Raw genomic sequence first — 288,358 nt, forward strand, 5'->3', positions numbered from 1 at the left:
ATGGGGTGCTACCCATGTTTAGGCTGTGCAAGTTGTAACAGTATGGTAAAGGGTAAATTTTTCTATCATCCACGCACAGGCAAGAAATACAACATCAGGGGTCTATTTACATGCAACACTACTTTTGCCATTTACATGATCAAAGGCCCATGTGGGCGGAGTTATATCGGATAGACCACTAGGATGGTCCGTGAGAGAATATGTGAACATAGGTCTGATATCAGAAATGGTAAAATAAAAAATCCAGTAGCAGAACACTTTATTCAGGCAGGCCACAGGGTATGTCAACTTAGGTTTCAAATAATTGACCACATTAGTTTACCTAGAAGGGGAGGCAATAGAGAACTTTTTTTTAAAACAGAAGGAGGTATTTTGGATTAACAAATTGGAAACTATGGCTCCTATTGGAATGAACAAAGAATATGACCTATCTGTTTTTCTTTAAATTTTAATGATTTAAGATTTGTCTCTGTATCTGATATTTTGTAATGTTGCTAATTTTTGCAACAATGTGTAGTAGACATTTTTAACATGTATTATTGTATGCTTGACACTAGATGGCACATCCCCTCTCAGGTCAGGTTACATTGCAGGAATATCTGTGCATTCACAGTTAAATTGTTAATTAGTAGGTGTGGTTTCTTAACCCCCATCCCTATATCAAGGTGTGTTACCTGCATTTATGTATTGACATGACTAAGGACTAGAGGTCCGAAACGTTGTCTTTTCTTCATTGAATATCCTAATAAAGATGGAACTTTTTGTATAAAGTGGTGAGTGAAGCTGTCTCCTTTGGACTGTAGTACAGTAGAACAAGACCAGGCAGTTCAAGAGTTAAAGCTAAGGCTTACTCAAGCCCCTTGTTTAGCCTATCCAATAAAGGGAGAACCATTTTTCTTGGAGACATGATATACAGATCTTACCTTAAGTGCGGTTCTTTATCAGCAATATGATAAACGAAAACATAAATTATGCTTACCTGATAATTTCATTTCCATCGTGGTGAGGAGGGTCCACGGCTTCACTCATTACTTATGGGAATTAAGAACCTGGCCACCAGGAGGAGGCAAAGACTTAAATACTTCCCCCACTCCCCTCATCCCCCAGTCATTCTGCCGAGGGAACAAGGAACAGTAGGAGAAATATCAGGGTATAAATGGTGCCGGAAGAAAATATTAAATTTAGGGCCGCCCACCAAAGATACGGGTGGGAGCCGTGGACTCTCCTTCCCATGATGGAAATGAAATTATCCGGTAAGCATAATTTATGTTTTCCATCTAAAGGGGAGGAGAGTCCATGGCTTCATTCATTACTTATGGGAAAAAATATACCCAAGCTCTAGAGGACACTAAATGAAACCTGGAGGGTAAAGGTGGATCCTTAAACTGAGGGCACCACAGCCTGTAGAACCTTTCCCCCAAAAACAGCTTCCGCGGAAGCAAAGATGTCAAATTTGTAAAACCCTGTGAAAGTATGCAAGGAGGACCAGGTAGGTGCCTTACAAATCTGCTCCATAGAAGCCTCTTTTTTGAAGGCCCAAGATTAAGCCACTCAGCCAAAAAGACAAAGAAGTAGCAAAGGCTCGCTGATCCCTGCGCTTCCCTGAATAGACTACAAAAAGAGAGTTAGATTGTCTGAAATCCTTAGTCACCTGAAGATAAAACTTCAAAGCACGAACCACATCCAGATTATGAAGTAGCCTCTCCTTAGAAGAAGAGGGGCTAGGACACAAAGAAGGAACAACTATTTCCTGATTGATGTTACGGTCAGACACCACTTTGAGAAGAAATCCCAAGCCAGTGCGCAGAACAGCCTTATCAGCGTGAAACACCAGATAAGGGGGCTCATGTTGCAAGGCCGCCAGTTCAAAAACTCTGCGGGCTGATGCAATGGCTAACAGAAACAGGACCTTCCAAGACAGTATCTTTATGTCAAGAGAATGCATAGGCTCAAACGGAGCCCTCGGTAAAACTTTAAGAACCAAATTCAAGCTCCACGGGGGAGCAGACTGCCTAAACACAGGCCTGATTAAGGGAGCTCAGCAAGCTTCCTATGCAACAATACTGATAGAGCCAAGATCTGTCCCTTCAAGGAACTAGCGGCAAGACCCTTCTCCAAACCCTCTTGGAGAAAGGACAACATCCTGGATACCTTCACCTTGTGCCAAGGATATCCATGTCTCATACCAGGACAAGTAAACTCTCCACACCTTATGGTAGATGCGTCGTGTGACTGGCTTCCTTGCCTGAACTACAGTATCAATCACGGTTTCAGAAAAACCTCTCTTGGCTAGGACTAAGCGTTCAATCTCCATGCAGTCAGCCTCAGAGAATCTAGATTCTGATGTTGAAAAGGACCCTGTTCCAGCAGGTCCCTGCGACAGAGTAACCTCCACGGCACAGAGGATGACATCTCCACCAGACCACGTCCTCCAAGTCAATGAAGTAGCAATAAGATCGGACGACACTCTCTTCAGCTTTATGCGTGCCGCTATACGAGGTAGAAGTGGTAACGGAGGAAAAATGTACACTAGACTGAACTCCCAAGGTACCGCCAACGCATCTATCAGCTCCGCTTGGGGGGTCCCTCGACCGTATCGGGGAAGGTTGCAATTTAATCGGGACGCCATGAGATCGATCTCTGTCTTCCCCCATCTGAGACAAAATCTCTGCAAACACCTCGGGGTGAAGAGACCATTCTCCCGGATGAAATGTTTGCCTGCTGAGAAAGTCTGCTTCCCAGTTGTCCACTACAGGGATGTGGATCGCTGAAAGCGAACAGTCGTGGGTCTCCGCCCTCTCCAGAATCCGAGACACCTCCCTCATTGCAAGGGAGCTCCTCATACCCCCCTCATGATTGATGTATGTCACTGAGTTAATGTTGTCTGTCTGGAACCTGATGAAGTTGCATTCCCCCAGACAGGGCCATGAATGCAGAGCGTTGTAGATCGCTCGCAGTTCCAGGATATTTAATCGGAAGAAGAAATTCCAGTCGAGACCATTTTCCCTGTGCCATCCTGGCACCCCAAACAGATCCCCATCCCGTCAAACTCGCGTCCGTGGTCACAATTTCCCAGGACGGTCTCAAGAAGCATGTCCCCATGGACAACTGGACCGGACGGATCCACCAAGAGAGGGAAGACCGAGTCCGCGCATCCATGGATATCAGCTGTGACAGATCGATATGATCGCTGTTTCACTGCCTCAACATGCACAGTTGAAGAGGTCTGAGATGAAATCTTGCGAATAAAATGACGTCTATGCTGGAGACCATGAGCCCAATCACCTCCATACACTGAGCTACTGAGGGGCTCCTTGAGGACTGAAGGGCAAGACCGGTGGACGCAATCTTCCTGCGTCGCTGATCTGTGAGAAATATCTTCATGGACACGGAGTCTAGTATCGTGCCCAGAAACTCCACCCTGGTGCTGTTGAGTTGATCTTCCAACCATGAGATTGAAGTAACAGAAGCAAAGCCCTTGAGTTGACCTCTGCCAGATCAAAAGACGATGCCTGAACCAGAAAGTCGTCCAGGTAGGGCTCCACCGCAATACCCCTGGATCTGGCCACTGCAAGCAGTGCCCCCAGAACATTTGTGAAGACTCTCGGAGCCATCGCCAGACCGAAGGGAAGGGCCACAAATTGAAAATGTTGGTCCAGAAACGCAAATCTGAGAAACTTGGAGTGGTCCCTGTGAAATGGAACATGCAGGTAGGCATCCTTCAAGTCTATTGTGGTCATGAACTACCCCTCTTGAACTAGAGGCAAAATGGACCTGATCGTTTCCATTTTGAACAATGGAACGGACAGGAAACTGTTTAAACACTTTAAATCCAGAATCGGGCGGAATGTGCCCTCCTTCTTTGGAACCACGAACAGATTTGAACAGTACCCTAGACCCCTTTCTGCATGGGGTACTGGTACGATAACGCCTAGAGATGATAGATCCCTCACACACTCTAGGAAGGCCTCTCTCTTTTCCGGCCTTGAAGACAGGTTTGAAACAAGGAATTTGTGCCTGGGCGGAAGGGACCTGAACCCTATCCTGTAACCCTGGGCGAAAACCTCCAGAACCCAAGGGTCCTGAACATCCTGCAACCAGGCGTTGAAGAAAAGAGACAATCTTCCCCCTACTCTGTTCGTAAACCTGTTGGGGGCCGCCCCCTTCATGCCAATTTTGTTTTGGCGGGCTTGTTGTTCTGCTTAGACTTGTTTGAAGCCTGAGCAGGCTTCCAGGCTCCCTTCGGTGGGTCCGCCTTCGCGGCGGGCTGCTGGCATTGGGCCTTGTCCACGCGAAAGGGATGAAAATTAAAACCCTTAGGCTTAGCCTTCTTATCCTGGGGCAGGAAGGCACCCTTGCCTCCTGTAACCGTTGATATAATCGAGTACAGGCCTGGACCGAACAAAATCTTACCTTGAAAAGGCAGGGACAGACACCTCAGCTTAGAAGTCATGTCCGCCGACCACGATTTTAGCCACAGCGCCTTGTGTGCTGAAATGAAAAAAACCTTACACCTTAGCGTTCAGGTGAATAATCTGCATATTGGCGTCGCAAATGAAAGAATTGGCAACTTTCAGTGCCTTAATCCTCTCCTGAACCTCTTCGAAAGAGGGCTCGCCCTCAATAATCTCGCACACAGAATCACACCAATATGGTGCAGCTCTGGCAACCGCGGTGATGGCCGCTGCCAGTTGAAAAACAAACACTGTGTGTTAAATCATTTTCCTTAACATGTTTTCCAACTTTTTATCCATGGGCTCCTTGAACGACGAGTTATCCTCTAGAGGAATAGTCGTACGCTTAGCGAGAGTGGAGATAGCCCCATCCACCTTGGGAATAGTTCCCCACAGCTCAAGCTGGGCCCCCGAAACGGGGAAAAGCTTTTTAAAATTAGAAGAAGTGAAAAAGGATTAACCAAATCACTCCCATTTATTCTTTATAATATTTGCCATCTTTACAGGAACCGGGAAGGTCTGGGGCACCACCCTGTCCTCATACACCCTGCTTAGGAATAGAGGGTTCTTCTGGAAGCTTTGGCTCTGGAACCTCCAGAGTAGCAAGCATTTGCTTCAGCAAAAGCGCAAATTCTCAATTTTAAGCCTATAGCCAGGCTCCTCCGCCGCCGGAGGTTTAGATGACACGGACTTCAAACCAGAAGGAACCCCCTCTGAAGCATCGGAGTGGGCCTTATCGTCGTACCACTCTGCAGGAGTTTCCGACATAGATGAATCCTGAGTCGGGCCGCTCTGGAAAGCTCTACGCTTGCGCTTAGCAGAACACATTGATCACTTTAGAGACTGCCGTTTGAAGTTGGTCCGCAAAATCGGGCAGCCAGTAAATCTCCCCTAAAGGGGTAACAGTCGGACCCTGAGGCGCTGCATGTGGAATAGGGGACACAATTAGGGAATGCACCTCACGGGACGGAGAGCCCTCAAAGGTGGACGGCTCAGTAGTACTAGACATTCTCTTATTTTTAGATGTCGTAGCTCTTTCAAGGCATGGGGAAAATAGTTGTGCAGGCTGGTCATCGGAACCTCACAATAAACATAGGTAAATGACTTAGATAAAGGGGGAGTACCCTCCAATGCATCAGAATCCTCCATAGCTTTTATCTTAATTAGCAAATTAAGAACAGGCACCATTATAACCTCCAATGGCCGGGGCACTCACCACCTCCTCGGACCCAGACTAGAGAAACCGCTTTGTCTCCTCCATCACAGATCAGACTGGAAGTGAAGCCCTAACAGGACCGCCCCTGCCTAAAGGAGAAAATGCGCCAAAAAGAGGGCGCGCAAAAACTCCCAGAAATGAACCTGTCAGTTCCACCACATTGCCAGAGCCTCATCCCGCACATAACGCAGCAATGACTGTAACGCTCTTGGGATACTCCTCTGTCAGACCAAACTTGGCCAGTAGTCTTGTTATTCTGGCATCGGGACGGAATGATAGGGAATATCCCAGAGCAGAGAACGTTAGTGAGATGAGGAAGGCGGCACTCACCACAGGCAGGACAGTCCCCAGCGGCAACAACAGAGCAGTCCAAGGATGAACCACTAGAATGGTCAGGCAGGCAGGGTCTGGCAACAGCAAAGCAGTCCAAGGGCACACCACTAGAATAGTCAGGCAGGCAGGGTTTGGCAACAGTAAAGCAGTCCAAGGGCACACCACTAGAATGGTCAGGCAGGCAGGGTTTTAGCAACAGAGATCAATCCAGCAGTGTAAGGGTTAAGGCAGGTAGAATAGTCAGAAGGCAGGTTCAGCATCAGCAAGTAATCCAGCAGTTTAAGGGTTAAGGCAGTTAGAGTAGTCAGACAGGCAGGTTCAGCAACAGCAATTAGGCACAAAAAAAGAACGATCCGTCACACCCAGGAGCACACAAAGTAACACCTATACTTGGGCAGTGACAGATCGTTCTACAAACATTTAAATAGGCGCAGATTCGCTCCACTGAGCTCTGAACGGCATCCGGAGCGTGCGGCGATGACATCAGCACTGCACGCATCCGGAGCCGACACTGCCATTGACAATGAGCAGGGAAGGAGATGCCGCGCCCCTAGCAATGGCTAGAGTGGTACGGCATGACATAGCCCCCCTCTCAAGGGTTCCCTCCGGGAACCAGAGTCGGCCTCTAAGGATGAGCAGCATGGAATCTGGAGACCAGAGATGGAGAATGCACATCACGGGCAGGAACCCAGGAACGATCTGCTACGGAGTAACCCTTCCAATGTATCAGATACTGCAGTTGTCTGCGCCTGTATCTGGAGTCCAGAATCTTAGCTACTTCATATTCGGGGTCACCACGAACCAAGAGCGGAAGAGGAGGAGCTCAGAGCAGAGAATATCTATTCTTGATGTAAGGTTTAAGTAGTGAGATGTGGAAGACTGGATGTATGCGTAGGGTTTTTGGCAAAGCCACTTTGTAGGCAACAGGACCTTGTAAGGGCCGATAAACCTAGTCCCCAATTTGTGACAGGGTTGACGTAGACACGTGGTATCCCAGTTCACTCACTGGGATGGCACGTGCAGAAGCCCTATGACGATAAGCAAACATCTTATATCTAGAGACAGCTGAACACAGCTGATAGCGAATACGTTGCCAATGAGTGGTGAGTTCAGTGACTTGTCGGTCTGTGTCAGGGAACCAGTGGACTGAGCTCAAAGAGGGAAGATACAAGGTTGATACCCTGCTATGGCTTGACATGGAGAACATTGAAGAGAAGAGTGCCAATGAGTGTTTCTTGCCAGCTCAGCTAGGGGTAGCAATTTAGACCAGTTGGTATGTCGAGCGTTGCCAAAGGCTCTAAGGTAGGCTTCAAGATCCTGGTTTGCTCTGTCAGCCCATTGATCTGAGGATTGTAGCCAGACGACAAGGAAACAGTGGTTCCAATTAACTTACAAAAGGCTCTCCAGAAGGCAGAGATGAACTGTGGACCTCTGTCGGAAACAATATTCACAGGAATGCCGTGAAGTCGCACCACATGCAAGAGAAAAAGGGATGACAATTACTGAGCAGAAGGCAGTTTGGTTAAGGGTACGAAGTGAGCCAGTCTGGAAAATCGGTCCACCACAACCTAGATAACTGTATGGTGGTCGGAATAAGGAAGGTCCACAATGAAGTCCATTGTTATGTGTGTCCATGGTCGTTTGGGAATGGATAATGGTTGGAGCAAGCCAGGAGGCAAGGAACGGGGAATCTTGTTGGCCGCACATATTGTGCAGGCTTTCACATAATCCTGAGCGTCAGACTTCATAGTAGGCCACCAAACATGTTGGGAAAGACGCTTGAAAGTCTTAGTAGAACCAGGATGTCCTGAGGGTTTGCTATCATGAGCCCAGGCTAGCACAGGAATGCATAGGTTCAGAGGTACAAAGAGGATATCGGAGCCCATGGGGCACCAGGTGGTTTACTAGACTGAGCACATTGCAGTAGGGGTGTATTATGTGTTCCATAGGAGCTTCTGAGGAATCACTTGAGTGAGGGAACTGACGGGAAAGGGAGTCCGCCTTCTTGTTCTTGGTCCCAGGAGGATAAGAGACCACAAAGTTAAAACGGAAAAAGAACAAGGCCCACTTGGCCTGCCGAGGATTGAGTCGATGAGCAGTCTCTAGGTAAGTCAGATTCTTTTGGTCTGTGAGAATCTGAATAGGATTGGTGGTGTCCTCTAACCAGTGACGCAGTTCAGTCAAGGCCATCTTAATGGCTAAGAGTTCACAATTACACACATCATAGTTCCTATCAGCAGGAGTAAAGCGTTTAGAGAAAAAGGCTACAGGGTGTGACTTGGAAGTCAAAGGGTCCCTCTGAGTAAGAACTGCTCCAGCCCCTATCTCCGAGGCATCAACCTCTAAAGTGAACTGTAGGTCAGGATCAGGATGGCGGAGCACAGGAGCTGAACAAAAAGTCTTTTTCAGACAAGAGAAGGCGTTTATGGCTTCAGGAGGCCAATGTTTACAGTCTTTGTTCTGTTTTGTCAATTCAGTGAGAAAAGTTCTTTATAAACTTGCGGTAATAATTGGAGAAATCCTAGAACCTCTGCAATTCCTTTAAAGAGGTAGGTTGAGGCCATTCTAGTACTGCGGTGAGTTTAGCAGGATCCATGGCAAAACCTTCCTTTGAGATGACATATCCAAGGAATTGGATCTGAACTTGATCAAACTCACACTTTTGTAGCTTGGCTACCAAAGAATTCTCTCTGAGACGAAGAAGCACCTGTCTCACGTGCCTATGATGCTCCTCTAAAGTGGAAGAGAAAACAAGGATATCGTCCAGATAAACGATGACAGTGCGGTTGAGGAGGTCATGGAAGACATCGTTGACAAATGCCTGAAAGACTGCAGGGGCATTACATAGCCCAAAGCGCATTACAAGGTATTCGTAATGCCCAGATATTGTGTTAAAGGCGGTCTTCCATTCGTGGCCTGGAAAGATGCTAATCGGATTGTATGCCCCACGTAAATCCAATTTGGTGAAAAAGCGAGCATCCTGGAGTGAGTCATACAGTTCGGTGATCAATGGTATGGGATAGCGATTCTTGATGGTTATGTTGTTCAAGGCCCTGTAGGCAATGCAGGGTCTGAGCCCACCATCCTTCTTACTGACATAAAAGAAGCCAGCCCCAGCAGGAAAGGAGGAAGGGCGAATGAACTCTTTAGCTAGGTTCTCTTGGATGTACTCCTCCATGGATTTGGTTTTAGCCTTGGAGAGTGGATAAGTCCTACCTTTAGGAAGTGGGGCTCTGGGTAAGAGGTCGATCTTGCAGTCATAAGGATGGTGGGGTGGCAGCACCTCGGCTGCTTTTTTCTCGAACACATCTGCAAAGTCCGTGTATACTGAAGGAAGGTTTGAAGGAGTCTGTATACTAGATATGAGAATACGGGAAAGAGGAATGACTTTAGCAGGGCAGGAGTGGAAACAGGAGGCACCCCAGGAGGCCAGTTGTCCCTCAGCCCAATCGAACTGTGGATTGTGACCCGAAGTCAAGGAAGACCAAGGATAACAGGCTGTGCTGGGGAATGAATGACCTCGAACTGCAGCTGTTCAGTGTGGAGGACTTCCACAGTCAGGGGTGCTAACTCTAAATGGATCACGCCCGAACCAAGGGGGGTGCCATCCAGGGTAGTTATTTTGAGACAATGTCTTTTCTGCAGAAGAGGCAAACCAGCTTGAATCATAAAATGGTGATCCAGGAAGTTTCCAGCAGCCCCTGAATCAATGAAGGCTTGAGTGTGGACAGTATTCTGAAGGAAGGCAAGGGTAACAGGTAACAGGATCCGAGAGGAGTGAAGGGATTTAGTAGAGATCTTGCTTAGAGGTACCCCAGTGTTATCCCCAAAGCATTGACTTTTCCCGGTCGAATGTCACAGTCCTTTAGTTGGTGGATATTAGAACCACAATAAAAACATAGTCATAGTCTCCTTCTTCTCTGTCTTTCAGACTCTGAAGATTTGAAGGAGGAGAGATCCATGGGTTCCCCTACTGAGGTAACTAGAGTAGCTGAAGGGGTAGCGGATGCTGCCGAAACTGGGCGAATAGGAGGACGGGAGAAAAGGACCCTCCTAGTTCTGTCTCTCTCGGCTTGCCTTTCCTGAAAGCGAGAGTCCAGACTGATACAAAGCGCTATAAAGTCATCCAAAGAAGAAGGAAGGTCACGATAAGTGAGTTCATCTTTGATGCGTTCATGGAGACCCCTCCTAAAGGCTGCCTTGAGAGCACTGCCATCCCAAGTGGTGCGGAACTCGGCATATTGTGCCACAGTTTTATTGCCTTGCCGGAGATCCAGGAGAAAATATTCTGCAGCAGAGGTACGGCCAGAAGTCCCAAAGACAGAAGATAAAGCAGAAATGAACTCATCAGCATCATGCAGGAGTGTAGCGTTCTGTTCCAAAAGGGGACACACCCAGGCTAGAGCCTTGTCCTTTAGCAAGGAAATGATTACGGTGACCCTTGACTGATGAGACTGGAAGGTTTGAGGATCATTGCTGAAGTACAGCCTGCATTGGTTTAGAAAGCCCCTGCAATCAGTAGTACCTTCATACTTGTCAGGCAAGGGTATCTGGGGTATACTTCCAGAAGCAGAGGAAGAAGTCACAGCACTAGGAGTAGGGGCTGGTGTAGCAAAAGGAGCGGCATCCCTCACTGCAACTAGTAAGGAGAGTTGATCGGTAATAGCCTCTAGCTTGGAATCCATATTCTTTAACTGTGTGGTATGGGTTCCCAACATCTGTCCCTGAAGATAAACAGCTTGTGCCACCTCATCTGGTTGCATGCCCAAGTATAATGTAACGCTCGTGGGATACTCCTCTATCAGACCAAACTCGGCAAGTAGTCGTTATCCCGGCGTCGAGCCGGAATGATAGGGAATACCCCAGAGCAGAGAAAGTTAGTGAGATGAGGAAGGCGGCACTCACCACAGGCATGACAGTCCCCAGTGGCAACAGCAGAGCAGTACAAGGATGAACCACTAGAATGGTCAGGCAGGCAGGGTCTGGCAACAGCAAAGCAGTCCAAGGATAAACCACTAGAATAGTCAGGCAGGCAGGGTTTGGCAACAGTAAAGCAGTCCAAGGATAAACCACTAGAATAGTCAGGCAGACAGGGTTTGGCAACAGTAAAGCAGTCCAAGGGCACACCACTACAATGGTCAGGCAGGCAGGGTTTGGCAACAGTAAAGCAGTCCAAGGGCACACCACTACAATGGTCAGGCAGGCAGGGTTTTAGCAACAGAGATCAATCCAGCAGTGTAAGGGTTAAGGCAGTTAGAGTAGTCAGACAGGCAGGTTCAGCAACAGCAATTAGGCACAAAAAAGAACGATCTGTCACACCCAGGAGCACACAAAGTAACACCTATCCTTGGGCAGTGACAGATCGTTCTACAATCATTTAAATAGGCGCAGATTCATGCCACTGAGCTCCGACCGGCATGCGGAGCGTGCGGCGATGACGTCAGCGCTGCACGCATCCGGAGCCGACACGGCCCCTGACAACGAGCAGGGAAGGAGACGCCGCGCCCCTAGCAACGGTTAGAGCGGTGCGGCGTGAGAATGACACAATAAAGAATATCATGTATAAACCCCCCCTGTTCAATAATCCCCTTACCAGGAATATTAACCCTTGATTCTATAAAGATAAAAGGCGCCACACTGTGGCCCTGCCTTCTGTGTTATCAATATAATAAAAAATTCAACGATCTTACCAGAATCCACGCCGTGGAACAGGAACACGGCCCTTCAAGCGTGACAGGTCGTAGCATCACTCCTGACATGGACTTGAGAGAAGAAAGCAGTCTGCGAAACTCGTCAGCGCCGATTGCTGTAGGAGCTGTTAATATGAATTGGGATGGTGTCGCAGAGGAGAGCTCTCCCTGCATCTCCGAACTCTAACTTTCACCCAGGCCCTCAACTGAAAGGCTTGTTAGGGCTACTTAAACTCCCGTCCCATAGTGAAGAGTAGTACTCTCCATAAGAGACCTCCGAAACTTTGGCACCTCTCTGCCAGCCTCCTGAGACGAAAGGCAAAGAATGACTGGGGGATGAAGGGAGTGGGGGAGGTATTTAAGCCTTTGGCTGGGGTGTCTTTGTCTCCTCCTGGTGGCCAGGTTTCTATTTCCCATAAGTAATGAATGAAGCCGTGGACTCTCCTCCCCTTTGGATAGAAATAATATCATTGCATATGCAAGTAAGGCCTTATCTCCAGTGGATATCAAATTTAATGATTGTGAAAAAAGAATTGTTTGCAACAGTTTGGGCCTTACAATATTTTCGAAGTTACATCCAAGGAGAAAAAAATTATTGTGGAAACTATTTATCAATCTTTACAGTATTTACAGAGTGATAAAATAAAGACAGGAAATCTATCTAACAGTCGCATTACATGCTGGACCTTGTCTTTGCAGGGTTGGCCTTTGGAGGTTCATTATGCACAGAATAAGAAAAAATCTATTGCACAAGGACTAGCTGAACTTAATGATTGCTCTGAACAGGATATAAAGGAGGAAACTTGGGAGGCTGATTATATGGATGATTACATATTCTCACAACATAAGGTTTATGAGGAAATGTATTGTTAACCACTACCTAAGATATATGTTGATGGTTGTGCTTTTCATACCACTGAAAATGGTGAAAAGAAACTTGTAGCTGGAGCAGGTATTGTGTGGGGTAGTGATTATCACATACAACCTGTTGGTTATTGTTTGGGCCCTAAAAGTAGCCAAATGGCTGAATTAAGCACTGTGTATAAGGCCATTCAGATGGCAGTAAATCAGGGATTTAAAGAATTTGTCATCATTACAGATTCAGATTATGTCCGTAACAGTTTTGTTGAATACCTTCCTGTGTGGAGGTGTAATCGGATGATGAGAGCCCGTAACAAGCCAGTTAAACATGGAAAGATGATACTTGCAATTGATATTGTTATCTCTAATGACCTGATTGTCTTTTGGAATAAGACAAAGGGTCATTTAAAGATGCATGGTATTGATAAAGAAGGAAATGATTTAGCTGATACAATGGCTAAACAAGGTGCCCTAGAGGGGGAAGTTGTTGACATTGAACACCTTCTTGGTGTATGTTAAATTGCAGTGGTAACCCGTCAGCAAATAAAGAAGGATCAAGAACTATCTGCAGTGCAATGGAGTCCTGATGCACCCAACGAAGATTTAATTACCAGTCAAAAGGAGGATCCTGTTGTGGGTAAATTTTACATTTTTAAAGAGGATCCTACAGTGTATCCAATCCAGGAGAAAGACTGAACTGAAAATGAGGACCTTAGGATCTTATTTAAGTATAAGTCTAAATTTAGTCTTAAAGAAGGTATGTTAGTTTGGACAACTAATAATGGATTTATACAGTGGGTTGTTCCTACTTCTTTTAGAGGTCTTATGCACCAGCATGCCCACTACGCATCAACATCAGGTGATCGTGGGGAAAGAATTACTTATGAAGTATTGCGTGACTATGCATATTGGTCACATATGATGAAAGCTGTTCAGACTTATTGTCAGGGGTGTTTGGTTTGTTCACAGTTTCAACCAAATTCTCCAACCCACAGGGCACCTTTACAAAAAAGAGGTATGTCTCTCCCATGGTCTGATTTACAAATTTACTTTGTAGGGCCACTTACAAAGACATCACGTGGTAATCAATACATGTTAACTGTTACATGTATGTTTACCAAATGGGTGGAGTGTCTTCCATCCTCTAATTGTAGGTCTGAAACAGCAGTTGCTTTATTAATCAATCATGTTTTCGCTAGGTTTGGACTGCCTCAGAGAATTGAGTCTGATAGAGGTACTCATTTCACAAGTGAAGTGATGAAAAAAATGTGGTCTATCCTGGGGGGGAAATTACATATTTCCTACCGTGCTGCCTTGAGTGGTGGAGTTGAACGGTATAATAAGTCAGTTATAAATATTCTGAAAAAGTTTGTGAAGGAATCGGGGAAAGATTGGGATATTAAGTTGCCTTCCACAGCATTTGTTGTATCATATTCAGGATCAGAGTCTGATCAATGCAACAGCAACCTATCAATATGTTGAGAATTTAAGAAAACATTTGCAACAAGCATTTGCCTTTGCTCAGAAAAATCTTAAGAAAGCCACAATATGTGCAAAAACATTATGACATAAAAACCACAAAGAAAGAAAATGAGGTGAATGATCAAGTTTATCTTTACAATTTTCTTATAAATCAAGTTAGAGAGAAGAAGTTTCTCTCATCATGGAAAGGGCCGTATGTCATTATTTATAAGCTTTCACCTGTGGCATATAAGATTTTGATTCCTACAAGTGGGAAGTCAGAAGAAAAGTGGGTAGTGAGTACACATTAACCAATTGTGTGCTTGTCACCCTAGGTCAAAGTTTAAACTAGAAGGGGAGAATAATCCATATACAGAAGAATAATTTACTATGATTATTAAAATATTTACTTTAGAATAAGAATTTGTATCTTGTACTTATTATTTTTTTTCCCCATTACAGATAAATATCACCTTCCTGGGTTTGGATTGATGAGATCCAGGATGTTGGCAGTTATCTGGATCATCTTGTTCCTCTTCCAGGGTGTCTCGTTGAGAGTCATGTACAGCCTGTGATAGAACCCGGTCCATCTTCTGGGATCATGCTTGAGGAATCACCTGGTTTCCTGATTACCAACCGGAAAGTTTTCTCCCAAAAGATATTCATCAGTCTGGATCCTAAGGTTACTATTGAAAAATATTTGATGTTTCCAAAGTTGAATCATCAGAAATAAAATCTTGGTATCAAGAACATGTTAAAATAATCCAGTCTACTACTAAGGAAATGTTGGGGTAGTTGCAGAAGTCTTTTCCTGGTGGATCTTACAATGTACAATCACGTACCAAACGTTCACCTGGAGTTATTGCTGGACTAGTTGCAACATCCGTTATCAGTTTTCCAGCTGTTACTGCCGTGGCTGTGTCTAATTCCATTTCCATCAGTAATTTGAATCATGAAATGACAATTTTTTGTGAACAGATGGAAACCATGATGGAGGTTTTAAAAAAACAAAACAACAACATGGAGTCTGTTGTGTCATGAAAAATTCATGAGAAATTGATGCCTCATTATTGGCTCACCAAATGTGTTCAGCTAAGTCCCATTAGTGCATTGCTGCTCCTTCAACAAAGGATACAAAGAAAAACATAATTTATGTAAGAACTTACCTGATAAATTCATTTCTTTCATATTAGCAAGAGTCCATGAGCTAGTGACGTATGGGATATACATTCCTACCAGGAGGGGCAAAGTTTCCCAAACCTCAAAATGCCTATAAATACACCCCTCACCACACCCACAATTCAGTTTAACGAATAGCCAAGAAGTGGGGTGATAAAAAAGTGCGAAAGCATATAAAATAAGGAATTGGAATAATTGTGCTTTATACAAAATCATAACCACCACAAAAAAAGGGCGGGCCTCATGGACTCTTGCTAATATGAAAGAAATGAATTTATCAGGTAAGTTCTTACATAAATTATGTTTTCTTTCATGTAATTAGCAAGAGTCCATGAGCTAGTGACGTATGGGATAATGACTACCCAAGATGTGGATCTTTCCACACAAGAGTCACTAGAGAGGGAGGGATAAAATAAAGACAGCCAATTCCTGCTGAAAATAATCCACACCCAAAATAAAGTTTAACGAAAAACATAAGCAGAAGATTCAAACTGAAACCGCTGCCTGAAGTACTTTTCTACCAAAAACTGCTTCAGAAGAAGAAAATACATCAAAATGGTAGAATTTAGTAAAAGTATGCAAAGAGGACCAAGTTGCTGCTTTGCAGATCTGGTCAACCGAAGCTTCAGTCCTAAACGCCCAGGAAGTAGAAACTGACCTAGTAGAATGAGCTGTAATCCTATGAGGCGGAGTTTTACCCGACTCAACATAGGCAAGATGAATTAAAGATTTCAACCAAGATGCCAAAGAAATGGCAGAAGCTTTCTGGCCTTTTCTAGAACCGGAAAAGATAACAAATAGACTAGAAGTCTTACGGAAAGATTTCGTAGCTTCAACATAATATTTCAAAGCTCTAACAACATCCAAAGAATGCAACAATTTCTCCTTAGAATTCTTAGGATTAGGACATAATGAAGGAACCACAATTTCCCTACTAATGTTGTTGGAATTCACAACTTTAGGTAAAAATTCAAAAGAAGTTCGCAACACCGCCTTATCCTGATGAAAAATCAGAAAAGGAGACTCACAAGAAAGAGCAGATAATTCAGAAACTCTTCTGGAAGAAGAGATGGCCAAAAGGAACAAAACTTTCCAAGAAAGTAATTTAATGTCCAATGAATGCATAGGTTCAAACGGAGAAGCTTGAAGAGCTCCCAGAACCAAATTCAAACTCCAAGGAGGAGAAATTGACTTAATGACAGGTTTTATACGTACCAAAGCTTGTACAAAACAATGAATATCAGGAAGAATAGCAATCTTTCTATGAAAAAGAACTGAAAGAGCAGAGATTTGTCCTTTCAAAGAACTTGCGGACAAACCCTTATCTAAACCATCCTGAAGAAACTGTAAAATTCTCGGTATTCTAAAAGAATGCCAAGAAAAATGATGAGAAAGACACCAAGAAATATAAGTCTTCCAGACTCTATAATATATCTCTCGAGATACAGATTTACGAGCCTGTAACATAGTATTAATGACAGAGTCAGAGAAACCTCTTTGACCAAGAATCAAGCGTTCAATCTCCATACCTTTAAATTTAAGGATTTCAGATCCTGATGGAAAAAGGGACCTTGTGACAGAAGGTCTGGTCTTAACGGAAGAGTCCACGGTTGGCAAGAGGCCATCCGGACAAGATCCGCATACCAAAACCTGTGAGGCCATGCCGGAGCTACCAGCAGAACAAACGAGCATTCCTTCAGAATCTTGGAGATTACTCTTGGAAGAAGAACTAGAGGCGGAAAGATATAGGCAGGATGATACTTCCAAGGAAGTGATAATGCATCCACTGCCTCCGCCTGAGGATCCCGGGATCTGGACAGATACCTGGGAAGTTTCTTGTTTAGATGGGACGCCATCAGATCTATTTCTGGAAGTTCCCACATTTGAACAATCTGAAGAAATACCTCTGGGTGAAGAGACCATTCGCCCGGATGCAACGTTTGGCGACTGAGATAATCCGCTTCCCAATTGTCTATACCTGGGATATGAACCGCAGAGATTAGACAGGAGCTGGATTCCGCCCAAACCAAAATTCGAGATACTTCTTTCATAGCCAGAGGACTGTGAGTCCCTCCTTGATGATTGATGTATGCCACAGTTGTGACATTGTCTGTCTGAAAACAAATGAACGATTCTCTCTTCAGAAGAGGCCAAAACTGAAGAGCTCTGAAAATTGCACGGAGTTCCAAAATATTGATCGGAAATCTCACCTCCTGAGATTCCCAAACTCCTTGTGCTGTCAGAGATCCCCACACAGCTCCCCAACCCGAGAGACTTGCATCTGTTGAAATTACAGTCCAGGTCGGAAGCACAAAAGAAGCCCCCTGAATTAAACGATGGTGATCTGTCCACCATGTTAGAGAGTGTCGAACAATCGGTTTTAAAGATATTGTTTGAGATATCTTCGTGTAATCCTTGCACCATTGCTTCAGCATACAGAGCTGAAGAGGTCGCATGTGAAAACGAGCAAAGGGGATCGCGTCCGATGCAGCAGTCATAAGACCTAGAATTTCCATGCATAAGGCTACCGAAGGGAATGATTGTGACTGAAGGTTTCGACAAGCTGCAATCAATTTTAGACGTCTCTTGTCTGTTAAAGACAGAGTCATGGACACTGAATCCATCTGGAAACCCAGAAAGGTTACCCTTGTCTGAGGAATCAAAGAACTTTTTGGTAAATTGATCCTCCAACCATGATCTTGAAGAAACAACACAAGTCGATTCGTATGAGATTCTGCTAAATGTAAAGACTGAGCAAGTACCAAGATATCGTCCAAATAAGGAAATACCACAATATCCTGTTCTCTGATTACAGACAGAAGGACACCGAGAACCTTTGAAAAAATTCTTGGAGCTGTAGCTAGGCCAAACGGCAGAGCCACAAACTGGTAATGCTTGTCCAAAAAAGAGAATCTCAGGAACTGATAATGATCTGGATGAATCGGAATATGCAGATATGCATCCTGTAAATCTATTGTGGACATATAATTCCCTTGCTGAACAAAAGGCAAGATAGTCCTTACAGTTACCATTTTGAACGTTGGTATTCGTACATAACGATTCAATATTTTTAGATCCAGAACTGGTCTGAAGGAGTTCTCCTTCTTTGGTACAATGAAGAGATTTGAATAAAACCCCATCCCCTGTTCCAGAACTGGAACTGGCATAATTACTCCAGTCAACTCTAGATCTGAAACACATTTCAGAAATGCTTGAGCTTTTACTGGATTTACTGGGACACGGGAAAGAAAAAATCTCTTTGCAGGAGGTCTCATCTTGAAACCAATCCTGTACCCTTCCCGAAACAATGTTCTGAATCCAAAGATTGTGAACAGAATTGATCCAAATTTCTTTGAAAAAACGTAACCTGCCCCCTACCAGCTGAGCTGGAATGAGGGCCGCACCTTCATGTGGACTTAGAAGCAGGCTTTGCCTTTCTAGCTGGCTTGGATTTATTCCAGACTGGAGATGGTTTCCAAACTGAAACTGCTCCTGAGGATGAAGGATCAGGCTTTTGTTCTTTGTTGAAACGAAAGGAACGAAAACGATTATTAGCCCTACTTTTACCTTTAGATTTTTTATCCTGTGGTAAAAAAGTTCCTTTCCCACCAGTAACAGTTGAAATGATGGAATCCAACTGAGAACCAAATAATTTGTTACCCTGGAAAGAAATAGAAAGTAAAGTTGATTTAGAAGCCATATCAGCATTCCAAGTTTTAAGCCATAAAGCTCTTCTAGCTAAAATAGCTAGAGACATAAACCTGACATCAACTCTGATAATATCAAAAATGGCATCACAGATAAAATTATTAGCATGCTGTAGAAGAATAATAATATCATGAGAATCACGATGTGTTACTTGTTGCGCTAAAGTTTCCAACCAAAAAGTTGAAGCTGCAGCAACATCAGCCAAAGATATAGCAGGTCTAAGAAGATTACCTGAACACAGATAAGCTTTTCTTAGAAAGGACTCAATTTTCCTATCTAGAGGATCCTTAAACGAAGTACCATCTGACGTAGGAATAGTAGTACGTTTAGCAAGGGTAGAAATAGCCCCATCAACTTTAGGGATTTTGTCCCAAAATTCCAATCTGTCAGACGGCACAGGATATAAATGCTTAAAACGTTTAGAAGGAGTAAATGAATTACCCAATTTATCCCATTCTTTGGAAATTACTGCAGAAATAGCATTAGGAACAGGAAAAACTTCTGGAATAACCACAGGAGCTTTAAATACCTTATCCAAACGTTTAGAATTAGTATCAGGAGGACCAGAATCCTCTATTTCTAAAGCAATTAGTACTTCTTTAAGTAAAGAACGAATAAATTCCATTTTAAATAAATATGAAGATTTATCAGCATCAACCTCAGAGACAGAATCCTCTGAACCAGAGGAGTCATCAGAATCAGAATGATGATGTTCATTTAAAAATTCATCTGTAGGGAGAGAAGTTTTAAAAGATTTTTTACGTTTACTAGAAGGAGAAATAACAGACATAGCCTTCTTTATGGATTCAGAAACAAAATCTCTTATATTATCAGGAACATTCTGCACCTTAGATGTTGAAGGAACTGCAACAGGCAATGGTACTTTACTAAAGGAAATATTATCTGCTTTAACAAGTTTGTCATGACAATCAATACAAACAACAGCTGGAGAAATGGCTACCAAAAGTTTACAGCAGATGCACTTAGCTTTGGTAGATTCAGTACTTGACAGCGATTTTCCTGTAGTATCTTCTGACTCAGATGCAACGTGAGACATCTTGCAATATGTAAGAGAAAAAACAACATATATATAAAGCAAAATTGATCAAATTCCTTAAATGACAGTTTCAGGAATGGGAAAAAATGCCAAGAACAAGCCTCTAGCAACCAGAAGCAATAAAAAATGAGACTTAAATAATTGAGGAGACTAAAGCGACGCCCATATTATTTGGCGCCTAAATGCTTTTGGCGCCAAAATGACGCCATATCCGGAACGCCGACATTTTTGGCGCGAAATAACGTCAAAAAATGACGTAACTTCCGGCGACACGTATGACGCCGGAAACGGAAATAGAATTTTGCGCCAAAAAAGTCCGCGCCAAAAATGACGTAATAAAAAGAGGCATTTTCAGCCCCCGCGAGCCTAATAGCCCACCGGGAAGAGTCAAATTTTTGAAGGTAAGAAAAAATGAATAAATCAAAAAAATGCATTATCCCAAATATGAAACTGACTGTCTGAAAATAAGGAAAGTTGAACATTCTGAGTCAAGGCAAATAAATGTTTGAATACATATATTTAGAACTTTATAAACAAAGTGCCCAACCATAGCTTGGAGTGTCACAGAAAATAAGACTTACTTACCCCAGGACACTCATCTACATATAGCAGATAGCCAAACCAGTACTGAAACGAGAATCAGCAGAGGTAATGGTATATATAAGAGTATATCGTCGATCTGAAAAGGGAGGTAAGAGATGAATCTCTACGACCGATAACAGAGAACCTATGAAATAGACCCCGTAGAAGGAGATCACTGCATTCAAATAGGCAATACTCTTCTCACATCCCTCTGACATTCACTGCACGCTGAGAGGAAAACCGGGCTCCAACTTGCTGCGGAGCGCATATCAACGTAGAATCTAGCACAAACTTACTTCACCACCTCCATCGGAGGCAAAGTTTGTAAAACTGAATGAATTGTGGGTGTGGTGAGGGGTGTATTTATAGGCATTTTGAGGTTTGGGAAACTTTGCCCCTCCTGGTAGGAATGTATATCCCATACGTCACTAGCTCATGGACTCTTGCTAATTACATGAAAGAAATAAAGCATATTTGATAATAGGGATGGGCAAATGTGTTTATATTAGAATCTGAATGTTAGAACGAATGTTATTGTCGAAATTCGATTTACATAATCAAATGTTGTTAAGAACGAATATTCTTAAAAATTCTATAATCGAATGTTATTTAGTTTTCGAATGTCACTTCGAATTTGAAAGTTAATAATTAGATTGAATGTCCACATTCGAAATTTCGAATGTAACATTCGATTTAATAAATACTATTTAGAAGTTCAATAGTTCATGTGGTAGGGAATTTAGTAAATTGATACACAATAGATACAAATATATCAATTTCGAATATTGCATAATTTGAATATTACATTTAAAAAAAGCATTAGAAATACTATTACAAATGTATAAATTAGAATTTATCAAATTCGAATATTGCATAATTCAAATCGAATTATAAGAAAAATTTTAATAGAATATTACATTTAAAGAAATCATAAGAAAATTCGAAAAGAATGAACGAATGTGTAAAAATTTGCTTATTTTTTCGAATGTTTCGAAACATTCGCCCATCCCTATTTGATAATAGAAATAAATTCAAAAGTTGTTTAAAATTGTATGTTCTCTCTGAATTATGAAAGAAAAAGTTGGGGTTCATATCTTTTGCACGCACGTCACCTGTAACAATGTCCCTGAATCTTGGAATTAACAGCATGAGCATATTTGTTAATGTGATCACTGGAAAAATACACTGACAATAGCAGCTGATGTTCAGAAATCATTGTCTCCTAGAAACAAGAGCAAAAGAGTTATTAACCTTATAATATTCCAAATGTTTTATCTGAACAAAAAATAAACGTTTGACAGTTTATTTTTTGTAAATTTAATGATTGTTCTTATGTTGATGTAACCATTTTTTTTCAGCTGAGGTCTTTAAGTGAATGTAAACTTTCATGAAATAGTGCCACATTTTTAAAAATACTATTAAAAACAGGGGCAAAACTTTAGATTGCAACGTATTTTTACAAATACCTTAATATTCAGCAAAGCCGGATCGACGATCCCCCGCCCACTTCTCATGCTCTACTTAGCACAGCAATGACGAAACCGACTTCCTCCAATCACGGTGTGGCCTCACGAGATTGACACTCTGGGGTGCACGCCATGATTGGAGGAAGCCGGTTTTGTTATTGCTGACGTAAGAACAGAGGAGCTGCGGGCGGGGGATTGCCGATCCGGCTTTGCTGAAGAAAAAGGTATTTTTAAAAATACGCTGCAATGTAAAGTTTCATGAAAGAAAGTGCCCCTGATTTTAATACTATTTTTAGAAACTGGTCACTAATTCATGAAACTTTACATTCACTTTAATCAAACACTGTGCATTTGTTTAAATGTACAGCTTGTTTTCATGCAAACATTAATTTTATCATGTTATGCTTTCATATACAGTACATGATGTTACAGGCACATAATTTATTTACATATTTTATTCTAATCAGCAACGTTAGTTACATAGCTAAGTCATGTGACTTGCACTGCTTTTGGTCACTGACAGTTTAAACTCTAGGCTAGCTGTACTTTGCTATTCCCAAGTGGCACTTTACCTATGTGTTTAAATGCATAGATTTGCAGGGCTAATAGTGATAAAATTAATGCTCTAACAAATGAAAGCATGTGATATTTTTATTATAATTTTCCTTTAATTAAAGGGACATAAAACCCAAACATTTTCTTCCATGATTCAGATGGATCATGCACTTTTTTTTTTTATGGTCTTTATTTACAACCAACAATATGTACATACAAAGAAAAAAGAAAGAAAAGGTTTTTAACCTTGTACATGGAGCCACCAAACGAGAGTAAAAGAAGTACATAGCATATATAAATAATCCACATACATATTTAGTTAATCAGAAGCACATGTGTTTCCCATTTTAACTACTCCTTGTTGGGTTTTTATATTTTATAAGAGAAAAGGAAAGAGAAGAGAAAAAAAAAAAAAAATAAAAAAAAAATATGAAAAAGGGGGGGGGAGGGAGGGAAGCAAGGGGAAAGAAAAAGGAAGGGAGGGGGAATACTGGATCGCCCTCTGCCTTTCCTCACATCTACCAAATGCCAAGCAGGACTATCTCGGAATTCTTGAACGGGAAGATCAAATAATCAATTTCCCTCTCTGGGAGTGTTTTAATAAGAGCTGCCCATTTATTAAAAAAATTCCTTATATCGGAGTCGTTATCTATGTTTGTATCTCTCTGTTCCAAAACACATTGTTTCTTTAGATGATTCCTAATTTCAGAGATGGTTGGCAGGGTTCGAAGTTTCCATTTCTTGCAGATCAAGTATCTGGTGGCTAATATAGATAAGATCACTAGTTTTTCATTAGGGTGATGGCCACCTTCAGGGTTTAGACATAATATAATTTGGAATAAAGAGAAGGCTAAAGATTCAATTTTCAATTTATTTTTAAGCCAGAATTCTAGCTTATTCCAGAAGTTTCTTATCCTAGGGCAGAGCCAAAACATGTGGATCAAATCCGCTGCGGGATAAGAACACTTAGGACATTTATTAAATTCTTGATTCCGAACTCTGAGACCTCTTTCCGGGGTAAAGTATGCCCTATGCAAAAGTTTTAAATGTGCATCACGCCAAGTAGTTGACAGTGTGGTCCTTGCAACTTTACTCATCGATAGCTGAAGGGTTTTTAACTCAATGTTATTATGTGGAATAAGGGCGTTCCAAACTGAGGCCGTCTTCTCCAAGTTGGGGATACCCTTATTGGTGCCAAGAATATGATAGCATGGGGCAATGGACATAGAGTTGTTCTTGGTTATTGCTAACCAACTTTCCAATTTACCAAGTGTCCAGCTCCAGCCAGCTGTTTTGGTTAGGTTGGAGATAAAATGCCTTATCTGCAGATATGCAAAGAAGTCTTTATTTGGAAGGTTAAATTCGTTTTTCAACTCCTCAAAAGACTTTACACATTTCCTGTCTTGGTCAGTTAATAGTATTACCCTGTCTAGGCCAATGTTGTGCCATCTACTAAAGATCACTGAGTTTAGGCCTGCTTGGAAGTTGGGGTTTCCTACCAGGGGAAGGTATTTTGAAGCTGAGCTATTTATAGAGAGAGATTTAGATAATTTCCACCATGCTTTAAGAGGGTTCGATATGGTTTTAAGTTTTTTAATACCTATTGGGATATCTTTAAGTGCAGAGTGGATCAGGGCTACTGGGAGAAATGGTTCACATATATTCAATTCCAGTTCATTATTTACAACATAGTTTTTAGAGAAGATCCAATCTGCCACTATACGGGCTAAGAAACAGAGATTATAGGATCTCAAATTTGGCAATGCTAATCCTCCAAACTCTCTTGGCACCGCCAATTTAAAAAAAGAGATCTTAGATCTCTTCCCCTGCCAGATAAATTGTCTAATTGATGTGTTAGTAGAGCGGACATCCTTTTCTAGTAAGATTATTGGAATGTTCTGGAGGACATAGAGCAGCTTTGGGAGCAAGACCATCTTGAATAAAGCTGACCGTCCAGATATTGATAAAGGTAAATTGTGCCAGGTTCTAAGTTTTTCTTTAATATAGTTAAGCATTGGAGTTATATTTAATTTGTATAGATCACCCAAATCGATCGAAATGTGGATCCCAAGATATTTAAAAGTTCCCGTGACCTCTTTAAAGGGGAAATTTGAGGTATGGTTGGTGCTTTTCCTGAGCCACAGCAACTCGGATTTTGATGAATTTACTTTGTAGCCCGAGAAAGAGCTAAAATTATTAGTTATTTGTATCAATTTTGGTATATTTACCTCAGTGTTGGACATGTAAATAAGTAAATCGTCTGCATATAGTCCAACTTTCATTTCATGTTTTCGGATCTTTATGCCTTCTAGATATTTTCTCAAAATAATTGCCAGTGGTTCGATAGCTACATCAAAAAGGAGCGGGGAGAGAGGACACCCCTGGCGCGTGCCCCTGTTCAATACGATCGCGGGGGTAACAATATTGTTTATTATCAAACTTGTGTAAGATTGGTTATATATATTTTCTATAAATTTAGGAAAATTACCCTTAATCCCAAAGTTCATTAGGGAAGTTATTATGTGTTTATGGGTTACTGAGTCAAATGCTTTTTCTGCATCGATTGACAGGACGGCTAGGTCCGGGAGGTCCTCTCTCCCCGCCAGTGCCCCTGTCTGTCTCTGAATAAAGTCCATTGTGACCAGTAATTCCCTAATTTTTGCCGCCGAGTTGCGCCCATTAAGAAAACCGGCTTGGTCCGGATGAATTATTTTTGCTAGAATAATCTGGAGCCTAGTTGCCAGGATTGAGGACATTATTTTGTAGTCCGAATTTAATAGGGCAATTGGTCTATATGACTCTTTACAAGTGGGATCTTTCCCCTCTTTCAAGATCAAGGTAGTAAGTGAAGCGGAGAAAGAAGGCGTGGGCACTTTATCATTAATAAAGATATCATTATAGAGATTGCTCAAATACGGAGATACTTCTGTTGCTAAGATTTTATATAGCTCGTTGGGTAGACCATCTGGGCCAGCCGCTTTGTTGAGAGACAGTTTAAAAATAGTTTTCTCGATCTCTATCTTTGTGATGGGGGAGTTAAGACTAACAATGTCTTCAGGAGTCAATGTTGGGTAGGTAATTTTACTCCAAAATTCAGTAGCTTTCTCTATGTCATATCCTTTACATGTGTAAAGATCCTGAAAATAGTGAAAAAACAAATCCGAAATTTCTTCGGGTTTTACTAATTGATTCCCATTATACTGAATTTTTTCTATGGTAGGTTTTTTGTTCTCATTTTTGATCAGTTTAGCTAACATTTTCCCTGATTTGTTGCCAAATCTATACAGTTTTGCTTGAAATCTAAGCTCCTTATGTGTTTCAAGGGTTATAAAAAAAGTATCTCTGGCACTTTTGGCGCGGACATATCGTGCCCAATTTTGAGGGTTTTTTTCAAGTAAGAAAAGGTTATAAGAGTTGATCAGTGAATTGAGTGTTTCCTTCTCTCTAGCCCTTATCTTCTTATTTTGCATAGCGTTGTATGCCATGATTTCCCCTCTAAGAACTGCTTTAGCAGTTTCCCAAAAGATATCTGGGCGTTGGATATAATCACGATTAAAATGGGCAAAATCGTTAAACTTGTTCCTAAGCCAGGTTTTAAATTTTGCATCGGGCGTAAGATGGTAGGGAAAAAAGAAACGTAGCAGTTTGGGTTTTGATTGGCCCAGACAAAGCTCCAGAAAAATAGGGCCGTGATCGGATAAGAATATTGGCGTTATTCCTGACTTCACCTTTGTAATACAGAGGCGTTCATCAGTCAAGAATAAATCGATCCTGGAGAGCGTTTTATGAGCTTTAGAGAGACACGTAAATTCTTGAATATCGGGGTTCTGGAGTCTCCAGATATCCCGTATTGCGAGATTCTGTTTGATTTTATTAAAGAGTTTAGTATCAAGACTATCTTTCTTCTGCTTTAAGGACTTAGTATTGTTTCTGAGTCTGTCTAAGGGGCATTGTGGGGCCATGTTAAAGTCCCCTCCTAAGATCAGGTAGCCTTCGCTAATTAGCAAGAGTTTGGATTGTAGTAGGTCCCAAAACACAGGATCAATTGCATTGGGGCCGTATACATTACAGAATGTATAGGTCACTTGGTCTACTTTCATTTTTACCAGGACAAATCTCCCCCCGGAGTCGATCTCAGAGTGCAAAATCTCTACTCGGGCTCTTTTCCCTATTAATATAGCCACTCCCCTTTTTTTCCCAATGCTTGGGGCTACAAAGATTTCTCTTACCCATGATGTCTTTAATTTTAAAGATTCCTCTAAATTTAAATGGGTTTCCTGTATGAACCCGATATCTGCATGGAGTTTCCGTAGGTGTGTAAGGATTGCCTTCCGCTTAATGGGGGTTGAGATTCCCCCTACGTTCCAAGATACTATCTTCAGACTATCCAACATTTATATGATTAATATATAGGGGGTAGAGCGGGGAGGGCAGAGAGCAGGGAGGGGGAGAGGGGGAAGAAAGAGAAAAAAAAAAAAAGAGAGAAGGAAAAAAAAGCCAAAAAAGGGGACATTCCAATCCGCTATCCCAGGGGCTATTTTAGCCATGGAGTCCACCATCTGACTAATTAATAAACTAATTGGTCATGCAGTTATATGTCTAATGTCTTGAGGAATTTTTCCGCCGTTGGACTCTCTTCAAATATATGTGTTATCTCCCTCACAACCACTCTCAGTTTAGAGGGGTAGATTATGGTGGCTCTATACCCCTGCTGGATGAACTTGGAACAGATCGGAGCCAGTTCTCTTCTCTTGGAAGCTGTATTGGCCGAGAAATCTTGAAACATTAAAATCTTATTATTTTCTATGAAAATTGGCTGATTTTTGCGGTAGTGTTGCATTAACATAAGCTTATCCTGATAATTCAATAACTTGGCAATAACAGGTCTGGGCCTGCTTCCGCTCCTATTGTCTAGTCGGGGGGGGGCCTATTCTATGGGCTCTTTCCACTAGGATTGGGTGATAAGTAGGTGGGATCTTTAGAGCTTTAGGGAGAGTGTCTGATATGAAAAGACCAAGATTTTCCGATTGTTTATCCTCTGGGAGGCCTATTATTCTTATGTTGTTTCGTCTGGCACGGTTTTCCAAATCCTCCAGCCTGTCAGTTAATTTTTGCCAATTTTTAGTTGATGTCTCTAGCTTAGCATTTTGTAGTGTTGCTAAGTCTTCCAGATCAGACACCCTCTGCTCCACTTCCTGTAATCTATTTGAAAATTGTCTAACCTCTTGGGTTAGGGAGGTAATATCTTGCTTAATTTCTGATTTAAGTGCATCGAATTTAGGTGTGAGTGCGTCTGAGATACTAGTTACCAAGGATTGTAAATTAATATTTTCGGAGGTTAATAGGTTGCCAGCAGAGGTTAATTGGGGTTCAGAAGCTGGGTCCTGAGTATTTTTAGGTTTCCTGTCCCTGTGCCTGGCTGCCATATTTGGTGAAGGTGTCTTGGAAGGGTTAGAGAGAAATTTGTCCATGTGCTTCGTGCTTAATTATGATAGTGAGAAGGGAGACGTTAAAAAGGAACGTTTCCAGCAAGGGGAAAAGAAAAAAAAAGAAGAAAAAAAAAAGAAAAAAAAAAAGAAAAAAAAAAAGGGCGGGGGAGGGGGGTGGTGTGAGATTGAGTGCTAGTGGGGAGGAGTGAAAAAAAACAAAAAAAAAACAACCAAGTGCGATTTTAAAGTGACAAATTATTGTTGATTACAAGTGAGGGGGTGCTGGTGTGGGAGGTGAAGAGCATATGTGATAAGGCATAAGCAGTAGAGAAGAGAAAAAAAAAAAAAGAAAAAAAATTAGAGAAATTCTAACTTTGAAGAAGTGATAAGTTGCAGACAGGCACAAGCACCTAATACACAGCTAGACCTATAAGGTTTTGTTTCCTTTTTCTTCCCCTCTTATCTAGCTTCTCTTCTCACTGGGGAAGAGCTAAAAGGGGGTCGCTAGTATGTGTTCTGATCTTACTACCCACACTCACTGTTTAGTGTGGGTTAAGAAAGGGACAAAAACAAGGAAATGGGGGGAGAGGGAAGACAGGAGTTATTAAGTTTGTAGTGCAAAGTCTGGGATATGCAATATACAGTTAGCAATTCTTACAGGCTATTAAATGCTAGCAATTTAACTTTCATAAATGACAAGTTATCTGCCTCTATATCCAGAGGGAGGTATCGAAACATTAAATTTAACAAAGCTTCCTAAACACAGAGGGTTGCAGAATATAACATTTCTAATATCATAAAGTGATGTTAAGAAAATTTCCTAAGTAACAGCTAATAACTTGGCTATTTCACACTTAAGATAAAGGAATCTATGGCCTGTTATCCTCTCTTCCTTCAGTAAATTCTCTGCTACCTCGTCCAAATTATGAAGCGTAATTACTATTAAGGGAGGGTAAATAGACAAGGATTACTGCTCTCTCAGGAACAGATCCTTAACCCTTTATCCCTCCTTTCCCCTTCTCTGTTATAAAGTTAAACCACAAGGTAGCAATTCACACTTGGATATACATTAAAGGTTCAGTTAGGTTAAATCAATTGTTCCCTACCCTAGCACCTAAGCATGGGGAGTAAGATCTACAAATTGACAAGTATTGCTAGGGGAGAAGGCAAAATTTCACGTCAGGAGTCAAAATGCAGTACATATCAGTAAAGAGGAACACTGAGTTTAATTAACTCTTAGTAATTATCAAGTGAGCCCAATTAGACCCCCTAACTCTGGATTAATTAGCAAAAAAAAATTAAATATGTGCACATAGAGTCAGGTTATGCTAATCTACATCCCAGTTTAACCAGCATAGATACATTAGAACAGTTAAATGTCTTCTGGGGAGATACCGGTATGAAAAAAGGCAAGCTCATCAAAGTTATAAACCGCCGGACAGCATAGTGTCTTTGAGCAAAGTTCCAAGATATAGACTGCCCCGTGTTTCCTGTGTGGGCCTGGGTGCCAAGTGAGCCTATGTCCCCTTAGGTTCCCCTTTCTCTTCTCCCAAGCTAGCTCCTTCCCCTTACCTCTAGCAGCAGAAATTTGTCCGTGGGGAGGAGGAGAGAGGGACACAGAGGCTGACTTTCAAACAGCGTTGCCCACCAACGAGATCCAGGTGCAGGCAGCAGTGTGACGAATTCCTCTCTTGGTGCAGCCCCCCTCACGCAGCACCGGTGGGAGGGGGTATGACCGCCCGCAGCCTCGAGCAGCAGGAGACAACCTGCAGCCAGATCAGCAGAGGAAGTCACGAAGGGCAGGGGGGGGGGCAGCCCCAATCCAGCAAAAGAAATGGCCCAGGAAAAGATAGCAGCCCGCAGCCCTCTCGCAGCACCGGTGGGAGGGAACAGCGGGCCAAAACCAGAAACGGATCCAGTCGGGTCTCTACCAGGAGAGAGGGAGGTCAAAATGAGTCAGCCATAATGCGGATCATCCAGGGACCGCAAAACTGAGCCGGAGCAGCGCGACCCAGAGCAGGAGCAGATGCAGGTAGGTAAAAGGCTCCAGTATTCAGTGCTTATGAGATCAGGCAAGTCATTTTTTCCAGGCTCGAAAAAACAAGCTAAGATAGGTCTTAGTAAAGGCCCTGGACCAGGAGACCACCCATACAAAAATAGAAAATGTCCTTGTTTCCTATTCGGGTGTGCAGGGAGCCATTCATATATATCACAGCGTGAGTTCTCTTCTCTCTCAGTGGGAGAGATTAAAGTACCTCTAAGGCAGATGAAGGTTCCTGTGGCCACTATAGCTTGCAGTTCAGTGCGATATTATGGCACTACATAGGTTCCAGCAGCGTTGGAGTAGCTTAGCAAGCCACCCAGGTCTGAGGGTTTAGGCGCGAGAGATCGCCAATAGCCTGCAGTGGAGGTGCTTCTGAACAGGTGTCTCACCTGACCACACACCTGAGCTCCTCCTCCGGAACCTCTCCAGATTATGGATCATGCACTTTTAAACAACTTTCTATTTTGCTCCTCGTATCCAGTTTTCTTTATTCTCTTAATATCTTTTGTTGAAAAAAAAGCAAGTATGTAAGCTTAGGAGCACTATAAGGCAGCAGTTTTACAAGAATGTTATCCATATGCAAGAGCACTAGATGTCAGCAGTGTTTCCTGCCATGTATTAGTCCAGACACCTACATAGGCATCTTTTAACCCCTTAAGGACAATACCATTTTTCAATAGTCTTACCCTTAAGGACCAGGGCTATTTTTAAATTTCTGCTGTGTTTGTGTTTAGCTGTAATTTCCCTCTTACTCATTTACTGTACCCACACATATTATATACAGTTTTTCTCGACATTAAATTGACTTTCTAAAGATACCATTATTTTTATCATATCTTATAATTTACTATGCATGTTTTTTATAAAAACAGAATTTATGCTTACCTGATAAATTACTTTCTCTTACAGGTGTATTCAGTCCACGGATTCATCCTTACTTGTGGGATATTCTCATTCCCTACAGGAAATGGCAAAGAGAGCACACAGCAAAGCTGTCCACATAGCTCCCCTCAGGCTCCGCCCCCCCAGTCATTCGACCGACGGTTAGGAGAAAAGGAGAACCAAAGGGTGCAGTGGTGACTGTAGTTATTGTAAATAAAATTTGAACCTGACTTAAATATCAGGGCGGGCCGTGGACTGAATACACCTGTAAGAGAAAGTAATTTATCAGGTAAGCATAAATTCTGTTTTCTCTTACTTGGTGTATTCAGTCCACGGATTCATCCTTACTTGTGGGATACCAATACCAAAGCAATAGGACACGGATGAAGGGAGGGAACAAGTCAGGTAACCTAAACGGAAGGCACCACTGCTTGCAAAACCTTTCTCCCAAAAATAGCCTCCGAAGAAGCAAAAGTATCGAATTTGTAAAATTTGGCAAATGTATGCAGAGAAGACCAAGTCGCTGCCTTACAAATCTGTTCAACAGAAGCCTCATTCTTGAAAGCCCACGTGGAAGCCACAGCTCTGGTGGAATGAGCTGTAATTCGTTCAGGAGGCTGCTTACCAGCAGTCTCATAAGCCAATCGGATGATGCTTTTCAGCCAGAATGAAAGAGAGGTAGCAGTCGCTTTCTGACCTCTCCTCTTACCATAATACACAACAAACAGGGATGATGTTTGTCTGAAATCTTTAGTTGCTTTTAAATAGAACTTTAAAGCACGAACCACATCAAGATTGTGCAACAGTCGTTCCGTCTTAGAAACTGGATTAGGACACAGAGAAGGAACAATGATTTCCTGGTTAATATTCTTATTAGAAACCACCTTTGGAAGGAAACCAGGTTTAGTACGCAAAACAACCTTATCTGCATGGAACACTTGATAGAGCGAATCGCACTGTAAAGCAGATAGTTCTGAAACTCTTCGAGCAGAAGAAATGGCTACTAAAAACAAAACTTTCCAAGATAATAACTTGATATCTATGGAATGCAAAGGTTCAAACGGAACCCCTTGAAGAACTGAAAGAACTAAATTTAGACTCCATGGAGGAGACACAGGTCTATAGACAGGCTTGATTCTAACTAAGGCCTGAACAAACGCCTGAACGTCTGGTACAGCTGCTAGACGCTTGTGTAACAGAATAGACAAAGCAGATATCTGTCCCTTTAAAGAACTAGCTGACAAACCTTTCTCCAACCCTTCTTGGAGAAAAGACAATATCCTTGGAATCCTAACTTTACTCCACGAGTAACCCTTGGATTCACACCAACAAAGATATTTCCGCCATATCTTATGGTAAATTTTCTTAGTGACAGGCTTTCTGGCCTGTATCAAAGTATCTATAACTGAATCAGAGAAACCCCGCTTAGCTAGGATTAAGCGTTCAATCTCCAAGCAGTCAGCTGCAGAGAAACTAGATTTGGATGCTTGAAAGGACCTTGGAGTAAAAGATCCTGCCTCGAAAGCAGTTTCCATGGTGGGACCGATGACATGTCCACTAGGTCTGCATACCAAGTCCTGCGTGGCCACGCAGGCGCTATCAGAATTACCGAAGCCCTCTCCTGTTTGATTCTGGCTATCAGCCGAGGTAGAAGAGGAAACGGCGGAAAGACATAAGCTAGACTGAATGACCAAGGCGCTATCAATGCATCTATCAATGCCGCCTTGGGATCCCTGGATCTGGATCCGTAAAGGGGAAGTTTGGTGTTCTGACGGGAAGCCATTAGGTCCAACTCTGGAATGCCCCAAAGCTGAGTTAGTTGAGCAAAAACCTCCGGGTGGAGTTCCCACTCCCCCGGATGAAAAGTCTGACAACTTAGAAAATCCACCTCCCAGTTGTCTACTCCTGGGATGTGAATTGCAGATAGATGGCAGGAGTGATCCTCCGCCCATTTGATAATCTTGGATACTTCCTTCATCGCCAGGGAACTCTTTGTTCCCCCCTGATGATTGATATACGCTATAGTCGTGATGTTGTCCGACTGAAATCTGATGACTTTGGCCTCTGCTAGTTGAGGCCACACCTGGAGCGTATTGAATATCGCTCTCAGCTCCAAAATGTTTATCGGGAGAAGAGATTCTTCCCGAGACCAAAGTCCCTGAGTCTTTAGGGAGTTCCAGACCGCCCCCCAGCCTATCAGACTGGCATCGGTCGTGACAATGATCCATTCCGGTCTGCGGAAACTCAGCCCCTGAGACAAGTGATTCTGAGACAACCACCAGAGAAGAGAGTCTCTGGACTTTTGGTCCATTTGAATCTGAGGAGATAAATCTGTGTAATCTTCATTCCACTGTTTGAGCATGCACAGTTGCAGTGGTCTGAGATGGATTCGGGCGAAAGGGACCACGTCCATCGCCGCTACCATTAACCCAATTACTTCCATGCACTGAGCCACGGAAGGCCGAGGAATGGAATGAAGAACTCTGCAAGTATTCAACAGTTTTGACTTCCTGACCTCTGTCAGAAAGATTTTCATTTCTACCGAGTCTATTAATGTTCCCAGAAAGGGAACCCTTGTGAGCGGGGACAGAGAACTCTTTTCTACGTTCACCTTCCACCCGTGAGACCTTAGAAAGGCCAGAACGATGTCCGTATGAGCCTTGGCTCTGTGAAAGGACGGCGCCTGTATTAGGATGTCGTCTAGATAAGGTGCTACTGCAATGCCCCGTGGTCTTAGTACCGCCAGAAGGGACCCTAGAACCTTTGTGAAAATTATGGGAGCGGTGGCCAGCCCGAAAGGCAGAGCCACGAACTGGTAATGATTGTCCAGAAAGGCGAACCTTAGGAACTGATGGTGATCTTTGTGGATAGGAATATGTAGGTACGCGTCCTTTAGATCCACGGTAGTCATATATTGACCTTCCTGGATCATTGGCAAGATTGTCCGAATGGTTTCCATCTTGAAAGAGGGAACTCTGAGGAATTTGTTTAGAACCTTTAGATCCAGAATTGGCCTGAAAGTTCCTTCCTTTTTGGGAACTACGAATAGATTTGAGTAAAAGTCCAGTCCTTGCTCTGCAATTGGAACTGGGTGTATCACTCCCATTTTTAGAAGATCTTCTACACAGCGTAAGAACGCCTGTTTCTTTGTTTGGTCTGAAGACAAACAAAAAATGTGGAACCTTCCCCTTGGGGGAGAATCCTTGAATTATAGAAGGTACCCCTGAGCAACTATTTCTAATGCCCAGGGGTCTGGAACATCTCTTGCCCAAGCCTGAGCGAAGAGAGAAAGTCTGCTCCCCACTAGATCCGATCCCGGATCGGGGGCCACCCCTTCATGCTGTCTTGGTAGCAGGAGCAGGCTTCTTGGCCTGTTTACCCTTATTCCAGCCCTGCAAGGGTTTCCAGGTTGCTTTGGGCTGGGAAGCGTTATCTTGCTTTGCGGCAGCAGAGGTTGTAGCAGGTCCGCTCCTGAAGTTGCGAAAGGAGCGAAAATTTGCCTTGTTTTTGGCCTTGAATGGCCTATCTTGTGGAAGGGCATGGCCCTTGCCTCCAGTGATATCTGAAATAATTTCTTTCAGCTCTGGGCCGAAAAGGGTTTTCCCCTTGAAGGGAATGTTTAACAGTTTTGTCTTGGACGACACATCCGCCGACCACGATTTGAGCCAAAGTGCTCGTCGCGCCATGACGGCAAAACCCGAGGTTTTCGCAGCTAATTTAGCTGATTGGAGCGCGGCATCAGTGATAAAAGAATTAGCCAGCTTTAAAGCGTGAATTCTATCCATGACCTCATCGTATGAAGTCTCTCTCTGGAGCGACTCCTCCAGAGCCTCGAACCAAAAGGCCGCTGCAGTAGTTACAGGGATAATGCAGGCAATTGGTTGAAGCAGAAAACCTTGCTGAACAAAAATTTTCTTTAGCAAGCCCTCCAATTTTTTATCCATAGGATCTTTGAACGCACAACTGTCCTCTATTGGTATAGTTGTACGCTTAGCCAAAGTTGAAACAGCCCCCTCTACCTTAGAGACCGTCTGCCACGCGTCCCTCCTGGGGTCATTTATGGGGAACATTTTCTTAAAGATAGGTGGGGGAACAAAGGGTACACCTGGTCTCTCCCACTCCCTAGTCACAATATCCGCCACCCTTTTTGGAATCGGAAATGCCTCAGTGTATACAGGGACCTCTAAATATCTGTCCATTTTACACAATTTTTCAGGGACCACCATGGGGTCACAATCGTCCAGCGTAGCCAAAACCTCCTTAAGCAGTACGCGGAGGTGTTCCAGCTTAAATTTAAACGCTAAGGAATCTGACTCTGCCTGCTGAGAAACTTTCCCTGTGTCAGAAATTTCTCCCTCAGACAGCCCTTCCCTCACTGCTACCTCTGAGTTTTGTGAGGGTGCTACAGATACATTATCCAAAGCTTCAGATTGCTCATCCTCTATGTTTAAAACTGAGCTATTGCGCTTTCTTGGAAAAACTGGCAGTTTGGATAAAAAGGCTGCAAGGGAATTATCCATTACTGCTGCTAATTGCTGTAAGGTAACAGGGGGCAATGCGCTAGAGGTATTAGGCATCGCTTGCGCGGGCGTAACTGGTGTAGACACTTGGGGGGAGGAAGGAGGACTATCCTCATTACCCTCCGTTAAAGAATCATCTTGGGCAGCATTTTGTATTGTCACTGGATGATCTTTAAAATGTTTAGATGTTTGTGCACACTTTAAACATAAGTGCAATGGGGGTATTGCCATGGCTTTTGAACATAAAGAACAAGGTCTATCTGGAGACTCAGACATGTTTGACAGACTCAGAAAACACCAAAATGTTGAAAAAAATACTTTTTGAAAAAACGTTACTGTCTCTTTAAATAATAAAAAGGCACACACTTTTTACCAAATCATCAAAAAACATCCGATCTTAAAGAAATTTGCACCACATGATCCTCATGCCTTGAAATGATTGCACACAAGTTTTCAAACCGTTTAACACCTTAATGCCCAAACTGGAGCAAAATGAGTAAATAACCGGTTTAACCCACTACAGTACTCTGCCACAGTCTTTGCCGTGGCTTTACCTTCCTTTAGGGTTATTTGCAGGTGTAAATGAAGCCTCCCTGAAGTCCTCCTGTACTCTAAAGGCTCTGCACATGAAGCTGCGTGGAGCTGTGTTCCAAATTAACTGCGCAATTGAGGCGCGAAAATGAGGCCTCCTCCTCACTCTAGAGATATGGGGCCTTTCTGAGTCAAAATAGCTGTCTATTAGAATGCCAGGCGTAAAAAATACCCCAAAAAGTGTTTGCAAACGCTTAAAAACGTTTAATAACATCAGATTACCCTAATAAAGGAATCGATTAGCCCATCAAAGTGTCTGTCAGTAATAAGCCCTTAAGTGAAGCCCTCTTTCTGTACTGTGTCTTAGAAAATGGCTTACCTCCCTCATGGGATATCTGTCAGTTTTCTAGCACTACCAGGTCTTGTTAGAAAATATGACTGCAACATACCTCAAGCAGAATAAGCCTGCAACTGTTCCCCCCAACTGAAGTTCTCCTGTAGTCAACAGTCCTGCGTGGGAACAGCAATGGATTTTAGTTACAACATGCTAAAATCTTTTTCCTCTCAGCAGAATCTTCATCACTTTCTGCTGCAGAGTAAATAGTACAAACCGGCACTATTTCAAAATAACAAACTCTTGATTGAAGAAGTAAAACTACAAATCTAACACCACGTACTCTTTACCATCCCCGTGGAGATGCTACTAGTTAGAGCGGCAAAGAGAATGACTGGGGGGGCGGAGCCTGAGGGGAGCTATGTAGACAGCTTTGCTGTGTGCTCTCTTTGCCATTTCCTGTAGGGAATGAGAATATCCCACAAGTAAGGATGAATCCGTGGACTGAATACACCAAGCAAGAGAAATATGATGAAAAAATTGAAAAAAAAACACACTTTTTCTAACTTTGACCCCCAAAATCTGTTACACATCTACAACGACCAAAAAACTCCCATGCTAAATAGTTTCTAAATGTTGTCCTGAGTTTAGAAATACCCAATGTTTACATGTTCTTTGCTTTTTTTTTTTTGCAAGTTATAGGGCAATAAATACAAGTAGCACTTTGCTATTTCAAAACCATTTTAGCGAGTTACATTGGAACACTGATATCTGTCAGGAATCCCTGAATAACCCTTCACATGTAGACAACCCAAAGTGTTGATCTAGGCCCATTTTGGTATATTTCATGCCACCATTTCCCCACCAAATGCGATTAAATAAAGAAAATCGTTCACTTTTTCACACACTTTTTCACAAACTTTAGGTTTCTCACTGAAATTATTTACAAACAGCGAGTGCAATTATGGCACACATAGTTGTAAATGCTTCTCTGGGATCCCCTTTTTCAGAAATAGCAGACATATATGGCTTTGGCATTACTTTTTGGTAATTAGAAAGCCGCTAAATGCCGCTGCGCACCACACGTGTATTATACCCAGCAGTGAAGGGGTTCATTAGGGAGCTTGTAGGGTTAATTTTAGCTGTAGTGTAGTGTAGTAGACAACCCAAAGTATTGATCTAGGCCCATATTGGTATATTTCATGCCACCATTTCACCGCCAAATGCGATCAAATAAACAAAATGCTTATATTTTCACAAACTTTAGGTTTCACACTGAAATTATTTACAAACAGCTTGTGCAATTATGGCACAAATGTTTGCAAATGCTTCTCTGGGATCCCCTTTGTTCACCAATAGCAGACATATATGGCTTTGGCATTGCTTTTTGGTAATTAGAAGGCTGCTAAATGCTGCTGCGCACCACACTTGTATTATGCCCAGCAGTGAAGGGGTTTATTAGGTAGCTTGTAGGGTTAATTTTAGCTTTAGTGTAGAGATCAGCCTCCCACCTGACACATCCCACCCCCTGATCCCTCCCTGACCCCTCTCTTCCCTCCCCCACCCCACAATTGTCCCCGCCATGTTAAGTACTGGCAGAAAGTCTGCCAGTACTAAAATAAAAGGCTTTTTTTTTTTTCTATTAAAAAAAATAAATATATATATATATATATATATATATATATATATATCTGTTCAGCTGTGATGGACCCCCCCTTAGCCCCCAACCTCCCTGATCCCCCTCAAACAGCTCTCTAACCCTCCCCCTCAACCTTATTGTCTGCCATCTTCGGTACTGGCAGCTGTCTGCCAGTACCTAGTTTGCATACAAATGTAAAAAAAAAAAAAAACAACTTTATTTTTTGATTATTTATTTTTCTGTAGTGTAGCTTCCCCCCTCAATAACTGCCACCCACCCCCTCCCAGATCCCTTAGATAGAAAATGCCCCCTCCTCTCTCCCTTCTTCCCTTTCCTGTTCCATAGTGTAGGACTCCCACCTGCTACCCGCAACGTGCGCGCTCCCACCTCCGCCACTGTGCACGTGCCCCTCGCATAATCCCGCCCCACTCTGTCATCATTACCCCCAGCTATGGCCGCCCACCTGCCTCCCTGCAGCAGCTCCCACCCACCAATGATCACACCATCGCTGGCCGATGCAGAGAGGGCCACAGAGTGGCTCTCTCTGCACTGGTGTTTGAAAAAAGGTATGGCAGTGATGCCTAAATATTGAGGCATCACGGCAATACCTTGAAAGCGTCTGGAAGCGATCGGGATCGCTTCCAGCCACTTTAAACCCCTAATGTCGTACAGGGTACGTTGCTGGTCTTTAAAAAACAGTTTGTGTCTGACGTACCCTGTACGACGTGTGTCGTTAAGGGGTTAAACAAAGAATACTATGGGAACAAAGCAAATTTGATACTAAAAGTAAATTGGAAACTGTTTTGTACTGCATGTGCTGTCTGAATCACAACATAAACATTTTGGATTTAATATCCTTTTAAACATTTTACCAAGAGTTAGTTCTAAATTATTACAATCCTTTAGGCAGTAAAACCTCATTATCATCTGAATCAGCAAACATAATTATGTATACATTTCATACTTTATATATTTCTCTCAGTCAGTGTGATGATTGAGGAGCAATATAAAAAAAAATAAGGTAATTGTGCATCCAGCTTGAAGACCAAACCATTTTATGATGTACTTGAGACCATCACCATGAGGAGTTATCATTCATATTATGTGTAAAGTCCTTAAATAACCCATTTTTATGATAGAGGACCTGGTGTAACTGGGGTCCATAAGATCCCTGACGACATAGGGCTCCATTTACAAATGCTGAGCGGACATGAGTCGCTGTAGCGAATCATGTCTGCTGGACATCGCTGCAGACGGACTATAAATGCTTGTGCAATGCCGCCCTCTTCTTACTGGCAGCCAATCAGCTCCTAGCAGGGGCTGTCAATCATCCCAAACTTATCTGATTAGGACGATTTCAATAGGTGGTGGGCAGGATGACCGCTACGTCTTAACTTTTGTTTCAAGCGAGCCTGAAATTATGGGCCTCCAAAGCTGCAACTGCTGCTTGATATATGGAGCCCAAAGTAAGGCTCTTTATATCTCTTGCTAGTATACCCAGAGTTGTGCATCCTTTTTTAAAGAATGTATTATTTATTGCATAATTTATAATGCTCATGCATTGTATGGGCGATTTTCAAGGCATCTGCTTGGATCTGAACTTCTCTCAATACAGGAACATTGCTAACGCTTGGCTTGTAATCATTTAGAACTTGTAAAACATGGATCAGGAGCCAAAAAAATAAAAATTGCTGGTTAACAGGATTGGAATCAACCACATTGTTTGGTTTGTTACTTTTATTTAATTATGTGTGAAGCTTCCATCACCTCTCTTGTAGCTCTCTTTAGAAATCTATATAAGCTCAGAATACTTGAGCAACCTAAACGCCTATTAGCTAGATGCGTAGATGCGCCACTTCTGTTTGGACTGCATTATATGTGGCAAACCAGATATTGTAAAATTACAAATCACACAGATTGCAAAGAATACTACATTACAACAACAGAACAACCAGGTAGCCCAAAAGATTGTATTGGATAATGATGCAGCTCAGTTGCAAACATCGTATCATAAGGGAAATCAAATTGAAAGGCATTAAAACATGTTTTACGTAATGAATTTCTATAGATACAGACAACAAATACATACACAATGGTAGTATTTACAGACCTGAATAGGTATGTGACTACACATAAGCAGAGGCGGCTCTAGACTTAGGGCCCAATGATCTAAAAGTTTCTGGGCTGGCGACAGGGGTGAAACGACAGTGGGTGCAGAGGGCGCAGGTGCGACTGGGCCCCTGAGGGTGGGGGCCTAGCTTTAAAATATATATATATTTTTTTTTTAATAAAAAACGTTAACCTTCCACTGCCTGCACTAATATCATGTGAGTGTGACATGACTACAGGGGTTAGTGTTTCTGTTTTACCCATTGGTGTATGTGACAGTGTGTGTATTCTTGCATGTATGTGTGTTTGTGTATGTTTGTGGAACCAGCAAATTACAGACCTTGTTACTACAACATGGGGGGGGGGGGCAGGGGGTAAACAATGTCACTATACAGTACCACTATATACAGTATGGGGGGGGGTGGACCATGTCACTGAATACTGTGGTCACTTTATAAAGTACTGGGCGGGTAGGGTCAGGCCAGCCATCTCACCGGCAGATTACAGACAGTGTCACTAACCCACTATATACAGTACAGGTGGGTTAAACAGTGTCACTATATACAGTAATAGGGGGTCAGACCATCTCACAGACTGTGGGCACAGGGTACCTCCTTTTGCAGACATGTAATCTGATTCACATTTTGTTCTGTGTTAAATGTAAAAAAAAAAATGTATTAAATTCACCTTTTTTTGGAGGGGGAGGGGTGGTGGGGGGGCCCTTCTTAGATTCTTGCACCTGGGCCCTGTGGTTTCTAGTTACGCCTCTGGCTGGTGAGATTATTAAACAATGCTCGCCAGTACTTTTATTTCCCTGGTGGGATGATCTAAAGGGTCTGATTTATCAAGCAGTCAAGCTAAGTCAGTTAAGAAGCAGCGGTCATAAGACCTTAACTCGTCCGTCACCTGCGGACAGCAATCATCCCAATCCGATCGGGATGATTGACACCCTCTGCTAGCGGCAAATCTGCAGTGGGCGGCATTGCACAAGCATGCTTGTCCAATGATAAATGCTGACAGCGTATGCTGTCAGCATTTATCAATGTGGGGCGGACATGATCCGCTACAGAGGATCATGTCCGCCTGTACATTGATAAATCGGCCCCAAAGGCACTTTCCCCTAAGGGGCGTATATTGCATTTTTTAATTAAAAGTCTGTAATACAATTCATATTTTAAGCATCATACAAAACAAATAATTGAATCATTCACACAAATATGAGCAGGGAAAAATTGTATTGCTAAGGTGCATTAAAAATCTTAAATAAATTGTTTACCAAAAATAATATTTTATCAAAAACGTTTATTTTGCAGGTAAATTACACAGGAATAAATCCTATTAACTACGCATAGCGTAAATCGTAATTTAAGTATACTGGATGTGCAAAAAAGCGCAAGAATTAAAAGTACAAAATAAGGCGTAATTGTTGTTTTTTCGTAAAATGGGCTGAACATGGGCGTAATTCTGTAAAGATTTTCGCACTACAGATCTCACAGTTTTTTGTTGCGAACTAAAAAGTGACAAACTTTTTTCAAAACACTGAAAATACTTATAACCCAAATAGAAAAACACATGCATACAAAAATATAGGTGATTGTAAGATGCTATATACAGAAAGCAGCGCAATGTGATTTATATTGGCTGCAGGTATTTAATTTTTAAAGTCTGCCCCCTGTTCACTGCTAACTTTGCTCCATGGTGCAAAGTGTCCCTTTCCAGCAACTCCATTCATTTCAACAGGAGACATCTTGCAACTCGCAGGGACTCGCAGGATCGGCGAGAAAAACAAACCTCTGAAATTGCGAGGTTGAGATCATTGGGCCCATAGTGAGGCCTTAGGCAAAACTAAAATATGAGGCTCCCCGTTACACACAAAAGAAAAAAAATGCCAAAATTAGCCTTATATATTTATTTGTATAAACAATATTTTTCATGCAAGGATTGCCAAATGCAAGGAGCCTAGAAACGTACTTGTGGCTCATAACGTTTTGCATTATTCTACATATAATTATACACAAACACTATTGTCTGGGTCCTAAGAAGTATGTGGCTGGCTCAATATTATTACTGGATCCTAAATGTTAAATAAATGTACATAATAATACAGGCGAAGTCATAAAGCAAGGTTGCTTAAAAAAGCATTTTAATGCAAACTATAGCTATAAAATCCTGCAATCTGATATATACATTGCTTGTATTTGCTCCCTTTATGCATCTGCAATTGCAAACTACAGTGCAGCAGAACAGATACGTAGCCTACTGCATCCCATTATGCCAAATCAATGACCAGGTGCATTACCATACTGTATCTATTATGCCAGGTATATGCCACTTTAGACCAAAACCAGATGGCCAATGGCCCATGCACCCTTTTATGCTGCAAGTATCCCACAACAGACCCCAGGACCAAATGCAAAAACCCTCTTACACCTTTATTTATACTAGATATATACTAAATCAGACCAGTTGCACCAAGCCAGATACATAGCCCCCTGAACTCCTCACAGGTCAGGTACTTGCCCCATTAAAACCCAGCTCCAGACAAGGTACATAACTACCTGAAGCACTTTAGACAGGGTATGTGTCACATCAGTACTACAGACCAGCTGTTCAGTCCCTGCCACAGCCTCATTATGCTAGGTAAAATCTATATTGCTTAGAGCTCACGACCAGATGGGTGTATAGACGCATACACACCTATAAATGTCTATACTCACACACACACACTATACTTGGTCCAATTTATTTTACAGTTGCTAAATCTTTTCATTACATGGTCACTTGACCTCTACAAAAGGCTAAGCGTCAGTTTAATCCCTCGGTGAAATGTCCTCAGATTTCCTTACGGCAAAGAGAATTGTATTGGTCACAGTTATACCATACAATCTAGGCAAGGTAATGCTTCTATTTGTCAACTTTATTTTTGTATCTAGTAATTACTGAATATTTGGCTGGCTTCCTGGCGTGTTGCTTTTTTACGTTTATTGGTGATGTTGCACTTGAGCCAAGATAATACCTTCATAATGGACTCCATTTTGCTGAAGCAGTCATTCCAACAACAAAAGACATCCCAAGAGATTACAACTGGTTACAAAACCAGGAACTAAATCATAGGTATAAACATCACACAATAAGAATTGAAACAGCCATTGGGTATGTTTATGAAAGTTATTATAGATGAACAAATCCCTGCTGACCAAGCTAGACTACTGCAGCAAGGAGAGCTCTACAAATCTCTGTGACTTTTTTCTTTAGTTGGTGTTATTCAGAGACTTCCTGCATCAGTCAATCCTACAGAATTTTCCCTGCATGATTACCAGTGGGAGTTATGAACAGCTTTGTAAAATAAAGGGAAAATAAAATGACATATTTCCTGCAAACGGTTCTAACTTAGACACTACAGAGGCAAACAACCAAGCTCAAATCTAGTGCAAGTGATTATTTTTTATCTATCTGTATTTCTCTGGGTACCGCTGTATGGACAGTGCTAAGGACAAAAGAAAATGTGTTTTATTGCTTTAAAATACTAACAGATTGTATTTTACCTACAGCTAATACTAAGGAAGGATTAAGTTTGCTATGCTGAAGCTTAAATATCCTTTTTCAGTTCCACATAAAATACCAGATACAAAATGCTTCACATTTCAAAAGTCTAAAGGAGTGACCTCAGTGGTCTATGAACAAATACACATCATAGAATTAGTTCAGGCTTATGCTTTTGTGAATGTGACGGAAAAGGTATTAACTTGGGCTATTATAGTCTGAAGTTGCTGTATTGTGATGTAAAAGAAAATGAGAGGAAACCGCTATCTTTTAAGGTGCTGAACATCCAAGAAAAAAAACAATATTAGCTACTTATAAGAGAAAAAAATAAAGTATTTGGTTTCATTCCTAACATTAATTTGTAAAAGAAAACGAAATGGTATTCAGTTCAGAGCATTCAACTTATTTCATTCGATTTTAATGAACAAAATTCGAAAAGGGTAGAGTTTGAAGTAATTAAAACCTAATTTAAATTTTCTCTAAATTCTTCATTATTTTTTATTTTTTCAATATGTTTTGAATTGGTTTTCCTGTTATTTCGTTTGGAGAATAATGTAGTTTGTTTATTTGTTGCTACAGAAAGGTGTAAGTAAATTCAGAGCCCTTACCTTATAACATTTTACACAAAGATCAGAACAGGACCTCATTTATACCTGTTTCTAATGGTTTATAGCAAAAGAGATATGATAAACAATACTCCAAATACTCTTTATGGGGAATACTTTTCAAGTGGTATGCCCCTGGACTGCACATTGTACCAACAAAATTACAGTTTAAATTCTCTTAAAACATGTATTTTGTATGCAAATAATTTGTAAATGTACTTATAGGGACAGTAAAGTCTTATACGATTCAGACAGGACATGCCATTTTAAACAACTTTCCCATTTGCTTTTCTCATCAAATTTGCTTTGTTCTCTTCTTATGCTTTGTTGAACGCTAAACCTAGGTAGGCTCATATTCTGATTTCTAAGCCCGACAACCCGACTAGACAGTTCTAGTTCATTAGTCAGAACTAACTGGCTGAAATGTAAGTTTGTAAAAAGCACTGAGATAAGGGGGCAGTCTGCAGAGGAATAGATACAAGGTTATCACAGAGGTCAAAGAGTGTATTAATATAACAGTGTTGGTTGTGCAAAACTGGGGAATGGGTAATAAAGGGATTATCTATCTTTTAAAAGAATAGCAATTCTTAAGTAGACCGTTTCTTTAAGGGTTAAACCTACCCATTAGAGTCAGGCCAAACCATTAATTTACCATACACTAAAAAACAGACAGACCACAAAGCAGGGATAAAGGCCAAATTATTATGTTTATTAAACCCCCACCATGAATAAACTCTTGTGAAGACATATCAGGGGAAGACACAAGAGTTCCTAACTCAATAACCCAAACATAATCAAAAACATAAACCATGGAGCTCCTGCTGAGCTGTGCCCTTCAAAAATTCATTAAACCAGACACCCTCTGAATCCTCAGGTCAGCAGGAGAGGGTCACCCCCCTCTCTGACCAAAAGTTATACTTCTCTTCCCACTAGCTCGGCCCTCGCTGAGAAGAAGAAGCACCGCCATACCCTATAGCAGACATCCTCAAACGTGGCCCTCCTGAGGTTCTGGAACTATATTTCCCATGATGCATATCAGCTGGCTGAGCATCATGGGAAATGTAGTTCCAATACCTCTGGAGGGCCAAGTTTGAGGATGTCTGCCCTATAGGGATCCAGGCAGCATTGGCTATGCAACCACCTGGTGGAGAAAAATTAAAGCTGTGTACTAGAATGATTTAAAGGGACATTAAACCCCAAAAACTTATTTCATGATTCAGATAGAGAATACATAGTTGCCAACAGTCCCTGATTTCCAGGGACAGTCCCTGGATTTTGTTGTATGTCCCTGGATTTTTTTTGTCCCTGGAAATGTCCCTGAAAATCTCTTTTGCACAACATTTATTGTTTGTGTGTATATATATATATATATATATATATATATATATATACACACACATACATATATACAGATAGATAGATGATAAATAGCTATAGTGTATTATTTAAATATAATTCATTCCTAATGTAATATTGTTATTATTATTGAATGGGTTCACATATTATTTGTCTTTCTAATTTTGATGCTGTGTTGTAAAAATAACCATATGCCCAGAATGTGTTCCAGAGACTGGGTAGGTGTAAGAGCTTGGTGCTGTAATCTGTATAATAAACTATGGATACGTCTAAATTATACTATTACTTTTAAATGGGTGTGTTTTGATTGCAGAACTGAGTGGGCGGAGCAGTTGAACAGTAGGTCGTCAATACTCCAGTAACCCGCTTGCTTGCTCTGCTGCAAAGTGTCCTTGGATTTTTTTTTTAAATGTTGGCAACTATGAGAATACAATTTCAAACAACATTTCAATTTACTTCTATTATCTAATTTGCTTCATTCTTTAGATATACTTTGTTAATAAAATAGCAATGCACATGGGTGAGCCAATCCCATGAGGCATCTATGTGCAGCCACCAATCAGCAGCTACTGGGCCTATCTAGATATGCTTTTCAGGAAAAAATATAGAGAGAATGAAGCAAATTAGATAATAGAAGTAAATGATTAAGTTGTTTTAAATGGTATTCTCTATCTGAATCATGAAATAAAAAAATTAAGGTTTAATGTCCCTTTAACATCCCCAGCCATAGGGGACTACAGCAACCCTAAGGAAGTTGGTTAACTCAGGGCCGCCAAACACCGCACCTGCAAATAAAAGAATAAAAAAGGAAAGCAGGTACAGGAGGTAGAGCAGAATTCAATATAAAAGGTAAAGAACCTTACCCCGCCCCTAAAACTGCAACAATATTGCCCTTTTAGGTGAGGCCTTGCCTCACAGGGTGTCTTTACTCTTAAAGGGACAGTAAACACATTGTAAATTACAAGACATTTATGTTGTGTTGCTATAGAATAACATATCAGCCAAGTCTTAACATTTTTAAAACAAATTAAAAAAAAATCTGCATTTTTTTTTCCCAATAGCCAAACTCCCCCTGCCATTTGCCTTATTTGCAGGAGCCAATTCGAGCTTTAGTCCCCAGGCTACAAGGCTAGCTATAGTCATAAAATTAGTATAAAATGCATTTATTTGCAGTTGTAATCAGTTAAAGCCAGTTAGGGACATATATGTAGCAGAATTAGCCTTCGGAAGTCAGCAGGGTGCTTTTCAAGTTCTGCGTATTAAAAACTGCTATTTCCCCCCCAGAAAGAAATTACATGAAAAGGGGGCGAAATAAGTAATGAGAATATATTGCAAAGTAGTTTCATTACACGTAACTAAACATTTTATATACAAATTTCAAGGTTTTCCAAGAAAAGGCCTTACATTTACAGTTAAATTGATTTTATCTCATGCATTGTATTTAATGCAATATAAAGCTAGAGAGAAAGGGAAAGGCAGAGAAAAGGTATGAGGTAGATATGTGCAATTCGTTTCGGATCGATTCGGAAATTCAGAAAATTCGGATCGAACCGAATTTCCGACTTAAAATACTGCCGAATTAACCGAATAAATCCGAATTAGTTCGGATTTATTCGGTAGATTCGGATGGCCATGGATTACACTAGTATTGTACAGTATATTAGGTTATATCACTCTGCTATGGGTTACACCTAATATACAGTACATAATACTAGTCTAATACACAGCACACATACCGAAATTCAGAATTTCCGAACCGAACCGAATCCGAATGAATCCGAAACGAATCCGAAACAAATTCATTCAAAGTTTTCCGAATTCGAATCGATCCGAAACGAAATTGGAAAAACTCTGAATCGATCCGAAACAAATTTTCCGATCATGCACATATCTAGTATGAGGAGAAGAAAGGCAAAGAGAAATATGTAAAAGTATCCCCCTCATCAGTGGACACAAAACTTGTTCCACCACCACAACAATGTAATAAAGTGACAGCCATTTTGGGAACAAAAAAGGTTCTCATACACAAGAGGATTCTCTTATACCAGCTCTGATACATGATACATTTGCATACAATCTATTATTGCAGCCATGACATATGATAACAGCAGCCTATGAAGGGCACAAGCAATTGCAGAGAGTAAAGAAAATATTTGTATACGTCAAACACTACTAGATTTGTGATTCCTGGAGTTAGAACATCTAAGAAAAATACTACTAACTTTTGTAGGAATCCAGTGATAAAAATGTATCATAAGAGAAACCTTTTATAATATCAACTGTTAAAAAAAAAAACACCTATCATGAATAGTTTCTTTGACCTAGTAAAATGTATTACTTTTTCTGTGGCATATGCACATATCCTGTGAGGGCCGTGCATTAGTATTTAAACACTATGCTTGCACAGAGAGCTGGCGGTGGTGTGCATTGCTTCTGAAGACTTAAAGGGACACTAAACCCAAAATTTTATTTTATGATTCAGGTAGAGAATACAGTTTTAAACAACTTTCCAATTTACTTCTATTATCTATTTTGCTTCATTTTTTAGATATCCTCATTGATGAAATAGCAATGAACATGGGTGAGCCAATCACAGAAGGCATCTGTGTGCAGCCACCAATCAGCAGCTACTGAGCCTATCTAGATATGCTTTTCAGCAAAGGATATAAAGAGAATGAAGCAAATTAGATAATAGAAGTAAATTATAAAGTTGTTTAAAAGTGCATGTTCTTTCTAAATCATGAAAGAAAAAATTTGGGTTTAGTGTCTCTTTAATTTGTGTCATACCAGCTATTGCTGACCCTCTGAGAAGGTGTGGTGTTTGAATACTGGTGCACAATTCCATTGCAGGATATTTGCGTATGTTGCAGAAGAACAGTAATAACTTTTACTAGAAGCATTTTGGCTTTAAAGGGACATTCCGGTCAAAATATAAATACACACAGATTTATTACATCTCTGAATAAAAACATATTTGCAGTAAACATGTATTGGCAAAAATGCTTTTAGTTAAAGTTATTACTGTTTAAGTGTTAGCATTTTTCTCTGCACGTGCACGTGAAGCATAGCTAGATATTCTCAGCGCACCATTATTTTAAATACTGCAGCTGCTCAGAGCACTAGTGGGGCTTGTATCATGTCAGCAATTAACAAATTGAGTCATTACCAGATGGTACAAGCACTTTAGGCTCTCTGAGCATGTGTTCTGTTTAAAATGCTGGTGCACGGTGCACACTTAAATACACTTATAAAACAGCTATAGCTTTTATTAGAAGAATTTTTGACAATGCATGTATATTACAAACAATCGGCTAGATTTAGAGTTTGGCGGTAGCCGTCAAAACCAGCGTTAGAGGCTCCTAACGCTGGTTTTGACCGCCCGCTGGTATTTAGAGTCATTCAGGAAAGTGTCTAACGCTCACTTTGCAGCCGCGACTTTTCCATACCGCAGATCCCCTTACGTCAATTGCGTATCCTATCTTTTCAATGGGATCTTTCTAACGCCGGCATTTAGAGTCGTGGCTGAAGTGAGCGTTAGAAATCTAACGACAAAACTCCAGCCGCAGAAAAAAAACAGGAGTTAAGAGCTTTCTGGGCTAACGCCGGTTCATAAAGCTCTTAACTACTGTGCTCTAAAGTACACTAACACCCATAAACTACCTATGCACCCCTAAACCGAGCCCCCCCCCCACATCGCCGCCACTCTAATAAAAAATGTTAACCCCTAATCTGCCGACCGCACACCGCCGCAACCTACGTTATCCCTATGTACCCCTAATCTGCTGTCCCTAACACCGCTGACCCCTATATTATATTTATTAACCCCTAATCTGCCGCCCCCAACGTCGCCTCCACCTACCTACAATTATTAACCCCTAATCTGCCGACCGTACCTCACCGCCACTATAGTAAATGTATTAACCCCTAATCCGCCTCACTCCCGCCTCAATAACCCTATAATAAATAGTATTAACCCCTAAAGCTAAGTCTAACCCTAACACCCCCCTAAGTTAAATCTAACTAAATAAATTAACTCTTATTAAATATATTATTCCTATTTAAAGCTAAATACTTACCTGTAAAATAAACCCTAATATAGCTACAATATAAATTATAATTATTTATTTTAACCAGGTACAATAGCTATTAAATAGTTAATAACTATTTTAATAGCTACCTAGTTAAAATAATTACAAAATTACCTGTAAAATAAACCCTAACCTAAGTTACAATTAAACCTAACACTACACTATCAATAAATTAATTAAATAAAATACCTACAATTAAATCTAACACTACACTATCAATAAATAAATTAAATACCTACAAATAAATACAATTAAATAAACTAACTAAAGTACAAAAAATAAAAAAAGCTAAGTTACAAAAAATAAAAAAATTAATTACAAACATAATAAAAATATTACAACAATTTTAAGCTAATTACACCTACTCTAAGCCCCCTAATAAAATAACAAAGCCTCCCAAAATAAAAAAATGCCTTACCCTATTCTAAAATTAAAATAGAAAAGCTCTTTTACCTTACCAGCCCTTAAAAGGGCCTTTTGCGGGGCATACCCCAAAGAATTCAGCTAATTTGCCTGTAAAAAAAAAACATACAATACCCCCCCCAACATTACAACCCACCACCCACATACCCCTAATCTAACCCAAACCCCCCTTAAATAAACCTAACACTAAGCCCCTGAAGATCTTCCTACCTTGTCTTCACCATGCCAGGTATCACCGATCGCTCCAGGATCCGAAATCTTCATCCAAGCCCAAGCGGGGGCTGGAGATCCATCATCCGGCTGAAGTCTTCTATCAAACAACGGCTGAAGAGGTCCAGAAGAGGCTCCAAAGTCTTCATGCTATCCGGGCAGAAGAGTAGAACTGGACCGGCAACCATCTTCTTCAAAATGGTGACAAGCGGCTCCATGTTGAAGACCTCCGGTGCGGATCCATCCTCTTCTTGCGACGTCCTAAGTCCGAATGAAGGTTCCTTTAAATGACGTCATCCAAGATGGCGTCCCTCGAATTCCGAAAGGGCCCTTTTAAGGGTTGGTAAGGTAAAAGAGCTTTTCTATTTTAATTTTAGAATAGGGTAAGGCATTTTTTTATTTTGGGGGACTTTGTTATTTTATTAAGGGGCTTAGAGTAGGTGTAATTAGCTAAAAATTGTTGTAATATTTTTATTATGTTTGTAATTAATTTTTTTATTTTTTGTAACTTAGCTTTTTTTATTTTTTGTACTTTAGTTAGTTTATTTAATTGTATTTATTTGTAGGTATTTTATTTAATTTATTTATTGATAGTGTAGTGTTAGGTTTAATTGTAGATAATTGTAGGTAGTTTATTTAATTAATTTATTGATAGTGTAGTGTTAGGTTTAATTGTAACTTAGGTTAGGATTTATTTTACAGGTAATTTTGTAATTATTTTAACTAGGTAGCTATTAAATAGTTCTTAACTATTTAATAGCTATTGTACTTGGTTAAAATAAATACAAAGTTGCCTGTAAAATAAATATAAATCCTAAAATAGCTACAATATAATTATTATTTATATTGTAGCTACATTAGGATTTATTTTACAGGTAGGTATTTAACTTTAAATAGGAATAATTTATTTAATAAGAGTTAATTTATTTTGTTAAATTTAAAGTATATTTAACTTAGGGGGTGTTAGGGTTAGACTTATCTTTAGGGGTTAAAAATGTATTAGAGTAGCGGTGAGGTACGGTCGGCAGATTAGGGGTTAATAATTGTAGGTAGGTGGAGGCGACGTTGTGGGGGGCAGATTAGGGGTTAATAATATAATATAGGGGTCGGCGGTGTTATGGGCAGCAGATTAGGGGTACATAGGGATAATGTAGGTTGCGGCGGTCTACGGAGCGGCAGATTAGGGGTTAATAATAATATGCAGGGGGCGGCAGATTAGGGGTTCATAGGTATAACATAAGTTGCGGCGGTGTACAGAGTGGCAGATTAGGGGTTAATAGTATAATGCAGGGGTCAGCGATAGCGGGGGCGGCAGATTAGGGGTTAATAAGTGTAAGGTTAGGGGTGTTTAGACTCGGGGTACATGTTAGGGTGTTAGGTGCAGACATAGGAAGTGTTTCCCCATAGGAAACAATGGGGCTGCGTTAGGAGCTGAACGCTGCTTTTTTTTTCAGCTCAAACTGCCCCATTGTTTCCTATGGGGGAATCGTGCACGAGCACATTTTTTAAGCTGGCCGCGTCCGTAAGCACCGCTGGTATCGAGAGTTGCAGTGGCGGTGAATTATGCTCTATGCTCCCTTTTTGGAGCCTAACGCACTGAAAACCCAGCCATTCTGTGAACTCTAAATACCAGCGGTATTTAACCCCTTAATGACCGTGGACGTGCAGGGTACGTCCTCAAAAAAAAGGCAGTTAACGCCTGAGGACGTACCCTGCACGTCCTCGGTGTGGAAAGCAGCTGGAAGCGATGCTGCTCACTTCCAGCTGCTTTCCGGTTATTGCAGTGATGCCTCAATATGGAGGCATCCTGCAATAACAATGTATGGCCATCCGATGCAGAGAGAGCCACTCTGTGGCCCTCTCTGCACAGGAGATCGGTGGCTTCCTTCGTTGGTGGGTGGGAGCAGGACCGGGAGGCGGGTGGCGGCCATCGATGGCCCTGGAGATGTGCAGGGGGGCGGGATTGTGGGCGGGGATGTCCGGGGGCGCGCACGGGCGCACGATAGGGAGGGTGCGGGCGCGTGCATGGGAGGGAGCGGGTGGGAACGCTGCACTACAGAAAATAGGATTGGTAATAGAATAGGTAATCAGGTTTATACCGCTAATAAAATTAAAAAAAAAAAGCTAAATCAGGGGGTGTTGGGTTGGTATGTGGGAGGGAAGCTACACTACAGAAAAAAAACTGTGAAAAAAAAAACAGAAAACATTTTTTCTGCAAACTGGGTACTGGCATGTAGCTGCCAGTACCCAAGATGGCCCCCAAAAAGTCAGAGGGGGACGGTTAGAGAGGTGTTTGGGGGGAATCAAGGAGGTTGGGGGATAAGGGGGATACTACACAGCAGCATATGTAAATATGCTATACAATTTAAAAAAAAAAAAAACAACAAAGATTCCCTTTATTTTTGTACTGGCAGACTTTCTACCAGTACTTAAGATGGCGTGGACAATTGTGGGGTGGGGGAGGGAAGGGAGCTGTTTGGGAGGGATCAGGGGGTGTGATGTGTCAGATGGGAGGCTGATCTCTACACTAAAGCTAAAATTAACCCTGCAAGCTCCCTACAAGCTACCTAATTAGCCCCTTCACTGCTAGACATAATACACGTGTGATGCGCAGCTGCATTTAGCGGCCTTCTAATTACCAAAAAGCAATGCCAAAGTCATATATGTCTGCTATTTCTGAACAAAGGGGATCCCAGAGAAGCATTTACAGCCATTTGTGCCATAATTGCACAAGCTGCTTGTAAATGATTTCAGTGAGAAACCTAAAATTGTGAAAAATATTACTTTTTTTTAATTTGATCGCATCTGGCGGTGAAATGGTGGCATGAAATATACCAAAATGGGCCTAGATCAATACTTTGGGTTGTCTACTACACTACATTAAAGCTAAAATTAACCCTAGAAGCTCCCTACATGCTCCCCAATTAACCCCTTCACTGCTGGGCATAATACACGTGTGGTGCGCAGTGGCATTTAGCGCCCTTCTAATTACCAAAAAGCAACAACAAAAGCCATACATGTCTGCTATTTCTGAACAAAGGGGATCCCAGAGAAGAATTTACAACCATTTATGCCATAATTGCACAAGTTGTTTGTAAATAATTTCAGTGAGAAACCTAAAGTTTGTGAACAAAATTGTGAAAAAGTGAACAATTTTTTTTATTTGATTGCATTTGGCGGTGAAATGGTGGCATGAAATATACCAAAATGGGCCTAGATCAATACTTTGGGGTGTCTTCTAAAAAAAAATATATACATGTCAAGGGATATTCAGGGATTCCTGAAAGATATCAGTGTTCCAATGTAACTAGCGCTAATTTTGAAAAAAAGGGGTTTGGAAATAGCAAACTGCTACTTGTATTTATGGCCCTATAACTTGCAAAAAAAGCAAAGATCATGTAAACATTGGGTATTTCTTAACTCAGGACAAAATTTAGAAACTATTTAGCATGGGTGTTTTTTGGTGGTTGTAGATGTGTAACAGATTTTGGGGGTCAAAGTTAGAAAAAACATAATTTATGCTTACCTGATAAATTCCTTTCTTCTGTTGTGTGATCAGTCCACGGGTCATCATTACTTCTTGGATATAACTCCTCCCCAACAGGAAATGCAAGAGGATTCACCCAGCAGAGCTGCATATAGCTCCTCCCCTCCACGTCACTCCCAGTCATTCGACCAAGAATCAACGAGAAAGGAGAAACCAAGGGTGAAGTGGTGACTGGAGTATAATTTAAAAAATATTTACCTGCCTTAAAAAACAGGGCGGGCCGTGGACTGATCACACAACAGAAGAAAGGAATTTATCAGGTAAGCATAAATTATGTTTTCTTCTGTTATGTGTGATCAGTCCACGGGTCATCATTACTTCTGGGATACCAATACCAAAGCAAAAGTACACGGATGACGGGAGGGCTAGGCAGGCTCATTATACAGAAGGAACCACTGCCTGAAGAACCTTTCTCCCAAAAATAGCCTCCGAAGAAGCAAAAGTGTCAAATTTGTAAAATTTTGAAAAAGTATGGAGCGAAGACCAAGTTGCAGCCTTGCAAATCTGTTCAACAGAGGCCTCATTCTTAAAGGCCCAAGTGGAAGCCACAGCTCTAGTAGAATGAGCTGTAATTCTTTCAGGAGGCTGCTGTCCAGCAGTCTCATAGGCTAAACGAATTATGCTACGAAGCCAGAAGGAGAGAGAGGTAGCCGAAGCCTTATGACCTCTCCTCTGACCAGAGTACACGACAAACAGGGAAGACGTTTGTCGAAAATCCTTAGTTGCCTGCAAGTAGAACTTGAGGGCACGAACTACATCCAGATTGTGTAGAAGACGTTCCTTCTTTGAAGAAGGATTCGGGCACAGGGAAGGAACCACGATCTCTTGATTGATGTTCCTGTTAGTGACTACCTTAGGTAAGAACCCAGGTTTAGTACGCAGAACTACCTTATCTGAATGAAAAATCAAATAAGGAGAGTCACAATGTAAAGCTGATAACTCAGAGACTCTCCGAGCCGAAGAAATAGCCATTAAAAATAACACTTTCCAAGATAACAACTTTATATCAATGGAATGAAGGGGTTCAAACGGAACTCCTTGTAGAACGTTAAGAACAAGGTTTAAACTCCATGGCGGAGCAACAGTTTTAAACACAGGCTTGATTCTAGCTAAAGCCTGACAAAAGGCCTGGACGTCTGGATTTTCTGACAGACGCCTGTGCAACAAGATGGACAGAGCTGAGATCTGTCCCTTTAATGAACTAGCCGATAAACCCTTTTCTAAACCTTCTTGTAGAAAGGACAATATCCTAGGAATCCTAACCTTACTCCAGGAGTAACCTTTGGTTTCGCACCAGTATAGGTATTTACGCCATATCTTATGGTAAATCCTTCTGGTAACAGGCTTCCTAGCCTGTATCAGGGTATCAATAACCGACTCAGAAAAACCACGTTTTGATAAAATCAAGCGTTCAATTTCCAAGCAGTCAGCTTCAGAGAAGTTAGATTTTGATGTTTGAATGGACCCTGTATCAGAAGGTCCTGTCTTAGAGGTAGAGACCAAGGCGGACAGGATGACATGTCCACTAGATCTGCATACCAAGTCCTGCGTGGCCATGCAGGCGCTATTAGAATCACTGATGCTCTCTCCTGTTTGATTTTGGCAATCAATCGAGGAAGCAGCGGGAAGGGTGGAAACACATAAGCCATCCCGAAGTTCCAAGGTGCTGTCAAAGCATCTATCAGAACCGCTCCCGGATCCCTGGATCTGGACCCGTAGCGAGGAAGTTTGGCGTTCTGGCGAGACGCCATGAGATCTATCTCTGGTTTGCCCCAACGTCGAAGTATTTGGGCAAAGACCTCCGGATGAAGTTCCCACTCCCCCGGATGAAAAGTCTAGCGACTCAAGAAATCCGCCTCCCAGTTCTCCACTCTCGGGATGTGGATTGCTGACAGGTGGCAAGAGTGAGACTCTGCCCAGCGAATTATCTTTGATACTTCCATCATTGCTAGGGAGCTTCTTGTCCCTCCTTGATGGTTGATGTAAGCTACAGTCGTGATGTTGTCCGACTGAAACCTGATGAACCCCCGAGTTTTTAACTGGGGCCAAGCCAGAAGGGCATTGAGAACTGCTCTCAATTCCAGAATGTTTATTGGTAGGAGACTTTCCTCCTGATTCCATTGTCCCTGAGCCTTCAGAGAATTCCAGACAGCGCCCCAACCTAGTAGGCTGGCGTCTGTTGTTACAATTGTCCAGTCCGGCCTGCTGAATGGCATCCCCCTGGACAGATGTGGCCGAGAAAGCCACCATAGAAGAGAGTTTCTGGTCTCTTGATCCAGATTCAGAGTAGGGGACAAGTCTGAGTAATCCCCATTCCACTGACTCAGCATGCACAATTGCAGCGGTCTGAGATGTAGACGTGCAAAGGGTACTATGTCCATTGCTGCTACCATTAAGCCGATCACCTCCATGCATTGAGCTACTGACGGGAGTTGAATGGAATGAAGGACACGGCATGCATTTAGAAGCTTTGTTAATCTGTCTTCTGTCAGATAAATCTTCATTTCTACAGAATCTATAAGAGTCCCCAAGAATGGAACTCTTGTGAGAGGAAAGAGAGAACTCTTCTTTTCGTTCACTTTCCATCCATGCGACCTTAGAAATGCCAGAACTAACTCTGTATGAGACTTGGCAGTTTGCAAGCTTGAAGCTTGTATCAGAATGTCGTCTAGGTACGGAGCTACCGAAATTCCTCGCGGTCTTAGTACCGCCAGAAGAGCACCCAGAACCTTTGTGAAGATTCTTGGAGCCGTAGCCAATCCGAATGGAAGAGCTACAAACTGGTAATGCCTGTCTAAGAAGGCAAACCTTAGATACCGGTAATGATCTTTGTGAATCGGTATGTGAAGGTAAGCATCCTTTAAATCCACTGTGGTCATGTACTGACCCTTTTGGATCATGGGTAAGATTGTCCGAATAGTTTCCATTTTGAACGATGGAACTCTTAGGAATTTGTTTAGGATCTTTAAATCCAAGATTGGCCTGAAAGTTCCCTCTTTTTTGGGAACCACAAACAGGTTTGAGTAAAACCCTTGTCCTTGTTCCGACCGCGGAACCGGATGGATCACTCCCATTAATAACAGATCTTGTACACAGCGTAGAAACGCTTCTTTCTTTATCTGGTTTGTTGACAACCTTGACAGATGAAATCTCCCTCTTGGGGGAGAGAATTTGAAGTCTAGAAGGTATCCCTGAGATATGATCTCTAGCGCCCAGGGATCCTGAACATCTCTTGCCCAAGCCTGGGCGAAGAGAGAGAGTCTGCCCCCCACTAGATCCGGTCCCGGATCGGGGGCCCTCGATTCATGCTGTCTTAGGGGCAGCAGCAGGTTTCCTGGCCTGCTTGCCCTTGTTCCAGGACTGGTTAGGTTTCCAGCCTTGTCTGTAACGAGCAACGGCTCCTTCCTGTTTTGGTGCAGTGGAAGTTGGTGCTGCTCCTGCTTTGAAATTCCGAAAGGGACGAAAATTAGACTGTCTAGCCTTAGCTTTGGCTTTGTCTTGAGGCAGGGCGTGGCCCTTACCTCCTGTAATGTCAGCGATAATTTCTTTCAAACCGGGCCCAAATAAAGTTTGCCCTTTGAAAGGTATATTAAGTAATTTGGACTTAGAAGTTACATCAGCTGACCAGGATTTTAGCCACAGCGCCCTACGTGCCTGAATGGCGAATCCTGAGTTCTTAGCCGTAAGTTTGGTTAAATGTACTACGGCCTCCGAAATGAATGAATTAGCTAGTTTAAGGACTCTAAGCCTGTCCGTAATGTCGTCCAGCGTAGCTGAACTAAGGTTCTCTTCCAGAGACTCCATCCAAAATGCTGCCGCAGTCGTAATCGGCGCGATGCATGCAAGGGGTTGCAATATAAAACCTTGTTGAACAAACATTTTCTTAAGGTAACCCTCTAATTTTTTATCCATTGGATCTGAAAAAGCACAGCTATCCTCCACCGGGATAGTGGTACGCTTAGCTAAAGTAGAAACTGCTCCCTCCACCTTAGGGACCGTTTGCCATAAGTCCCGTGTGGTGGCGTCTATTGGAAACATTTTTCTAAATATTGGAGGGGGTGAGAACGGCACACCGGGTCTATCCCACTCATTAGTAACAATTTCAGTTAGTCTCTTAGGTATAGGAAAAACGTCAGTACTCGCCGGTACCGCAAAGTATTTATCCAACCTACACAATTTCTCTGGTATTGCAACAGTGTTACAATCATTAAGAGCCGCTAAAACCTCCCCTAGTAATACACGGAGGTTCTCCAATTTAAATTTAAAATTTGAAATATCTGAATCCAATCTGTTTGGATCAGAACCGTCACCCACAGAATGAAGCTCTCCGTCCTCATGCTCTGCAAGCTGTGACGCAGTATCAGACATGGCTCTAGTATTATCAGCGCACTCTGTTCTCACCCCAGAGTGATCACGCTTGCCCCTTAGTTCTGGTAATTTAGCCAAAACTTCAGTCATAACAGTAGCCATATCTTGTAATGTTATCTGTAATGGCCGCCCAGATGTACTAGGCGTCACAATATCACGCACCTCCCGGGCGGGAGATGCAGGTACTGACACGTGAGGCGAGTTAGTCGGCATAACTCTCCCCTCGCTGTTTGGTGAAATTTGTTCAATTTGTACAGATTGGCTTTTATTTAAAGTAGCATCAATACAGTTAGTACATAAATTTCTATTGGGCTCCACCTTGGCATTGGAACAAATGACACAGGTATCTTCCTCTGAATCAGACATGTTTAACACACTAGCAAATAAACTTGCAACTTGGTTACAATCTTATTTAACAAAAACGTACTGTGCCTCAAAGAAGCACTAAACGATTAAATGACAGTTGAAATAATGAACTGAAAAACTGTTATAGCATCAATCCTTGAAAACAACACAACCTTTAGCAGAGGTTTGTTCCCATTAGTAAAGTAAAAATAATTAAATTTGAAACGTAAAAATAACAGAGCAACGTTTTTAATCACAGTCAATATATAAGTCTCACAGCTCTGCTGAGAGAATCTACCTCCCTTCAAAGAAGTTTGAAGACCCCTGAGTTCTGTTAGAGATGAACCGGATCATGCAGGAAATACAAGAGTAACTGACTGGAAATTTTTGATGCGTAGCAAAGAGCGCCAAAAACGGCCCCTCCCCCTCACACACAGCAGTGAGAGAGAAACGAAACTGTCACAATTAAAACAAACAACTGCCAAGTGGAAAAATAATGCCCAAACATTTATTCACTCAGTACCTCAGAAAATGCAAACGATTCTACATTCCAGCAAAAACGTTTAACATAATAAATACCTATTAAAAGGTCTAATGTATTTTTTACAGAGTAATTCCAGTGAAGTACCATCCCCAGAATACTGAAGTGTAGAGTATACATACATGTCATTATAACGGTATGGCAGGATTTTCTCATCAATTCCATTCAGAAAATAAAAACTGCTACATACCTCAATGCAGATTCATCTGCCCGCTGTCCCCTGATCTGAAGCTTTTACCTCCCTCAGATGGCCGAGAAACAGCAATATGATCTTAACTACTCCGGTTAAAATCATAGTAAAAACTCTGGTAGATTCTTCTTCAAACTCTGCCAGAGAGGCAATAACACGCTCCGGTGCTATTGTAAAATAACAAACTTTTGATTGAAGTTATAAAAACTAAGTATAATCACCATAGTCCTCTCACACATCCTATCTAGTCGTTGGGTGCAAGAGAATGACTGGGAGTGACGTGGAGGGGAGGAGCTATATGCAGCTCTGCTGGGTGAATCCTCTTGCATTTCCTGTTGGGGAGGAGTTATATCCAAGAAGTAATGATGACCCGTGGACTGATCACACATAACAGAAGAAAGTGTGTTTTTTTTCCATTTTTTTCTCATATTATATAATTTTTTTTATAGTTAATTATAAGATATGATGAAAATAATGGTATCTTTAGAAAGTCCACTTAATGGCGAGAAAAGCGGTATATAATATGTGTGGGTACAGTAAATGAGTAAGAGGAGAAGTACAGCTAAACACAAACACAGCAGAAATGTAAAAATAGCCTTGGTCCCAAACGAACAGAAAATGGAAAAGTGCTGCGGTCATTAAGGGGTTAAAAGGTGCGGGGGAAAAAAAGCATGCGTTAGCTACGCGGGTCGTTACCGACAAAAAACTAAATCTAGCCGAATGCTTCTATACAAAACTGAAATGTATCCATGTGGATTCCAATTTTGGCTGGAATGTCCCTTTAAGTGCAGATAACAACCAAGGGCTAGATTTATCAATGCTGAGGCGTACAGGGGCACGTATACGCGCCCCTGTACGCCTCAGCTCGCCTGTGGCGGGGTGAAATTACCCGCAGGTAATTAACATTGCACACAAGCGCAATTTTGCACTCGCATGCAATCCCGCCCCCTGCCCGCGCACAGCCAATCACGCACGGGCAGGAGCTGTCAATCTCCTCGGTTGGACTCGACCGAGGAGATTGAATTTCACCACAATAGAGGTGGCGTAGATGTTAGGGAAGCAGCGGTCTGGTGACCGCTGCTTGATAAATCCCCGCGAGCAAGTTCTTGAGAGAACTTGCTGCCGTAGGGGCTTAATAAATCTAGCCCCATGTGTCTCCATCGTGTGTGGGGGAAGGGCACTTTCAGAGGTTGTGGTGGATGCCCACTGTACTTATCCCCAAATCCCTGGTGGTCCAGTGGAGCAGCATGCAGGGCAAATCAAGTGATGCTGGTGACATTACCACACCCATGTGTGCAGGGTCACAATGCCCCAGAAACTAGGAAGTGAAGCAGCAGCTCCATAGGACTTAAAGGGACAGTCTGGTATAAATTAAACTTTCATTATTCAGATAGGACTTTTGGATCTTTTCCAGATAAGCCCCACCACTAATGTAAAAAGTGCACGCGCGAAAAGTTAAGCCCCGCCACTTTTGCCAGCTACAATTTAATGCACGCACTACGTTAGGACGTAAGGATCTTTTACCTGTAACTAAACATTTTATTTTAACATTTCAAGTTTACTGTCCCTTTTTATATTTAAAAAAAAAAAAAAAAGGCTTTTCCATGACACGGATACACCCGCGGTGGGGGGCACGGATACCCTGATCCGCCATCAGCTGGGGGCACGGACACCGGGAGACACGTATTGCGGGAATTATGTGCGAGAATCACTTTGAGATGCTGCCTGTTCTGGTCGCGATCCTGGTATTGGCGCCGGCGAGAGCTCTGTAATTTATATATCGGTAACGGAAAGCTGTGTACCCGGGCAAGTCTCCTGTTACACAAATGTAAGGCAGGATGTGCGGGGCTCCTGGTCAGACATGTACCCAGGGCTGAGCTCGCTGCAGATGGTGTACTCCGTCAGTTACGGAAAGCTAAATAATGCTGTGTGTACCCGGGCAAGTCTCCTGTTACACACATGTAAGGCAGGATGTGCGGGGCTCCTGATCAGACATGTACCCAGGGCTGAGCTCGCTGCAGATGGTGTACTCCGTGCTCATACTAATGAGGTATCCCATCATCCTGTTATGGATAAGTTGTACGGTCTGCACAGTCTTACTAACAGATATACTTCACGGTCAGAAGACAGCGATAAATGATAATTTGGTGGTGATTTATATGTCATTTTGGGTGGCGGGGGTTAACTTTTTGGCGGGGCTTATCTGGAAAAGATCCGGACTTTTAATTTTAATTAACTTTCCAATTTACTTTTATCATCAAATTTGCTTTTTTTCTCTTGGTATTCTTAGTTTAAACTAAACATATGTAGGCTCATATGCTAATTTCTAAGCCTTTGAGGGCTGCTTCTTATCACATGCTTTTTAAATCTCTTTTTAACACAAAGACAGAAAGTACACATGGGCTATATAGATAACACTGTGTTCAGGCACAGGGGGTTATTTAAGAGCTAGCACAATACAATGCTAAATTTAAGACAATAGATAATAAACAGTCAGTCATGTGATCAGGGGGCTGGAAGAAGGTTCCTAGATACAAGGTAATCACAGAGGTAAAAAGTACATTAATATAACAGTGTTGGTTGTGCAAAACTGGGGAATGGGTAATAAAGGGATTATCTATCTTTTAAACAATAACAATTCTATGGTAGACTGTCCATTTAACCCTATTGTGACAGGGTTAAAGTGCCTACATCGGAACAACTGTTCCGATGTAGACAAATTGAAACTACGCGATCGTGCATACGATCGCGAGATTTCAATTATTGAATTGCATCTGGGGGGCGCCCCTACAATCCTAGGAACGCCCTCCAGACCGCGATTAAATCCTTGAAGCACAGAAGGCTTCAGGACAGCCGTTAGTTATGACGTTCTATTCCGTCATAACGGCTTTAAAGCCCAGTCTAATTATGACGGAATAGAGCGTCATAACGGCTTTAAAAGGTTAAGGGAGCTGGCTAAGGGGACAGTATTTAAACCCTTCAATCTCATTTCCTTAAAGGGACAGTCAACACCAGAATTTTTGTTGTTTAAAAAGAAAGATAATCCCTTTATTACCAATTCCCCAGTTTTGCATATCCAACACAGTTATAATAATACACATTTTACCTCTGTGATTACCTTGTATCTAAGCCTCTGCTGACTGCCCCCTTATTTCAGTTCTTTTGACAGACATGCAGTTTAGCCAATAAGTGCTCACTCCTAGGTCACTTTAGGTGCATGAGCGCAATGTTATCTATATGAAACATGTGAACTAATGCCCTCTAGTGGTCAAAATGTATTCAGATTAGAGGCAGTCTTCAAGGTCTAAGAAATTAGCATATGAACCTCCTAGGTTTAGCTTTCAACTAAGATTACCAAGAGAACAAAGCAAAATTGGTGATAAAAGTAAATTGGGAAGTTGTTTAAAATTGTATGCCCTATTTAAATCATGAAAGGTTTTTTTGGACTTGACTGTCCCTTTAAGTAAAAAAGCCCAAGACCCACCATTTGAAGGGAAATTGTCTGCTCTTGTGTATAGGGGGTTAAATGTCAAAGCACAAACAGAAAAAAAAAAAAATCAAATAAAAAATTCTTATATTTCCCCACACTGTTTGCAGGCTGGGGGTCTCTAGGTAGGGTGATCAGACATCCCCGATTTCCGGGGACTGTCACTGGATTGAGAAGCCTGTCCCCGGAAATGTCCCCGGCCCCTGTTGCACTGCAGCCAAGTGCTGGGGCACTAACCATAGCCACACTATTATCTACAGGGAGTACAGAATTATTAGGCAAGTTGTATTTTTGAGGATTAATTTTATTATTGAACAACAACCATGTCCTCAATGAACCCAAAAAACTCATTAATATCAAAGCTGAATAGTTTTGGAAGTAGTTTTTAGTTTGTTTTTAGTTTTAGCTATTTTAGGGGGATATCTGTGTGTGCAGGTGACTATTACTGTGCATAATTATTAGGCAACGTAACAAAAAACAAATATATACCCATTTCAATTATTTATTTTTACCAGTGAAACCAATATAACATCTCAACATTCACAAATATACATTTCTGACATTCAAAAACAAAACAAAAACAAATCAGTGACCAATATAGCCACCTTTCTTTGCAAGGACACTCAAAAGCCTGCCATCCATGGATTTTGTCAGTGTTTTGATCTGTTCACCATCAACATTGCGTGCAGCAGCAACCACAGCCTCCCAGACACTGTTCAGAGAGGTGTACTGTTTTCCCTCCTTGTAAATCTCACATTTGATGATGGACCACAGGTTCTCAATGGGGTTCAGATCAGGTGAACAAGGAGGCCATGTCATTAGATTTTCTTCTTTTATACCCTTTCTTGCCAGCCACGCTGTGGAGTACTTGGACGCGTGTGATGGAGCATTGTCCTGCATGAAAATCATGTTTTTCTTGAAGAATGCAGACTTCTTCCTGTACCACTGCTTGAAGAAGGTGTCTTCCAGAAACTGGCAGTAGGACTGGGAGTTGAGCTTGACTCCATCCTCAACCCGAAAAGGCCCCACAAGCTCATCTTTGATGATACCAGCCCAAACCAGTACTCCACCTCAACCTTGCTGGCGTCTGAGTCGGACTGGAGCTCTCTGCCCTTTACCAATCCAGCCACGGGCCCATCCATCTGGCCCATCAAGACTCACTCTCATTTCATCAGTCCATAAAACCTTAGAAAAATCAGTCTTGAGATATTTCTTGGCCCAGTCTTGACGTTTCAGCTTGTGTGTCTTGTTCAGTGGTGGTCGTCTTTCAGCCTTTCTTACCTTGGCCATGTCCCTGAGTATTGCACACCTTGTGCTTTTGGGCACTCCAGTGATGTTGCAGCTCTGAAATATGGCCAAACTGGTGGCAAGTGGCATCTTGGCAGCTGCACGCTTGACTTTTCTCAGTTCATGGGCAGTTATTTTGCGCCTTGGTTTTTCCACACGCTTCTTGCGACCCTGTTGACTATTTTGAATGAAACGCTTGATTGTTCGATGATCACGCTTCAGAAGCTTTGCAATTTTAAGAGTGCTGCATCCCTCTGCAAGATATCTCACTATTTTTTACTTTTCTGAGCCTGTCAAGTCCTTCTTTTGACCCATTTTGCCAAAGGAAAGGAAGTTGCCTAATAATTATGCACACCTGATATAGGGTGTTGATGTCATTAGACCACACCCCTTCTCATTACAGAGATGCACATCACCTAATATGCTTAATTGGTAGTAGGCTTTCGAGCCTATACAGCTTGGAGTAAGACAACATGCATAAAGAGGATGATGTGGTCAAAATACTCATTTGCCTAATAATTCTGCACTCCCTGTACAGCTGCGCTGCCAGGTAACGCTGCATTTTTATAGCACAATGTTTTTTTGTCCCACAGCCAAGACAATATTAGCTGTGCCGCGTAGAATTAGCCTGTTTGTGACGGCAGTAACTTGTGTAAAGCTTCAGGTTTTTCAAAGATGTATTACTCTGGTAAGGAAGGCACTGTCAAGAAGCCATGTTGCATTTATTCAAAAGCTTAACAGGAACTGGAAATTTAAAAAACAAATTCCAGTTTATTTCTATTATCAAATTTAGCTAATTATCTTGGTAGGGTAGGCTCAGGAGTGTGCATGTGTCTGGATTACTATATGGCAGCAGGTTTTAAAGGGATAATCTAGTCAAAATTAAACTTTCATGATTCAGATAGAGCATGTAACTTTCTAGTTTAGTCCTAGTATAATTTTTTCTTCATTCTCTTGGTATCTTTATTTGAAAAAGCAATAATGTAAGCTTTGGAGCCAGCACCATTTTTGGTTCAGCCCCTGGGTAGCACTTGGTTATTGTTGTCTAAATGTAGCTAACAATCAGCAAGCGCTAACCACGTGCTGAACCAAAAATGGTGCCGGCTCCAAAGCTTACATTCTTGCTTTTTCAAATAAAGATACCAAGAGAATGAAGAAAAATGTATAATATGACTAAATTAGAAAGTTGCTTAAAATTGCACGCTCTATCTGAGTTCAGGAGTGTGCATGTGTCTGAAAGCACTATATGGCAGTGTCACACCTGTGCCCAGGATTAATCCTGGGTCTCTATTTCTCTGCTGTCTTGTGGCTTTACCCTCTGAGCCACTGGAGGGCTTTGGCTCAGTTTGATAGATTCTGAGTCCTACTGCATGCATTGGCTGGCTCTCTGGCTCCCCTTAGTAAAAACAAACACAGTGTTGTGCACTCGGCTAAGAGAAACAACTCAATACTTGTGACCAAAATAACTGACTGCAGCCCTTCATGTATCTCAATATACAGCACAGCTCTAATACAGATATTCAATATTTATAGCGGACTTACTAGAGGTAGCTCTTCTTCCAAGATAGAAATCTCCTCTGCTTCACCGCCGCTGTTTTGCTGCCATTCAGGTAATCCTTTCCGGGTTATGGGCTCACGGTCAATTGTTCCCACTGCAAGCTTGTTAGGAGAGCCCTGTGGAAGTGGTCCAATCACAGCAACATAGAAGAAAAAGATCCCAGACCGGCTCCTCATAAAACTTTTACTCGTTCATAAAAATTAATAACAGCACAAATATAGAAATAGTCACAAACGCACCTACAGGTAAGTAAGTGAAAAAATGTATGTAACAAGGTACCCCCTCACATCTGACGCGTTTTGGTGGTGCCCGTAATCATAGATAAATGTGGTTATACTTTCTCTCATTTGTATTATATCTGAACACCTGATTGGATGACTCAAGACATACCCCTTCCTCTGTGATTTGTACTACAGTCTTCTGACATAATATGACATGCATTGTTTACACTTGCTAAGGAAACTCCGCTTGTAGCTTTTACATTGCACATAGATACTTTATATCATTAGTGACCGATAGCTATTTTTCTCTATCGGAAGGTTACTTATCCAGTATGAACTATAACCTGAAACTTATCATAAGACAATCTAATTGTAGTTATAATACCACAAAAGGAGATACTAGTATCGATTATACACTACAGCATTTTACCTGCCAGAAGATTATATGACTGGTGTGGAACTATATCAAAAGACTTTACATAAAGCTATTCATAGATTGCCGAACACATTTATTAGACTTTCTAATTGTAGTTATAATGCTGCAACCAGATACTTAATATCATTAGTATCCTATAGCTACTGCAATATCAGCATATTTTGTATTCAATATTTGGTATAGACTATGCCGTAAAATTTTGCACAAGACTATTAATACATTACTGAACAAGTACTGTAGCCCTCTATTTTAAACAGTCTACAGTATCGAACTGTTTCTGTCATCGGATCAGAATAGAAATAGATGAGAGGATACTCTAAAAAGGCTAATGGGGCAATGTGTACAACAAATATCTTAAACAGAATTAGATAGTTTAAGTGCAAAATTCTGTTTTGAAGTTTAAATAAACATCCGGTCAGAATGGATTCAAATATGTATAATGTATAATTCATCTTGATTTCCATCGGTCTTTTATGCTGATAGTATGCCTTTGTCTATCTGTCTAAGACAGGTAGAACTATATGTATGTTATATTTATATTGCATGATACTAGTGAATGATACATATATTCCATATAACATATTAATGTTTAATATTAGTTATTTGTGTCATATGGGACTGGTCAAAGACTACTTATGGCTCCCCTGCCTGCCAGCGGCAGGCAGTTACCTAATCGGCATTACTATTCCTCCCTGCCCTGACATTGTGGTTTCACCCTTTGTGCCTCTGAACTGTATTCTGCATCCTACTGCATTGTTGATTCTCTGGATACTGAATATGGCAACTCGTCTGACCATTCTTCTGGCTAATCCTTGTGTTTGTTGAAAATGTGGTCTGCTTCTTGTTTTTCTTACCCAACTGGGCTTGAATCTGGACTTTGCTTTCATTTTGTGCTTATTAACTTCAGCCAGTGTACTCTTGACCTTGTCCTCTCCTAGGCCCTAGTGCAGGCATTTCTCCTGTCCTAGGCCCCATTGCGGGCATTCCTCCAGTCCTAGGCCCAGGGTGGGCATTCCTCCAGTCCTAGGACCCAGTGCGGGCTTTACTACAGTCCTCGGCCCCAGTGTAGGGGCAGAGTGTGGCTCCTGCCAAGTCCTGTGGTACCTGACAAGGTACAGACCCTGTTCCAGCGTACGCTCACTTGCCAAAGCACAGACCTTGTTCCAGTGTATGCTCACCTGCCAAGGTACAGCCCTTTTACAACGTATGCTTAAATGCCAAGACTCAGACCCTGTTTCTGCATACTCTCACTTGTCAAGGCATAGACGCTGTTACAGCATAGGTTCTCCAGACCAAGGCCCTGGTGTGGGCACTCCTGGTACACAGTGCCCAAGTCCTGTGTCTCCTGCTGCACAGCATCCAAGTTATGTGTCTTTTTGCTGCACAGTGCCCAAGTCCTGTTTTCTTTATGACTAGAGAAACACATTAAACTGGCACCTTTTAAGTCACCAGGGCAACTTAAGTCAGACACCTCTACCTCAGACCTCCACCCCCCTAACCCCTCTTCTCCGGGCGTGACAGGCAGCAGTTTTGAAACAAAGCTATACATTAGCAAGAGCATAAGATGACAGCACTATATCCTGTCATGTAGAGCTCCAGACATGTTCATGCGACCTATCTAGAACAGAGCACATTTAATGATAGAAGTAAATTGAAAACATTTTTAAAATTGTATCCTCTATCTGAATTGTAAAAGAAAATAAATTGGGTTTCATGTCCCTTTAAAGTCAAGTTCTTTCAGATGCTTCAACTAGCCAGGAACATTCCCAGCTACCGTCCACTCCTATGACTCCTTAGAAAACTGGCACCAGGCAGGATACAATGAGTATTGGCACATATCCACTTGCAAATATTAGACAAAAACATTTTATAATGTTGCAAGTGCCTGCATTATATAATCATCTATGCATTTATAATAAAATTGGTATCTTGGTCACACCAATATGGCCATGCTCTCCCTAGCTGGTCACTATAAGATGCCCCATTATTGACTGGTCAGAACACTACAACAATCTGCCTTGTGGACTTAATCATTTCTGCTACTCTGTTTAAAATAGCAAAAGACTCCCTAGCCTTATACACAACTAATAGTACACTTTTGGAAACCTCAGCTTGGATGGGCTGCTTAAACCAAAGGAATATGGTCTGACTTTGTTTAAATACAAATCTACAGTGTTTAGTCCACATACCTAAGAAAGAAAAGACAGTTTAAATACATGCTTGGGAATGGTGCCAATGAGGCCAAATTGTTAGACATAACATGGGGTATTGGTGCATCCACATACAGTGTCATACCACTGTCCCTTTAATTAGGGGCATGGACTTACTCCAGCTTTTGCTATAAAGCACACCTTCTAGATTACCTAATTGCTTGTTAATGTTAGTGTTACAACCCATAGTGTAGCACTTGATCCTAAGCTCTTGTTATATTACAGTTCTTGAGCATTAGATATATTTCAAGTTCTATTTATCTACAAGTTTCCTGGATTACTCATCTTTGCTGCCATACTAAATTATCAGCTGTGTTCATCACAGTCTCAGCTGGTTGCAGAGTGTATACTACAACGGCTATCTACCTCTCAACATAACCGGCGTGTAGCAGTCACTCACTCCTCCTTCCTGTTAGTCTGCCTTCAGCCATCTACGTCTAACTTTCGGCCTCATTGTACTAGCGTTTCCGCAAATACAACCGGATCATCACTGCTTACCTGATCCTTCTGCTCCGTTGTTTACTCTGTCACCAACGATCCTCTCTGAACAGCATAACGCAAAGGAGACGTAAGTCCGGTTTAACCACCTTGTTGATATTCTACCTATCACTCTCCATATGTAAACTGCATGTTTTATCAAAATCATAATGCTTGTTCTCAACAGTACTCTCGTATTCAGTATTATTCTCTAAACAGTGTTATCAAACCAACTAGTGAGTATTCTCATAGGACTTTTCATATATTTAACAATTGCTATCTTTTATTAACACATAGTGGCGTTTGGGGTTATTGTGTTAAATCACCACATAAATTCTTCTATTATTGTGTTAATAGATTAAAGCTATATACAGATACACTATATATATATATATATATATATATATATATATATATATATTTTTTTTTTATGGTCCGTATATAGGATAATTGTTTTTTCTGTGCCCTCCAAAAGATGTCGCCAGTGTTCCAACTATGTTTTGATAGCTAAAAGTTCCTTTTCCCCGATAGGATAATGCAGAAGTCATGGATTTAGAGAAATATGTAATCGGATGCATGGGAAGATCAAGGGATTTTCTTTGTGACAAGACAGCATCAACTGCATAATCACTGGCATCCACCTCCAAAATAAACTGCAAGTTGTGGTCTGGGAAGTGTGGAATAAGTGCTGTAGTAAATTGTACACTTTTCTCAAGACAACTCCGCTGGAGCCTCTACTTCACCAGATTCCACTATGGTATTGTACACTGACCCGGCTCACGAAATGGAAAGGTGGATGCCTTATCTAGATTACCCATACCACCAAAAAATCATACTACTCCCACTACTGTCATTCCTAGACAACATATTGTGGCCATGAATACTTCTTTTTTATGCCAGCTATGGACTGCCCAATGTAAGGATATTGATATATCCCTACAACAATTGAAGAAACATGTTAATAATTTATATTATCATAACCAAGTGCTGTATGTACCGCCTCAACACCACAAAGAGGTCCTCCATATGACGCATGATTCCATTCTCAGTGGTCACCCCGGAATTAAGAAAACCCTAGAACTCCTGCAACGCAACATTTGGTGGCCAAAGATGTCAGAAACAGTAACCAAATATGTAGAAATCCTGTTTTCTACTTGTGTACAAACAAAACCACAACATAAAAAACCTTATGGTTTCTTACTTTCTTTACCAATACCATCCAGACCATGGTCTGATATAGCAATGCATTATATAGTTGAACTACCAACCTCTTCTGGCTATACAACCATATATATTGCATAAGGAGCGCAGCTTTCCTCCCTTTTGATATGTATTTTATCTGAGTCCTGGTCAGTTTGTGCTGTGCTTCAGTTAAACTGTACTGTGCTCGTTGGTGTTTTTAATGTGCATTACAATAAAGGAACTTTCTACTTTTAACCGGCATTGGAACTACTATTTTGTGCATTGGATCCTCTACTTGTCTAGCGTATAGGACGGATACGCTCTTGTTCCCTACTGGTTCATGTGACTGTGATGTCATCCCCACTCTCCTGTGTGCCGAATACCGGAAGTGCTGTCCTTATGCGGTGAGGACATGATAGAGCGCACTGCTTGTGTGTTTGTTTATATACAACCATATTAGTAGTTATAGATCTATTTACGAAAATGGCTCATTTTATTCCTACACATAAGCTTCCTTCTGCATCTTTGACAGCACACATGTTCCTCACTAACATTGTGAGACTCCATGGGTTACCCAATTCCACTACAACAGATAGAGGTAGCCAATTTACCTCAAGGTTTTCAAGAGAGCTCTGTCTGTCCATTTGACTGCGGGTGAAACGCAGTACTGAGAGAGCCAATCAATGGCTTGAACAATATTTAAGATCACATTGTACATATCAACAAAACAAATGGGCTGAATATCTTCCATACGCAGAATTAGCATATAACAATTCGGTTAACTCGTCAACTAAACATTCACCGTTCTATGCTAATTATGGATACAACCCCACTTTCCATCTTTTCCCAGATTCCAGAAGCAGATCCCCCAATGTTGAAGAACTCACCAATAATCTCTCCCAAATACATAACATTTTGAAAACTAATATCCAGGAAGCCCAGATCACCCAGAAGTTCTACTATGATTTAAGAAGGAGGAAGCCTCCAGATTATAACATAGGGGATAAGGTTTGGCTGTCAACGAAGAATATGTGGATTCATGCCCCTTCTAAGAAGTTTACTTCCTTGTATATCGGTCCATATAGTATAAGCAACATTATAAATCAGAATGCAGTCACACTAACTCTGCCACCATCCATGCATATCCACCCATCTATTTATCTACAAGTTTCCTGGATTACTCATCTTTGCTGCCATACTAAATTATCAGCTGTGTTCATCACAGTTTCAGTTGGTTGCAGAGTGTATACTACAACGGCTATTTACCTCTCGACATAACCGGCGTGTAGCAGCCACTCCTCCTTCCTGTTAGTCTGCCTTCAGCCATCTGCGTCTAACTTTCGGCCTTATTGTACTAGCGTTTCCACAAATACAACCGGATCCTCACTGCTTACCTGATCCTTCTGCTTCGTTGTTTACTCTGTCACCAATGATCCTTTCTGAACAGCATAACGCAAAGGAAACGTAAGTCCGGTTTAACCACCTTGTTGATATTCTACCTATCACTCTCCATATGTAAACCGCATGTTTTTCAAAATCATAATGCTTGTTCTGAACAGGACTCCCGTATTCAGTATTATTCTCTGAACAGTGTCAACAAATCAACTAGTGAGTATTCTCATATGACTTATATATTTAACAATTGCTATCTTTTATTAACACATAGTGGCGTTTGGGGTTATCGTGTTAAATCACCACATAAATTCTTCTATTATTGTGTTAATAGATTAAAGCTATATACAGGTACTATATATATATATATATATATATATATATATATATATATATATATATATATATATATATATATATATATACAGTGATATACTAGTATCTGAAAGTAGCTACAAAAAATTATTACAAAATGTATTATCATACAAGGTTTCTAAAACCAATTATTCTTTAACTCTGTAAAAACAGATCCAAACCATATCAGCAGCATTACATACAGATATAGAAAATAAACATTTTGAAATGCTACAAAAATTGGCTTCAAAAATCATCTATGCTTTAATAATAAAATGGGGATCTTAGTCAGATAATATGAGAAAGGTAATTACTGTTTGTGGGTTGCTGGCAATCAATATTATTATTATTATTAACCTTATTAACATTATTTACTCTCTTGATTGCTTGTGAGCATTTAAGACAATCAGAAAGATACATTACTGCTTTTAATGTGATATTAGCAATTAAGTAGTTAAATAATCATTTCAAACCCATGGAAGCCCAAAAAAGAATAAAGGGGTAAAATCACTGTTTTCACATGTTTGTAATATATTTGTGTATGTTTAATACTGTAAAGGGAATCAAAAATATTATGCTATTCCTGAGAAAAGCCTACACTTCAGATAAATAACAATAAACAAAGGAAAAGAACACAATAAATAAAGTTTTTTTTTAATGAGGTGATGTTTGCATTTCTTTGCCAATAGCCGACCTAGCATACTATATTGGCTAAGAGGTGGAAACGTCACCTCATTGAAATAAAAGACTTTTGCCATGGGTGGCAGGAGTCGCTTAGGTTAGCAGTGAAGCCACAGTGAAATAAAGGTGCATTCTATATAGTTTTTAAAACTCATTTATGAAGTTCACCTTTAGTGCTGTTAAATTGTAGCATTTTTGAAACGCTACGATTTACCATCACTTTAATACACAAGCAATGACATGCTAAAAACAGAAGACTTAAGAAGACTAGTACAATTAGGGCCCAATTTGTCTTTCAGGACTCCTTAAAAGTACAGCACGCCTTACTACAGCAGGAACAGAAGAATCACTTATGACAGTTTATGGGTATACCATTTGTATACTACTTACCTCAGAGTATAAATGTATTGAAAACTTAGCTATTATTAGCTCCGACCTAGGCATGTGCATTCAATAGTTTAGTTCTCTGCCAGATGTGGAAAGTGGTGACCGCTCACTGCATTTGGCTCTTTTCAGAGCCGTATTTCTTCTTGTGAAAGTGCAAAACACTAAGGCCTAGATTTAGAGTTCGGCGGTAGCCGTCAAAACCAGCGTTAGAGGCTCCTAACGCTGGTTTTAGGCTACCGCCGGTATTTGGAGTCAGTGATTAAAGGGTCTAACGCTCACTTTGCAGCCGCGACTTTTCCATACCGCAGATCCCCCTACGCCATTTGCGTAGCCTATCTTTTCAATGGGATCTTTCTAACGCCGGTATTTAGAGTCGTTTCTGCAGTGAGCGTTAGAGCTCTAACGACAAGATTCCAGCCGCCTGAAAAACAGAATTTATGTTTACCTGATAAATTACTTTCTCCAACGGTGTGTCCGGTCCACGGCGTCATCCTTACTTGTGGGATATTCTCTTCCCCAACAGGAAATGGCAAAGAGCCCAGCAAAGCTGGTCACATGATCCCTCCTAGGCTCCGCCTACCCCAGTCATTCGACCGACGTTAAGGAGGAATATTTGCATAGGAGAAACCATATGATACCGTGGTGACTGTAGTTAAAGAAAATAAATTATCAGACCTGATTAAAAAACCAGGGAGGGCCGTGGACCGGACACACCGTTGGAGAAAGTAATTTATCAGGTAAACATAAATTCTGTTTTCTCCAACATAGGTGTGTCCGGTCCACGGCGTCATCCTTACTTGTGGGAACCAATACCAAAGCTTTAGGACACGGATGAAGGGAGGGAGCAAATCAGGTCACCTAAATGGAAGGCACCACGGCTTGCAAAAACTTTCTCCCAAAAACAGCCTCAGAAGAAGCAAAAGTATCAAACTTGTAAAATTTGGTAAAAGTGTGCAGTGAAGACCAAGTCGCTGCCCTACATATCTGATCAACAGAAGCCTCGTTCTTGAAGGCCCATGTGGAAGCCACAGCCCTAGTGGAATGAGCTGTGATTCTTTCAGGAGGCTGCCGTCCGGCAGTCTCGTAAGCCAATCTGATGATGCTTTTAATCCAAAAAGAGAGAGAGGTAGAAGTTGCTTTTTGACCTCTCCTTTTACCAGAATAAACAACAAACAAGGAAGATGTTTGTCTAAAATCCTTTGTAGCATCTAAATAGAATTTTAGAGCGCGAACAACATCCAAATTGTGCAACAAACGTTCCTTCTTCGAAACTGGTTTCGGACACAAAGAAGGCACGACTATCTCCTGGTTAATGTTTTTGTTAGAAACAACTTTTGGAAGAAAACCAGGTTTAGTACGTAAAACCACCTTATCTGCATGGAACACCAGATAAGGAGAACACTGCAGAGCAGATAATTCTGAAACTCTTCTGGCAGAAGAAATTGCAACCAAAAACAAAACTTTCCAAGATAATAACTTAATATCAACGGAATGTAAGGGTTCAAACGGAACCCCCTGAAGAACTGAAAGAACTAAGTTGAGACTCCAAGGGGGAGTCAAAGGTTTGTAAACAGGCTTAATTCTAACCAGAGCCTGAACAAAGGCTTGAACATCTGGCACAGCTGCCAGCTTTTTGTGGAGTAACACAGACAAGGCAGAAATCTGTCCCTTCAAGGAACTTGCAGATAATCCGTTCTCCAATCCTTCTTGAAGAAAGGATAGAATCTTAGGAATCTTTACCTTGTCCCAGGGGAATCCTTTAGATTCACACCAACAGATATATCTTTTCCATATTTTGTGGTAAATTTTTCTAGTTACAGGCTTTCTGGCCTGAACAAGAGTATCAATAACAGAATCTGAGAACCCTCGTTTCGATAAAATCAAGCGTTCAATCTCCAAGCAGTCAGCTGGAGTGAGACCAGATTCGGATGTTCGAACGGACCTTGAACAAGAAGGTCTCGTCTCAAAGGTAGCTTCCATGGTGGAGCCGATGACATATTCACCAGATCTGCATACCAAGTCCTGCGTGGCCACGCAGGAGCTAGCAAGATCACCGACGCCCTCTCCTGATGGATCCTGGCTACCAGCCTGGGGATGAGAGGAAACGGCGGGAATACATAAGCTAGTTTGAAGGTCCAAGGTGCTACTAGTGCATCTACTAGAGTCGCCTTGGGATCCCTGGATCTGGACCCGTAGCAAGGAACCTTGAAGTTCTGACGAGAGGCCATCAGATCCATGTCTGGAATGCCCCACAGTTGAGTGATTTGGGCAAAGATTTCCGGATGGAGTTCCCACTCCCCCGGATGCAATGTCTGACGACTCAGAAAATCCGCTTCCCAATTTTCCACTCCTGGGATGTGGATTGCAGACAGGTGGCAGGAGCGAGTCTCCGCCCATTGGATGATTTTGGTCACTTCTTCCATCGCCAGGGAACTCCTTGTTCCCCCCTGATGGTTGATGTACGCAACAGTCGTCATGTTGTCTGATTGAAACCGTATGAACTTGGCCTTCGCTAGCTGAGGCCAAGCCTTGAGAGCATTGAATATCGCTCTCAGTTCCAGAATATTTATCGGTAGAAGAGATTCTTCCCGAGACCAAAGACCCTGAGAGACAAGTCTGTATAGTCCCCATTCCACTGACTGAGCATGCACAGTTGTAATGGTCTTAGATGAATGCGCGCAAAAGGAACTATGTCCATTGCCGCTACCATCAAACCTATTACTTCCATGCACTGCGCTATGGAAGGAAGAGGAACGGAATGAAGTGTCCGACAAGAGTTTAGAAGTTTTGTTTTTCTGGCCTCTGTCAGAAAAATCCTCATTTCTAAGGAGTCTATTATTGTTCCCAAGAAGGGAACCCTTGTCGACGGAGATAGAGAACTCTTTTCCACGTTCACTTTCCATCCGTGAGATCTGAGAAAGGCCAGGACTATGTCCGTGTGAGCCTTTGCTTGAGGAAGGGACGACGCTTGAATCAGAATGTCGTCCAAGTAAGGTACTACTGCAATGCCCCTTGGTCTTAGCACAGCTAGAAGGGACCCTAGTACCTTTGTGAAAATCCTTGGAGCAGTGGCTAATCCGAAAGGAAGCGCCACGAACTGGTAATGCTTGTCCAGGAATGCGAACCTTAGGAACCGATGATGTTCCTTGTGGATAGGAATATGTAGATACGCATCCTTTAAATCCACCGTGGTCATGAATTGACCTTCCTGGATGGAAGGAAGAATTGTTCGAATGGTTTCCATCTTGAACGATGGAACCTTGAGAAACTTGTTTAAGATCTTGAGATCTAAGATTGGTCTGAACGTTCCCTCTTTTTTGGGAACTATGAACAGATTGGAGTAGAACCCCATCCCTTGTTCTCCTAATGGAACAGGATGAATCACTCCCATTTTTAGCAGGTCTTCTACACAATGTAAGAATGCCTGTCTTTTTATGTGGTCTGAAGACAATTGAGACCTGTGGAACCTCCCCCTTGGGGGAAGCCCCTTGAATTCCAGAAGATAACCTTGGGAGACTATTTCTAGTGCCCAAGGATCCAGAACATCTCTTGCCCAAGCCTGAGCGAAGAGAGAGAGTCTGCCCCCCACCAGATCCGGTCCCGGATCGGGGGCCAACATTTCATGCTGTCTTGGTAGCAGTGGCAGGTTTCTTGGCCTGCTTTCCCTTGTTCCAGCCTTGCATTGGTCTCCAGGCTGGCTTTGCTTGAGAAGTATTACCCTCTTGCTTAGAGGACGTAGCACTTGGGGCTGGTCCGTTTCTACGAAAGGGACGAAAATTAGGTTTATTTTTGGCCTTGAAAGACCTATCCTGAGGGAGGGCGTGGCCCTTACCCCCAGTGATATCAGAGATAATCTCTTTCAAGTCAGGGCCAAACAGCGTTTTCCCCTTGAAAGGAATGTTAAGTAGTTTGTTCTTGGAAGACGCATCCGCTGACCAAGATTTCAACCCAAGCGCTCTGCGCGCCACAATAGCAAACCCAGAATTTTTCGCCGCTAACCTAGCCAATTGCAAAGTGGCGTCTAGGGTGAAAGAATTAGCCAATTTGAGAGCACGGATTCTGTCCATAATCTCCTCATAAGGAGGAGAATCACTATCGATCGCCTTTACTAGTTCATCGAACCAGAAACACGCGGCTGTAGTGACAGGGACAATGCATGAAATTGGTTGTAGAAGGTAACCTTGCTGAACAAACATCTTTTTAAGCAAACCTTCTAATTTTTTATCCATAGGATCTTTGAAAGCACAACTATCCTCTATGGGTATAGTGGTGCGTTTGTTTAAAGTAGAAACTGCTCCCTCGACCTTGGGGACTGTCTGCCATAAGTCCTTTCTGGGGTCGACCATAGGAAACAATTTTTTAAATATGGGGGGAGGGACGAAAGGTATACCGGGCCTTTCCCATTCTTTATTTACAATGCCCGCCACCCGCTTGGGTATAGGAAAAGCTTCTGGGAGCCCCGGGACCTCTAGGAACTTGATTGAATAATAAAAAACTACAGTTAAACACTAAAAAACTCTAAGCCATCTCCGTGGAGATGTTGCCTGTACAACGGCAAAGAGAATGACTGGGGTAGGCGGAGCCTAGGAGGGATCATGTGACCAGCTTTGCTGGGCTCTTTGCCATTTCCTGTTGGGGAAGAGAATATCCCACAAGTAAGGATGACGCCGTGGACCGGACACACCTATGTTGGAGAAATAGCAGGAGTTAAGAGCTTTCTGGCTAACGCCGGTTTATAAAGCTCTTAACTACTGTACCCTAAAGTACACTAACACCCATAAACTACCTATGTACCCCTAAACCGAGCTCCCCCCACATCGCCGCCACTCGATTAAAAATTTTAACCCCTAATCTGCCGACCGCCACCTACGTTATACTTATGTACCCCTAATCTGCTGCCCCTAACACCGCCGACCCCTGTATTACATTTATTAACCCCTAATCTGCCGCCCCCGCTATCGCTGACCCCTGCATTACACTTTTAACCCCTAATCTTCCGCTCCGTAAACCGCCGCAACCTACGTTATCCCTATGTACCCCTAATCTGCTGCCCTAACATCGCCGACCCCTATGTTATATTTATTAACCCCTAATCTGCCCCCCACAACGTCGCCGACACCTACCTACACTTATTAACCCCTAATCTGCCGAGCGGACCTGAGCGCTACTATAATAAAGTTATTAACCCCTAATCCGCCTCACTAACCCTATCATAAATGGTATTAACCCCTAATCTGCCCTCCCTAACATCGCCGACACCTACCTTCAATTATTAACCCCTAATCTTCCGATCGGAGCTCACCGCTATTCTAATAAATGTATTAACCCCTAAAGCTAAGTCTAACCCTAACACTAACACCCCCCTAACTTAAATATAATTTACATATAACGAAATAAATTAACTCTTATTAAATAAATTAATCCTATTTAAAGCTAAATACTTACCTGTAAAATAAATCCTAATATAGCTACAATATAAATTATAATTATATTATAGCTATTTTAGGATTAATATTTATTTTACAGGCAACTTGGTATTTATTTTAACTAGGTACAATAGCTATTAAATAGTTAAGAACTATTTAATAGTTACCTAGTTAAAATAATTACAAATTTACCTGTAAAATAAATCCTAACCTAAGATATAATTAAACCTAACACTACCCTATCAATAAAATAATTAAATAAACTACCTACAATTACCTACAATTAACCTAACACTACACTATCAATAAATTCAATAAACACAATTGCTACAAATAAATACAATTAAATAAACTAGCTAAAGTACAAAAAATAAAAAAGAACTAAGTTACAGAAAATAAAAAAATATTTACAAACATAAGAAAAATATTATAACAATTTTAAACTAATTACACCTACTCTAAGCCCCCTAATAAAATAACAAAGCCCCCCAAAATAAAAAATTCCCTACCCTATTCTAAATTAAAAAAGTTACAAGCTCTTTTACCTTACCAGCCCTGAACAGGGCCCTTTGCGGGGCATGCCCCAAGAAGTTCAGCTCTTTTGCCTGTAAAAAAAAACATACAATACCCCCCCCCCAACATTACAACCCACCACCCACATACCCCTAATCTAACCAAAACCCCCCTTAAATAAACCTAACACTAAGCCCCTGAAGATCTTCCTACCTTGTCTTCACCATCCAGGTATCACCGATCCGTCCTGGCTCCAAGATCTTCATCCAACCCAAGCGGGGGCTAGACATCCACTGAAGAAGTCCAGAAGAGGGTCCAAAGTCTTCCTCCTCTCCGGCAAGAAGAGGACATCCGGACCGGCAAACATCTTCTCCAAGCGGCATCTTCGATCTTCTTCCATCCGGTGCGGAGCGGGTCCATCTTGAAGCAGGCGACGCGGATCCATCCTCTTCTTCCGATGTCTCCCGACGAATGACGGTTCCTTTAAGGGACGTCATCCAAGATGGCGTCCCTCGAATTCCGATTGGCTGATAGGATTCTATCAGCCAATCGGAATTAAGGTAGGAATTTTCTGATTGGCTGATGGAATCAGCCAATCAGAATCTAGTTCAATCCGATTGGCCGATCCAATCAGCCAATCAGATTGAGCTCGCATTCTATTGGCTGTTCCGATCAGCCAATAGAATGCAAGCTCAATCTGATTGGCTGATTGGATCGGCCAATCGGATTGAACTAGATTCTGATTGGCTGATTCCATCAGCCAATCAGAAAATTCCTACCTTAATTCCGATTGGCTGATAGAATCCTATCAGCCAATCGGAATTCGAGGGACGCCATCTTGGATGACGTCCCTTAAAGGAACCGTCATTCGTCGGGAGACATCGGAAGAAGAGGATGGATCCGCGTCGCCTGCTTCAAGATGGACCCGCTCCGCACCGGATGGAAGAAGATCGAAGATGCCGCTTGGAGAAGATGTTTGCCGGTCCGGATGTCCTCTTCTTGCCGGAGAGGAGGAAGACTTTGGACCCTCTTCTGGACTTCTTCAGTGGATGTCTAGCCCCCGCTTGGGTTGGATGAAGATCTTGGAGCCAGGACGGATCGGTGATACCTGGATGGTGAAGACAAGGTAGGAAGATCTTCAGGGGCTTAGTGTTAGGTTTATTTAAGGGGGTTTGGGTTAGATTAGGGGTATGTGGGTGGTGGGTTGTAATGTTGGGGGGGGGGGTATTGTATGTTTTTTTTTACAGGCAAAAGAGCTGAACTTCTTGGGGCATGCCCCGCAAAGGGCCCTGTTCAGGGCTGGTAAGGTAAAAGAGCTTGTAACTTTTTTAATTTAGAATAGGGTAGGGAATTTTTTATTTTGGGGGGCTTTGTTATTTTATTAGGGGGCTTAGAGTAGGTGTAATTAGTTTAAAATTGTTGTAATATTTTTCTTATGTTTGTAAATATTTTTTTATTTTCTGTAACTTAGTTCTTTTTTATTTTTTGTACTTTAGCTAGTTTATTTAATTGTATTTATTTGTAGCAATTGTGTTTATTGAATTTATTGATAGTGTAGTGTTAGGTTAATTGTAGGTAATTGTAGGTAGTTTATTTAATTATTTTATTGATAGGGTAGTGTTAGGTTTAATTATATCTTAGGTTAGGATTTATTTTACAGGTAAATTTGTAATTATTTTAACTAGGTAACTATTAAATAGTTCTTAACTATTTAATAGCTATTGTACCTAGTTAAAATAAATACCAAGTTGCCTGTAAAATAAATATTAATCCTAAAATAGCTATAATATAATTATAATTTATATTGTAGCTATATTAGGATTTATTTTACAGGTAAGTATTTAGCTTTAAATAGGATTAATTTATTTAATAAGAGTTAATTTATTTCGTTATATGTAAATTATATTTAAGTTAGGGGGGTGTTAGTGTTAGGGTTAGACTTAGCTTTAGGGGTTAATACATTTATTAGAATAGCGGTGAGCTCCGATCGGAAGATTAGGGGTTAATAATTGAAGGTAGGTGTCGGCGATGTTAGGGAGGGCAGATTAGGGGTTAATACTATTTATGATAGGGTTAGTGAGGCGGATTAGGGGTTAATAACTTTATTATAGTAGCGCTCAGGTCCGCTCGGCAGATTAGGGGTTAATAAGTGTAGGTAGGTGTCGGCGACGTTGTGGGGGGCAGATTAGGGGTTAATAAATATAACATAGGGGTCGGCGATGTTAGGGCAGCAGATTAGGGGTACATAGGGATAACGTAGGTTGCGGCGGTTTACGGAGCGGCAGATTAGGGGTTAAAAGTGTAATGCAGGGGTCAGCGATAGCGGGGGCGGCAGATTAGGGGTTAATAAGTGTAAGGTTAGGGGTGTTTAGACTCGGGGTACATGTTAGGGTGTTAGGTGCAGACGTAGGAAGTGTTTTCCCATAGGAAACAATGGGGCTGCGTTAGGAGCTGAACGCTGCTTTTTTGCAGGTGTTAGGTTTTTTTTCAGCTCAAACAGTCCCATTGTTTCCTATGGGGGAATCGTGCACGAGCACGTTTTTGAGGCCGGCCGCGTCCGTAAGCAACTCTGGTATTGAGAGTTGCATTTGCGGTAAAAATGCCCTACGCTCCTTTTTTGGAGCCTAACGCAGCATTTGTTTTAACTCTCGATACCAGAGTTAAATTTATGGTGCGGCCAGAAAAAAGCCCGCGGAGCGTTAACAGCCCTTTTACCGCCGAACTCCAAATCTAGGCCTAAGATTTGAATTTGCACAGGTATTATAGTGTTGTGCTTTCACAAGAAGAAATACGGCTCCGAAAAGAGCTGAATGCCATGAGCGGCCTTCTTCTTCTTCATCCAGCAGTGAACTAAACTGCTGAATGCACATGTCTACCCCAAAACATGTAGTTAAATAAAACAGAAAAACGTATAAAAATAAAATTATCTCACAGCGCTTAACCATCTTATAGCTCCTTGAGAAAAGGGTCCCTAGCAATCCCTTTGAGAAGGGTCCCTTAACACACACGTTAAATAAAACAGACTACCAAATCATGAGAGAAAGCGCCTTCAGCTTTAACCCCTTAATGACAGAGGACTTACCAGGTACGTCATAGGAAAAACTTCCCTTAATGACAGTTGACGTACCTGGTACGTCCTCTGTTGTCTGAACTACTGGAAGCGATCCTGATCGCTTCCAGCTGCTTACAAGGGATTGTAGTGATGCCTCAATATTGAGGCATCACTGCAACCCCCCATTTAACATACCGATGCAGAAAGGGCCACTCTGTGGCCCCATCTGCATCGGCTATGGATGTAAACAAAGTCGTTGGTGGGTGGGAGCAGCTTTTGGCACTATGTTAGGTACATCCTTAGTTGTGTTTTTCCCCAATCGCACTTACATTGTCGGCAGTTTGTGCTGGGATCGCATTTGCGGCCGGGGGGGGCGGCTGCGCGCGAGTGCGCGCGCATGCAAAATATGCTCACAACTTAAAAAAAAAAAAACATCAATGTAGATGCAGGGGATCTCCTTTCTTTAGTAAGGGATCTGGGAGGGGGAGGGATGTATATTATTTAGAGGGGCCAGCTACACTACAGAAAATAAATACTTTGTATAAAAAAAGTAAAAAAAATATATTTTGGGGGGCAAATTGGGTACTGGCAGACAGATGCCAGTACCCAAGATGGCGGCAAATAGATAGAGGGGGAGGGTTAGAGAGATGTATGGGGGGGGGATCAGGGAGGTTGTGGGGTAAGGGGGGATCCATCACTGCAGACTGTATGAAAAAATAAAATAAAAAAATTAAAAATATTTTTATTTCAGTACTGGCAGACTTTCTGCAAGTACTTAAGATGGCGGTGACAATTGTGAGGTGGGGGAGGGAAGAGAGCTGTTTGAGGGGGGTCGGGGGGGGGTCAGGAGGTGGGATGTGTCAGGTGGGAGGCTGATCTCTACACTAAAGCTAAAAATTAACCCTACAAGCTACCTAATTAACCCCTTAACTGCTGGGCATATTACAAGTGTGGTGCGCAGCAGTATTTAATGGCCTTATTATTAACAAAAAGCAACACCAAAGCCATATATGTCTGCTATTTCTGAACAAAGGGGATCCCAGAGAAGCATTTACAACCATTTGTGCCATAATTGCACAAGCTGTTTGCAAATAATTTCAGTGAGAAACCTAAAATTGTGAAAAATTTTAGTTTTTTTTTTTATTTGATCGTATTTGGCGGTGAAATGGTGGCATGAAATATACCAAAATGGGCCTAGATCAATGATTTGGGATGTCTTCTAAATATAAATATATGCATGTCAAGGTATATTTTGGGATTCCTGAAAGATATCAGTGTTCCAATGTAACTAGCGCTAATTTTGAAAAAAAGTGGTTTGGAAATAGCAAAGTGCTACTTGTATTTATGGCCCTATAACTTGCAAAAAAAGCAAAGAACATGTAAACATTGGGTATTTCTAAACTCGGGACAAAATTTAGAAACTATTTAGAATGGGTGTATTTTGGTGGTTGTAGATGTGTAACAGATTTTGGGGGTCAAAGTTCGAAAAAGTGTGTTTTTTTCAATTTTTTCCTCATATTTTATATTTTTCTTTATAGTAAATTATAAGATATGATAAAAATAATGGTATCTTTAGAAAGTCCATTTCATGGCGAGAAAAACGGTATATAATATGTGTGGGTACAGTAAATGAGTAAGAGGAAAATTACAGCTAAACACAAACACTGCAGAAATGTAAAAATAGCCATTGTCATTAAGGGTAAGAAAATTGAAAAATGGTTCGGTCATTAAGGGGTTAATGCAGTTGATCTAGCGCAGTGTCGGGTTAGTGTGTAAGTGATAACTGAAAAGGCTTTCTTCAGCGTGCCTCATATATGTATATTGGGTGAAGGAGTTAGGGTGTTTGCGATATCTTAGAGGGGCAGTCTAGTTACAGTTAAACTTTCTTGGATCAGATAGGGCATTCTATTTTAAACAACTTTCCAATTTACTTTCAACATCAAATTTGCTTGGTTCTCTTAGTATTCTTAGAGAAAGCTAAACCTAAGTAGGCTCATATGCTAATTTCTAAGACCATGAAGGCTGGCCCTTATCTCACAGTGCATTTAGACAGTTTTTCACAGCTAGACAGTGCTAGTTCATGTGTGCCACATAGATAACATTGTACTCACTCCCGTGGATTTATTTATGAGTCAGCAGTGATTGGCTGAAATGCTAGTCAGTCAAAATAACGGGAATAAGGGGGCAGTCTGGAGAGGCTTAGATATAAGGTAAAAATAATAAAATATTAATATAACATTGTTGGTTGCCAAACTGGAGAATTGGCCATAAAGCTATTATCTTTTTTTTTTTTTTAAATAAACATCTTCAAGTAGTCTTTCCCTTTTAAGTCCTGAAGTTAGAGCGACCGAGTCTTTCACTCTCGTGCTAACGTTTTCCTTTCAACTTCTAAAACCTGCGCTAATCTTTTCTTTACTGTGATCTAGAGATTTCCTTTAATTGAAGTTAGTGAGCGTATTACAGGTTGAAAGTAAATGCTCCAACGCAATTTAATTTAAAGCGCGTCGGGGATAAGGGCTCAAATATTTAAGGTCTCAGGTGTTAGAAGAAAAAGGGGCTTTAACATAGAGATCCATACATATACATGTCTAAATATATATGTTTATATGTGTGTACATATGTATTTAGATGTGTATATATGTATTTATAGACACATTTACACATATAAGCACATAAATACATACTATATGTATATATATATATATATATATATATATATATAGTATAGATATATATTTTACCAAAAAAACCTTCATATATATATATATATATATATATATATATATATATATATATATAGACAAAAAAACTTTAGGCAAGGTGCGGTTACTTGATTAATTAGCTTTGGGGTTTAAACGCTGTCGTCCATACAGCGTGGAGCAGGTTATGCATCCGGGGATCCGACACACAACGTGAGGATTTCCACTCTAGGCAGTCCGATCTAAACAAATAAATCAAAAACGAAAAAACTCCCACAGGTGTAAGTATCGATGGTCTTGAATGACGAAATGTTGCAAACAATGTTGGCTTAGATAACGCACTATGCACAAGCACCTTTATAAAACAATTGTAGAAAATGTATTGAATATACATTAAAAAGTCCACACAGAATCTGTGTACATACACACTCACGGATATCTGAAAGACAAGGGAAGGAGTGACGTCACCTGACGCGTTTCACACCGGTTTTCTAAATTTAATTTAATGAAATCACATAGTGGTTGTGTTTTATTCTTTTTTTTCTGAAGAGAAAAAGTTGAGCTAGCAACCTATAGAAAAGACATTACTAGCTGAAAGCAACTGGTGAAAGTTCATGCTTTGTGTATCAAAGATGAATAAAATGCATAATCTGAAGCAAATATTAGAAACTAATTTGCTCAGTGTGTTGATAGTTGAATAAAGCAAGCATCTGTTGTAGTCTGGGGTTTGATTCCTGCAGCCTAAGTGCCAGTAAAAATATTAATGAAAAAGCAGTTTTCACTAAAATGAACATAATGTGCTATAGCCAGTAAAACTGCACATGGAATTTAAGTGGATATAAACATCTCTTTCTAAAATCCTTATCTATATCTACCACAAACAACTTCATAAAAAAAATAAGTGTATGTTGTAACTGGTGTACAAACATCAATCAGTTGAAGCAAATTGCAATCCTTAACCCTAAGATTTGATTGCAAATTACTGATAAAATGGTTTTTTTAGCAATATTTTTTTTTTCTTCAAAATTATGACCGCTTCAATCACATGGTCTACTGAATGAAGATCGATTGATTCGTTCTTCAAACATCATTTATTCATGATATGTGCTTTTGAGCAGATCAAAAAGCTTCTTTAAGGATTTAAAGTTAATTTCTCTAAATGATCTATGATTTATGCAGCCTCAGGGCCAAATATTGCAGTCTTGGCAGCAAAGTAGTTTTTAATGTAATTTTTATGAAGATGGTATCACACACACTGCAAAATGTAATGCAAAGTTTGACTAGAAAATGGAGCCTATTTATTCAGCGCTCTTAAAAAAAAAGTGCTGAAAGTGTAAGTTATGAATGGTGGAATGCTGAGAACATTGTACACAATAGAACAAGCACTGAAAATATTAATACCTGACTATAGAATTTGCAATACTTATGCAAGTCATTTTATCTCACAAAAAGATTAAAGGATTTGCTCTAGTAAAATAATGACACGGAGACAAGTTCCGAAATGCTATGTAGAAATCTCATCTAAAATGAATTCAAGCATGATACTAATCCTATGATTTATTGTATAACTTCTTCACAAAATCCCAAATACCAAGGAATTATTGATATTTTGCTGTTGACTACATATTTCGTTTATACCTGTAGCTTGTCTAATCCATCCCAAGAACCTTATATTTTGGTGCTTTTAAAACAAAATATATATAACAAGGGTTTAGGAGAGAATATATTAATTCAATATTTTAATTAAACAATAACATATACATTTTATGGAGTAATTGTTTTATATATAAAATAAAATAAATGAAATATGTAAAATATTAAAGGGACATTTAATATTAATGGTAATATAAAATGATAAATTGTATATAATAAAACAGCTCTGCAATATACTTTCATTATTTATTTTGTCCTCTTTGCCTGTAATTCCATTCCAAAATTGTGAACTTTTCAGTTCCGGTTAGAAATGGAAGCGCAGAACACTGTTAAATCCAGCACAACCATTGGCTGCACACTCTAGTAACCTATTTATAACTGACCCTAATTGGCCACAACAGAGAAGGTAACACAAGTTACAACATGGCAGCTCCCAGTGTTTTATAGACACTAACGCCTAGATTTAGAGTTTTGTCGGTAACGACCCGCGTAGCTAACGCATGCTTTTTTTTCCCCGCTGGTATTTAGAGTTCACATAATGGCAGGGTTTTCAGTGCGTTAGGCTCCAAAAAGGGAGCGTAGAGCATAATTTAACGCCACTGCAACTCTAGATACCAGCGGTGCTTACGGACGTGGCCAGCTTCAAAAACGTGCTCGTGCACGATTCCCCCATAGGAAACAATGGTGCTGTTTGAGCTGAAAAAAAAACCTAACACCTGCAAAAAAGCCGGGTTCAGCTCTTAACGCAGCCCCATTATTTCCTATGGGGAAACACTTCCTACGTCTGCACCTAACATGTACCCCGAGTCTAAACACCCCTAACCTTACACTTATTAACCCCTAATCTGCCGCCCCCGCTATCGCTGACACCTGCATATTTTTTTAACCCCTAATCTGCCGCTCCGTAAACCGCCGCTACCCACATTATCCCTGTGTACCCCTAATCTGCTGCCCCTAACACCGCTGACCCACAAAATTAAGTTGATCCAATCAGCCAATAGGATTGAGCTTGCATTCTATTGGCTGTTCCAATCAGCCAATAGAATGCACGCTCAATCCTATTGGCTGATTGCATCAACTTAATTTTGTAATAAATTTGTAATTTAGTATAGTGTAGGGTTTTTTTTTGGGGGGGGGCTTTTTTATTTTATTAGGGGGATTAGATTAGGTGTAATTAGTTTAAAATTCTTGTAATTATTTTATTATTTTCTGTAATTTAGTGGGGGTTTTTTGTACTTTAGTTAATTTTATTTAATTGTAGGAATAATTTATTTAGATTTATTTAAATTATATTTAAGTTAGGGGGGTGTTAGGGTTAGAATTAGGTTTAGGAGTTAATAAATTTAATATAGTGGCGGCGGTGTAGGGGGGGCAGATTAGGGGTTAATAAATATAATGTAGGTGGCGGCGGGGTCCGTGAGCAGCGGTTTAGGGGTTAAACAATTTATTTAGTTGCGGTGGGGCCCGTGAGCGGCGGTTTATGGGTTAACAAATTTATTTAATTGCGGTGGGGTCCATGAGCAGCAGTTTAGGGGTTAAACAATTGATTTAGTTGCGGCGGGGTCCGTGAGCAGCGGTTTAGGGGTTAAACAATTTTTTACGTTGCAGTGGGCTCCGGGAGCGGCGGTTTAGGGGTTAAACAATTTATTTAATAATGATAAACATGAGGGGAGTCAGGCTTTGTCATTTAGTAATCTAAGTAAATAAATTTAGACTTAGAAAAACCTATGCATAGGATAGAAAATGCAGACCCTTAAAATATTATGAAGAAACTAGAAAAGAGAGAAATATTGTAGAGACATTATAAGTAACTACACATCAGACAGGGATTTCAGCATTTTCTTTTTATTAGGTTACAATAACCTTGCCAAATTTCAATATTTGGAAATAAACACAGTGCAACATTGTTCTTGCAAGCTTATAACAGATATAGAATCACTGATACTAGGCTATGCATAAGAACCACATCCAGATAGTACACAGATAGCGAAGGCCTTTCTGTCTTAGAACAAGAGTATAAAGCATACACACATAGGCCTTGTACTTATAATACCTCTCAAACAAATAACACCTCTAACAGAGGATGGCTATGCAAACATGCACAAATCGGCCATCTTGATACACCATGAGGATCTATATTTGTTTGTGTTTAAGGCTACCTTTAAGAAGGCAAGTGAATATTGTGAGTCCAATGTTAATTACTAATACACACAAAGAATAATAAACTTTATGTTAAACATCCAATAAGTACCATAGTTTAAGCATGCTTAAAACGGTAAAGTTGGACCAGGGGGTACCGGACAACACCTATTTCAGAGGGTAACCCTAACACAACTGAAGGATCCGGTGTCATGAAAATATAAAATTAGGATCTATGTTCGGTCCCCCAAGCTCAGGTCACAAGAATACCGCATAATAGGTTTGTAAAGAAGGATATAAATATTGCAAACAAATAGAGACAAAGTAACATAAGCTTTAAAGGAGGTCTCCTGTATGTAGAAGCCGTTGTCACTCACGTCCTTATAGTATCGGGCTATGTGAGGTTAGTAGCTGATCCTTGACAACTTTAGGATTTTTTCTCCAAGCTAGATTATACCTTTAGTGAATACCGTCAAGGTTAAATGTTACTGTGTGCCAAATAAAAAACGCCATATAGTTATGTGCTCAGTGGAGTAGTGATCCTTCCCACTAATGCGGCAACTCACGGTTCCTGTTTAAGCAATCCACAAAGGCAAAAGCGACAAGCATGTGTGCATCCAAACAACTTGCTGTAAGCTGTAAATGCCAACTTTGTTTCCAACTGTTGCAACTTAATTACAAACTTGCTTGATCCAAGGCAGAGCAGCCTGCTCTGTGTACGTCACTGCCGACGCGTGTTTCACCCCCCCCACGTGACCACAGCATCATGGGATTTCCTCAGGGCAAACGGATAGTGAGTGTAAACAGTCCCAGCTATTTACCGGTCTTGGCTCTAAATAATTAGATGGACATTTAAGAGACAACAGCCAATAGAATAATCCGTTGAATTGCATACCTTTGGTTACGAGGATAAGTGAAAAAACTGACATTGACTATTAAGACACTTGATTCATTACTAACTATAAAAAAAATAATACATTAGCGATTTATAATAAAGTATGTCACAATGTTAGTTATAAACTTATATTTAGAGCAACTTTAACATAAAAACAAAAACTGAAGATCTGTGTGTACACCAAGAAAGTGGTTCAAATGGTAAGCCATAAATTAGCAAATAGAACAAAATTAATATATACGTAGGGTAAGGAAAAAATCCTCAAATTTCTTTTTTTGTAAATTTGTATATATACATAAAGAGCAATATAGTAATGTTCAATATTGTAAAGCTAGACTGTATTGCCCCATTTTCACTACATAAATAGTAGTGACCTACATAAAATTAAATGGTGTTTGCATTCTGTGCCTCTTAGAGGCCTATCCACAAATCAGTGACAGGGAATACTTCTCAATCTTTCACAGGAAAGCAGCAAACTCAAACTTCTCATTTAGTCCCTTATCCAGGCTGTTTCCTTTTTAAGAAGTATATTATCAATGTCCCCTCCTCTGCCAAAGAGGGAACATGTCTCTATTCCTATAATTTTGAGGTCTGTTAAGGTGGAATTATGGTGTGTTAGAAAATGCAGAGCTACCTTACTTTTTATGTCACCGTCCTTAGTTTCTTTTATATCATCTCTATGTTCGGTCACTCTGTCTTTCAACATACGTCTAGTTTTACCTACATAGAAAATCGGGCACTTACAGGAAAGTAGGTAGATAACATTCTCTGTTTTACAATTTATAAACTGTTTGATGGGAAAACTTGCCATGCCTGTTGAGAAGGATTTGGAGCGAACAATGTATCTACATAGGACACAATGTCCACATTGGAAGCAACCTTTTACCTTTATATGTTCACTTAACCAGTACTTAGGACTTGGACTTTTAACATAGAAGCTTTTTACAAGTTTATCTTTTAAGTTGGGAGCTCGTCTAGCAACCAATGAGGGTTGCTCCGCCACAAGCTTGGAAACTGCTTCATCAGCTTGTAGGAATTGCCATTTTTTTCTTCAGGATACTACGTATCTTTTCCCAGTAACAAAGCGAATTATTTGATCTTGTGACTTTTCTTTATTTTGATAGAGTAAAGCATCTCTATTTTCTTTCCTTGCTCTATTCATAGCGAAATTTAAATTACGTTTAGAGTAGCCTCTTTTCTCAAACCTGCTGTACATCTCCTTAGCATGTTGATTATATTTACTCAAACTCGAGCAATTTCTCCTTAAACGGAGGAACTGTCCGACAAGAATACCTCTTATTAATGACTTTGGATGGTGACTAGAGGCTTCCAAAATGTTGTTGGTAGTCATTTCTTTACGGTATATTTCCGTTGCCAACAAAGTCCCTTCCTTTTTGATCTTAACATCCAGGAAGGTGAGTTCTCTTTCACTGTAATCAAAAGTCAAAAGAATGTTAAATTCATTAATATTCAATATTTTAACGAATTCTTTTAAAGACTCCTCCATGCCCCTCCAAAGGAGGAACACGTCGTCCACACACCGAAGCCAAATTACAACGTGATTTTCCAACCATTCCTGTAAGTCACCAAAAACCACTTGGTTTTCCCATAGACCTAGATGGAGACAAGCGTATGACGGGGCACAAGTGGCCCCCATCGCCGTTCCCCTAATTTGCTTATAGAATTTTTGATCAAAAAGAAAGACATTGTTTGTCAAAACAAATTCCAACAGATTTAAGACAAAGTCTGTATGTTTATTGTACTTTCTAGAAAGTGTCTGGCGGCTTTTAAGTCTACCACATGGGGTATAGATGAATAGAGTCCTTCAACATCTAATGACACCAGTAAGGTGTTCTGTTCTACTGCAAGACCATCAATTTTTCTAAGTAGATCACTAGTGTCTTTTACATAGGATATTAGGGTAGTAAGAAAAGGTTTTAGGAATCTGTCAACATAATTCCCCAAGTTCTCTGTAATGCTCCCAATCCCAGATATTATGGGATGACCAGGAGGGTCCCTCAATTTTTTATGAAGTTTTGGGATACAGTAAAATACTGGAACTCTGGGAAATTTAGTATACAGATAATTACATTCCTTTTTATTAATAATGCCTTCCTATCTTGCATCATTAAGCAGGTGTAACAGTTCTGCCTGTATAGACTTGATGGGGCTACCTGGCAACAAGAGGTACTGATCTTTGTTTCTCAGTTGTCGTTTCACCTCATTGGTGTAGTTCACCTCATCCATTATTACCAAATTGCCCCCCTTGTCCGCCTGCTTAAAGATTATTCCTGTTTGTTTGGTTAGCTCAAACAATGCCTTTCTTTCATCATACTGTAAATTATCCTTGAAGATTTTATCAAAAGATATTTTGTTTATCTCTTTTTTCCACCTCCCTAACAAATAGTTGTACCGCTGGTACCAAGGCCAAAGCAGGCATGTACTCCGACTTTCTTTTTAACCCTGAATTAACCACTATATCCGAGATATTAGTATCCCCCTGTGTGATTAGAGGGTTATCATTAGGAGATTCATCTAGGGGGGGTTCATTAGAGTTGAGTAGACACACCAAATCCTCTACAGTTTCACAGTCCTCCCTATCTAAGGTTACAGTGCCTACACCCACTTGATTAGCAGTGTTGGTTTTGTCCTTCATTACATGTAAAAGAACCACTTTTCGAGTGAAAAGGTGCAGATCCTTTATAACAGTAAACCTGTCCAGACTTTTTGTAGGACAATAAGAGAGGCCTTTTTTCAAGAGTTTGACGTGCACATTATTTAGTGGAAATGAAGAGAGATTTACAATTTGTAGCTCATCACTTTTATTAGAGGGTAGATCACCTAAAAGTCCCCTCTGTAATCCCTCCTTGTCCTCATTTTCTCCATACCTCTCCTCATCCCCCTTTCTCTCCTCTGGAATCTGCCCCTTTCTCTGGGCATTTGTCTTTCCATAAAATTTGTTTTTGTTTCTACTCCTTTTCCTTCCTCCACGTTTCCTTTCTTTTTTACATGTGTACCTGCTGCCTCATTTTTTGATTTATTATCACTTTCAATATCCGAACAATCGGTACCAGAATCATAAGAATTTCTGTTTAAGAAATAGGTATAAACCTGATTCTTCTTGTAGTTACTTATAATGTTTCTACAATATTTCTCTCTTTTCTAGTTCGTTCAAACAATTTATATAGTTGCGGTGGGCTCCGGGAGCGGCAGTTTAGGGGTTAATAAGTATAATGTAGGTGGTGGCGGTGTAGGGGGGGGGGGAGATTAGGGGTTAATAAATATAATGTAGGTGGCGGTGGGCTCCGGGAGCAGTGGTTTAGGGGTTAATAAGTATAATGTAGGTGGCGGTGGTGTAGAGGGGGCAGATTAGGGGTGTTTAGACTTGGGGTACATGTTAGAGTGTTAGGTGTAGACATTACCATAGGAATCAATGGGATATCGGGCAGCAGCGAACATGAGCTTACGGTGCTGTCAGACTCCCATTGATTCTTATGGCATCCGCCGCCTCCAGAGCGGCGGATTGAAAACCCGGTAAGCTTGGCCGGAATAGTGCCGAGCATACCTGCTAATTATTTGATAACTAGCAAAAGTAGTCAGATTCTGCCGAACTTGCATTCGGAACATCTGGAGTAACGTAAGCATCGATCTGTGTCGGACTGAGTCCGGTGGATTGTATGTTACGTCACTGAATTCTACTTTTGCCGGTCTGTAGGGTTTGATAACTAAGGCGAATCAGGCTCACCACAAATACGCTGCAGAATTCCAGCGTATTTGCGGTTGACAGCTTGATAAATAGAGGCCTATCTATCTTTTTAAACAATAAAAATTCTGGAGTAGACTGTCCCTTTAAGTTATTGCACAGCAATACAAGAAATAGAATAGCAGTACATAATATCATTACCATAGTATGCACTTACAAATAAAATAGGGCAAACAATAAAACCCAATATGGAAGTAAATCTACATACAGCAATAAAAATAATAGATGAGCAGAACTAGTAATATCATTATTGCAGAATGCACTCTTACTAATAGAAAAGAATAGTGCAAACAATAATACTCATATATAAAGTGCAGCATATCCACACACTCAAGAAAGCTATTCCCTAGCAAGAATTAAAAATAGCAATACAAGAATATCATATGGAAACATGCACCTTCACAGAATGGACTTATTTCAGATCTACTTACATTAAAGGGACATAATACTCATATGCTAAATCACTTGAAACTGATGCAGTATAACTGTAAAAAGCTGACAGGAAAATATCACCTGAGCATCTCTGTAAAAAAGGAAGATATTTTACCTCATAATCTCCTCAGCTCAGCAGAATAAGTTCTGTGTAAAACGTTATACTTCACCTGCTCCCAGCTGCTGATAAAAATAAAAAAAAAATGAAGAAATGAACAGCAGCCAATCAGCATCAGCAGTGCTGAGGTCATGAACTCTTATGGTGATCTCATGAGATTTGACTTAACTCTCATGAGATTTCATAGAAAGCTTCCTTTACCTGATTGGTGAAATAATATGAGAGTTCACAAGGCTCATCCCCTAAGCTGTCCAGGACAGACACACTAAAATGCTGCTTAGAAATCCTTTACAATGGGATGTGGCTACTGAGGAACTTTTGAGGTAAAATATCTTTCTTTTTTACATAGAGATGTCCAGGAGATATTTTCTAGTCAGCTTTTTACAGCTATGCTGCATCACTTTGGGTATTATGGCCCTTTAAGTACAATATTGCATTGTAATAAATAGAAAGGCATAGCACAACTGATACTGGAGTATGCACATACACAATATGTGAAATCTTGTGGAGTATACTTATTAAAAACCATTATTGCACTGCAATAAATAGCAATAACATAGTAGTACCATATACAACTACAAATGCACATATCATTCAGATAGTGGAAGGCAACTAAACACAATCGCCTAGATTTAGAGTTCTGCGTTAACCGTCAAAACCAGCGTTAGGGGCTCCTAACGCTGGTTTTGGGCTACCGCTGGTATTTACAGTCAGTCAGGAAAGGTCTAACGCTCACTTTGCAGCCGCGACTTTTCCATACCGCTGATCCCCCTATGCTATTTGCGTATCCTATCTTTTCAATGGGATCTTTCTAACGCCAGTATTTAGAGTCTTGGCTAAAGTGAGCGTTAGAAATCTAACGACAAAACTCCAGCCGCAGCAAAAAGCCAGGAGTTAAGAGCTTTCTGGGCTAACGCCGGTTCATAAAGCTCTTAACTACTGTGCTCTAAAGTACACTAACACCCATAAACTATCTATGTACCCCTAAACCGAGGCCCCCCCACATTGCCGCCACTATAATACATTTTTTAACCCCTAATCTGCCGACCGCACACCGCCGCAACCTACATTATCCCTATGTACCCCTAATCTGCTGCCCCTAACACCGCCGACCCCATTATTATATTTATTAACCCCTAATTTGCCGCCCCCAACGTCGCCGCCACCTACCTACAATTATTAACCCCTAATCTGCCGACCGGACCTCACCGCTACTCTAATAAATTTATTAACCGCTAAAGCTAAGTCTAACCCTAACCCTAACAACCCCCTAAGTTAAATATAATTTTTATCTAACGAAATAAATTATTTCTTATTAAATAAATTAATCCTATTTAAAGCTAAATACTTACCTATAAAATAAACCCTAATATAGCTACAATATAAATTATAATTATATTGTAGCTATTTTAGGATTTATATTTATTTTACAGGCAACTTTGTATTTATTTTAACCAGGTACAATAGCTATTAAATAGTTAATAACTATTTAATAGCTACCTAGTTAAAATAATTACAAAATTACCTGTAAAATAAATCCTTACCTAAGTTACAAATACACCTAACACTACACTATCAATAAATTAATTAAATAAAATACCTACAATTATCTACAATTAAACCTAACACTACACTATCAATAAATTAATTACATTCAAATACCTACAAATGAATACAATTAAATAAACTAACTAAAGTACAAAAAATAAAAAAGAACTAAGTTACAAAAAATAAAAAAATAATTTACAAACATTATAAAAATATTACAACAATTTTAAGCTAATTACACCTACTCTAAACCCCCTAATAAAATAACAAAGCCCCCCAAAATAAAAAAATGCCCTACCCTATTCTAAAATAAAAATTGAAAAGCTCTTTTACCTTACCAGCCCTTAAAAGGGCCTTTTTGCGGGGGCATGCCCCAAAGAATTCTGCTCTTTTGCCTGTAAAAAAAAACATACAATACCCCCCCCCAACATTACAACCCACCACCCACATACCACTAATCTAACCCAAACCCCCCTTAAATAAACCTAACACTAAGCCCCTGAAGATCTCCCTACCTTATCTTCACCACGCCGGGTATCACCGATCCGTCCAGTAGAGGCTCCGAAGTCTTCATCCAAGCCCAAGCGGGGGCTGAAGAGGTCCATCATAGGGCTGAAGAGGTCCATCATCCGGCTGAAGTCTTGATACAAGCGGGGGCTGAAGAGGTCCATTATCGGGCTGAAGTCTTCTATCAAGCGGCATCTTCAATCTTCTTTCTTCCGGATCCATCTTCATCCCGCCGACGCGGAACATCCATCCTGGCCAACGACTTCCCGACGAATGACGGTTCCTTTAAGGAACGTCATCCAATATGGCGTCCTTCGAATTCCGATTGGCTGATAGGATTCTATCAGCCAATCGAAATTAAGGTAGGAAAATTCTGATTGGCTGATGGAATCAGCCAATCAGATTCAAGTTCAATCCGATTGGCTGATCCAATCAGCCAATCAGATTGAGCTCACATTCTATTGGCTGTTCCGATCAGCCAATAGAATGCGAGCTCAATCTGATTGGCTGATTGGATCAGCCAATCGGATTGAACTTGAATCTGATTGGCTGATTCCATCAGCCAATCAGAATTTTCCTACCTTAATTCCGATTGGCTGATAGAATCTTGGATGACGTCCCTTAAAGGAACTGTCATTCGTCGGGAAGTCGTTGGCCAGGATGGATGTTTCGCGTGGATGGATCCGGAAGAAAGAAGATTGAAGATGCCGCTTGATAGAAGACTTCAGCCGGATGATGGACCTCTTCAGCCCCCGCTTGGATCAAGACTTCAGCCGGATGATGGACCTCTTCAGCCCGATGATGGACCTCTTCAGCCCCTGCTTGGGCTTGGATGAAGACTTCGGAGCCTCTTGTGGACGGATCGGTGAAACCCGGCGTGGTGAAGATAAGGTAGGGAGATCTTCAGGGGCTTAGTGTTAGGTTTATTTAAGGGGGGTTTGGGTTAGATTAGGGGTATGTGGGTGGTGGGTTGTAATGTTGGGGGGGTATTGTATGGTTTTTTTTACAGGCAAAAGAGCAGAATTCTTTGGGACATGCCCCGCAAAAGGCCCTTTTAAGGGCTGATAAGGTAAAATTTTTATTTTAGAATAGGGTAGGACATTTTTTTATTTTGGGGGGCTTTGTTATTTTATTAGGGGGCTTAGAGTAGGTGTAATTAGCTTAAAATTGTTGTAATATTTTTATAATGTTTGTAAATTATTTTTTTATTTTTTGTAACAGTTCTTTTTTTATTTTTTGTACTTTAGTTAGTTTATTTAATTGTATTTATTTGTAGGTATTTGTATGTAATTAATTTATTGATAGTGTAGTGTTAAGTTTAATTGTAGATAATTGTAGGTATTTTATTTAATTAATTTATTGATAGTGTAGTGTTAGGTGTATTTGTAACTTAGGTTAGGATTTATTTTACAGGTAATTTTGTAATTATTTTAACTAGGTAGCTATTAAATGGTTATTAACTATTTAATAGCTATTGTACCTAGTTAAAATAAATACAAAGTTGCCTGTAAAATAAATATAAATCCTAAAATAGCTACAATACAGGGAGTGCAGAATTATTAGGCAAATTAGTATTTTGACCACATCATCCTCTTTATGCATGTTGTCTTACTCCAAGCTGTATAGGCTCGAAAGCCTACTACCAATTAAGCATATTAGGTGATGTGCATCTCTGTAATGAGAAGAGGTGTGGTCTAATGACATCAACACCCTATATCAGGTGTGCATAATTATTAGGCAACTTCCTTTCCTTTGGCAAAATGGGTCAAAAGAAGGACTTGACAGGCTCAGAAAAGTAAAAAATAGTGAGATATCTTGCAGAGGGATGCAGCACTCTTAAAATTGCAAAGCTTCTGAAGCGTGATCATCGAACAATCAAGCGTTTCATTCAAAATAGTCAACAGGGTCGCAAGAAGCGTGTGGAAAAACCAAGGCGCAAAATAACTGCCCATGAACTGAGAAAAGTCAAGCGTGCAGCTGCCAAGATGCCACTTGCCACCAGTTTGGCCATATTTCAGAGCTGCAACATCACTGGAGTGCCCAAAAGCACAAGGTGTGCAATACTCAGAGACATGGCCAAGGTAAGAAAGGCTGAAAGACGACCACCACTGAACAAGACACACAAGCTGAAACGTCAAGACTGGGCCAAGAAATATCTCAAGACTGATTTTTCTAAGGTTTTATGGACTGATGAAATGAGAGTGAGTCTTGATGGGCCAGATGGATGGGCCCGTGGCTGGATTGGTAAAGGGCAGAGAGCTCCAGTCCGACTCAGACGCCAGCAAGGTGGAGGTGGAGTACTGGTTTGGGCTGGTATCATCAAAGATGAGCTTGTGGGGCCTTTTCGGGTTGAAGATGGAGTCAAGCTCAACTCCCAGTCCTACTGCCAGTTTCTGGAAGACACCTTCTTCAAGCAGTGGTACAGGAAGAAGTCTGCATCCTTCAAGAAAAACATGATTTTCATGCAGGACAATGCTCCATCACACGCGTCCAAGTACTCCACAGCGTGGCTGGCAAGAAAGGGTATAAAAGAAGAAAATCTAATGACATGGCCTCCTTGTTCACCTGATCTGAACCCCATTGAGAACCTGTGGTCCATCATCAAATGTGAGATTTATAAGGAGGGAAAACAGTACACCTCTCTGAACAGTGTCTGGGAGGCTGTGGTTGCTGCTGCACGCAATGTTGATGGTGAACAGATCAAAACACTGACAGAATCCATGGATGGCAGGCTTTTGAGTGTCCTTGCAAAGAAAGGTGGCTATATTGGTCACTGATTTGTTTTTGTTTTGTTTTTGAATGTTAGAAATGTATATTTGTGAATGTTGAGATGTTATATTGGTTTCACTGGTAAAAATAAATAATTGAAATGGGTATATATTTGTTTTTTGTTAAGTTGCCTAATAATTATGCACAGTAATAGTCACCTGCACACACAGATATCCCCCTAAAATAGCTATAACTAAAAACAAACTAAAAACTACTTCCAAAACTATTCAGCTTTGATATTAATGAGTTTTTTGGGTTCATTGAGAACATGGTTGTTGTTCAATAATAAAATTAATCCTCAAAAATACAACTTGCCTAATAATTCTGCACTCCCTGTATAATTATAATTTATATTGTAGCTATATTAGGGTTTATTTTACAGGTAAGTATTTAGCTTTAAATAGGATTAATTTATTTAATAAGATTTATTTAATTTTGTTAGATTTAAATTATATTTAACTTAAGGGGGTGTTAGTGTTAGGGTTAGACTTAGCTTTAGGGGTTAATACATTTATTATAGTAGCGGTGAGGTCCGGTCGGCAGATTAGGGGTTAATAATTGTAGGTAGGTGGCGGCGACGTGGGGGGGGGGCAGATTAGGGGTTAATAAATATAATATAGGGGTCAGCGGTGTTAGGGGCAGCAGATTAGGGGTACATAGGGATAATGTAGGTTGCGGCGGTGTACGGAGCGGCAGATTAGGGGTTAATAATAAAATGCAGGGGTCAGCGATAGCGGGGGCGGCAGATTAGGGGTTAATAAGTGTAAGGCTAGGGGTGTTTAGAATCGGGGTACATGTTAGGGTGTTAGGTGCAGACTTAGGAAGTGTTTCCCCATAGGAAACAATGGGGCTGCGTTAGGAGCTGAACGCTGCTTTTTTGCAGGTGTTAGGTTTTTTTTTTCAGCTCAAACGGCCCCATTGTTTCCTATGGGGGAATCGTACACGAGCACGTTTTTTAAGCTGGCCGCGTTCGTAAGCACTGCTGGTATTTAGAGTTGCAGTGGCGGTAAATTAAGCTCTATGCTCCCTTTTTGGAGCCTAACGCAGCCCTTCTGTGAACTCTAAATACCAGCGGTATTTAAAAGGTGCAGGGGGAAAAAAGCATGCGTAGCTAACGCACCCCTTTGGCCGCAGAACTCTAAATCTAGCGGAATATTATTATTATTATCATTTATTTGTATAGCGCCACATAATTCCGTAGCGCTGGGTACAGTGATAGGGGTATACAATGACAAGGATGTGTGATAAAATACAAAACATAACAAAACTAAACAAATCTAGTACAGGATGAAGAAGGCCCTGCTCCAGGAGCTCATCGTCTAAAGGTTAAGGGTGCAGAGACATAAGGTTTGGGGTAGCTTGTCACATGGATTGCAGTTGCAGCAGTGAGTCAGGCAGTTCATGTATTAGTTTGGTTAGGATGAGAGATGGAGGAGAGATGGTAAAGCCTCTCTGAAAAGGAGCGTCTGAAGCTTTACAATGTTGGAGACAGTCTTATAGAGCAAGGTAGTCTAGATAACAGGGGTGGAGAGGCTGTTAAGTGCTTTGTAAATTAGGGTTAATACTTTAAATTGTATTCTAGAGTGTATGGGGAGCCAGTGTAGAGACTGGCAGAGCGGAGCAGCTGATGTAGATCGGAGACTTAGGTAGATGATTCTAGCTGAAGCATTCATGATTAGGAGGAGGAGAGGCGGTGTTTTGGAAATTGGAAGGCCATTTAGAAGTAAATTGTAATAGTCAATGTGTGATAAAATGAGGGAATTAATTAGTATTTTAGTGGGTTTTTTTGAGTAAAGAAAGGACAAATTCTGCATATGTTGCATAGTTGTGCCCCTCAGGATTTGGTAAGTGCTGGTATATGTGGGTTGAATGTGAGTTCTGAGTCAAGTGTGACCCCAAGACAGTGGACCTTGGGTGAGGTGTTGAGAATAGAGTCTCCGACTGTCAGAGAAATGTCAGGTTTCAGATGTCTCGAAGAGGGGGGAATAAGAAGCAGCTTAGTTGTGGACAGATTGAGTTGGAGGCAGGGCCGCCATCAGGGGGTGACAGGGGTGACTCCTGTCAGGGGCCCAATGAGCCAGGGGGGCCCCATGAGGGAAGAACTAAAAAAAAAAAAAAATTTTTTTTTTTTTTAAATTTTGGCAGCCACCAGTGGGTACTACAGTAGAGTGCTAATTGAGCATGGGAAATGTTATTACAAAGAGTAAAGTATTAGCATTTGAGAGGATTTCTTAGTGTGCACTAAACCACTATGCTCAGTGTGAGACAGACTTGGCACTTTGTACAGTGTGTGCCTGAGTCAGACGGCAGATCACTTTAATTTGAAGAGGAGGTAGGACTTACTTAGCAAATGTTTTTTATTTCTTTGTGCAATTTTGGATTGCAACTTCAGTGTGGTAGTAGTTGTATGGTGGGGCTAGGGGTCCATAAAAACACATTTTTTTAGCAGCAGTGTATTTATGATTATTTCACAATGCTGTAGAAATGCTATATTTAAAACCATGCAGAAATGTTTCCTACTCAATACACAAATGGTAGATGCCCTTTTGGCAGATATGCATTATATATATATATATATATATATATATATATATATATATATATATATATATATATATATATATATTACATTCCAGTTTATTGCCCCTTTATGCAAGGACTTTCCAGATGCAAGGAGGCATCTTATCTAAGATTTTTACATCTGCATAAAATTTTATACTCTCAGACTAAGATTGCTCAGTGTTTGAAATGAGACAGGTTAACTTAAAACTGTTCAGTTTACACTACAGCTGATTTAGTTTTGAAATACATACCAACAAGCCTAAATCCTGCATTTAACCAGATCTAATGGTATGAGTACCACAGCTTATAGTCCCACCAAGACCATATAGAGTACAGCATTTTCAAAATCCATAAGTACAGCTGACAGATGGTAACATTTGTACACTATATTTGAAGTGGTGCTCTTGGTTGGGGAAAATAGGGAAAAAACAAACAAACATATGTCAACCTTTTAAAAGTACTTTTCTTCATCTAGCCATCTACCCAGCTCATTAATGTACAATTTTGAATTCACAGAATTATTTTTGTTTGCACATTTACAAATATGATTCTTTAAAAAGTGATCTCTTAATTTCTGCATTTTTTTTTATCATGCATGTCACACACTGTTGATTTAGGGGATGCAAGGTGCATAAATGTTTCCTCCTGTGAGTGTTTCTGTGGGTGTATGTGTTTATGTCTTTGTGCTTTGGTTTGTGTCTCTATGAGTGTGGATGTATTTTTTATCTGTGGGTCTCTCTGTGAGGGTGGGTGTGTATGTCTTTGTGCATTTTCTGTGGATGTCTGTGAGTGTGTGTGCATATGTCTTCAAGCTTTTTCTATGGGTGTCTCTGTGAGAGTGTGTGTGTGTGTGTGTGTATGTATGTCTGTGTTTTCTGTGGGTGTCTCTGTGAGGGTGTGTGTATATCTTTGTGTGTTTTCTGTGGATGTCTCATTGAGGGTGTGTGTATGTATGTCTTTCTGTGTTTTTCAGGTGGTTGTCTGTGTGTGTGTGTGTGTGTGTATGTCTTTGTGTGTTTTCTGAGGCTGTCTCTGTCGGTGTTTCCTTGGATGTATGTGCAAGTTTGAGTTTGTGTGTGGGCGTCCATTGTCTGTTCCTTTTTAGGACATTTTTACCTTACTACTAATTATTCACATCTTTCTACAGACTTTGAGACTAACAAGACCTTTCCGGAAGTAACCAATCCACCATTTAACCTTTAAATTATTGTTTAGTCAGTTCAGGGCCCTTCCTTTCAGCCACTGCATGCTGTTGTCATAATTTAGCTGTCCTCTTCCTTTACAAAAAGATAATCAGAACTCCATATTTTGTTTTCTAAATCTCCATTTTTTTTTACAAAACTGTAGTTTACCTCATTACTTGTCAGGTCAATGTAAACAAGTGCTAAGTGTCTGTTTGGGTTTCTGTGTCTGAGTGTGTTTCTTTGCGTGTCTGCTAGATTGTCTATATGTGAATCCTTATGTGCGAGTGTGTTTGTGTGTTTCAGTGTATGAGTGTGTCTGTGTGTGTATGTTACTACTTTTACTACATTTCCAAGTTTAAATATACGTTTTAGTCACTTGGTCAAAATTTGCACATGTCAAAGGAGCGGGGAGGGGGCCCTGATCAATGGTTGAGTCAGGGGCCCCAAAATTTCTAGTGGCGGCCCTGCATATAAGGAAATGCAAGTATTAAAAGAACTGAAAAGTCTGGACAGCAAAGCTAATTTCGAGATCAAATGCACTATTGAACCCCTTTAAATTGTAAATGCATTAATGTAAATGGCAAGGCAAACCTGTCTGAAGTACACAGATATAAAAGACACTCTAGCGTCCCAGATCCCAGACCAGAAGGGAGCCCTACTCTAGTGTCCCAGATCCCAGACCAGTAGGGAGCCCTACTCTAGCGTCCTAGACCAGAAGGGAGCCCTACTCTAGCATCCCAGATCCCAGACCAGAAGGGAGCCCTACTCTAGCGTCCCAGATCCCAGAACAGCAGGGAGTCCTACTCTAGCGTCCCAGATCCCAGAACAGAAGGGAGCCCTACTCTAGCGTCCCAGATCCCAGACCAGAAGGGAGCCCTACTCTAGCGTCCCAGATCCCAGACCAGAAGGAAGCCCTACTCTAGCGTCACAGATCCTAGAGCGTAAGGGAGCCCTACTCTAGCGTCACAGATCTCAGACCAGAAGGGAGCCCTACTCTAGCGTCCCAGATCCCAGACCAGAAGGGAGCCCTACTCTAGCGTCCCAGATCCCAGACCAGAAGGGAGCCCTACTCTAGCGTCCTAGATCCCAGACCAGAAGGGAGCCCTACTCTAGCGTCACAGATCCCAGAGCAGAAGGGAGCCCTACTCTAGCATCACAGATCTCAGACCAGATGGGAGCCCTACTCTAGCGTCACAGATCCCAGACCAGAAGGTAGCCCTACTCTAGCGTCACAGATCCCAGACCAGAATGGAGCCCTACTCTAGAGTCCCAGATCCCAGACCAGAAGGGAGCCATATTCTAGCGTCCCAGATCCCAGACCAGAAGGGAGCCCTACTCTAGGGTCACAGATCCCAGACCAGAAGGGAGCCCTACTCTAGCATCCCAGATCCCAGACCAGAAGGGAGCCCTACACTAGTGTCCCAGATCCCAGACCAGAAGGGAGCCCTACTCTAGCATCACAGATCCCAGACCAGAAGGAAGCCCTACTCTAGCATCACAGATCCCAGACCAGAAGGGAGCCCTACTCTAGCGTCCCAGATCCCAGACCAGAAGGAAGCCCTACTCTAGCGTCACAGATTGGAAGGGAGCCCCACTTACCATAAATAAAATGTGAAGAGAAGTCCTTAGCCACTGAATACTGCTGGTCACTACAGACTGACATATCAAACAGAGAATCCACATGAGCAGCGCGGCTTGCACGACTCAACCTGCAGAGAGCGCAACAACATTTTAGAAGCACATACTATAGCACATTGTTTCTGAACCGTGGCCCTCAAGTATCCCCAACAGGCCAGGATTGTGCACTGGTTCAGCTATAATGAAAATGTTGGCCTGTACTTGAGGACCGCAGTTGAGAAACACTGATCTATAGCATACTAAAATATGGTGAACAATAGAGGCATTCAGCATTTAAAAAGCTAGAATTTACCATCACTGTAACTATTTTTCTTACATATAAATCAGCGTTTATTGTTGTGGCCAAGTTACGTGTCTCTTTTATTTTTTGTTTTTTAATTTCTTCTCCTGAAAAGAGTCTAATGGTAGTTTTATAACTGGCAAGCTCTCCTGTTAGCTAGATGAATTGCTTTCACTGTTTTTCATTTGTGCTAATTAACAAGGATCTGTATTGAGAGCCAGCCATATTAAGGTATTATATGTTGAATATTTTAACAGGGTAAAAAAAAAAATGGGCAGTACTGTTGCAGACAAGAAATTTTATTTGGCTGATGTGATTTTTAGTGACCAGTATTAAAATGTATTAGACAAACAAAGTTGCAGAATAACAAACCTACACTATAGAATTTGTTTTGTGTGCAATTATACTATAGGTACCTCAATAGGAACCTGTATTGGTTTCAAATAATCTTGCAGTATTTGTGCAGTCAGTCGGTAGCTAGATCTATGCCTGCACAAATCTTGCTCTGTCTTTCATTTGAAAATGTTCACTGTTTAAATGAGCTAATCAAATCTGTGCATGCTAATTAAATTAACCCTATGTGTACCCAGCTGGTTTCTTAACCTAGGGCTAAAAGAACAGATTTATATAATCACTACTCATGAAAAAGGATCTATCTCTTCATTTTAGAGGATACTGCCTGAGGTTATTACCATCATTTTGTTAATTGATACAATTTTTTAGTTTTAGCTATGAGTGTGAAGCTAATGAAAAAGGCGAATTGCTTGGCATGGTGAAAAATAACTGTGTGATGTCTGATTACTGTATTATCTTCACAGGCAGCTAAAGAGAAACCGTTTCATAGACAGGCTAAAATGTTCTTTATAAAGGGTGCAAAAAGAATGGGCTCTGCATTTTCTCACCTTTTATCTACAGTGACATGACTGTAATTCCCACTAGAAATGGGAAGTATATGGCAAACATGTTTAAAGAAAATATTAAGAATTCTGTATTTTTTTTCTCTCTGTCATTACAGTTGTAGCACAGAGATAGATGCATGGAATTTTCAGTGACAAAATCTTTACATTGGAGCAAGTCTATTAATTCTCATTTAACTTTAGAACAAATAGACATTATATATACATATATATTTATTATATATATATATATATATATATATATATATATATATATATATATATATATATATATATATATAATGTTTTTTGGTAAATATATATATCTATACCTATATTTGTATATGATTATATATAGGTATAGATATATAGGAATATCTATTTATTAATAATAAGAACATACAAATAATTAAAAAATATACTGTTTTATCAGATCCTATCCTTTTCAGATATATCTTTACTGATGTGAATTTCCTTTGTTTTATGATGTTTAATTGTCTTCAGTAGTATGTATGGTTCTTTATATTTTATATGCTCTCTGAGGATTCAATGTTTATGTTGGATGGTTCTGTATTTTTTGAAAAACCTAAAAATATAGAAAATGTGAGGTTTACTATTCGTGTTTTGCATAAATGTGTCGTAATGGTTATGTCTATATGTTAAGGCACATTGACTGCCATGATTCTTTTTTTTTCTGTAATGCAAATGTGTTTATTGTATCACATGTTTAACCTCAATAAAAAAATTATTTAAACAAAAAAAAATAATAAAAAAAAATAAAATAATAAGAACATATTCCCTTATGTGAAAAACACTGGAATGTGAAATATTTACAGTAAATACATAGTTAAACACTAAAAAATATTGCATAAATATGATTTTTCATTTTTTCAGCTACTTGACTGCAAAGGGCTACAATGCACTCCTACATTTGTCTAAACAGGTAGCCCTCAGTTTACGCCGGGGTTAGGTTCCAGAAGGAATGGTTGTAAATCGAAACCGTTGTAAATTGAAACCCAGTATATAATGTAAGTCAATGGGAAGTGAAGGAGTTAGGTTCCAGGCCCTCTTAAAACTGTCATAAGTAAAAACATAATTTATGCTTACCTGATAAATTCCTTTCTTCTGTAGTGTGATCAGTCCACGGGTCATCATTACTTCTGGGATATTACTCCTCCCCCAACAGGAAGTGCAAGAGGATTCACCCAGCAGAGCTGCATATAGCTCCTCCCCTCTACGTCACTCCCAGTCATTCGACCAAGGACCAACGAGAAAGGAAAAGCCAAGGGTGAAGTGGTGACTGGAGTATAAATTAAAAAATATTTACCTGCCTTAAAAACAGGGCGGGCCGTGGACTGATCACACTACAGAAGAAAGGAATTTATCAGGTAAGCATAAATTATGTTTTCTTCTGTTAAGTGTGATCAGTCCACGGGTCATCATTACTTCTGGGATACCAATACCAAAGCAAAAGTACACGGATGACGGGAGGGACAGGCAGGCTCTTTATACAGAAGGAACCACTGCCTGAAGAACCTTTCTCCCAAAAATAGCCTCCGATGAAGCAAAAGTGTCAAATTTGTAAAATTTGGAAAAAGTATGAAGCGAAGACCAAGTTGCAGCCTTGCAAATCTGTTCAACAGAGGCCTCATTCTTGAAGGCCCAAGTGGAAGCCACAGCTCTAGTAGAATGAGCTGTAATTCTTTCAGGAGGCTGCTGTCCAGCAGTCTCATAAGCTAAACGAATTATGCTACGAAGCCAAAAGAAAGAGAGGTAGCGGAAGCTTTTTGACCTCTCCTCTGCCCAGAGTAAATGACAAACAGAGAAGACGTTTGTCGAAATTCCTTAGTTGCCTGTAAGTAAAATTTTAGAGCACGGACTACATCCAGGTTGTGCAGTAGACGTTCCTTCTTTGAAGAAGGATTTGGGCATAAAGAAGGAACAACAATCTCTTGATTGATATTCCTGTTAGTAACTACCTTAGGTAAGAACCCAGGTTTAGTACGCAGGACTACCTTATCCGAATGAAAAATCAAATAAGGAGAATCACAATGTAAGGCTGATAATTCAGAGACTCTTCGAGCCGAGGAAATAGCCATTAAAAATAGAACTTTCCAAGATAACAACTTTATATCAATGGAATGAAGGGGTTCAAACGGAACGCCCTGTAAAACATTAAGAACAAGGTTTAAACTCCATGGTGGAGAAACAGTTTTAAACACAGGCTTAATCCTGGCCAAAGCCTGACAAAAAGCCTGGACGTCAGGAACTTCTGACAGACGTTTGTGTAACAGAATGGACAGAGCTGAGATCTGTCCCTTTAATGAACTAGCAGATAAACCCTTTTCTAAACCTTCTTGTAGAAAAGACAATATCCTAGGAATCCTAACCTTACTCCAAGAGTAACCTTTGGATTCACACCAATATAGGTATTTACGCCATATCTTATGGTAAATCTTTCTGGTAACAGGTTTCCTAGCCTGTATTAAGGTATCAATAACTGACTCAGAAAACCCACGTCTTGATAAAATCAAGCGTTCAATTTCCAAGCAGTCAGCTTCAGAGAAGTTAGATTTTGATGTTTGAAGGGACCCTGTATCAGAAGGTCCTGTTTCAGAGGTAGAGACCAAGGTGGACAGGATGACAAGTCCACCAGGTCTGCATACCAAGTCCTGCGTGGCCACGCAGGTGCTATTAGAATCACTGATGCTCTCTCTTGTTTGATTCTGGCAATCAATCGAGGAAGCAACGGGAAGGGTGGAAACACGTAAGCCATCCTGAAGTCCCAAGGTGCTGTCAGAGCATCTATCAGGACTGCTCCTGGATCCCTGGATCTGGACCCGTAACGAGGAAGCTTGGCGTTCTGTCGAGACGCCATGAGATCTATCTCTGGTTTGCCCCAACGTCGAAGTATTTGGGCAAAGACCTCCGGATGAAGTTCCCACTCCCCCGGATGAAAAGTCTGACGACTTAAGAAATCCGCCTCCCAGTTCTCCACTCCCGGGATGTGGATTGCTGACAGGTGGCAAGAGTGAGACTCTGCCCAGCGAATTATCTTTGATACTTCCATCATAGCTAGGGAGCTTCTTGTCCCTCCCTGATGGTTGATGTAAGCTACAGTCGTGATGTTGTCCGACTGAAACCTGATGAACCCCCGAGTTGTCAACTGGGCCAAGCCAGGAGGGCATTGAGAACTGCTCTCAATTCCAGAATGTTTATTGGCAGGAGACTCTCCTCCTGACTCCATTGTCCCTGAGCCTTCAGAGAATTCCAGACGGCACCCCAACCTAGAAGGCTGGCGTCTGTTGTTACAATTGTCCAGTCTGGTCTGCTGAATGGCATCCCCCTGGACAGATGTGGCCGAGAAAGCCACCATAGAAGAGAATTTCTGGTCTCTTGATCCAGATTCAGAGAAGGGGATAAGTCTGAGTAATCCCCATTCCACTGACTTAGCATGCACAGTTGCAGTGGTCTGAGGTGTAAGCGTGCAAAGGGTACTATGTCCATTGCCGCTACCATTAAGCCGATTACCTCCATGCATTGAGCCACTGACGGGTGTTGAATGGAATGAAGGGTGCGGCAAGCACTTTGAAGTCTTGTTAGCCTGTCCTCTGTCAGGTAAATCTTCATTTCTACAGAATCTATAAGAGTCCCCAGGAAGGGAACTCTTGTGAGTGGAACGAGTGAACTTTTCTTTTCGTTCACCTTCCATCCATGTGACCTTAGAAATGCCAGCACTAACTCTGTATGAGACTTGGCAGTTTGAAAGCTTGAAGCTTGTATCAGAATGTCGTCTAGGTATGGAGCTACCGAGATTCCCCGCGGTCTTAGTACCGCCAGAAGAGCACCCAGAACCTTTGTGAAGATTCTTGGAGCTGTAGCCAATCCGAATGGAAGAGCCACAAACTGGTAATGCCTGTCTAGGAAGGCAAACCTTAGGTACCGATAATGATCTTTGTGAATCGGTATGTGAAGGTAAGCATCTTTTAAATCTACAGTGGTCATGTACTGACCCTCTTGGATCATAGGTAAAATTGTCCGAATAGTCTCCATCTTGAACGATGGAACTCTTAGGAATTTGTTTAGGATCTTTAAGTCCAGGATTGGTCTGAAAGTTCCCTCTTTTTTGGGAACCACAAACAGATTTGAGTAAAACCCCTGTCCCTGTTCCGATCGTGGAACTGGATGGATTACTCCCATTAACAAGAGCTCTTGTACGCAGCGTAGAAACGCCTCTTTCTTTGTCTGGATTGTTGACAATCTTGACAGATGAAATCTCTCTCTTGGAGGAGAGTATTTGAAGTCCAGAAGGTATCCCTGAGATATTATCTCTGGCGCCCAGGGATCCTGAACATCTCTTGCCCAAGCCTGGGCGAAGAGAGAAAGTCTGCCCCCCACTAGATCCGATCCCGGATCGGGGGCCCTCAATTCATGCTGTTTTAGGGGCAGCAGCAGGTTTCCTAGTCTGCTTGCCCTTGTTCCAGGACTGGTTAGGTTTCCAGCCTTGTCTGTAGCGAGCAACAGCTCCTTCCTGTTTGGTGCAGAGGAAGTTGATGCTGCTCCTGCTTTGAAATTACGAAAGGAACGAAAATTAGACTGTCTAGTCTTGGCTTTGGCTTTGTCCTGAGGCAGGGCATGGCCTTTACCTCCTGTAATGTCAGCGATAATCTCTTTCAACCCGGGCCCGAATAAGGTCTGCCCTTTGAAAGGTATATTAAGCAATTTAGACTTAGAAGTAACATCAGCTGACCAGGATTTTAGCCACAGCGCCTGCGTGCCTGAATGGCGAATTCTGAATTCTTCGCCGTAAGTTTAGTAAGATGTACTACGGCCTCCGAAATGAATGAATTAGCTAGTTTAAGGACTCTAAGCCTGTCCGTAATGTCGTCCAGAGTAGCTGAACCAATGTTCTCTTCCAGAGACTCAATCCAGAATGCCGCTGCAGCCGTGATCGGCGCAATGCATGCAAGGGGTTGCAATATAAAACCTTGTTGAACAAACATTTTCTTAAGGTAACCCTCTAATTTTTTATCCATTGGATCTGAAAAAGCACAGCTATCCTCCACCGGTATAGTGGTACGCTTAGCTAAGGTAGAAACTGCTCCCCTCCACCTTAGGGACCGTTTGCCATAAGTCCCTTGTGGTGGCGTCTATTGGAAACATTTTTCTAAATATCGGAGGGGGTGAGAACGGCACACCGGGTCTATCCCACTCCTTAGTAACAATTTCAGTAAGTCTCTTAGGTATAGGAAAAACCTCAGTACTCGTCGGGTACCGCAAAATATTTATCCAACCTACACATTTTCTCTGGTATTGCAACTGTGTTACAATCATTCAGAGCCGCTAACACCTCCCCTAGTAATACACGGAGGTTTTCCAGTTTAAATTTAAAATTTGAAATATCTGAATCCAGTCTGTTTGGATCAGAACCGTCACCCACAGAATGAAGCTCTCCGTCCTCATGTTCTGCCACCTGTGACGCAGTGTCTGACATGGCCCTAATATTATCAGCGCACTCTGTTCTCACCCCAGAGTGATCACGCTTACCTCTTAGCTCTGGTAATTTAGCCAAAACCTCAGTCATAACAGTAGCCATATCCTGTAATGTGATTTGTAATGGCGCCCCAGATGTACTCGGCGCTACAATATCACGCACCTCCCTGTGAGCGGGAGATGTAGGTACTGACACGTGAGGCGAGTTAGTCGGCATAACTCTCCCCTCGTTGTTTGGTGAAATTTGTTCAATTTGTACAGATTGACTTTTATTTAAAGTAGCATCAATACAGTTAGTACATAAATTTCTATTGGGCTCCACTTTGGCATTGCAACAAATGACACAGGTATCATCCTCTGAATCAGACATGTTTAACACACTAGCAAATAAACTTGTAACTTGGAAATACAATTCAATTAGAATAATATTAAAACGTACTGTGCCTTTAAGAAGCACAGAAGATCTATGACAGTTGAAAATTAATAAATTGAAACAGTTATAGCCTCAATCCTTGTAAATAACACAACTTTAGCAAAGGTTTAATCCCATTAGCAAAGATAACAAATTCTGAAAGCAGGAAACAAATTACAGAATAAACGTTTTTTTATCTCAGTCAAACTATAATTCTCACAGCTCTGCTGAGAGAAATTACCTCCCTCAAAATAAGTTTTGAAGACCTCTGAGCTCTGTAGAGATGAACCGGATCATGCAGGGAATACAATGAGTTGCTGACTGAAATATTTGATGTGTAGTAAAAGCGCCAAAAAACGGCCCCTCCCCCTCACACACAGCAGTGAGGGAGAACAGAAACTGTCAGAAAACAGATTAAGCAACTGCCAAGTGGAAAAATAGTGCCCAAACATTTATTCACTCAGTACCTCAGTAAATGAAAACGATTTTACATTCCAGCAAAAACGTTAAACATAATCTCTAGTTATTAAACAGCTTTATGTATTTCTTACAGTGTAATTCTAGTGAAGTACCATTCCCCAGAATACTGAAGTGTAAAGTATACATACATGACATTATATCGGTATGGCAGGATTTTCTCATCAATTCCATTGTCAGAAAATAAAAACTGCTACATACCTCTATGCAGATTCATCTGCCCGCTGTCCCCTGATCTGAAGTTTACCTCTCCTCAGATGGCCGAGAAACAGCAATATGATCTTAACTACTCCGGCTAAAATCATAACAAAAACTCTGGTAGATTCTTCTTCAAACTCTGCCAGAGAGATAATAACACACTCCGGTGCTATTTTAAAATAACAAACTTTTGATTGAAGATATAAAACTAAGTATAATCACCATAGTCCTCTCACACATCCTATCTAGTCGTTGGGTGCAAGAGAATGACTGGGAGTGACGTAGAGGGGAGGAGCTATATGCAGCTCTGCTGGGTGAATCCTCTTGCACTTCCTGTTGGGGAGGAGTAATATCCCAGAAGTAATGATGACCCGTGGACTGATCACACTTAACAGAAGAAACCTTATACATTATTTTTAAAGCTTTGAAATTAAGACTTTAAATGCTAAACAGCATTATAAACCTAATAAAATAATCACAAAACACAGAATATATAATTAAACTAAGTTAAATGAACAAAAACATTTGCAAAACAGCATTATAAACCTAATAAAATAATCACACAACACAGACTTCACTTGCATTTCTCTGCAAACAGTTATTTCTATGCATTCCAATCTGGACTGATTTATATAAAGGAAGATTTTGTTCCTTTGAAATCTGCTCAATAGCTCAGGTCTGGTTAAACTGAATAATTTCAGCTTGCTTGGCTTTGCTGCAACACAAGCGGACAGCTCCACCTACTAGCTATTTTAATCAATACACTGCTTCTCAATGCTTTTCAATAGCAGTCACATGGCTGGAAAAAAAGGTTGTTATTCTGAAACAGCGCAAATTGAACCGTTGTAAACTGAGGGCCACCTGTATATATATATATATATATATATATATATATATATATATATATACACATATATATATATATATATATATATGTCTGTAAATACATATTATACACATATAAATACTCAAATACATAGGTACACACATATACAGTACAAATATATATATACAATTGTGCTCATAAGTTTACATACCCTGGCAGAATTTATGATTTATTGGCCATTTTTCAGAGAATATGAATGATAACACAAAAACTGTTCTTTTACTCATGGTTAGTGTTTGTCTGAAGCCATTTATTATCAATCAACTGTGTTTACTCTTTTTAAATCATAATGACAACAGAAACTACCCAAATGACCCTGATCAAAAGTTTACATACCCTGGTGATTTTGGTCTGATAACATGCACACAAGTTGACACAAAGTGGTTTGAATGGCTATTAAAGGTAGCCATCCTCACCTGTGATCTGTCTGCTTGTAATTAGTGTGTGTGTATAAATGGTCAATGAGTTTCTGGACTCCTGACAGACCCTTGCATCTTTCATTTCTGAGTCATGGGGAAAGCAAAAGAATTGTCAAAGGATCTGCGGGAAAAGGTAGTTGAACTGTATAAAATATTAAAGGGATATAAAAAGATATCCAAGGAATTGAGAATGCAAATCAGCAATGTTCAAACTCTAATCAAGAACCGTAAATTGAATATTGCATGAGGCATCCCCTGTCTGCCAAGCAGCCTTATGCAGTTGTCCTTCTCAGCCAGTGAACAGAGATGGGTGATTTTCTGTATTTTCATATTCAAGAGGTAAGACAAATATTTCCTTTGACATTTATACTGCTATTATACTGCTATTTGTTTTTTTATTTCTTGTAGGTAAAATAAATACATACCTTTATCAACAGATTTTCAATATAAATTGGATGCCTTTAAGCTACCACTTTATAAGGTTTGTATTTCTATTACTGGGTAGGAAAACACTTTGCCCTCCATGGTATGAATTCAACAGGGCATGGAGATTCTGTCCCATGATTAGATGATAGCATCACACAAATGCTACAGAATTATTGTCTGTGAATCACCCATTCCACCACATCCAAAAGGTGCACTAGTGGTTTAAGATTTAGTAACTGTGGAAGCCATAGAAATACATTGAAATGATTGCCACGTTCATGGAACCAGATTGAGATGATATGCACTGTTTGACAACTTGTTATCCTGCTGAAAGAAGCCATAAGGTAATGTTACTATAAAGGGATGTGAAAAATAGTGGTGAGAGACAGCACCTTTTCAATCCGGGGCACAGGAAAGGGTTAGCCAAACCCCAATATCAATCTCAAAAAGGTAATTTTCCAGCCTCCAATAGAATTTAAAAGACCTTTATTAATCTCTTACAGGGTCCATTATAACAACGACGTTTCAAAACCTATACCAGGTTCTTAATCATGTTTATAGAATAGTGTACAGGTGTGCCTTTTATACCTGTCCATTCCTATAAGATTACACAACAGTGCCATCATGTGGTAAAAATTTAAAATTACAAGTGATAAATAAAAATCTTCAGTTATTCAAATTCTTATGTATCTCATATTGAATTTTTAGAATATTTACTTTCTTCTTCTTGATTTCTATGTATGTTTATCACATGCAATATTAAAACCAAAATAATAGTACATTTACAAATAAAACCTATACACATAAAAAATTCGGAATCAAATTTGCTACTACAGATAAATGCTACAATTATCAATTAGAAAAATAATGACCATTCAAATTCTTTATTCAGACCTTCAGGTATCATGGTGTTTAATTTATTGATCCAAAACATCTCCCTTCTTTTGAGCAATTGGTCCCTGTCACCTCCCCTCCTGGGTCTGTCAACTTGTTCCAATGACTTGAAATCTCAGTTGACGCAAGCATCGGAAGAGGCGCATATTATTCAACGTCACAACCGGAGCGCCCAGAGAGCCCGACGGACGAAAGGACACCAGCGGGGGCAATACCGCTACTGAGCAGCGAAGTAGACCACCAGATACATCAGATGAAGTAGGCGATGTCGGTAGACAGACAGAATCTCCCCAACAAAAAGAAAATATCGATGAAATGGTACTTGAGAACCAAAGACACATGCTCCTTGCTGTAAACAATGAACGAATAAGGCATAGTAAGAAAACGACACACGAAGAAACAACCAATATGGGTAAAGTAAATGTACCTAAACATACGGTGTATAGACATTTTAAAGAAACAATTCACCGAAGAAAATGATGGACAATCCAATGAAATGTATAATATGACTAAAGACTCTCAGTATCGCACAAATATTCACAATGGTAACTTAAGCACTAGCACAAACCAAAAGTTTTTGAATGCTAAAAATGTTAACAATGAAGAAAGCACTTCCAATCCAGTTAATGAAAAACACTTTAGAAAGTAATGTTGCTAAAGACACAACACTTTAGAATTAGAGAACACATTGGTTGATGATACCGATAATAATATTAGCACTTTAAATTTGAACAGCACTTTTAATTTAGAAAGCACTTTAGTAAGGGACACCACTGAAGATATTAGCACTTTAAAGTTTAACAAAACATCTACTAAGTCTAATGCCAACACTATAGTCAAAAGCAATACTAAGTTGCATCACAATATAGAAACTACACAGGATGATTTGGTTCATAACATTTCTAATTACACCTTATCAGAAATAGAACACAAAATTTTAAATAAAGGCTTATCGTATTGTTTATCTAATATGCATGATGAATTTATTATAGAACAAGATTTAGAGAGATTTTTTAGAAAACTGAAACTCAAGGTACATTTTTCTACACTCACAAGTATGACAGAAACACCTGTAATAATGAAAAAGGATAGTATCAACAAGGATACAAAATTTAACAATCTTAAGACATTTGGGATTAAAGGCAAGAGTAAATTTAACCCGCCAACACAATATAGTGTAGCCACATTTGCAAAACTAGTTCAAAAAGAAGTAAAAAACTTACTAAAAAGAAATAAAAAGAGAGAACTAGTGCAAATTGATAAGAAACAACAAGATGCCATTAACAAATTAAAAAACAATAAAGAAATCATAATAAAGGAGGCAGATAAGGGCGGGCAGTAGTGCTACTAAACAAAATTGATTATGTAAATGACATACAAAGACAATTTAAACGGACACCACAGTATATGAAGCCCTAACTAGAGATCCTACAACACAAATAAGCAAAGAAATAGAACACATCACCAACGTAGCAGTTAAGAATGGCATCATTACTACTGAATTCAAAGAGTGCCTAATAGAAAAAAACCCAGTAAGACCTGTAATCTATGCTTCACCCAAAATACATAAAGACAAATTTCAACCTCCAGGCCGCCCAATAGTGGCAGGAGTAAATTCCATTTTTTCAAAAATTGCAACCTTTCTAGATAAAGTATTGCAGCCCTTCTTGTTAGAGACATCTTCTTACTTAAAAGAAACTAATGATTTTTCTTGCAAAATTAAAAGATATTGGACAAATTGGAGACAAATGCATTCTATATACACTAGATGTTACTAGCTTATATACCTCCATAAAGCACACTAGCGGCATTGAGGCTGTGACAAATACATTAAAAGTGAATAATAAATATACTGAGAAAGAAATACAATTTCTAACAGATTTATTATCTGTTATCCTATATCAAAATTATTTTTTATTCCAAGACACTTTTTATTTGCAAAAACAGGGTACTGCGATGGGCTCCAGTGTCGCCCCAACATATGCCAACATCTTTATGTCCCACATAGAAGAGAAATTTGTATACTCAAATCCATTATTTTTACAATATGGTGCAGCATGGTGGAGATTTGTGGATGACATATTTGGCATATGGTGGGGTGACACTGGTAGCCTATTGCAATTTGTTGAACATCTTAACTCATCTGTCACTGGTTTAAAATTCACACTTAACACTGAGGAAACAGGAGTAGCATTTTTAGACACCTTTGTATATAAAGAACAAGGCTTCCTAAAAACTGATCTATATGTGAAACCCACAGATAAAAACAAAGTACTACAATATGATAGCTTCCACTCAAAAAAAACAATAGAAGCCATACCCCAAGGTCAATTCAAAGAGTGAAAAGAATAGTGACTGATAAAAAGAAATGTGATATAAGATTAAAGGAAATGGCAGAAAAATTCAAAAGAAGAGGATATCCAGAAGAACTAATTACAAAACAATTAGAGTACTTTAAAAATAAGGAAGATAACAACACAATAAATAAGACAAAAGAAAACAGAATGATTTTTGTAACCCAATATAACACTCTAGGATCTAAAATATCACACATCATTAATAAACACTGGCACATACTCAGAGAATGCAATCCCCAAGTTGAAGATTTTAAAAACATACCTATAGTGGCTTACAAAAAAACTAAGAACCTGAGAGATCTACTGGTAAGAGCAGATATAGGTAGCAAAAAGAAAAGTATTCAAACATCAATAGGACCTGATAATAGAGGTTGTTATCCTTGCCTACATTGTAGTCACTGTAGTTCCATAATAAAGGGGAAGGAATTTTTCCATCCTACTAAGGGGACTAAATATCCAATTAAGAAATATCTAACATGTATAAGCACATACACCATATACCTCATTAAATGTCCGTGTGCCAGGATTTACATAGGTGAAACTAGTAGGGAGGTAAGAACAAGAATCACCGAACACAAATCCAATATCAGAAATAAAAATACAGAAGCTCCTGTTTCCTGTCACTTCATCTCCATGGGTCATAACATCAGTCAACTGAGATTTCAAGTCATTGAACAAGTTGACAGACCCAGGAGGGGAGGTGACAGGGACCAATTGCTCAAAAGAAGGGAGATGTTTTGGATCAATAAATTAAACACCATGATACCTGAAGGTCTGAATAAGAATTTGAATGGTCATTATTTTTCTAATTGATAATTGTAGCATTTATCTGTAGTAGCAAATTTGATTCCGAATTTTTTATGTGTATAGGTTTTATTTGTAAATGTACTAGTATTTTGGTTTTAATATTGCATGTGATAAACATACATAGAAATCAAGAAGAAGAAAGTAAATATTCTAAAAATTCAATATGAGATACATAAGAATTTGAATAACTGAAGATTTTTATTTATCACTTGTAATTTTAAATTTTTACCACATGATGGCACTGTTGTGTAATCTTATAGGAAATGGACAGGTATAAAAGGCACACCTGTACACTATTCTATAAACATGATTAAGAAACCTGGTATAGGTTTGAAACGTCGTTGTTATAATGGACCCTGTAAGAGATTAATAAAGGTCTTTTAAATTCTATTGGAGGCTGGAAAATTACCTTTTTGAGACTATAAAGGGATGCACATAGTCAGCAACAATACTTAGTTAGGATGTGGCATTTAAACAATGAACAATTTGTATTAGGTGCCTAATGTTTGACAAGAAAATATTCCCTACCTCATAACACCACTACAAGGGGCATATTTATCAAGCTCTGTATGGAGTTTGATGCCTCTTGTTTCCGGTGAGCCTTCTAAAGACCGCTGCTCCATAAACTTGTCCTCCTGCTCTGAGGTGGAGGACAGAAATCAACCCGATCGAATACGGTCAAGCTGATTGACACCCCCTGCTAGCGGCCCGATTGGCTGCAAATCTGCAGGGGCTGCACCCCAACCTCCTCTCTTTTTTTTGATGCTCATAACAGAGAAATTAACAATAAAAGAACTAAGGCAAAACAGTAATAATATTAAAAGTCCAAAGAAGCATGCAATGCATTTGACACAAAGAGAAATTCTTCCAAGCCAAGGAGAAGAGTCTGATGAATCTTGTTCAATATTCAGATGAAGGGCATGAAACTGATGGAACAAAGCCTGTTTGCAGTAAATCATCCAAACAACATATTCCTGTCTAGACAAAGATGTATGAAGTCTTTGGTAATATTGGAAAGATTCCCAGCTTTGTGCCTCCTAATTGATTTAAATATTGGACCGCAGAAACATTGTCCATCCGGAGGATAATAGCCACTGGAGTTGAGGTTGGTGAGGGAAAATCAGAGAGCTTGCTCTCGGTGATTGACAGCCCCTTCAGTCGCGCGAATGAAGGGACGGGCATTACTCACTACAATAAGTGTGTAATGATACATACGGGCCAGCAGACGAACAGATCCGCTGCCCGTATGTAGCGAAGGCGGGCGGACAGCTTTGCAAGTTGGGAAACTGTCCGCTCACCTGTTAGTACTTTAAGTGGCCTTTAGAGTAGAATTCTCATATATATTAGAAAGCTTAGAATAGTTAAGGATTTCACAGTTGTAAGAACAGATTTTTCTCTGTTAATTAAAAAAACCTTGGGAAACTTGAGAATTCTGGGTTCATCAAAAAATGTTGTCAATTATCTTATTAGACAAATTCTTCAAAGTCCTAACTAAGCTACTACTGATTTTAGGATCTTTTTGAAAATCCATGGGGTCGAAGAAAGTCCAAAATTTAAATAATGGTTTTCCTATAAAAATGTAAGGCATTTGCAATGCATTGAGCTATAGGGACTGTTAAGTAAGCATCGGCTAAGTCTAATTGGACTATCCAATTGTTGTCTACAAGGCAAGCTAGGAAGCTTAGTGCCCTTCATTTTGAAATGGTTGTAGACTACAAAGGAATTTAGAGATATCAGATTTATAGCTGGTCTGAATCGACTACTTTTCATTTTTACTAAGAAAATATTGCTTAGAAAAACATTGAGGACTTGAAATAGGAAAAAAAGTTTGTTTTTATGTAAGAGTGTAATCTCTTGGCTAACCAGAATCCTGTCTGCTCTGAAAATTGGATTGGGTGAGGGATTTAAATTTGAATTGGAGGGGATAGGAAATCTATTAGTAGCCCTTGTCTTTGTCAAGACCTTTTTTAATCTTATATCCTGGGGTGCCTTATATTTTATAACCTTGAGATCTGGGGGTGATAGAGCTAAAGTGAAGTAGAAGGTGCCTGGGGCATTCTGTCTTCATCACGTTGCAGGATTTTTTCTTAAAGGATTTCCTTATTTGGAAATCAATTAATGTTGCCACATCTAAGGATGGGCCCCATTCAGAGTAGCAGGGATAGTTTAAAATATCCGGGTTGAATCTAGGGTTCCCCTAGAGGATCAAAAGTAAGTTCTCCCTCTTCCAAGTATTTAGATTTTTTTTGAATATTTTTTTTTTATTTTTAGTAATCTAATTGGTTCATTAAAATCACAGAAGAGGGAAAATCACAATCTGAAATATATCTGAATCCTCGGTAGAGAAATCAGAATCTGATGAAGAGGAGTATTTTTTTTTTAAATTTTTGAATCTAATTTAGATTTTTTATTATCTCCTGCTTCAATATCCTTGGGAATTATGGTCCTTTTTGCAGATGCTTCAACTTCTTTTCTTGCAGAAGCATTTGTCTCCGATAATAGATAATGGAATTTAGACACCAATATTTTGCTGTTTTTTTACAGCGATAGATGGTGCTTTGCGCTTAAAGGGAAATGAAACCCAAAATCTTTCTTTCATGATTCAGATAGAACATACAATTTTAAACAACTTTCCAATTCACTTATATTATATTGCTTCATTCTTTTGGTATACTTTGTTGTAGGAACAGAAATACACTACTGGGAACTTAATGAAAACTAATGACAAGAGGCATATATGTGCAGCCACCAATCAGCAGCTCTGAGCCTACCTAGGTATTTTTCAACAAAGGATACAAAGAGAATGAAAAAAGATTAAAATTGCATGGTCTTTCTGAATCATGAAATAAAATGGGTTTCATGTCCCTTTAATAGCTTTCTTTGAATTGCCAGATTTATTGGCAGATAATTTAGATATATAAGACACGTTTCCGAAGGGAATTGTCTATCATCGATTCAACAGTTAACTTGTTGGGATTCTCTGTATTTTGAGACAAAATTATAAGTATCTCAAAATTAACTAAAAAGTTGTATTATCAATGAAAAATAGAAGTATAAATTTTATACCAAAAGTATAAATACATATCACTTTAAACTGTTAATAAGTTCTATCAATCAGCAATAAAAATAATTTCTCTGACAGGAAAAAATTTAATTAAATTAATTAAATTAAACTATGAGTAGGGTTAAAGTAACCACCAGAGAGCAGTCAAAGCTAAATAATATATTATATAAATATATTTGCAAGGCTTGTAAGAAATTAGTTAATATGGTGCAGACATCACATGACCACAGTGAGACCTGGAGGATGAGAGCAGACTGCGCAATGCTGCAGAAGAAACAAGGGAGCGAAGAAACAGGATTAAAGAAAAGAGAGGTGGGAAATAATTAAAGGGAAAGGGATAAAAGTTTGAAAACAGAAAAAAAAAACATTTAAAGGTTGAAATAGATGAAGAAAAAATGAGCGCTAACTCTGGAGTAAAAATATTAATAATAAGCATTGTGGGCGAACTTGAATGGGTGCTAAAGATCAAAAACAAAAGTGAATAGCAACTCGTGGAACCTGGTTAATTATTTGTTGTTGTGTTAAATGTTTTATTTCTCATACTGTTTGACTTCTGCTTGGATGATTTTAAACTGTATACTTTACCCTTTGTATTGCAATGCAGAAATTACAATAAAAAAACATTGTTTTTTAAAAAAAAAAAAAAAAAAAAAAAATTTGCATAGGCAATTGGCACATCTAATGATATGTGCTGATTTCCTATGTAAAGAGAGAGAGACAAGAGGAAGGGAGAGAGACAGAGAGAAAGACTATAATATTACAAGTGACTACAGGAATTATTCCCCCATATGACTTCAGCAGAGCTCCAATAAAGGTTTATCGCTTTAAAAAAAATAAAAAATAAAAATATTAATAATAAAAAAACTATAGTAATACAAGTGAATGGATAAATAATATAAAAACAAAGGAATTTCAATGAGGGAAGAGCAATTCTGACAGCACTTTTATCTGTACGCTGAGGAGCAAAAGAAAGATGAGGTCGGGGGTGCTCAATGGTCAGTATATGGTCAATGTATTCAGTTTTAATGTAGCTTTTTTAATTGGCTAAATATGTCTGGTTATTGTTTTCTCTTATGCTGTAATGTTCTCACTAGGTTTTTTATGTCTTTAAATAACTTCATTGAGTAGTAAAAGAAAGATGAAGCAAAATAATAAAAGAGATTTGTCAGACCCAGGCAACATCTACTCCTGTTCAGTTTCGGTGAGCCTATGCACAACTGTAGCCTCAGTTTCCTGTCTTGGGGCCCCATGTACAAAAGGTCGAGCGGCAGGGCCAGACTGGGAAATCAGACCGGCCCTGGAAATTTGTATGGCCCGGCGGCCCCGGCCCATCCCCGCCCCCTCCGACTCAGTCCCGCCCCCCTCTTGCTCAGCCCCGCCCTCTCCGACTCAGCCCCGCTCCCCTCTGGCTCATGGCACGAACCAGCCCTGAAGCTGGCATTATGGGTTAACACCCCCCCCAAAAAGAAAGATTAATTTGATACTTTTTTGTATGTGTGTGTGCCAATTTTGAAGAAAAAAAAGCATGTTAACTTTTTCAGCCTAAAACACTTAGCAACCTTTATAAAATTACTTTTATTATAATAAAGAACTTAATAAATTATGCCTATGCCCTATGAGTGAGTCACATTACATATTAGAGTAGAGAAGAGAGGCTGAAGCTGCTGTCTGTTTGTGTCAGTGTAATTATAAACTATCTATAATAATACAAACAATAATACCATACATTACCTACCTGTCTCTGTCTAAGATTAACTGTGTCCACTCCAGACCAGAGTCTAACTAACGCTTATTCCTGAGTCTCTCAGCTCTCTCTGTCACTGACACACACTGTGACTGTGTTGTTGGAAACTTGGAATGTGCACTTAGTCTGTCAGTCTCAGTCTTCTCCTCCGGCTCCTAGACTAGACTTGATGTGAGACTATGGGGGCGGGGCTATATGACGTCACATCACAGACATCATCATAATCCTCCAGCTTCCCTACTCAAGCCGCCCAGCCAGAGCCCTCATTACCATACTAACTGTTAGTGAAAGTGAACTGATCTAAGTTGCGTCCGCCTTGAGTGCGCCTGGGCTGGGATGTCACAGTTGTCACTTCGCGTCTGCTGGAAGCCGGGAACCTGGTTCAAGTAATTTACCTTACCAGTTACCGGCTTACCGCAGTTGTTTTACTCTGACAGTGTGAAGGTGCCCGGGACAAACTTGCAATATGGGACACATGGTCACCCTAGCTGCACCCTGGCGCCCGTCTGTATCCTGCGCACTACTCTGCTGCTGCCTGCCACCCTGCAGCTTCTTCAGCTTGGCTGCGCTGTCTGTTTGCCTGGAACCGAACCTGGAGCAGTAGAGCACAGGGTTAGGTGGAGCACCGGCTGCACTCTGAGACAGAGACAAAAACAGACGCAGTACGTAGCGTAGGTGTCAGGTGACATGTGTGCGGTATGGTAAAGGTGAGCGGGGCTATTACAGAACACCGGCAGCCCAGTCTGTTTGCTGCTTGCTGGCAGCTCTTCTGCTGCGCCTGCACTCTCCTCATACTGCAGCTGCCCCTGCCAGGCAGTGCCAGTCCATCGGCTGCCAGCCCACCAGGATTTTTCCTGGTCTCCCGGCGGCCCAATCTGGCCCTGTCTGAGCGGACAAGCTTTTGAACTTGTAAAGTTGTCTGCTAGCCTTCGCAACATAGGGTAACGGAACTAACAAGATCTGCTTTCCGTATGTATAATTACACGCTCAAGTGAGCATGTAATGCCCGCCTCTTCTCTCGTGCGACCATTTGCATGAGAGAATGGATTGTCAATCACTGAGAATCGAACAAGCTCTCAGTGATTTCCCCTCGCCACTTTAGAGGTGGCGTAGAGTATAAGAAGCACTGGTCTAATGACTGCAGCTTCTTTCATTTCGGGAAGCAGACTCACATATTTACTGTTGTCCCCTTTAAGGCTCAATTGTGCTATGCTGTTAGAAATGCTCTTCTGCATAGCACACACTAGTTAATTAAAGGGACACTAACCCCAAATTTTTCTTTCATGATTCAAGTAGAGAATACAATTTAAAACAACATTCCAATTTACTTCTATTATCTAATATGCTTCATTCTTTAGATATCCATTGTTGAAGAAATAGCAATGCACATGGGTGGGCCAATCACACGAGGCATCTATGTGCAGCAACCAATCAGCAGCTACGGAGGCCTATCTAGATATGCTTTTCAGCAAAGTATATGAAGAGAATGAAGCAAATTAGATAATAGAAGTAAATTAGAAAGTTGTTTAAAATGGCATGATCTTTCTAAATCATGAAAGAAAAAAATTGAGTTTCATGTCCCTTTAAGTTACTTTTATCCTCCTGTCGGCTTCAACCAATATATCTCTTACTGCATGTTTTTTGCACCATTCTCACGTAAACTCTAGAGACTAGGAAAATAGGAAAATTCCAGGATTTCAGAAGTCTCTGAGAAACTCAAACTATTCTGTCTGATAGCAGCAATTATTCTGCTTTTAATGCATTGAGCTGCTGAAACAAGATTGACTGATTAGATATTTGCCTTTAGAATTAGATGTGCAGGTTTTCAATGACATATACCTCACTTTTTACAACAGTGACATATTTATAATTCTCTCTGAAATAGGAAGTCAATATTTTTTTAAATTGAATGATACAAATGTTCTAATTTCTGTATTCAATATCAGCTTGTAACACAGAAATAGCTTTGAGAAAGATTCAATCAAATTGATAGATTACAGTCAAGTTCTCATCTAAATTTAGAACTTAAACATTACTACCCACCATATTTTGCACCATGCAAGTATCATATAAGGAAAATTAAAAATGTTTGGCCTTCCTTACGATACATTTGAAAGTAGTGGTTGCCCAGGGTGATTGACAGGTGTGACCAATCAGGCAAGAGCAGGGGGTGGAGCTGCACAAGGGGTTGCTTGTGCAATTATAAATGCATGCAGTTGACACAGCTCCTCTGCTGCAGCATGGGTGGAAAAGTTCCCTAGTTGGGAACCTTGTTTGCATGACTACTGATACTTTGAGATTGTTATGTAAAATGCTTAACTAAAGTATAGTAATAAAATTTGCAATTTACTTTCATTATTCATTTTGTCCCCTCATTCTGTTTATTAATTTAAATGAAAATTGAAAACTGGAAATGCAGACTCTACACAGTCACTGCTTGATCCCTCAAGCAACTCATATACAGCTGTCTCTAATTGGCCTCTGCAGAGGCGGTAAGAGTTTTCAATAAATTAAAAGTCTAGGTTGCAACATGGTGGTGCCCATTATTTTATAGATATTAAAGGGACAGTCTACAACAGAATTGTTATTGTTTAAAAAGATAGATAATCCCTTAAAGGGACATAATACTCATATGCTAAATCACTTGAAACTGATGCAGTATAACTGTAAAAAGCTGACAGGAAAATATCACCTAACCATCTCTATGTAAAAAAGGAAGATATTTTACATCACAATCTCCTCAGCTCAGCAGAGTAAGTTCGGTGTAAAAAGTTATACTTCACCTGCTCCCAGCTGCAGGTAAAAATAAAAAAATAAATAAGAAATGAACAGCAGCCAATCAGCATCAAGCAGTGTTGAGGTCATGAACTCTTAATGTGATCTCATGAGATTTGACTTAACTCTCATGAGATTTCATAGTAAGCTCCTTTACCTGATTGGTGAAATAATATGAGAGTGCACGATGCTCATCCATTCAGATGTCCCGGGACATACACACTAAAATGCTGCTTAGAAATCCTTTACAATGGGAGGTGGCTACTGAGGAACATTTGAGGTAAAATATCTTTCTTTTTTACATAGAGTTGTTCAGGAGATATTTTCTAGTCAGCTTTTTACAGCTATGCTGCATCACTTTCAAGTGTTTAAACATTTGGGTTCCCTAAACTTTTGTATATTATCCAGAATATTCCATTATTAGTACACAGGGCCGATATTAAGAGGTTTAATTCGGTATGCGCAAAATTTCTTTGGCAAAAATCTAGACCATGTATTGCGATCCAACGTCTTATGAATTTGAAATCAGCAGCCGGTCTAGTGTTTCCTAATCTACAAGTTTATAATATAGTGATACTTGCAAGATTTGCGATAGATTGGATCACCAAGCAAGAACAAATTTCATCATATAATTGGGAATCTGTCTTGATTTCCCCATTTAATCTTATAGCGCTTATACATTGTCCTTTAACTTCTCTGCCGTCCAATATTTTTTCGCTAAGCACCTTTAGGAATATTATTGTTGCGTGGCAGAAATTATGTAACGATTTAGATCTTCTGGCGTACGTTTCCCAATATGTTCCTATTATAGGGCATCCAAACTTTACCTCAGGATTGTCGAATAAGGTCTTTCAGAATTGGGCGACTAAAGATTTAAAGTGTTTGGGTCAAATAGTAGATACAGAGGGATCTCCTATTCTCTTTGCAAATATAGCTGCAGAATTCAATCTACCTGCATGTGAATTCTTTGCTTATCTACAGGTGAGACATTTTATCAATGAATTGATTCAAAAATATGGATCGAATTGGTCCCTTGGGGAACTTAATAACAGAATTAATAGCTATCGTGCAGGGTTATATAAAATTTCCCCCCTTTACATAGATGTAATTTACCATATTCTGACTTATTTCATTGTTTTTGGGGATGCCCGAAAGTTACCCAATTTTGGTATAAAGTTATATTTTGGATGAATACGAAGCTCCTTCTCAAACATTCAATTAAACCTATTGAGGTTTCTTTCTGACGAAATATCAGGGAGTGCAGAAGAATATTAAACTTATCAATACAATAATATTAATAGGCGTACTTTGATCATTAAAACCTGGAAGGATAAAACCGCCCCTAATTTTTCCCCATCTTAAAAACAGATTGCTCACACAATGTATGACAGAGCAAATAATGTTAGACCCATCTAGGGACGCACATGTAGTAGCTTTCTTTAAAAAATGGGAAGTTTTTATACTTTCTTTACAAATCTCTGTTCAGAAAAATATTAGTTAAGCCACTACTGAAATTGGCATATGTACAAATTAATATCTATACTGGCCACTTCCCTAGACACTGGCTGGATGAGAGTACTGAGAGACAACGGGGGGAGAGATGGGGCGTTAGAAGTCAGTTTAATTTTTTTATTTTTTTTTCTCTTCTTTTGTTTTCAACCACGGGTTTATAGTATGAATGTTGGACGCAAGGGTAATAGCACGAGGTAGGAATGTTATGTTGTTAGAGAAAAATTTCAACAGGGTACATTTGTTTAAGTTTATTGAGATAATATAAAATGTACTTATGAGACAGGTAATTATTGTTGCATTTATTGTATGACTCGATGTCCTGCGTGTCTTATATTTTCGTCTAATTTGCGCATATGTTGTAATATGTTCCCCTGCTGATATACATATAAAAAATAAATATTTAAAAAAAAAAAAACATTTGGGTATTATGGCCCTTTAATTACCTATTCACCAGTTTTGCATAACCAACAAGTTTATATTAATATACTTTTTACTGCTGTTATTACCTTATACCTAAGCCTCTGCAGACTGCCCCTTTTTTTTTTTTTTTACACATTTGCATTTTAGCCAATCAGTGATGACTCCTAGTTAACTCCACAGGCATGAGCACAATGTTATCTATATGGCACACATGAACTAAAGCCCTCTAGTTGTGAAAAACTGTAAAAATGTGTTCAGATAAGAGGCGGCCTTCAAGGGCTAAGAAATTAGCACATAAGCCTACCTACGTTTTGCTTTCAACTAAGAATACCAAGAGAACAAAGCAAAAACAGAATTTATGCTTACCTGATAAATTACTTTCTCCAACGGTGTGTCCGGTCCACGGCGTCATCCTTACTTGTGGGATATCTCTTCCCCAACAGGAAATGGCAAAGAGTCCCAGCAAAGCTGGCCATATAGTCCCTCCTAGGCTCCGCCCACCCCAGTCATTCGACCGCCGGACAGGAGGAAATATATAGGAGAAACCATATGGTACCGTGGTGACTGTAGTTAGAGAAAATAATTCATCAGACCTGATTAAAAAACCAGGGCGGGCCATGGCCCGGACACACCGTTGGAGAAAGTAATTTATCAGGTAAGCATAAATTCTGTTTTCTCCAACATTGGTGTGTCCGGTCCACGGCGTCATCCTTACTTGTGGGAACCAATACCAAAGCTTTAGGACACGGATGAAGGGAGGGAGCAAATCAGGTTACCTAAACGGAAGGCACCACGGCTTGCAAAACCTTTCTCCCAAAAATAGCCTCCGAAGAAGCAAAAGTATCAAATTTGTAAAATTTGGCAAAGTGTGCAGTGAAGACCAAGTCGCTGCCTTACATATCTGGTCAACAGAAGCCTCGTTCTTGAAGGCCCATGTGGAAGCCACAGCCCTAGTGGAGTGAGCTGTGATTTTTTCAGGAGGCTGCCCGTCCGGCAGTCTCATAAGCCAATCGGATGATGCTTTTAAGCCAAAAGGAAAGAGAGGTAGAAGTCGCTTTTTGACCTCTCCTTTTACCAGAATAAACAACAAACAAGGAAGATGTTTGTCTGAAATCTTTTGTAGCCTCTAAATAGAATTTTAGAGCACGGACTACGTCCAAATTGTGTAACAAACGTTCCTTCTTTGAAACTGGATTCGGACATAAAGAAGGTACAACTATCTCCTGGTTAATATTTTTGTTAGAAACAACCTTAGGAAGAAAACCAGGCTTAGTACGCAAAACCACCTTATCTGCATGGAACACCAGATAGGGCGGAGAACACTGCAGAGCAGATAACTCTGAAACTCTTCTAGCAGAAGAAATTGCAACAAAAAACAAAACTTTCCAAGATAGTAACTTAATATCTATGGAATGTAAAGGTTCAAACGGAACCCCTTGAAGAACTGAAAGAACTAGATTTAGACTCCAGGGAGGAGTCAAAGGTCTGTAAACAGGCTTGATCCTAACCAGAGCCTGAACAAATGCTTTCAACATCTGGCACAGCTGCCAGTCTTTTGTGTAGTAAGACAGATAAAGCAGAGATCTGTCCCTTTAGAGAACTTGCAGATAATCCTTTCTCCAAACCTTCTTGTAGAAAGGAGAGAATCTTAGGAATTTTAATCTTATTCCATGGGAATCCTTTGGATTCACACCAACAGATATATCTTTTCCATATTTTATGGTAAATCTTTCTAGTTACCGATTTTCTGGCCTGAACCAGAGTATCTATCACAGAATCTGAAAACCCACGCTTCGATAGAATCAAGCGTTCAATCTCCAAGCCGTCAGCTGGAGGGAGACCAGATTTGGATGTTCGAATGGACCCTGAACAAGAAGGTCCTGTCTCAAAGGTAGCTTCCATGGTGGAACCGATGACATATTCACCAGGTCTGCATACCAAGTCCTGCGTGGCCACGCAGGAGCTATCAAGATCACCGAGGCCCTCTCCTGATTGATCCTGGCTACCAGCCTGGGAATGAGAGGAACGGTGGAAATACATAAGCTAGGTTGAAGGTCCAAGGTGCTACTAGTGCATCTACTAGAGTCGCCTTGGGATCCCTGGATCTGGACCCGTAGCAAGGAACCTTGAAGTTCTGACGAGACGCCATCAGATCCATGTCTGGAATGCCCCATAATTGAGTTATTTGGGCAAAGATCTCCGGATGGAGTTCCCACTCCCCCGGATGGAATGTCTGACGACTCAGAAAATCCGCCTCCCAGTTTTCCACACCTGGGATGTGGATCGCAGACAGGTGGCAGGAGTGATCCTCCGCCCATTGAATTATTTTGGTCACTTCTTTCATCGCCAGGGAACTCCTTGTTCCCCCCTGATGATTGATATACGCAACGGTCGTCATGTTGTCTGATTGGAACCTTATGAATCTGGCCTTTGCTAGTTGAGGCCAAGCCCTGAGAGCATTGAATATCGCTCTCAGTTCCAGAATGTTTATCGGGAGAAGAGTCTCTTCTCCCGAGACCATAGACCCTGAGCTTTCAGGGATTCCCAGACCGCGCCCCAGCCCACTAGACTGGCGTCGGTCGTGACAATGACCCACTCTGGTCTGCGGAAGCTCATTCCCTGGGACAGATGGTCCAGGGTCAGCCACCAACGGAGTGAATCTCTGGTCTTCTGATCTACTTGAATCATTGGAGACAAGTCTGTATAGTCCCCATTCCACTGTTTGAGCATGCACAGTTGTAATGGTCTTAGGATGAATTCGTGCAAAAGGAACTATGTCCATTGCTGCAACCATCAACCCTACTACTTCCATGCACTGCGCTATGGAAGGACGAGGAACAGAATGAAGAACTTGACAAGTGCTTAGAAGTTTTGACTTTCTGACCTCTGTCAGAAAAATCCTCATTTCTAAGGAATCTATTATTGTTCCCAAGAAGGGAACTCTTGTCGACGGAGACAGAGAACTTTTTTCTATGTTCACCTTCCATCCGTGTGATCTGAGAAAGGCCAGAACGATGTCTGTATGAGCCTTTGCTTTTGACAGAGACGACGCTTGTATTAGAATGTCGTCCAAGTAAGGTACTACTGCAATGCCCCTCGGTCTTAGAACCGCTAGAAGGGACCCTAGTACCTTTGTGAAAATCCTTGGAGCAGTGGCTAACCCGAATGGGAGGGCCACAAACTGGTAATGCTTGTCCAGAAAAGCGAACCTTAGGAACTGATGATGTTCTTTGTGGATAGGAATATGTAGGTACGCATCCTTTAGATCCACGGTAGTCATAAATTGACTTTCCTGGATAGTGGGTAGAATCGTTCGAATGGTTTCCATCTTGAACGATGGTACCCTGAGAAATTTGTTTAGGATCTTCAAATCCAAAATTGGTCTGAAAGTTCCCTCTTTTTTGGGAACTACGAACAGATTGGAATAAAATCCCATTCCTTGTTCCTTTATTGGAACTGGGTGTATCACTCCCATCTTTAACAGGTCTTCTACACAATGTAAGAACGCCTGTCTCTTTATTTGGTTTGAGGATAAGTGAGACATGTGGAACCTTCCCCTTGGGGGGTAGTTCCCTGAATTCCAGGAGATAACCCTGAGAAACTATTTCTAGCGCCCAGGGATCCTGAACATCTCCTGCCCAAGCCTGAGCAAAGAGAGAGAGTCTGCCCCCCACTAGATCCGGTCCCGGATCGGGGGCTACTCCTTCATGCTGTTTTGTTAGCAGCGGCAGGCTTCTTGGCCTGCTTACCCTTGTTCCAGCCTTGCATCGGTTTCCAGGCTGGTTTGGGTTGTGAGGCATTACCCTCTTGCTTAGAGGATGCAGAATTAGAGGCCGGTCCGTTCCTGAAATTGTGAAAGGAATGAAAATTAGACTTATTTTTGGCCTTGAAAGGCCTATCTTGTGGAAGGGCGTGGCCCTTTCCCCAGTGATGTCTGAAATAATCTCTTTCAATTCTGGTCCAAATAGAGTTTTACCTTTGAAAGGGATGTTAAGCAATTTTGTCTTGGATGACACATACGCTGACCAAGACTTTAGCCAAAGCGCTCTGCGCGCCACGATAGCAAACCCTGAATTTTTCGCCGCTAATCTAGCTAATTGCAAAGCGGCATCTAAAATAAAAGAATTAGCCAACTTAAGTGCAGTGAACTCTGTCCATAACCTCCTCATATGGAGTCTCTCTACTAAGCGAGTTTTCTAGTTCCTCGAACCAGAACATGTTGCTGTAGTGACAGGAACAATGCACGAAATGGGTTGTAGAAGGTAACCTTACTGTACAAAAATCTTTTTAAGCAAACCCTCCAATTTTTTATCCATAGGATCTTTGAAAGCACAACTATCTTCGATAGGAATAGTAGTGCGTTTGTTTAGAGTAGAAACTGCCCCCCTCGACCTTAGGGACTGTCTGCCATAAGTCCTTTCTGGGGTCGACCATAGGAAATAATTTCTTAAATATAGGGGGGGGAACAAAAGGTATGCCGGGCTTTTCCCACTCCTTATTTACTATGTCCGCCACCCGCTTGGGTATAGGAAAAGCGTCAGGGTGCACCGGAACCTCTAGGAACTTGTCCATCTTGCATAATTTCTCTGGAATGACCAAGTTGTCACAATCATCCAGAGTAGATAACACCTCCTTAAGCAGTGCCCGGAGATGTTCTAATTTAAATTTAAATGTCAAACATCAGGTTCAGCTTGTTGAGAAATTTTTCCTGAATCTGAAATTTCCCCATCTGACAAAACCTCCCTCATGGCCCCTTCAGATTGGTGTGAGGGTATGACAGAACAATTATCATCAGCGCCCTCCTGCTCTTCAGTGTTTAAAACAGAGCAATCGCGCTTTCTCTGATAAGTAGGCATTTTGGATAAAATATTTGCTATGGAGTTATCCATACAGCCGTTAATTGTTGAATGGTAATAAGCATTGGCGCGCTAGATGTACTAGGGGCCTCCTGTGTGGGCAAAACTGGTGTAGACACAGTAGGAGATGATGTAGTATCATGTTTACTCCCCCTCATCTGAGGAATCATCTTGGGCAATTTCATTATCTGTGGCAGTACTGTCCTTACTTTGTTTGGACGCTATGGCACAATTATCACATAAATTTAAATGGGGAGACACATTGGCTTTCATACATATAGAACATAGCTTATCCGAAGGCACAGACATGTTAAACAGGCTTAAACTTGTCAATAAAGCACAAAAAACGTTTTAAAACAAAACCGTTACTGTATCTTTAAATTTTAAACAGAAACACTTTATTACTGAATATGTGAAAAAGTATGAAGGAATTGTTCAAAAATTACCAAAATTTCACCACAGTGTCTTAAAGCATTAAGAGTATTGCACACCAAATTTCAGAGCTTTAACCCCTTAAAATAACGGAACCGGAGCCGTTTACAAATTTAACCCCTATACAGTCCCAGCTATAGCCTTTGCTGAGACCTAACCAAGCCCAGAGGGGAATACGATACCAATTGACGCCTTCTAGAAGCTTTTTCAGCAAATTTCAGATCCTCACACATGTATCTGCATGCCCTGCTCTCAAAAAACAACTGCGCAGTAATGGCGCGAAATGAGGCTCAGTCTACAACTAGGAAGGCCCCCTGACTGGAAAAGGTGTCTAACATAGTGCCTGCCGTTTAATAAACGTTCCCCAAGTTTATAAATGCGAATTGTCAGCATAAATATGAATAAAATGCCCAAATAAAGCAATCGATTTAGCCCATAAAAATGTCTACCAGTTTTTTAGCCCATATTAAGCCCTTTATTCTGTTTGTTTGACTAAGAAAATGGCTTACCGGTCCCCATGAGGGGAAATGACAGCCTTCCAGCATTACATGGTCTTGTTAGAAATATAGCTAGTCATACATTAAGCAGAAAAGTCTGCTGTTTCCCCCAACTGAAGTTACTTCATCTCAACAGTCCTATGTGGAAACAGCAAACGATTTTAGTTACTGTCTGCTAAAATCATCTTACTCTCACAAACAGAAATCTTCATCCTTTTCTGTTTCAGAGTAAATAGTACATACCAGCACTATTTTAAAATAACAAACACTTGATAGAAGAATAAAAAACTACATTTAATCACCAAAAAACTCTTAACCATCTCCGTGGAGATGTTGCCTGTGCAACGGCAAAGAGAATGACTGGGGTGGGCGGAGCCTAGGAGGGACTATATGGCCAGCTTTGCTGGGACTCTTTGCCATTTCCTGTTGGGGAAGAGATATCCCACAAGTAAGGATGACGCCGTGGACCGGACACACCAATGTTGGAGAAAACTGATGATAAAAGTAAATTGCAAAGTTGTTTAAAATGACATGCCCCATCTGAATCATGAAAGTTTATTTTTGACTAGACTGTCCCTTTAACTCTTTAATATTTAGGCAACTAATATGATTTAAAAAAAAAAAATACATATGCACATTATTCTCAGGCTAATCTTTGATTTGAATGAATTATTATGTCTAGCATTTGTTTTATTTTATCACAATACTAACAACATTCTATATCACCAATGACATCTCACATAACTTAATAAATAACATTTACATAGTTTGTACTTACATATAATTACCTTCTGGCAATGTATGTAGGACAGGGGTTGAGTGCTGTTACCAAATAAAGAGTTTGTTGGCAAGGGCACAGCTAACTTTAACAACTAATGTTTTATTTATAAACACAGTGTAATTATGTACACTGGGTCTAGCATCGGCAGGATATTTCATTTTTAAATTATTCAAGAAGTAATAGGCCTGTCTGGTCTAAATATTACCCTCACACAAAATGCTTATGAATAGTTTAATTTTCATGATTGCTTTATGTAAAGCAAAAGCACAAGTGACATAACATGCCATATTTCTTGCTACCTCCATGAACGATCTTATTGTAATAATAAAAAAAAAAAATCGTTCAAGTATATTTAGTACAATCAACTTTACTGAGGACAGCTACACAGCCAGTACTTGTGTATTTTCCAACCATGTATATTACACACCAAGATCAGTGAGAGAGATAGATAGATAGATAGATAGATAGATAGATAGATAGATAGATAGATTTAATTGAGGGACACTGGACCCAATTTTTTTCTTTCATGATTCAGATAGAGCATGTAATTTTAAGCAACTCTCTAATTTACTCCTATTATGAATTGTTCTTTGTTCTCTTGCTATCTTTATTTGAAAAAGAAGACATCTAAGCTAAGGAGCCAGACAATTTTTGGTTCAGTACCCTGGACAGCACTTATTTATTGGTGGATTAATTTATCCACCAATCAGCAAGAACAACCCAGGTTGTTCACCAAAAATGGGCCGGCATCTAAACTTACATTCTTGCTTTTCAAATAAAGATAAAAATTGCATGCTCTATTTGAATCACAAAAGAAAAAAAATTTGGGTTCACTGTCCCTTTAACCCCTTAATGTTCCACAGCACTTTTCCATTTTCTGTCCGTTTGGGACCAAGGCTATTTTTACATTTCTGCGGTGTTTGTGTTTAGCTGTAATTTTCCTCTTACTCATTTACTGTACCCACACATATTATATACTGTTTTTCTCGCCATTAAATGGACTTTCAAAATATACCATTATTTTAATCATATCTTATAATTTACTATAAAAAAAAATATAAAATATGAGGAAAAAATGGAAAAAAAACACACTTTTTCTAACTTTGACCCCCGAAATCTGTTATACATCTACAACCACCAAAAAAAAAGCCATATGCTAAATAGTTTCTAAATTTTGTCCTGAGTTTAGAAATACCCAATGTTTACATGTTCTTTGCTTTTTTTGCAAGTTATAGGGCCATAAATACAAGTAGCACTTTGCTATTTCCAAACCACTTTTTTTTCAAAATTAGCGATAGTTACATTGGGACACTGATATCTTTCAGGAATCCCTGAATATCCATTGACATGTATATATTTTTTTTTAGAAGACATCCCAAAGTATTGATCTAGGCCCATTTTGGTATATTTCATGCCACCATTTCACCGCCAAATGCGATCAAATAAAAAAAATTGTTCACTTTTTCACAATTTTTTTTCACAAACTTTAGGTTTCTCACTGAAATTATTTACAAAAAACTTATGCAATTATAGCATACATGGTTGTAAATGCTTCTCTGGGATCCCCTTTGTTCATAAATAGCAGACATATATGGCTTTGGTTTTGCTTTTTACTAATTAGAAGGCTGCTAAATGCGACTGCGCACCACACGTGTATTATGCCCAGCAGTGAAGGGGTTAATTAGGGAGCATGTAGGGAGCTTCTAGGGTTAAGTTTAGCTTCAGTGTAGTGTAGTAGACAACCCCAAGTATTGATCTAGGCCCATTTTGGTATATTTTCATGCCACCATTTCACCGCCAAATGCAATCAAATTAAAAAAAACGCAAATTTTTCACAATTTTAGGTTTCTCACTGAAATTATTTACAAACAGCATGTGCAATTATGGCACAAATGGTTGTAAATGCTTCTCTGGGATCCCCTTTGTTCAGAAATAGCAGACATATATGACTTTGGCATTGCTTTTTTGGTAATTAAAAGGCCGCTAAGTGCTGCTGCGCATCACACGTGTATTATGGCTAGCAGTGAAAGGGTTAATTAGGTAGTTTGTAGGGAGCTTGCAGGGTTAATTTTAGCTTTAGTGTAGAGATCATCCTCCCACCTGACACATCAGACCCCCTGATCCCTCCCAAACAGCTCCCTTCCCTTCCCCACCCCACAACTGTCCCCGCCATCTTAAGTACTGGCAGAAAGTCTGCCAGTACTAAAATAAAAGTTTAAAAAAAAAAAAAAATACATCTTTAGCATATTTACATATTCTACTTTGTAGGATTCCCCCCTTAGCCCCCAACCTCCCTGATCCCCCCCCCCAAAACAGCTCTCTAACCTCCCCCTCTGCCTTATTGGGGGCCATCTTGGGTACTGGCAGCTGTCTGCCAGTACCCAGTTTGCAAAAAAAAAATGTTTTTTTTTTATTTTTTTGCGTGTTTTTCTGTAGTGTAGTCCCCCCCCCCCACAGACCAATCCCCCACCCCCTGACTAATGTATTTTTTCAGAAATCAAACTATTTTTTTCCAACTTTTCAAACATAATTTTTCTGTAGTGTAGCGGTTCCCACCCGCTCCCTCCCCGTGCGCGCGCCCGCCCCCGCCCTCCCGTGCACGTGCGCGCCTCTGATCTCTCCCGCCCACGATCCCGCCCCCCCTACAGATCATCAGGGCCATCGATGGCCGCCACCCGCCTCCCGAACCGGCTCCCACCCACCAACGGATTTAGCCGGTGATGTCCGGTGCAGAGAGGGCCACAGAGTGGCTCTCTCTGCACCGGATTGCTAAAAAAGGTTATTGCAGGATGCCTCAATATCGAGGCATCACTGCAATAACCGGAAAGCAACTGGAAGCGAGCAGGATCGCTTCCAGCTGCTTTCCAGACCAAGGACGTACGCCACACGTCCTCGGTCATTAAGTGTATTTTTTTTTAGGACGTGTGGCGTACGTCCTTGGTCGTTAAGGGGTTAAAGGGAAAGTCAAGCCAAAATTAAACTTTCATTATTCAGATAGGGCATGCAATTTTAAACAACTATCCTATTTACTTTTATCTTACTTTGTCCTCTTGGTATTCTTTGTTGAAAGCTAAACCGAGGTCGGCTCAAACTGATTTCATAAAATATGTAAAAAGTGCTCTTAAATCTGTATATAAAACACATCCTTGTAAACACATTATAAAATAAACAATTTAATCACTATTCAATTCAAATATGTTGTAAGGAGAACCAGGTTTCTATTTGTTGTCAAATGTTTTTAACTAATATTAAACGGATATTCTAGCCAAAAATGGAATCCACATGGATGCATTTCACTTTTGAATAAAAGCATTTTTGTAATATACATGTGTTAGCCAAAAAGTGTATTTAAATATGCACCGTGCACCAGTATTTTAAACACAACACTTGCTCAAAGAGCCTAAGGTGCTTGAACCATCTGGTAATGACTCCATTTGTTAATTGCTGACATGATACAAGCCCCACTGGCACTCTGAGCAGCTGTAGTATTTAAAATGCTGGTGCACTGGCAATATCTAACTAGGCCTCACATGCACGTGCAGAGAAAATTTTTAACACTAAAACAGTGATAACTTTTACTAGAAGCATTTTTGCAAATACATGAATATTGTAAATATGTTTCTATACAAATATTCAATTTATCTATGTGCTTTTCCATTTTGACTGGAATATCCCTTTAATAATAAGTTTTTACATCAACTTTAAAATATAATTTCCCAACAACAATACAAATAACGTAAGAATAATATGCCAGTGTTTTCTTCACTTCTCTAGCTCTTGCGTTTGTAAACAAACAATGGTGTTTTAAACGGACATGAAACCCAACATTTTTCTTTCATGATTCGGATAAAGAATACATTTTAAACCCCTTGAGTGCTAATGACGGCTCTGAGCCGTCACAGAGTTTCCCACCCTTGTGCTAATAGGTTTCCCACTCTGGTGCCGTCACTAGCACTCTCCCACCTTGAGGGAGATCTGGGGGGCTCCCACCCGCTCCTACCCCGGCGATCGGGCCTGCATAGTGACAGGCATCGCCGGGGCTCTGTGCTATGTGCGGTGACATCATGCGCAATAACGTGATGACGTCACTGTGCAACTTTATTTATACTTAACAATGTTAAGTATAGGAGCAGGGGGGCATGCTGCTTAGAAGCCTGTATCTCAGGCATATAAGCAGCTACAGACCCCCAAGGCCCACCATTGCAAAGGTAATCGACTAACCTTTCCAACAGTGTAAGTCTTGGGGATCTGAAAAAAAAAAAAAAAAAACTTAAAACATCTTAGCACCCATGTGGGAAAGTACTTAGCACTCAAAGGGTTAAACAACTTTCCAATTTACTTCTATTATCTAATTTGCTTCAAAATTTAGATATCCTTTGTTGAAGAAATAGCAATGCACATGGGTCAGCCAATTACTTTAGGAATCTATGTGCAGCAACCAATCAGAAGCTACTGAGCCTATCTAGATATGCCTTTCAACAAAGGATATCAAGAGAATGAAGCAAATAAGATAATAGACGTAAATTGGAAAGTTGTTTAAAATTGAATGTTCTGGGGTGGTTCCGGTGGAGGAGGAGCAAAGTATGTGCTGCTGCTGCTTGGCTCGAGACTCCAGTCCCATAGCTTTCTGGCGGTGAATGCTCGCGCCTTACCCCACTTTGGAGGTTGCTATCCTGGACAGATTGAAACATCATCTCGGGAACCTGCAACAGTGAAATTACATCTCACTGTTTTGACAAACAAACCATCTGGAAGGACCTGGAACTTAATCCAACTATTATATTAGCTGGCTTAAGGAAGACAAAGGGTTCTTTTTATTCACTGGTTATCTTCGCTTTTCTTGGAGGATGTAAGAACAGGAATAAAAGCGCATAATCTCAAAAGGCATCCCCCCCAGTTATACCCTAGTGAGGACACATACAAACTATCTACCTGTTCCCTTTTTTTCCTCTCCTTTCCCTCTCTCGGTTGCTGCCGCACCTGTTAACACCTCAGCTGTAAGCGCTGAATCATATACACCTGAGCCGCTTGTGTTCACCTTTCAGTGCCTGCATTCCCTCCTCCCCCACCGATGCTGCGCGGGAGGAGGTGAAATTATACACAACCTGTCTCTTAGCCTACCTGTTTGCCTCTTCTGGCCACTGCTGCGCCCATTGAGCCGGCTCTTATGTAAACGCTGAGCTATTATTTGCCTGGGCTACCCCCGGTTACAGTGGCTTATCCAGGATCCGCCTGCTTACCAGTACCAGTCCTCCCTCCTCCCCCACCGGTGCTGCGTGGGAGGAGGTGAACTCACATCTGTCGTGCACAATTTGTTCTCAGGTGCACTTGCTTGACTCGCTTGGTTACCGCGAACATACACTGACCTGACCTCTACGTGAATGCTGTAGTGCATCCATCTGATCCTTTAGCGGCACTTTTAGCTTGCTCTGGATCCGTCTGCTTCTCTGGTGAACGCTATACCTCCTCCCCCACCGGTGATGCGCGGGAGAAGGTGGATCTCTGAATTGGATGTCGGAGAGAGTTGGAAGGTCGATCCTGGAATCGTACCTGCTCCTCCTGAAGATAATTGTTTAAAATTTTCTCTCCTCCAGTTTTTTCGCTACTGTATGTGAAGAAGCAAGCGTGTTCAAGGCCGGATACAGGGGCAAGCAGTGGGAAACTTGTTTTGCTCGCTCCTGGATAAGCTTGTGGCGAAACAAGCATCCCTCCAGCGGACTTCTACTCATCACAAGCCGGCGGCACGAGAAGAGGTAAGCTCTATAGCCATTACTATTGCTATTTGGGCTAAGGGTAAAACCTAAGACTTTACAAAGAATTGGGCTGTGAAGGACACATTAAGCTGGGATAAGACATGTCTTAATTGGACAAAAGATTATACCTAAAGTGACACAGAAAGGGAACAGAAAAAGCAACACAATCCAAAATTTCTTTGGTGTGACACACAGAAATCTATACTGTCGAGTCAGAGTTAAATTCTCCAAGTAAAATAAAAGAAAACACAGAGGAGAGGATTGGAGAAGGAGGGAGGAAAGAAAAGGAAACATTGTTTCAAATTGCATTATTGTCAAGGGACTACAATCCTACCTTGTTAATTAATTCACAGTTTTTTCATTTTTTCTTCTTCTCTTTTTTTTCTTATTATTTTTGCATTGTCTGTTTTTTTTTTTTAAGTATAGCACATAGTTTAATCTATTTTAAGATTATAGGAATGTTGAGACTTGATTTTTTGCACTTTTTGCTCTAAACTGAATCTTTGTAATTGTTATTTACCTCTTTATCAAAATGCTCAAAAAATCCTGCTGAAATCAGATGTCCCACCGTGGGTAGCTTTTCATATTAGAATGGAAAGTGTTTTGTTTTTTTTTGTTTTTTTTGAAACAGCTTTATTGTAAATAAATCAGTTAAATACATTAGCTGGGAGACGCAGCTCCCACCGTACAGATTACAACAACAGCTGTTAAATTTATGGATAACAATGTGAATGTATCGAGCATTATGTTTTCATTAAACTTTCAATTAGTTAACTTTAGATGGTGTATATGCTTAAGAGGTTAACAAAGAGATTATACTTCCCAGTCCGCCGGCGCCCCGATCGTCATCATCCTGTTTGTTTATAAAAATGGGGGGCTCAGTTCCCATAACCAGCCATGGTTGATGTTTGTGTTGTGGGTGAATCTATTTGTTTATTTATGTTGGGTGTAGTTGGACCAAAGTTGCGAGAATTCTACGAAGTAATCTATTTTATCTTGTTTGAGGTAGTAGTACTCTTTTAGTTCAATGGTGTCTGTTACTTTTTGTCTCCACATACCTATAGATGGTACTTCTTTACCTCTCCAGTTCTTAGCTATTAAGATTTTTGCACTGTTAGTCAAAATATTGAGCAGGTGCAGGTACGGTTTGTATTTTATAGATGGGGGGGGTTTGTGTAAAAGCCAAATCAGTGGATCGAGTGGAAGTGTTAAATCCAGGATGGATTCCACTTCTGATATCACTTCTCTCCAAAAATTTTGGACACTATTGCACCACCACCACATGTGTGCTGTGTCGCTGTTTACGTGGCCGCAGCGCCAACATTTGTTGCTTTGCGTGTGGAATAAGCGGTGTAGTTTTTTCGGGGTGTGATACCATCTGTGAAGTAGTTTAAGATTAACCTCTAAGATAGATGATGAGATTGAGGATTTTATTATGGTTTGAAACATTATTTTATTTATGTGAGGTAGAATTATAACCCCTAGGTCTCTTTCCCAGCTCTCTAGGTATGGGGGTATATAACCTGGTGGAGTGTGTGTGAGGATTTTATAGATTGTGGATAAAGTGTGTCTTAGTGGGGGAGTTTGGACGCATAGGGATTCGAAGTTGGTCACAGGTCTAACCATGTTGCCATACCCTGGGTGAAGGGTGATAAAGTGGGTCGTTTGTCTATAGGTGAACCAGTTAGTAAAGCATTCGTGTCCTTGCGAGATTAGGTCTACTTGAGATAGCAGGGTTTCGTCCTTAGTTAGCATGTTTATCGTAAAATCCCTATTAGGTGTGTCCACTGTCATATGTGTGTGGAAGGGTCTTACTGTGAAGTCTCCATTTTCAATTAGGGATGTCAGGGGCGAGGGGATTGAGGAGATATTATGTGTTGTATTGATAATGAATTCCCAGTTCCGGTAAGTTTCTTGAATCATGGGGTTATCAGTCCTGGAGGATTTAAGTAAGCCCGAGTTACCCCAGCATACCCTCCCAAGGTGTGGTTTTCCCATTATAGAGTGTTCCAATACAACCCATCTTTTATGGTTGTAATGGATGTTCCAATCTATTAGCTTCTGTAAAAAGATGGCCTGGCGATAGGCTAAGAGATTCGGTACCCCCAACCCCCCCTGTGCTTTGGATAGTTGCATTATGTGTCTATTTATTCTGGGTGGTCTCCTGCGCCAGATGAAGTCGCTAAATGCCTTTTGCATAGAGGGAATGAATGTTTTAGGGAGGGGGATTGGTAAGGTTTGTAGGAGATATAGTATGCGTGGGAAGATGTTCATTTTAATGGTGTCTATACGTCCCAGCCATGAAAATTTTTTGGATCCCCATGACGAAAGATCGCGTACAATTGTGTTTTTGATGGGTATATAGTTTGTTCGGTATATGTCGTTGAGTGAAGGGGTGAGGTGCACTCCTAAGTATTTCAGTGAAAAGGGGCACCAAGTAAATGGGGTTACCTGACGTGTGGCAAGCAGTGATGGGCCAGTCAGATTTATATTTAATATTTCGGATTTGGACATGTTGATGACAAAATTGGAGAGAGCTTGGTAATTATTGAATTCTTCTAGTAAGTGAGGGATTGAGATCTCTGGTTTGGTTAATGTGAAGAGAATGTCATCAGCAAATAGTGATAGGACGTATCTCTGATTACCAATTGTGAGGCCGGTTATTTGGGGGTTCTGCCTAATTTTCCTTGCTATTGTTTCGATGACACATGCAAAGAGGAGTGGGGACAATGGGCATCCCTGACGGGATCCATTAGATATAACAAAAGGGGGGAGAGAGCGCCATTTACCAGTATTCTCGCTGTGGGGTGAGAGTATAGTGAAAAAATCCTGGTAAGGATTTTTGTCCCTAGGCCCATGTGAACTAGTGTGGCCCGCATATAGTCCCAGGCAACACGGTCAAAGGCCTTTTCAGCGTCCGTGGACAGGAGGACTAATAGTATGTTTTCAAGTTTGGCATAGTGTATTAGGTTTAAGGCCCTGACCGTGTTGCCTGGGACAAGTTTGAACTACGGATGTTATATAATTTTTGAAAGAAGGATCTAAAGGTGTGTGCTATATCTTTAGTGGAGGACTGAGTTTGGCCTCTACAGTTCCTAATACTCATGATGTATTTTTGGTGTGCTTTCTGTTTGAGGTATCTAGCTAGAAGTCTGCCTGACTTGTTTCTGCCCTCATAATGTTTTTGTTGTAGGTGCAAGGCCTGTCTTTTATGTGTTTTGTCCAGATGCGAAGCTAAGGTTTGTTTTAGCAATGTAATTTCGTTGAGTAGGTTTTTGTCTGATGGTGAAATTTTATGTTGGGTTTCTAGTCTCTGTATGTTTGAGATTAGTGAGGTAGTCAGTGCTCTTTTGGCTTTGTTTTGTTGTGCTTTGATGGCAATCAGTTCTCCTCTCACAACACTTTTGTGGGCTTCCCACAGTATGTTTGTTTCAGTGTCAGGCTGTACGTTGTGTTCAAAGTATTCTGTTAGTACTGTCAGTATTCTAGGGGCCGTTTCTGGATTTGTCAAGAGTTGTTCGTCTAGCCTCCAAATGTAATCCTTTATAGGTTTCGAGGGCCATGTCAGTGAACAAAGTATGGAGGCGTGGTCAGACCACGTAATGGGGTTGATCTTTGCAGAGGTAAACAAAGAAAGGCCTCCAATGTCAGCAAACACATAATCTATGGGTGTGTATATCTCGTGGGGGTAGGAATAAAAAACATAATTTATGCTTACCTGAAAAATTTATTTCTCTTGTAGTGTGTTCAGTCCACGGGTCATCCATTACTTATGGGATATATTCTCCTTCCCAACAGGAAGTTGCAAGAGGATCACCCAAGCAGAGCTGCTATATAGCTCCACCCCTCACATGTCATATCCAGTCATTCGACCGAAACAAGACGAGAAAGGAGAAACTATAGGGTGCAGTGGTGACTGGAGTTTTAATTAAAATTTAGAACTGCCTCAAAAAAAGACAGGGCGGGCCGTGGACTGAACACACTACAAGAGAAATAAATTTATCAGGTAAGCATAAATTATGTTTTCTCTTGTTAAGTGTGTTCAGTCCACGGGTCATCCATTACTTATAGGATACCAATACCAAAGCTAAAGTACACGGATGATGGGAGGGACAAGGCAGGAACATTAAACAGAAGGAACCACTGCCTGTAGAACCTTTCTCCCAAAAACAGCCTCCGAAGAAGCAAAAGTGTCAAATTTGTAAAATTTTGAAAAGGTATGAAGTGAAGACCAAGTTGCAGCCTTGCAAATCTGTTCAACAGAGGCCTCATTCTTAAAGGCCCAGGTGGAAGCCACAGCTCTAGTGGAATGAGCTGTAATTCTTTCAGGGGGCTGCTGTCCAGCAGTCTCATAGGCTAAACGTATTATGCTACGAAGCCAAAAAAAGAGAGAGGTGGCCGAAGCCTTTTGACCTCTCCTCTGTCCAGAATAAACGACAAACAGAGAAGAAGTTTGCCGAAAATCCTTAGTTGCCTGTAAGTAGAACTTCAGGGCACGGACTACGTCCAGATTATGCAAAAGACGTTCCTTCTTTGAAGAAGGGTTAGGACATAATGATGGAACAACAATCTCCTGATTGATATTCCTATTAGAAACAACCTTAGGTAAAAACCCAGGTTTAGTACGCAAAACTACCTTGTCTGAATGAAAAATCAGATAAGGAGAGTCACAATGTAAGGCAGATAACTCAGAGACTCTCCGAGCCGAGGAAATAGCCATCAAAAACAGAACTTTCCAAGATAAAAGCTTAATATCAATGGAATGAAGGGGTTCAAACGGAACACCCTGAAGAACTTTAAGAACCAAGTTTAAGCTCCACGGGGGAGCAACAGTTTTAAACACAGGCTTAATCCTAGTCAAAGCCTGACAAAAAGCCTGGACGTCTGGGTTCTCTGCCAGACGTTTGTGAAAAAGAATAGACAGAGCAGAAATCTGTCCCTTTAACGAAATAAACCCTTTTCTAAACCCTCTTGTAGAAAAGACAATATCCTAGGAATCCTAACCTTACTCCATGAGTAACTCTTGGATTCACACCAATGTAAATATTTACGCCATATCTTATGGTAATTTTTTCTGGTAACCGGTTTCCGAGCCTGTATCAATGTATCAATAACCGACTCCGAGAAACAACGCTTTGATAGAATCAAGCGTTCAATCTCCATGCAGTCAGCCTCAGAGAAATTAGGCTTGGATGGTTGAAAGGACCCTGAAGTAGAAGGTCCTGCCTCAGAGGCAGAGACCATGGTGGACAGGACGACATGTCCACTAGGTCTGCATACCAGCTCCTGCGTGGCCACGCAGGCGCTATCAGAATCACCGATGCTCTCTCCTGTTTGATCCTGGCAATCAGACGAGGCAGCAACGGAAACAGTGGGAACACATAAGCCATGTTGAAAACCCAAGGGGCTGCTAGTGCATCTACCAGCACCGCTCCCGGGTCCCTGGACCTGGATCCGTAACAAGGAAGCTTGGCGTTCTGGCGAGAAGCCATGAGATCCAGTTCCGGTTCGCCCCAACGAAGAATCAGTTGAGCAAATACCTCCGGGTGAAGTTCCCACTCCCCCGGGTGAAGGGTCTGGCGGCTTAGAAAGTCCGCCTCCCAGTTCTCCACGCCTGAGATGTAGATCGCTGACAGATGGCAAGAGTGAGACTCTGCCCAGCGAATTATCTTTGAGGCTTCTAACATCGCTAGGGAACTCCTGGTTCCCCCTTGATGATTGATGTAAGCCACAGTCGTGATGTTGTCCGACTGAAATCTGATGAACCTCAGTGTTGCTAACTGAGGCCAAGCTAGAAGAGCATTGAATATAGCTCTTAATTCCAGAATGTTTATTGGAAGGAGTTTCTCCTCCTGAGTCCATGATCCCTGAGCCTTCAGGGAATTCCAGACTGCGCCCCAGCCTAGAAGGCTGGCATCTGTTGTTACAATCGTCCAATCTGGTCTGCGAAAAGTCATTCCCTTGGACAGATGAATCCGAGACAACCACCAGAGAAGAGAATCTCTGGCCTCCTGGTCCAGATTTAGTAAAGGGGACAGATCTGAGTAATCCCCATTCCACTGACTCAGCATGCATAATTGCAGCGGTCTGAGATGCAGGCGCGCAAATGGCACTATGTCCATTGCCGCGACCATTAAGCCGATTACTTCCATGCACTGAGCTACTGATGGGCTTGGAATGGAATTAAGGACACGGCAAGCATTTAGGATTTTTGATAACCTGGACTCCGTCAGGTAAATCTTCATCTCTACAGAATCTATAAGAGTCCCTAGAAAGGGAACCCTTGTGAGTGGTAACAGAGAACTCTTTTCCATGTTCACTTTCCACTCATGCGACCTCAGAAATGCTAGAACTATCTCTGTATGAGACTTTGCATTTTGAAAACTTGACGCTTGTATCAGAATGTCGTCTAAGTACGGAGCCACCGCTATGCCTCGCGGTCTTAGTACCGCCAGAAGCGAGCCCAGAACCTTTGTTAAAATTCTCGGGGCCGTAGCTAACCCGAAGGGAAGAGCTACAAACTGGTAATGCCTGTCTAGAAAGGCAAACCTTAGGTAACGATAATGATCTTTGTGAATCGGTATGTGAAGGTAGGCATCCTTTAAGCCCACTGTGGTCATATACTGACCCTCTTGGATCATGGGTAGGATGGTTTAAGATTTTTAGGTCCAAAATTGGTCTGAAGGTTCCCTCTTTCTTGGGAACCACAAACAGATTTGAGTAAAATCCTTGCCCTTGTTCCGTCCGCGGAACTGGGTGGATCACCCCCATTACTAGGAGGTCTTGTACACAGTGAAGAAAAGCCTCTTTCTTTATTTGGTTTGCTGACAACCTTGAAAGATGAAATCTCCCTTGTGGAGGAGAAGCTTTGAAGTCCAGAAGGTATCCCTGAGATATAATCTCCAACGCCCAGGGATCCTGGACATCTCTTGCCCAAGCCTGGGCGAAGAGAGAAAGTCTGCCCCCCACTAGATCCGTTTCCGGATAGGGGGCCCTCTCTTCATGCTGTCTTAGGGGCAGAAGTAGGCTTTCTGGCCTGCTTGCCCTTGTTCCAGGACTGGTTGCTTTTCCAACCCTGTCTGTAACGAGCAGCAGTTCCTTCCTGTTTTGGAGCGGAGGAAGTTGATGCTGCTCCTGCCTTGAAATTATGAAAGGCACGAAAACTAGACTGTTTGGCCTTTGATTTGGCCCTGTCCTGAGGAAGGGTGTGACCCTTACCTCCAGTAATGTCAGCAATAATGTCCTTCAAGCCGGGCCCGAATAAGGTTTGCCCTTTGAAAGGAATATTAAGCAATTTAGATTTAGAAGTTACATCTGCTGACCAGGATTTAAGCCATAGTGCTCTGCACGCCTGAATGGCGAATCTGGAGTTCTTAGTCGTTAGTTTGGTTAAATGCACAACGGCATCCGAAACAAATGCATTAGCTAGCTTAAGGGCTTTAAGATTGTTCAAAGTCTCATCCAATGGTGCTGTGCGAATAGCCTCTTCCAGAGACTCAAACCAGAAAGCCGCTGCAGCAGTGACGGGCGCAATGCATGCAAGGGGCTGTAATATAAAACCTTGTTGAACAAACATTTTCTTAAGGTAACCTTCTAATTTTTTATCCATTGGATCTGAGAAAGCACAACTATCCTCCACCGGAATAGTGGTACGCTTGGCTAAAGTAGAAACTGCTCCCTCCACCTTAGGGACCGTCTGCCATAAGTCTCGTGTGGTGGCGTCTATTGGGAACATTTTTCTAAATATCGGAGGAGGGGAAAAAGGCACACCGGGTTTATCCCACTCCTTGTTAATAATCTCTGTAAGCCTTTTAGGTATAGGAAAAACGTCAGTACACACCTGTACCGCATAGTATTTATCCAGCCTACATAATTTCTCTGGGATTGCAACCGTGTCGCAATCATTCAGAGCCGCTAATACCTCCCCTAGTAATACACGGAGGTTCTCAAGCTTAAATTTAAAATTTGATATTTCTGAATCCGGTCTCCCTGGATCAGATCCGTCACCCACAGAATGAAGCTCTCCGTCCTCATGTTCTACAAATTGTGACGCAGTATCGGACATGGCTCTCGTGTCATCGGCGCGCTCTGTCCTAAACCCAGAGCTATCGCGCTTGCCTCTTAACTCAGGCAAATTAGATAATACTTCTTTCATAACATTAGCCATATCATGCAAAGAGATTTGTAAGGGCCTTGATGTACTTGGCGCCACAATCTCACGCACCTCCTGAGCGGGAGGCGAAGGTACTGACACGTGAGGAGAGTTAGGCGGCATAACTTCCCCCTCGTTGTCTGGTGATAATTTCTTTACCGGTAAAGACAGACTTTTATTTAAAGTAACATCAATACAATTGGTACACATATTTCTATTGGGCTCCACATTGGCCTTTAAACATAATGAGCAAGCAGATTCATCTGTGTCAGACATGTTTAAACAGACTAGCAATGAAGCTATCAAGCTTGGAAATTTCTTTCAATAAGTTTACAAGCAATATAAAAAACGCTGCAGCGCTTTTAAAAACACAAAAAAAACTGTCACAGTTGAAATAACAATGAACTAATAGGGTTATAGCAACCAATTTTAAACAGTAAATGTATGAAATTAGCAGAGGATTGCACCCATTAGCAAAAGGATGATTAACCCCTCAATACCCAAAACGGATAATCAATTTAAGATTTAACGCTTTTCTCACAGACAAACACACTGTCACAGGTCTGCTGTGACTGATTACCTCCCTCAAAAATGAATTTTGAAGACCCCTGAGCTCACTGGAGACGTCCTGGATCAAAGAGGAAGAAGCAGGAAGACTGTGCTAGAATTTTAACTGCGCAACAAGGCGCTAAAAAAAGGTCCCTCCCACTCATATCACAACAGTGGGAGACCTGATATAACGGTGTCTATGCAGAAATATACGTTAGCCATGTGGAAAAAAATCATGCCCAAAAAGATTTATCACCAAAGTACCTCACAAAACGAATAACATGCCAGTAAACGTTTTAAAAAACAACTTTCCAGTGTTATGCAAAGTTATCACTAAGCCTGCTACCAGTCGCTTCTACTGCAGTTAAGGCTCATACATTTATTTCAGTACTAACAGTATTTAAAGTTAAATTCTAGTCCCTAGAAAATAACTCAACTGTGCATACATTTATCAGCCTGATACCAGTCACTACTACTGCATTAAAGGCTGTACTTACGTCATACGGGTAACAGCAGTGTTTTCATAGTCAATTCCATTCCTAGAAAATATTTTACTGCACATACCTCATTTGCGGGGGACCCCGCATGCTATTCCCTTCTCTGAAGTTACCCCACTCCTCAGAATGTGCGAGAACAGCCAGTGGATCTTAGTTACATCTGCTAAGATCATAGAAAAAACGCAGGCAGATTCTTCTTCTAAATACTGCCTGAGAGAACAAACAGCACACTCCGTAGCTATTTTAAAATAATAAACTTTTGATTGAAGAATGTTACTCCTATCTCCTCTCACAACCTCCTTTGTTGAGACTTGCAAGAGAATGACTGGATATGACATGTGAGGGGTGGAGCTATATAGCAGCTCTGCTTGGGTGATCCTCTTGCAACTTCCTGTTGGGAAGGAGAATATATCCCATAAGTAATGGATGACCCGTGGACTGAACACACTTAACAAGAGAAAGTATAGTCTCTCGTCTGGGGGTGCAGGGTTCTCCATACGTCCTTCACCACGATATTTTTAAGAGAAGATTTGATTTTTGTGAGTCGTGATATCGGGGTGGAGGAGTACCGAGAAGAGCAGTCTAGTTCTGGCTCTAGTGCTGTATTGAGGTCTCCACACATAATAAGTACACCTTTTTGGTGTTCAAGGATTAGGTTAGATAATTTCTTCACAAAGGAGTGTTGTGCTGTGTTCGGGGCATATAGCGACACCAGGGTTACTGGTTTCCCATAGAGGAGTCCTATTAAGATTAGGTATCTCCCCTCTCTGTCTCTGATAGTTTGTAGGGCATCTTAGTATCACATTGTATGTTTGTAACAATATTGAACATGTAAAACATTATAACAGATTTAACAATAACAATGGGTGAAAGGTTGCAGGCATTTAATATCTGCTTACAACAACAAAGGGGGGGGGGAAAGCATATCTCTTTTACCACTCATACTCCTGTATTGGTAGTATAGGGGCATAAAAGTCGTTATTGAATTCTGGACCTATTCCACTTAGGTTTGTAGGGATAGGGCCCTACCCGTCAGTGTAATGTCAGGGGTTAGTTGTTTGCTGGTTTCAAGCTAGTCCATTATGGGTCCGTTAGTTGGGCATAAGGTAGCCTGATGGCTTCTAGAGATTTATTTAGCTCCTGTCGATCTTGTCGTGCGCAAGGGGAGGTCATGGTGTGGAGGGGGGGGGGGAATGTTGAGATGATATGACTTCTATAGCCTGTCATGTGAGGTTGGGGTTTTGTTAGAAGTAGAGGGGGGGGGGGGGAAGGGCGATAGGCATCCTGGGCAAATGTAGCCTAGCAACACTCATACAACAACACAACAAGTTTATCTTCTTCCACCCCCTCGGCACCGCTCGCCTCAGAGCTATCCTAAACGGTAGCTCATTTCTCACACAACAATGTTATGAAGTGTGCGAGCGTGCCGAGGGGCGGAAACAGGTCACTGGGTCTGCTGCAGTCACATAGTAATGAAGTGGTTAAAACTAAACAATGAAATAATGACTATATTATGGTGGTCCATGTCCCAATAAGCCAAGCATTAATGTGTTTTGCTAATAATTTGACTAATGTTTCATATAACAGTTATCTAAACATTTATTTATACTTTAGAGCGAGAGTTCTTTTTTTTCATGTCCAGCACAGATGCGATTCAGCAAGGGTGCCGGGTCACCAATTCTGTTCATAGGTGGTATGTCGCCAGCATATGAGCTAACGAACCAAGCACATTGTGTCGGATAAGTTTTAAGGACACAGGTTCTTTTTTTTCCCCTTTTCTTGTATCGTCCTATAGATTTATTATGTTAGTTCATCTTGTGATTGGGTACTTAAATGTCAGGTCAGGGTAATGGAGTGCCCAATTTTTTCCTTTTGTTGACAAGTGTCCACTCTGATCTTTGGGGTTTGGGCGCGTTGTCTTCTCTAGAGGTGTTCCTCTCCATTGGTCCTGGCATTGGTTGTGGAAAAGAAATGTTGAGTCCTCTTGAGAACAATTCTAGGTCATCTGGTTCCTTATAGATATGGGTCTTCCCATCATGTTGCACTATGAGGCTGAAGGGGAAGCCCCAGCGGTATCTCACTTTTCTTTCTTGTAAGACTTGTGTGATAAAACTTATTTCTCTGCGTTTTTCAATTGTGGTGGGTGAGAGGTCAGGATAGATTTGAATGCTATAGGTCTGAAAACTAATCTCTCGTTGTAGTCTGACTTGCTTCCATATTGCTTCCTTGTCGAGATAGTTTGTAAATTTAATAATAATGTCTCTGGGTGGCTTGGGAGGGGTTGGGATAGGCCTCAGTGCTCTGTGGGCTCGCTCCATTGAGGCCTCCGTGAGTTTTAGAGATGGGATGATATATTCAAATAGTTGGAGTAGATAAGATATCATTGAGTCTTGGGTTGCTTCTTCAGGGACTCCCCTTATTCTTAAGTTACTCCTTCGGCTCCTATTATCCAGGTCTTCAATTTTAAGTTGGAGCGATTGTATTATGGTTTCTTGTCGTATCATCTGATGGTTAGAGTCTGATACCATGGTGTTCAGAGTGTCTTGTCCTTCCTCTAGGCATTCTATCCTTGATCCCAGTTCATTAATATTTTTCTTTAGAGAGGACATTTCTGTCTTGATAAAAGATTTCAAGTCCGCCAGGTCTGACTTGGATGGCAATTGGGACATAGTTGTCTGGATCTGTTTAAATTGCTGTGTATATAGGAGATCAGGGTGTTCCTGCATGTGCAGCCCTTCTGGCAATGGTTCGTTTGCAGTGTCAGCTATTTCACTATCCTGCTTTTGAAAAAAAGAGTTCATGGTGGCATTTGTGCTAACTGCTGCTTTTTTGTCCGGTCTGGGTTTCTGCCTAGTTGCCATTGGGTATATGTTGTGCAGGTTCTCGCACGTTCAGAAAGGTTAAAGTCTCTTTATGGTTGCCAGGGTGCGGCCTTTATGCTTTTTGTATTGTAAAGCAATGGGTCTGGTAAAAGCTTGTAAGATTATAGAGGCACTAGAGTTTATAAGTGCGTGGTTTGTTGATGGACTATGACTCTTTGTGTTATATAGTTAAGTTTTGAGCAGGTCTGCTGATGTGCAGCTCAAGGTAATCAGATCAGGCCCTGCGTGGGTTGTTTAAAGGTTTCCAGACCAATTCTTTACAGGTTCTGTTGTGTGTTATATACTCTAAGTAGGACTTATTTCCCCCCCCCCCCTCTTATGTGACAGGATTCTCCCCTGAGGTCAGTCAATCATTGACACAAATGCTGCGCCTCTGTTCAGTTTGATTTAATGCTGCGTATGCCACATGGGAGGCCACAATGGCGGCACAAGGAGCCTCTATCCAGCAGCCCAGTAGTTTCCGGGAACCCCTCCCGACTCACCACTGCGTCCCACCTCTGGGGTCCGGTCGCCTGGTTTCTCCGGTCTTGCAGTGTACAACGGTGGCGCCGCGATCGTGCAGCAAGTTCCAGCTGAGTCTTTCTGTTGCGCTTACACAGTGTGGCAGGCCGCTCCGAGAGTGCGGCGTCTCTGGGTCTAGTGGCGTGAGCTGTCAGCTTTTTCTGAGAGTGGCGGGTGGTCAGCCGGTCATCTTAGGAGTCAAGGGTGTGTTTGCCCGCAATTTACATCGTAGTGGAGATGAGGGTAAGAGATATGCCACGGAGCAATTCTAAAGTGCAGCCATGTTCCTGCACGGCTACGCTCCTCCCGGAAAGTGTTTTTTAAAGAGGAAAACAAGAAAGAGAGGAGGAAGGGGGGAGAGAGGGGAAGGGGAAAAGAAAAGAGAAAATAAACACTATTTAACCTGTAATCTCCTCTCCCCAGGACTTACTGTCACAAAATATATATAACTCAGGAGAAGGAGGTCTATTAGATTAAATTATAACGCTATATCCCCTTTTAGAAAACCTCTCTAAACTACTTTAAGTTTCCATCATAAAAGGGGGGGAAAAAAAGAGAAAAAAAAATTCCTGTAAACAACAGAATTAATCTTAAATAGAAGCGGGATATTAACTATTATCAAGTGAGATAAAAACCCACTACAAAGACACCCCTAGCTTTCAGAGGGCTCATAACTTAAGAAGACTCACAAAATACAATAAATACATTTAAGAGTATATTATAGATTTTTTAAACTAGACAATTGTAATCTAATAGATAAACGCATATTTGGTGGTTTAATCCATAGAAATTAATAATTATAAGGCATAAATTTAAATTCTGAAATCTATCAGAGCATTCTGCTGTGGAATATATTAACATAACTTTGCTTAGACTCTGCCATACGCTGGTCTTATCCTTTTACTACAGCACAAAAGTAACCCTATCACTAAACACCTCATAAACACACTCCCCCTTCTACCCCCCCTTTTTTTTCTCCCCCTCACGCAGATATCCTTCACTGTCACTCACTTCCCTGTTATTTTCCTTTTTTTTTTAAATCTTTGTGCACTATCACTGTTTTTCATTGTTTATGGATAAATTTATCACATCACCCTCCCTTACACCTAAACACAATCCAGGCATGGCAGCTAAACAGAGGGAACGAAAAAATAAAACTCTTATAGATAGCCCAGCAGAAGCCCAGATAGAAAATACTACAAAAATTCAAAATACTACACCTACGCTAGATACACAAGCCTTAGTTTCTAGCATAATGGAAGCCATAAACCCCAAATTCGAATTACTGAAAACTGAGATCAAACAAGATATCCTAACCCTAACAACAGAAATAAAACATTTTTCTAATAGGCTGCAAGAGATTGAACAACGTATCTCATACATTGAAGATGTTACAAATCTATACATTCCCAAAACAGAAGCCAATCAATGTGAAATAATGAAAATCCAGACTAAACTAGAAGACCTGGAAAACAGGTCTAGAAGAAATAACCTTAGGGTTATAGGTTTTCCAGAAACCAGACATAATGAAGATCTATTAGAAATTATAACCCAAACGTTACCGCAATTGTTAAATATACCCTCACCTCAACAACCCTATATCATTGAGAGAGTTCACAGATTGGGGAAACCACGAGATGTCTTGAGTGATCTAGCTAAACCAAGACCGATAATAGCGAGGTTCCTGAATTATCAGGATAAAGTATCCTTTTTACAGTCCTATCGCAAAAAACAACCACTATACTACAACAATTCTAAAATTTTACTGTTTCAAGATTTCTCATTCGAAACTTCCACAAAAAGGAGAGAGTTGTCCCCAATTTGCGGCAAGATGATAGATGCTGGGTGGCAAGCCACAGTAATATATCCAGCTAGACTTAAACTCACTTTAGAAGGACAAACCTTTTTTTTTGACTCAGCAAAAGAAGCTGAGAAAAAATTTGCTGAATACAGATCTAAAAACCACTAAGTATAAAGCAATAATATATGGTTCAAATCTCTCTTTTGTTCTTTTTCCTTTCTGTGTTTTTTTTCCTAGTTAAAATGGTTCAAGTGAAAATGTACTTAATACTTTTTCTCTATTTTTGCTCTCCTAATGTAATTAAGGCAATTGGAGATGTGGCTTCTCTTCTTTTTTTTTTTTTTTTTTTCTTCTCCTCTCTCTTTCCCTCTCCTCCCTTTCTCCCTTGCAATCTCTGGCTCCTCTTATTTTACAAAATAAGGAAGTATGGACCTAAATATTAGAATTACCTCTTGGAATATTGGGGGTATCTCCTCACCAATAAAGCGGAAAACTATTTTAAATCATCTTCGTAAACTAAATACAACTATAGCATTATTACAAGAAACACATCTAAACGCAGAAGAATCGATTAAACTGAAATGTCCCTGGGTAGCAGAAGCCATTTTCGCTCCAACTTCTAATAGGAAAAAAGGTGTGGCAATTTTAATAGGGAGAAAATTAAACTATACTAAACTACTAACAATACTTGACCCTGAGAGTAGATTTATAATTTTAAAGATAAAAATAACTGACTCAATCTACACTATATGTAATTTATACGCGCCGAACATAATTGATCTAGAATTTTGGAACTCTCTCCAGGCTCAAATTTTGAAGGTGGCAGAAGGGCATACAATTCTAGCAGGAGATTTTAACATGGCTCCACGATTCCCTATTGATAGACTAAGACAAAGTCACTCTCATAAAAAAACAAAAAAAGACAATCTCGAAGCAAAATTATTTAATTCTATCTTCCACAATTTAGCAGTCCGAGATATATGGAGAATGCAAAATCCGGATAAAAAGAATTATACATGCTATTCTAAATCGTTTAAATCACTTTCCCGGATTGATCTCATACTCACTAGTGAAAGTTTATATAAAACGGGAGCAAAAGCCCTAATTTCTGAAATATGTATTTCGGACCATGCTCCTATAATGCTAGATATTCCAAATAAAAATATTTATAAAAAACCAGCTCGTTTTTTCTATCCAAATTATCTAAATTCCAATCCCAAATTTAATAACTGGCTCAAAACTAAAGTGGAGGAATACTTCCAATTTAACATTGGCTCAGTATCGAATTTTGAGACGATCTGGGAAACTGCAAAGGCAGTGATAAGGGGCGATATAATCGCATATGTGGCTAAATTCAAAAAGGACATGAAACAGAGAGAAAACAAAGTGACGGCAGCGTTACCAACGCCTACAATAGATATTTAAATGTTTCCTCAAATGACAATTGGAGGAGATATTTAAAGGCAAAGAACGAACTCGACACACTTTTAATTTCTATGACATCCCACACCGATTTAAAATATCAGGCAAACTTATTCAAATATGGCAATAAATCAGGCAGGTTACTCTCTAAACTAGTGAAAAATTGTAGACAGACGTCAATAATTGACGCTATACAAGAAAATGGTAAGCTGATTACCTCTCAGGAAGAAATCTCCAACTCTTTCTATCATTATTTCAAAACAATTTACTCGCTGCCATCCTCGGATGGTAACCCACACGAGAAATTCTGGGAGGATATTTTATTACCATATAACAGCAATGAATTTAATCTTAAATTAAATTCAGAAATATTAGAAAGTGAAGTTAACCAAGCAATTCAATCTCTCAAAACCACAAAAGCTCCAGGCCCTGATGCACTGCCTAATGAATTTTATAAAAAATTAGCCCCCACTCTTGCTCCTTACCTGACAAAGCTTTTTAATTCATACTACATAGATAATCTGGCAATTTCTGGTAACTTTGCGGCATCCCAAACTACTCTCATACTTAAACCTGGGAAGGATCCAAATAAAAAAGAATCGTACAGGCCTATAGCCCTTCTAAACTCAGATTATAAAATATTGATGTCTATCCTGGCTAAAAGATTACAGGAGGGACTATCAGAAAGTATCCATAAAGATCAAGCGGGGTTCCTTTATAATCGTAACTCTGCAGCCAAAATAAGACAATTACTACTTACTATTGATTATTTTAAAAACGGTGACACACAAGAGAGGGATGACCAATCTGATGCAGTAATTATAGCTATAGACGCTGAAAAAGCGTTTGATTGAGTGAACCATGACCACATCCTGAATACGCTTTATCGGTTTGGATTCAATAATAATTTCCCAAATTTTATCAAAAAATTATGTGCTCAATCCTATACTGGTTTAATAATTAACGGAACAGTGCTGAAAACGATTAAAATAGAGAGAGGGACGTGGCAAGGTTGTCCTCTTTCGCCGCTACTTTTTGATTTAGCAATTGAGCCTTTTGCTATTAAAGTTAGAAAGCATATTGAGGGTATAAAGATTAACAAAACAGAGGTAAAACTGGCACTTTATGCCAATGACATATTAATATATATGGCTAACACTCATTTAAATATACCTAAGCTAATGAATATAATCAATCTATTCGGCCAATTCTCTGGCTATAAAGTTAATTATTCAAAATCTGAGCTGATGTGGTTGAAAAAAACAAAAAGCTCTCTGGCAAAAGTCCCATTCAAGGTAGTTACAGAGGCATTTAGATACCTTGGGATCATGATCTCAGCCGATCCACAAAACTGGTATTCCTTGAATGTTCCCCCCATCTTGACACAAATCACAAATCATATGAAAAATTGGCAAAATCTTCCTCTATCTCTATCTGGAAGAATAGCACTGTTTAAAATGGTGCTGCTGCCCAAAATTTTATATATCTTGCAAAATCTTCCTATTTTTCTGAGATCTTATGATCTAAGGAAATTAAACACAACAATTCGCCAATTTATATGGCAAAAAAGAAACCAAGAATAGCACTACATAAATTATCCTTCTCTAAACAAGCTCTTGGATTAGCTCTTCCTGATCTGCGCTCATATAATCTAGCTTTTCTTGGACGTATTGTAATTGACTGGATAACAGAATCAAACTATTTTACGGATAACACATTAGAGGCTAATATAATATACCCCTTCTCTCTTACAAGCTTAATACACATAGATCTCAAAGTAATTCCGACCCAAATAAAAGCTCTCAAGTCAATATACATAATAATACAGGCCTGGAACAAGATCGGGGCACAAACAGGTGTAAATATAAATATTCCAAAATTCCAGACGTTTATAGGGAATCCAGAATATCAAGAGGGAACACAATCAACGATACTAAAAAACTGGCAAAGGAAGGGTCTCTATTATGTAGCTCAATTTATTAATCCAACAACAGGATTCATCCGACCCTTTGAGGATTTGAAACATGAATTTGATCTTACCAATAAGGACTTTTTTGCATTCTTACAAGCTAGACACTATGTGCAACAGCTACTAAATACATTCCCAGGGAAATGGTCATGGGGTAAGATTGAAAATTGGCCGATTTTGGCCAAAGCAGGGCATCATTCTATCTCCACTTGTTATCTATACTTGATATCACAGTTTGAAAATCATAATTTAGAAACTATAGCCCTTAAATGGTCAGATCTTATATCAGATGACATTGATTCAAAGCAGCATGTAACAAGATCAATACAATTGCTTTTTCAAGCCACAACCTCAGAGACCTGGAGAGAGTCCCATATAAAATTAATTTATCAAACTTACTATACACCCGAGAAAGGAGCTAAGTGGAAAAATAAAAATTTTAATAAATGTCCAAAATGCAGTCTTCCGGCTGCAAATTTGTTTCATATGCTATGGACATGCCCCAAGGTAAAACAATTCTGGAATAGAATAGAATTTTGGATACTCAATGTTCTTAAAATATCTGCATATAAATTTACTCCAAAAGATATAATATTCCTGATAGGCCAAAAAATCCCTTCAAATGAAATTAAGATAATAAATCTAATTATCTTAGCCGTTAGATATCAAATATTTAAGAACTGGAAGAATAAAATCTCCCCATCAATAACAGAAGTTAAGAACTATTTAAAAAAACAACTAATAATGGAGCAAATGACCACAGACCTAAACACAGAGAAGGAAATCTGTAATTTTTTTTAAAAATGGTCTAAATTTATTAGAATTTTCTCAACCAGAGAAATTGATTACTTAATCTTTCCATTCAGAAATACGGAAATGGTTCTGCTCAATTTCTGGTAGAGAGTGGAGGGGCTTGGGAGGTGCGGGGGAGGCGAGGGAGAGGGTTGAGGAAAAAGGCTTGTCTGTCTATATATAAATTCCCCCCCCCCTTTTTTTTTGGGGGGGGGGGGCCTGAAATGATAATTACTGTGTAAGATAATTGTGTTAATGTAATACTAAGGGAAGGAGAGGGAGGGAGAGGGTAATGGGTGGAGAATCCTCCTAATACAATATAAGTAATTTTGGTTGATAAATTTAAGGAATGATTGTAATTTCTTGTAAAATGTTTATGATAATATATTTATCTAATCATACCTTTTTTTCTTTTCTTATTTTTTTTTATGATTGTAAAATTTGTGGAAAAATTAATAAAAAAAAGATTTAAAAAAAAAAAAAAATTGAATGTTCTGGTTCTGGTGGAGGAGGAGCAAAGTATGTGCTGCACCTGCTGCTCGGCTCGATACTCCAGTCCCATAGCTTTTTGGCAGTGAATGCTCGCGCCTTACCCCATGTTTGGGGCTGCTTTTCTGGACCGATTGAGACATCATCTCGGGAACCTACAACAGTGACACTACACCTCACTGTCGTGGCAAATAGGTCACCTGGAGAGACCTGGAGCTTAGCCTAACTATTATAACAGATGGCATAAGGGGTCTAAATGGCTTTCCTTTTCTTACCATCGATTAACGCCGTTTTCTCCTGAAGGGGACAGGAGCAACGTTACACCTGCTTCTCTTTGAAAGTTATTTTCCCCAACTACTTCTCAGCGAAGTCATACATAACAAATCTACCTGTTTTCTTCTTTCCCTTTTTTTGTGTGCGAGGAGGTGAAGCTACATCTACGAGGACATACATAGTCCATTATCCAGCTTACCTGCCTGTCTCCCCTAACTACCGTTGTATTCACTGAGCCGGCTATAGTGCGGGCGCTAAGTCTTACTAGTCCTGAGATACCTGAGGCTCCCCTGGCTTGATCGGGACCCACCTGTCTCTCACTACCTAGTCTCCCTCCTCCCCCACCGGTGCTGTGTGGGAGGAGGCGAAGCTACACCTGTAAGGCAAGCCACAATCCGCTATCCTGCTTACCTGCTCGCTCCCTCTGACCATCATCGTGCCCACTGAGTCGGCCCTGGTGCAGACGCTGAGCCCTGTCTCTCTGAGCTGCCTGTCGCTCCCTTGGCTGGACCGCGATTTGCCCGCATTTCAATACCTGCTCCCCCTCCTCCCCCACCAGTGCTGCGCGGGAGGAGGTGAATCTGCATCGCTGGCACACGTGCTGTCTTCTGGTGCGCTTGGTTGCCTCTCCTGGCAAGTTTTAAATTGGCACCTCCACGGCCGCTGGCCGGGTTCGTCTGGGCTCCCTGTGCCTTCTGTGGCTGGTCCCGGGTCCGGCTCCTCTTCGGCAGCTGCCTCACCTCCCCACCCCACCGGTGCTGCGTGGGAGGAGGAGAACTTCTGGATCGAGTCTGAGAGAGGGCTGGAGGGCCGACTTCGAAATTGCACCTTTCCTTCTTGGGACATATCTGCTTGAGTCTACCCTCCTCCACCTACACCATCTGCCTGAGAGGAGGTGAGTGCACCCTGGGTTAGACGCAGGGGCATGTAGCTGGAGGTCTGCTCTGCTTCTTCTTGGATTAGCCTGCAGTGCAGTAAGTACTCTCTGACCAGACATTCAATCACTGCAGGGGGGCGGCATGCGAAAAGTTAAGCTCTATAGCTACTATTTCTGTTATTTGAGCTAAGGGCTGCCAAGGACATACCAGGTTGGGGTAAAGACATTTCTTAACTGGATTAAGGATTACAATTAAATTGGCACAAAAATACTTTTTTTCTAAGGCCCAATATATGGAAATCTGTGCTACCGAATCAAGACCTGAGTTCTCCATTTAAGTAGGAGGAAACACAGAAGAGAAGGAAAAGGAGAGGAATAATAGAGGGGAAAGAAGAAGAGAAAAATAAAGGGAAGGAAAAAAAAGAGAAAAGTCATATAAACATTGGTTCAACCTATACCAACGTTTGGGGACTATAAAGCTATTCTGTTAAAATAATCTATTAACCTACAAATCTTGTATATTTAATATATAGTTCAACACACTCTGAGAACACAGGACTGTATAGATTTGACTTCTGTTGAGCACAAGAAACTGTAAACAGTTAATATCTTATTTTGTATAGCTTTGTCTATTAGAAGGGAAATTGTTTTAAAATCTGCTACTTAATTTCTATCTTCCTCTCCCTTGAGTATACTGCTACCAAATATATATAACCAAGGAGAAGAAGGAGGTCTGTCAGTTTAAATATCCAGTCTATAGATCTTCTCAGAAACCTTCGTTAAACCATCTTAAACCTTTATTTTTTTTTAAAAAAAAAGGAAATCCCTAAGAGCAATAGAACTAACCCCAACAAATAGAATGGGATTACCAATTATCAATAGCTGGGACAAAAGCTCACCATAAAACCACTTTAGCTTTTAAAAGGCTCATAGTTTAATGAGCTTTACAAATCATATTACATGTCCTTAAAAGTGTACCATTGAAGCAGTTTTACCAATTCTATCTTCTATAAATCCCTTTGCTTCTGTTCTGGCTACTGATACCCCAGATTAAAAGATAACCAGGGTAAGGCGGCTGGCTAGGATTGACAAGAAGATTTCTATTTAATACCCGCACTAATATACCTTTACACTTAACTTTTAAAATACTTTGAGGCCGGCTCACACTGTAGAAACCCAAATAGAAATGTATATCACATAGTGAGTAGCCTTTTATCCATTGATTTCACTTTAAAGGGAAATAAGGGAAAATAGGGCATTGTAAATTCCTTAAAAAAAGGGGAAAGGGAAGGGAAGAAAAAAAAAAGAGAAAAAAAAAGCCTCTCTAACTAATACCTGCAAAAGTTGCTTTTTGCATAGGATTCTTTCTTCTTTTGATGATTTAACTGTAATCCTAATTGTTACAAACTGCTGTTTGTAACTGGCCCTTTAAATGGAAAATTGCCCTGTTTCCCTGGATTTTGGAGAAGCCTATTTGCCAGCCTCCTTCCACATGACTATGGGCCCTGGAAGATTGTGCCCCTGAAAACATATTAACTTTTATTGGGTGTGTATGGCCCTTTAAGAACTGTCTGGGGACATATTGTGACTTTGGTGAACAATGCCCCTTTAAGACTATGTCCCCAGACCTGTGAAATGACTTGTCCCTGGCTTTCTCCCACTTGGTTCAGTTTCATTGTGTGCCATTAAGTGCTATGTGACAGACCCTTCGGTCAGAACTACAGAGATAACTTTGTTCAGCTTCAAGAAGCATTCTAAATACAAGATTGCTGGGATCAGCTCTAATTAAGTTTAGTGATAAAACATTCCCATTGTCTAATCAGACTTCTAGTAGTGATAAGGTGGACTGCATTGTTTTATTGTGTGTAAAATGTTATCTGCTGAAGTAATGTTGTGGCCTGTCAAAGGGAGTGTCTCTCTATCTAATATCAAATGTGTGATGGGGGATTTTATGCCTCCCCCTGAGAGTGTCCTGTTTGCATGTAACCTCAATAAAAAGCAGGCTGTGTGCTCCAGCACATCAGACCTATTTCTGACCCTCTAACTTGCAGTTTTGACTCATGTTTGTAGGGGACAGCTTCAGCTATAATCACTACAGGGATTGCTATGCTTTTCATACTCCCTTAGCTACGGGGATTGCTACAGAAGGAAGAGGTTCACCTACTGGAGCCTGGTCGTAGGTCCAGGGCGCAGAGCAGACGGCGAGATACCAGCCCAGCAGCGGTGGTTCATAGAGTCTGCGTTACTTATGGTGGCTACGCAGCAGTTATAGTGACTATGGTGCTGATGATTCTTTGGTGAGCGCTAGGAGCATCCTTTTCTACGGTCCAACTTCCAGCCAGCCTGGAGGCAACCGTAACACTAATCTTTAGGTTGTATTATTATTTTATCTAGTATAACTTAGAAGAACTGTCTGCTTTGACTTAGAAGGTACCTTAAAGTTTCTTTTTTCTCTCTCACAGTACCAAAAAGATAACTGGACTTTATTCCACGACTACCAGAGATTAATTTTCCCAAAATATCTTTAGCCCTAGAAGCTTATACTTCCCCACATACGGCTATACTATTACATCTTTCTAGACGCTAAATTATTTTGGATTTTGGCCCATATTTGGTAATATATTTAAAATTGACACAGGTTCAATTGAACTCCTTACATCTTTTTGGGGGGTCAAACTTCTTTAATCTCAAATTCTTACAGATTTTAAGGGCAATTGTAAAAAGGCAACATTATATACTTCTACAGGTTTGAAGAAAATACTCCCTTGTCTCCCTGACACGGCTGCCTGATACATTATAAATTCACCTTTTTTTTTTTTTTTTCTTCACACTTGCATCTCACCTTCACCTCTCCCCCGCACCCCCTGTCCTCCCTTTTTTTTTCTCGACTGGGCTCCTTCCCCTTAATATAATAAATAATTTTCACTTCACTTTATTTACTCACAGTATATGGATAAATATTTTCACTCTCACGGTAAAACTTCACCAGCGGCTATGTCGGTCAGACAAAGGGATAAGAAGCATAAATCTGCTCCCGAGGTTCAAGCAGAGACACAGGTACCCTCCTGTGACCCTTTAAATTTGCAAGAACCTATTGATGTACAATCCCTAGTCCCTAAAATTTCTGATGCCCTCACGCCTAAATTTGACTCTTTAAAAAAAGAGCTCAAACAAGACACTGTCTGTTTAACTTCAGAAGTTAAACAATTCGCAGAAAGATTTTCTGAGGTTGAGCAAAGAGTCTCGGATCTTGAAGACTTGGTCTCAACTCAGAATGATAAATTAGAAACTATATCTCTGGCTCTCACTAAAGCACAAAATAGAGTTGAAGACCTTGAGAATCGCTCAAGGCGAAATAACAAGATTAATCGGTCTTCCCGAGGGAAAACAGCCAGAAGATTTTAACAAACTATTTACACACACTCTTCCATGTTTACTACAGATATCCAAGAACTATCCTAAAATAATAATAGAACGTGCACATAGGATAGGATCAATTTCTTCTGCCAATACTTACTTTGTTCTTACAATATCGCAAACATCAACCTTTAATGGTTGAAGGTGCCAAAGTCTTTATCTTTCAGGATTATGCAGCAAAAATGGCCCAGAAAAGAAGAGAACTAGCCCCAATGTGCAAGAAATTCATACAACAAGGGCTTTGTGCTACCATTATGCATCCCGCTAGACTTAGATTGGTGATTGACAATACCATACACTTCTTTGATACAGCTTTTGAAGCAGAAAAGTTGTATTCTATGAATTCCCCCCCTTAAAAGAAATTAATGTCCGGGCCTCTTCAGGTTAGGGTAATAGGTGCCATGGGTGGTACAGCTACTCTTTACTGTACATGGATGTTTTTTGCCTTTTTTTTTCCCTCCTCTCTTTTCCCTTCCCCTTTCTCATATCTCTTTTACCTCTCTTTCTTTCATATAAAAAAAAATGGCTGTGGGGCACAATCTTAAAATGACCTCATGGAATATTGGAGGTCTCACCTCTCCGATTAAACGGAAGGCAATACTTCTTCAATTAAAAAAGATTAATACCGACATAGCCTTCCAACAGGAAACACACTTAAAATCTGAAGAAGTCTTAAAACGCAAATCTTCCTGGGTTAAAGAAGTTTTTTTCTCTTCCACGGTAAAAAGAAAGAGTGGGGTCGCAATCCTTTTGGGGAAGAAACTCCTCTATGAGGTTATCCAGGTAGATACGGATCAGGAAGGTAGATATTTAATGGTAAAAATTAAAATTTCAAAAGTACTATATACACTATATATACACATTCTGGGAAACACTGCAAAACAAGCTTCTCTCATTCGCAGAAGGCTATTTACTACTGGCTGGCGACTTTAATATGGCCCCCCAGCATCCTCTCGACAGGCTCAGGCAGAACCCTGCCCCAGTTAAAACCAAGAGAGACAACCTAGAGTCTAAATTATTTCTTAAACTTTTTCGCAATCTAAAGCTTTGCGATATCTGGAGGATTCAATTCAATCCAGATCTCAGAGACTTCACGTGCCATTCGAAAGCACACAAAACGCTTTCAAGAATTGACCTTTTTTTGATTGATGAAAGATTGTGTAAATCAAAAGTAGCCGCGTACCTATTACTATCTCAGACCACGCCCCGATCACTCTTGAATTTGACTTAAACCCTTTGGGGAACAGGAATTTTGGTTTCTCTTTCCCTCGTTATCTAGCAAATGACTTAATATTTAAAAAATGGTTTATCTCCAGATTTCGGGATTATGCAGTCATTAACCAACAACACATTTCTAAACCTGCTTTGTTCTGGGAGACCGCGAAGAAATAATAGCTTATACTATTTCTAGGTCTAAAAAAAATGAAAAAAAGGGAGACCGAGGCACTAAAGGCCGTTACTAATGCATATATCCGCTATATTTTATGTAAAACGCCTGAAAATTGGTCTAGATACAATGCGGCACTGGTGGAGAGAGATTCCCTCCTGCTCTACAAAAGTACCCAAAGAGATCTTAGGTTGCAGGCTAAATTATATCACTATGGTAATAAAACAGGGAAGCTCTTGGCAAATTTAGTGAAGATTGAAAGAGGCTCTTCTATAATAAAAACTATAACATGTGGTAATAAAATTTCTAACTCCCCTGAAGAAATATGCAGAGTATTTGCAGAATACTATGAGTCTTTGTATTCCCCTAAAAGTTCTAACATCATACAGAGGGAAAACTTCTGGAATCAAATAGCCTTTCCAACCTTGACTCCTGACTTACTCATAACTTTACAATCTCCCTTTACCGAGGCAGAAATCGCCACAACGATTCAAAATCTCTCCTCTAATAAAGCTCCAGGACCTGACACACTTCCAAATGAATTTTACAAAATACTAGCACCTGAGATAATAAAGCATCTAACTTCACTTTTTAACGATATATACATCTCAGGTAATACTCCAACTAAGGAATTTACTGCGTCCTATACAACCCTCATTTTGAAACAGGGGAAAGATCCAGAAAAAAAGGAGTCATACAGACCCATCGCGCTCCTGAACACAGACTATAAACTTTTTACATCTATCTTATCAAATAGACTCCAACCTTTGCTTTCTACTATCATACACAGCGACCAAGCAGGCTTCCTCTTAAAGCGAAATTCATCTGCTAAGATAAGAGAGGTACTCATGACAATAGAATATCTGAACTTGTTGGATCCAGGGGGGATGGGGGGGGGGGACACTTCTGATATAGAGATTATATCCATTGACGCTGAAAAAGTGTTTGATTTGGTTCATCATGACCATCTGTGTTTCACGTTACAACAATTTGGCCTTGGAGGTAATTTTCTTCATTCTTTTAACAATTTATATAGTAACGCATATACGAGAATCCTAGTTAACGGGGATATGACCCCCGATATAAGACTGGGGAGAGGGACCAGGCAGGGGTGTCCTCTCTCCCCTCTTCTGTTCAACTTGGCTATCGAACCACTTTCTATTCAGATTCGCCATCAACTCGAAGGGATTAAAATTAAGGGGAAAGAACTGCAAATTGCACTATATGCAGACGATGTACTGCTCTATATTTCTAATACGGCTAGAAATATCCCAAAACTTCTTGTTATTATAGATCAATTTGGCTCTTTTTCTGGATACAAAGTAAATGTTTTAAAATCAGAGCTCTGCTGGCTTAAACATACCAAAGATTCCTGTGCAAACATCCCATTCACTATAGCCCAAGAAGCATTTAGGTATCTGGGTATATGGATCTCCTCTAATCCTAGTGCCTGGTACGATCTAAACGTCCCTCCGGTACTTAAAAAAGTCAGAGAAGCTTTTAAAAATTGGCAAAAACTCCCCTTATCTTTGTCAGGTCGCATTGCACTCTATAAAATGACTCTCCTTCCCAAAATTCTGTATGTACTTCAGAATACATCATTTATCCTAAAAACAAAAGTTATTCTATCTTTTAATTCAGCACTTCGTTCCTTCTTGTGGCAGAATAAGAAACCTTGGATCTCCTTATCTAAATTAATGCTTCCTGTGGAGCAGGGGGGACTCTCTCTGCCAGACATCCGTTTGTATAATATAGTCTTTCAGGCCAGGGTAGCAGTAGATTGGTTAACCAATGCTAACTATGTAACAAGTCTTGATCTTGAAAAAAATATAGTCTATCCATATTCTTTGGTAGCCCTATTACATTGTGATAAAAATATAATCCAGCCCATACTAAAGAAAACTAAGTCTATCTACAATCCAATTCAGATGTGGAAAAAGATATGTTCGATGTTACATATTCAACCCAGAATCTCGCGATATCTACCGCCCCTAAATAATCCACAATTCCAAGCTGGTATACAATCTGCTCTTTTCTCTAAATGGGAATCCCTGGGCCTTCGGAATATCTCCCAACTACTTGACTTCCAAAACAAATGCATCAAAACCTTTGATTCTCTTAAAAAGGACTTTCATCTTCCTAATAAAAAATGTTTCGCTTATCTGCAAGCATGACATTTTGCCCTTAAATTAGTAAACGATTTTGGCTGGGAGTGGTCCCTAGGTATACTTGAGAACTGGATTCTACTAGCCAAGAATGGCTTACTATCGATCTCCTATATATATCAGAGACTGATCTCTCAAGGCCCAGAAATATTAGAAAATCTGCAGGCTAAGTGGACAACTATACTATCAGAAGACTTAGGATAGATTCCTGTAATAACCTTATCAATTCAAGCAATCGCACGTGCTACTCTCTCCGCTACGTGGAGAGAGACACATGTTAAACTATTATTTATGACATATTTTTCTCCAGAGAAGGGAACTAAATGCCGAAGTGTTACCTTTAATAAATGCCCAAAATGTTCGTACCCTTCGGCTAACCTTATCCACATGTTCTGGTATTGCCCAAAAATAAGGAATTGTTGGTTAAAAATACAATACTGGCTTATTAACTCAGTAGGAATATCTTCACTATCATCCTCCCCTTTAAATATAGTTTTCCCACTGGAGGACCTTGGCCTCCCTCGAGATAAACTCAAAATAGTTACTCTGGTAATTCTCGCTGTCCAATATCTAATATTGAAGAAATGGAAATCGCGAGCAACTCCAAGTATATTAGAGGTAAAGAATTGCTTGAAGAAACAGTGCATAATAGAACAACTAGATACTAACCTACAGAATGATCAGGAGGTGAGGAGTTTCTTCTCTAAGTGGTTGGACTTTATTAAAGCTCTGCCCACAAGTGAAATTGAACATTTAATTTACCCTTTTAGAAACACGGAGTTGGTTCTCCTGGGAATCTGGTAGATCTTTGCAGTCAACAAATAAACCATTAAGGTTTTGATCCTCTCTTTCTATCTAGCCTGGTTTCTTTCTCTCTTTCCTCCCTTTTTTCCCCTCCCCCCTTTCTTTCTTCCCTTTTTTTTTTTTTTTTTTTTGATTGTTGTTTTATTTGTTGTTAGTTTTTATGGTTTAGGATGTATAATATATATAAAATGGAAAAAAGGGGCATCAGGTAGACAGGTTTAAAGTGTCATGTTGTGTAATTGATGAGAGTTAAAATCAGGAATGTATTCTATAGTTTATACCAGGTTCTGTCATTATAAGAACTGATCTTGATGGGGTTTTTTTTTTTTTTTTTCTCTTCTCTACATGAACTCATGTTGTAATAAAACTCCTGATGCTTGTCAATAAAAATAAATTTAAGAAAAAATTGAATGTTCTATCAGAACAAAAAAATTGGGGTTTCATATCCCTTTAAAAGTAATTGCTTGGAGAATGGGTTCAGCTTAAAAGGCACTAAAGTCAAAAATAAACCTTTGTGATTCAGATAGATCATGCAATTTTAAACAACTTTCCAATTGATTTCTATTATCAAATTTGCTTTATTCTCTTGGTATCCTTGAAAAAGAAAATCTACATACCAGCTCAGGAGCATGCACGTATATGGCAGCAGTGTTTGCAACATTGTCTAACACAACTACAAATATTGTTACAAACACTGCTGCCATACAAAAGACACATACACACCTGATTTGCTCTTCAAAAAAGGATACCAAAAGACCAAAGCAAATTTGATAATAAAAGTAAATTGGAAAGTTGCTTACAATTGCATGCTCTGTATCCTGAAAGTTTCATCTTGAGTTTTACTGTCCCTTTTAAGGGAAAACTCAATAACGTTATATGACAACTGGAAGTTAAATAGCTGAAAATCTAAGAAGCTTGAATATTTTTTACATGGATTATTTTTAAAAGCACAGAAAAAGCATTCATATTATAGCCACTCATTTTACTACAAATTTGGGTTCAGTTTTACCTTTAATGAAATCACGTGGGAGCTCATATAGCCACTCATTTCACTACATAACTGAATTTTAATGTTCTGTTCAATTAAAAACAAACAAAAAACAACAACATTAAAGAGATATAATTAAAGGGCTATAATACCCAAATGTTTAAACACTTGAAAGTGATGCAGTATAGCTGTAAAAAGCTGACTAGAAAATATCACCTGAACATCTCTACGTAAAAAAGAAAGATATTTTACCTCAAAAGTTTCTCAGTAGCCACATCCCATTGTAAAGGACTTCTAAGCAGCAAATCAGTATGTCTGTCCCGGGACAGCCGAAGGAGCGAGCTTTCATGCAAACTCATCTTATTTCCCTATTCAGTGTAAGGACGCTTACAATGAAATCTCATGAGAGTTAAGTGAAATCTCATGAGATCAAAGTAAAAGAGTTCATGACCTGAGCACTGCTGATGCTGATTGGCTGCTGTTCATTTTTGTTTTTTACCTGCACCTGGGCTGCAGCTGAGTATAACTTTTTACACAGAACTTACTCTGCTGAGCTGAGGAGATTGTGAGGTAAAAATATCTTCTTTTTTTACATATAGATGCCCAGGTGATATTTTCCTGTCAGCTTTTTACAGTTATACTGCATCAGTTTCAAGTGATTTAGCATATGAGTATTATTACCCTTTAATGAAATCACGTGGGAGCTGATACACTCCATGCATACACTTGAAATACTATACTGAAATTTAACGTGATGGTAATCTCTCACCTTTTTAAAATCAGATCCAGAATGTTAGTGATATATTAGATGGATTCTTGACAAACGCGATCGGGACGAAACGCGTTGAAGTATACTGCTTTTTTTGGTCCCTTGGAGGATCCATAACTCTTCTAACCATCCACGGACTGGTCTATTGTCCGACGTACGTAAGACGTCATCTTCCCGCGACTGCAGAGCGGGTGTTGCTGGCTTGTAAGTAACAAGCTTTCTTACATCAAGGGGAACTTTGGAACTCTAAATTTACGGGATACAGGCTCTGAGTGACATTGGAAATTGGGACATCAATAGCAGACGGCTATGATATGTACATATGCTACAAGCATCTTGTGAGTTTTTAATTTTACATGTGTCTCTTAATACTATTAAAACTTTTAATGCTACACTTGAGTCCGCGCTTCTCTTGCTCTTGTTTTTTGTAGTAATCTCAGCTGGGAACTTTGGAGTTAACCCTCTTAGGAGGAGCAGCAGGACTATCCTTTGTTTAACGAAAACCTCATTACTTAATTGATATATGGACTTTGATATTCGTAAGTACAGCATTTTGGATTGGATATCACATATATCTTCATATGGACTTTTATATGTGCAAATAATCTCATATCAAATGGTTTTATGAATTATTGATATTGCTTATGATTGTTTTATAGAGACACTTGTTATTAGGGGGTAAGTCTTATGGTACAGTGTACATTTTTTATATTCTTAATCTTATATTAATTTATAATAGCGCCTTGTTGTGTGTACTATTACACACATTCCTTTTGTATATATTAGATGGAGTTTCATTCATCAGATGTACTGAGGATTCGCTATAACTTTCTTTTTTTTAAGAGAAAATTAAGTCTCCTGCTCGCTTGAAAACCTTGCATTGATATAACTTACTTTTTAATATAGATATGAAATACAAAATTATTTTTTTCTATGAGCTAAAGGTTTGAATTGTTGTCCAATCAATGATCTCCTTTAGCTCACAGAAAATTTCACTTTTGAAGTGGACAGGGTATTTGAATTTTATATCTTTATTAAAAAGTAAGTTATAGCTCATCTTTATTACAACTGATGAATTAAACTCTATCTTAAAATATCACTAACATTCTGGATCTTATTTTAAAAAGGGAAGAGTTTACTATCACTTTAACATCATTATATTTCATTATACTATTAAGTTCTGTCCCTGACATTAAACTCCTGGTTTCAGTAACATGGTTATTATGCATCATGCTATTGTTATTCATCAGGTGCCTGCAGCTCTCTTTATAGCTGTTCTCTTATTTTAAAGGGACATGAAACCAAAAATGCTTCTTTCATGGTTCAGATATAGCATACAATTTTAAACAACTTTCCAATTTAATTCTATTCTATAATTTGCTTAATTCTCTTGGTATACTTTGTTGAAAAGCATATCTAGATAGGCTAAGGAGCTTGGAGCTATCTGCTGATTGGTGGCTGAACTTGTATGCCAATTTTCATTGGCTTACAAACAGAGGCATAACTAGAAAACACAGGGCCCAGGTGAAAGAATCTAAGAAGCCCCCCCCCCCCACCCCCCAAAAAAGTGATTTTGATACATATATCTTTTTTACATTTAACACAGAAAAAAAATGTAAATCAGATGACATGTCTGCAAAAGGAGGTACCCTGTGCCCACAGTCTGTAAGATGGTCTGACCCCCTATTACTGTATGTAGTGACACTGTTTAACCCACCAGTACTGTATATAGGGAGTCAGTGACACAGTCTGTAATCTGCCGGTGAGATGGCTGGCCTGACCCTACCCGCCCCAGTACTTTATAAAGTGACCACAGTAGTCTGTGACATGGTCCAGCCCCCCGTACTGTATATAGTGGTGCTGTATAGTGACACTGTTTACCCCCACCCACCCATGCTGTAGTAACAAGGTCTGTAATTTGCTGGTTCCACAAACATACACACACACATACATGCATAAATACACACACAGTCACATACATACACACACACACATAAACACCAATGGGTAAAAGAAAAACACTAACCCCTGCAGTCAGAGACACTAGTGAAGCATCATGTCACACTCACATGATATCAGTGCAGGCAGTGGCATGTCAACGTTTTTTATTGGAATTTTTTTTTTTAAAGCTGGGCCCCCACCCTTGGTGGCCCAGTCGCAATTGCGACCTCTGCACCCCCTGTAGTTTTGCCCCTGCTTACAAATGTGTTCAGCAAGCTCCCAGGAGTGCATTGCTGCTATGTCAATAAAAGATACCAATAGAATGAAGCAAAATTGACAACATAAATAAATTTGAAAGTTGTTTAAAAATGTATGATCTATCTGAATCACGAAAGAAAATTTTTAAGTTTCTTGTCCCTTTAACTCATTACAGAAGCCTGTTGATAAAGGCTGCATCTTTAGACTGGGCGCCGCCATCTTGCAGCATCCTGTGATAGAAGCAGTGAACTTTCATAGAATAGTGATGCTACCGCTTTTACATATTTGCAGTTTTTTGTATACAGTTTAAAAGTTACATAAATATAAAAAGGCCTCACGACCATTAAAAATCAATGTACCTACTGCAAAAATCTCTGTATTTTGCACTTTAAAATGAAAGCAATTATTAATGTTTGTAAAGAAAACAACATCACTGATCTGTGAATGCCCACCAGGTCTGTCATAGTGTGTTAGAATACCTAAATTCCAAGATGGCGGCACCCAATGTAAAGAAGCAAAGCTCTACTAACCAGCACTTGTAAAGGGTTAAAATAAGAGAATAGCTTTAAACAGAGCTGTAGCCGTGAGAGGAAAAACTATAGCATGGTGAGCAGTAACTGTGCTACTGTAGTTGTACCTAGCAGTTTAATGTCCCTTTAAAGATATCCTGCCCATTTAGTTTTGTTTTTTTAAAGGGACAGTATACACCAATTTTCATATAACTGCATGTAATAGACACTACAATAAACAAGAATATGCACAGATAATGATCTAATAATACAGTATAAAACTTTTTTAAAAGTTACTTAGAAGCTCCCAGTTTAACACTGTTGATGAGGTTAGGCTGGGACAACCATTGAAAGAGGTTGAGAAAGCAGAAATAGCAGACACTCTCCCCTCCCCTGTCTTAGAGAAGACCCATTACACAAACAGTAGCAAACAGGAACCTGTAGACTTGAGTCTACATCTGATACTTTGGGGCTTGGTTAGGAGTCTGAAAATCAATACAATGTTATTAAAAAAATAAGCAAAACTATACATTGTTACAAAAACACTCACAGATGAGCTATATAAATGCATTATCTACAAAACACTTATGCAAAGAAAATCTAGTGCACAATGTCCCTATAATATTCTTGTTTCTAAATATAACACTGTGTTCTAAGTAATCTATTTTCTTAAACATGATACAAAACATTAAATATGACAAGCATACATGTTATTGCATACAAAATACCTAGTTGAATAGATTTATGAGGATATTTCTTTATACTTCTATACAGGTATATGTAGTTATACAGTTTACAATATGGTTAGTGTGTACGTCTGACATAAAAGATATGAATCACATCGAAAACAAAATGGAAGCGATTTTTTTCTATCCAGTCATAAATGACTTCAAAAGAGTTATTAGGAGAGATATTTTGCAATAGTTTATGGACTCTTGTATATTGTTCAAATGCTGGTTTTTTTTCTTACTACAGCAAATTGAAACACTTCATACACTGTAGACCTAAAGTTACTAATTGGTGCTATGTCACATTCAAGTGAATGTGTTACACATAATTGCAGATGCTGTCAACATGTCAGAAGTGGTAAATATCCCATTGTCACCATACTGTTAATTGGTGTCAACAAAATTCTACTGCGCTGAGCTATATAATCTCTCGCAACAGAATTAAGGCTTCCCGCTGTTCCTTTAATGTTGTCCTGACTTCTTGAACTTCTACCTAAAACATATGATGTTATATTGGAGGGTCAACTTATTTACATAGTTTACATTTTTGTTGTTGATTATTGCATTGTTGTCTTCAGTAAAAGAAAAGAACAAAATCAAATGGATTTAATGTTTTTTGAATATTACTAGAGCTTTTTTATTTTTAAAATATAATAAAAACAATAAAAGCAATAATAATACTATAGCACATTATAGAATCTGTTCAGCAATTTATGATTCAAAGCGGACACATTTTAAATGTTTAATTTTAATTTTTTATGGCCTTCTGTTTTGTTTTCTTACTTAAATGGCCACTGTAAGTAAATATTTTCTATGCCTGTTACTAACTAACTACCCCAAATACGCTTTTTATCAATAGCATTTCATTAACATATCTCTACCGTATATCAGAAATCTTGTCTGCAAATGTAATTGTTTTCCAAACCCACTCCGTGGGTATCCTTTGCTCTGTACCAATCCGTTTACAATACCTAGGTTTCAAAATGGCGCTTTAAACACAAAGTTATTGGTTTAAGTATTTTGAACATGCAGTGCTGAAAATAGTGGGCAGGATAACGTGACATCATCGGCGAATAAAAGATATAACTTTTAGAACGTTATGAAACTTCGTTTTGGAGAAAATATAGGTCAGTAGGTTTTAATTAATGTTTATTAACTTTAATATGTTAGTTGTTTAGCTTAAAAATTATAACAGAAAGTAATCCTTTAAAGGGATGCTAAACCCAATTTTGTTTCTGCACCTGGGTAGAGCTTGCTGATTGGGGGCTAAATGTAGCCACCAGTATGCATGCACTATCCAGGGTGCTGAACATAAAATGGGCTGACTCCTAAGATTTATATTCCTTCTTTTCAAATAAAGATAGCAAGAGAATGAAGAAAAAATGATAATATGAGTAAATTAGAAAGTTGCTTAAAATTGCAAGTCCTATCTGAATCGTGAAACAAAAAATTTGGGTTTAGTATCCCTTTTATTCTCAAAACACGTAAAAACACACAAAATAAAAAATAAATATATTTCTACACATCTTGTTAAAGTGTAATCCAGATTTACTTGAAATGTTATTGTCATACTTATTCCTTGTAGGTGAAACAATTCATACTACCTCATGGTACTAATTAATTTCTCGTTGCACCCATCAAGAACCTCTTTTTCCATGGAATATTTAATGTTCCCTTAAGAGGAGTCATTATGCTCTAGACTCTTAAAGGAATAGTCTAGTCAAAATTAAAATGTACTCCTATTATCAATGTTTCTTAGTTCTCTTGATATCTGTATTTAAAAAAGCAAGAATGTAAGCTTAGGAGCCAGCCCATTTTTGGTTCAGCACCTGGGTAGTGCTTGCTGATTGGTGGCTACATATTGGTGTCAATTTATTATATGTCGAGCGGACATGATTCGCTTCAGGGAATCATGTCCGCCCGACATCGCTAAATGACGACATTTAACATTGCACAGGCATTTCTTGTGAAATGCTTGTGCAATGCCGCCACCTGCACATTCACGGCCGCTAGCAGGGGGTGTCAATCATCCAGATCGGATCATGATGATGATGATGATTGCAGTCCGCCACCTAAAAGGTGGCGGACAAGTAAGGAACAGCGATATTACAACCACTGCTTTTTAACTTTTGTTTCCAGCGAGTCGGAAACTTCGGGGGTAGAGAGCAACATTTGCTGGTTTCTAAATCTACCCCTTAGTTACCAATCAGCAAGCGCTACCAAGGGACTGAACCTAAAATGGCCTGGCTCGTAAGCTTTAGAGTCTTTTTTTTTTTTTCAAATAAAAAACAAAGACCAATTGATAACAACAGTAAATTAGAAAGTTGATTAAAATGGCACGCTCTATCTGAATCATGACAGTTTAATTTTCACTAGACTATCCCTTTAAATAACCTTTATCTGTAGGTTATGTCAGAATGCAGCAAAACTAGCTCAAGGTCAGACTGAAATCCCACAGAAGCTTTAGCTCAGCAAACAGAGCTACACAATAGGTATGTTTAACGTGTATCTGTTCAGACAAAAGCAACTTCAACTGAGGGCTGGAGGGGACAACAGTGCAAGGAATATATGGGACTTATATTTTCAGAAAGGTCAACGGTACAATATGAGTGTTTTAAAATTGAAGAGATAAATTATAACACTTCCTTTTCTGTTTCTCAGACTCCCTGTCTAACATCTGGCATCCTTTAGAAGTAAGTGAAATATGTTGACAGGTGCGTATGTGTCTCTAATGACAAGAGAGAGAGAGAAAAAAAAGCAGAATGAGAAAATGTGACAAGGAGAGGAGAATTGCAGAAAAGCAAATACACTGAGAAACATTATTGAACAAAATTGCATTGCTTTACAGACTGAGTTGTTTTTGTATTCCCATGCAGTGAAAAATGTGATGTTGAATGAACAAGTACTGCATACTAATCAGTAATGAATATATACAGTGTGTGTATATATATATATATATACACGGTATATACACACACAAATATATCTATATCTATATACACACACATATATATATATTTTTTTATATATATATATATATATATACTGTATAAAAAGTATATATATATATATATATATATATATATATATATACACACACATACACATATATATATATATATATATATATATATATATATATATATATATATATATATACAAATATATATACACACACACACACACATTAGAGCTTTGTCGTCACCCATTTCTGATTTTATGTAAGTTATTTACACCAAATGTGATATATTAGCATAATTTTACTTACCTTTAAAGAGATTATTTTAACAACTGGTACTAGGCAGTCTAAAAATAAAAAATTAAATAAAGATCAGCATAATAATTAAATGTAAATCAAAATTTTCTATTGCAGTTGTACAAATAGAATATGAGCTTCATTAAATAGTGATTTGCATATATGTAAATAAATGTCTGTTTAGACAGCAAAACTGATTTGATGTTGCATAAAGGTACATTTATAAAGAGAAGTCTAGCAGTAAACATTTTGACTTACATATAGTTTAATATATAATTTTTGTAATTTGGGTGACATTTAAAAGTGGATGACTTAAGAGTATACAAATGGACTGCATAGAATTTGTAACCATTTAAAAATTTCCATTATGAGACAGCTAAAACCAGGATGTTTTCATGTTTGAGGGAGAATTTAAACATTGCCATAACATTTTTGACATTTATTTAAATACTTAAAAAAAAAAATATATATGTTACATAAAATATCCTTAACTCATTGCAGTCAAGGCACCAAAGCCCATAACTTTCTGCATATAAGCAAATAATGTATTAATATGTGAATGGACAAAGTTCTCAGGCAGGGGACCTGTCCGCCCAAGGTTGTGAATACAAGGCTGTCTGCATTTATCATTGCACAAGAAAATGCTTATGCAACCAGTTGCGTGAGCAGGGGCATTGTCAGTCACTCCTGGCACATCAGACCATGGTGATTTATCTCTGCCACATCCACAGCTTTATAAACCGAGCCCATAGCGTTTCTTACCTTTTCAATTTCAACACTGGAATGAAGTATTCTATCACCTAAGCTTGACAATTATTAGGTTCTTTAGTAATTATGTATGACATTTATTCAGAATTATACTGTTCACAAGATAAATGTTTTTACTAACAAACTTTGCATTTAAACAATTTTAATTGTATTTTCTTACAACATACACAAAATAAGCTGTGGATCATTTTAGTCTGAGCTCTCTTCATGCTACTAAAATGATCAAAATTCAGACTGGCCTGAACGGGTGTTCCTTGCACTGTGATATTATTCTTGTAGTTTTCCATTTTTATAATGACATCATAGATAGAGGCAGATTATTGGCCCACCATAGACACAGGTGACATGTATTAACAAGCAAGCTATCTTTGCACATACTTGTGCTTAAACCACGTAGAAAAAAAAGGAAAAAATAATTATATAGAATTTAAAATGTGTTAAGCTCCGTCAAGAATAAATAAACCTTTTAGCATTTAAAAATCTTTTCCGCTCTGCCAAGTATAAATAAATCTGCTTTAAGAATATACAGTGTGTATATATATATATATATATATATATATATATATATATATATATATATATATATATATATATATATATATATATATATATATATATATATATTCCTACCAACTAGTAATGTAATGTGATTGTTTTGTCTTTTTGGTCAGCCCAGTACACAAACAATACATCTGAGCAAAAAGAATACTAGAAATGATCATAAATTCCGAAATCTATATGGACTCCAGAATAACATACACCTAGATTACGAGTTTTGAAAATAACGCCAACAAATTTGCGTTATTGCACTCTCCATAGCGCTGCCATTACAAGTTACTGAAAAACCTCCTTGTGCTTTGCTTTATGGTGCGTTAAGCTCCATACTGCACAAAAGCCAAGGGCTGATTTTACAAGCTTGTGCACGCTTTCCCCCATAGACATCAATGGGGACAAAGCGTTAGAAAAAAAACTAACACCTGCGATCGTGGAAGGGAGATCGCCATAATGCAACTCCATTGATATCTATGGGGAAAAAAAATTATGTAAAAACCTAACACCCTAACATAAACCACAAGTCTAAATACCCCTATTCTGCTGCTCCCCGACATCGCTGACACTAATAAAAGTTATTTAACACTAATCTGCCACCCTCAACATCGCTGACACCTAAATAAACCTATTAACCCCCTAAACCGCCTGCCCCCCACATTGCCAACAATATAATAAAGTATTAACCCCAAAAACCCCAGCCTCCCACATCATAACTACTAATTTAAACCTATTAACCTCTAAACCGCCGTCCCCCCACATCGCAAAACACTAAATTAAACTATTAACCCATAAACCTAACACCCCCCTATCTTTAAATTAAAATTGCAATATAACTAACTTAAAATAAATAAAAACTTACCTGTGAAATAAAAAAAATACTAAGTTTAAACTATAAATTAACCTAAAATAACTATTCTAATAAAATTAAAAAAACTACCAATTAAAAATCTAAAAAAAACTAACACTACGGAAAAAAATAACAAAATCTAACATTACAAAAAATAATAAACACTAAATTACGAAAAATAAAAAACTCTAAGATTACAAAAAATAATAAATGAAATGATCAAAAATAAAAACAATTACACCTAATCTAATAGCCCTATAAAAATACACCTGCTAACCTACAATAAACTTCTAATAGCCCTTAAAAGGGCCTTTTGTACTATAGGAGACCGAGACCATACAGTATTTCTGTTGCAAAATTTCTTTATCTCTTTATTGTTAAATCAAAACTTGATAAATAAGAGTTCATTAAAAAAGGGCCTTTTGTAGGGCATTGCCCTAAGTTAAACAGCTCTTTTACCTTAAAAAATTACTAAGTTCCCCCTTAAAAGTAAACCCCCCCACCCAACCAACCCCCAAAATAAAAAACCTAGCTCTAAAAAATCCTAAACTTCCCATTGTCCCTAAAGGGACATTTGTATGGGCATTGCTCTTAAATGGGCATTCAGCTCTTTTACTGGCCCAAAGCCCTAATATTACCCCCCCCCCCCCAAAAAAAAAACAAAAAAAAAAAAAACTTAACACTAACCCCATAAAATCTACTCCTGAAGTCTGGACATCCATCTTCATCCAGGTGGCGAGAAGTCTTCATACAGGCGGCGACACCTTCATCCATCTAGGGGGCGTCTTCTATCTTCATCCCTGTGGCATGGAGCTGAGCTATCCTGGAGGGCGATGATATCCTGCGCGGAGCGTCTTCTTCATACAATCACCCCCGTACACTAAAGTTAAATGCAAGGTACCCATTTCAAAATGGCGTACCTTGCATACCTATTGGCTGATTTGATTCTTCAAATTCAAATCAGCCAATAGGATGAGAGCTTATGAAATCCTATTGGCTGTTTAAAACAGCCAATAAGATTAGAGCTACTGAAATCCTATTGGCTGATTTGAACAGTCAATAGGATTTCAGAAGCTCTCATCCTATTACAAGTTGTGCGGAGAAGACCGCACAACCTGTAATACGGCGCTATGGAAAATCAAACATACATTTTTTGAGTGCGAAATAGGCGTTGCATTACAGGCTAAAATGCTTGCAGTATAGCTATACTGCCGCGACTCGTAATCTGCATTCCCGGCCATTCCACCCACAATGGCCAATTTTTCAGCGGTATAGGTGTACCGCAAAACTCGTAATCTAGACGATAATAAGCAAATACAATTGCATCTGATAAATGAATATGGCAAATGTACCAGCTAACCAAATTCAGTTTTGGAAAGTAATGCAAACAAATACATTTAAATAAATAAACAAAACATGGCCACAGCTAGGGAACTAGGGTGATCCTGGTGTAATCCAGTACTAGATATTGTGTATCAATAAGGCTGGCTGGATATGTGGGACCTCAAATTATGGGTAGAACCAATGCTTAGTGTCTCTGGTTATTTCTCAGTGTTGGTCCTTTGAGGATCCTGAGCAATTACATCTTCTTTATGTGAGATATTTTGAGCCTTTAATTACAAGGCTTTGGAAACATTTGGAGTGAGTGAACCAGAGTGTGAGTAATCCCCTCTCCTCCTTTTGCTTGTACTGCTTATTCCTTCCATAAAGCTGTTTAAAATAAAACAAAACAAAAAAATGAAAAAAAGCATATTCATCTTTGCATTCTACGGAGCCGAATTATTAAGCTGCGAATGCAGCCGTTTCCGCGCAAGCCTTCAGGCTCGCGGGAAACAAAACTTAAAGGGACAGTCTATTTTCCGAAATAAACTTTCATGATTCAGATAGGGCATGTAATTTTAAAAAAACTTTCTAATTTACTTTTCTCATCAATTTTGCTTTGTTCTCTTGGTAATTCTTAGTTGAAAGCTAAAACTAGTTGGGCTCTTATGTTAATTTCTTAGCCCTTGAAGGCCGCCTCCTGCATTAATGCAGTTTGATATTTTTTCGCCACTAGGGGCATTAGTTAATGTATGCCATATAGATAACATTGTGCTGGTGCACAATATATATATATATATATATATATATATATATATATATATATATATATATATATATATCTCAATATAGGTTGTTAAAACTTGCTGCTAAGTTTTAACTTCTATGAGACACAATTTTTTCTTTTAGATAAGTTATTTTACCAATATTATGAAACAAATCTCCTCAGGGTGTTGACACTGTGAGATATAACTAACACACACGTTGCATTGAACAGTATACAGCAGATAACACTTTGAGCTTGAATGGACTAAGCATATGGTTTGTCAATAGTGGCATATCTCGAGAAAGAGGGTGGCAGGAATTAAAAGGAAATTAAATACCTTCTGCCTTTTTTCAAAATTGTACTTTTTCCCATGCTCCATAGGGAAACCAGCAATCAAATTCCATAACCTGCAAATACTACTGCAAATCTAATATGTGCTTTAGGCAATTTTCAGCATTTTGGAAACCCAGGTTATAGATTTTGATCTTTGGCTTCTTTAGGGAGCGTGGTACAAAGAATATTTTTAACACAAAAGCAAGAGGTGTGTTTAATGTCATTCTTGAGTTTTTGTTAACTCAAAGTAACCTTTCAGATGTAGAAACGTATCACTCTACTCGCTTTTTTAATTTTATTCCTTTTGTCACAAATATATTTTGTTCATATTTATTACATGCAATAAGCACGCCCCCTTAATATTTTCAGCAATAATCTATATAGGGTCAGTTCAATTCATGAAAAAAAAGTGATTACTACTGTGTTGTAAGGAATTTATTTTTCCTTACATGTGACATTAATAGGAACTTATGGTGACCAAAGACCTTATTGTGACTTTGCTAGGCCCCAAATCTCTTAAGCAATTTCATCCTGTATTAACCATAATCACATATAAACTAACTGCACTCCCATGCTTGAAAAACTCAGCGGCATGTTGTTCCTTGCACCCAATGCCTGTTTAGAATCAAATTTTTGTTGTACTTTATTTCAATAACAAAATATTGTGAGGTACAAAATATGGAAATATTGTGCAATTTAGCTAAACACTATTAAGATTCAGAATCAAAGAAAGATGCTATGAAAGACCTTAGGTTTTTTAACCTGAGCTTTAAAGGGACAGTAAACCCGCAAATTTGTCTTTCATAATTTGGACAGAACAATTTTAAACAACTTTCCAATTTAGCTCAGCATGCTAAGGCACTGTGGCTGAGCTCTGTAGCAACCCAAGGGTTGCAGGTTCGATCCCCGGTGAAGTCTACTCAGCCTTTCATCCTTCTGAGGTAGATAAAATTAGCAGCGCCTTGAGACCCTTGCGGGTGATTAGCTGCGCTTTACAAGTACCCAATACAATATATTATCAAATTTAATTTATTATCTTGTTATCCTTTACTGAAGGAACAGCATTGCACTACTGGCAGCTAGCTGAACACATCTAGTTAGCCAATCAGAAGAGAGGAATATGTGCAGGCACCAATCAGCAGTTAGCTCCCACTAGTGTTGGATATGTGCATATTCTTTTACAAGGGATACTGAGAGGACAAAGCAAATGTGAAAATAGAAGTGAATGTAAAAGTGTCTTAAAATTACGTGCTCTATCAGAATCATGCAGGTTTAATTTTGACTTTCCAATCCCTTTAATTGTTTTAGATGTGAGGGCTATAACAATCTATGCTTTCCTAGCACTTTGATTAAGAATCACAACTATAAATATCCCAGTACACTATTGTGGGTCATGCCAGAAGCACTATATGTTCTATGCATAATCTTTTTTTAACAGTTTCCATTTTTGATAACAAGCATATATCATTAGCTAGGGACATCATTTTACAAATATTATGTATACAATATATTAGACCATTAAAACGCTAAAAAACTTACAATGTTTTGCAAATCAAGAGCATTTCAAGAATAAACTAATTTCAAAGCCTAGTGGAATTCATATCCGTGTCTCCTTTGCTGTGACTAACTGGGTACAGAAGTATATGAGATTGGTCTCTGAACTAAATAGTCACTGTGTAGAATGCTGCAGGCTCTCCGACCTCTGCAACAGGTGGAGGGAAAATTGGGGGGAGGGAATATGTATATTACAATTTTTTTCCTTCATCAAATTGTTTATGGGGGGATTAAATGTTGTGTTTAATGTGCCATGAACAATAAAATATACTATATTACACTAAATTTTAACATCAAATATGACACGAAAACCGGCACTGCACAAACACACGCCTAGAGTTTTGTCGGTAATGCTGTGCGGTGCTAACGAGCAGTTTTCCCTCACCGCTCACCTACAGACAATGCTGGTATTACGGGTTTTTACAAACCTGGCATTAGCCACAAAAAAGTGAGCGTGGAGCAAAATTTAGCTCCACATCTCACCTCAATACCAGCGCTGCTTACGGTAGCGGTGAGCTGGCAAAACGTGCTCGTGCACGATTTCCCCATAGGAAACAATGGGGGAGAGCCGGCTGAAAAAAACCTAACACCTGCAAAAAAGCAGCGTAAAGCTCCTAACGCAGCCCCATTGATTCCTATGGGGAAATAAAAGTTATGTCTACACCTAACACCCTAACATGAACCCCGAGTCTAAACACCCTTAATCTTACACTTGTTAACCCCTAATCCGCCGCCCCAACATCGCCGACACCTGCATTATATTAACCCCTAATCTGCCGCCCCCAACATCGCCGACACCTACAATATATTTATTAACCCCTAATCTGCCACCCCCAATGTCGCTGCAACCTAACTACATTTATTAACCCCTAATCTGCCGCCCCCAACGTCGCCGCAATTATATTAAATGCATTAACCCCTAAATCTAATCCTAACCCTAACACCCCCCTAACTTAAATATAATTTAAATAAATCTAAATAAAATAACTATAATTAACTAAATTATTCCTATTTAAAACTAAATACTTACCTATAAAATAAACCCTAAGCTAGCTACAATATAACTCATTATTACATTGTACCTAGCTTAGAGTTTATTTTTATTTTACAGGCAACTTTGTATTTATTTTAACTAGGTAGAATAGTTATTAACTATTTAATTGCTACCTAGTTAAAATAAATTCAACTTTATCTGTAAAATAAATCCTAACCTAAGTTACAATTACACCTAACACTACACTATAATTAAATTAATTACTTAAACTTAATACAATTAAATACAATTTAAAAAAATTATCTAAAGTACGAAAAAAAAACCACTAAATTACAGAAAATAATAAAATAATTACAAGTTTTTTAAACTAATTACACCTAATCTAATCCCCCTAATAAAATAAAAAAGCCCCCCAAAATAATAAAAAGGCCTACCCTACACTAAATTACAAATAGCCCTTAAAAGGGCCTTTTGCGGGGCTTTGCTCCAAAGTAATCAGCTCTATTACCTGTAAAAAAAAGTACAATACCCCCCAACATTAAAACCCACCACCCACACACCCAACCCTACTCTAAAACCCACCCAATACCCCCTTAAAAAAACCTAACACTAACCCCTTGAAGATCACCCTACCTAGAGAAGTCTTCACCCAGCCGGGCCAAAGTCCTCAACGAAGCCGGACGAAGTGGTCCTCCAGGCGGGCAGAAGTCTTCATCCAAGCCGGCCAGAAGTCTTCATCCAAGCCGGCCAGAAGAGGTCCTCCAGACGGGCATAAGTCTTCATCCAGGCGGCATCTTCTATCTTCATCCATCCGGCGCGGAGCAGCTCCATCTTCAAGACATCCGACGCGGAGCATCCTCTTCCAACGAAGTCCAACTGAAGAATGAAGGTTCCTTTAAATGTCATCATCCAAGATGGCGTCCCTTGAATTCCGATTGGCTGATAGAATTCTATCAGCCAATCGGAATTAAGGTAGAAAAAATCCTATTGGCTGATGCAATCAGCCAATAGGATTGGAGTTCAATCCTATTGGCTGATCCAATCAGCCAATAGGATTGAGCTGGCATTCTATTGGCTGATTGGATCAGCCAATAGAATGAAAGCTCAATCCTATTGGCTGATGCAATCAGCCAATATGATTTTTCTACCTTAATTCCGATTGGCTGATAGAACTCTTCTGGCCGGCTTGGATGAAGACTTCTACCCGTCTGGAGGACCACTTCGCCCGGCTTCGTTGAGGACTTCGGCCCAGCTGGGTGAAGACTTCTCAAGGTAGGGTGATCTTCAAGGGGTTAGTGTTAGGTTTTATTAAGGGGGTATTGGGTGGATTTTAGAGAAAGGTTGGGTGTGTGGGTGGTGGGTTTTAATATTGGGGGGTATTGTACTTTTTTTTACAGGTAATAGAGCTGATTACTTTGGGGCAATGCCCCGCAAAAGGCCTTTTTAAGGGCTATTTGTAATGTAGTGTAGGGTAGGGCTTTTTATTATTTTGGGGGGCTTTTTTATTTTATTAGGGGGATTAGATTAGGTGTAATTCGTTTAAAAAACTTGTAATTATTTTATTATTTTCTGTAATTTAGTGGGGGGGTTTCGTACTTTAGATAATTTTTTTAAATTGTATTTAATTGTATTTAGTTTAGGTAATTAATTTAATTATAGTGTAGTGTTAGGTGTAATTGCAACTTAGGTTAGGATTTATTTTACAGGTAAATTTGAATTTACTTTAACTAGGTAGCTATTAAATAGTTAATAACTATTTAATAACTATTCTACCTAGTTAAAATAAATACAAAGTTGCCTGTAAAGTAAAAATAAACCCTAAGCTACCTACAATGTAACTATGTAACTATTGTAGCTAGCTTAGGGTTTATTTTATAGGTAAGTATTTAGTTTTAAATAGGAATAATTTAGTTAATGATAGTTATTTTATTTAGATTTATTTAAATTATATTTAAGTTAGGGGGGTGTTAGGGTTAGACTTAGACTTAGATTTAGGGGTTAATACATTTAATATAGTTGTGGCGACGTTGGGGGCGGCAGATTAGGGGTTAATAAATGTAGGTAGGTGTCGGCGATGTTAGGGACGGCAGATTAGGGGTTAATAAAATTTAACTAGTGTTTGCGATGCGGGAGTGCGGCGATATAGGGGTTAATATATTTTTTTATAGTGGCGGAGATGTCCGGTTTGGCAGATTAGGGGTTAAAAATATTTTTTTAGTGTTTGCGATGTGGGGGGGCTCGGTTTAGGGGTTGATAGGTAGTTTATGGGTGTTAGTGTACTTTTTAGCACTTTAGTTAAGAGTTTTATACTATGGCGTTAGCCCATAAAACTCTTAACTACTGACTTTTAAATGCGGTATCAGTCTTGACAGGAGAGGCTGTACCGCTCACTTTTTGGAAGACTCGTAATACCAGCGTTAGGCAAATCCCATTGAAAAAAAGAGGATACGCAATTGACGTAAGTGGATTTGCGGTATTTTCGAGTCTGACCAAAAAAGTGAGCAGTACACCTGTACCTTCAAGACTCGTAATACCAGCGGTAGGAAAAAAGCAGCGTTGGGACCTCTCAACGCTGCTTTTTAAGGCTAACGCAAGACTCGTAATCTAGGTGACAGTATTTCTCTCTGAGAATTATTTTGGATAAATATATATTATTTTGACCTTTGGACCATTTTTTTTTTCCTCACACAAAAGTCACAAATGAGACATTTTTCCTTAATTTCTCAAATGACAAAAAGTTAAGTATAATTCTAGATAAAGCATGTTATTCCCAATCAGTAATGTTATTTTTTTGATTGCAGCTATAGAATTTATAAAGAATGCTATGTGCAAGGACTAGAGGTCAGCTGCAACCCTCAGTTATTTGACTAGGGGGAGGACCATTCATGAATCAGCATTGCATATCTGAGAAACTAAAATCTTCTCTGGCATTTCGTCAATGGTTTCATTAGCAGTATTCTCCTTGTGGTATTCTTTAGACTTTTAATGAGATGATGATTGATCATTGATCATTATTGCTGCATTCCATGCTCTGAATAAGCTCTGATCACATAACAGTATATGTTCAGCTTCTGTAATGCTGGAAAATACATACAAAGCAGATAGATTCTGAATAAAGTAATCACTGGAAAACTTATATTGTGATGCACAGTAAGAGCGGTAATGAAAATAATGTATTTAAGAAACTACATATGAATTCTAAGAGGGCGTATGAGGAATATTAACTCTAAGTACAGACAGGAAGAAACTTAATTAATAAAGTTTTTTTTTTTCCTCAGGTATTTTATGTAATGCTGGGTTAATAAGTATGGACAGTAGTAATCACATAAATATATAACTTTTCATATAAGGAATCTAAGATTTATTTTTCTCTCCTAATAAAAAATAAATAGATAAATATAGAAATTATGTTAAATTAAGCAAAGCTACATAAAGTTTTATATGAGCAACCATCAAATGAGCATTATTTGTAAAAGTTGCATAGTATTGCTTCCAATGCATAGAACCACAAGTTTTACATTTGACCCTTCTATTGAGTATTTGAATAATCTTGCAGTGATGAAAAACACCAGATGGTATTTGCAAGGAGTCATATGGGCACTGTTGGGAAGATGTAAAACTGAGCAACACTCTGTAGCACTTAAACATATTGGGGTAGAATGCAGTCCCACTGAAAGCTCCTACATATTTCTCCATTATATCAGACACAATGGGGCCGAATTATCAAGATCCGATGCGTCTGTTTCGGCGCGAGCCTCCAAGCTCGCCGGAAACAGCAGTTATGAAGCAGCGGTCTAAAGACCGCTGCTCCATAACTTGTCCGCCTGCTCTGAGGCTGCACACATCAATCTGCCTGATCTCATACGATCGGGCTGATTGACAACCCATGCTAACGGCCGCAAATCTGCAGGGGGCGGCATTGCACAAGCAGTTCACAAGAACTGCTTGTGCAATAATAAATGCCGACAGCGTATGCATTTATCGATGTGCAGCGGACATGTAATGCTACATCGTTTCGTGTCTGCTCGCACTTTCATAAATCGGCCCCAATGTTTTTCAACTCAAAGAAACACAAAACCCATTTTTTTTTCTCTTTTATGATTCACATAGAGCATACCTCTATTACTACATTCTGTTTGTTATCTTGTGTTAAAAAACATGCACGTAAGCTCAGGAGCGTGCACGTCTGGAGCACTATATGGCAATAGTTTTGCAAAAATGCTATACACTTGCAAGAACACTAAATGGCAGCACTGTTTCCTGCCATGTAGTCTTCCAAGCACCTACTTATTCATCTCTTCAATCAGATTTTTTTTATTTCAATAGAATGTTTTTAAATAAAATGCCTTTTTAATGAAAAATATATCTACATATAGTTTATATTTAAAGCACATTATAATATAAAGGTTTTTCATCCTGAAATAAGGAGTCGTTTTTAATTATGTAGCATGAGGCTGTAAATGTTTAATTTTTTGTTAAATTAATGCCATGAATCCATTCATGGGGACGATTTATCAAGTGTCTGGCAGACATAATCCGCTGTAGCGAAACATGTCCGCCAGACATTGCTAAATGCCGACAGCATACGCTGTTGGCATTTATCATTGCACAAGCAGTTCTGGTGAAGCTTGTGCAATGCCGCCCCTGCAGATTTGTGGCCGCTAGCAGGGGGTGTCAATCCTACATCGGGCGGATTGCAGACCGCAGCCTCAGAGGCAGCGGACCAGTTATGGAGCAGCCTCAGAGCACGCGGACGAGGTAAGGAGCTGCGGTCTTAAGACCGCTGCTTCTTAACTCCTGTTTCAGGTGTATACGGTCCCATTCAGGCCGTGATAAATCCGCCCTACAGTGCCATGCTCTCCCTGAGGTTCCTGTAAGAATATTTTTACATTTTTTTGTGTCATATCATATTCTTAGTTTTGTAGTTCTCAAAACTGTGAATTTGTGTCTGCAGAAATAAGCTGCCTCTTCTCCACATGAACAATGTTGTAAAATAAATAAATATAAAGATTTGAGAAATGGGGGCTGATTTATTGTGCCCCGAATGATGCTATATGCAGCTGTTTCCACGCAAGTCTTCAGGCTCCTGAACTCATCCACCACCTCTGAGGTGGCGGACAGCAATCAGCCTGATCGGATAAGATCGGGTTGATTGACACCACCTGTTAGGGACCGATTGACCACAAATCTGCAGGGGGCGGCATTGCACAAGCATTTCTAGTGAAATGCTTGTGCAATGATAAATGCAGACAGCGTATGCTACCACAGATCATGTCTGTCCGCACATTTATAATAGACTTTAAAGGGGCATAAACACAAAATCATTCTTTTAGGATTCAGATAGTGCATATCATTTTCAGTTTAACTTTATTTTATCAAATTTGCTTAATTCTCTTGCTATCCTTTGCTGAAAGAGAGCAATGCTGTACTGGGAGCTAGCGGGCCACATTGGGTGAGACAAGACTACCGGAGGGAAAGTCTATCAATGGCAGATCAGTAATACAAAAAGTCGAGGACGCAACACTTCCGGTTGGAATTGAAGGAAGAATCAACGTCCTGGTAAAGATACAGATGGGTCAGCGTCTACCTCAGATTCCACGGGGGACTCAGAAAACGAGGTCGCTTCAGGAGAGGTGGCAAACGCTAAATAAAAGCTACGGAGCAGGAGCAGCGGATCAAAAGAAAGAGGGCTGGCCCAAACGCATGCCGAGGAAACGCTAGTGGTAAATATATCACATTATACACCATCACCTGTAGAGACTGCAACACTTGAAAAAGGATTGTCCTTTTGTCCGGTAACCAACTGACTTTTTTCTCTTGCAACAAGAATTATTTCAGTTTTTCAGGACACTTAAATTGAAATCATTTTTTTTTTGGGGGGGTCCACAATATCCATGTAATACTAGTCTGGACACTAATCAGTCTGATAATGCTAAAGGTGTTAATTTATCTTTGAATAATTTAGGTCTGAGAAACAAAAGTGCGTTCTTGCCAACCAGGTATGACCCTAGCATTGATGTGTACATTAAATTGGTGTCCTAGGATATTAAAAATTGACACATGATTTGCATGCCTACAAAAAAACGATAAAAATAACTTCACTAAGCAAAATAAAGAAGTTGTGGATTCCTTGGTTAAAAATACAGAGATCTTTTTAAAGGAGGCTGACAAGGGGGATGCTATAGTTATTTTAAACAGGGACTACTATATTGAGGAAATTAAACAACAGTTGTCTGATAGAGAGGTATATTTACAAGTGGATAATAGTCCTCTGTTTTAAGTAGAAAGAGAAATACAAGCTTGCAACTCTAGAGCAATGAAATATGATATAATCTCAAAGGATACTGCTAAATTTTTAATTATGGCTGATCCCAGAATCCCTATTTTCTACACTTTACCAAAAGTGCATAAGAATCTGAACAGACTCCCTGATAGGCCTATTGTCTAAGGGGTGGGATCCATTCTTTCAAATATTGCAATTTATTTGGACAGGCTCCTCAGACTGTTTGTGGAAAAATCTAACTCTTATATTAGAGACACTGGGGACTTTCTGAATAAATTGCAAAATGTGGTTTTACCCACTGCTAAATATATTCTATATAGTCTAGACGTTTCCAGTCTATATACCTCCATTCCCCATGTTAGCGGTGTTGGGGTCGTGAAACCATATTGGCTCAGGCAAAAATGTACAATATACAAGAAATTGAATTTATTATTGAACTGCTGGAGATTGTTTTACACTGTAATTTTTTTCTTTTTCAAGATCAATTCTATTTGCAATTACAGGGAATGCTATGGGTTCCAACGTCGCCCCTACATATGCCAGACATGAATGCTTTTGAAGAACATTTTGTTTATGAAAATGCATAATTTATTCAATATGGCGCCACATGGTGGCCCAATATTGACAATATTTTTGGTTTATGGATGGGCGACGTTGGAACCCTGTTGGATTTTGTATCTTCCCTTAATGGTGCAACTAAATGCATTAGTTTCACTTCGGAGTATAGTGAATGCTCCATTAATTTCTTGGACACCAGGGTATACAATGGTCATAATGATATTGAAATTGATTTGTATAGAAAAAAGGTGGAGAGGAATAATATTTTACATTATGAGAGTTCACACCCTTTAGCTTTAAAGAAGTGTTTACCTAAACTCAATTTCTCAGGGTGCGTAAAATAGTCACAAATACTGAAGTATTGGACACCAGATTGAAAGAAATGGCTATGCTTTTTAGACATAGAGGCTATCCATAGAGAAGAAGAGGGAAGAAGTGCTGAAAATTCTCAAGTCTACACTTTTGGCTTCAAATATGCAAAATAAAAAATCTGAGAATGGGGACAGAATAACCTTTGACTCTCAGTTTAATAATCAAAGCCCAAAAATTTTGAAAATTATCAACAAACATTGGGCCATTTTGCAACAGAGCAATACTCATAATATAATTTAAAACAATCCTGATAGCAGCCTACGAGAATAATAATAATTATTTTTATCCCAAGTTTTAAATATTGTTGTTTTCATTGGCCCTGAAGTGAGGATTTCCCTTTATAGGTAAGTATCTAGATGATATACACTCACCGGCCTCTTTATTAGGTACAGTTGCTTGGTAGCACAAATTGCTAATCAGCCAATGACATGGCAGCAACTCAATGCAATTAGGCATCTAGACTTGGTGAAGACGACTTGCTGACGTTCAAACCGAGCATCAGAATGGGGAAGTAAGGTGAATTAAGTGACTTTGAACGTGGCATGGTTGTTGGTGCAAGATGGGCTGGTCTGAGTATTTCAAAAACTGCTGATCTACTAAGAACCATCTCTAGGGTTTACAGAGAATGGTCCAAAAAAGAGAAAATATCCAGTGAGCAGCAGTTGTGCAGACAACAATGCCTTGTTGATGTGAGAAGAGAATGGGCAGACTGGTTCGAGATGATAGAAAGGCAACAGTAACTCAAATAACCACCCGTTCCAACCAAGGTATGCAGAATACCATATCTGAATGCACAACTCATCGAACCTTGAAGCAGGTGGGCTACAGCAGCAGAAGACCACACCGGGTGGCTACTTCCAACAGACTAATGCACAATGTCACAAAGCTCAAATCATCTCAAACTGGTTTCTTGAACATGACAATGAGTTCACTGTACTCCAATGGCCTCCACAGTCACCAGATCTCAATCGAATAGAGCACCTTTGGGATGTGGTAGAACGGGAGATTTGCATCATGGATGTGTAGCCGACAAACCTGCAGCAACTGCGTGATGCTATCATGTCAATATGGACGGAGATATCTGAGGAATGTTTCTTTATGTACTTTATGTTTATTCAAATAGAAAAGCAGCAGAATGTAACCCATAATTCACATGAATGGACGATACACACAAATCAAGGTAGTATATTTGCTTGAAACTGTACAAATGCTAGTTTCTTGTTTTGTAAACCCCATGTTGAATCTATGCCATAAAGAATAAAGGCAGTTCTGAAGGCAAAAGGGGTCTAGCCCGGTACTAGCAAGGTGTACCTAATAAAGTGGCCGGTGAGTGTATAATCACATTTTCTCATTCTAAAGGACCCACCTACATGTAGCAATAACATCTCTAAAAAGCAACAAATTATTAATTTCCTTAGTTAATTCATTATCTTTTGCATGCAATAGAAAGCTTGGAGCAAGAAGTTTGATTTATTCAGTTTTTACTGCCGATATTGTATTAAACACTGTCCCAGAAATCCATTCTAAGGCTATTTTTAACAAAGCTGCTCTATTTTACAATCTAACACTTTGAAGGTTTTATCCTCCTTTTGTCTCGGTTAGATATTAAACAAGGCAGCATCTGTATTGAGCAAAGTAAATCTGGGAGTACATTAATTTTATATAGAGCAACTCTATCCATCAAAGATAGATGTAATTTGATCCAAGTTTTTTACATTAACCCCTTAAAGGTTACCCTGTACGTCGCTGGTTTTTCTATGGGGATAGAATTTTTAATAGTGCGGTCTGGCAGCCAGCGTTGTATGGAGTATGTTATGGTCGTTAAGGGGTTAAAATTTATTGTATTAGTTGCCTTAGGGAAATTTATTCTGTACCAATATTTAAGGTTTGCTGAAATAAAAATTCCCTGAAACTTAATTGTGTTTACTTTCTTAAAGGGGAGTATTATTTATTCTGAGTAATTATTTAACCATAACACTTCAGATTTTGCTATATTGATTTTATATCCTGAGATCAAACTGTAACTCTGAATTAAAGATATAATTTTTTCAAAATACACTTTTTGGATTTGTAATAAAAAGTAATAGTTTATCAATATGCAATGCTAATTTTAATTTAACTGTCCCCAACATAATTCCTGGGAGCAACTATCTAAGATTTATTGCAAGAGGTTATAATAGTAACGTGAATAATAAAGGTGACAAGGGGCAACCCTGACAAGTACCCCTTTATAAAGAGAAAGATTGTAATAAAGTCTGATTTATAATAATAATGAGAATTGGAATTTAAGTATTTATTTATTAATTATATTATTTAAAAAAAAATCCCTAAATAATTAAATCTCGGTAGAGATGCATATAAGAATTTCCACTCAACTCTATCAAACTATTTTCAGCATCTACAGCGAATAGGAGGGAACCCTGCTCTAATCTTGCATTATTTTTCCTATCAAGTCTTTTATTATCTATAGTATGTTAGATAACACACATATTTTTCCCTATATACCTCCCTTGCATAAATCCTGTTTAATCGGGATGTATCAGATCTATCATTACACCCTTTAATCTTTCTGCCAAGATTTTAGCAAGGATCTAATCCTGATTCAATAGGGATATTGAACTATAGGATTGAATTGATAATGGATCTTTATCTGGTTTTAATATAACAATAATATGTGTTTTCTTAAATGAAGGTAATATCATATCCCTGCTCATAAAGTAACCCATTAAGTAACTCTTATAGAGGATCAGCTATCTTATCTTTTAAAGCTTTATAGAAATCTTCAGATAGATCATCTGGACGCGGGGACTTATTAGGAGGTAGTGATTGAAAAATGTTTTGAATCTCTTAGGCCTAGATTTAGAGTTTTGTTGGTAAGGACCCGCGTAGCTAACGCCGGCTTTTTTCTGGCCGCACCATAAAAATAACTCTGGTATTGAGAGTCCACATAAAGGCTGTGTTAGGCTCCAAAAAAGGAGCGTAGAGCATATTTAACGCAGCTTCAACTCTCGATACCAGAGTTGCTTACGCAAGCGGCCAGCCTCAAAAACGTGCTCGTGCACGATTCCCCCATAGAAAACAATGGGGCTGTTTGAGCTGAAAAAAAACCTAACACCTGCAAGAAAGCCGCGTTCATCTCCTAACGCAGCCCCATTGTTTGCTATGCGGAAACACTGCCTAAGTGAACCTAACACCCTAACATGTACCCCGAGTCTAAACACCCCTAACCTTACACTTATTAACCCCTAATCTGCCGCCCCCGCTATCGCTGACCCCTGCATATTATTATTAACCCCTAATCTGCCGCTCTGTAAACCGCCGCTACTTACATTATCCCTATGTACCCCTAATCTGCTGCCCTAACATCGCCGACCCCTATATTATATTTATTAACCCCTAATCTGCCCCCCACAACGTCGCCTCCACCTGCCTACACTTATTAACCCCTAATCTTCCGAGCGGACCTGAGCGCTACTATAATAAAGTTATTAACCCCTAATCCGCCTCACTAACCCTATCATAAATAGTATTAACCCCTAATCTGCCCTCCCTAACATCGCCGACACCTAACTTCAATTATTAACCCCTAATCTGCCGAACGGAGCTCACCGCTATTCTAATAAATGTATTAACCCCTAAAGCTAAGTCTAACCCTAACACTAACACCCCCCTAAGTTAAATATAATTTAAATCTAACAAAATAAATTAACTCTTATTAAATAAATTATTCCTATTTAAAGCTAAATACTTACCTGTAAAATAAACCCTAATATAGCTACAATATAAATTATAATTACATTGTAGCTATTTTAGGATTAATATTTATTTTACAGGCAACTTTGTAATTATTTTAACCAGGTACAATAGCTATTAAATAGTTAAGAACTATTTAATAGTTACCTAGTTAAAATAATTACAAAATTACCTGTAAAATAAATCCTAACCTAAGTTACAATTAAACCTAACACTACACTATCAATAAATTAATTAAATAAAATACCTACAATTACCTACAATTAAACCTAACACTACACTATCAATAAATTAATTAAATACAATACCTACAAATAAATACAATGAAATAAACTAACTAAAGTACAAAAAATAAAAAAGAACTAAGTTACAAAAAATAAAAAAATATCTACAAACATAAGAAAAATATTACAACAATTTTAAACTAATTACACCTACTCTAAGCCCCCTAATAAAACAACAAAGCCCCCCAAAATAAAAAATGCAGTACCCTATTCTAAATTATTAAAGTTAAAAGCTCTTTTACCTTACCAGCCCTGAACAGGGCCCTTTGCGGGGCATGCCCCAAGAAGTTCAGTTCTTTTGCCTGTAAAAAAAAACATACAATACCACCCCCCAACATTACAACCCACCACCCACATACCCCTAATCTAACCCAAACCCCCCTTAAATAAACCTAACACTAAGCCCCTGAAGATCTTCCTACCTTAGCTTCACCATACCAGGTTCACCGATCTGTCCTGAAGAGCTCCTCCGATGTCCTGATCCAAGCCCAAGCGGGGGGCTGAAGATGTCCATGATCCGGTAGAAGTCTTCATCCAAGCGGGGCAGAAGAGGTCTTCCATCCGATTGAAGTCTTCATCCAAGCGGGGCAGAAGAGATCTTCCATCCGATTGAAGTCTTCATCCAGGAGGCATCTTCTATCGACATCCATCTGGAGCGGAGCAGCAGCATCCTGAAGACCTCCAACGCGGAACATCCATCCTGGCCGACGACTGAACGACGATTGACGGTTCCTTTAAATTACGTCATCCAAGATGGCGTCCCTCGAATTCCGATTGGCTGATAGGATTCTATCAGCCAATCGGAATTAAGGTAGGAATATTCTGATTGGCTGATGGAATCAGCCAATCAGAATCAAGTTCAATCCGATTGGCTGATCCAATCAGCCAATCAGATTGAGCTCGCATTCTATTAGCTGTTCCGATCAGCCAATAGAATGTGAGCTAAATCTGATTGGCTGATTCCATCAGCCAATCAGAATATTCCTACCTTAATTCTGATTGGCTGATAGAATCCTATCAGCCAATCGGAATTCGAGGGATGCCATCTTGGATGACGTCATTTAAAGGAACCGTCATTCGTCGTTCAGTCGTCGGCCAGGATGGATGTTCCGCGTCGGAGGTCTTCAGGATGCTGCCGCTCCGCTCCAGATGGATGTCGATAGAAGATGCCGCCTGGATGAAGACTTCAATCGGATGGAAGACCTCTTCTGCCCCGCTTGGATGAAGACTTCAATCGGATGGAAGACATCTTCTGCCCCGCTTGGATGAAGACTTCTACCGGATCATGGACATCTTCAGCCCCCCGCTTGGGCTTGGATCAGGACATCGGAGGAGCTCTTCAGGACGGATCGGTGAACCTGGTATGGTGAAGATAAGGTAGGAAGATCTTCAGGGGCTTAGTGTTAGGTTTATTTAAGGGGGGTTTGGGTTAGATTAGGGGTATGTGGGTGGTGGGTTGTAATGTTGGGGGGGGTATTGTATGTTTTTTTTACAGGCAAAAGAGCTGAACTTCTTGGGTCATGCCCCGCAAAGGGCCCTGTTCAGGGCTGGTAAGGTAAAAGAGCTTTTAACTTTAGTAATTTAGAATAGGGTAGGGCATTTTTTATTTTGGGGGTCTTTGTTGTTTTATTAGGGGGCTTAGAGTAGGTGTAATTAGTTTAAAATTGTAATATTTTTCTTATGTTTGTAAATATTTTTTTATTTTTTGTAACTTAGTTCTTTTTTATTTTTTGTACTTTAGTTAGTTTATTTCATTGTAGTTATTTGTAGATATTGTATTTAATTTATTTATTGATAGTGTAGTGTTAGGTTTAATTGTAGGTAATTGTAGTTATTTTATTTAATTAATTTAATGATAGTATAGTGTTAGGTTTAATTGTAACTTAGGTTAGGATTTATTTTACAGGTAATGTTGTAATTATTTTAACTAGGTAACTATTAAATAGTTCTTAACTATTTAATAGCTATTGTACCTGGTTAAAATAATTACAAAGTTGCCTGTAAAATAAATATTAATCCTAAAATAGCTACAATGTAATTATAATTTATATTGTAGCTATATTAGGATTTATTTTACAGGTAAGTATTTAGCTTTAAATAGGATTAATTTATTTAATAAGAGTTAATTAATATCGTTAGATTAAAATTATATTTAATTTAGGGGGGTGTTAGTGTTAGACTTAGCTTTAGGGGTTAATACATTTATTAGAATAGCGGTGAGCTCCAGTCAGCAGATTAGGGGTTAATACTTGAAATTAGGTGTCGGCTGTGTTAGGGAGGGCAGATTAGGGGTTAATACTATTTATTACAGGGTTAGTGAGGCGGATTAGGGGTTAATAACTTTATTATAGTAGCGCTGCGGTCCGCTCGGCAGATTAGGGGTTAATAAGTGTAGGCAGGTGGAGGCGACGTTGAGGGGGGCAGATTAGGGGGTTAATAAATATAATATAGGGGTCGGCGGTGTTAGGGGCAGCAGATTAGGGGTACATAAGGATAACGTAGGTGGCGGCGCTTTGCGGTCGGCAGATTAGGGGTTAATAAGTGTAGGTAGCTGGCGGCGACGTTGTGGGGGGCAGGTTAGGGGTTAATAAATATAATATAGGGGTCGGCGGTGTTAGGGGCAGCAGATTAGGGGTACATAAGGATAACGTAGGTAGCGGCGCTTTGCGGTCGGCAGATTAGGGGTTAATAAGTGTAGGTAGCTGGCGGCGACGTTGTGGGGGGCAGGTTAGGGGTTAATAAATATAATATAGGGGTCGGCGGTGTTAGGGGCAGCAGATTAGGGGTACATAAGTATAACGTAGTTGGCGGTCGGCAGATTAGGGGTTAAAAAAATTTAATCGAGTGGCGGCGATGTGGGGGGACCTCGGTTTAGGGGTACATAGGTAGTTTATGGGTGTTAGTGTACTTTAGAGTACAGTAGTTAAGAGCTTTATAAACCGGCGTTAGCCCAGAAAGCTCTTAACTACTGATTTTTTTCATGCGGCTGGAGTTTTGTCGTTAGATTTCTAACGCTCACTTCAGACACGACTCTAAATACCGGAGTTAGAAAAATCCAATTGAAAAGATAGGATACGCAATTTACGTAAGGGGGTCTGCGGTATGTAAAAGTCGCGGCTGAAAAGTGAGCGTTAGACCCTTTTTTGAGTGACTCCAAATACCAGAGTTAGCCTAAAACCAGTGTTAGGAGCCTCTAACGCTGGTTTTCACGGCTAACGCCAAACTCCAAATCTAGGCCTTAGTGACTAAGGAATTCCATATATGCAATTGGGAATTTGTTAATCTAGGAATTTCATTTTTTTTCCAAAATACATCATGTTTAATATCTATATTTCTTGGAATTTCAGAAGAATATAATTTTTCATAATAGTCTACAAACCTTTGAAGTATACACTCTGTATCTCTGACAAATCCTCTTCATGTACAGATAGCAGAAATTATATTTTTCCATTGTGTCTTTATTATATTGGCCAACATTTTCCCTAATCTATTACTATACCTATGAAATCTTTCAAATTTTTGCATCAAAATATTCTTTTATAGTCTTATTATTTCCTCCAAGAGAAAGTCATTATATTTACTAGTTAATTTTTCTGTGTTGTTTTTCCTTCATTTGTAGATTATTATTTTTTGTCTGATTATATAGGATTAAATATCAGCTTTCAGAGTTAACTTTGCTATGTCCCAAAATAATTGAAAGTTATTATGCAAAAAAAAAAAAAATCATACTCGTCCCAATGGTTATTTAAATATGTCTTAAAATTTTCAGAGTTTTTATAAAAAATTTGGATAAAAAATATTTATTTTGAATTTATGCAGTTCACCCAGAGAAAAAATAAGAGCATGATATGATAATGGGAATTCTAATATTTCTATATCCAAGACCTTAGGCAAAATAATTTGAGAAAACAAGTCAATTCTTGATATTGAAATATGTGTTTTTGAAATGAAGGTAAAATCATTATCAGCTGGATGTGAAAATAAATTATTGTGATGGTAAAAAAAAACATAATTTATGCTTACCTGATAAATTCCTTTCTTCTGTAGTGTGATCAGTCCACGGGTCATCATTACTTCTGGGATATTACTCCTCCCAACAGGAGTGCAAGAGGATTCACCCAGGCTGAGCTGCATATAGCTCCCCTCTACGTCACTCCAGTCATTCGGCCAAGGACCAACGAGAAAGAAAAAGCAAAGGGTGACGTGGTGACTGGGAGTATAAATTAAAAAATATTTACCTGACTTAAAACAGGGCGGGCCGTGGACTGATCACACTACAGAAGAAGGAATTTATCAGGTAAGCATAAATTATGTTTCTTTGTTAGTGTGATCAGTACACGGGTTCTCATTACTTCTGGCAATACCCATACAAAGCCAAAAGTGGATGACGGGAGGGATAGGCAGGCCTTTATACAGAAGGAACACTGCCTGAAGAACCTTTCTCCCAAAAATTAGCCTCCGATGAAGCAAGTGTCATATTTGTAAAATTTGGAAAAGTATGAAGCGAAGACCAAGTTGCAGCCTTGCAACTCTGTTCAACAGAGGCTCTTTTTGAGGCACAAGTGGAAGCCACAGCTCTAGTAGAATGAGCTGTAATTCTTTCAGGAGGCTGTGTCCAGTCTATAAGTAAACGAATTATGACGAAGCCAAAAAGAAAGAGAGGAAGCGAAGCCTTTTTGACTCTCCTCTGCCAGAGTAAATGACAAACAGAGAAGAGTTTGTCGAATTCTTAGTGCATGTAAGTAAAATTTTAGAGCACGGACTACATCCGGTTGTGCAGTAGACGTTCCTTCTTTGATAGAAGGATTTGGGCTAAAGAAGGAAAAACAATCTCCTTGATTGATTTACTGTTAGTATTCTACCTTAGGAAGAATCCCTGGTTTCAGTAGCGGACTACCTTATCGAATGAAAATCAAAATAAGGAGAAACACAATGTAAGGCTGATAATTCAGAGACTCTTTGAGCCGAGGATTTAGCCATATAAATGAACTTTTCAAAATAACAAACTTTATCAATGGAATGAAGGGTTCAAGGAAGGAACGCCCTGTACAATTAAGAACAAGGTTTAACTCCATGTGGAGCAACAGTTTTAACACAGGCTTCCAAGCCCGACAAAAAGCTGGAGTCAGGGGAATTTGACAGCGTTTGTTAAAAGAATGGGTCTGAGCTGAGATCTGTCCTTAATGAACTAGCAGATAAACCCTTTTTCTCTTTCCTTCTTGTAGATAATCACTTTATCTAGGAATCAAATTATCCAAGAGTAACTGGATCACACCAATATGGTATTTTCGCCTTATCTTTGGTGAATTCTTTTCTCGGTAAACAGGTTTCCTAGCCTTGTATTGAAGGTATTCAATAAGACTTGAATAAACCCACGTCTGATAAAATCTAGCGTTCAATTTCCAAGCAGTCAGCTTCAGAGAAGTTAGCTTTGATGTGTGAAGGCCTGTAAGAAGGTCCTGTTTCAGAGGTAGAGACCAAAGGGGGACAGGATGACATGTCCACAGGTCTGCATACCAAGTCCTTCTGTGGCCACGCAGGTGCTATTTGTATCACTGTTGCTCTCTGTGTTTGATTCTGGCAATCAAAGAGGAAGCAACGGGAAGGGTGGAAACAAGTAGCCATCCTTGAAGTCCCAAGGTGCTGTCAGGCATTATAGATGTCTGTTCCCTGGATCTGGTCCCGTAAAAGAGGAAGCTTGGCGTTTGTCGAGACTCCATGTGATCTATCTCTGTTTGCCCCACGACGAAGTATTTCGGCAAAGACCTCGGATGAAGTTCCCACTCCCAGGATAAAAGTCTGACGACTTAAGAAATCCGCCTCCCAGTCTCCACTCCGGGATGTGGATTGTGAGGTGGCAAGAGTGAGACTTGCCCTGCGAATTATCTTGGATATTTCAATCTAGCTGGGAGCTTCTTGTCCTCCTGAAGTTCCTTCCTGCTCCCTTCCTTTACTCTGCACTATACAATATTGAAAAGAAAGAGGGAGATATTTAGTCCACATTAATAATAAAAAGCAATTTATAAAACTGTTGAAAATGGAAAGTAATTGATTCTACTAAAATAGTAGGGGGAAAAAAGATGATTATAGACTATTTGGCACATAAAGATAAATTTGGGAAAATTAAGAGAAAAAAATTAGCTCTTAATCTCAATGAAAGATTTTACTTATAGACTCTCTATGCAGTACGTCAAAAGGTAGATTTAGTGCAAAAAAATAAAATAATAATTGTTTAAAAGATCCAAACTCACTCACAGAGCAGAGAGATTAACCCTAGTAGTATGAGGTCCTTTTCCATATTGCTGAATATAATCCATAAATGTGATGCTCTCACCTCAGTTTGTACGTTATACTACACACATTTCTTTAGTGCACACAATAGATATAATGTAACAAAACACAAAAAACCAGGCGAGTCTCCAGGCACAATTCGATAAAATTCTTTGTCTAGCTTTATTGGAAACCATTAAAAAATGGTGAAGTTAAAACAAAAATGAAATCATAAGAGCAATAGCTGGATTGTCTTACGCGTTTCGGCTACATGCGAGCCTTACTCATAGACAATAGATACAATGTCCCTTCTCATATATCACAGCTATATGAAGAGGCTTTCCTTACCACAATAGACAAAGTTCAATGTCCCTTCTCATATGTCGTAACTTTATGAAGAGATTTTCCTTAATTTAAACAAAATAGGCCTCTTCTTTTATTTTCCTCTTTTCTTTTGTTCTTTTTCCTCTATGCTCCCATTATATTTGGGTACAATAAATAAAAATGACTTGTATTCAATGGGACTTCTTGCTACTAAAGTCCAACAAATAGATGTAACCAACATCAAAAATAGAAAAGGGACCGTTACATCTTGTATTCAATGTTCCCAGGGAGATGATCCTTCACAAATATTGAGTCTAAGGGCTCCATGTACTAAGCCGTCAATTCATCCGTCATTGTAGACGCGGATAAACCCGCCGTTACTCGCCGCGGGCGAAATGGTGTCCGCTGTCGCTATGTACTAATATTCCCCCAATAAATAGACAAGTCTAGCCCGCCGCGAGCAGTTGCGGATTGTTGATAAATTTGACGCCTCGCTCGCCGCGACTAAGCTGATGTACTTAACTTTCAGTTGAATTGTCTGGCCAATTATTAACACGTGACATGCAAGGTGTCACGAACATCATAGTAGTCACGGGAATAGAATTTTGCTCCTATAAAAGTTCAACTTATCTAAATAACTTTATTATTGTTCAAAATTTTTTGAAGAGTGATAACAGAGCGTTATTTTTGTAATATTTATTTACAATTTGGATATGGCTTCATCTGGATCTGATAATATATAAATATTAATATAAAAATAATTATAAAGATTGACAACTATACAATACAAATTTAAAATATAGATTACTCTTTAATTACAGTCGACAAATTGGGCGCAATTTATGTACATGGAAATGAGAGACAAATTAGACGCCAGTTATGCTGTAAGTACAATGCTGATATTACTGCCTTTTATATATGTCTAGACTGGCGTCTAGATTGACTTTCCTATTGTTTTGTACCTTGCCCGCCACCTAAAAGGTGGCGAGGCAAAAATAACGAGGTGGGAGCGGAAATTGTAGCGAGCGGACAAATAGATTTTTTAGTACATTCGTTTTTGGCGAGTTGGTGGTCAAATGTGTCTAATTACAGTGAAAAATGGAGCGGTAGCGAGGTTTGGCGGATAAGTACGCTCGCAATTTTAAAGATGCGAGTTTTAACATAATTGACGGCTTTGTACATATCATTTTGCGAATTTTGACGCGAGATTTGTTGCGGGTAGCTCGCTGACTGCTTAGTACATGGAGCCCGGGAGAGAAAGCTTTCAGCACGGGTGATTCCCTTCTCTAACTTCACCCTCTCCTTTGCCTTGAGAAGGGTTGGGGAGGGGGCTTTACTGAAAGGCACTATCCCATCTTCCTCTCTCCTCGGTCCAGCTTATTTTGTGCTGCTCCTCGAGCATACAATGCCGCAGCGTCATTGCCCCTCTTTCCTGATCAGAATTAAAGTTAATTATCTTCGGTACATGGCTTGACAGCTTTGCAGATCTAACACTCAGTAGAAAGAAGCACCCATTGTTGACCTTGCCAACATCTTAACCCATATGCATAACTACCATGGGGTGTGAATACTACAGAGTCAATAATTCAGGGGAGATCCATCTGGAGCCTAATATAGTCACATGTAACCTTGAGAAAGAATATGTGCACCCAATCTTCAAATTCACGCAAAGCATAAAAAAATAATAATAGGTATGTGCTGTCATAAGCATGTAAGCATGTGCATTTTCTACTGGATGTATTTTAAGTGTATTATATACTATTGTTATTAACAAAAACAAACACAAGAATCAAGGTTGGCCTTATTTGCACCAACAACACTGCAAAACAGAGCCTTCAACATGGGGGATTTGTAAAAATTGCCAACACAGCAGCACACACAGAAAAAAAAATCTACTCATGTTCATTAAAATGATAAACACCTTGTAATTACAAAACTTTTTTGTCGTGCTGCTATAAAATAACATATTAGCCAATCTAAACATTTGTAATCAGATGAACATGTTGTTTGCTACAATTGTTTTTCAATAGCCAAACTATACCCACCGCGTGCCTTATTTGGAGGAGAAAAATCCAGGCTTTAGTTTGTAGATAACAAGTCATGGTCATAATCTTTGCACAAAGTCCACTGTTTTGCAGCTATCAGTTAAACCCAATTGGGGAAAGATACTGAACATTCAGGGTTAGCCTTGAGAAGTCTGCAGTGTGCATTTCAAGTACTGAGAGTTAGAAAATCAACAATTTGTAGAGCTGCGTTACAAGAAAAGGGTGAAACATAAATAATTATATTGCAAAGTTGTTTTAATACTCATAATTAAACATCATATATTAAATATTAAAGTGTTTACTATCCCTTTAAATAACAAAATACACACTGTTGAAAACAGTTGAAAAGCAAATATACAAGGATTTGACTTAGCTTTTTACATCTGCTGCTAAGTTTACTATAAGAGAGCAATATATATCCATTAGGGGAAGCGTATACTATTGCATTTCTTTTTAAATAAGCATGAAAATATGTGGATGGCTTGAAATGGATATGAATTGTAAGCAAATACACTTGAAAATATGCAGCATATCGATTTTGAATTTAGGCTTGAAGGGACATGAAACCCATATTTTTTCTTTCATGATTTAGAAAGAGCATACACTTTTAAAAAAACTTTCTAATTAAATTCTATTATCTAATTTGCTTAATTCTCTTTATATCCTTTGCTGAAAGGCATATCTAGAACTCAGTTGCTGCTGATTGGTGGCACAATACAGATGCCCCTGCAACAACTACATAGACTGAGTTCTAATAGTAGATAAATAATTCATTGTACAGAGACTGGGAATTCTAATACTAGAGAGAGAATTTATAAACTGTCTTTTTTTTATTTCTAAAAATCTTGAATCTATTTATTTCCACATTATATACATTTTATCCATCTGATAAATAAATTAACAAAAGGAAACTATCCAATCCCTTAATAACATGAAAATAACGATAACAGAATATAGCCAACAGCTTTGTATATTTTAAGCAACACATTTGCATCATCTAACGCTGTAAATTCACCTTGATTTATCCTTTATTTCATATAATTAAAAAAAAAAAAAAATGTGCAACTTGAATGTACTCATAAATGACCTTAGCTTTATAATGTACAGCTCAAGCAAATAATGTGTGTTTCTGATATTCTGATATTTCTCATATTTTAAAAATAAGCCTTGTTAATAATATTGATGACATTAATTGACTTTGAAGCAGTCTATGTATCCTGGTTTATTTATGGAATTATGTATGAGTTATTGAGTCCTAAACGAATGTACTGAGGATAGGGTGAAAGCAGAGAAGGAATTCAGGGGAAAATGAATAGCAGATTGCTTCACTGTCTGCAGCCCTGCTGCGTTTAGAAATTTCAGCATTGAGCTCCATGAAATGAGCTTGACATTGTGCCTACTGCTGTTCTTTAATGCCCAGAATTGTCCTCTGTGCTGGAAGCGCACAGCATGTAGCTTTTCATAAAACTCTCACATGTTTGTAAGAAAATAGATGAAAAGCTACTTATTCATAAGCTTGCAAACATCTTCACGTCGCTTTTCTGTGTAATATATGATAGCTTTTTAATATGTATCTTTCCCATGAAATAACTCCAATTTCCAACTGAGATAACACTGTGTCAAAATTTGCTATAGATATGTATAATTATTTATTCTAACAATCTTTAAGCACAATGTAAAAACAGAACAATGGATTTGCATAAAGAAATCTATATAATAAATGACCACTTGGGGGCACTGTTGCTTTAGAGCAAACTCAACCATTCAATTATAATAGAAAATGGAGAGCATAATAAATTGTAGAATACCACTCTTGTTGCTTAGTCATTTCTGTTGTATTACTGGTTTAGTTACTTGGCACGGTACATTAAAAAAAATTAAAAATCTGTCTCCTTCCTGCATATTTTTTCAACATGAAATGATGGAGATGACATGAATGAGTTTCTGCTTGGTGTACTAGGTATGTTAAAGTCAATTTTGCTGCATTTTTTGCACTGCAGTTTATTAGCCGTGACTTGATAGAGATTGTTAGTTGAAATCAGAATTGAATGGAGTCAAATTTAACAAAACCTAAATTTGCAATTTCACAGAATCACATGAAAGGTTCTGTTCCACTATATTCTTTTATCATGAGCTAAGAAATTGATAAGCATTTGACAGATTTTTTTTTTATATGTAGTTCTGCTCTAACAGACCTCATAAATAAGGTTTATAAATAATAAGTGTGTCTGTGAAAGTTAGAACTCTACTAAGACAGAGCAAAACTTGCAGTGAAAGTTTAAAGATTAGGACAAGGTTAATGCGATACTATATGGTATTTGAAATACATATTAACATACAAATAATCATCATCATAATAGTATAGCTCAAACCACTATAATAAAAATAAACCGTAGATTTTTTTCTACATTGAATGTACACGAGAAAGAGTAAAGACTGAATAAATAAATAAAAGCAAACAGAATTATAGTTCAATATATATATATATATATATATATATATATATATATATATATATATATATATATATATATATATATATATATATATATATATACGTGTGTGTGTGTGTGTTTTATATATATATATATGTATATATATGTATGTGTGTGTGTGTGGATATATATACAGGGAGTGCAGAATTATTAGGCAAATGAGTATTTTGACCACATCATCCTCTTTATGCATGTTGTCTTACTCCAAGCTGTATAGGCTCGAAAGCCTACTACCAATTAAGCATATTAGGTGATGTGCATCTCTGTAATGAGAAGGGGTGTGGTCTAATGACATCAACACCCTATATCAGGTGTGCATAATTATTAGGCAACTTCCTTTCCTTTGGCAAAATGGGTCAAAAGAAGGACTTGACAGGCTCAGAAAAGTCAAAAAGAGTGAGATATCTTGCAGAGGGATGCAGCACTCTTAAAATTGCAAAGCTTCTGAAGCATGATCATCGAACAATCAAGCGTTTCATTCAAAATAGTCAACAGGGTCGCAAGAAGCGTGTGGAAAAACCAAGGCGCAAAATAACTGCCCATGAACTGAGAAAAGTCAAGCGTGCAGCTGCCAAGATGCCACTTGCCAACAGTTTGGCCATATTTCAGAGCTGCAACATCACTGGAGTGCCCAAAAGCACAAGGTGTGCAATACTCAGAGACATGGCCAAGGTAAGAAAGGCTGAAAGATGACCACCACTGAACAAGACACACAAGCTGAAACGTCAAGACTGGGCCAAGAAATATCTCAAGACTGATTTTTCTAAGGTTTTATGGACTGATGAAATGAGAGTGAGTCTTGATGGGCCAGATGGATGGGCCCGTGGCTGGATTGGTAAAGGGCAGAGAGCTCCAGTCCGACTCAGACGCCAGCAAGGTGGAGGTGGAGTACTGGTTTGGGCTGGTATCATCAAAGATGAGCTTGTGGGGCCTTTTCGGGTTGAGGATGGAGTCAAGCTCAACTCCCAGTCCTACTGCCAGTTTCTGGAAGACACCTTCTTCAAGCAGTGGTACAGGAAGAAGTCTGCATCCTTCAAGAAAAACATGATTTTCATGCAGGACAATGCTCCATCACACGCGTCCAAGTACTCCACAGCGTGGCTGGCAAGAAAGGGTATAAAAGAAGAAAATCTAATGACATGGCCTCCTTGTTCACCTGATCTGAACCCCATTGAGAACCTGTGGTCCATCATCAAATGTGAGATTTACAAGGAGGGAAAACAGTACACCTCTCTGAACAGTGTCTGGGAGGCTGTGGTTGCTGCTGCACGCAATGTTGATGGTGAACAGATCAAAACACTGACAGAATCCATGGATGGCAGGCTTTTGAGTGTCCTTGCAAAGAAAGGTGGCTATATTGGTCACTGATTTGTTTTTGAATGTCAGAAATGTATATTTGTGAATGTTGAGATGTTATATTGGTTTCACTGGTAAAAATAAATAATTGAAATGGGTATATATTTGTTTTTTGTTAAGTTGCCTAATAATTATGCACAGTAATAGTCACCTGCACACACAGATATCCCCCTAAAATAGCTATAACTAAAAACAAACTAAAAACTACTTCCAAAACTATTCAGCTTTGATATTAATGAGTTTTTTGGGTTCATTGAGAACATGGTTGTTGTTCAATAATAAAATTAATCCTCAAAAATACAACTTGCCTAATAATTCTGCAGTCCCTGTATATACATACAGTATATATTATACACACATATGTAAATATATATATGTGTGTTTTTATATATATATATCTCTACACACACACACATATATATATATATATATATATATATATATATATATATATATATAAAATGCTAACGTGTTTCGACAAAAATTACTGCAGTATTGGTATTGTGTATACTAGAACTATCTCTGCTTCTATTCACAGCAAAATGGAATTAAAATGAAACCTTAGCTGTGATATGTTAATACAACTTGCATAGGATGCAGTACTACATTTAGAAAATCTGTGTAGAAAAGGATTTAGTGACATAAAGAATAGTACACATCATCTAAAAAAGCCATATGAAGCTCCGGGCTACAAATATTTGTGATTGTATGAAAGGTAATCAAAGCCTCAGTACTTGACTTCGATCAAATCAAGAAGGTTTTACAGCAACATAACAGAAAAAACAATAAAAAGCCCATACTGTACAGAGAGACACTAATAAAGTACATAATCACACAATCATTTCATGACTGAAATATGATTGTTCCTGCTTGATTAAGCGCTTATGTGACAATGTCTTACACAGCTTTAGCTGGAGAAATGAGTATTTTGTCAAATAATTGATTTAATTGTCAGTCCTAGCTATGTAATTTGGTACACCTTATTGTCCGAGTATTTCATTTACTTTTTTTAACTTGAAAAAATAAGTAAGATAATAAGCGCTTCCAAAAAACACAAGGACTACCATTTAATAACTGTAGAGAGCATTTTTTCCAAACTGTGCCGCCGTAGCAAATCTAAAAACCATTAAAAGCTATTTAGTAAAGTAGGGCTGGGAAATCACAACAGTTTGAAATATTCACCACAGCTTATATTCCCTTTAAAATTCATAAAATATGCATGCAGCCATTAGGTACAATGAACTGAATCTTCAAGTAGAAATGCCAGCTGCTTTATATAATCAATGCAAAAAGAATGCACTGGTAGATTTGCATACACAATCTTGGCATTTTGTTAATAAAGTATTGTTGAAAATGTGTTTTTTACAGTTGCGGTTAATTCAGATAGTTTTTTTGCTTAACAGAAAGAAGAAAAATATAATTTATTGTGAAATTACTGAATGGAATGCTCTTGATATTTTTTTTTAGGGAAACAAATATGAGAAATCTATTGTATTTGTTTGTATGCAAGGAGTTTCATAAACCGAGAACTGCTTTTAAAAGCATTTTTACAGAATGATAACATTTTAATGACGCATCTAGCATTCATTTAACTAGAGAAGCTATGTAACAAGATATGTTCTGATCACTATAAGCCTATCTTTCAAGGTTCAATGAAATGAAGTAGCTGAAAATTACGTGAATAAGTGCAGTGTTTATTCCTTAGGCTGACCTGCAATTTTAACAACCCTTCCCACACTCTTAATTAACAGGGCACACTCATGATTTAGAAATACATTAGCTTAATTTACAGCATAAGTTATTTTATGCATGTTACAATTCTACTGTAGATAAACTAATATTAGTAATTCTATGTCTATCATTTTAGATCATCATATTTCTTACAATATTTTCTTCTTTGAAAATAGAATCTATTTGCTACTGAAGGTGAAATATAATACATAGTTATATCTAAAGATGAATGGTGGAGTTTAAACATATTCTTGTTTGAGTAGAAATGGATATCGTCACGGATAACAGACCTCCAGGTCTATCCCCACCCCCTTACTACCTGGCTAATTTCTTTTTACTTTGGATTTGGCCCTTTCATGGCATACAGAATCTCCCAGACTCTTGCTATCTGTTGTTTTGCTATGTGTACTTTGTCAGGAAAGAGCTGAACTCTGACCAGGAAAACCCTTCTCGGCTGGCCGGGCTCCTGGAACTGCCGGTCGGCCGCATCACCCTGGACACCCACTAACTTTTACACCAGGTCGCTCCGCTTTTTTGGGGATTGGTAGCCCCTAGGGAGGACCAGAGGTGGGGTGATTACCGGAAGGAAGCTCCCTTGGGAAACAGGGTTTTTGGACACTGCCACCTCCATATCTTTACCAGGCTGTAACTCTGGTCCCCAGTAGCAGATCCTGCCACTTTTTGGACTGTGGCATCTGGGGACCGAGGGCTTTCCAATAACACTGCCGCACCCCCGGGATCACCCCGAAACTGCGACCTAAGTACTATGGGGACTCTATGGGACTGTTGCTCCTATGGAGGCGCCGGACTGTCTGGAGGGGTGGGAATGGCGGGAGATCTTGGGATAAGATAAGCTTCTGAATGTGTATATAAGCAGTGTGTGTTTCACAATAAAATCAGTTCTTGTTTTACCTTTGGGTGAGCTCCTGAATACTAGTCTTACTTTGGGGGGTGGGCTTGCTATAATCACTTTCTTCGCTACATAGGATCCTTCTGGCGGAGCTACCCAGTCAAGGATAGCCGGTATTCATCAGGTGTGGGCTACAATCACTTGGCGGCTACACAGCTGCAGTCGGCAGGGAGGAAGCAGGACCCTTTTGGTGGAGCTACCCAGTCGGGGTAGCCGGGGTTCCGTCACAGATATACATCTAAGACTATAATCCAAACCATCCCAATGACTATCAATTTTATACCAAACTTCCATTTTTAAACATATATTCATAGTGCAGACACACTACTGCCCTCTCTTTGCCAAGTCAAAAAATACACAAATAAAAAGAAATCAATCAAATCTAAAATAACTTCAGAAGCCTATGCATCAATTCATCAAACTTTTTACCAACTTGGTTTCATATGAACAGTATGATTAAAAAACAAACAGGTAAACACTGCATAAATGTACTGTATGCAAAGATGGATATATAAAAAATATTACAGATATTATTTTTCTCATTTTTTTTTACCTAACCTGCCCTATATGTTTCCTCTATACTTTTCTCTTTAGCTTTCATTATTCTGTTCCATATAACAATATCTATTTATATCTAGATATAGATGTAGCTCTAGTATATGCATGCATACCTGTTTTACACATTTTACAACTGTATAAAATTTGTCATGAAACAAAAGATGGAATTACTAGTGTTACCTTTAAACCCAACATCGTATCATGTCCGCTCGCACTTTGATAAATATTCCCCTTAAAGTGATTGTAAAGTTGAATGACTTAAAGCCCAGTATTTAAAAATACTGTTAAAAACATGGGCACTTTAAGTCATTAAACTTTACAATTACGCTTCATTTTTTAAATACTTACCGTTTTGTTTCTGTAAACTTCCCTCCGATCCCCTTCAGTATTGAGCAGATCAATGACGAATCAGGCTTCCTCCAATCGTTGTGTACCAAGTTTGGTGTTCAGCTTGTGAGGCATACAATGACTGGAGGAAGCTGGATCGTCACCAATCTTCTAAATACTGAAGGAGATGCAGGCAGAGGATTTGCGGTAAGTTTACAGTAACAAAAAAGTAAGTATTTTAAAAAAGAAGCGTAATTGTAACGTTAAATGACTTTAAATGCCCTTGTTTTTAAGAGTATTTTTAAATGCTAGGCTTTAAGTCATTAAACTTTACAATCACTTTAAGGGACATTATACTCACATTTGAAATCACTTGAAAGTGATGCAGAAAAACTTTAAAAAGCGGACATGAAAATATCACCTGAACATCTTTATTTTTTTAGCTCACAATACTGAAGTGCTCTGTAAACAGTTATACTTCAGCTGCTGTCTAGCTGCAAGTTGAAAAGAAAAAACAAAACAACAAAAAAGCCAATCAGCATCAAAGGTGATGTCATGCATTGCTTTGCTGTGATCTTGGGAGATTTCATAGTAAACTTCCTTAAACTGAATAGGAAAATAACATGACTGTGCCTGCACATGAAAGATGCACACTCCCTTGCAAGTCCTGGAACTAGCATTCTGATTGTCTGCTTAAAGTATCTTTACAATGGGGTGTGAATACTTAGATAAATATCTTCCTTTTTTGCATAGAGATGTACAGGTGATATTTTCTAGCCGCTTTTTACAGCTATGCTGCATCAATTTTAAGTGATTTAATATTTGGGTATCATGTTCCTTTAAGGTAATTCAACCTCTTTGCAATGGCTGCACTACCCGGTATGTTGTCTTTCACAAAGGGCTTCTAAGGCTGTAGGAGCTCAGATTTAGCTGACAATGGTGAGACAGTGCTATTTCTGCATGCCTTTGTTGGCAAGACATGCACTCCTTTAGCCCTAGACATCCTTGTGAGGGCCAAATTTCAGTCTACTCCAGAATTAATATTGTTTTAAAAAAAAAAAGATAATTCCTTTATTACCCATTTCCCAGTTTTGCATAACCAACATAAATATACTTTTTACCTCTGTGATTATATTGTATCTAAGCCTCTGCACACCGCCCCCTTATTTCAGTTATTTTGACAGATTTGCATTTTAGCTAATTAGTGCTGACTCATAAATAACTCTACGGGAGTGAGCACAATATTATCTATATGGCACACATGAACTAGCGCGGCCTATCTGTGAAAAACTGTCAAAAATGCATTAGAGATAAGAGGCGGCCTTCAAGGGCTTAGAAATTAGCATATGAGCTTACCTAGGTTTAGCTTTCAACAAATAATACCTAAAGAAAAAAGGAGCTATACTACAGCAGAAAGAGGATCATATGGGTGAAAGACTGATCTGCCTAGTATAATGTAAAGCAATTATTTGTTATTTCAATAGCATTTTAATTTCTTGAGACCAGATTTCTATATATTTATTAATGAATGCTTGGAGTAAATAAAAAAAAAAAAAAAAAAAAGAAAGAAATAAATAAAAAAAATAAAAAATAACATGCATTATTTTTAAAATCTAAAACAAATAGTTTAGGTCCCAAATATGAAGGTGCCTGTAATATCTGATTTTGGGCAGACAGTTTTTTTTCCACATAAATGGAGACATAATTTCAAATTCTATATGAAAACATAAAAAAAAAAAAACACACAACAGCATTGCAAATCAAAGTGCATAAACAGCTTGATGAAAAAGCAAGAGGAAAGGTCAAGAAATGTGTTGCTCTTAATAAAATGTATTTAACTATAATAATATTGTATTCCTGTACTGACTTTTGATTTTCTTTTTCTCTTTTTTTTGACTGCTGGTCTGTCAGTACAGGGAAGAGAACGATAAACACTACAGACATATAAATTGAACAGGGCAGAGATTGTCTGTGATAAATTTGCCTGTCCAAATGATATGTCTATAGACTTTGGTACAAGGGATTCCAATAGTCACTCTTCTGTATAATTGGTCTTTTAGCCTAAGTGTATTTGTATCATTATGTACAGTACAGGTAGCCCTCAGTTTACGCCGGGGTTAGGTTCCAGAAGAAATGGTTGTAAATCGAAACCGTTGTAAATTGAAACCCAGTTTATAATGTAAGTCAATGGGAAGTGAGGGAGTTAGGTTCCAGGCCCCTCTCAAAATTGTCATAAGTAACACCTAATACATTATTTTTAAAGCTTTGAAATGAAGACTTTAAATGCTAAACTGCATTATAAACCTAATAAAATAATCACCCAACACAGAATATATAATTAAACTAAGTTAAATGAACAAAAACATTTGCTAAACAGCATTATAAACCTAATAAAATAATCACACAACACAGACTTCACTTGCATTTTTCTGCAAACAGTTCTTTCTATGCATTCCAATCTGGACTGATTTTATAGACAGGAAGATCTTGTTCTTTTGAAATCTGCTCGATAGCTCAGGTCTGGTTAAACTTATTAATTTCAGCTTGCTTGACTTTGCTGCAACACAAGCGGACAGCTCCACCTACTGGCTATTTTAATCAATGCACTGCTTCTCAATAGCAGTCACATGACTGGAATAAAAGGTTGTTATTCTGAAACGGTACAAATTGAACCATTGTAAACCGAGGGCCACCTGTATTTATGCACATTGTTATTTTTGCACTGTGGAATTTGAGTTTATGTAATTATATAACAATTTGATATGGTTTAAATTAACTATTAACTAATGAGTTGTAACTTGTTCTAATATGAGTGCTTAAAGGGACAGTCTAATAACATTATGTATTGTTTAAAAGATAGATAATCCCTTTATTACCCATTCCCCAGTTTTGCCTAACCAACACAGTTATATTAATATACGTTTTACTTCTGTGATTACTTTGTATCTAAGCCTCTACAGATTGCCCCCTTCTCTTAGTTCTTTTGACAGACTTGCATTTTAGTCAATCAGTACTGACTCATAAATAACTCCATGGGAGCGAGCACAATGTTTATCTATATGGCACGCAAGAGCTAGCAGTGTCAAAAACTGTCAAAATGTACTGAGATAAGAGGCAGCCTTAAAAAGCTTAGAAATCAGTTTGACCTAGGTTTACCTTTCAACACAGAACACCAAAAGAACAAAACAAATTTGATGATAAAAGTAAATTGGAATATTGTTTAAAATTGCATGCCCTATCTGAATCATGAAAGTTGAATTTTGACTACACTGTCCCTTTAATTCCCTTTCTTGGTGTGGGGCTGGATGTTTGCACCATTAATCTACTATTTTTATGAGTCATAACTTTTTCAAAGAGCCTGCACCGTACCATTTGCCCTTTATCTGTTGCTTAGAGAAAACAATTTGTTCTCCAACAATTACACGTTTATTTATTACATTTTGTCCTGTCTTATTAAAAATGATTGTATCATTGTTGTACTTTTATCTTTTGTACCCATGGGCTGCACTGTGGAATTTGTTGGTGCTATATACAGTATAATAATAATAATAATAATAATAATTATCATTATTATTCTACAGTACATTGTCCCTTATTGTTTAATGCCACTCAAGAGAATATTTGGAGAGACAGAGGGGTTGATTTATCAAGCTGAGGCAGAAAGGGGCGCACATGTCCGCCGCAACTTGTCTCTGGCGGGCTGAATTATGCTCCCGGAATTCAGCATTGCACACAAGTGCTATTTTGCGCTCACGTGCAATCCCGCCCCCTCCTAGCCCACACACATCCAATCACGCGCGGGCAGGAGCTGTCAATCCCCCTAGTCAGATGAGACTAAAATTTGCCACCTAAGAGGACCGCTGCTTGTTAAATACGGTCTGCAAGTTCTCTTGTGAGAATCTGCAGTCGTAGGGGGTCGAAGGCTGGCGAAAGCCTTTGATAAATCGACCCCAGAGAGGCAATAGAGTTTACCACAAAAATGTCTCTGAGAGGCAATAGCACCATAAAAAAAAAACATGCATAGTTTGGCAGAACTTACAAGGAATAAACCAAGACTTTAAAATCTGCAGAGAAATACAAGTATTTCTGTATTCACAGCATTTACCAAAAATGCCCACTTCATGCAATATGCTTTAGTTATTACAGATACTCAGTAAATTTCATATTATCTAAAAAGCATTTATCCTTGAGACTCAAGGACTCAGTAAGGACATGGTAGTGAGAATGAGTTTAAAGTCCAACGATTGAAGATCTATGTAAGAAGCTAATAATGATGGCCTTAGATGGATCAGATATGACAAGCAAGTCCATTTTAGCTAGGCAGAAGTATAGATTTCTGCTCGTCACACTTCACCCTTTGCATGCCTTAAAGTAACATTAAACTCTCAGTTTTTCTTTTTGTCATGATTCCGATTTAAAAATACAATTGTACATTTGTTCTTCTATTATCTAATTTGCTTTGTTCTCTTGGTATCCTTTGTTTAAGAAACAGCAATACACATGGGTAAGCTAATAACACATGGCATATATGTAGTCACCAATCAACAGCTCGTTAGCCCACCTACGTATGCTTTTAAACAAAGGATAATAAGTGAACAAAACAAATTAAAAAACAGAAATACATTTAAAAAGTTATTTAAAACTGCATGCTCTATCTGAATCATGAAAAACAAATTGGAGTTTCATGTCCCTTTAAAGAAGCAGAATGACTGTAGCAAAGACAAAATTGTATGAACTTCCAAGGTATTGCCTCAGTATCTATGGTAAGGGTACAAAAAACGTGTTGCCATAAAATCTTTTTTCTAGAATACAGAATATCAAGAAAATTACAAGAAAAGCATCCATATTGGAAGACCAATCTCCTGAATGTATTATTTAGTTATGAGAAATCTGCTAGCAATGGATTTATGTCATTAAAATTATAAATGCATCTTCACTTTCATTAAAGGGACAGTCTAGGCCAAAATAAACTTTCATGATTCAGATAGAGCATGTCATTTTAACAATTTTCCAATTTACTTTTATCACCAATTTTGCTTTGTTCTCTTGGTATTCTTAGTTGAAAGCTTAACCTAGGAGGTTCATATGCTAATTTCTTAGACCTTGAAGGCCACCTCTTTCAGATTGCATTTTAACAGTTTTTCACCACTAGAGGGTGTTAGTTCACATATTTCATATAGATAACACTGTGCTCGTGCACGTGAAGTAATCTGGGAGCAGGCACTGATTGGCTAGACTGCAAGTCTGTCAAAAGGACTGAAAAAAGGGGCAGTTTGCAGAGTCTTAGATACAAGATAATCTCAGAGGTTAAAAGTATATTATTATAACTGTGTTGGTTATGCAAAACTGGGAAATGGGTAATAAAGGGATTATCTATCTTTTAAAACAATAAAAATTCTGGTGTAGACTGTCCCTTTAAATGTAATGTATCTACAATAGAGTGCAACTACAGTCATATAGTCTGCTTTTATTCACACAGAAACCATAGAAGAAGAGTCTTAAAGGACCGGTAAATACACTAGATTTGCATAATAAATAAATGCACGATAACAAGACAATGTAATAGAACTTAGTCTGAACTTCAAATGAGTAGTAGATTTTTTTTCTAACAAATTTCAGTTATGTCTATTTCCACTCCCCCTGTCTCATGTGACAGCCACCAGCCAATCACAAATACATATAGGTATATTCTGTTAATTCTTGCACATGCTCAGTATGAGCTGGTGACTCAAAAAGTGTAAATATAAAAAGACTGTGCATGTTTTGTTAATTAAATAAATCGGAAAGTTGTTTAAAAATTGCATGCTCTATCTGAATCATGGAAGTTTAATTTTGACTTGAGTGTCCCTTTAAGAGTAAAAACAATAACTCTTTCTTAAACAGATTCTAAACTGCTTTACAATCATAACTATTGGTATTTGTGGTAATGACTGTCCAATTACCTACAATAATCTCCTACCCTTGAAATACCTTTACTTTAAAAGTGATCAGCTTAGGAAAGATGAGAGAGATGGATTGTCTGATACAGGATTAGTGAAATGCATTTCCGTTGGGCTAGGAAATGTAATTGCAAATATCTTGTTTGAAACTAAAGTATATTGCCAAAGTATTCAGACCCTCTAAAATTACAAATGATTTTTAAAATCTCAAATTAAGTATTTCTGAGTATATATTTAAAACTGATTGCATAAGTATTCATATTAATATTTAGTCAAGCCACCTTTTCCTATAATAACAGGTTTAAAATGATGGTAAACTTTATTGATTATATGAACAATATTTGTAAAATGATAGGCACTTTCAAATGAATCTTTCATGTTTTTAGAAATTGTGCCGTTCCTCCGCCCATAACGCACACTCTATTTCTGTGTTCAATGACGATTCAGGCTGTAGCTAATCGTATTGCGCCTATTTGGCGTCCAGCAAGTTAATAATAACGCCCCTAGTTTTGTTTGTGCATGCGTTATAATACAAATACGATTGGCTACAGCTTGAATCATTATTGCACAGAGAAATAGAGTATGCGTTACAGGCGGAGGAACGGCACAATTTCTAAAAACATGAAAGGGTATTATTTAAATAATTTAGCATTTATAATGCATTTCATGAATAAAAGTGCCCATCATTTACTTTGTGATTACAAATATTGTTTATATAATCAATAAAATTTACAATCACTTTAACAGGCCCATTTATCAAGCTCCGTGCGGAGCTTGAAGGGCCGTGTTTCTGGCGAGTCTTCAGACTCGCCAGAAACACAAGTTATGAAGCAGCGGTCTAAAGACCGCTGCTCCATAACCCTGTCCGCCTGCTCTGAACAGGCGGACAGGAATCGCCGGACATCAACCCGATCGAATACGATCGGGTTGATTGACAGCTCCCTGCTGGCGGCCGATTGGCCGCGAGTCAGCAGGGGGCGGCGTTGCACCAGCAGCTCTTGTGAGCTGCTGGTGCAATGTTAAATGCGGAGAGCGTATTGCTCTCCGCATTTAGCGAGGTCTTGCGGACCTGATCCGCAGTGTCGGATCAGGTCCGCAAGCCCTTTGATAAATGGGCCTGTTGGTCTTTTTGCACACTGTCTGGGAGTAATTTTTGCACATTTTTCTTAGCAGCTTTGCTATAAGATTTGGTGGTGCTTGTGTGCAGAAATGTTCAAATTATGCGATGGATTCTCAACAAAAATTAGATCAGGACTGTGACAGGGCCGCTGTAGGATATTCACATTTCAACGTTGCTTTGCCATGTGCTATGGATCATTGTTCTACTAAAATGTGAACTTTCTCCTAAGCTTCCATTGTTATTTCAATTTTCACAAGATTCTGAGGACCTACTGATGAATTAAAATTAAAAAAAAAAAAAAAAAAAGAAGAATATATTTTGAAATGCCCTTTTTTTTAAAGAAAACAAAAGAAGACAGTTTAACGCTTTTTCATGCAAAACAATGATTCCTCTTAAATAATGCTAGAAACAGCCCTTGAAACAGGAAACATAATTTTCAATTTTGGATTTAGCTTAAAGGGACAGTCAAGTGCAAATTTTTTTTTTCATGATTTAAATAGAGCATGCAATTTTAAGCAACTTCCCAATTTACTTTTATCACCAATTTTTGCTTTGTTCTCTAAGTATTCTTAGTTGAAAGCTAAATCTAGGAGGTTCATATGCTAATTTCTTAGACCTTGAAGACTGCCTCTAATCTGAATACATTTTGACAACTAGAGGGCATTAGTTCACATGTTTCATATAGATAACATTGAGCTCATGAACGTAAAGTGACCTAGGAGTGAGCACTGATTGGCTAAACTGCATGTCTGTCAAAAGAACTGAAATAAGGGGGCAGTCAGCAGAAGCTTAGATACAAGGTAATTACAGAGGTAAAACGTGTATTATTATAACTGTGTTGGTTATGCAAAACTGGGGAATGGGTAATAAAGGGATTATCTTTCTTTTTAAACAACAAAAATTCTGGTGTTGACTGTCCCTTTAAATATTTTATTTGCCTCAGATCTAAATTGTTTGTAATGCATAAAAAAACCCTATCATTTAAATGTTTTGCATGGAAGAAAGTTGTTAAAGGTGTTTATTTTGATTTTGAAATAGAAATTTCAAATAGGCCTTACAGCCTGATTGCTCACTGGCTGATACATAAATCTCCCACTGCCCTATTGGTTGTCTGTGACATATTTCACAAGCAAAAAAACTTTTTTTTTCTCAGTACAGGAACAAAAAAACTTCTGCAATGGAGAACAAAAAAACTTCTGCAACGGAGAACAAAAAAAAAACAACAAAAAACATGTGCGTTTTTTTAATGTATAGCAATGCTTGGCAGACACTTCTTGCAGCTATGAGGTTAAACTTTAGTATCCATAAATGTTATGCAGTATTTTTATAGAATAAAACTTATATTAAAATTAAAATTGACACAAAGAAAGGATAAAATTGCAAAACTCATCAATTATATAATTTTTAAAATGCGTTTTGTAAAACACATTGCTGCCTGTCAACATGCCATATGCAAAAAATATAAATGTTGCATTATAGTCCCATGAAAAATTTCATCCAAATTGACATACAAAGTTCAAATACGTTTTTAATGTCTAAAAAAGGCAGCAGCAGCAGTTGGAATACACTCAGCCTTTCAGAATATTAAATAAACTGAATAAAAATACTAACCATATCATTCAAAGGTTAGAATGGTTTAATCATTAAAATAATATTTGCTAGGATGAATCCTTATGACTGTGTAAATACCAAGTCAAGAGAACGAGCTAAGAAGATAAAAATAAAGACCTTTGTGTACACTTGTTGCATCAATGTTGACAAGACTGGAAGTGGTTCATATCCAGTTCTCAGGAATATGCTATGGAGGAAACTTGCCATAGGCAGTTGAACCTTGCATCATGTATTTCATACGTTTGAAACATTCTGAGAACTTATTCTTTAACCTCAGGATATTTGAAGCTACTGTACACACAAGACCATCAAAACTAGTCAGCTCTGTACTAAGTGTCAGTATTTAGTAATTGTTTGTCCAGTACAAACACTGGCTCAGTACTATGCATTGAAACCTGGCTGTCACCCACTGGCTGACTAAGACCTAGATTATAAGTGGAGCGATCATTTTATTGAAATAGCTCAAGAGAGCTAAATGTGCTCAAGGTACAAAAAAAGTAACGCTCTCAGGTTAGCATAAGTATTACGAGATGACCGTAAATAGAATGCAAGCGAAAGACTCAGGTGCGCTAACTTCAGGACTTTGGATATTGCAACAGCGCTAACTCCCTCTCCCCATAGATAAATCTTTTCTATTTATTGCTTGTGCGATGCGCACTAACCCAGAACTGTGCTAAAACCAAAAGTGTGTTAGGAATACTTCATTCATATGTTCTTCACTTAAAACAAACAAACAAAAAAAAAAATATATATATATATATATATATATATATATATAAATAACAAGAGTATTGCATTGAGCAATGATACTTTTTTTATTGGACTAACTATACATTTATAAGATGACAAGCTTTTGGAAGAATGTCTTCCATTTTCAAGTCTGAAGCAATACTTGAAAAAGGAAGACATTCTTCCGAAAGCTTGTCATTTTAATTTATAATTAGTCCAATAGAAAAGTATCATTGCTCAATGCAATACTCTTGTTATTTTGATATCTAAATCTCTGGACTAACACGGCTACTCCAATCAATGTAAATATATATAGGAAGCAAGGAAGAACATAGGAATTTCAAGCATTTCTATTAAAAAACAAACAAACATTAAAACATATTCAAAATGATATTGCATGTTTCAAAGTATTTAATTTGAAAGGGTTTAAAAGTGTCTATATATGTATATGTGCTTACATACATGTTTACACATATAAACATATAAATACACATTTATAGACAGTGAGTGAGATGAGATATTATATTGTCTTGACGAAGGCCCACAATTGGGTCGAAACTTTGACATCTACAATTAATATGAAATTAACTTGGAAATAAAGATATACTGTTTGTTGCTACTATACAAATCCTGTGAGTGCCCTTCTACTTTTGGATATTTATATGTATGTGTGTGTATATATATATATATATATATATATAGGATAGAGAGGAGAAAAACGAGGAACTGCAAAACTCTTTCCAAAGTGGTTAATTTATTGAGCAGACAGGTAAAAGACACAGCCACAGTGTGCAGGGTTAGATCTGACGTGTTTCCCGCATGCTCACATGCGCTTCATCAGAGATATAGTCAAACACCTTGCCATGTACTATATCCTTTTTTAACCCTTTTAAAACATTTTTAGCAATTTAAATGTTATATTTCTTAAAAAAGGTGTAATATTTTATATTAGTATATTTTATATGTGTTTTTCCGCCTGAAGCGGAAGTTAAGAAGCAGCGGTCCTAAAACCGCTGCTCCTTAACTCGTCCGCCACCTCTGAGGTGGCGGACAGCAATCAGCCCAATCGAATACGATCGGGTTGATTGACACCCCCTGCTAGCGGCCAATTGGCTGCGAATTTGCAGGGGGTGGTATTGCACCAGCAGTTCACAAGAACTGCTGATGCAATGATAAATGCTGACAGAGTATGCTGTCGGCATTTATCAATGTGCGGCGGACATGATTCGCTATAGAGGATCATGTCTGTCTGCACCATGATAAATCTACCCCTATCACTTTACTTCAGGTTGCGCTAATTCTTCTAGTACTATTTGTGCTTTTTCTCTCTTGCGCAACCCATAACTTTCAATTTGTAATATCAATTCTATTTAGCACTTTAGTGATATCCACTGAAAGTAATCGGTGCGCTAGAGAGATGTGAGCTGCGCTAAACCTAATCTGGTAAATCTGATTTATCATGGGCTTCTAATATCAAGTTGATGAAATAAAAGGTAAAAATGATAGGTAAAAAATAAAAAAGACCATACCTACTCAGAGACCTGGGGGTCGATCCGATATAAATCGTCGCCCGCAAAAGCCGGCGACGCCAATATTTACGCTGATTTGGTATCCTATATACGGCGTAACCTAGAAGTTACGCGCGTATATTTATGCCGTCGCCCGTAGTTTTTTGGGCCATAGGCAGGTATACCAAACCAGCGCAGTTTGGTATCCAATATGCAGCATAAGGACTTACGTGGCGAAAATGGAGAAAACTTACTCCATTTTCACCTCGCCACAAAAAGCAGCCGTAAGAAGCCTTACGCTGACTATTGGAGCCCCGTAACTCCCTAAACTAACTAGAAAATAAACCTAACACCTAACGCATGCGCAATGTCTATCTCCCTGTCAACCGCGATCTGCTAAATAAAACCTAACACCTAACGCATGCGCAATGTCTATCTACCTGTCAACCGCGATCCCCCCCCCGAAATCCCTAATAAAGTTATTAACCCCTAATCTAATCCCCCTATACCGTCGCCAGCTATATTAATATTATTAACCCCTAATGTAAGCCCCTTACACCGCCGCCATCTCTATTAAAATGATTAACCCCTAATTTAATCTACCTACCCCGCCGCCAGCTATATTATCTATATTAACCCTAAGTATATTATAGTTAATATAGGTATTACATTATATATATTAACTATATTAACCCTAATTATATTAGGGTTAATATAGTTAATATAGTATTTATATTAACTATATTAACTCTATCTAACCCTAACACCCCTAACTAAATTTATATTAAATTAATCTAATTCATTTTTAAACTAAAATATTCCTATTTAAATCTAAATACTTACCTATAAAATAAACCCTAAGATAGCTACAATATAATTAATAATTACATTGTAGCTATGTTAGGGTTAATATTTATTTTACAGGTAAATTGTTAATTATTTTAACTAGGTATAATAGATATTAAATAGTCATTAACTATTTAATATCTACCTAGTTAAAATAATTACCCAATTACCTGTAAAATAAATCCTAACCTAAGTTATAAATACACCTACACTATCAATAAATTTAATAAACTACAAACATCTATCTAAAAATACAATTAAATTAACTAAACTAAATTACAAAAAAAAACAAACACTAAATTACAAAAAATAAAAAAAGATTACAAGATTTTTAAGCTAATTACACCTATTCTAAGCCCCCTAATAAAATAATAAACCCCCAAAATAAAAAAAATTCCCTGCCCTATTCTAAATTAAACAAATTTCAAAGCTCTTTACCTTACCAGCCCTTAAAAGGGCCTTTTGTGGGGCATGCCCCAAAGAATTCAGCTCTTTTGCATACAACAAATACAATCCCCCCCCCCCATTACAACCCACCACCCACATACCCCTATTCTAAAACCACCCAAACCCCCCTTAAAAAAGCCTAACACTACCCCCCTGAAGATCTCCCTACCTTGTCTTCACCACACCGGGCCGAACTCCTGATCCGATCCGGGCGATGTCTTCCTCCAAGCGGCAAAGAAGAATTCTTCCTCCGGCGACGTCTTCCTCCAAGCGGCAGCAAAGTCTTCATTCTTCCGGCGGCATCTTCAATCTTCTTTCTTCGCTCCGCCGCCGCGGAGCATCCATCCCGGCCGACTGCTGTACTACGAATGAGGTACCTTTAAATGACGTCATCCAAGATGGCGTCCGCCGAATTCCGATTGGCTGATAGGATTCTATCAGCCAATCGGAATAAAGTTAGAAAAATCTGATTGGCTGATTGAATCAGCCAATCAGATTCAAGTTCAATCCGATTGGCTGATCCAATCAGCCAATCAGATTGAGCTCGCATTCTATTGGCTGTTCCGATCAGCCAATAGAATGCGAGCTCAATCTGATTGGCTGTTAGGTGTAATTAGCTTAAAAATCTTGTAATCTTTTTTTATTTTTTGTAATTTAGTGTTTGTTTTTTTTTGTAATTTAGTTTAGTTAATTTAATTGTATTTTTAGATAGATGTTTGTAGTTTATTAAATTTATTGATAGTGTAGGTGTATTTATAACTTAGGTTAGGATTTATTTTACAGGTAATTGGGTAATTATTTTAACTAGGTAGATATTAAATAGTTAATAACTATTTAATATCTATTATACCTAGTTAAAATAATTAACAATTTACCTGTAAAATAAATATTAACCCTAACATAGCTACAATGTAATTATTAATTATATTGTAGCTATCTTAGGGTTTATTTTATAGGTAAGTATTTAGATTTAAATAGGAATATTTTAGTTTAAAAATGAATTAGATTAATTTAATATAAATTTAGTTAGGGGTGTTAGGGTTAGATAGAGTTAATATAGTTAATATAAATACTATAGTAACTATATTAACCCTAATATAATTAGGGTTAATATAGTTAATATATATAATGTAATAACTATATTAACTATAATATACTTAGGGTTAATATAGATAATATAGCTGGCGGCGGGGTAGGTAGATTGAATTAGGGGTTAATCATTTTAATAGAGATGGCGGCGGTGTAAGGGGCTTACATTAGGGGTTAATAATTTTAATATAGATGGCGGCGGTGTTAGGGGCTCACTTTAGGGGGTTATAGATATAATATAGCTGGCGGCGGTTTAGGGGTTAATAACTTTATTAGGTTGCGGCGGGGTACGGGAGCGGCGGTTTAGGGGTTAATAGCTTTTTTATTGTTAGGCTAGTGAGGGGGGATAGCGGATAGAGGGTTAGACGTGTCGGGCTTTGTTAGGGAGGCGTGTTAGACAGTGCGGGCTATGTTAGGGAGGCATGTTAGACAGTGCGGGTGTTTTAGACTTTAGTCAGGTTTTATAGGCGCCGGCAGATTCTAACGTGGCGCAAGTCACTGGCGACGCCAGAAATTTGTACTTGCGCAGATTTCTGGACATCGCTGGTTTGTCAGACTTACGGCACGTTAGCATCTGACGGCGACCTATATGGGATAGCTCGAGTTGCGAGCTGAAACTGCGGGCGACGCCGGTTCCCTCGCTTGCGCCGCAAACTGCGATCTATATCGGATCGCGCCCCTAGTTGTGGTATTTATTGCATCAGTGAAGACTTAAAGGACCATTAAATACAGCAGAATTGCATAATTACCAAGTGCATAATAAAAAGATGTTGCAATAACACTTACTATGAATTTTAAATGAGCAGTAGAGTTTATTTCTAATTTCAAATAGTATTTCAAATAGCCTTCCCATCCCCTCTACCATGTGACAGCCATCTGCCAATCACAAACTCATATACCTACTCACTGTGAACTCTTGCACATGCTCAGTAGCAGCTGGTGCCTCAGAAAGTGTGCATATAAAAAGTTTCTGCACAGTTTGCTAATTGAAGTAAATTGAGAAAATATATTAAAGCTGTATACTCTATCTGAATCATCATAAAAGTTTCATTTTGACTTTAGTGTCCCTTTAATTTGTGTAATAGAAGCTACTGCTGACTCTCTGAGAAGGTGTGGCGTTTGAATACTGGTGCACAGGGCACTCACAGCATATGTGTATATGCCACTAAAAAATAGTAATACAAAAAATGTTGCTAATGGAAGTATATTACAAAAAAAACAGAATTTATGTTTACCTGATAAATTACTTTCTCCAACGGTGTGTCCGGTCCACGGCGTCATCCTTACTTGTGGGATATTCTCTTCCCCAACAGGAAATGGCAAAGAGCCCAGCAAAGCTGGTCACATGATCCCTCCTAGGCTCCGCCTACCCCAGTCATTCGACCGACGTTAAGGAGGAATATTTGCATAGGAGAAACCATATGGTACCGTGGTGACTGTAGTTAAAGAAAATAAATTATCAGACCTGATTAAAAAAACCAGGGCGGGCCGTGGACCGGACACACCGTTGGAGAAAGTAATTTATCAGGTAAACATAAATTCTGTTTTCTCCAACATAGGTGTGTCCGGTCCACGGCGTCATCCTTACTTGTGGGAACCAATACCAAAGCTTTAGGACACGGATGAAGGGAGGGAGCAAATCAGGTCACCTAAATGGAAGGCACCACGGCTTGCAAAACCTTTCTCCCAAAAATAGCCTCAGAAGAAGCAAAAGTATCAAACTTGTAAAATTTGGTAAAAGTGTGCAGTGAAGACCAAGTCGCTGCCCTACATATCTGATCAACAGAAGCCTCGTTCTTGAAGGCCCATGTGGAAGCCACAGCCCTAGTGGAATGAGCTGTGATTCTTTCGGGAGGCTGCCGTCCGGCAGTCTCGTAAGCCAATCTGATGATGCTTTTAATCCAAAAAGAGAGAGAGGTAGAAGTTGCTTTTTGACCTCTCCTTTTACCGGAATAAACAACAAACAAGGAAGATGTTTGTCTAAAATCCTTTGTAGCATCTAAATAGAATTTTAGAGCGCGAACAACATCCAAATTGTGCAACAAACGTTCCTTCTTTGAAACTGGTTTCGGACACAGAGAAGGTACGATAATCTCCTGGTTAATGTTTTTGTTAGAAACAACTTTTGGAAGAAAACCAGGTTTAGTACGTAAAACCACCTTATCTGCATGGAACACCAGATAAGGAGGAGAACACTGCAGAGCAGATAATTCTGAAACTCTTCTAGCAGAAGAAATTGCAACTAAAAACAAAACTTTCCAAGATAATAACTTAATATCAACGGAATGTAAGGGTTCAAACGGAACCCCCTGAAGAACTGAAAGAACTAAATTGAGACTCCAAGGAGGAGTCAAAGGTTTGTAAACAGGCTTAATTCTAACCAGAGCCTGAACAAAGGCTTGAACATCTGGCACAACTGCCAGCTTTTTGTGAAGTAACACAGACAAGGCAGAAATCTGTCCCTTCAGGGAACTTGCAGATAATCCTTTTTCCAATCCTTCTTGAAGGAAGGATAGAATCCTAGGAATCTTAACCTTGTCCCAAGGGAATCCTTTAGATTCACACCAACAGATATATTTTTTCCAAATTTTGTGGTAAATCTTTCTAGTTACAGGCTTTCTGGCCTGAACAAGAGTATCGATAACAGAATCTGAGAACCCTCGCTTCGATAAGATCAAGCGTTCAATCTCCAAGCAGTCAGCTGGAGTGAAACCAGATTCGGATGTTCGAACGGACCCTGAACAAGAAGGTCTCGTCTCAAAGGTAGCTTCCAAGGTGGAGCCGATGACATATTCACCAGATCTGCATACCAAGTCCTGCGTGGCCACGCAGGAGCTATCAAGATCACCGACGCCCTCTCCTGATTGATCCTGGCTACCAGCCTGGGGATGAGAGGAAACGGCGGGAACACATAAGCTAGTTTGAAGGTCCAAGGTGCTACTAGTGCATCCACTAGAGCCGCCTTGGGATCCCTGGATCTGGACCCGTAGCAAGGAACTTTGAAGTTCTGACGAGAGGCCATCAGATCCATGTCTGGAATGCCCCACAGCTGAGTGACTTGGGCAAAGATTTCCGGATGGAGTTCCCACTCCCCCGGATGCAATGTCTGACGACTCAGAAAATCCGCTTCCCAATTTTCCACTCCTGGGATGTGGATAGCAGACAGGTGGCAGGAGTGAGACTCCGCCCATAGAATGATTTTGGTCACTTCTTCCATCGCTAGGGAACTCCTTGTTCCCCCCTGATGGTTGATGTACGCAACAGTTGTCATGTTGTCTGATTGAAACCGTATGAACTTGGTCCTCGCTAGCTGAGGCCAAGCCTTGAGAGCATTGAATATCGCTCTCAGTTCCAGAATATTTATCGGTAGAAGAGATTCTTCCCGAGACCAAAGACCCTGAGCTTTCAGGGATCCCCAGACCGCGCCCCAGCCCATCAGACTGGCGTCGGTCGTGACAATGACCCACTCTGGTCTGCGGAATGTCATCCCTTGTGACAGGTTGTCCAGGGACAGCCACCAACGGAGTGAGTCTCTGGTCCTCTGATTTACTTGTATCTTCGGAGACAAGTCTGTATAGTCCCCATTCCACTGACTGAGCATGCACAGTTGTAATGGTCTTAGATGAATGCGCGCAAAAGGAACTATGTCCATTGCCGCTACCATCAAACCGATCACTTCCATGCACTGCGCTATGGAAGGAAGAGGAACGGAATGAAGTATCCGACAAGAGTCTAGAAGTTTTGTTTTTCTGGCCTCTGTCAGAAAAATCCTCATTTCTAAGGAGTCTATTATTGTTCCCAAGAAGGGAACCCTTGTTGACGGAGATAGAGAACTCTTTTCCACGTTCACTTTCCATCCGTGAGATCTGAGAAAGGCCAGGACAATGTCCGTGTGAGCCTTTGCTTGAGGAAGGGACGACGCTTGAATCAGAATGTCGTCCAAGTAAGGTACTACAGCAATGCCCCTTGGTCTTAGCACAGCTAGAAGGGACCCTAGTACCTTTGTGAAAATCCTTGGAGCAGTGGCTAATCCGAAAGGAAGCGCCACGAACTGGTAATGTTTGTCCAGGAATGCGAACCTTAGGAACCGATGATGTTCCTTGTGGATAGGAATATGTAGATACGCATCCTTTAAATCCACCGTGGTCATGAATTGACCTTCCTGGATGGAAGGAAGAATAGTTCGAATGGTTTCCATCTTGAACGATGGAACCTTGAGAAACTTGTTTAAGATCTTGAGATCTAAGATTGGTCTGAACGTTCCCTCTTTTTTGGGAACTATGAACAGATTGGAGTAGAACCCCATCCCTTGTTCTCTTAATGGAACAGGATGGATCACTCCCATTTTTAACAGGTCTTCTACACAATGTAAGAATGCCTGTCTTTTTGTGTGGTCTGAAGACAACTGAGACCTGTGGAACCTCCCCCTTGGGGGAAGCCCCTTGAATTCCAGAAGATAACCTTGGGAGACTATTTCTAGCGCCCAAGGATCCAGAACATCTCTTGCCCAAGCCTGAGCGAAGAGAGAGAGTCTGCCCCCCACCAGATCCGGTCCCGGATCGGGGGCCAACATTTCATGCTGTCTTGGTAGCAGTGGCAGGTTTCTTGGCCTGCTTTCCCTTGTTCCAGCCTTGCATTGGTCTCCAAGCTGGCTTGGCTTGAGAAGTATTACCCTCTTGCTTAGAGGACGTAGCACTTTGGGCTGGTCCGTTTCTACGAAAGGGACGAAAATTAGGTTTATTTTTTGCCTTGAAAGGCCGATCCTGAGGAAGGGCGTGGCCCTTACCCCCAGTGATATCAGAGATAATCTCTTTCAAGTCAGGGCCAAACAGCGTTTTCCCCTTGAAAGGAATGTTAAGTAGCTTGTTCTTGGAAGACGCATCAGCTGACCAAGATTTCAACCAAAGCGCTCTGCGCGCCACAATAGCAAACCCAGAATTCTTAGCCGCTAACCTAGCCAATTGCAAAGTGGCGTCTAGGGTGAAAGAATTAGCCAATTTGAGAGCATTGATTCTGTCCATAATCTCCTCATAAGGAGGAGAATCACTATCGACCGCCTTTATCAGCTCATCGAACCAGAAACATGCGGCTGTAGCGACAGGGACAATGCATGAAATTGGTTGTAGAAGGTAACCCTGCTGAACAAACATCTTTTTAAGTAAACCTTCTAATTTTTTATCCATAGGATCTTTGAAAGCACAACTATCCTCTATGGGTATAGTGGTGCGTTTGTTTAAAGTGGAAACCGCTCCCTCGACCTTGGGGACTGTCTGCCATAAGTCCTTTCTGGGGTCGACCATAGGAAACAATTTTTTAAATATGGGGGGAGGGACGAAAGGAATACCGGGCCTTTCCCATTCTTTATTAACAATGTCCGCCACCCGCTTGGGTATAGGAAAAGCTTCTGGGAGCCCCGGGACCTCTAGGAACTTGTCCATTTTACATAGTTTCTCTGGGATGACCAACTTGTCACAATCATCCAGAGTGGATAATACCTCCTTAAGCAGAATGCGGAGATGTTCCAACTTAAATTTAAACGTAATCACATCAGGTTCAGCTTGTTGAGAAATGTTCCCTGAATCAGTAATTTCTCCCTCAGACAAAACCTCCCTGGCCCCATCAGACTGGGTTAGGGGCCCTTCAGAACCATTATTTTCAGCGTCGTCATGCTCTTCAGTATCTAAAACAGAGCAGTCGCGCTTACGCTGATAAGTGTTCATTTTGGCTAAAATGTTTTTGACAGAATTATCCATTACAGCCGTTAATTGTTGCATAGTAAGGAGTATTGGCGCGCTAGATGTACTAGGGGCCTCCTGAGTGGGCAAGACTCGTGTAGACGAAGGAGGGAATGATGCAGTACCATGCTTACTCCCCTCACTTGAGGAATCATCTTGGGCATCATTGTCATTGTCACATAAATCACATTTATTTAAATGAATAGGAATTCTGGCTTCCCCACATTCAGAACACAGTCTATCTGGTAGTTCAGACATGTTAAACAAGGCATAAACTTGATAACAAGTACAAAAAACGTTTTAAAATAAAACCGTTACTGTCACTTTAAATTTTAAACTGAACACACTTTATTACTGCAATTGCGAAAAAACATGAAGGAATTGTTCAAAATTCACCAAATTTTCACCACAGTGTCTTAAAGCCTTAAAAGTATTGCACACCAAATTTGGAAGCTTTAACCCTTAAAATAACGGAACCGGAGCCGTTTTTAACTTTAACCCCTATACAGTCCCTGGTATCTGCTTTGCTGAGACCCAACCAAGCCCAAAGGGGAATACGATACCAAATGACGCCTTCAGAAAGTCTTTCTTAGTATCAGAGCTCCTCTCACATGCGACTGCATGTCATGCCTCTCAAAAACAAGTGCGCAACACCGGCGCGAAAATGAGGCTCTGCCTATGATTTGGGAAAGCCCCAAAAGAATAAGGTGTCTAAAACAGTGCCTGCCGATATTATTATATCAAAATACCCAGATTAAATGATTCCTCAAGGCTAAATATGTGTTAAAAATGAATCGATTTAGCCCAGATAAAGTCTACAGTCTTAATAAGCCCTTGTGAAGCCCTTATTTACAATCTTAATAAACATGGCTTACCGGATCCAATAGGGAAAATGACAGCTTCCAGCATTACATCGTCTTGTTAGAATGTGTCATACCTCAAGCAGCAAGAGACTGCTCACTGTTCCCCCAACTGAAGTTAATTGCTCTCAACAGTCCTGTGTGGAACAGCCATGGATTTTAGTGACGGTGCTAAAATCATTTTCCTCATACAAACAGAAATCTTCATCTCTTTTCTGTTTCTGAGTAAATAGTACATACCAGCACTATTTCAAAATAACAAACTCTTGATTGAATAATAAAAACTACAGTTAAACACTAAAAAACTCTAAGCCATCTCCGTGGAGATGTTGCCTGTACAACGGCAAAGAGAATGACTGGGGTAGGCGGAGCCTAGGAGGGATCATGTGACCAGCTTTGCTGGGCTCTTTGCCATTTCCTGTTGGGGAAGAGAATATCCCACAAGTAAGGATGACGCCGTGGACCGGACACACCTATGTTGGAGAAATTATCCTATTAAAATTTTTAGTATACCAATGTACTTTTCAATATTAACCTTTCTAGTGATGCAGCATTACTGTAAAAGCTGACAAGAAAATATCACCTGAGCATCTCTAGGTAAAAACAGAAGATATTTTACCTTAACATTTCTTCGGTTCACCAGAGTAAGTGCCGTGCAAACAGTTATACTTCAAGTTGAACCCCCCCAAAAAAAAAACAATAGCCAATCAGCCTCAGCAGTGCTGAGGTAATGCTTTGCCTTTGCTGTGATCTCATAAGAGTTCATAGAAGTTACTTAAACCAAATAGGAAAATAACATGACTGTGCCTGCACATGCCAGATGCACACTCCCTTGCAAGTCCTGGGACAAGGATCCTAACTGGCTGCGTAAAGTATGTTTACAGTGGGTGTGAATACTTAGAACATGTGAGGTAAAATATCTTCCTTTTTTACATAGAGATATTAAGGTGATATTGTCTAGTCAGCTTTTTACAGCAATACTGCATCATTTTAATGAGCTTCAACATTTGGGTATCATGACCCTTTAACCTTTTTCACACATTTACTTTTTCATGCAAAAATATTGTTAAAATGTTTAAAAAGCTCCTTTTCATATAAATAATAGAAAGTTTTTGCATTGTATGTCCCATTTAACATCTTTAGAAGAAAGTTGTACCTAAAACATCTGTAAAAGAATGTTCCTACTCTCCTCAGTTTTACCTCAGAACTGACTTCTTTAAGAACTTAAAATGACGGTAAAAACCTTGTAATTAAGGGATATTTGTGCCATTTTTCTATAAAATAGCGTATTAGCCAAGTTTATCCGTTTTTTTAAAAACAAAATAGCATCTTGTTTTCTGCATTTGTTTGTAAATAGCCATTACTTTCCATCCACGACCATTTGCCTTATTTCGAAGAGCCACTATTATTACTATAAAGTGCATTGTTTTGCATTTTTATCTTTTAGCGCTAATAAGGAAAATATATGTCATAGGGTTAGCCTTGATAAATTTACAGAGTGCTTTTCTAGGATTGAGAATTAGAAAAATCACTGTTTTAAAAGCTTAAAAAGGGGGTTGGGAATAAATAATGAAAGCCTATTGCAAATTTGATCTGCAATGCATAACAAAACCTGTTATATGAAATTTCAAGGTATACTGAAATGCCAAGGTTTAATGACCCTTTAACTAGCAGGGGTATTTTGCATTTGACACACTATGTTATACTACATCCTACCTGATTGGTTCAGGGCTTGTTTGGGTAGTGACACATGCATATGCATTATGACAGTCTGATCCAAACTGAGAAATGAACAGATCCTTTGACCCTCTATATGTGAATATTGGTCAACTTGGTACTTAAAGGGACACTGAACCTAAATTTTTACTTTTGTGATTCAGATAGAGCATGACATTTTAAGCAACTTTCGAATTTAGTCCTATTATCAATTTTTCTTCATTCTCTTGGTATCTTTATTTGAAATGCAAGAATGCAAGTTTAGATGCCGGCCCATTTTTGTTGAACAACCTGGGTTGTTCTTGCTGATTGGTGGATAAATTCATCCTCCAATAAAAAGTGCTGTCCAGAGATCTGAACCAAAAAAAAGCTTAGATGCCTTCTTTTTCAAATAAAGATAGCAAGAGAACGAAGAAAAAATGATAATAGGAGTAAATTAGAAAATTGCTTAAAACTGCATGCTCTATCACGAAAGAAAAAAATTTGGGTTCAGTGTCCCTTGAAAGCACAGAATTGTGTGATATATCTACACATCCAGAACACATTTAACAGCTTAAAGGCCCAAAATATTTTAAAATATAACATGATATAATTTGTTAGAACATGTAATTTTAAGACTATCGACCCTACCCTTCTGTGTGTAAGTTAAACACATAGTAGAAGTGGCACCTGGGACCAGCGGAGCACTGCTGTCCCCGAGCGGAAAAAAAGCACTGTGTACCCCTATATGTCTCAAATAACTTAGCCGTACTGTGGGCAAAAGCAGTAAATTAACCCCTCGTTAATATATATATACAGTATATATATATATATATATATATATATATATATACATACAGTATATATATATATATATATATAGTTGATTAATTGAAGCCCTTAAACTATAATTATTATGCAAGGGCATAAAAAAGAGCCCTTAGAAAGCTTTGTGAGATATATAAGTATTTTTTTTTATTCCTCATGAAAGAAAAGCTAAACGCTGCAGGTTCTACATTGTGAGAATTCAGCTCTGTGGTTCACGTGTCAACCTTTCAACACATTTTGTTTTTTTCAACTGCTCCAAATATTAGAATGCTCATGAGACATCAAACAATTATTCAATAAAAAAGAATGCAATGTGTGAGGGGGAAAAAAGCTTTTTCATAAAACCAACAACAGGAATTCATATCATTCCTAAGTGAATAAGCACAAAACGTACTAACCTTGCAAAACATACATTCATATTATAAAACAGTTACCATGGCTACAACATCGTTCAAGTTCTAATCAGAAAAATCAATTGATTTTAATTGTAAACCAAATGCTTGCAAATTGGATGTGTAATATATACACAGATACATTCTTTCTGCCAAAGATATAGCACATAAAAATGATTTTACATCTTATTTAGACTACAGAGGTCACTCTGTATTTGTGCTTGAAGCTAAATGTCTAGCAAAAATTAAACTTCAAGAATTATTGAAAAATGTGTGCAGCAAAATGACAAATTAGCATTGTCTTTGTTTGTTTCCCGGTAATGGAAACTGCTATTAAGGGGGGGAGACTGGAGAAATTTTATATAACTTAGGGAATGTGGCTTAACTGTATTGTGTAGTTTGTTTCTCATTTTTATTTATAAATAATTTTGCCTTATTTTATTAATGTTATAAAATAGTTTAAGCACCTATATATCTGAATAATAATAGTGTATAAAAATGGAAAAATAAAACAAATATTCTCAAGCGTACACAGTGGGCAGTTAAAAATATAAATATAACAATTGCTCCAATTAAAGGTAAATGGTAAATCACTTGAAAGTGATGCAGGATAGCTGTAAAAAAACTAGAAATATCTCTATGGAAAAAAAAGGAGATATTTTACCTCACAACATTTTTCTTTCATAATTCAGACAAAGCATACAAGTTTCCAATTTACTTGCCAAATTTATTTTGGTATCCTGGGTATCCTTTGTTGAAAAGCATGTAGGTAGGCTCAGAAGAATGCAAGTGTCTAGAGTACTATATGGTACTAGCTTTGCAAGAAAAATCTTAATTTAATATTTTTTCAAGATAACTAAATGGCAGCAGTAGTTGACACATGTATGCTAGCTACCTAGGTATGCTCTTCAACAACCAAAATCATGAGAATGAAGCAAATTTGATAATATAAGTAAATTAGAAAGTTTTCTTTTTTTAATTGTGATCTCGGTCATGAAAAGAAGATTTTGTGTTTCATGTCCAGCCAGGACATGCCAGGGAGCATGTATCTGTCATGTGGAGGCACAATCGCTATATTTCCCTACACAGTTTAAGGAAGTCAACTATGAAATCCCACAAGATTATGTATTATGAATTACAGGTGTGAGCTCAGCACTAATTATGCTGATTGGCTGTTGCAGATGACAGAAATAAAAGTAGCTTAGGTTAACTGCTCACAGAGCACTTTGGTGAGTTAAAAAAATAGTAAATTAAAATATCCGTATTTAAAAAACACAAAACAAAAAAAATCAGAGAAATGTTCATACAATATTTTCTTGTAAGGTTTTTACAGATATGCTGCATCACTTTTTAGTGATTTGACATATGGGTAACTTGTCTGCTTAAAGGAATCGTCTAGTCGAAATTAAACTTTCATGATTCGGACAGAGTAGGCAAATTTAAGCAACTTTTTAATTTGCTCCTATTATCAATTTTTCTTTGTTCTCTTGGTATCTTTATTTAAAAAAGCAAGAATGTAAGCATATATGCCTTCCCATTTTTGGTTCAGCATCTGTCTAAATGTAGCCACCAATCAGCAAGCTTTACCCAGATGCTGAACCAAAATGGGCCAGCTCCTAAGCTTACATTCAAATAAAGATACCAAGAGAACAAAGAAAAATTGATAACAGGAGAAAATGAGAAAGCTGCTTAAAATTACATGTTCTATCCGAATCATGAAAGTTTAATTTTGACTACACTATTCCTTAATTGCATGCTCTATCGCAGTGTTTCCCAACCGCGGTCCTCAAGTACCCCCAACAGGCCTGGTTTTCATTATAGCTGAACAAGTGCACAAGTGAAGTAATCAGCTGATCAGTAACCAACCTCCTCTCATCCATCAGATTATTATTTCACCTGTGCTCTAGTTCAGCTATAATGAAAACCAGGACTGAATCATGAAAGTTTCATTTTGACTAGACTATCCCTTTAATAGTGCACACAGACTGCTAAAAGATTTGCCAAATGGCAAAACAAAAACAAAATTTTTGCTTACCTGGTAAATGTATTTATTTCTTGACACAGTGAGTCCACGGATCATCTAATTACTATTGGGAATATCACTCCTGGCCAGCAGGAGGAGGCAAAGAGCACCACAGCAAAGCTGTTAAATATCACCTCCCTTCCCTCCAACCCTAGTCATTCAACCGAAGTAAAAGGAGAGAAAGGAAGCAACAAGGTGCAGAGGTCCCTGAGGTTTATATTACAACAAAAACCTGTCTTAAAAAACAGGGTGGGCCGTGGACTCACTGTGTCAAGAAATAAATAAATTTATCAGGTAAGCATAAATTTAGTTTTCTTTCTAATGACACGGTGAGTCCACGGATCATCTAATTCCTTTTGGGAATCAATACCCAAGCTAGAGGACACAGATGATAAGTGAGGGACAAGACAGGGAACCTAAACGGAAGGCACCACTGCTTGAAGAACCTTTCTTCCAAAAGAAGCCTCAGCCGAGGCAAAAGTATCAAATTTATAGAATTTGGAAAAAGTGTGTAGAGAGGACCAAGTTGCAGCCTTGTAAATCTGTTCCACAGAAGCTTCATTTTTGAATGCCCAGGAAGAGGAAACGGCCCTCGTAGAATGATCCATGACTCTCTCAGAAGGCTGCTGTCCAGCAGTTTCATAGGCCAAGCAAATTATACTCTTCAGCCACAAAGAAAGAGAAGGAGCCATAGCTTTCTGATTCTTGTGTTTCCCGGAAAAAACAACAAACAAACCAGAAGACAGGCGAAAATCCTCAGTCGTCTGTAAATAGTACTTCAACACACACACCACATCTAGGTTGTGCAGCAGACGCACAACAATTTCCTGATTAATGTTCCTATCCGAAACCACCTTAGGAAGGAACCCCAACTTAGTACGCAGAACTACCTTATCAGAATTAAAAATAAGATAAGGGGATTCACACTGCAACGCTGAGAGTTCTGAGACTCTGCAGGCAGAAGAAATTGCAACAAGAAACAAAACTTTCCAAGATAATAAATTAATATCTAAGGAATGCATAGGTTCAAACGGAGCCTGTTGTAGAACTTTAAGAACAAGGTTAAGACTCCAGGGAGGATTAACAGGTTTGAACACAGGCCTGATTCTGACCAAGGCCTGACAAAAAGATTGCATGTCTGGTACATCTGCCAGACGTTTATGCAACAAAATAGACAAGGCAGATATTTGACCCTTCAAAGAACTCGCAGATAAACCTTTCTCCAGACCCTCCTGGAGAAAGGACAACATTCTAGGAATCTGAACTCTACTCCAAGAGTAGCCTCTGGATTCACACTAATGCAGATATTTACGTCATATCTTATGGTAAATCTTTCTAGTCACAGGCTTACTAGCCTGAATCATGGTCTCAATGACCGGCTCAGAAAAACCACGCTTAGATAAAATTAAGTGTTTAATCTCCAAGCAGTCAGCTTCAGAGAAACTAGTTTTAGGTGAAGAAAGGGCCCTTGAAGTAGAAGGTCCTTCCTGAATGGAAGACTCCAAGGTGGAAGAGATGACATCTCCACTAGGTCTGTATACCAGATCCTACGAGGCCATGCCGGTGCGATGAGGATCACTGACGCCCTCTCCTGTTTGATTCGAGCAATGACCTGAGGAAGGAGAGCGAACAGAAGAAATAGGTATGCTAGACTGAAAATCCAAGGGACCGCCAGAGCATCTATCAGTACAGCCTGAGGATCCCCCGACCTTGACCTGTACCTCGGGAGCTTGGCATTCTGACGAGATGCCTTGAGATCCAGTTCCGGCTGTCCCCATTTCAGAATCAAGCTGGAAAACACTTCTGGATGGAGTTCCCACTCCCCCGGGTGAAAGGTCTGTCTGCTCAGAAAATCTGCTTCCCAATTGTCCACTCCTGGAATGTGGATCGCGGATAGACTGCGCCCACTGAATAAACTTGGCTACCTCTATCATGGCCAAGGAACTCTGAGTTCCTCCCTGATGGTTGATGTAAGCCACTGAAGTTATGTTGTCCGACTGGAACCTGATAAACCGGGCTGAAGCTAACTGAGGCCAGGCCAGAAGAGCATTGAAGATTGCCCTCAGCTCTAGAATGTTTATGGGGAGAACAGACTCCTCCCGAATCTATGTCCCCTGAGCCTTTAGAGAGCCCCAGACTGCTCCCCATCCCAACAGGCTGGCGTCAGTTGTCACAATCACCCAGGTAGGTCTGCGGAAGCAGGTTACCTGGGAGACATGTTCCTGAGACAACTACCAAAGAAGAGAATCTCTTGTCGCCTGATCCAGATGTAATCACGGAGACAGATCCGCATAATCCCTGTTCCATTGTCTGAGCATGCATAACTGCAGAGGTCTGAGGTGGAAACAGGCAAACGGAATGATGTCCATGGCAGCTACCATCAGACCGATTACCTCTATACATTGAGCCACTGACGACTGAGGAGAGGACTGAAGCGCCCGACAAGAATTAAAGATCTATGATTTTCTGACCTCTGTCAGAAATATTTTCATTGATAGGGAATCTATTATGGTTCCCAAGAACACTACTCTTGTAGCTGGAATTAAGGAACTCTTTCCCAAATTCACCTTCCATCCGTGAGAGTGCAGGAAGGATAACAACATATCTGTGTGGAAGTTTGCTTGGAAGGATGGCGCCTGAACCAGAATGTCGTCCAGATAAGGCGCCACTGCAATGCCCCGCAACCGGAGCACCGCCAACAGACATTTGAAAAAATTCTGGGAGCTGTGGCAAGGCCGAATGGGAGAGCCACAAACTGGAATTGCTTGTCTCAAAAATTTGTGATGATCCCTGTGGATGGGAACATGCAGGTACACATCCTTTAAATCTACTGTTGTCATGAATTGACCCTCTTGAACCAAGGGAAGAATGGAACGAATAGTTTCCATCTTGAAGGACGGTACTTAGGAACTTGTTTAGACTTTTGAGATCTAGAATTGGTCTGAAAGTTCCCTCTTTTTTGGGAACCACAAACAGATTGGAGTAAATTCCCAGACCCTGTTCCTGCAGTGGAACAGGAACTTTCACTCCCAGGTCAGGAAGGTCTCAATAATTTCATCCAAGCCCAGTCTTACCCTTGTAGGGAATCGCCAAAAGCTTAGACTTAGACGACACATCTGCAGACCAGGATTTCAACCATAAGGCTCTGCGGGCCAATACGGCAAACCCAGAATTTTTTTCTCCCAGCTTAATAACCTGTAGGGAAGCATCTGTAATAAAAGAATTGGCCAACTTAAGGGCCTTGATCCTATCCTGGATCTCGCCAAGGGGAGTGTCTGTCTGAATAGAATAAGACAACGCATCAAACCAGTGACGGTAGCAATACACACCGCAGGTTGATATTGTTAACCCTGGTGAACATACATCTTTTTGAGTCAGCAATAGGAAACATCTTTTTAAAGATAGGGGATGGAGAAAAAGGAATACCCGGTCTCTCTCATTCCTTAGCAATAATCTCTGTAGCCCGATCTGGTACAGGGAAAACTTCTACCATGGAAGGTACATCAAAATACTTGTTTAGCTTGCTAGACTTCTTAGGATTCTTAGACGACATGAGGGTAGCAATGTCTTGCAACGTAACTCCAGGCGGCGCTATAGAGGAAACGCAGGGCACTGCATGTGTGGACGATAAAATTTGGGACACTTGAGGAGAAAGCTGCGGCATATATTGAACATTGTCAGACTCCTGAATAGCATCCGCCCTAGACAATGTTGGCTCAGAATCAAAAAGTACTTTATGTTTTGATGCTAACGTGGAACCACCAATCTCTTTCTGTTCCTCCTGTATTGAGAGAACATTGAATTCAATGTTCTCTCAATACATGAGGAACAGAAAGAGATTGGTGGTTCCACGTTAGCATCAAAACATAAAGTACAAGTAACATTTTGCAAAGCGTCCTGGACCATCTTTACCCAGAATTAAAAATAAAAGTACTTAATTTTTAATCAAAAGTTCACACAAAAAAAAACATTATTGTCCCTTTAAATATGAAAAGGAGACTCCTGTTGCAGACACCGGACTTGCTCTTTCACTGCCGCAAGAGCTAGGACTTTAATTTTATACACCACCAGACCACCGGCAACTGATTTGCGACTCCGGAGGGTCGGGTCTCCGCTCCGGAGCCGCCATTGCAACTTTGTGAGGCACTGGAGGTGTGTGTGGCAGGGGACCCCTCTTCTCCGATCCGACATAGCGGCCCAGCAGAAGTACCCTGGTAAGGTGAGCGAACATTGGGGACACTGTGGAGATGGATCACCTGTTATGCTAGTGACCCTTGCAGGACAGATTTGGGCTGGGGAGAGACAATAAGTACAAGTGAGCGGGAGGAAAGTAAGAGGCGCAAAAAGACGCCATTTTAGAAACAGCCCTATACAATGCCAGAATAAAACGGTCTGGCTGGAAAAGTTACGCTTGCCTTTTACATATATATTAGTGAGGAGAGAGGAGGAAAAAGAGAGGGCAGCATATACAGGAAGGCTCCCTACACATTAGATACAGCTTCCAAACGGCTTTACAACCAAACACAAAACGAATTGCTGAGCTGGAAAAGGAATTTTTTTTTTCCTGATCTCTATAATCAGCTCTGTATGGGGCGCCTATAAGGCAGATGACTCTCTAGCTTTACAAAGAGAAAATAGCACGCGAGACAACTCACTTAGGGAACACTTAGATTGAGCTGTGCGAAAGGAGATTTAATAAACTGAATTGTGCACACAGACTGCAGCTTCCATAGTAGCTGGATAGCTACACATAACTCTCACTGCATAATTACAGAGCCTGCTCACAGAGACACTAAACACCACTGAATGCAAATGTACATTGCCGGACTGGTCTCTGTCCCCTCCATTTCCTGCTGAACGCAGTGTCAGTGGGTCATACCCCAATATAATTTATAATTGGGAGTGATAGGTGCGCTACGAGTAGCTGAAGGTATATTAAGTGTATTGCAAATACACTTAATATACCTTCAGCTACTCGTAGCGCACCTATCACTCCCAATTGCAAATTCTATCGTTTGTTGAAAGACGGAAGGATCTTTCTTTTTTTAGGTGTTTGGTTTTCATTTTTTAACCAGCGCACTACTATATCCTCCCAACCCACAAATCATACCCCAATATCCCTGCCCGTCTTCGTCCAGTGTGGACAACTGCCCTGGGGTATAGAGACCAGTGGGGTTACCCAGTTCTCAGATGGCAGGATAGTTGAATACATGGAGACCCATTTGCATAGAAAAGAGCCACTGAGATGTAAAATGAGCTAAAGATGTAAAGGTGTGTTTTTGAGTGGTCCAACAATACCGCACAGATTAAGATAAATTAGCACAGATGTATATAGAATAGTGCCTCTTTCACCTCACACTATTCTTCCCTCATGACACCACATATGTATACCACCTTAACACATTTTAAGAAGAAAGTAGAAAGTAACGTAATATAAATATATGGAATAACGCCCCTAACCACATAGAGGGGGAGGGTTTTGGAGAGTGGACCCAGAATCACAACCTTCAATAATCAAACAGAGTCAAGGGACCCTGGCTCTTATTATCTTCTGACTCTGCAAGCTTACCTAAACCGCCTAACTGACCCAAAGAGGGAAAAGATTAAAAGATATTTCATAATGTCGACCAGGAAAGGGAACAAGGCGGATAAAGGGATGAAGACCGCATCTATGGAGGCATTTTTCAAAACACCCAGAGTCCATAAAGTTAAAGATCTTCTTTCAAATGAAGCAGAGGAGGATCCTGAATCTGAAAATGAGGGAGATCTTGAAGACATGACTCCTGTGACTAAGGCAGACCTCCACGCCTTGGTATCCAAACAGGATATTAAGTCCAATTTCGATAAACTCTGGGAAAAGATGGATAGCTTTCAAGAGACAATTACTAACAGTCTTACTGATATCAAAACTGAGATCTCAGAACTGGGGACTCGGGTGGATTCTTTAGAAACCGCAACCGATGAAATGAGTGAAGAAGTGGCTGAAGTATCCCAAACACTAACAACCCAACAACAAACGATAATGGAGCTGGAAGAGAAAATTGGGGACATCGAAAATAGGAGCAGAAGATCCAATATTCGACTTAAAGGGGTCCCCGAGACAATCGGAGCCGAAGACCTGTACGACTAACTCCAGCAACTATTTAGAGCAATATTGGAAGCACCAGCCGACTCTGAAGTTCAAATAGAAAGAGCCCATAGGGCCCTTAGGGCAAAGCCTAAACCAGATCAACCCCCGAGAGATGTGATACTTAAGCTTCTGAGATATCCTGACAGAGAAAAAATATTGTCAGCTGCCAGACATAATCCAACGTTTAAATTCCAGGGTAACGTTATCCAGTTTTTCCAGGATCTATGCATTAAGACCCTGCAAAGAAGATATACCCTCCGACCGCTCACCCTCCTTTCCCCTTTGCCCTGCATGTTGTGAGGAATGGCAGAACAACCACGATCAAGACCACAGCGGAAATACCTGATATTTGCAAATTCTTGGAGCTGGATCCGCCAGAAATTACAGAGGGGGAAACAACAGCAGGCTCTTTGGAACCTTCTCACTCTCAGGCAAAACCTCAGAGGCCAAGATGGAAAAAAGTTACTAAAAAGAAAGCTAAAACCTGAGACTTAGATATAAAGAGAACAGTAACCCACTTGAAAGGTTTTTACTCTCCTGTTGTGAGAGCATGAGATATAGGCGAAGATTATTAACCCCATGATAAAGAAAGGGGTTAAGGGGGCACTAGGCCTAAAGGACTACTGTATGTTCATTAATGCCTATATGATGTTTGTTATTGTGGTTTTTGTTGTGACTACGTACAGAACACACACCGTGGTGGTATTGACACATGTTGAGTAGCACACTTTTTTTATTATGATATGTTATCAGTTATATTAATGTTTATATTTTTGTTGTTTGGAATCACGGGATGCCTCACATGCACGCAGAGCTCATCAATTATGGGTGGATTGGCGAGATGCTGGGAGAGGTCTCATCAGATGGTGAATAAGGTACCCTTAGAATATTTAGCTATTTGTAAGAAAAGAGTAGAGTACAGCCATACTTTTAAGAATGTCATTACCTAGAATTACACTGCTCTCGCACAACGCGAGAGGCCTTAACACTGACATAAAAAGAAGGACTGCTATGACTAATTATAGGCGACTGAAAGCTACTGTAGTTTTCCTCCAGGAAACACATTTTCTACACTCCACCATTCCAAAATATTTGGCTAGGGACTTTCCACAGCAATTCCATTCCACGATAGACTCTAAAAAAAGAGGAGTTTCCATTCTTATTCATTCTTCCATTCCTTTCACACACAAAGAAACCATAGCAGATAGGGAGGGCAGATACCTCCTGGTGTCTGGTCAAATAGGGGGGAGTAGACATACTCTTCTGCAATGTGTAAGCTCCAAATGAGCAACAAGACAAATTCTTTCAAAATATATCTCATCTGCTGACTGACTGGTCTAGGATGCGTATAGTTCTGGCAGGCGACTTTAACATAGACATACAATCATTGACAAAATACACAGCCAATCTGCAATCTAAAAAGAAACAAAGACAGAGAGGAGTAGCTAAGAACATAGGGGGGATGCTTGAGCAGCATACGCTGCAGGATACTTGGCAGGTACTCCATGGGGATGCTAGAGACACTACATTCTATTCATCGGCACACAATAGTTACACGAAGATAGACTATATATATATACACGAGTCAGATACTGCAACCAATATTACAACATATAGATATTCTTCCCTGTGTATGGTCAGACCATTCAATCACTAAACTCAATCTAGGTGAATTGTTAGATCCAAAGAAAACGAAATCTTGGACGTATGACCCATCCTGTTTTAAAAACCCGCTCATCAAAGATAAAATTCTCAAAGATCTAGAAGAATATTGGCAGATTAATGTATATACCACAAATAACCCTATCACACCATGGGCGGCACATAAAGCAGTGATCAGGGGCGTATTGATTAAAGAAAAGACAACAGCTAGGAAATAGTATACCCTTCTTCTGAGGCAGCTATACTCAGAAATTACTTCACTAGAGAGGACACATAGAATAACTAAATCCCAAGCCACATTGACACAACTGATAAACACTAAAAATAGGTTGCAAGCCATATTAAATGAACAATCCGTAAAAGCGGCACACAGACTGAACACAAACTACTTTATCTTCTCAAACAAGCCAGATAAATACCTAGCGAAAAAAATGAGAGACAATTATCAGGCATTATCAATACCAAGCATACAGAACTCAAAAGGACACATGACATCCCACCCACAGGAAATTGTGGACACATTTGCTCAATTTTATAGTGAACTGTATGATGGGACTAAAGTGCAACATTGCCCCCTGACGGACAGATTATTTGATTCTTTTCTACACAAAGCAAACATGAAACCAATTTCTGAGGAGGATAGAGAAATCCTTAACGCTAAAATTACCTATGAAGAGGTACGAGCAGCCATCAAAGATCTTAAACCAAGCAAAGCCCCAGGCCCAGATGGATTCCCGGGGGAATATTATAAAGCTTTTAGGGATATACTAATGCCTCACTTGGTGGTATTTGCCAACCACATTATGGAAGGGGGAGAAATACCTATAGAACTGCTTCAGGCTAGGATAGTGGTGATACCAAAACAGGGAAGGGACCCCCATCATTGCGCTAATTATACACCGATTTCCCTTAACCAGGATCTTAAGATAGTTACAAAAATATTAGCTAACAGGTTGAAACACATTTTACCCTCAGTCATACATCCTGATCAAGTCGGATTTATTAAGGACAGGGAAGCCCCTGACAATATTATAGAATGGTATCGGTCATTGACTTTCTTCAGGACAGGGGGATGCCTTCTCTGGTCCTGTCTTTGGATGCGGAGAAGGCATTCGACTGGGTCGATTGGAAATACATGTTGCGATTGCTGTTATTAATGGGCTTTGAGGGACGGTTTATGAACGCTATTGAGGGACTATATTCGACACCCACAGCCCAGGTCAGAGCAATTGGACATCAGTCAGAGACCATACATATACTTAATGGAAAGCGGCAGGGATGTCCTCTATCACCCTTAATTTTTGTGCTATGCATAGAACCCTTAGCTGCATATATACGTAACTGCCCTGATATTTGGGGACTGGAGGTAGGGACGATACATCATAAAATTACCCTGTTTGCAGACGATGTGTTACTAACCATTTCGAAACCACTGATTTTGCTGCCACATGTATATCACGCTATACAATTATTTTCTCAGATATCGGGTTATAAAATTAATGTGGACAAGTGTGAAGCACTTCCCCCTGTCGATACCTAAGCATACCATTAAGGCGATTGAGACAAACTTTGACTTCAAGTGGGTCTCAGATGGGCTAAAATACCTGGGGATAAAACTGACTACTCACTCCTCAGAACTATACGCCGCAAATTATCTTCCCCTATACAAAGCAATTAGATCGGACTTGGGAAAGTGGAGGAAAATGGGATTCTCTTGGTATGGGAGACTATCTACCGTCAAGATGACGATCTTGCCTAGAATTCTTTATCTGTTTAGGGTCCTCCCAATTAAAGTTAACAGCTTAGATTTATATAATCTCCGAGACATACATAGATTTTTAAGGGACAATAAACACCCGAGGATTCCACATCAAATTCTGACGAGACATAGACAACTGGGGGGGGTGGGGGCTCCCAATTTACATGACTATTATACAGCAGCTAGACTGGTGCAGAATTCAATACTTGGGAGAAGACAAAAAGATATTCTCTGGCCTACCTTAGAGGCTGCTATGGGGGGATGGAAGAACCCAACAATATCCTATGGGGTAATGTAAAGAATAAAGACCCAAAAGTTTATCAAAACAAAACTACACAAATGACCAAGCAACAATGGACGAAGATACAAAGGATAGGGAAGCTGATGCCTAAACAAACCCTAATAATACCACTAAAATATTTGATAAATGAGGAATTTATATACCATATAAAGAAATGGGAAAACAAAGGCCTATACAGGGTGGCAGATATGCATTCACAAGGTAAATTATTGACCTTCAAACAACTAAGACAGAAGTTAGAGCCTATTCAGATACACTGGTTCCTCTACCTACAGGTCATATCAGCTATACAATCATATATCACCAGGGCCAAGATACATAGTCAAAAGACGACTCTCGAAAATCTATGTTTAGCAGTCAACAGACCCAAGAAAGCAATTTCTAGATTATACATATCACTACAAGAAAATAAATACGTAACTAAATCTACACTGCTGCTAAACTGGGAGGAAGATATTGCAGGAGAGTATGCGATTGACGAATGGAATGATATATTTAATTACGCTAGCAAGGGCCTTATTAGTGCAGACCTTAGAGAGAACGTACTGAAGACAACCTTTAGATGGTACTTGACACCAGTGAAAACGTCTCATATGACACTGGGAAACTCTAGACATTGTTATAGAGGGTGTAAGGTTAGGGGATCATATCTTCACATGTGGTGGGATTGCCCTAGAGTCCAAAACATTTGGCGGGAGTTATCTTCACTGTTGAGCACCCTGCTAAGCGAACAGATCTCGCTTACACCAGCCCAGGCGTTGCTGTACGAGACCGTTCAGAGATTAAACCCACATATAAACACTTTTATTCGAATCCTATGTACCACCACAAGAATAGCTATAGTTAAATACTGGAAAAACGAGATACCGACGTGGACAGAGGTCCTCAATAGAATACAGATGGTTTATTCAATGTATGAGACAGCAGCATTTATACAAGACACAGGGCCTACGTTCCAGAAGATCTGGTTTTATTGGATAATTAAGGATGGTGCAGAAATAAGGTAGAAAGAAAAGCAAAGATTCCTTAGAGGAAGATAGTCGCTGATCTGACATGAGAGATTAATCAATATAGGGAAAATTGATGAGGGAGCTACTAATAGCTATATAATTAGGCACTATGGTGTGGGGTACCCGTGATTCCATTAGTTTAATTTGTTAGGATACGAGAGTTGTTGAGTTTTGTTTATCTGTTCTATTTAGATTAACGATATTGCTAAAGTTATAAGAATACTACCCCCCAAGATTAGGTACTTCCAACATAGATTGTTATATCCACGGATATATAAAAGAAGTAACTGAGGGAAAAGTATGAAAATGAGAGAAACCTCCATATACTCTGAGACAGACTGCAGCAAAGGTAGCAGCTTAGATTAATTGTTGATATCTTATGGACGTGAGGATAAAGACAAATACAGAGGGTTTTTATTGGAAACTCTGCTCAGGGAGCTGTCCCTGGTCGAGAACCATCAGTTCCTCAGAATATAATTATGAGTAAGGTACTATCTATCTTGCTGTTTTTCTTTGTTTTTTATGTTTTTTTTTTCTTTCTCATTGTATGTTACATGTAATGTATCTGATGTATAAGGAGGAGGTTTGTGGTTTAATAAAGAATATTTTATCTAAATATGAAAAGGAAAACTGCTTTATTTTTACAGCAAAACTATGAGAGATTTATTTTTTTAAAACACCCTGAACAGCCTCTACACCTCAGCTTAGCCTTGCTGAGGTGCTTACCTGCCCTGCTGGAAAAACGGAGGCCAATAGTTATCAGATGGATTCCGGACTCAATCCAGAGTGTTGCATCCAAGGTCGGTTGAGCGTAGTACACAACCGCAATAAAAAAAATTCCCTCCGGAACACAGGAAGTGAAGAGAAAGGGCGCGCAATAAAAAATTTAAGCGGGTCAGCTAGCCCCGCCCATCGTGGGCGCAATATAACTAATGATTACACTGAGGTAAAAAACGCCGGGAGCAAGTAAAAACACACCACCTCTAAACTGAGCCTATCGCTTTGTCCACAGTTCCTGCACCACTGCCTTATATAAGCCCTTTAACTTGCTAGAGGCCATATATTAGTGTCCCATTGAAATAAATATTAAAGTGCCATATTTTTACTGTATGCAGTTCAGAAAAATAACCTCAATGAATTCTGCCAGGCAGCAGGGCAGCTCACTAGGTTTGAGAGACATGCTCCCTCACATGGACCTGTGGAAGAAAGATAAAGACTGAGTAATCTTACTCAGGCTTTCAAAATTAGGGCAGCATTAACTACATGGGAGGCGCAGTGAGGATTGTACCCCACAAGTTCCCATTGCTTAAAAGCCACCACTGCTCTACTGAAGAGACTGACATGGACTACGGCTACACCCCAGGAGAAAAGCAGGACAAACTTGCACTGCTGAAAAATAATAAAATCTTGATTGAAGAATTTTCTTCCAGCACCTAAACTTTACCAACTCCTTGCTCTTAACGTAGGCAAAGAGAATGACTGGGGTTGGAGGGAAGGGAGGTGATATTTAACAGCTTTGCAGTGGTGCTCTTTGTCTCCTCCTGCTGGCCAGGAGTAATATTCCCAATAGTAATTAGATGATCCGTGGACTCACCGTGTCATTAGAAAGAAAGAAATAGAGCACCGGCAATGACATCAGTATCGAGAGGACATTCTAATGCAAAACAAACTTGATTCAGACTATTAGGGAATGTACTTTCTGCATTAATTGTGGGATTTTCCCACTGACAGTCTTGATTGGTTCACTGGCCGAACCCTGCTCGGGATATGTAATGGTTGAGGCTCCCAAGGTAGTGTTTAACCTCTTGCGGGCAAGTAAGCTTGACTAAATAATGCAAACATGTTATTGTGTAACAAATTATAAAATGTCATTTTTGCAGCAGAATTTTCAGTTAAATATCAGCTTTCTTATCTTTAATACAGGATCACTGATGTCTGTAAAAACAAGGAACAAAGCTATAATCATACCCGAATAAGAATCACAATCATTTGCATATCATATCTAAAGCCCATATGTTAGACAGCAGTGATTAGCAGTAGCAAAGCATAGGCAGCAGCTGTTATATTTCTCTTGTGATAAGTGACACGGATAGTAGACAACAATGCAATATTTTTCAGCTCAATACATATATATTAGTTTCATACAATGAGATATTATTCAGAAATTATTGGCCAATTCAGAGCTTTTACTTTACATGCCACATAATATAAGCTATTAATACATGTTTAGTAATAGTAATAGAAATTATATAGTCACATAGCTGCCAACATTTCAAAAAAAATATTTTCAGTGACACTTTAAACCCATTAACCCCTAATCTGCCGCTCCCGACATCGCCGCCACTAATAAAATGTATTAACCCCTATTCCGCCGTCTTTTGTCACTAGCTTGCTAGATGTGTTCAACACATTGCAGCTCTGGAACTAACATTCACCTAAATTACGGGTTTAGCGTTCGTGTTTAAAAGCTAAAAAAATGGCCATTTCAGCTTTAAAACAGCAACACAGCCATTACGAGTCTTGTCAGTATATCTGTATACAAAACTCATAACTAAAGTGTTACAAAGTACACTAACACCCATAAACTACCTATTAACCCCTAAACCGAGGCCCTCTCGCATCACAAACATTATAATAAACCTATTAACCCCTAATCTGCCGCTCCCGACATCGCTGCCACTAAAAAAATGTATTAACCCCTAAACCTCTGGCCTCCCACATCACTACCACTAAATAAACCTATTAACCCCTAAACTGCCAAACCCCCACATTGCCAAAAACGAAATTAAACTATTAACCCCTAAACCTAACAACCCCCTAACTTTACATTAAAATTACAAGATCCCTATCTTAAAATAAATAAAAACTTACCTGTGAAATTAAAAAAAAATAAGTTTAAACTATATATTAACCTAACCTATTAGACTAAAATTAAAATAACTACAAATTAAATAAATTAAATTACTTATTAAAAAATACTAACACCTAAGACTACTAAAATAATTAAATCTACAGTTACAAAAAATTAAAAATACTAAATTACAAAAATTTAAAAATACTAAATTACAAAAAATAAAAAATACTAAATTACGAAAAATAACAAACGAAATTATCCAAAATAAAAACAATTACACTTAATCTAATAGCCCTATCAAAATAAAAAAGTCCCCCCAAAATAAAAAAAAACGCTAGCCTACAATAAACTACCAATAGCCCTTAAAGGGACAGTCTAGTCCAAAACAAACTTTCATGATTCAGATAGGACATGCAATTTTAAACAATTTTCCAATTTACTTCTTTCACCAATTTTGCTTTGTTCTCTTGGTATTCTTGGTCGAAAGCTAAACCTAGGAGGTTCATATGCTAATTTCTAAGCCCTTGAAGGCCGCCTCTTACCTCAGGGCATTTTGACAGTTTTTCACCACTAGAGGGTGTTAGTTCATGTGTTTCATATAGATAACACTGTGCTCATGCAAGTGGAGTTCCTAGGAGCCAGCACTGATTGGCTGAAATGCAAGTCTGTCAAAAGAACTGAAATAAGGGGGTAGTTTGCAGAGGCTTAGATACAAGGTAATCAAAGAGGTAAAAAGAGTATTAATATATGTTTATGCAAAACTAGGGAATGGGTAATAAAGGGATTATCTATATTTTAAAACAATACAAATTCTGGTGTAGACCGTCCCTTTAAAAGGACCTTTTGTAGGGCATTGTCCTAAAGAAATCAGCTCTTTTCCCAGAAAAAAAAATACAAAGACCCCCCAACAGTAAAACCCACCACCCAACCAACCCCCCAAAATAAAAAACCTAACTCTAAAAAAAACCTAAGCTACCCATTGCCCTGAAAATGGCATTCAGCTCTTTTTCTTGTCCTTAAAAGGGCATTCAGCTCTTTTTCTTGTCCTTAAAAGGGCATTCAGCTCATTTTCTTGTCCTTAAAAGGGCATTCAGTTCTTTTTCTTGTCCTTAAAAGGGTATTCAGCTCTTTTAAGAAAGCCCACAGCCCTAATCTAAAAAAAAAAAACACACCCAAAAAAGTTTAAAAAACCCTAACACTAACCCCCGGCGATCCAGTTTTTTTTTTATTTTGGATAGCATTGTTTATTTTTTTCTGTCATTTTACTTTTTTTATTTTTTGTAAAATTTAGCTTGGGGGTTTGTATTTTTTCAACATAGACCGCCCTCCGGGTAGGCTTATCGCCTAGTGTATGTATATATATATATATATATATATATATATATATATATATATATATATATATATATATACACACACAGGGAGTGCAGAATTATTAGGCAAATGAGTATTTTGACCACATCATCCTCTTTATGCATGTTGTCTTACTCCAAGCTGTATAGGCTCGAAAGCCTACTATCAATTAAGCATATTAGGTGATGTGCATCTCTGTAATGAGAAGTGGTGTGGTCTAATGACATCAACACCCTATATCAGGTGTGCATAATTATTAGGCAACTTCCTTTCCTTTGGCAAAATGGGTCAAAAGAAGGACTTGACAGGCTCAGAAAAGTAAAAAATAGTGAGATATCTTGCAGAGGGATGCAGCACTCTTAAAATTGCAAAGCTTCTGAAGCGTGATCATCGAACAATCAAGCGTTTCATTCAAAATAGTCAGCAGGGTCGCAAGAAGCGTGTGGAAAAACCAAGGCGCAAAATAACTGCCCATGAACTGAGAAAAGTCAAGCGTGCAGCTGCCAAGATGCCACTTGCCAACAGTTTGGCCATATTTCAGAGCTGCAACATCACTGGAGTGCCCAAAAGCACAAGGTGTGCAATACTCAGAGACATGGCCAAGGTAAGAAAGGCTGAAAGACGACCACCACTGAACAAGACACACAAGCTGAAACGTCAAGACTGGGCCAAGAAATATCTCAAGACTGATTTTTCTAAGGTTTTATGGACTGATGAAATGAGAGTGAGTCTTGATGGGCCAGATGGATGGGCCCGTGGCTGGATTGGTAAAGGGCAGAGAGCTCCAGTCCGACTCAGACGCCAGCAAGGTGGAGGTGGAGTACTGGTTTGGCCTGGTATCATCAAAGATGAGCTTGTGGGGCCTTTTCGGGTTGAGGATGGAGTCAAGCTCAACTCCCAGTCCTACTGCCAGTTTCTGGAAGACACCTTCTTCAAGCAGTGGTACAGGAAGAAGTCTGCATCCTTCAAGAAAAACATGATTTTCATGCAGGACAATGCTCCATCACACGCGTCCAAGTACTCCACAGCGTGGCTGGCAAGAAAGGGTATAAAAGAAGAAAATCTAATGACATGGCCTCCTTGTTCACCTGATCTGAACGCCATTGAGAACCTGTGGTCCATCATCAAATGTGAGATTTACAAGGAGGGAAAACAGTACACCTCTCTGAACAGTGTCTGGGAGGCTGTGGTTGCTGCTGCACGCAATGTTGATGGTGAAAAGATCAAAACACTGACAGAATCCATGGATGGCAGGCTTTTGAGTGTCCTTGCAAAGAAAGGTGGCTATATTGGTCACTGATTTGTTTTTGTTTTGTTTTTGAATGTCAGAAATGTATATTTGTGAATGTTGAGATGTTATATTGGTTTCACTGGTAAAAATAAATAATTGAAATGGGTATATATTTGTTTTTTGTTAAGTTGCCTAATAATTATGCACAGTAATAGTCACCTGCACACGGACTTCCGGTAGGCGGAGCTGGCGGATGGCAGCAGGGAAGAGGAGCTCCGTAACTCAGTTCTAAAAAACTTAATAAATTTGCTGCTACCCGCCTCTCCCACGACGCTGCCTTGTTGGGCTATTACCCCAAACACCCCAACTGGCTAAAAAGAAGTCGTGCAGGGCAGAAGATCGCCCTAGCCCAGAGAAGCACTTTATACTGCGCCACGCTGCGCAACTTGTCACACACGCGGGCTGGCTCAAGCAGGGCCCAGAAGTTGCTCCGGTAGAGAGAGAGATCACAGGAGAGACGGTGTATGCGGTGTAATGCTGGAAGCTGAGCACACAGAAAATGCACACTGGACACTGACTATAAGAATCCGGTAAGGCATAAAGGGCTTAATCGTTTCAGTGGTCCTTATATACTGTATATACTGGGAACTACAGAGACAATATGGGGGAAAGTGGGGTCTTTACTTACCGGCCTGGATTAAACCAATAAAAAGTGTAGCGCACTTCAATTTGACTGGAACTTTGAGGTCCCTGAGGCTTGATACAATAACAAAGCTTCACATCCCAGCATTAAGAAGCACACCGTGCCAGCTTTGAGATAGCTGCAGAACATTTTATTTGCATTAGTGTGGGACTTGAAGAGCTGAAGTGTCATAATTAAGGCTACAATATCAGATCACACCACAGTCAAATAGGCTTGCTACAGTCTCCCATACAATTGCAGGCTCTGTCTCGCATACATCTCAAACCCCTCTCCACCCAATTGCAATACAGCAACGCCATCTGGGGGCCTTAAACTCTAATTTTGAACATTCATCTGAACTTTTGTTGCTATATTTCTCTTACTTACTGCACTTCTTATGAAGGTTGATCAATACTTTAAACCTCTATCCAACACATTGGAGGGTAAGATGACTGCAAAAGCCAAGCACACAGACAGGAGACAAAGAAATAATACAGAGACTCAGATGGAAAATCCACCGTCTCCAAACACCTCTCGCCTAACATTAAGTGACTCATCAAACCTGCTGCAAGAATTAAAGTCTTTTTTTCTTCCTAAAATGGAATCCCTCCAAGCTGGTATGGACACCCTGACCAGTGAGGTGCGCCAATTTTCTACACGAATGAACCAGGCGGAACAGAGAATCTCAGACATGGAAGACCGCCAAAATGACACCTCCACCTCTCTCAGGCAACTGCTACGGCAAAACCAAGCTTTACAAGGCAAGGTAGACGACCTTGAGAATCGGAGCAGATGCAATAACCTCCGCATAGTCGGAATCCCAGAGCATATCAAAAATAAAGACCTACTGGAGTTCACAGCTTTAACCTTCCCTAGGCTCCTGGGTGTAGATCCGGATCGTCTTCCACTGGATGTGGAAAGAGCACACCGCATCGGCCCTGATAATGGACTCTCTACCACAGCCTCCACCAGACCACGGCAGGTCATCTTTAAGTGCTTAAATTATCAAGAAAAACTAACCTTGCTGAGGGCATACAGATCACATAATGCAGATGTTCTATATGAGGGGAAAAAGCTCATATAGCCAAGTTGCACAAAGAGTTTGCACCCTACTGTTCTCAATTGTATAAAGAGGGCAGACAAGTGACGCTTCTGTATCCTGCTAAGCTCCGGCTACAAACCCCCAGAGGGGATAAGTTCTTCCGTTCCCCCAAAGAACTAAAATCCTACCTAGATGCTGAGAAACCGCATGCTGACACATAACCCAACCCCTACCACTGGACAATCTAAGACCTAATTGGAGTGATGGACAACTGTTGCAAGTACAGGGAGGCCTTAGAAACAGGTGCCTTCCCTAATGTGGCCGCTGCTACTTTCCAGGCCACCACATTGCAGGACATGTTCTTATCTCAGGAATGGACCCTCCTGTGGATGACCATCCACAACTCTGAACCCCTTGGTTCGCTAAGGGACATGTTATTTAAAATTACTGTTGATGTTTATTATTTTTTTATATTTAGTTTGTTCTCCTCTTTTCTCACTCCTGAAGCAGGTGGTTTACATGCTCTAATTAAGGGATACCTTTTTCTCATACACATAGGAATTGATATATGCATTAACCTCTCTTCTTTTTTAGCAGGAAGTTTGTGGGCTGTGTTCGGCGGATGGGTGAACCGGAGACTGACAATTAGACCTGTGACCAATACACTGCACTTGTTGCCATTCACCAGTGGTGTCCGTAAGTCCTTCTCTGTATTACACCCCACACTGAGTTCTACACATGTTGGGGCCCCCTTCCTACACACTAACAAACAGATCTGCTGTGCCCACCTCCTTAGTGACTACTCAAATGACTGGGACACTTAATGTGATATCTTGGAATGTAGGGGGTATAACATCCCCAGCCAAACGAAGCAAAATTCTCCAACACCTAAAATCGCTGCACGTAGACATTGCGCTATTGCAAGAGACACATCTCACTGCGGAGGAACATGAAAAACTAAAAATTAGATGGGTTGGGCAAATCCTATACTCACCATCTGAGGGGAGGAAGCGTGGGCTGGCAATCCTAATACGCAAGCAATTACCCATAACATTTTCCAACACAAAGATTGACAAGCAGGGTCGCTACATTTTCACTTCGCTTCACATAGACACACATACTTTTCAATTATGTAACATTTATGGCCCAAACCATTCTGACTGACTTTTCTGGTCATCCTTGCAATCCCTCATAGCCCAACACTCGGAATCTCCAGTAATAGTGGGGGGGGGGGACTTCAACATGGCACAGGCATACCCGCTAGATAGGTTTCTTGACCCATCCCAACCCAATACAACAGGGAGGGGAATACATTCCAAACACAAACATGAAACACAAATAATATCTATGTTTAGAGATGGACTGGGGCTCTCTAAGACACACCACACCCTCTCCCATATAGACTTTTTCCTCACTTCCCCGCAAATCACTCCAAACATAATAAACACATCTATTCTCCCAATCACAATATCAGATCACGCCCCCATAAAAATAAAGCTTCAGCCTTTTAGAACTGAATCTACTAAAAAGACATGGAGGTTCCCATCCTACCTGTACACTAATGCAGATTTTAGACAACACCTGAAGGCGTTTTGGCTGGAATATACTTTTGACAATGGACAGCATAGGGACAATCTTGACCTGTTTTGGCATGCCTCTAAGGCAGTTATAAGAGGTAAAATCACTGCATACACAACACACCATTTTCAGTCTAAAAAAAAAATCACTACACAGCTCCTTTCAGAGCTAACTAATGCCTACAACATCTACCTAACTAACCCTACAGCAGCGAATCGCCAGAAATACTATGACGCCAAGAAAGAGAGAGACACACACTTGCACATTCTTGACCACAAGTTCAATCTGCACAGACAGGGTAGGTTTTACCGCCACGGCAACAAAGCTGGCAAGCTCTTAGCAAATCTGGTAAGACTTCATACGCCTAAATCCATCATAGCTGCAATTAAGTCTGGAGCACACCTTAAGACAAATACCAAGGACATAATGGAGGTATTTACAGATTATTACAAATCTCTATACACTAAACAGATCATAAACGAAGAAGACAAACACACATTTTGGCGCAGCGTTACAGTACCTCGACTTTCTGAAGCTCAAAAAGACAGTCTTAATGCCCCCATACATGTACAAGAAATGATATGCGCCATTGGTAGTTCAAAATTAGGGAAAGCTGCAGGTCCAGATTCACTCCCAATAGAGTACTATAAGATTCTAAGTCCAGATATAGCATCAGTGTTAGCCGACACCTACACTAGCTATTTACAAGGTACATCAATACCAAACGCAAGATTTACGGACGCTAATATATGCATAATCCCTAAACCAAACAGAGACCACACGCTTCCCTCCTCATACAGGCCGATCTCTTTGCTCAACAGTGACTACAAACTGTTTACAAAGATATTGGCGGACAGACTGGCGGAAATGCTCCCAGACATAATACACCCAGATCAGACTGGCTTCATCAAACGCCGCACCTCAGTAATTAACATCAGGAAAACGCTAGCTGTCATATCCCACTACAATAACTCATACTACCATGACTTTCAAAGACCCAATACAGACGCATGCCTTCTCGCCATTGACGCTGAGAAGGCGTTTGATAGAATAGAATGGGATCACTTCTACACCTCCTTAGAAAAATTCGGCATATCTGGGAACTTCCTCAATGTAATCCAACAATTGTATACCTCGCCCTCTGCTTCGGTAATTGTCAATGGCCAAACATCCCCTTCATTCCTACTGGAAAGGGGGACTAGACAGGGGTGTCCCCTGTCCCCGTTGCTCTTTGACTTGGCGATAGAACCCTTGGCATGTCACATTCACCAAAGTAGCGAAGGCCTGAAAATTCATAGACAAATCATACACTTATCACTCTACGCCGACGACCTTCTTCTATATGTTCCTAACCCTCACAACAATATACCCAAACTGTTACATAAGTTAACTAAATTTGGTGCCATATCAGGCTACAAAATAAATATAGACAAATCGGAACTCACATGGCTACTCAATACCCAAAAATTCCCACTACAAGACATTGACCTGAAAATAACTGCAGGCCACTTCACATACCTAGGAATCCATCTACACGTCGACACTAACAAATTATACCACCTAAACATAGGCAAAACAATAGCCCTCATCCAAAACCAAGTGAAAGGTTGGAGAAACCTACCACTGTCACTCACAGGTAGAATCCAACTTTTAAAAATGATTATCCTACCAAAACTGCTATACCCCCTCCAGATGCTTCCTATCTTGCTAACAAAGAAAGATTTAAGTGAATTGGCAACCTTGTTTGGCACGTTTGTGTGGCGACATGGGAAGCCAAGGATTAACAGATTACACTTAGCAATGCCAATCGGTTCGGGTGGACTTAGTCTCCCAAATCTTAAATGGTACAACTGGGCATCCTTGGTGAAGGTGATTGTGGGCTGGTTGGCACACTCAGATTATTTCTGTCACCCAGTGGAAAAAGAATTACTAGCTCCCACACATCCTGCTTTTTTGCCACACACCCCACTACCATCCCTTCCCCCACAAATCAAACAAAACATACTATTTAGAGATCCACTGAGGGCGTGGGCCAGGCTTTGTAAAACATGGGGGATGACATTTACATTTAGTAAATACCTACCTCTTCAAGGTAACCCCAACTTCATACCGGGATACACAACCGCTGTCTTTAAAGACTGGGAACGTCAGGGATTGACAATGGTGGCACAACTGATTAACCCCGCAACGCATCAAATAATTCCTTTCCCAGACCTACAAGCACAATATAATCTCCCTGGCGCACACAGGTTTGCCTACTTTCAGAGCCAACATTATGTTCAAAGTCTATTAACAGAGGGCCTAGCATCCTTAGCTGTCCCCAAAATTGTTACTCTCTGTACTTTGGCCTCTCAGGGAACACACTCTATCACGCCCATTTATAAACTCATAATGACACATAATGAGACGCAAACAATGCAGAGTATTACACTCAAGTGGCAGGGACAGGGGATTCCGGAGGTCACACAAGACCATATCACGTACAGCATATTGGCAGTCAGGACAGCCACACTATCCTCTTACCTACGTGAATCTCAAATAAAATTACTACATCAAGCATACATAACTCCCAAAATCAGATCGAAATGGGTGAAAGACGCTGTAGATGAATGCCCCAAATGTTCAATACCCACCCCAGATATGGTACACCTGGTTTGGGGCTGCCCCAAGGTGCAGAGATTTTGGGGCAAGGTTACATTCTGGCTGTCCAAGATACTTAAAACTAACATAAAATTGACAGCAGCACAGGTACTCTTCTTCCAGGACACCTCTATAACACATAACCGTCAAAGATTTCTAAACTTAGTTGTGCTAATGGCCAGGAAATTAATTCTACAATACTGGGTCAGAACTAGAGAACCTCCTTTTAAAAAGCTTACCCATGCATTATACCAACAGCTATTGATAGAACATGTAGACACCCAGGGGGGCCGTGAAGCTAGAGTAAAGGCATTTATAACTAAATGGGAGGCATATTTACTTTACCTGCCAGATGGTCTAAGGAAAAAACTAATACAGCCCTTTCAACATTCTGCATTCATCCTAAATGAAAACCTACATGGTCGCTGGTGCCTGCAGGGACTTGACTTGGACACATGATGGATTACACTGACATTATATAGACTATAGCCCGGGCGAGGCAACTCCCTGACTGTGACTGCACCCATCCGCCGACACGTGCATTTTCCTATGGAAGGGACACTCGATTCATTAGGTTTAATTACCACTGTTATTGTACTAATCACTATTTCAGTTTCCACTTCTTGAGTGAGGACACTGAGCACGACCAAAGGAGGAGAAACATGTACTGTTGTAAATCAATCTATAACCAGATGTTGGCAGGTACCTTTATGTAATCTATGATATGATGCCCTCAGGCCTCAACCCCGCCCTTTGGTCGACATTAACCACTAATTGTTGTTTTAATGTTGTACTTGTTTATGTTTTATGGTTATATATGAGGATTGGCTACGCCACACAGCTCAAGAAGCAAACTTATCGGACTCAAAACTAACTCACCTATATTGTTGAAACTGTATACTGTTGCTTACACTAAGCTTTATGATGATTGTAATTGCATAATGTTGTGTGGAGCTGTCCAAGCTCCTCTTTAAAAATTTCAAAAATAAAGTTTTAAAAAAAAAAAAAAAAAAATAGTCACCTGCACACACAGATATCCCCCTAAAATAGCTAAAACTAAAAACAAACTAAAAACTACTTCCAAAAATATTCAGCTTTGATATTAATGAGTTTTTTGGGTTCATTGAGAACATGGTTGTTGTTCAATAATAAAATTAATCCTCAAAAATACAACTTGCCTAATAATTCTGCACTCCCTGTATATATATATCAGGGAGTCTCTCTGATTGTAATAGCGGCTCCCTGATGCCAGAAAATGGAATGCAATCTCCCTGAAATTCCAAGTACCATAATTCAATGTAGCCCAAATCCGGAAAAGTGTTTCTTTAAGGAATGCCTTTAGTTGCTGGGACGTTATAGAACCCTCAAAGCATGCATCAGTAACCAAAAAGCCTCCACCACTGATTTTAATAAAATAAAACACAAATATTACCTTATTTACTGCACGTAATTAAACTTTGTATTCTAAAATATTTAAGCATTCAACAAGTGTACGATCAATGGAAAAAAGGTTTGTTGTATGAGGTTGTGCAGTAAAGCTACTTTTTTCTAATGTGACTTTAGTGGGAAGCTACTTTAATGATAAGTCTCTATCTTATTTAGGGTTTCAAGGTGTCCAATATAAACTGGGAGAGGGGGGGGGTGGCGGCGCAGTAACAGGTGAAGCCACCTCCCTGAAATGAATTTTTTCAGGTTGGGAAAAACACACACACACACACATATATATATATATATATATATATATATATATATATATATATATATATATATATATATATATATACACAAATCAATAAAAATAGTTGCATAGTTAACTAGCACATCTAGGCAAGAATCCCCGCTTGCTTTCACCCAGTAAAACTCCATATACACTGTTACCAATACACAAGAGGATTCTGGGTAAGATATGCAAATTAGATATCCAACATGCCCGATTTTTTGCTTCATAATAATAGGGAAAATGCAGCAATTACAGAAATCACCACTAGACAGCCTGTTTCGTTCTTGTTAGAACTCGTCAATAGTAGAAATATTTCTGATTGCTGCTTAGGTAAAGCTAATTTCAGAGTTAAATCAAAATTCATTACAATGATGGTGGATATATATATATATATATATATAACATAACATAACAAGAGTATTGCATTGAGCAATGATACTTTTTTATTGGACTAACTATACATTTATAAGATGACAAGCTTTTGGAAGAATGTCTTCCTTTTTCAAGTCTGAAGCAATACTGATTCTTCAGGCTAGAAATATAAATATATATATACGTACTGTTACATATCTCAGCCTAATGTCACTATCCCTTTAAGACTTCCTTCCCTGACTGCTGCATTTGGGCAGTATTTACATTCAGCTTGCTTGCCCCTGATTACCTCAGCCTCTTTTTAAGCCTTCTCAGGTCTAATGTGCAGTGCATTAACTTTGAAGTTGTGATCCTGAACAACAGAGGTCTGTGACTGTTTCCTGCATGAATTTACCAACTATTTCAACCTACAGCATTTTCTATTACCAATGCTTAAAATCATCAAATTGCAAGTATCCAAATAATTCCATTTCTGTTTCCTGGACACTGCTACTTAACAAACTCTGAACTTTATTATAAATCAAGCATACTTATGGTTATCATCACTCTCTAATTACAACAGCATCCTACTCAGAACTTTATAACTATTTCTCTGCTACAAGTTGTCATTGCTGAAATATCCTGCTGCAAATAGGTTAACCTATTTAGAACTCTGCATCTATATGTTCAGTTAAAAGCTTTCATGTGATACTGCAATATATGTACAAACAGTAATTGATGCCTTAAACCTAACTTTCACCTGTGCTGCTCTGCTAATTACTGACATACAGCTCTATATAATATTATGTACTGTGAACCTGCAACAAACCTAGTTTGCATATATATGCACAAACAGTAATTAATGCCTAAACTTGCAGCTTGTCTAAATACCTGTGCAGCTGTGCTTAACTCTGACATACAGCTTTATATAATATTATGTACTGTGAACCTGCAACAAACCTTAATTTGCATCTAAGTGTCAATCTTCTACCAGTTTACTCTGAAGCCTGAACATTCCACATTGCTATATTTTTCTCTCATTGAATCCTGCAGCTACTCCTATTAACTAACTATAGTTAGTTAATGCACAGTGAAGTCAGAATATATTGTATACAAAAGTTGCACTCTCCATTTATTCTACAATAACTTCTAGCAACTATGAATCACAGAATATCATCTATCCACGTCCAGGATACTTTTCCCAGGGTCAGGGGTCAGTGTCTTCAAATCCCTACCACTGCCCCGAGGGTCTGTGTCCTGAGCGCATGTACACCGGATCATGACATATACATATATATACAGTATAGACAGATATATAGATATAGGTATCTTTATAAAATATATTCTTCTACGTGAAGAACATAATGGAATGTGAAATATTCACATTTTTATTTCGGGTTAGCGCATTTGAGAATATGCGATCAGGTTTTCCCGCAAGTAGGGTGTTTTTTCCACTTTTTTTGCTCTATTGAATTCCATAGGAAATCGGTTAACGTGGTCATGATATTCTAGCTTCGACTTTTTGTGCGCATTGGCTTAGTGGGCGAGTGAAAACTTTTTATTTCAACTTGTAATATGAGCGCTACCTAACATGCTCAAAACCTTTATTTCTAGAAGAATTAGCGTGCGGGCAGGAACATTAAATACTGCTCCACTTGTAATCTGGCCCTATGTGTTTAATCCCTTTGCAGAGGTTAAACACATGGTTATACGCAAGCTATAGTACAGTAAAAAAACAACAACATATTAGAGCATTTTCTTTTTGCACTGTTACAGCATTTAATGAAAAATAAATGATTAAGTTCTTTATCCCCCCCTGCACTCTCAACCATAGAATTGTCATAGAAAGAAAACATTTACAAGTACAAAAATCAGCAAGCAAGGCTTAAATTATAGTAGGACATCACAAAGCATCCCTAGTTTATATACCTGTAGATGTTACACAACCTATACATGTTTAACCTGCTAATTACTGTGTTGGTGCTGCTAGAATAGAGAAAAATATATAAATGATGCTTACCTGATTAATTATTTTCTTTCATAGTGGTGAGAGTCCACATTTCATTACTCCTGGGAATGATCTTCCCTACCACTAGGAGGATATTCCCAACCCCTAAGAGTTCTATATAACCCCTCTCACCTCTATGGTAATGAGTCTAACATGTAGCCAAGTAAAAAAGGTAGGGAAATAAATAAAGAGCAGCAAATATAGGAGCCGGGAAAAAATATGCCATAAAATGAAACATCACCAAAAATCAGGGTGGGGTCTCTTAGACGCTTACCACCATGAAATAAATTAATTAATCATCAGGTAAGCATAAATGAAAGAAACAGCAGAAGTTTTCTGACCTCATTAAGAACCGAAAATTTTTTTAAAAAACAAAGTTTGTCTGAAATCCTTGGTAACATCGACATTATACTTCAAGGCTCTAACCACATCCAAATGGTTAAGAAGCCTCTCTGAAGAATTCTTAGGATTAGGACACAAAGTAGTTAAAACAATTTCCTTGCTTAAATTATCTGAGGACACAACTTTAGGAAGAAAACCAAACTTGGTTCTTAAAACTGCCTTAAAAGCAGCTAAGGATATAATGATATACTCACTAGAAAATTGGAATAGAAAATAGAGTCATCAGAATTTCGTAATAAAAATATACAATCAAAAATAGAGGAAAATAAAAGTGAATTTATTTATAACATAAAAAACATTAATGGCTGAAATATTGTATTCTGAAACCACCGTTGGTAAAAAAAATCTCTATGGTATAAAAAATCCCTCTGGATTAAAATCTTGTTAACTGGGGGAGATGCAAGAAATGGGGGAGATGCAAGAAATCTTTGCAGTCACAATGTGCGACCGCAAAGTTTCTAAGCACAGCTTAAAAAGTTTTGATGGGTTTAACCATTTATCACTCCTACTAAGTGTGGAAAAAAGAATATTGGTCACACATTGTGACCGCAAAGATTTCTTGCATCTCCCCCAGGACCTCCTTCTCTACTAAGGAATAGGGGCTGCCATGATAAGGTAACACTGTATTGGCTTGTAATAAGATATCCTATAAAGGAATCCTTTGAATTTTATTTCTATTTGCCACACCGGACGTCTACACCATCAGTCGGTAACGCCGAGCTGCAAACAAACTGTGAGCATTACTTTTTACTAACATGCTCATTTGCCTCTCCTCACTAAATACGGATAATACCCTCTATTGTCACTGGCAACTAAGGAAATTCACTTGCAAATCTTGGGTTGGGACACTTTCAAAAGCGCAAGTACTGACTGCCTTAATTTTTAACAGTTTTTTTTGGAGCTGCTATCTGTTTGAGGGAGACGTCCCTCATTTTTAGTTTAACTATATTTTAGATACTTTGTTTGTTTTATCCGTATATTACTCTTATTTTAAACTATGATGTTTTAAATAAATTGATACATCAATATATTCATTTGACATTTGATACATTATTTTGATACTTGAGTTTACCTCTTTGCTTCTTATATATATCTCTGCAGTGATATATTTCTGATTGATATATTCATAGTATATTATATATTCACATTATAACTCATATCTTTTCTTACGGACTTATTGTATATACTTTTTTCACATTATCACCCTTTATATATTCTGGATATTTATATACTCTGGATCTTTATTGGATGTTAGTACACACTTGACTAAAACATATTAACACCCTTGCTTTTAGCGCTTAACTTTCTTTTTAATAGCTTGATGAAGAAACAACAACGGTCTGATGGTGTGAAATTCTGCCAAATGTAAAGATGGAGCTAGTACCAAGATATTGTCCAGGTAAGGAAACACAGCTATTCATTGACCTCTGATGACAGACAATAGAGTTCCCTGAATCTTTGTAAAGATCCTTGGAGCTGTAACCAGACTAAACGGAAGAGCACCAAACTTAAACTGCCCTTGCGGAATGAAAGCCAGAATAGTCTCCAATTTGAAGGTTGGGACAAACCTGTTCATAGCCTTTAGATCCAAACTGGTCTGTAAGTACCCTCTTTCTTGGGAACAATAAAGAGCTTTAAATAAAATCCCTTTCCATGTACAACAGAGGAACAGGAACTATCACACCCATCGATTCCGGATCAAGAATTGAAAGAAGAAAAGCCTGAGCTTTCAAAGGATTTTTCAGAACATTTGACAAAAGAAACCCTAAACCTATCCAATAACATTTGGAAACTATATTCAGAGTCCAAGAATCTGACACATTTCGGAACCATGCCACCTGAAAGAGACTTAACCTGCCCCCTACCAGAGAATCTGGATTGGGGTCACACATTCATGCAGGCATGGAAGCAGGAGTGGACTTCTTGGCCTGCTTAGTCCTGTTTAATTTAGAGCTTGGTTTCCAACCTAAGGGACCCTGCTTAGTTAAGAAGAAATTGAACTTTTGCTCCTTATTCTGACAAAGGAATGGAAACAATTAGAAGCCTCACATTTACCCTACGATTTCTTATTTTGGGGAATAAAAGTTTTTTTTTCCCCTATTTTCTTGTGATTTTTCTTATAAATATATAACTCTGCCAAACCCATTGTAATGCAAATTATGTTGCCCCAATAGCAATGTTCTACCTAGGTATAAGCATCATGGCAGCCGCATGTGCAAAAAGATGCCTTACACTCACGCATGCATATTTTCAGACCCCTGGCTCCTCTCTCCTGCGTCACATCACTATCCAGGTGCCCAATGCAGGACAATCACGTGGAAAGTGAAGTCCATTTGAGATTGAGGTAAGTATGTCACATACCCCTAGATCAATGAGCAAGTTGGATTGTTCTTATGCGGATTCAAATGTATATAGCAATTGAAATAACCTTTATTGGACAGTGCACATGCAATAAACTTTATTGGCCATTGCGCATGTGAGGGGGTTAATAAGGCAATTTGAATATTCAAATGATGTCAAATCAGCTACCTTGCCCTATTGAATGACGAGGTAACTGATTTAAAATAAAATCTGCCTCTTTTTGTGGGCGGTACCGCTCATTTATATAGATTTTAAAAGTAAAAAATAAGTATGTCATAACTTCACTTTTGAAAAATAAAATCTTTATTTGATTACATATATTCAATATATTATAATAAGTTTTATTTATATAAAAATATGTTAAGATTAATAACCCTTTAATTCTAAAATAAGCAAAACCTCCTTTAATAAAGAATGGATGGGATCAATCTTAAACAAAAAGAAGGAAGATGCAGGCACTGAATCAGACAGGCCCCTGATCTTCAGAAAAAAACTCACCCTCAGAAGCCTCATGAAACACAGGAATATTGCAACTAGTAGAAGGCATATTTTGCACTAACCTTTTACGTTCACTTGGGGGCAGAATAACTGCAAACATTTCAGACACTGTAGCTTTAACATTCCTTAATGGGATACTGAACCTAATTTTTTTTTCCTTTCGTGATTAAGATAGAGCATGCAATTTTAAGCAACTTTCTAATTTACTCCTATTATCAATTTTTATTTGTTCCCTTGCTATCTTTATTGGAAAAAGAAGGCATTTAAGCTAAGGAGCAAGCCAATTTTTGGTTCAGCACAATGGACAGAACTTGTTTATTGATGGGTGAATGTATCCACCAATCAGCAAGAACAACCCAGGTTCGGCATCTAAACTTACATTCTTGCTTTTCAAATGAGAATGAAGACAATTTGATAATAGGAGTAAATTAGAAAGTTGCTTAAAACTGCATGCTCTATCTGAATCACAAAATAAAAAAATCGGGTTCAGTGACCCTTTAATTCCAGAAGCAATTTAAGCTTGACCTTCTTGTAAAGAACAAACAGAAGCAGCAATAATACATTTTGGAAGCAAGGGCAGCATTAGATTGGTCTGAATGCATCAAAACATTAAGGCAGGCCTCACATAAGTATGAAGGAGGGGAAACCTCAGCCTGCTTACAATAAACACATTTAACACAGGTAGAAAGGTGTTCAGAAATATTAGCTTCCAAAGGAGGATTCCGAATATTCCATAGTAAACAAACACAGATATATTAACCCCAAAATACAAATAGCTCCAAGGAAATGAGTATACAATACCCACTCCTGGGATCACAGCTAGTGCTGGAAGCACCCAAAGGAATGCTGATTGAAAAGTATAAAAAAGTGCAGCCACACGCCCCTGCACATGTGTGCCCCAAGCACTCACTCGTACACCCTCACCATGGAAAAAAATAAAGACACACACCAAACTCCTTAATCTTCCCTTGTGACAAACATTGCACTCTGAGGGGAAATGGGCGTCAACTCTTTTTGAGAACCCCTCTCTTCACCAGAGGAGGCAAAGATAACTACCATAGAAGTGGGAGGGGTTATTTTGAGCTCTTGGGGTTCCCAAATAGAGCAACACTATTGAGATGCTTTGCTTCCTCACCCCTTGTGTCCTACCCTCCCAGGTATTGCATATTTAATTGCATGCACTGAACACAATATTATTAAACTAAACAAAGACTAAATTGAACACGGGACAGACTTAAAAGGCAGCAACAAGAAACAAAAAAATAGGAATGCCCCAGGAAAAACAAGACAGTTGGCAACTTTGTAAAAAGTCATCGTCTAGTTGAAAAAATGTAAGTTAAGAGAAGTTTGTATTATATGTAAGAAGAGTGGACTTTTTTGTAATGAATACAATATGTTAGATGGTAAAGGGAAATTAAACATTAATATATATGTGTATATATATATATATATATATATATATATATATATATATATATATATATAAACACACACCAATATTTATTACCAATATAGATAATATAGATGTCAACAACAACAAAATATATCCAACTTGCGACAGTCTCACATGTTATTTCAATTTAGTAATCGAGCTTGTTAGTAATGGACCGTCTTTTTGAAACCACTTAGACTAATCAAATAAAAGGATATTGTTTTATTCTGATATAAATTGTCCTGTCTTTGTGAAATGGATTGCATATAATTATTTGAAATGGTTTACCAGCCTAAAAAACACAAGGACATTTGGAATGCATTTGACCAGTTAATTATACAAAGGAAGAATTTGTTGTGTACTTGTAAAATTGATTGTATATAATCATTTATTATGAGGAACAAATGTTAGGGTTTTTGACTCAAAAGGGATTTGTGGTTGTGGTGTGTTGATGTGATTTGATCTATTTGTTTTAAATGTATTATTTTAAGGCATATTTATCTATGTCATATTTATGTAATACATTAGGTGATGTTCAAGTGGTTTAATGCATGTCAGGGATCATGTGATATAAGTTACCTAATGGTTAGACTTTAGATTGCAAATTATATATTTTGTATATTTAATATGTATTGCAAATCTAAAAATGAACTTAAACATACATTTTGACCTAGTTTATATCTTCTGCAGATTATTTTCTTCAGAATATTATAAGACAATTAGGGCCAGATTACAAGTGGTGCACTTTTTAACACTCCTGCTCAAGCGTTAACTGATTTTTGTTCGCAAATGGTGGTGCTCGTATTACACGTTTGAAATTAATCAATTATCCCTCGTGCACTAACCGAACGCGCTTAAAAAGCCGAACTTACAATATTGCGTGATAACCTATTCCCCCACAGAAGTCAAAGGAGCAAAAAAAAGCATAAAAGTGGAAAAAACCCAACACCCTACTCATGCGCAAACCCAATCACATATTCTCAAGTGCGCAAACCTGACATGAAAATATGAATGTTTCCCATTCCAATATTCTTTACATTGCAAAATATGTTATATTTGTTCACAAATACATATTTATAGTGCTGCAGAATCTGTTGGCGTTATACAAATACCTAATAATAATATATATATATTTTTTTTGTACACACACATATACAGTATATATATATTTATATATATATATATATATATTTCAAAGGCAAGGTACAGCACTGTGTATGTACCAACAAACTTTTCAAAGTGCACGTGGCTCAATGGGGTCCTGCAACTCCCCCTGCATATAGAACCATAAACACAAAAGAAATCCCAGCACTGTTTTGTCCAAAATCTGTCTTCTTTGTTAAATTAAAAGGAAGCCAGAAGCGACATTTCGGGCCTACATAGCCCTTACTCATGCTAAGGTGTACAGGTAACAGTATCCTTATATAGCACCTGTGCAAATAATGTGTTAACTCAGTTAATTTTACATCACAATTGAAAAGAAAAGCACCACTTAGTGGACATAGTAACAAAATATTTTTAAATGTCATATACACATATCAGATAATATTTACAAAAGTTAAAAACATCATCATAGATACATATAAACAATTTAATAGTATATTCAACCAATACATATTTGAACCTCAATGATTAAAAACAAAATGGGTTTAAATAAATAAATAAATGTAAATCATAATCCTTATTTAAACCTACTGGATAAAGTGTCCCTATTTTTTAACCCACCAAACCTCCCTCTTTTTTTAGCATTAACTCTCTACCCACTCCTCGTCTTAATTTGGGGATATGGTCTATAACTTGGAAGCGGAGTTGGCTCACTGTGTGTCCTCCTTGTACAAAGTGTGCTGATACAGGAAGAGTCATGTCCTTATTTCTAATGCTTGACTTATGGGAGCTAATTCTGTCTTTTAGAGGGCGTATGGTCTCCCCCACATAGCCCCGCCCACAAGGACATTTCAACAAATAGACTACAAATTCTGTGTCACAAGTGTAATATCCATTCATCTCCCATTTCCTGTTATCATTTATTTGGGCTATGTGCTTGCCCTTAATCATAGAATTACACTGAGCACAACTCAAACATGGTATGACCCTTTGTTGGGGGTAGTGAGATAATTAATGTGACCAGTCTTTGCAATGCCTACATCAGCTCTGATCAATTTATCCTTCAGGTTTTTAACCCTTTTGAAGGATTGAATCAGAGGTTTTTTTAAACTCTTCTACGGTAGAATATCATTTATTAAGGATATACCAATGATTTCTTAGAACAGATGATATCCGGTCACTTTGTTCACTATACTCTGTAGCAAACAGTCTATTCTCTTTCTTCCTTTCTTTATTGTCATAGCATAATCTCTTTCTAGCTTCTATTTCACACCTGGTTAAGATATCATTAGGATATCCTCTTGCTAGAAATTTCCCAGCCATTTCTTTTAATCTTATTTCCTGTAAACCCTTGTCCTCCACATTCCGTAAGGCTCTTACAAATTTGCTTTTGGGTATTGAATACTCTAGGTGGATAGAAACTGAAAATGTAACAATGTGTTCCGAACAGTCGGCTTGTTGTATATATCTATAGCAAGTCTAGAATTATATTTATATACAGATGTATCTAAAAAACTGATCCTTTCCATTGAAAAGTCTAGAGTAAATCTCAGACAGTTGGTTGATATGTTAAACTCCTCAACAATTCTTGTAAAGACTTCAATGTGCCCCCCCACACCTGCCAAATATGTCATCTGTAAAGCGAAGCCAAACTTTACAATGTTGCTGATACTTTAAATTAGTGTAAACACACAAATTGTAATGCAGTTAGAGGAATTTCTTGTTTTATGAGGTCAAGTACTGACTGTATACGTGCTTCATGTGGTATGGATGAATACAAGCTCACTATATCCAAACTAAATAAAATCTCAGATTCACTACAAGGGGTCCCACAAATCCTATCCAAAAAGTCCCCTATATCTGTAGAGCCGCAACTCTCTAGCTGTTGCTAGGGAGACAACGCCTGCTGTTCTGCTCATTGTCTAGGGGGGAGTCGGCTCCTGTCTGCGTGCGGCGGTAACGTCATCGCCTCACGATTCCTCCATTCTGAAGTCGGTCAGGATCTCCAGTGGCGTGAATCCTGCGCCTATGTAAGTAACTCACTTGCTACCTATCACTGCCCAAGTATAGGTGTCAGTGTTCTCCTGGTTGTTATTATTGCTGTATGCTGAACTGTTATATTGTTGCTGGCCTCTGCTTGTCTGACCACTCTGCCTGTTAACCCTTAAACTGCTGGATTGATATATTGCTGCTGAACCCTGCTTGTCTGACCACTCTGCCTGTTAACCCTTAAACTGCTGGATTGATATACTTTTGCTGAACCCTGCCTTTCTGACTACTCTGCTTGATTAACCCCTAATGCTCTGGATTGCCTCTCTGTTGCCAAACCCTGCCTGCCTGACCATCCTAGTGGTTCACCTCTGGACTAATTTACCATTGCCAAACCCTGCCTGCCTGACCATCCTAGTGGTTTACCTCTGGACTGCTTTACCATTGCCAAACCCTACCTGCCTGACCATCCTAGTTGTTTACCTCTGGACTGCTTTACCATTGCCAAACCCTGCCTGCCGGACCATTCTAGTGGTTTTCTCTGATTCCCTGCCTGTTGCCTCTGAAGACTATCCTGCCTGTGGTGAGTGCCACTTACCTCATCTTGAGAACGTGTCTGCTCTGGGATATTCCCTATCATTCCGGTTCGATGCTGGGATAAGAAGACTACTGACAGAGTTCGGTCTGATAGTGGAATATCCCCCGAGCATTACAGTATCTTTAAGAAAAGATTGTTGTTTTGCAGCTATAGGGTTCCACATTTTGAAAAATAGAGATATGTGTAAAAACAGTCAGTCAGTACCAGCAACAATGGGCCTGCCTGGAGGCTCCCTCAGGTTTTTATGAACCTTTGGCAGTGTATAGAACACTAGAGTGATGGGATCTTTTTTGATGAGAGAAGTAGCCAGACTCTTAGTAATGACTCCCTTTAACAATGCTTCATTAACAATTTGCTTGATTTCCATTTGGATTTCAACAAGTGGGTCATTATCAAGAACCCTGTATATTCCTCCATCAGAGAGTTGACACAATATTTCCTGTATATAATATTCCAAATCCAACACAACTACAGATCCGCATTTATCTGCATTTTTTTTTATCACAATCTCCGTATTGTAAGCTACATTTTGTAATGTTTGCCTTTCTTTATATGTTACATTATTCTTTTTTGATACAAACTTAGATTTTTCTAACAGGTATTTGATGTTATTCTGCACAAATCTATGAAAGTTTCCACCCTAGTGGTACTTGGCACAAACTTCGATTTATTAGTCAGCTCAAAAGATTTCAAATCAAGGGTGGTATTATCCTGTACAGTACTCTTATTAACACCTGATGTAAACATCTACTGGATTCAAAAATGTGTTTTTAATCTGAGTAAACTGAACAATATAGATCTTTATCTAAATTAAAGGTGTCAATGTTCTTAGAAGGGCAAAAAGATAACCCATTACATTAATAAACTTAATTTAACTTCCATTAATGCTTATTTTGATATATTTATTACCAAACTTCTATCCATGTTACTTTGATTACATTCAACAGTTATTTTTTGTTCTGATAATCCCAACATTGTTAAGTCAAATGTCTCTGGTACAGTGTCCATATACACAGTGTTGTTCTTACATATGACAAAGGCATTCAAACCGGTCTCTACTTCCTCCGTATGTTTCTTTGCTTCTCGTGCTGATGGATTGCACTTGTTCCTGTTTGCCGCTTGTGCTTGCTGCTGCCCCTCCGGTATCTGTATGGGAACTCATTCCTAAAAAATCTTCTGATGAGGAATTCTCTGAACTACCTTGCATAGGTTTCTATGGTGCCTGCCGATTGCTCCTCCATGCGCCTTCTCCTCTTCCCTTTCTTCCTTGTCACCAATGAGTGACGTCACACATTCCGTCATCTTGTGATTACCAGTATACTCTATTGTTTTGGTAATCCTCCAAATCCCAGTCAAATATTGGTGTTTGGTCTCCTTCAATTCACTCCGGTACTCATCGATAAGCTTGTCCATATCCAATTTAATCTTTTGCAGATCTTCAGGTGAGTAGTGGAGATTTAAATCTTTTTCACAGTCCAAAACTACAGCTTTTTGTTCTTCAACTCCTCTTGTAGTGACTCGACAGTCCAGACTATAATTTCATGTGAGCACTCGTTCAAAATACATTCAAAATGTTTCTTGTATTTTTCATTATTGCTCATATTTGGTCTTAAGCCTCTAGGGATTTTCCCCACTCGTTAATACTCAGCCAGCGTAGAACTATGCAGTTCATAAGAGAGTAATTTCTTTCTTGCTCTTTCCTAGTTTCTGGATATACTTGTAGCTGAGGAACCTGAGGAATTCCCTTGGTCCTTTAGCAAGTGCTGTGATTCGGGAATCATCTACATCCGTGTAGGAAATATTATCAAGGTCTTATCAACCTCCATGTTCAGGTAAGTGCATGTACCTTAAGCATGTCAAAATACAATATTTCAAAGTCAAGGTACAGCACTGTGTATGCCCCAACAAACTTTTCAAAGTGCACGCATATCCATGGGGTCCTGCAACTCCCCCTGCATATAGAACCAGAAACACAAAAGAGATCCCAGCAGTGTTTTGTCCAAAATTCTTCTTTTTATTAGGTTAAAAGGAAGCCAGAAGACAACAGCTACGTTTCGGGCCTACATAACCCTTACTCATGCTAAGGTGTAACTAATTAGTTAACCCCATAGTTCATTTTACATCACAATTGGTGCAGAAAGTAACAAACTTTTTAAATTTTATATACACCTATCAGATTATATTTACAAAACTTAAAAACATCATCATAGATAAATATAAACAATCTCATAGTATATTCAACCAATACATAATTGAACCTCAATGATTAAAAACAAAATGGGTTTAAATAAATAAATGTAAATCATAATCCTTATTTAAAACTACTGCATGCAGTGTTCCTAATCCACCAAACCTCCCACTTTTTTAGCATTAATTCTTTCCAAGACAGAGCATCAACATTTCAAAGACTGAGCTTCTTCTTATCCCCCCATCTAATTCTACTCCATTTTCTAACTTTACTATCACTGTTGGTGACATCACTATCCTCACATCACCCCAAGTCCTCTGCCTAGGAGTTGCACTTGATTCCAATCTGTCCTTCATACCCAACATCCAATTATTTTTATAAATAAATTACACAAAATAAAAAACGAAATTATCAAAAATAAAAACGAATTACTCCAAATCTAATAGCCCTATCAAAATAAAAAAATCCCCCCAAAATAAAAAAACCCTAGCCTATACTAAAATGCCAATAGCCCTTAAAAGGGCCTTTTGTGGGGCATTGCCCCAAAGAGATCAGCTCTTTTACCTGTAAAAAAAAATACAAACAACCCCCCAACAGTAAAACCCACCACCCACACAGCCAAACCCCCCAAATAAAATTCTATCAAAATAAACCTAAGCTAACCATTGCAACAGCCAATAGGATTTTTTCCCCTTTAATTCCTATTGGCTGATAGAATTCTATCAGCCAATCGGAAGGTAAGGGACGCCATCTTGGATGACGTCACTTAAAGGGAAACTTCATTCTACAGCGACTATCGGAAGAAGAGGATGCTCCGCAATGGATGTCTTGAAGATGTACCCGCTCCACTCCGGATGGATGAAGATAGAAGATGCAGTCTGGATGAAGTCTTCTGCCTGCTTGGATGAAGACTTCTGCTGGCTTGGATGAGGACTTCTGCCCGCTTGGATGAAGACTTCTGCCGGCTTGGATGAGGACTTCTGCCCGCTTGGATGAAGACTTCTGTCGCCTGGATGAGGATGGATGTCCAGTCTTCGAAATCTGTAAGTGGATCATAGGGGGTTAGTGTTTAGTTTTTTTAAGGGTTTATTGGGTGAGTTTTATTTTTTGCTTAGGGTTTGAGAGCCGCCCATCCAAATGCCCTTTTCAGGGCAATGGTTAGCTTAGGTTTCTATAGATAGAATTTTATTTTGGGGGTTTGGTTGTGTGGGTGGTGGGTTTTACTGTTGGGGGGTTGTTTGTATTTTTTTTTTACAGGTAAAAGAGCTGATTTCTTTGGGGTTATGCCCCGCAAAAGGCCCTTTTAAGGGCTATTGGCAGTTTAGTGTAGGCTAGGTTTTTTTTATATTGGGGGGGCTTTTTTTATTATGATAGGGCTATTAGATTAGCAGTAATTAGTTTTTATTTTTGATCATTTTGTTTTTTTATTTTGTGTAATTTACTGTTTGTTTATTTATTTTGTAATTTAGATAATTGTATTTAATTATTTTTATTTTATTTTATTGTAATGTTAGTTTTTAGTGTAAGACAGGTTAGGTTATATTTTAACTAGGTAGTTAGTAAATAGTTAATAACTATTTACTAACTAGACTAACTAGTTAAAATAAATTCAAACTTACCTGTGAAATAAAAATAAAACCTAAGCTAGCTAAAATGTAACTATTAGTTATATTGTAGCTAGCTTAGGCTTTATTTTACAGGTAAGTTTGTATTTAGTTTTAAATTGGTTATTTAAGTAATAATTTTGAGTTTTATTTAGATTTATTTTAATTATATTTAAGTTAGGGGGTGTTATGGTTAGGGTTACGTTAAGGTTAGTGGTTAATGTGATGCGGGAGGGTGGCGGTTTAAGGGTTAATAGGTTTATTATAGTGGCAATGATGTCGGGGAGCGGCGGAATAAGGGTGAATACATTTTTTAAGTGGCGGCGATTTTTGGTGCGGCAGATTAGGGGTTAATCATTTTATTTTAGTGTTTACGATGCGGGAGGGCCTCGGTTTAGGGGTTAATAGGTAGTTTATGGGTGTTAGTGTACTTTGTAACAGTTTAGTTATGAGTTTTATGCTACAGCTTTGTAACGTAAAACTCATAACTACTGACTTTAGATAGCGTTACGAATCTTGTGGTTATAGAGTGTACCGCTCACTTTTTGGCCTCCCAGGCAAACTCGTAATACCGGTGCTATGGAAGTCGCATTGAAAAAGGGCTTTTTAAAAAGTGCGGTACTGACGTTGCGTGACAGCCAAAAAGGTATGCGGTACACCTATAGCTGCAAGACTTGTAAAAGCGGCGTTAGGGAAAAAGCATTGCTATGATTTTTTCACTCATAATGCCAAACTCTTAATCTAGCTGTCTGTCTTTTAGGGGGCGTATGGTCTCCTCCACATAGCCCCGCACACAAGGACATTTAAACAAATAGACTACAAATTCTGTGTCACAGCTGAACCCAAGGCACTAAAATCTGTTGATACAGTTTTTACAAAGGTCCCTGCGAGGACTGAAACATTGACTATAATGGATAACTTGCAAAAATAAAGTTGTAAATATTGGAAATTAAGACCTGTGAGTGTCTCTTCTTCCATTTGACTTTCTACATTTATATTATGGAAAGCAACCATGCAGATTAACAATGCAAGGAGTGCTTGGAGCACCAAAAAACAACATACAGTATATATGTATACATACATATATATATATATATATATATATATATATATATATATATATATATATATATATATATATATATATATATATATATATATATATAAAATCCATTATAGAAGATGACTGCACTCACTGGATTTGGTATATAAAATAATTTTATTTTTTTTTATATTAAGGTGACGTTTCGGGGTACGCAGACCCCTTCCTCAGACCAGGCAACAGTGCAAATGAACAGTGTGCAATATAAAGCTACATAGCCCCTCCCATCAAACAATTAGTGAAATTGCGCCAAAACCTATGTAACCATGACAACAGGTGAATCACCTAATTAACAATATTCCTACCTTTACTAATGTGATAGTTATAAACAGTATAATTGTGCAAACCATATAAGTGTATCTTAAAACTATTCTCAAACAATAAATGACATGACATATGAGTAGCACCTAAAACACTCAAGGTGCACCCAAAGAAATAAAATGTCCCCCTACAATGTGATGTGTGACAAACTGAAATAGCTACCACAAAGAAACAACTTAACATTGATAAAGGCAGTCTATAGGAAACAGTGCTCAATAAAAGATAGTTGCAGGACCTAGGCAATATATCAGCATTTAAACATTAGTGCATCAGTATCTCTCAGTAAAACATACTTCTCAGTAAACAAAGGACAAGTAGAGAAAAAGGATAAGTAGAGAAAAAGGGCTCATAGCCAGAAAAACATGTATGTCAAGATTTAGGCAAGCATGTAGATGTGTGTGTCAACTGTTGAACATCAGTAAGTATATCGTAGAGCATCCATAGACTAATCTTAAAGAGAAAGAGGGAGTCATCACACCATCACGGACTACTGAGCCTAAGGGGTAATATAGATAATTTCAAAGCAGTGTGATTGCAATACATACAAAGAGTCAGCAACGTAAGATCGCTATTTATATCTCAAAGGGGAAAATATATATATATATATCTCTACCAGCCAGCAATGTCTCTAGTTCAGGTAACTTACTTGGCATGAGATGTGATAGATACTGTCAAAGTGATTGCAGCATGTTGCAGAGAGGGAGCTGGAGATATAGGGGGGTAGTTATCAACGTGTCAACTTTCCTGCCTTCGCCGGCCCAATACGCCCGCCTAAGCTCGCCTCACATCGCCGCCGCGGACCTGAAAAAATACGCCTAAGTTATCAAATAAAGCTGTCAAAAAGCCGCGGGGCGATGAGCAGCGGACTGTGAGAGTTATCACTCATCCGATCTCGCTGCTCTTCGGCTGTTTTACAGCTTTCTTGCTAGCCTGTCACTAAGCACCCACACTAAACTACACTGTTCTACCCCCTATACCGGCGCCCCCGGAGCCCCCCGCAACTAAATAAAGTTACTAACCCCTAAACCGCCGCTCCAAGACCCTGCCGCAAGTCTTATAAATGTATTAACCCCTAAACTGCTGCTCCTAGACCCCGCCGCAAGTCTTATAAATGTATTAACCCCTAAACCGCCGCTCCCGGACACCGCTGCCACCTACATTATACCTAATAACCCCTATCCTGCCCCCCCTATACCGTCGCCCTCTATAATAAAGTTATTAACCCCTATCCTGCTGATCCCGCACCTCGCCACAAATAGTTTAACCCCTAAACCGCCGCTCCCTGAACCCGCCGCAAACTATATTAATTTTATTAACCCCTATCCTGCCCCCGTACACCGTCGCCACCTATAATAAATTTATTAACCCCTATCCTGTCCCCCACTACACCGCTGCCACTGTAATAAAATTATTAACCCCTAAACCTAAGTCTAACACTAACCCTAGCACCCCCCTAACTTAAATATTAATTAAATAAATCTAAATAATATTTCTATTATGAACTAAATTAATCCTATTTAAAACTAAATACTTACCTATAAAATAAACCCTAATATAGCTACAATATAAATAATAATTATATTGTAGCTATCTTAGGATTTATTTTTATTTTACAGGCACCTTTCAATTTATTTTAACTAGGTACAATAGCTAATAAATAGTTATTAACTATTTAATAGCTTACCTAGCTAAAATAAAGAGAAATTTACCTGTAAAATAAAAACTAACCTAAGTTACAATTACACCTAACACTACACTATACTTTAATAAATTATTCCTATTTAAAACTAAATACTTACCTGTAAAATAAACCATAAGATAGCTACAATGTAATTAATAATTACATTGTAGCTATCTTAGGATTTATATTTATTTTACAGGTAACTTTGTATTTATTTTAGCTAGTTAGAATAGTTATTAAATAGTTATTAACTATTTAATAACTACCTAGCTAAAAGAAATACAAAATTACCTGTAAAATAAATCCTAACCTAAGTTACAATTAAACCTAACACTACACTATCATTAAATTAAATAAACTACCTACAAATAACTACAATTAAATACAATTACATAAACTAACTAAAGTACAAAAAATAAAAAAAATAAGTTACAAACATTTAAAAAAATATTACAACAATTTTAAGCTACTTACACCTAATGTAAGCCCCCTAATAAAATAACAAACCCCCCCAAAATAAAAAATGCCCTACCCTATTCTACATTAAAAAAGTTCAAAGCTCTTTTACCTTACCAGCCCTTAAAAGGGCCTTTTGTGGGGGCATGCCCCAAAGAGTTCAGCTCTTTTGCCTGTAAAAGAAAAATACAACCCCCCCTCAACATTAAAACCCACCACCCACATACCCCTAATCTAACCCAAACCCCCCTTAAAATAACCTAACACTAATCCCCTGAAGATCATCCTACCTTTAGTCGTCTTCACTCAGCCGAGCCACCGATGGAACTGAAGAGGACATCCGGACCGGCAGAAGTGATCATCCAAGGGGCGCTGAAGAAATCTTCCATCCGATGAAGTGATCCTCCAAGCGGCGCTGAAGAAATCTTCCATCCGGGCGAGGTCATCTTCCAAGAGGCGCTGAAGAAGTCTTCTATCCGGGCGAGGTCATCTTCGAAGCCGGGTCTTGAATCTTCATCCCGCCGACGCGGAACATCCTTCTATCCCAACGGACTACCGACGAATGAAGGCTCCTTTAAGGGACGTCATCCAAGATGGGGTCCCTTCAATTCCGATTGGCTGATAGGATTCTATCAGCCAATCGGAATTAAGGTAGGAAAAATCTGATTGGCTGATGGAATCAGCCAATCAGATTCAAGTTCAATCCGATTGGCTGATCCAATCAGCCAATTAAATTGAGTTCGCATTCTATTGGCTGTTCCGATCAGCCAAAAGAATGCGAGCTCAATCTGATTGGCTGATTGGATCAGCCAATCGGATTGAACTTGAACCTGATTGGCTGATTCCATCAGCCAATCAGATTTTTCCTACCTTAATACCGATTGGCTAATAGAATCCTATCAGCCAATCGGAATTGAAGGGATGCCATCTTGGATGACGTCCCTTAAAGGAGCCTTCATTCATCGGTAGTCCGTCGGGAAAGAAGGATGTTCCGCGTCGGCGGGATGAAGATTCAAGACCCGGCTTCGAAGATGACCTCGCCCGGATAGAAGACTTCTTCAGCGCCTCTTGGAAGATAACCTCGCCCGGATGGAAGATTTCTTCAGCGCCGCTTGGAGGATCACTTCATCGGATGGAAGATTTCTTCAGCGCCCCTTGGATGATCACTTCTGCCGGTCCGGATGTCCTCTTCAGTTCCATCAGTGGCTCGGCTAAGTGAAGACGATTAAAGGTAGGATGATCTTCAGGGGATTAGAGTTAGGTTATTTTAAGGGGGGTTTGGGTAAGATTAGGGGTATGTGGGTGGTGGGTTTTAATGTTGGGGGGGGTTGTATTTTTCTTTTACAGGCAAAAGAGCTGAACTCTTTGGGGCATGCCCCCACAAAAGGCCCTTTTAAGGGCTGGTAAGGTAAAAGAGCTTTGAACTTTTTTAATGTAGAATAGGGTAGGGCATTTTTTTATTTTGGGGGGTTTGTTATTTTATTAGGGGGCTTAGATTAGGTGTAAGTAGCTTAAAATTGTTGTAATATTTTTTTTAAATGTTTGTAACTTATTTTTTTATTTTTTGTAACTTAGCTTTTTTTATTTTTTGTACTTTAGTTAGTTTATGTAATTGTATTTAATTGTAGTTATTTGTAGGTAGTTTATTTAATTTATTTAATGACAGTGTAGTGTTAGGTTTAATTGTAACTTAGGTTAGGATTTATCTTACAGGTAATTTTGTATTTCTTTTAGCTAGGTAGTTATTAAATAGTTAATAACTATTTAATAACTATTCTAACTAGCTAAAATAAATACAAAGTTACCTGTAAAATAAATATAAATCCTAAGATAGCTACAATGTAATTATTAATTACATTGTAGCTATCTTATGGTTTATTTTACAGGTAAGTATTTAGTTTTAAATAGGAATAATTTATTAAAGTATAGTGTAGTGTTAGGTGTAATTGTAACTTAGGTTAGTTTTTATTTTACAGGTAAATTTCTCTTTATTTTAGCTAGGTAAGCTATTAAATAGTTAATAACTATTTAATAGCTATTGTACCTAGTTAAAATAAATTGAAAGGTGCCTGTAAAATAAAAATAAATACAAAGATAGCTACAATATAATTATTATTTATATTGTAGCTATATTAGGGTTTATTTTATAGGTAAGTATTTAGTTTTAAATAGGATTAACTTAGTTAATAATAGAAATATTATTTAGATTTATTTAATTAATATTTAAGTTAGGGGGGTGTTAGGGTTAGTGTTAGACTTAGGTTTAGGGGTTAATAATTTTATTACAGTGGCGGCAGTGTAGTGGGGGGCAGGATAGGGGTTAATAAATTTATTATAGGTGGCGACGGTGTAGGGGGGCAGGATAGGGGTTAATAAATTGAATATAGGTTGCGGCAGGGTCAGGGAGCGGCGGTTTAGGGGTTAATAGGTATAGAGTAGCTTGCGGTGGGCTCCGGGAGCGGCGGTTTAGGGGTTAATACACTTATTATAGTTGCGGTGGGCTCCGGGAGCGGCGGTTTAGGGGTTAATATGTATAGAGTAGCTTGCGGTGGGCTCCGGGAGCGGCGGTTTAGGGGGTAATAACTTTATTTAGTTGCGGCGGTGTAGGGGGGACAGATTAGTGGTGTTTAGACTCGGGGTACATGTTAGGGTGTTAGGTGCAGACAGCTCCCATAGGAATCAATGGAATGTCTGGCAGCAGCGAACTTGTACTTTCGCTATGGTCAGACTCCCATTGATTCCTATGGGATCCGCCGCCTCCAGGGTGGCGGATTGAAAACCAGGTACGCTGGGCCGTAAAAGTGCCGAGCGTACCTGCTAGTTTTTTGATAACTAGCAAAAGTAGTCAGATTGTGCCGCACTCGTGTGCGGAACATCTGGAGTGACGTAAGAATCGATCTGTGTCGGACTGAGTCCGGCGGATCAAAGTTTACGTCACAAAATTCTACTTTTGCCGGTCTGTAGCCTTTGATAACTAAGGCGAATCAGCCTCGCCACAAATACACTGCGGAATTCCAGCGTATTTGAGGTTGACGGCTTGATAACTACCCCCCAAGATATGTCAGTTAGAAGTTTCAAAAACAGGCGCGGATCAACACAGTCCCGCGTCTGTGTCAACGGTGTCAGCGAGCATGGCTAATTTGCATAGCCGTCTGATGTCATCAGGGGGGTGTGTATCAAGCAGTCAGAAAACATAGATGACAGCTAACCGATGTTAGCCGCAACTGATGGGGCAAGCCAAAAAATTATTGTACATACCTACACTTGTAGGAAAGGTGCGAATTGTCTAAACATCTGAGTATATATCACAAAAACAACAGCATAACATGGGTCTATATTGCTTGTATACTTCTATCATATCCCAAAAAGGCTAAGAGAAGCCGTCTGACTTGCAGATAGTTGTATGGATCTGAGAGCCCTAGTCTGCCCAAAATTTGCTAATGAAAAAACAAGTGTTATAAAGCGCTAAGGTCTAAAAATTAATCCAGGCCTCTCCCTAACCACCTCTCCAAATGGCTATGTAGAAAACAGAGTATCAAAATATAAAATGAGAGGGCGCTAAAAGCAAGAATAAATACCACACTTAATCTCTAAAAAATTATGAGTTTAATAAACATAATTAAACATATATATAACAAGTAAAAATTACTAACATCAAAAAATTGAAGGGACGTCTCCCTATAAAAAATTTAATCTTAAAAATACCACCAATATATTCCAAAAAAAAAATATTAAAATTCCATTTATCATCCGTTTGTATAAGGACAAAAAAGTATAGTCAAATCGATGTAGGCCACTGGTAATTGCAATAAAATTAATCTGCAAATGCTCAGGGACCAGCAGTTGGTAATGATCCAAAAAATGATTAACAATGTTGCATAACACTTTCAGTCACTTTGTGGCAGTTCTTAAATAGATAAGTGCCTAAAGTTTAAAGACAGCGTTCCACCTTTTATATGCAATTATCAAAAGTACTTGTGTATATATTAAGAAGGGCGCTCCAGGGCGTCTTACCGTTTTCTTTTGTCGGCTAAAAGCAGGCCGCTCAGCTTATGTGGTAAAGGTTCACCCGTGGTGATTGAGTGATATTCAAGCTTCCAGGTAAACTCCCACTCAGGTTTAACCGTCTCACAGCAAGCCGCTCTGACCACACTGGTGGCGGTTTCCTCTCGGTGGTTGAGCACGGTAGTGGTCCGTGTCACTGGCTGGATCTGTCCTGACTGAGGTTAACACCTTACTTTGTGACTTTTTGTAACAACGGCTCCAGGACCAAATAGAAATTCTGGCAGCATGAAGTAACGGAGAATGTCAGTGAGTCCCGCACTTAGCGTGTATCACGCGCGGGGTAAAAAGAACTAGGTACCTAGTGTCAGATATTTGCTCTTAGCAGGATAAGCAACTCTCCTTCTACGCGTTTCACCCAGCTGTGGGCTTTCTCAAGATAAAAGTTGCTCCCAGAACAAAGTTTAAAAACCTGCTGCTTCTCTTCTATTGGTCCGAGTTCTAATTGCTTTAAAAGGTGGACTTCATTTTAAGGTGGATTGTCCGTTTCTTCAACATACTAAGAATTTGGCACTTATTTAACCATTTCGGAATATTTAAAAATATTATAAATATTTTGCTTAAAGAAATTAGTATAACTTTAAAACATTTTATTTGGTGGTATTATAAAATTAATTGGTGGTATTTATAAATATGTTAAAAAACTAAATAATATTCACAAAATTGCAATAGTATATTTCAACACAAAATTGATTATTTAAAAAATAAATAAATAAATGAATTAGAGGATTTATGGAGAATCAAGACTCGTTTCTCGTATTGGCATTGTATGATATAACTACATAATTGTAATCACATGGATTTGTGTGTAATCCATATGTCCTAGATTATTTCTAAATATATTAGGAATACGCATATTTGGAACAAGAAATTTCTTATATTTGGGAAAAAATAGAAATAATAAATATATGATGGTCTAGCTTCCTCCAATCATAATATATGTGAGGATTTTTAATGAGTTTATCATAACTGTCTCTGGGAAAATTTATATTCCTAAAAAAGGGGACAGATCCATTTCTGAATTTAACCCATCAGGGTGAAGGGAGTTATACTTATAAATAAATTCAGCTTCTTTTTTGAGGAGTTTATTTACAAAATTTCCTCCTCTCCAATCCCCTTTTACTATGTGGATACCCCAGAATTTAAAGTGTTCTAAGTTGTTGTTATGAATGTCTCTAAAATGTTTATAAAGGTGAGTGTCTAAATTACCTTTCTCAATATTGCATAGGTGTTCCCTTATCCTATCACGTAACATTCTTGTTGTTTCTCCAAAATACACTAAATTACATGAACATTTAATAACATATATCACTCCCTTCTGTGAGCATCTTATTATATTTTTAATATCTAGTTTTTCCATTTTTTCGGTTATGTTTATGGAGCTGCTCTTCGTACTATATTTGCATGCTCTACATAAATGGCATGGAAAGAAACCCTTCAAATTATGTCCATGTAGGTCTCTATCAGATGAGGTTATTGCATCTCCTTTGAGTTCACTGGGTGCTACAATTTGTTTGAGGTTTTTGGCTTTTCTAAAAATAATTTTGGGTTTGACTGCTAGTATGTCTCCTATGATTGGATCCTTTTTTATAATGTTCCAATGTTTATTTACAATTTTCTTTATGATTTGGTGATTCTCACTATAATCAGTGACCAGAGCCACATTATACTCATTATTGGTATTCCTGGTCTCATGTTTGTCTTTGTATTCTAATAGTGACCTCCTGTCAGTATCATGTGCTCTTTTTATGGCTCCTTCGAGTTCTTTTTCAGAATAGCCTCTATCATGAAACCTTTGTTGTAAGATGTTAATTTGTGTTTGGAAATCGACATGTCTTGAACAGTTTTTTTTAATTCTGAGAAACTGTCCTATAGGTATATTCTCCTTCCACCCTATATGATGACAGCTTTTTTTATGTACATAATTGTTGCAGTCTACTTTTTTTAAAAATGTTCTGGTGGCAATGTTCCCCTCATCTATAAACAGTTCTAGATCTAAAAATGAAATGTTTGTCTGACTGTGTTCATAAGTGAATTTTAGACCTCTATCATTTAAATTCATATGTTCAAAAAATAATTTAAGATTTTGCTCTGTTCCTCTCCAGATGATTACAATATCATCAATGTACCTTTTGAAGAGCACGAGGTCCGCGCCAAACTCATGGGAGCTTAAAAAATCATTCTCCCAGTTACCCATAAAAATATTAGCATAACTTGGCGCGAACCTCGTGCCCATTGCGGTACCTTCCAGTTGTAAATAATATTTCCCGTTAAATTCAAAATAATTATTTTCAAGAATAAACTCAATGCTTTTAAGGATGAATTGTTTCTTAAGTGTACTGATGCTTACATCTTTGCTTATAGTATCGTTAACTGCTTTTAGTCCCTTTTTATGGTCTATTACTGTATATAAGGATGTGACATCGCTCGTTGCTAGAATGAAATTGGGTTCCCATTTGATATTTTCCATCATAGGTTATAATAGGGGTAATTATAATTATAATTATCAAAATTGGAGAAAGAACCCTGAATATATGGCACAACAACATTACAAACCCCACTATCAAAATTACAGACGCAATTATGATAATTTTCAGAATCAAAGGATGCATCAACAAAGCTATTATAACCATAGAACTCACAATTCAGAGAGCAATGCACATCACAGAATGCATCAACCCAATGAGAATACATATCCATATGATAGAAGATTCTATCATCACAATGACAGAAACCATATTAGTTATCAAGATTATAATATAAATCCTAGAGCTGCTAAACACAACCACACAAATTCTTTCACATATCGAAATTCACGTGACTATGATGATGATAGATCGTACAGACCCAGATTAGATAGCTGGCAGATAGAAATGAAAAATAAATTTCTACCCCTTAATGAACTCAATGACAATGATTCGAATGGTCTAAATTACATAGAGAAGGATTTTTTAGAGAACAGCCCTCTAAGAGAGGGCACCTCAAAAAACCTAATGGCATTAGAAAGAAGGGAGAAATTCTATACCCCACTAAATCAAAAGAAAAGACAACTAGAGGACAAAGAGGAGGAAAGAATAGAAGGAGAGGCAAAAAGAGTGAAATAGCCACTGATGAATCTGGTATGTTTAACCTCAGTAATAAAGAATTAGATAAGGATGAAAAAAGGATATTAGCCCTAGGGATGTCATTTGCCCCAACCACCACTATGAATAAGTTTAACACCCACATCCATGTGAAACAATTTGTGAGAAAACTCACTCTTAAACGTTACTTTATGAAAAATCCAATTGAAAAACAGTCCCTTCCTTCAAGATTTCCAGGTACTATCACTGATACACAAACTACGACCACACACACAATATTGAAACCTAAGTCTAAATTTTATCCGTTATTTGCCAAGGGCTCAAATCTGGAAACCTTTGAGAAAATGGTTCTCAAAGATCTTAAGGAATTTAGTCCCAAAAAATCAAAGCCAAATTATAATTTGACTAAAAAAGATAAAGATATTATTGACAGATTACAAAGGGATAAAGAAGTTATCATAAAACCTGCGGATAAGGGTGGGGGGGTCGTAATTATGAATAAAGAAAATTATGTAACAGAAGCAAATAGGATCCTTAGTGATAAACAGACCTATAAAATATTAGAATTGAATCCCATAAAGAGGATCAAGAAAAATCTTCTCAATATATTGGAAGAGGGTAAACATGATGGCATTTTAAATGATAATGAGTATCTATTTTTGTATCCAGAGTTTCCTAGAACTCCCATCTTTTATTTTTTACCCAAGGTACATAAAAATTTGACCAATCCCCCAGGGAGACCTATTGTCTCCGGGATTGGTTCCATTACATGTAACTTATCGAGATATGTCGACATTTTCCTCCAAAAATATGTAAAGCAACTAGACACATACCTTAGGGATTCTACTCAAGTTTTACAACTGATGGAAAATATCAAATGGGAACCCAATTTCATTCTAGCAACGAGCGATGTCACATCCTTATATACAGTAATAGACCATAAAAAGGGACTAAAAGCAGTTAACGATACTATAAGCAAAGATGTAAGCATCAGTACACTTAAGAAACAATTCATCCTTAAAAGCATTGAGTTTATTCTTGAAAATAATTATTTTGAATTTAACGGGAAATATTATTTACAACTGGAAGGTACCGCAATGGGCACGAGGTTCGCGCCAAGTTATGCTAATATTTTTATGGGTAACTGGGAGAATGATTTCTTAAGCTCCCATGAGTTTGGCGCGGACCTCGTGCTCTTCAAAAGGTACATTGATGATATTCTAATCATCTGGAGAGGAACAGAGCAAAATCTTAAATTATTTTTTGAACATATGAATTTAAATGATAGAGGTCTAAAATTCACTTATGAACACAGTCAGACAAACATTTCATTTTTAGATCTAGAACTGTTTATAGATGAGGGGAACATTGCCACCAGAACATTTTTAAAAAAAGTAGACTGCAACAATTATGTACATAAAAAAAGCTGTCATCATATAGGGTGGAAGGAGAATATACCTATAGGACAGTTTCTCAGAATTAAAAAAAACTGTTCAAGACATGTCGATTTCCAAACACAAATTAACATCTTACAACAAAGGTTTCATGATAGAGGCTATTCTGAAAAAGAACTCGAAGGAGCCATAAAAAGAGCACATGATACTGACAGGAGGTCACTATTAGAATACAAAGACAAACATGAGACCAGGAATACCAATAATGAGTATAATGTGGCTCTGGTCACTGATTATAGTGAGAATCACCAAATCATAAAGAAAATTGTAAATAAACATTGGAACATTATAAAAAAGGATCCAATCATAGGAGACATACTAGCAGTCAAACCCAAAATTATTTTTAGAAAAGCCAAAAACCTCAAACAAATTTTAGCACCCAGTGAACTCAAAGGAGATGCAATAACCTCATCTGATAGAGACCTACATGGACATAATTTGAAGGGTTTCTTTCCATGCCATTTATGTAGAGCATGCAAATATAGTACGAAGAGCAGCTACATAAACATAACCGAAAAAATGGAAAAACTAGATATTAAAAATATAATAAGATGCTCACAGAAGGGAGTGATATATGTTATAAAATGTTCATGTAATTTAGTGTATTTTGGAGAAACAACAAGAATGTTACGTGATAGGATAAGGGAACACCTATGCAATATTGAGAAAGGTAATTTAGACACTCACCTTTATAAACATTTTAGAGACATTCATAACAACAACTTAGAACACTTTAAATTCTGGGGTATCCACATAGTAAAAGGGGATTGGAGAGGAGGAAATTTTGTAAATAAACTCCTCAAAAAAGAAGCTGAATTTATTTATAAGTATAACTCCCTTCACCCTGATGGGTTAAATTCAGAAATGGATCTGTCCCCTTTTTTAGGAATATAAATTTTCTCAGAGACAGTTATGATAAACTCATTATAAATCCTCACATATATTATGATTGGAGGAAGCTAGACCATCATATATTTATTATTTCTATTTTTTCCCAAATATAAGAAATTCCTTGTTCCAAATATGCGTATTCCTAATATATTTAGAAATAATCTAGGACATATGGATTACACACAAATCCATGTGATTACAATTATGTAGTTATATCATACAATGCCAATACGAGAAACAAGGTCTTGATTCTCCATAAATCCTCTAATTCATTTATTTATTTATTTTTTAAATAATCAATTTTGTGTTGAAATATACTATTGCAATTTTGTGAATATTATTTAGTTTTTTAACATATTTATAAATACCACCAATTAATTTTATAATACCACCAAATAAAATGTTTTAAAGTTATACTAATTTCTTTAAGCAAAATATTTATAATATTTTTAAATATTCCGAAATGGTTAAATAAGTGCCAAATTCTTAGTATGTTGAAGAAACGGACAATCCACCTTAAAATGAAGTCCACCTTTTAAAGCAATTAGAACTCGGACCAATAGAAGAGAAGCAGCAGGTTTTTAAACTTTGTTCTGGGAGCAACTTTTATCTTGAGAAAGCCCACAGCTGGGTGAAACGCGTAGAAGGAGAGTTGCTTATCCTGCTAAGAGCAAATATCTGACACTAGGTACCTAGTTCTTTTTACCCCGCGCGTGATACACGCTAAGTGCGGGACTCACTGACATTCTCCGTTACTTCATGCTGCCAGAATTTCTATTTGGTCCTGGAGCCGTTGTTACTAAAAGTCACAAAGTAAGGTGTTAACCTCAGTCAGGACAGATCCAGCCAGTGACACGGACCACTACCGTGCTCAACCACCGAGAGGAAACCGCCACCAGTGTGGTCAGAGCGGCTTGCTGTGAGACGGTTAAACCTGAGTGGGAGTTTACCTGGAAGCTTGAATATCACTCAATCACCACGGGTGAACCTTTACCACATAAGCTGAGCGGCCTGCTTTTAGCCGACAAAAGAAAACGGTAAGACGCCCTGGAGCGCCCTTCTTAATATATACACAAGTACTTTTGATAATTGCATATAAAAGGTGGAACGCTGTCTTTAAACTTTAGGCACTTATCTATTTAAGAACTGCCACAAAGTGACTGAAAGTGTTATGCAACATTGTTAATCATTTTTTGGATCATTACCAACTGCTGGTCCCTGAGCATTTGCGGATTAATTTTATTGCAATTACCAGTGGCCTACATCGATTTGACTATACTTTTTTGTCCTTATACAAACGGATGATAAATGGAATTTTAATATTTTTTTTTGGAATATATTGGTGGTATTTTTAAGATTAAAATTTTTTATAGGGAGACGTCCCTTCAATTTTTTGATGTTAGTAATTTTTACTTGTTATATATATGTTTAATTATGTTTATTAAACTCATAATTTTTTAGAGATTAAGTGTGGTATTTATTCTTGCTTTTAGCGCCCTCTCATTTTATATTTTGATACTCAAAATTTGCTAATGTATGTTATGAGTACCATATCTATCCAGAGAGCCATATGAGTATGAAACAGTATAGGTATAGGTTTAGTAAATGTACTTAAAGAGAGCATAGGCTACCAGAATGTTGGTGCTAGCGCTAATCATGATACAAAATAAACAACCAAAAATCCTATACTGGTAAAACATATGCCAGAGTCTTGTGCCTGAGAAACAAGTTACTCTTACAGTGGGATCTCAGTGTTACAATCATAGTTCCCCTGTTACAATTGTCAATCAAGTGTGGATATATGCAAAAGATAAAATCAGGGTTATATTAACAGTGAGCCATGGAATCCAGATAAATCAATAAAGCATATGCATAGTCAGTGGGCAAATTTTGGAAGTAAAAGTAAAAGATCCTATCACTGTGCAAACAGATATTGATGGCATCTTTT

The 288,358-nt window shown here is 39.2% G+C and overlaps 1 long non-coding RNA gene across 1 annotated transcript; it reads right to left on the reverse strand.

Annotated features, from left to right (window-relative positions):
• Positions 1-105,530: 105,530 nt before the first annotated feature.
• LOC128648057 (uncharacterized) lies at positions 105,531-202,723 on the reverse strand. Its single transcript, XR_008400488.1, has 3 exons — positions 202,665-202,723; positions 175,654-175,691; positions 105,531-105,598 (listed from the first exon to the last, which is right to left on the reverse strand). It is a non-coding gene; the product is annotated as an uncharacterized LOC128648057 (long non-coding RNA).
• Between the last annotated feature and the right edge of the window lie 85,635 nt (positions 202,724-288,358).

Source organism: Bombina bombina, chromosome 2 (assembly GCF_027579735.1).
Source record: "Bombina bombina isolate aBomBom1 chromosome 2, aBomBom1.pri, whole genome shotgun sequence".
In the NCBI taxonomy this organism is placed as follows: Eukaryota; Metazoa; Chordata; class Amphibia; order Anura; family Bombinatoridae; genus Bombina; species Bombina bombina.